General features: G+C 44.6%; 6 protein-coding genes and 2 pseudogenes across 23 annotated transcripts; 3 read left to right on the plus strand and 5 right to left on the minus strand.

The window, feature by feature from the left end:
- Positions 1-1,696: 1,696 nt before the first annotated feature.
- LOC118375785 (trypsin-2-like) lies at positions 1,697-3,371 on the plus strand (annotated as a pseudogene).
- A 1,502-nt stretch (positions 3,372-4,873) lies between these two features.
- Positions 4,874-8,450, plus strand: LOC118375771 (39S ribosomal protein L17, mitochondrial-like; annotated as a pseudogene).
- Positions 8,451-8,811: 361 nt separating this feature from the next.
- Positions 8,812-62,534, minus strand: LOC118371310 (transmembrane protein 145-like). 2 transcript variants are annotated; one of them, XM_052489982.1, is made up of 16 exons: positions 62,257-62,533; positions 33,724-33,798; positions 33,154-33,231; positions 32,260-32,346; positions 30,189-30,290; positions 23,183-23,267; positions 22,739-22,810; positions 17,933-18,001; positions 17,368-17,448; positions 16,171-16,249; positions 14,270-14,363; positions 13,567-13,739; positions 13,004-13,124; positions 11,722-11,910; positions 11,486-11,546; positions 8,812-10,137 (listed from the first exon to the last, which is right to left on the minus strand). In XM_052489982.1, the coding sequence occupies exons 1-16, from the start codon at positions 62,359-62,361 to the stop codon at positions 10,118-10,120; spliced, it is 1,491 nt and encodes a 496-aa protein (XP_052345942.1). In that variant the 5' UTR covers positions 62,362-62,533; the 3' UTR covers positions 8,812-10,117. The 2 variants fall into 2 exon arrangements, with proteins under 2 accessions (XP_052345942.1, XP_052345941.1); XM_052489981.1 differs by having other exon boundaries at positions 8,812-11,546; positions 62,257-62,534.
- An 18,583-nt stretch (positions 62,535-81,117) lies between these two features.
- Positions 81,118-124,655, minus strand: LOC118371308 (hormone-sensitive lipase-like). 6 transcript variants are annotated; one of them, XM_052489986.1, is made up of 14 exons: positions 124,506-124,655; positions 118,565-118,605; positions 103,326-103,567; positions 102,570-102,854; positions 102,370-102,460; positions 94,600-94,745; positions 93,949-94,134; positions 92,668-92,820; positions 90,289-90,433; positions 89,620-89,847; positions 89,340-89,495; positions 88,108-88,319; positions 87,242-87,505; positions 81,118-86,147 (listed from the first exon to the last, which is right to left on the minus strand). In XM_052489986.1, the coding sequence occupies exons 2-14, from the start codon at positions 118,578-118,580 to the stop codon at positions 85,746-85,748; spliced, it is 2,526 nt and encodes an 841-aa protein (XP_052345946.1). In that variant the 5' UTR covers positions 118,581-118,605; positions 124,506-124,655; the 3' UTR covers positions 81,118-85,745. The 6 variants fall into 6 exon arrangements, with proteins under 6 accessions (XP_052345946.1, XP_052345947.1, XP_052345945.1 ...); XM_052489987.1 differs by lacking the exon at positions 118,565-118,605 and having other exon boundaries at positions 81,118-84,380; positions 124,506-124,651; XM_052489985.1 differs by lacking the exon at positions 118,565-118,605 and having other exon boundaries at positions 124,506-124,651.
- A 624-nt stretch (positions 124,656-125,279) lies between these two features.
- On the minus strand, positions 125,280-129,971 carry LOC118371307 (B-cell antigen receptor complex-associated protein alpha chain-like). Of its 4 annotated transcripts, none has more exons than XM_035756711.2 (5): positions 129,799-129,971; positions 126,956-127,303; positions 126,221-126,414; positions 125,965-126,027; positions 125,280-125,831 (listed from the first exon to the last, which is right to left on the minus strand). In XM_035756711.2, exons 1-5 carry the CDS (start codon positions 129,836-129,838, stop codon positions 125,706-125,708), a joined length of 771 nt encoding a protein of 256 aa, XP_035612604.1. In that variant the 5' UTR covers positions 129,839-129,971; the 3' UTR covers positions 125,280-125,705. The 4 variants fall into 4 exon arrangements, with proteins under 4 accessions (XP_035612604.1, XP_035612603.1, XP_035612606.1 ...); XM_035756710.2 differs by having other exon boundaries at positions 126,956-127,306; positions 129,799-129,968; XM_035756713.2 differs by having other exon boundaries at positions 126,221-126,336; positions 129,799-129,967.
- Positions 129,972-130,055: 84 nt separating this feature from the next.
- On the minus strand, positions 130,056-184,935 carry LOC118371305 (rho guanine nucleotide exchange factor 1-like). 6 transcript variants are annotated; one of them, XM_052489990.1, is made up of 31 exons: positions 184,823-184,879; positions 184,628-184,703; positions 167,106-167,191; positions 165,907-166,020; positions 165,351-165,449; positions 162,676-162,718; positions 162,462-162,567; positions 162,091-162,231; positions 160,391-160,420; positions 156,950-157,058; positions 156,720-156,810; positions 156,314-156,346; positions 154,957-155,166; positions 154,707-154,848; positions 153,594-153,605; positions 150,844-150,996; positions 144,753-144,949; positions 144,452-144,598; positions 143,105-143,184; positions 142,685-142,925; positions 142,500-142,600; positions 142,321-142,395; positions 142,127-142,202; positions 141,415-141,582; positions 140,828-140,915; positions 139,440-139,559; positions 138,944-139,005; positions 134,991-135,137; positions 134,629-134,891; positions 134,081-134,184; positions 130,056-133,814 (listed from the first exon to the last, which is right to left on the minus strand). In XM_052489990.1, exons 3-30 carry the CDS (start codon positions 167,154-167,156, stop codon positions 134,113-134,115), a joined length of 3,171 nt encoding a protein of 1,056 aa, XP_052345950.1. In that variant the 5' UTR covers positions 167,157-167,191; positions 184,628-184,703; positions 184,823-184,879; the 3' UTR covers positions 130,056-133,814; positions 134,081-134,112. The 6 variants fall into 6 exon arrangements, with proteins under 6 accessions (XP_052345950.1, XP_052345949.1, XP_052345952.1 ...); XM_052489989.1 differs by having other exon boundaries at positions 184,628-184,935; XM_052489992.1 differs by lacking the exon at positions 156,314-156,346 and having other exon boundaries at positions 184,628-184,935.
- Positions 184,936-185,842: 907 nt separating this feature from the next.
- LOC118371280 (ETS domain-containing transcription factor ERF-like) lies at positions 185,843-242,245 on the minus strand. Of its 4 annotated transcripts, none has more exons than XM_052489995.1 (7): positions 240,895-242,244; positions 236,956-237,104; positions 202,953-203,071; positions 201,892-202,126; positions 196,219-196,402; positions 193,793-193,922; positions 185,843-188,417 (listed from the first exon to the last, which is right to left on the minus strand). In XM_052489995.1, exons 3-7 carry the CDS (start codon positions 203,056-203,058, stop codon positions 187,585-187,587), a joined length of 1,488 nt encoding a protein of 495 aa, XP_052345955.1. In that variant the 5' UTR covers positions 203,059-203,071; positions 236,956-237,104; positions 240,895-242,244; the 3' UTR covers positions 185,843-187,584. The 4 variants fall into 4 exon arrangements, with proteins under 4 accessions (XP_052345955.1, XP_052345957.1, XP_052345956.1 ...); XM_052489997.1 differs by having other exon boundaries at positions 202,995-203,071; positions 240,895-242,243; XM_052489996.1 differs by lacking the exon at positions 236,956-237,104 and having other exon boundaries at positions 240,895-242,245.
- Positions 216,260-221,848, plus strand: LOC127914238 (uncharacterized). The gene is made up of 2 exons (XM_052489099.1): positions 216,260-216,301; positions 220,739-221,848. The coding sequence occupies exons 1-2, from the start codon at positions 216,260-216,262 to the stop codon at positions 221,846-221,848; spliced, it is 1,152 nt and encodes a 383-aa protein (XP_052345059.1).
- Positions 242,246-285,103: the final 42,858 nt, after the last annotated feature.

The raw sequence follows: 285,103 nt of genomic DNA on the forward strand, positions 1-285,103 counted from the left end.
ACCCTTACCCATAACTCTAACCATAACCCTAACTTCATGTCCACATCCTGGCTCAACCATAACCCTAAATGTATGTCCACATCCCTAGATGCAGGCAAGGCAGTGTTGAATGTGTCGACGTCTGTCACCTTGATAACTCAAATTTCTCTCAACCTATGCACCTACAATGTAAACTTTCATTTATAGACTAGGTTGTAGCAATCTCATGATGGGTATAGAGACATTTGAGTATCATGTAGTAGTAGCCTTTTAACCTATCGCTGTTACATTAAGATAGATGAATGGAATATGAATGACAGTCATCCAATATGCTGTAATAGAAATAAGGCCATGCTCATAAAAAAAGGATACAACCCTTTAACATTTTTTTGCCTAAAATTACATACCGACATCTAACTGCCTGTAGCTCAGGCCCTGAAGCAAGGATATGCATATTCTTGGTACCATTTGAAAGGAAACACTTTGAAGTTTGTGGAAATGTGGAAGGAATGAAGGAGAATATAACAGAATAGATCTGTAAAAGATAATACAAAGAAGAAAAAAAAAACACTTGTATTTTTTTGTACCATCATCTTTGAAATGCAAGAGAAAGGCCATAATGTATTATTCCAGTCCAGGTGCAATTTAGATTTTGTCCACTAGTTGGCAGCAGTGTATGTGCAAAGTTTTAGTCTGATCCAATGAACCATTGCATTTCTGTTAAATAATATAAAATGTGTCAAGACTGCCCAAATGTGCCTAATATGTTTATTAATAACTTGCCATGTATAAAATGATGCACTCTCCTCAGGCTTTTTTTTATGGTGGTTTTGGAGCAGTGGCTTCTTCCTTGCTGAGCAGCCTTTCAGGTTATGTTAATATAGGACTCATTTTACTGTGGATATAGATACTTTTGTACTTGTTTCCTCCAGCATCTTCACAAGGTCCTTTGCGGTTGTTCAATTTGTAAGTCGCTCTGGATAAGAGCGTCTGCTAAATTACTTAAATGTAAATGTAAATGTTCTGGGATGAATTTGCACTTTTCGCACCAAAGCACATTCATCTCTAGGAGACAGAACGCGTCTCCTTCCTGAGCGGTATGACGGCTGCGTTATCCCATGGTGTTTATACTTGTGTACTATTGTTTGTACAGATGAACGTGGTACTTTCAGGCATTTGGAAACTGCTCCTAAGGATGAACCAGACTTGTGGAGGTCTACAATTTTTTTCTGAGGTCTTGGCTGATTTCTTTTGATTTTCCCCATGAAGTCAAGCAAAGAGGCACTGAGTTTGATGGTAGGCCTTGAAATACATCCACAGGTACACCTCCAATTGACTCAAATGAGGTAAACTAGCCTATCAGAAGCTTCTAAAGCCATGACATAATTTTCTGGAATTTTCCAAGCTGTTTAAAAAGGCACAGTCAACTTAGTGTATGTAAACTTCTGACACACTGGAATTGTGATACAGTGAATTATAAGTGAAATAATCTGTCTGTAAACAACTGTTGGACAAATTACCTGTGTCATGCACAAAGTAGATGTCCTAACCCACTTGCCAAAACTATAGTTTGTTAACAAGAATTTTGTGGAGTGGTTGATAAATGAGTTTTAATGACTCCAACCTAAGTGTATGTAAACTTCCGACTTCAACTGTACCTGAAGTATCCTATGTGCTTATAGAGGAGTAAGACTTACATTTAATGAATACATTCAATATGTGTATTGGTACATCAAGCTGCCTCACCTTACAGAAACAGGAGATAGGCTCCTGTTCCTATGAGACGTTCCGGCTCGCACACTCCCAGGCATGTACAAGGTTATTTACATGTCTGTCATGGTTTAACAACATCCTATCATCCAGATATCATGCAGTTCACTTCACCTGCACCCCAAGGCTCAGCACAAAACACCATCAAGTGATGAAAGACTTTCCTTTCCCTCGTTCTCCCTAAGCTGTGTGGAGGTGTGTCTGGGCGAGAACAACGTTGACAGGACTGAAGGTAAGGAGCAGTTCATCTCTTCTTCCCACGTCATCCCCCACCCCAACTACAGCTCCTACAACATGGACAATGACATCATGCTGATCAAGCCCGTTGCTCTGCCCAGCAGCTGTGCCCCCGCGGGCACCATGTGTACCGTCTCTGGATGGGGCAACATCATGAGCTCCAGTGAGTGCAGAACCTGGGTCAAAGGTTACACTCCAGTGAGTGCAGCAATAATGGCAACACGTTCATGTATTTTGGGGCTGTTGTAAAACATACTTGGTCAGGTATGATCACTAACGCCATGTTCTGTGCTGGACTCTTGCCAGGTACTACTGACCAGCTTATCAAAACTATTAAATCAAATCAAATGTTATTTGTCACATACACATGGTTAGCAGATGTTAATGAGAGTGTAGCGTAATGCTTGTGCTTCTAGTCCCGACAGTGCAGTAATAACAAACGAGTAATCTAACCTAACAATTCCACAACTACTACCTTATACACACAAGTGTAAAGGGATAAATAATATGTACATAAAGATATATGAATGAGTGATGGTACAGAACAGCATAGGCAAGATACAGTAGATGGTATAGAGTAAAGTATATACATGAGTAATGTAGGGTATATAAACATAAAGTGGCATAGTTTAAAGTGGCTAGTGATACATGTCTTACATAAAGATGGCAAGATGCAGTAGATGATATAGAGTACAGTATATACATATGAAATGAGTAATGTAGGGTATGTAAACATATTAAGTGGCATTGTTTAAAGTGGCTAGTGATACATTTTTACATCCATTTCCATCATTAAAGTGGCTGGAGTTGAGTCAGTATGTTGGCAGCAGCCACTCAATGTTAGTGGTGGCTGTTTAACAGTCTGATGGCCTTGAGATAGAAGCTGTTTTTCAGTCTCTCGGTCCCTGCTACTGACCTCGCCTTCTGGATGATAGCGGGGTGAACAGGCAGTGGCTCGGGTGGTTGTTGTCTGACCGAAAATACAGTATAGAGAAACAGTGAAGTAAATCTCTCATTGTCTCTCTCTCAGGGTGACTCCGGTGGCCCCGTGGTGTGCAACGGTCAGCTTCAGGGTATTGTGTCCTGGGGATAAGGCTGTGCCCAGCACTGATAACCACGGTGTCTATGCCATGGTAAGAATATAGGCTTCTGCTGCTAAGTTTGTGGGATAAAGCCTTAATTAGACCACTGGCTCATCCCTGTCACAACTACATGTTTCTAACTTCAATAATACCAACTTCACCCCAGCTCTAATACCAACTTTATCCCAGGTTTACAGTGACTTGGCCCTGTGTCCACTGATGTCTCCCTTCTCCTTCTCTAGGTGTGCATCTTTAATGACTGGCTGACCAGCACCATGGCCACCTACTAAGTCTGATCCTAGCTTTGGTCATTCAATAGTCCCACACCTCTACAACATCCTGTACAGTTCAATATCCACATAAGTTTTCATGACAAATAAAGCATTTAACACAAAAATCCTTTTTCTGTTGTGTTTGTACTTTCACTGTCCTTAGAAATCTTTGTAAAGGTATTCTATCTTCTCATGTCAAATAGTTTTACTAGTAAACACCGGAGAAACTAGGAACCACTAGCAAATTGTTAAAGTATGGATCAAGAATATACTGTTTTTCTTTCTAAAGGATACAGGGGGTGAATTCATTGTGTCATGGTACCCTACCTTAACCATTTGATATGTATCAATAAAGCAAGTCCTTTAGTAACAGACACATCTCAACATCAACTGTTCAGAGGAGACTGTGTGAATCAGGCCTTCATGGTCGAATTGTGGAAAAGAAACCACAATTCGACCATGAAGGCCTGATTCACAGTCACAGTCTCCTCTGAACAGTTGATGTTGAGATGTGTCTGTTACTAAAGGACAACAATAATAAGAAGAGACTTGGTTGGGACAAGAAACACGAGCAATGAACATTAGATCAGTGGAAATCTGTATTTTGGTCTGAGGAGTCAAAATGTGAGATTTTTGGTTCCAACCGCTTGTCTTTGTGAGACGCAGAGTAGGTGAACGGATAATCTCCACATTTATGGTTCCCACAGTGAAGCATGGAGGAGGAGGTGTGATGATGTGGGGGTGCTTTGCTGGTGACATTGTCTGTGATTTATTTATAATTCAAGACACACTTAACCAGCATGGCTACTACAGCATTCTGCAGCGATACGCCATCCCATCTGGTTTGCCCTTAGTGGGACTATCATTTGTTTATCAACAGGTCAATGACCCAAAACACACTTCCAGGCTGTGTAAGGGCTATTTGACAAAGAAGGAGAGTGATGGAGTGCTGCATCAGATGACCTGGCCTCCACAATCACCCAACCTAAACTCAATTGAGATGGTTTGGGATGTGTTGGAAAGCAGAGTGAAAGAAAAGCAGCCAAAAAGTGCTCAGCATATGTGGGAACTCCTTCAAGATGTTTGGAAAAGCATTCCACGTGAAGCTGGTTGAGAGAATTCCAAGAGTGTGCAGAGCTGCCATCAAGGCAAAGGTTGGCTACTTTGAAGAATCTAAAATCTATCTTGATTTGATTTGTTTAACACTTTTTTGTTTTTTCATAGTTGATGTCTTCACTATTAATCTACAATGTAGAAAATAGTACATGTAAATAAAATGAGTAGGTGTGTTCAACATTTTGACTGGTACTGTATATCTATGCTATTTGTCATCATATATCGTAAATAGGTCATTTAAATATGTACACTTATTTCCGATTACATTTCCTAATCAGAAATTAACCTTTTTTTTACATTTTGAAATATCTCTACGCAACATAGAAAGACCTGATATCTAATAGCAAAACAACAATGAATTAATTAATGACCAATATAATACATTTGAGGCGGAACGATTTAATCCTAAAGTGGAAAAGTTTTCACCCACACAGACTGAGATAACTGATGCACCTGCAGTGTCAAAGTTGTCACGTTATTAAGCGACCTCGGGGATGTATTAATGATCACATAAACCTAATTTAAACGAGAATAACGGAAGATAACCTTCGTTAGAAACATCGGTTTACATTTTTGAAGGCCGGCTTGATTCCTTTTTTCTTTCTAGCCTCTTTGTAGGCGTCGGAACTCGACAAGATGCGCGTCAATATTCAGATGTTGATATCCCATGGCCGGGTGGCCCGTAAAATGGGTCTCGGTAAACATGCTTCGGAACATTCTTACCGGCCTCGTTCGACACGAGAGGATAGAGACCACCCGAGGCAGAGCAGACGAAGTTCGATTCTATGCTGAAAAGGTGAGGACATGTTACATGGTAACGTTACCTTTTTACGCAGCTCAACAAAGTTGCTTCTCCAGTAATTCAAAGGCTGGCTGATGGCGATATTGAGTCGTTTCATTTTACCGTCCAAAAGGAATGTATGCAGCCGGCTATACGTCTATACCCCTTCAGCCAATCAGACCAGGGGTGAAAATAATAGACTGCTTCAACCTGATTGGCAACAGCCGGAACATGGCGAAAATTGTATTTCATAAAGAAAGTATTGTTAAGACACTGGGTTTATATGCGCAGAAATCGACCCTGCCGCACGAGCATGCTTTTGCGGCACAGTCGATAGCGCGCCGGACTTCGGGCAAGAAGGTCGACGGTTCGAGACCTGCTCCCTGTCTGTTTCATTACATTGGTGTCAGAAGTGATCAGACCTTGCATCCAGGACAGTGCGCGTTCCTGTAAGACGTAGAGTCGCGAGGACGCTATCTTTGAAAAGGAGGGAGTAGTGTAACGACCGCACGAGCATGCTTTTGCGGCACAGTCGATAGAGCGCCGAGCCGGAGGGTTCGAGACCTGCTCCCAGCTGTTTCATTACAGTATGTTTTTTCCACCTTCTCGCCATTAAATCGAGTTAAGGAGGTAATCGACTCCTTTGCAACTTGAATGGAGAATGTTATGTACAACCCGGTCCATAGGGGATATGAGTGTATAGCTGGCTACATAGATTCCCTTTGGACAGTAAGATGAAGCGACTCTATTCTGATCTGCCAGCCTTTGGGCTACTCCACTAGTTGACTAAACTCGACTCCCATTGTGAAGGAAGTTTCTGATGAACTATGGAGTTGAGCAGAGTCCTGGCTTTGTGAAATTCAGCTCTGACTACATTGATTTGCCCAAGATCAATAGTAAATGATGAAACGCTTACCGTGTACCTATGGTTGTCCTATGTAGATGTGTGCCTTTGTTTGCTGAAATCCATACTTTTTCATTTAACTCCATGGTTGTATTTATTTGATTTAGTCAGCTACTTCTCAATGGGCGGCAGCGTAGCCTAGTGGTTAGAGCGCTGGACTAGTAACCGGAAGGTTGTGAGTTCAAACCCCCGAGCTGACAAGGTCGTTCTGTCGTTCTGCCCCTGTTCTGCCCCTGAACAGGCAGTCATTGTTCCCAGGCCGTCATTGAAAATAAGAATATGTTCTTAACTGACTTGCCTGGTTAAATAAAGGTTAAAAAATAATAATAAAAAAATCATCCCTGTTTAGTAGGCTACTGTGTAGTTTTGACAGCTTGTGACGTTGTTGACCAATGTTATGTTGTTTTGCAGTTGATTGACTATGCCAAGAAGGGAGACTGACGAGAAAGCGATGAAAATGGCAAATTTCTGGCTCACAGTAAATGTTCTTTATGATCTTTGTTAGTATTTTAATCTACTCAGACCAAGTCAGACCGTCCCAATGTCCCCAGCTTTGTTGTACTATTATCTACCAGATTAGTATGAGTGTGTTCCTAGTTCTTTCAGTCAGTCATCATCCCGTCTCTCTCTCCTGTGGTTTAAGGAAAAGGACCTGATCCCAAAGCTCTTCAAGGTCCTGGCTCCCAGGTTTGAGACCCAGCCCAAAGCCTACACCCGGATGGCCCGCATTCCCAACAGGGAGAACCTGGACAAGGCTGCTATGGCCGTGCTGGAGTATAAAGGCAACCCGTTCCCACCTCTCCAGACCACCAAGCGAGACAATGAACTCACGCTAATCAACCAGCTCCTCAAAGGCTACAGAGAACAGTGGGCACAGCAGGCAGCAGCCAAGGTTGAGGCATAATGCAACCAGCCACACACTGACATCACATGTATTACAGTTTTTAGATGTCTGGCTACAGTATTTGACCCCACAAAATAAATGTGATTGTTTGACAATGTTACACGTTCTGTTTATGGCACTAATGTGAGTTTAACAGATATGCTTAAATCAAACAGGTTTGATATGCTGTTATTATCCCTTCTACCGGTTCAGAAGCATGTCCCCGAAACTGTTCATTATCATCATGGTTGATGTCCTGTTTTTAATCTCTTTACCGGTTCAGAAACATGTCCCCCAAACTGTTCATTATCATCATGGTTGATGTCCTGTTTTTAATCTCTCTACCGGTTCAGAAACATGTCCCCCAAACTGTTCATTATCATCATGGTTGATGTCCTGTTTTTAATCTCTCTACCGGTTCAGAAACATGTCCCCCAAACTGTTCATTATCATCATGGTTGATGTCCTGTTTTTAATCTCTCTACCGGTTCAGAAACATGTCCCCCAAACTGTTCATTATCATCATGGTTGATGTCCTGTTTTTAATCTCTCTACCGGTTCAGAAACATGTCCCCCAAACTGTTCATTATCATCATGGTTGATGTCCTGTTTTTAATCTCTACCGGTTCAGTAACATGTCCCCCAAACTGTTCATTATCGTCCTGTTTTTAATCTCTTTACCGGTTCAGAAACATGTCCCCCAAACTGTTCATTATCATCATGGTTGATGTCCTGTTTTTAATCTCTTTACCGGTTCAGAAACATGTCCCCCAAACTGTTCATTATCATCATGGTTGATGTCCTGTTTTTAATCTCTCTACCGGTTCAGAAACATGTCCCCCAAACTGTTCATTATCATCATGGTTGATGTCCTGTTTTTAATCTCTACCGGTTCAGTAACATGTCCCCCAAACTGTTCATTATCGTCCTGTTTTTAATCTCTACCGGTTCAGTAACATGTCCCCCAAACTGTTCATTATCGTCCTGTTTTTAATCTCTTTACCGGTTCAGAAACATGTCCCCCAAACTGTTCATTATCATCATGGTTGATGTCCTGTTTTTAATCTCTACCGGTTCAGTAACATGTCCCCCAAACTGTTCATTATCGTCCTGTTTTTAATCTCTTTACCGGTTCAGAAACATGTCCCCCAAACTGTTCATTATCATCATGGTTGATGTCCTGTTTTTAATCTCTTTACCGGTTCAGAAACATGTCCCCCAAACTGTTCATTATCATCATGGTTGATGTCCTGTTTTTAATCTCTTTACCGGTTCAGAAACATGTCCCCCAAACTGTTCATTATCGTCCTGTTTTTAATCTCTTTACCGGTTCAGAAACATGTCCCCCAAACTGTTCATTATCATCATGGTTGATGTCCTGTTTTTAAATCTCTCTACTGATTCAGAATAAACACAGTGGCAAATAGAGGCAGGATGTTTTATGAAAGCAACTACCTTCAGCCAGACATAATCACACACTCATCATGAGCTTCCCCATCCATTCTATTTGTTTAGATTCAAACTGTCTTTTTATTAAGAGCTGCTGTAGAGGTTGGTTTTTACATTCTGGTAACTACTTGCCAAAATGACCCCAAACCTATTGCAATTCCATTCAATTGGACCAGCTCTCCTTTGCCACTTGCCTGTAAGCGCTCCAAGTGTGAGGTTCCAGAAAATAATTGTACTGTACCAAGATGGAGTAGATGTTTTGGACGAATGCCCTTGCCCTTCTACATCACATTACACATTCACACTGTGGCCAAGGTATGAAAGAAACAGACCAGGCCTCTAGTAAAACCAACCATTTTAATTTGGCAAAAAGTTTATGTACAGCGTATTCAGAATATCCTAATTTGACACCATTAAAATGCATTCATTTCTAACAGTGCTTCAGTAATGTGCTCTTAACCAGACCCTTCTAAATACCCAGGAAGCTGTGCTGTTGTCTGTCATGCATATAAAACCCTCACTCATCTCCCGTTGCTCTTCTACTTGCGTCTGTGTATAATAGACAAATACCATAGATACGTTGATCATGCAGCTTGTTGTACAGAATGACTGGAACCTGTCTGTCAAAATCTATTCAGTCAAGTAATGGCATCCGTAACCATGGACAACAGTGGACTGTAATGGCAATAGAGACAAATATATATACGCCTACAGAGACAACCTTTAGAACACCAGAACAATCTAATTCAAGTGTCATTCTTTTTTACAGACTACATTATACCTTTGACTGTATGTTCTCATGTACATAACATGTGCAGTACCAGTCTGACCAACCCAAGCCTACTCCAGACATTGTCTTTCTGTAGTAAAGGGCTATTAATTAAACCATTGGAAACAGTCAATTAACCACCATTCTTTCTCCCACACCATTTTTTTTTACAGATTGGATTTAAAAATGATTAAAGAGACTTGCATGTTTCATACTCAGATATTAACAAGTTATAAAAAAAAATGTAATTGATTACTTCTATTTCTTAGAACAGGTGGTAAATTGGCCTTGACACAGTCTTGTGAATACCCCCCTCCCTCCCTTACATTGATATCATTAGGCTATTTCATTAATCAACTTAATATTATTCAGATCATGTACATTTTATATGTCTGATAATGACACTTGATGACATTGATTAATATGAACATATCTACAGGTAACATTTGTATATTTGATACCGGAATATCATTGGATGTAGTGTGTGGATACGTATGATCCAGATTAAAGCGCTATTCAAAGTCACTTTGAAATAAATGGCAGAACAGAAAACTAAGAGTAGGAGAACACTAAAGTGCTTCATGCAGGACAAACAGGACGTTGGTGCTACTACTTTCACAGTTACTCTAAAAGGTTTGCTTTAGTTGTTTATGGGCCCAGGACTTTTCATGGTCAGGAAGAACTACTGTTCCTACTTATGGAGAAACAACAATGAGCCCCTCACGCAGTATCAGATCAGATGTACAACTTCACTGAGGGAAACGGCCATACAGACAGACATGTACAGGTTTGACATGACATCGTTACATACTAGTCGGGGGGGGGTGATTGTGAAGTTAGTTCACATCCTCGCTGGACAACTTTCCCTCCTTAAATCATGTGTCAAGGATGGAGGCTGAAATTGAAAGTAAAACAAGCTATAAGTATGATTTCTATGTAAAAAATTATAATTTAACTTTAAAACCACCCCTTTCCCTGTGCTCTATTGCATTAATACATTCACCAAGGTCTACATACATCAAGGAATTACATTCAGAGCAAGCTAATATCTTGCACTCCAGTGAAAACTGAACAGTAGTATTCTGAGTTAAAACAGTTGTCTGTGGACAGTATGACATAAGGTTCCAGAAGGTTCCAATAGAGATCCAGAAGAAGTGACATTAACACCTCGGTAGCCTATATGGTATGAAATATACACAGCTATTGTATAGTAGTTTGGTACAACAGGCACACACACTGTATGAACACATGGAGTATAATCAGTTTAGAGACAGGGAGTACATGCTTGTTTTAGCAGTACCTCAGGGGTCCACAGTAAACTGAACATTGTACACTTAAACATCAGTATATCAATCCTATAGCCTGGAGAATATATAAGAATATAAATCATCCCAACATATTCTATATGGAGAAATTCTACATTTTGTGTTAACATCTGTCAAACATGAAAAAAAAATGTATGTTTCAGGATGTGAGTGAATATTTTACTCTTGTACAATGTAATGGCATGAGAACTGCAATGGTCACAGCACCACTTGGAATTCGACAATGGAAAAAAAACATCCCTTTTGTAATATAAACTGCAACTATTTTAGAGTAATGGGAACTCATTCTCTTCAGCTATTTACACGTTTCCCTCAGCCCCTCCATTGATGCCTTATAAAGTCTTGAATAAAAGTGTTCATAGGAGTTTTGTTCAGTCTCCACTGTGCGCTCCTATCATTCTATTGGTCAGGCTACATCCACTCTGTCATCTCTCCCTCCCGGTGCCTCTCTCCCTGCTCATGTTCAAATATTTATTGCTTCTTTTTTCTTTTACAAGCTCAGCACTTTAACTCACAGCCATATCCTCTTCTTTATTCAGACTTTTTCCCATTCAGAGGTGAAAATGGGACATTTAGGATTTCCATTCCACATGTCTGCTTATAATGACTTCCCCTTCTCTTCCTCCTCATATCCCTCCCTCCTTCCCTCGTGGCTATACATAGCTTGACCTGTTTTCTATGCTACCTGGATCTTCACCTCCCTCTCGATCTTTCTCTCTGTGTCCCTCTTTCTTTCTCTCCGTCTGTCTCATGCCTTGGTGCCCATGCCCCCTCCCCCCTGCATGCTGAAGTACTCGGTGAAGTGGGAGGGGAGTTGTGGAGGGGGAGGGCGGGGGAGGTGGGTGGGCATGGGGGGAGGGAGTGGGGGGAAGGTGGGTAACGACAGGTCGGCCGTGGTGGTGATGATCTTATGCTCACTGTTCCTCTGCACTTCCTGTCCCTTCCGGGCCACCGTCTCCTCCACCGTCTTCACTGGGCCCTAAGAGAGAGGGAGGTAAAGGTTAAAGGTCAAGCTGGGTTGTATTTGTCACAATGTCAGTTACCACATCCTTCTCTGACAACTTCCTCTGTGCTTTAACACCTCTGGAGTGTTACAGGGACTATATCGTACCTTAGTATCAGTTAGATCCTCCTCAGATCATACATCAACTCACCGACTGGATGGAGAAGAGTTCTGTGAAGTTGGGCTGGGAGTCGCCCAGGAAGGAGCTGTTCCCATAGGCATGGTGGGGGAAACTCTCACTCGCCACACCCGCCTTTGGACTAGACAGCAGGATCCCGATCTGAGAGGTCCGCACGTGGTACGGGAAGTTCTTATTGGCCGCAGAGGGCCGCGTGATAGCCTGTGGCGAGGCAAGTAGGGGGAGAGGGGATGGATGGGAGGAATGTATCATATTCAGAATATTGCCTTTTGCCTGTACAAATATTACCCTGTATTCTCCATACACTGATACACAAAGGCTCAGTCTGGTACAGAAGTCTGGGACTGAGAGGCTCAGTCTGGTACAGAAGTCTGGGACTGAGAGGCTCAGTCTGGTACAGAAGTCTGGGACTGAGAGGCTCAGTCTGGTACAGAAGTCTGGGACTGAGAGGCTCAGTCTGGTACAGAAGTCTGGGACTGAGAGGCTCAGTCTGGTACAGAAGTCTGGGACTGAGAGGCTCAGTCTGGTACAGAAGTCTGGGAACGAGAGGCTCAGTCTGGTATAGAAGTCTGGGACTGAGAGGCTCAGTCTGGTATAGAAGTCTGGGACTGAGAGGCTCAGTCTGGTACAGAAGTCTGGGACTGAGAGGCTCAGTCTGGTACAGAAGTCTGGGACTGAGAGGCTCAGTCTGGTACAGAAGTCTGGGACTGAGAGGCTCAGTCTGGTACAGAAGTCTGGGACTGAGAGGCTCAGTCTGGTACAGAAGTCTGGGAACGAGAGGCTCAGTCTGGTATAGAAGTCTGGGACAGAGAGGCTCAGTCTGGTATAGAAGTCTGGGACAGAGAGGCTCAGTCTGGTATAGAAGTCTGGGACAGAGAGGCTCAGTCTGGTACAGAAGTCTGGGACTGAGAGGCTCAGTCTGGTACAGAAGTCTGGGAACGAGAGGCTCAGTCTGGTATAGAAGTCTGGGACTGAGAGGCTCAGTCTGGTACAGAAGTCTGGGACTGAGAGGCTCAGTCTGGTACAGAAGTCTGGGACTGAGAGGCTCAGTCTGGTATAGAAGTCTGGGTTTGGGAGTATACTAACGCAGAGGCCGATGAGGACAGAGAGATATGACTCACAGATATTTAAAAGGGAGGTGAGTGTGTGTGTGCCTGCGTGTAGAGGGCAGGGGGTTACTAACGAGGCGGGCGATGAGGTCTTCGAGATAATTAACGTCTACAGTGAGGCAGTGTGTGTATGTGGGCACATGCATGCCTGTGTGTGAGTGTGTAGAGAGATGAAGGGTACTAACGAGGAATACGATGTGAGCATAGAGGTGGATTCCCAGTTGGATGCCGTTGACGATCTTCTCCCGTGCCCAGCGAGGGATGCCAAAGTTAGCTATCAGAGCCATGACGGGCACCGCGAAAAACCTGCCAGAGGGAGAGAGAGGAGAGAGAGATAATGAGGGAGAGAGAGGAGAGAGAGATAATGAGGGAGAGAGAGGAGAGAGTTAATGAGGGAGAGAGCGGAGAGAGAGTTTATGAGGGAGAGAGCGGAGAGAGAGTTTATGAGGGAGAGAGCGGAGAGAGAGTTAATGAGAGAGAGAGGAGAGAGTTAATGAGGGAGAGCGATTAAGAGAGAAAGAGGAGAGAGAGATAGGGAAGGGAGAGATTGAGATATGTAAACGAAGGAAGGAGAAAAAAGGAATATGGTGGAGTAGTGACAAAAGGAAACGAGAGGGAGAGGCGGAGGAGGACGGATTTAAGACGAGCAAGCGAGAAGTGGAAAGATAAGGGAGACGGGGAGTTTATTGGATGCAATGCTTTTTAGGGGAATGAAGTTGATGAACCTGACAGAGCTATGTCCTCTCACCAGAGTGTGTATGCCGTGAAGAAGGGGATGTAGAAGGGTTGTTTCTCAGGGTAGTGTTTGAGGGAGATCAGGACTGCGTAGCAGAACCACACATAGGCCAGCAGCTGGAGACCCATCAGACCGTAGCCCGCCGGGCTGTCATATGCATACAGCACCTCACCTGGGTCAAAGAACTGAGACACACACACACTTACATCATACAACCACTCTAATGGACCGCACCCTACTAATCTACCTACTAACTTTACCCTCAAATAGCAGAGACGTGTGTTACAATACATTCCCCAGCATGTGTTGTAACAGTCTGTGGTCTGCTGACATGTTGGGATGTGAAATCTACTCGTTTTTGTTGGTGACTGTGTCTACAAATGTGTGCGTATGTGTATGTTTGTTTGTGTGTGTGTGTCCGCGTCATTGACACTTCTCTACAACTGGGTCATTAACAGTGCCTCTGCTTGCGGGCTATGTATTCAGTTTCACAGGCCAGAGACTGGATATCATTGGTCAAACAGGGTAACCGTGCCCGAGACCTGAAGACTAGCTCCTAGAGCTAATACCTAGACTTCAACTCAGTAGGCTAACATAGTGTTGTGGGACACAGGAATCCCCGGTTGAAACGTAGACCGTCATACACTGGCCCTTCACTTATAGCATGGACAGTAGGAGTGTAGCAGCAGCAGTTCTGTAGTGTAGACTGCAGTACCTCTGCCTCGTATATGAAGAGGATGATATAGGTGACGGTGTAGACTGTCATGTAGATGGACAGCTTGACAGATCCACTGTGGCTGATCCTCGCCCTGACAGAGACGGATACACACAGGGGGGTTAGCTTTCACACAGACAGATGAATACACACACACACTCTCCTCCTGCAAACAGAGATGGATTTCCTCACCCATGTATGCACACACACACACACACACACACACACACACACACACACACACACACACACACACACGCACTCACACACACGGTTGGCCACATATTCCCTCTTTATGGTGCAGTGTAGTCAGGCAGCTTATCTAAATGGCTATTCATCACCACATTTCAGAGATGTAGCAATAATGACAAGGTCTGCTCTAATAAAGTCACAGCTACTATACTGTATGAGATAGTGAGAGAGAAAGGGAGAAAGACAGAGGGCAATGAGAGAGGAGCAGAGCGGGAAGAGAAAGAGAAACAGGGAAAGTAGAGTGAGAGGAAGTGAGAAAGACAGAGAGAGACTGACCTACTGGTACGAGTTAGAAGGAATAAGACAGAGAGAGACTGGGCTACTGGTTACGAGTTAGAAGGAGTAAGACAGAGAGAGACTGGCCTACTGGTTACGAGTTAGAAGGAATAAGACAGAGAGAGACTGGCCTACTGGTTACGAGTTAGAAGGAGTAAGACAGAGAGAGACTGGGCTACTGGTTACGAGTTAGAAGGAGTAAGACAGAGAGAGACTGGCCTACTGGTTACGAGTTAGAAGGAATAAGACAGAGAGAGACTGGCCTACTGGTTACGAGTTAGAAGGAGTAAGACAGAGAGAGACTGGGCTACTGGTTACAAGTTAGAAGGAGTAAGACAGAGAGAGACTGGCCTACTGGTTACGAGTTAGAAGGAATAAGACAGAGAGAGACTGGCCTACTGGTTACGAGTTAGAAGGAGTAAGACAGAGAGAGACTGGCCTACTGGTTACGAGTTAGAAGGAGTAAGACAGAGAGAGACTGGGCTACTGGTACGAGTTAGAAGGCGTAAGACAGAGAGAGACTGGGCTACTGGTACGAGTTAGAAGGAGTAAGACAGAGAGAGACTGGGCTAATGGTACGAGTTAGAAGGAGTAAGACAGAGAGAGACTGGGCTACTGGTACGAGTTAGAAGGAGTAAGACAGAGAGAGACTGACCTACTGGTACGAGTTAGAAGGAGTAAGACAGAGAGAGACTGGGCTACTGGTACGACTTAGAAGGAGTAAGACAGAGAAAGACTCGGCTACTGGTACGAGTTAGAAGGAGTAAGACAGAGAGAGACTGGGCTAATGGTACGAGTTAGAAGGAGTAAGACAGAGAGAGCCTGGGCTACTGGTACGAGTTAGAAGGAGTAAGACAGAGAGAGACTGGGCTACTGGTATGAGTTAGAAGGAGTAAGACAGAGAGAGACTGGGCTACTGGTCCGAGTTAGAAGGAGTAAGACAGAGAGAGACTGGGCTACTGGTACGAGTTAGAAGGAGTAAGACAGAGAGAGACTGGGCTACTGGGACGAGTTAGAAGGAGTAAGACAGAGAGAGACTGGGCTACTGGTACGAGTTAGAAGGAGTAAGACAGAGAGAGACTGGGCTACTGGTACGAGTTAGAAGGAGTAAGACAGAGAGAGACTGGGCTACTGGTACGAGTTAGAAGGAGTAAGACAGAGAGAGTGGCTGGAGGATTTAATCCTGAGACACATTGTAATGAAGCACTGAACCTGTAATCCAGACAAGCAGTTTGACTGACATGTCCCCTAGGGTAGAGGGTGTTATTAAGGCTGGGACAGCTACTGTCGCTCTGACCCTGAGAGCATAGGTGAGACGGCCTGAGACCAGACACAGTGTGAGAGACATACACAAAAACACACACACTCCCTACCTGGTGACAGTGAAGCCTTTTCCCAGCAGGATCAGCATCAGCAGGAACACCAGGAAACTGACAGAGAACAGTAATTTCCCTGGAGAGAGAGAGAGAGATGGCGAGAAGGAGGGAAGAAAATGAGAACCCCACAGAGTGAAAGAAAGATTACTGTAAGTAGGTTATAGTATCTGAATATGTAACATCATACCATAACCTGAAATCAGGTCACTCACTCACTCCAGCACACCCTCACAACACACACCCAAATAAGGACACACTCATCCTCTCGTGTGCACTCTCTTACACTGCATGGGTTGTGTGGGAAAGTTTCTGCTTTACATCCTTTATCAGGGTGTTTCTGCTTTACATCCTTTATCAGGGTGTTTCTGCATTACATCCTTTATCAGGGTGTTTCTGCTTTACATCCTTTATCAGGGTGTTTCTGCATTACATCCTTTATCAGGGTGTTTCTGCATTACATCCTTTATCAGGGTGTTTCTGCATTACATCCTTTATCAGGGTGTTTCTGCATTACATCCTTTATCAGGGTGTTTCTGCTTTACATCCTTTATCAGGGTGTTTCTGCATTACATCCTTTATCAGGGTGTTTCTGCATTACATCCTTTATCAGGGTGTTTCTGCTTTACATCCTTTATCAGGGTGTTTCTGCATTACATCCTTTATCAGGGTGTTTCTGCTTTACATCCTTTATCAGGGTGTTTCTGCATTACATCCTTTATCAGGGTGTTTCTGCATTACATCCTTTATCAGGGTGTTTCTGCATTACATCCTTTATCAGGGTGTTTCTGCTTTACATCCTTTATCAGGGTGTTTCTGCATTACATCCTTTATCAGGGTGTTTCTGCATTACATCCTTTATCAGGGTGTTTCTGAATTACATCCTTTATCAGGGTGTTTCTGAATTACATCCTTTATCAGGGTGTTTCTGCATTACATCCTTTATCAGGGTGTTTCTTCATTACATCCTTTATCAGGGTGTTTCCGCATTACATCCTTTATCAGGGTGTTTCTGCATTACATCCTTTATCAGGGTGTTTCTGGAATACATCCTTTGTCAGGGTGTTTCTGCATTACATCTTTTATCAGGATGTTTTTGCATTACATCCTTTATCAGGGTGTTTCTGGATTACATCCTTTATCAGGGTGTTTCTGGATTACATCCTTTATCAGGGTGTTTGTGATGATCAAACTCACCCATTATCTTGAGACTGCCGTTGCCCACTCCATCTCTGGCATACAGGCCCCAGTAGATACAGTGGAACAGAAGGCTGACAACTGAGGGGAGGAGGAGGGAGGAGAGGGAGAGACAGAGAGAGGGATATTTCACTGTTCTGCACTGCAGAGCTGCATATAGCAGCAGCAGTCATACCCTACACAGAGACAGGGAGCTATCTGTATGGTGCTGAAGCAGTGGTTAATATCTATGATAATCAGAAGGCGTCATTACCAGAGAGAGATGAGATGCCAACAACTGCAGTGTGTGAGTCAGGTTGCGATTCTGCTGCAATTGGCTGTGTGTGTGTGTGTGTGTGTGAGTGTGAGTGTAAGTGTAAGTGTAAGTGTAAGTGTGAGTGTGAGTGTGAGTGTGAGAGAGAGAGAGAGAGAGAGAGAGAGAGAGAGAGAGAGAGAGAGAGAGAGAGAGAGAGAGAGAGAGAGAGAGAGAGAGAGAGAGAGAGAGAGAGAGAGAGAGAGAGAGAGAGAGAGAGAGAGAGAGAGAGAGAGAGAGAGAGAGAGAGAGAGAGATGTGGTCCACACTCGCCTTCTACACCAGCCGCAGTCATAAACATCTTATATGTTGTATGGAGAAGCTGCCTTCCTTTCAGATTATCTAGGAGAGATAGAGAAAGATAGAGAGCGAGCGAGATACAAATAAAGAGATATATGAAGAGGAGAGAGATATGAAGAGGAGAAAGGAGAGACAGATGAAGAGGAAAGAGAGAGAGAGATGAAGAGGAGAGAGATATGAAGAGGAGCGAGAGAGAGAGAGAGAGAGAGAGAGATGAAGAGGAGAGAGATATGAAGAGGAGTGAGAGAGAGAGACAGATGAAGAGGAAAGAGAGAGACAGATGAAGAGGAGCGAGAGAGAGAGAGAGAGATGAAGAAGAGAGAGATATGAAGAGGAAAGAGAGAGACATGAAGAGGAGAGATATGAAGAGGAGCGAGAGAGGGAGAGAGATGAAGAGGAGAGAGATATGAAGAGGAAAGAGAGAGACAGATGAAGAGGAGAGAGATATGAAGAGGAAAGAGAGAGACAGATGAAGAGGAGAGAGATATGAAGAGGAAAGAGAGAGACAGATGAAGAGGAGAGAGATATGAAGAGGAAAGAGAGGGACAGATGAAGAGGAGAGAGATATGAAGAGGAAAGAGAGGGACAGATGAAGAGGAGAGAGATATGAAGAGGAAAGAGAGAGACAGATGAAGAGGAGAGAGATATGAAGAGGAAAGAGAGAGACAGATGAAGAGGAGAGAGATATGAAGAGGAAAGAGAGGGACAGATGAAGAGGAGAGAGATATGAAGAGGAAAGAGAGAGACAGATGAAGAGGAGAGAGATATGAAGAGGAAAGAGAGGGGCAGATGAAAAGAGAGAGAGATATGAAGAGGAAAGAGAGGGACAGATGAAAAGAGAGAGAGATATGAAGAGGAAAGAGAGGGACAGATGAAAAGAGAGAGAGGTGGGTTAGAGGGAAAAGATGCAGTGACAGAGACACAGAAACAGAGATGGTAATGTAAAGAGAAGGATAGAGAATGAGAGGGAGGGGAGTGGTGTATTAGGCATTAGTATGTGCAGCAGGAGTCTGTGTGTTTGTAGACACATGGGCTGTATTATCTGAGAAGATACTCTCCATATTTTAACTCTGTCACATCTGCCTTCCCTTCATCTGCCCCACTTTACTTTCCCCGGCTACATGTTCAGCCCTAATGACAAGTTCCTCCACCAGAGAGGGGCCACTCTTCCCTCATTCCAGAAAGACATGCCCCCATGACTCCATAATGACAAGCTCTATTCCTCTACTCTTCCCTCATTCCAGAAAGACATGCCCCCATGACTCCATAATGACAAGCTCTATTCCTCTACTCTTCCCTCATTCCAGAAAGACATGCCCCCATGACTCCATAATGATAAGCTCTATTCCTCTACTCTTCCCTCATTCCAGAAAGACATGCATGCCCCCATGACTCCATAATGACAAGCTCTATTCCTCTACTCTTCCCTCATTCCAGAAAGACATGCCCCCATGACTCCATAATGACAAGCTCTATTCCTCTACTCTTTGTCTTCATTCCAGAAAGACATGCCCCCATGACTCCATAATGACAAGCTCTATTCCTCTACTCTTTGTCTTCATTCCAGAAAGACATGCCCCCATGACTCCATAATGACGAGCTCTATTCCTCTACTCTTTGTCTTCATTCCAGAAAGACATGCCCCCATGACTCCATAATGACGAGCTCTATTCCTCTACTCTTTGTCTTCATTCCAGAAAGACATGCCCCCATGACTCCATAATGACAAGCTCTATTCCTCTACTCTTCCCTCATTCCAGAAAGACATGCCCCCATGACTCCATAATGACAAGCTCTAATCCTCTACTCTTCCCTCATTCCAGAAAGACATGCCCCCATGACTCCATAATGACAAGCTCTATTCCTCTACTCTTCCCTCATTCCAGAAAGACATGCCCCCATGACTCCATAATGACGAGCTCTATTCCTCTACTCTTCCCTCATTCCAGAAAGACATGCCCCCATGACTCCATAATGACAAGCTCTAATCCTCGACTCTTCCCTCATTCCAGAAAGACATGCCCCCATGACTCCATAATGACAAGCTCTATTCCTCTACTCTTTGTCTTTATTCCAGAAAGACATGCCCCCATGACTCCATAATGACAAGCTCTATTCCTCTACTCTTCCCTCATTCCAGAAAGACATGCCCCCATGACTCCATAATGACAAGCTCTATTCCTCTACTCTTTGTCTTCATTCCAGAAAGACATGCCCCCATGACTCCATAATGACGAGCTCTATTCCTCTACTCTTCCCTCATTCCAGAAAGACATGCCCCCATGACTCCATAATGACAAGCTCTAATCCTCTACTCTTTGTCTTCATTCCAGAAAGACATGCCCCCATGGCTCCATAATGACAAGCTCTATTCCTCTACTCTTCCCTCATTCCAGAAAGACATGCCCCCATGACTCCATAATGACAAGCTCTAATCCTCTACTCTTCCCTCATTCCAGAAAGACATGCCCCCATGACTCCATAATGACAAGCTCTAATCCTCTACTCTTTGTCTTCATTCCAGAAAGACATGCCCCCATGGCTCCATAATGACAAGCTCTATTCCTCTACTCTTCCCTCATTCCAGAAAGACATGCCCCCATGACTCCATAATGACAAGCTCTAATCCTCTACTCTTCCCTCATTCCAGAAAGACATGCCCCCATGACTCCATAATGACAAGCTCTAATCCTCTACTCTTTGTCTTCATTCCAGAAAGACATGCCCCCATGGCTCCATAATGACAAGCTCTATTCCTCTACTCTTCCCTCATTCCAGAAAGACATGCCCCCATGACTCCATAATGACAAGCTCTAATCCTCTACTCTTCCCTCATTCCAGAAAGACATGCCCCCATGACTCCATAATGACAAGCTCTATTCCTCTACTCTTCCCTCATTCCAGAAAGACATGCCCCCATGACTCCATAATGACGAGCTCTATTCCTCTACTCTTCCCTCATTCCAGAAAGACATGCCCCCATGACTCCATAATGACAAGCTCTATTCCTCTACTCTTTGTCTTCATTCCAGAAAGACATGCCCCCATGACTCCATAATGACGAGCTCTATTCCTCTACTCTTCCCTCATTCCAGAAAGACATGCCCCCATGACTCCATAATGACAAGCTCTATTCCTCTACTCTTCCCTCATTCCAGAAAGACATGCCCCCATGACTCCATAATGACAAGCTCTATTCCTCTACTCTTTGTCTTCATTCCAGAAAGACATGCCCCCATGACTCCATAATGACAAGCTCTATTCCTCTACTCTTCCCTCATTCCAGAAAGACATGCCCCCATGACTCCATAATGACAAGCTCTATTCCTCTACTCTTTGTCTTCATTCCAGAAAGACATGCCCCCATGGCTCCATAATGACAAGCTCTATTCCTCTACTCTTTGTCTTCATTCCAGAAAGACATGCCCCCATGACTCCATAATGACGAGCTCTATTCCTCTACTCTTCCCTCATTCCAGAAAGACATGCCCCCATGACTCCATAATGACAAGCTCTATTCCTCTACTCTTTGTCTTCATTCCAGAAAGACATGCCCCCATGGCTCCATAATGACAAGCTCTATTCCTCTACTCTTTGTCTTCATTCCAGAAAGACATGGCTCCATAATGACAAGCTCTATTCCTCTACTCTTTGTCTTCATTCCAGAAAGACATGCCCCCATGACTCCATAATGACAAGCTCTATTCCTCTACTCTTCCCTCATTCCAGAAAGACATGCCCCCATGACTCCATAATGACAAGCTCTATTCCTCTACTCTTCCCTCATTCCAGAAAGACATGCCCCCATGACTCCATAATGACAAGCTCTAATCCTCTACTCTTCCCTCATTCCAGAAAGACATGCCCCCATGGCTCCATAATGACAAGCTCTATTCCTCTACTCTTCCCTCATTCCAGAAAGACATACCCCCATGACTCCATAATGACAAGCTCTAATCCTCGACTCTTCCCTCATTCCAGAAAGACATGCCCCCATGACTCCATAATGACGAGCTCTATTCCTCTACTCTTCCCTCATTCCAGAAAGACATGCCCCCATGACTCCATAATGACAAGCTCTATTCCTCTACTCTTCCCTCATTCCAGAAAGACATGCCCCCATGACTCCATAATGACAAGCTCTATTCCTCTACTCTTTGTCTTTATTCCAGAAAGACATGCCCCCATGACTCCATAATGACAAGCTCTATTCCTCTACTCTTTGTCTTTATTCCAGAAAGACATGCCCCCATGACTCCATAATGACAAGCTCTAATCCTCTACTCTTTGTCTTCATTCCAGAAAGACATGCCCCCATGACTCCATAATGACAAGCTCTATTCCTCTACTCTTTGTCTTCATTCCAGAAAGACATGCCCCCATGACTCCATAATGACAAGCTCTATTCCTCTACTCTTTGTCTTCATTCCAGAAAGACATGCCCCCATGACTCCATAATGACAAGCTCTTTTCCTCTACTCTTTGTCTTCATTCCAGAAAGACATGCCCCCATGACTCCATAATGACAAGCTCTACTCCTCTACTCTTTGTCTTCATTCCAGAAAGGCAGGCGCTTTTCACACCCCTTCCCTCCTCCCAGAAAGGACTAGCACTTAAGGCTAGTGTAATTCTGACGTTTGGTGCATTGATGCATTAATGCCAATGAGACATTTGTGTGAAGATGGGAGTTAAGAGCAGAGATCTCAGGTTAGGATTGGCTGCTAAGTGCTTTTCTGGTGTGAGGAAGACGTGATCTGATCTTGTTCCTCAGGCACTTACAGGCAAAATAACATGAGAGGATGAAGACCAGGGAGAAGATAACCAGGAACGTGATGTCAGTTTCCAGGATCCCTGAGAATAGAGGCATGCGGTTAGGGAGAGATAGAGAGAGGTAGAGAAATGGGGAGCAAAAGTGAAAGAGAGAGAGAGAGGCAGATAGAGGGTATGAGATGGTGATGAGAGAGGGGGAGGGAGGGAGAGGAACAGAGAGAGCGACAGAAAGAGAGAGGTCATTAGAACATCAGAATAAGAGAGTAGCTTAATATTGTTTTTCTAAACTGCGTTTCCTTTTTACCCATTCCACTCATGTTAATCCATCATCATTAATTCATTCATCCATTCCTTCGTTGTAATAATTTGTTCATTTTAATATGCTTTATTGGCCGTGTTAAATAGTGTTGGACGAGCCATTAACGTTCATTCTGTAATCTGTGTCGTTCTCACCAAACTCGTCTGCAGAGAAATGCTGTGTCCAGAAAGACTGGCCATTGGTCAGCTTCATCTCATACTCCAGCTGCAAACCTTCCCCCTGAGAGACAGAGACGGAGAGGGAGAGAGAGAGACAGAGGAAGAGAGCGGGGAGTTAGATGGAGGGAGAGGGAGAGGGAGAGGGAGAGACAGAGACAGAGACAGAGGGAGAGGGAGAGGAGTTAGATGGAGGGAGAGGGAGTTAGATGGAGGGAGAGGGGTTAGATGGAGGGAGGGAGAGGAGTTAGATGGAGGGAGAGGGAGAGGGGTTAGATGGAGGGAGAGGGAGAGGGAGTTAGATGGAGGGAGAGGGAGAGGGAGAGGGAGAGGGAGGGAGAGGGAGAGGGAGGGGAGTTAGATGGAGGGAGAGGGAGAGGGAGAGGAAGAGGGAGAGGAAGAGAGCGGGGAGTTAGATGGAGGGAGAGGGAGAGGGAGAGGGAGAGGGAGAGGGAGAGGGAGAGAGTGGGGAGTTAGATGGAGGGAGAGGGAGAGGGAGAGAGTGGGGAGTTAGATGGAGGGAGAGGGAGAGGGAGAGAGTGGGGAGTTAGATGGAGGGAGAGGGAGAGGGAGAGAGTGGGGAGTTAGATGGAGGGAGAGGGAGAGGGAGAGAGTGGGGAGTTAGATGGAGGGAGAGGGAGAGGGGAGTTAGATGGAGGGAGAGGGAGAGGAAGAGAGTGGGGAGTTAGATGGAGGGAGAGGGGAGGGAGAGGGAGAGGGAGAGGGAGAGGGGTTAGATGGAGTGAGAGGGAGAGGTAGAGGTAGAGGTAGAGGGAGATGGAGAGAGACAGAGGAAGAGAGCGGGGAGTTAGATGGAGGCAGAGGGAGAGGGAGAGGGAGAGGGAGAGGGAGAGGGAGAGGGAGAGGGAGAGGGAGAGGGCGGGGAGTTAGATGGAGGGAGAGGGAGAGGGAGACAGAGGAAGAGAGCGGGGAGTTAGATGGAGCGACAGTGAGTGCACAAAGAGCTCATTTCACAGAGAGGAGTTCAAAGCCTCTAGAGTTTGTGTTGTTGTGCTGTAAGTGAGAGAAAAAAACCTTTGATTTCATCTGCCAGCCAAGACTCGATCTCAGTACCTCCATCAGAGGAGTGAGGAGCATGAACCGTGCACTGTCACAAAATCAATACCAGCCAGGCAGGACTGGGAGAGAGGGAGAGAGAACTTGAGAGACAGAACAGTGAGAGGAGACAGGCAGGACTGGGTTGGAGGGAGAGAGACCGAGCAGTGAGAAGAGACAGACAGGACTGGGAGAGAAGGAGAGAGACGGAGAGAAGTGAGAAGAGACAGACAGGACTGGGTTGGAGGGAGAGAGACAGAGCAGTGAGAAGAGACAGACAGGACTGGGTTGGAGGGAGAGAGACAGAGCAGTGAGAAGAGACAGACAGGACTGGGAGAGAAGGAGAGAGACATAGAACAGTGAGAAGAGACAGACAGGACTGGGAGAGAAGGAGAGAGACGGAGAGAAGTGAGAAGAGACAGACAGGACTGGGTTGGAGGGAGAGAGACAGAGCAGTGAGAAGAGACAGACAGGACTGGGTTGCAGTGAGAGGAGACAGACAGGACTGGGTTGGAGGGAAAGAGACAGAGAGCAGTGAGAAGAGACAGACAGCACTGGGTTGGAGGGAGAGAGACAGAGAGCAGTGAGAAGAGACAGGACTGGGTTGGAGGGAGAGACATAGAGCAGTGAGAAGAGACAGACAGGACTGGGAGAGAAGGAGAGAGACGGAGAGAAGTGAGAAGAGACAGACAGGACTGGGTTGGAGGGAGAGAGACAGAGCAGTGAGAAGAGACAGACAGGACTGGGTTGCAGTGAGAGGAGACAGACAGGACTGGGTTGGAGGGAAAGAGACAGAGAGCAGTGAGAAGAGACAGACAGCACTGGGTTGGAGGGAGAGAGACAGAGAGCAGTGAGAAGAGACAGGACTGGGTTGGAGGGAGAGAGACCGAGCAGTGAGAAGAGACAGACAGGACTGGGAGAGAAGGAGAGAGACATAGAGCAGTGAGAAGAGACAGACAGGACTGGGAGAGAAGGAGAGAGACGGAGAGAAGTGAGAAGAGACAGACAGGACTGGGTTGGAGGGAGAGAGACAGAGCAGTGAGAAGAGACAGACAGGACTGGGAGAGAAGGAGAGAGACATAGAGCAGTGAGAAGAGACAGACAGGACTGGGAGAGAAGGAGAGAGACGGAGAGAAGTGAGAAGAGACAGACAGGACTGGGTTGGAGGGAGAGAGACAGAGCAGTGAGAAGAGACAGACAGGACTGGGTTGCAGTGAGAGGAGACAGACAGGACTGGGTTGGAGGGAAAGAGACAGAGAGCAGTGAGAAGAGACAGACAGCACTGGGTTGGAGGGAGAGAGACAGAGAGCAGTGAGAAGAGACAGGACTGGGTTGGAGGGAGAGAGAGAGAGCAGTGAGAAGAGACAGGACTGGGTTGGAGGGAGAGAGAGAGAGCAGTGAGAAGAGACAGACAGCACTGGGTTGGAGGGAGAGAGACAGAGAGCAGTGAGAAGAGACAGACAGGACTGGGTTGGAGGGAGAGAGAGAGAGCAGTGAGAAGAGACAGGACTGGGTTGGAGGGAGAGAGAGAGAGCAGTGAGAAGAGACAGACAGCACTGGGTTGGAGGGAGAGAGACAGAGAGCAGTGAGAAGAGACAGACAGGACTGGGTTGGAGGGAGAGAGAGAGCAGTGAGAAGAGACAGGACTGGGTTGGAGGGAGAGAGAGAGAGCAGTGAGAAGAGACAGACAGGACTGGGTTGGAGGGAGAGAGACAGAGAGAAGAGACAGACAGGACTGGGAGAGAAGGAGAAAGACAGAGAGCAGTGAGAAGAGACAGACAGGACTGGGAGAGAAGGAGAGAGACAGCGAGCAGTGAGAAGAGACAGACAGGACTGGGAGAGAAGGAGAGAGACATAGAGCAGTGAGAAGAGACAGACAGGACTGGGAGAGAAGGAGAGAGATGGAGAGAAGTGAGAAGAGACAGACAGGACTGGGTTGGAGGGAGAGAGACAGAGCAGTGAGAAGAGACAGACAGGACTGGGTTGCAGTGAGAGGAGACAGACAGGACTGGGTTGCAGTGAGAGGAGACAGACAGGACTGGGTTGGAGGGAGAGAGAGAGAGCAGTGAGAAGAGACAGACAGGACTGGGTTGGAGGGAGAGAGACAGAGAGCAGTGAGAAGAGACAGACAGGACTGGGTTGGAGGGAGAGAGACAGAGAGCAGTGAGAAGAGACAGACAGGACTGGGTTGGAGGGAGAGAGACAGAGAGAAGAGACAGACAGGACTGGGAGAGAAGGAGAAAGACAGAGAGCAGTGAGAAGAGACAGACAGGACTGGGAGAGAAGGCGAGAGACAGCGAGCAGTGAGAAGAGACAGACAGGACTGGGAGAGAAGGAGAGAGATAGAGCAGTGAGAAGAGACAGGCAGGACTGGGAGAGAAGGAGAGAGACGGAGAGAAGTGAGAAGAGACAGACAGGACTGGGTTGGAGGGAGAGAGACAGAGAGCAGTGAGAAGAGACAGACAGGACTGGGTTGGAGGGAGAGAGAGAGAGCAGTGAGAAGAGACAGGACTGGGTTGGAGGAGAGAGAGAGAGCAGTGAGAAGAGACAGACAGCACTGGGTTGGAGGGAGAGAGACAGAGAGCAGTGAGAAGAGACAGACAGGACTGGGTTGGAGGGAGAGAGAGAGAGCAGTGAGAAGAGACAGGACTGGGTTGGAGGGAGAGAGAGAGAGCAGTGAGAAGAGACAGACAGCACTGGGTTGGAGGGAGAGAGACAGAGAGCAGTGAGAAGAGACAGACAGGACTGGGTTGGAGGGAGAGAGAGAGAGCAGTGAGAAGAGACAGACAGCACTGGGTTGGAGGGAGAGAGACAGAGAGCAGTGAGAAGAGACAGACAGGACTGGGTTGGAGGGAGAGAGAGAGAGCAGTGAGAAGAGACAGACAGGACTGGGAGAGAAGGAGAAAGACAGAGAGCAGTGAGAAGAGACAGACAGGACTGGGAGAGAAGGAGAGAGACAGCGAGCAGTGAGAAGAGACAGACAGGACTGGGAGAGAAGGAGAGAGACAGCGAGCAGTGAGAAGAGACAGACAGGACTGGGAGAGAAGGAGAGAGATGGAGAGAAGTGAGAAGAGACAGACAGGACTGGGTTGGAGGGAGAGAGACAGAGCAGTCAGAAGAGACAGACAGGACTGGGTTGCAGTGAGAGGAGACAGACAGGACTGGGTTGCAGTGAGAGGAGACAGACAGGACTGGGTTGGAGGGAGAGAGAGAGAGCAGTGAGAAGAGACAGACAGGACTGGGTTGGAGGGAGAGAGACAGAGAGCAGTGAGAAGAGACAGACAGGACTGGGTTGGAGGGAGAGAGACAGAGAGCAGTGAGAAGAGACAGACAGGACTGGGTTGGAGGGAGAGAGACAGAGAGAAGAGACAGACAGGACTGGGAGAGAAGGAGAAAGACAGAGAGCAGTGAGAAGAGACAGACAGGACTGGGAGAGAAGGCGAGAGACAGCGAGCAGTGAGAAGAGACAGACAGGACTGGGAGAGAAGGAGAGAGACATAGAGCAGTGAGAAGAGACAGACAGGACTGGGAGAGAAGGAGAGAGACGGAGAGAAGTGAGAAGAGACAGACAGGACTGGGTTGGAGGGAGAGAGACAGAGCAGTGAGAAGAGACAGACAGGACTGGGTTGCAAGTGAGAGGAGACAGACAGGACTGGGTTGGAGGGAGAGAGAGAGAGCAGTGAGAAGAGACAGACAGGACTGGGTTGGAGGGAGAGAGACAGAGAGCAGTGAGAAGAGACAGACAGGACTGGGTTGGAGGGAGAGAGACAGAGAGCAGTGAGAAGAGACAGACAGCACTGGGTTGGAGGGAGAGAGACAGAGAGCAGTGAGAAGAGACAGACAGGACTTGGTTGGAGGGAGAGCGACAGAGAGCAGTGAGAAGAGACAGACAGGACTGGGTTGCAGGGAGAGAGAGAGAGCAGTGAGAGGAGACAGACAGGACTGGGTTGGAGGGAGAGAGACAGAGAGCAGTGAGAAGAGACAGACATGTTCTGGGTTGGAGGGAGAGAGACAGAGAGCAGTGAGAGGAGACAGACAGGACTGGGAGAGGAGGAGAGAGACAGAGAGCAGTGAGAAGAGACAGACAGGAGAGACTGAGAGAGAAGGAGAGAGAGAGAGAGAGAGAGAGAGCAGTGAGAAGAGACAGACAGGACTGGGTTGGAGGGAGAGAGACAGAGCAGTGAGAAGAGACAGACAGGACTGGGTTGCAAGTGAGAGGAGACAGACAGGACTGGGTTGGAGGGAGAGAGAGAGCAGTGAGAAGAGACAGACAGGACTGGGTTGGAGGGAGAGAGACAGAGAGCAGTGAGAAGAGACAGGCAGGACTGGGTTGGAGGGAGAGAGACAGAGAGCAGTGAGAAGAGACAGACAGCACTGGGTTGGAGGGAGAGAGACAGAGAGCAGTGAGAAGAGACAGACAGGACTTGGTTGGAGGGAGAGCGACAGAGAGCAGTGAGAAGAGACAGACAGGTTCTGGGTTGCAGGGAGAGAGAGAGAGCAGTGAGAGGAGACAGACAGGACTGGGTTGGAGGGAGAGAGACAGAGAGCAGTGAGAGGAGACAGACAGGACTGGGAGAGGAGGAGAGAGACAGAGAGCAGTGAGAAGAGACAGACAGGACTGAGAGAGAAGGAGAGAGAGAGAGCAGTGAGAAGAGACAGACAGGACTGGGTTGGAGGGAGAGAGACAGAGAGCAGTGAGAAGAGACAGACAGAACTGGGAGAGAAGGAGAGAGACAGAGAGCAGTGAGAAGAGACAGACAGGACTGGGAGAGAAGGAGAGACATAGAGCAGTGAGAAGAGACAGACGGGACTGGGAGAGAAGGAGAGAGACAGAACAGTGGGAGGAGATAAAGTGACAGAGAATGAAGGCCAGAGTAAAGGAGAGATTGGGTGAACAAGAAACAGTAAAAATGAGAGAAAGAGGTGAAGAGAAAGACAGAGAGAGTGACAGACGCTCCAGAGATAGTAAGAAATGAGAGAGGGTGGAAGGCGTGTATTATATTGGCAGTGTGCAGGCGAGGTAAGGCTGGGCGAGACGGGGAGAGTCCCTGGGGCCATGTGGGCCGGAGACAGAGCTTTAACTTCAGTTCTACACCATTAGGCATCATGTCCGTCAACAGCCCTCCACTTGCTGCCGTGACAACACAACACACTCTCCAGGAAACATCCGCTTCAACCCTGTCTGTCCCTCTTCACAAATACTCACTCTCTACTAACACCACAACACTGCCAGTCAGTGTGTGGATACACTGGCCCTGCCACCACACACACACACATACAGATGCAGACACTTGCGACACACACTTGTGCATCCATATGCACACACAAAAGCATGCAAGCACACATACAGACAAGATCTACACTGAGTATACCAAACATTAGGAACACCTTCCTAATATTGAGTTGCACCCCCAGCCCCCCCTCTCAATTCGTTGAGGCATGGGCTCTACAAGGTGTCGAAAGCTTTCCACAGGGATGCTGGCCCATGTTGACTCCAATCATTCCCACAGTTGTGTCAAGTTGGCTGGATGTCTTTAGGGTGGTGGACCATTCATGATACACACAGGAAACTGTTGAGCGTGAAAAACCCTGCACAATACATTTTTTGCCTTCTGAATGGCACACAAATCCATGTCTCAATTGTCTCAAGGCTTAAAAATCCTTTAACCAGTCTCATCTGCTTCATCTACACTGATTGATGTCGATTTAACAAGTGACATCAATAAGGGATCATAGCTTTCACCTGGATTCACCTGGTCAGTCTGTCATGGAAAGAGCAGGTGTTCTTAATGTTTTGTACATGTCAATCTGTGAGTGTATTTGTTGTGGTTGTGTGTGTGGGGGGGGGGGGTTGTGTGTATACGTGTGCGGGCGGTGTGTGTCATCAGAGTAACAAGCCATCAGTGAGAAGTGAAAGGTCAGTGCTCACCCCACACTTGCTGAGAGCGATGTACCACCATCTCTCCCTCACCGAGCGGAAACTACGACCTCCCACACAGCTCAGCACCTCCTCATCTCCCTCTCCTTCCACCTTAGAGACAGAGACAGCAGAAACAGACAGGAGAGAAAGTTGATATATTAATAGAGAAGACGCTCACACACTCTAAAACGCATTGAATCAACACATCCTAACACATTTCCAAAGAGGGAGATACACCCAGACCCCTCTGTCTCACAAACACACACTCCTCACACCTCAAAATAGCTCTTTTAGTGAGAACTGAATAACTAAAAACAACCACAGTCCCACAGGCAAACATTCAAGACAAGACCACATATACAGAGCCTTCAGAAAGTGTTAATACCTCTTGACTTATTACATTTTGTTGTGTTACAGCCTGAATTAAAAATGGTTACCAGTCTCCCAGTCTTACCCGTCTCCCAGTCTTACCCGTCTCCCAGTTTTACCCGTCTCCCAGTTTTACCCGTCTCCCAGTCTTACCCGTCTCCCAGTCTTACCCGTCTCCCAGTCTTACCCGTCTCCCAGTCTTACCCGTCTCCCAGTCTTACCCGTCTCCCAGTTTTACCCGTCTCCCAGTCTTACCCGTCTCCCAGTCTTACCCGTCTCCCAGTCTTACCCGTCTCCCAGTTTTACCCGTCTCCCAGTCTTACCCGTCTCCCAGTCTTACCCGTCTCCCAGTCTTACCCGTCTCCCAGTCTTACCCGTCTCCCAGTCTTACCCGTCTCCCAGTTTTACCAGTCTCCCAGTCTTACCCGTCTCCCAGTCTTACCCGTCTCCCAGTTTTACCCGTCTCCCAGTTTTACCCGTCTCCCAGTTTTACCCGTCTCCCAGTTTTACCCGTCTCCCAGTTTTACCCGTCTCCCAGTTTTACCCGTCTCCCAGTTTTACCCGTCTCCCAGTTTTACTCGTCTCCCAGTTTTACCCGTCTCCCAGTTTTACCCGTCTCCCAGTTTTACCAGTCTCCCAGTATTACCAGTCTCCCAGTCCCTTCCACTGAAAAGCATCCCTATGGCATGAGTCTGACACCACCATGCTTCACAGTAGGTGTTAGACGGGTGATGAGTTGTGAGTTGTAAACTAGAGGTGTGCTATCATGTGCCTTTTTCTCAGGAGTGGCTTCCGTCTGGCCACTCTCCCATAAACCCAGATTGATGAAGTGCTGTAGAACCTTCAAACTCAACTCTGGACCTCAAAGCCAGTTCCAATGCATTTTTTTCTTATTTTCCTTTAATCAGGGACTGATTTAGACCTGGGACACCAAGCGGGTAAAATTAATTATCAGGTAGAACAGAAAACCAGCAGGCCCAGGACCTCGTAGGGGAAGAGTTGAATATCTCTGCTGTAGAGAGTTGTCCTTCTGGCAGGTTCTCCCATCTCAGCCAAGGAACTCTGTAGTTCTGTCAGAGTGGTCAATGGGTTTTCGGTCTCCTCCCTGACCTTCCTTCTTGCCCAGTTGCTCAGTTTGGTTGGACAGCCTGCTCTAGGCAGAGTCTGGGTAGATCCATATTCTTCCCCATTTCCCAATGATTGGATACCACTGTGCTTTTGGAACCTTTCAACACTAGAAATGGTTTTATACCCTTGCCCAGATATATGCCTCATCACTATTCTCTCTTGGAGCTCTACGGACAGTTCCCTGGACTTCATGGTATAGTTTTTGCTCTGTCAACTGTGGGATCTTATACAGAAAGGTGCATTTCTAAATCATGTCCAAACTATTTTATTGGCCACAGGTGGACTCCAATCAAGTTGTATCAACATCTCAAGTATGATCAGAGGAAACGGAATGCACCTGAACTCAGTTTGGAGTGTCATAGGAAAGGGGTGTGATATTTCATTTTAAAGAAATTTACAAAACATTTCTAAAAACATGTTTTCACTTTGCCATTATGTGGTATGTGTGCATTTTTATATTTAATCAATTTCATTTTGAATTCAGGCTGTAACACAACAAAATGTGGAATACGTCAAGGGGTATGAATACTTTCTGAAGGCACTATATGAGACAGAGAGCTGTAGAGGTTGTCCATGTTCTTACCACACAGCCAGACCAGGTGTAGCGCGTGGTCAGGTTGATAACCTGGTTATTCTCTGGTCTCAACACCGCCTCCTTCTGGTAGCAGTCCTGCGGTCAAGAAATACGGTCAAGAATAATAAAGAAACTGTGTCATACACACATCACATTATGCACACAGGTACTGGACGAACTAACCACTAATAGGTACTGGACGAACTAACCACTAATAGGTACTGGACGAACTAACCACTAATAGGTACTGGACAAACTAACCACTAATAGGTACTGGACGAACTAACCACTAATAGGTACTGGACGAACTAACCACTAATAGGTACTGGACGAACTAACCACTAATAGGTACTGGACGAACTAACCACTAATAGGTACTGGACGAACTAACCACTAATAGGTACTGGACGAACTAACCATAGAAATATAATGAATAGAAAGAGAATCGCCATTCAAGTCAATGATGGCATAATCAGTGGACTGGCAGCCAGCTCCTCTCCTTGTTCGGGCGGCGTTCGACGTCACCGGCTTTCTAGCCATCGCCGCTCCATTATTCGTATATCCATTTGTCTTGTCTTGTTACCATACACACTTGGTTTTCATTTCCCCAATTAAGCTACTTGTATTTAACCCTCTGTTTCCCATCATGTGTTGTGTGTAATTGTTTTCATGTTAGGTGGTGTTAGTTTACACGCTCTACTTTTACGTTCCGTTTTTTGAGCGCGTTTTATTCATATAGTGCTCTTGTTTTTTTGGAACTATAATATTAGTGCTCCTTTTCATTATAATCTACTCTCCTGCACTTGACTTCACCTCCAATACACCATCCTGACACACACATATATATACACACAGAAAGACACACACACACGCCAAGCATGACACAGAGTAGTGGTTTCTCACCTTGTCCGGCTTCTTGTACACAGCTGGCCACTGAGAGCTGTCATCGAAGTAGAGCAATATATTCTGACAGCATCGCGACTAAAGAGGAGAGAGAGAATGGAGGAGGGGAGGAATGGGAAATGAGGAGGGAGGAAAGGGGAGTGGGAAAGGGGGCCTAAGATTAATACAAGACTGCCTCAAAGTCTGCAGGCCACTAACAGCAACCAGAGGAACACAGAAAGGAGGACAAAAAAAGACGAGAAGATAGGGTAGAGGACAGGAGAGGGTAAATGTATGGATAATATAACAGGAGCAGACCAAGGACAGAAAGAGTGATGAAATTAATTTAGAGGAGAGAGACAAGCGAGAGATGGACAGAGGAAGGATGATGAAGGATGATTTGTAAAACAAAGTTTGTCAGACAGAAAATAAGAAAAGAATAGGGTACAGTGGGACAATATGAGAGAGAGAGAGAGGGGGGGGGGGACAGACAGACAGACAACTCACTAAGAGGGGGAGAGCCAACAATACTGATGGAACGGAATAAGAAAAGAGAATGATAGACAGGGGGCAGTTGACCTATAACCTGACCTTTTGGTAGCGGAACCGGAAGTCCAGACGTCCAAAATCAGTGAGAAAACAGAAGCGAGTGAGGAACAACCAGTCCTGTTTAGAGTGGGGAAACAGAGCCGGGCGAGGAGGAGGAGGGAGACAGGGGCATAGGGTAGAGAATGGGGAGAGAAGAGAGGGAGATGAAGGTGAGATGGGGAAGAAAGCAGGAGAACCTGGCTGTAATATTCAACCAGCATCATACCAAGACATTGTGCTGATGGTATACAGTTCTTCACTGTCCTTCCATAAAGGCTCTGCAGCAGGGTATCAGTCAATGGGCTGTGCTGCAGATGTAGGCTGACAGACACAGACACAAACACAGGCTGTATAGAATTGATCATCAATAAGGGATCGGTGTCCCTATACCGGGACGGTTGAGCTAATGTGAGCTAATGTTGTTAGCAAAACAGTTGTAAGTAACAGCAAACTTTCCAGGACATAGACGTGTCTTATATGAGCAGAAGGCTTAAATTCTTGTTAATCTAACTGTACTGTCCAATCTACAGTAGGTATTACAGTGAAAATATACAGTGCTATTGTTTGAGGACAGTGCACAACAACAACAAAAACATATCACGACAACTGGTTTGATACATTCACCTCTGAAGGTAAATAATGTACTTACATTCAGTTATCTTGCTCTGATTATTCATCCGGAGGGTCCCAGAGATAAAATGTAGCATAGTTTTGTTTGATAAAATCAATTTTTATATTCAAATGTACAGTAAGAACTGGGTTCTACAGTTTGAACCCCTGTGCTGCCTCTGGCTCCACACCCACCCCGCTCGGGCATCTAGATGTGTGAAAGTTAGTGTACAAGCTAATGATCCATCATGTATGACATTCCTGGGAGTGTGTAAACTTACATTTTGTATTACCGTATCATTTTTGTAAATTCTACATAATTAAGTACTTGAAAATGAATACATTTACCAATTCGGCACATTTGGGCAGACACATTTGGATCAATCTGAAACTTTACACACACGCTGCTGCCATCTAGAGCACAAAATCTAAATTGCGCCTACGTTGCAATATTATATTATGGCCTTTCTCTTGCATTTCAAAAATTATTATCTTTTACCAGATTGAATGTATTATATTATCCTACATTAATTTCAAATTTCCACAAACTTCAAAGTGTTTCTTTTCAAATGAATGCGCATATCCTTGCTTCAGGTCCTGAGCTACAGGCAGTTAGATTTGGGTATGTCATTTTAGGTGAAAATAGAGAAAGGGTACAATCCTTAAGGGGTTTTAAACAACACAGAAAAAAATGGAATTTACAGCTGTACTATATCTCATAGATAGAGAGCAAATCCATAGCCATATGTCAGAGAGCAAGCCATCTGTAGTTAACAGTTAACACATTCAGCCATACAGTCCCAGTCAAAAGTTTGGACACAACAACTCATTCAAGGGTTTTTCTTTATTTGTATTTTTTACAATTTTCTACATTGTAGAATAATAGTGAAGACATCAAAACTATGAAAAAACACATATGGAATCATGTAGTAACCAAAAAAGTGTTAAACAAATCTAAATATATTTTATATTCTTTAAAGTAGCCACCCATTGCATTGAGGACAGCTTTGCAGACTCTCAACCAGCTTCATGAAGAATGATTTTCCAACAGTTTTGAAGGAGTTCCCACATATGCTGAGCACTTATTACTCATCCCAAACCATCAATTGGGTTGAGGTCGGGTGATTATGGAGGACAGGTCATCTGATGCGCCACTCCATCACTCTCCTTCTTGGTCAATTAGCCCTTGCCATTGTCCTGTTGAAAAACAAATAATAGTCCCACTAAGGGCAAACCAGATGGGATGGCGTATCACTGCAGAATGCTATGGTAGCCATGATGGTTAAGTGTGTCTTGAATTATAAATAAATGACTGACAGTGTCACCATCACACCTCCTCCTCCATGCTTCACGGTGGGAACCACACATGCAGAGATGATCCGTTCACCTACTTTGCGTCTCACAAAGTCACGGTGGTTGGAACAAAAACATCTCAAATTTGGACTCATCAGACCCAAGGACAGATTTCCACCAGTCTAAAGTCCATTGCTCGTGTTTCTCTTAGCCCAAGTAAGTCTCTTATTATTATTAGTGTCCTTTAGTAGTGGTTTCTTTGCAGCAATTCGACCATGAAGGCCTGATTCATGTACTTTCCTCTGAACAGTCGATGTTCAGATGTGTCTGTTACTTGAACTCTGAAGCATTTATTTGGGTTGCAATCTGAGGTGCAGTTAACTCTAATGAACTTATCCTCTGCAGCAAAGGTAACTCTGGGATTTCCTTTCCTGTGGAGGTCCTCATGAGAGACAGTTTCATCATAGCGCTTGATGGTTTTTGCAAATGAAGAAACCTTAACATTTCTTGAAATTGACTGACCATGTCTTAAAAGTAATGATGGACTGTTTTGATAGCCCTCTGCTTATTTGAGCTGTTCTTGCCATAATATTGACTTGGTCTTTTACCAAATAGGGCTATCTTCTGTATACCACTCCTACCTTGTCACAACACAACTGATTGGCTCAAATGCATTAAGAATGAAAGAAATTCCGGCAATGAACATTTAACAAGGCACACCTGTTAATTGAAATGCATTCCATGTGACTACCTCATGAAGCTGGTTGAGAGAATGCCAAGAGTGTGAAAAAGCTGTCCTCAAGGCAAAGAGTGGCTACTTTGAAGTATCTGAAATATAAAATATATTTTGTGTTATTTCATAGTTTTAATGTATTCACTACAATTCGGCAATGTAGAAAATCGTAAAAAATAAAGAAAACCCCTGGAGTAGGTGTGTCCAAACTTTTGACTGGTACTGTATATCAAGAGGTCTAACTTCCAGACCTGCTGAAGCATACAGTACTACATACTGCACTTCAATGTATTTTATTGTCCTAGATTGTATTGTTCTAGGCTAAAGGTGTATCCATGACTACAGAGCAGTCACAAAGGAGGAGAGGTGGTGGGGCTGGAGACCTGGGGTATATCATATGACTGCCCAAGGACTGTGAAAGACCCCCTTGTTAGGCTCAGACACAAACACACCAAACCTCCATTCCCCCATTATTGTCATAGCAACTGCCACATGCTGCCTGAGTTTGCAGCTGCCATAGAAACCATGAAAGTCACCGCACTCACTCAGAAATACACACACTCCTTTCTACTTCCTCCTCTCTTTCACACACACACACACACACACACACACACACACACACACACACACACACACACACACACACACACACACACACACCCGTAAATGAATCTGTATTTCTGTGTTGCACAGACAAATTAATCTAATTTTAGACCATTCCTTAACGTCTTTCCATTTGTATTGACAATCTCTCTCGCTCTAGCCGTCTTTCTGTATCTATGACCTCTTCTTCGATCTGGCTGGGCTGTTTGGGGCCTGATGTTTTCAGTTGCTGATCACTTCCAGCCATGCAGTCCTGTCTTACCCTGGTCATACCCAGTAAGGAAATAGAGTCTAACAACAGCGTTTCTGAGTTCTGTCTTACCATGTTCTTACCCAATAAGGTAGAAATGGTCATCAAAATTGTTAAAAGGTCCAAAAAATGTATATTCCCCTTAAATGCAACAGTTGAACAATGGATGAAGATACTCCAAACGTTTAATCTTTATAATCCATCAGCTATTGAACTTTAGCACATCATGAATGGAGTTCTGGCATTTTGGTGGGAATTCAGCTATATAGACATTTTCTTACTGAATCAGATATTTTTTATATATATTTCGTGTTCAAATGAAGACAATTATATGTGACATATTTGCATCTATGAATAAATTAACACCAGGAGAGTAACAGGGCTGAAACCACCAAAAACGTGCTCTGTCTACCCTAACTGCAGTCACTTGTGCTGTCTACCCTACCTGCAGTCCCCTGTGCTGTCTACCCTACCTGCAGTCACCTGTGCTGTCGAGACAGCTTCATAAATTACTGTTGTCATGTTGCTTAACTAAAAAACAATGCTAATACAGGATACCCTCAGATTCAAAAATAAATGTACCCCCCTCCCCAATGATAAAAATATGTTCATGCCCCCTTTTTACTCTAAATAATGTTTACGCCCACAAATAACAATAACTGTAACGACCCTGTGTTTATAAACGTGGATAAAGACTTTGCCACTTCAGCATTCTTTGTGGCACAGTCGAAGCCAGGCAGGGCTACGGGCCAGAAGGTTGAGGGTTCGCTGACCACCACAGACGATCTCACTCTCCCTGGCTGTTTCATTACACTACGATCAGAGCTGGCTGTTCCCACATGGGGAACTGCACATGGAGATTTTGGAGCAGTGGCTTCTTCCTTGCTGCACGGCCTTTCAGGTTACGTCAATATAAGACTTGTTTTACTGTGGATATAGATACTTTTGTACCTGTTTCCTCCAGCATCTTCACAAGGTCCTTTGCTGTTATTCTGGGATTGATTTGCACTTTTCGAACCAAAGCATGTTCATCTAGGAGACAGAATGCGTCTCCTTCCTGATCGGTATGACGGCTACGTGGTCCCATGGTGTTTATACTTGCATACTATTGTTTGTACAGATGAACGTGGTACATTCAGGAGTTTGGAAATTGCTCCCAAGGATGAACCAGACTTGTGGAGGTCTTGGCTGATTACTTTTGATGTTCCCATGATGTCAAGTAAAGAGGCACTGAGTTTGAAGGTAGGCCTTGAAATACATCCACAGGTACACCTCCAATTAACTAAAATAAAGCCATGACATCATTTCCCAGAATTTTCCAAGCTGTTTAGAGGCACAGTCAACTTAGTGTATGTAAACTTCTGACACACTGGAATTGTGATACAGTGAATTATATGTGAAATAATCTGTCTGTAAACAATTGTTGGAAAAATGACTTGTGTCATGCACAAAGTAGATGTCCTAACCGACTTGGCAAAACAAATTTGTGGAGTGGTTGAAAAAAAGAGTTTTAACGACTCCAAAGTAAGTGTATGTAAACTTTTGACTTCAACTGATGATTGTCAATCTGGACAAACAGAAAATGCATTCCTCCTTACCTTGTAGGTTTACCTTTAGTATCGAAGGTTTGGCTTGACAATCAAACTTTTTCGTGTTTTGCAACAGATGTCTCTTGATTGGATTGATTGATTTTATTTGCCAGTAAAACATTTTATATATATATATATAGATATATATATATAGATATATACATACACACACACACACAGTACCCACGTCAATTCAACGTCTGTATTGAAGCATTAGGTTCTAGGTGAGTGAGGAATAGCCGCTCAGTTTGGAGAGGTGGCAGAGAAAGCGTCATGAATCACTGGGCCTGCCTGGAATATATGTTTGGAATATATGTTTGGAATATATGTTTCGGTTAGCTGGTAATTGCCGGCTTTTGCCAATATTTTTTTTTTAAATCCATGAAGGTTCAAACCAGTTCGTAAGAGTTTAATTAAATTCTGAGCCCTTTTTTTGTTATAATATCCTTCTCGTATTTTCCCTATAAAAATGTACTTACTTTTGATGTTAACCTAATAAAGTTGAGAAATTGGTGTGAACGTTTGATGTGGCTCTTAGCATATTATACTGCAGGCCTATGATATTAAGGGAGTGCGCACCGACAGTAGCCTATTTTAGGCTTACCTGTATTTATTTTCTAAATTGTATTAATTCTGTGATGTCATCAACGGGAGCCATGTTTTTTACTCCTCAATTTGCTCACAGCGTGATGAGGAGGGTTATGTATGTGCCGGTCTTTTGAATGCACATGTTCACAAATGCACAAGAAAAGACAAAAGTTATATCGTCACTGATTTAGTGTTGCATTACTGTTTATAGGAATATATTAATGTGACTGGGAATAATGTTTGAGTGCAACTTTACAAGGCTAGCCCAGCTACTGCTAGCTCTGTTGTGGGAGAGGGTCTCTTTCAGGTACCGACAGCATGAGTTTTCTTACGGACATTCTGTCTTTTGTCTTTTATCAGGCAAATATAGTTGTATGTGAGTCCAGACGGCAGCAGTAACTTTTGCTTGTATTTGTACCCATTCCATGCAGGTATGTTGAGAAATGTGACGATTTTGTATTTCATGTTTAATGTGCCTAGTAAGCTGTTGTTTATTTTTGTTACCTGTCCAGTCATTTAAAAAATGGCGTTGTTACTTCATTAGTATGCCTCAGGTATAATGGTATAATGGTACATGCTAAGAAATATTGAGCACTTATTAGCAGATTATTGGTGTACAACATTTATAAAACGAATGAGTCTTTTGAAAATATGAACATGTACATTTTGTACAATGTATTTTTTTGTTGATGCTTTTACTCCTGAGTTTGCTCAGCGCGTGATGAGGAGAGGCAAATATAGTTGTATGGGAGGCCAGACGGCAGCAGTAACTTTTGCTTGTATTTGTATCCATTCCATGCAGTCATTAAAAGAGAGACAACTGGCAGAATTGTATCCAGAGCCTTGTCTTCCACCTACACCTCACCAGAACCCAAAGCAGAAAAGTACCGGTACAGAGCCGGTTACATATTCTCACTCCGCTGTGCCTCACAAGTAATACAACAACTGATTTTATTACCGATGTGATCATATAGCCAGCCTTCCTCAAATGTTAAAATATCATTTTCAAAATGTCCCGAGAAGCCTACTGCTCAAATCTCATTATTACACTATTGTTTTAATAGGTTTTTTAAAGTAGCTTAAAAAAAGAACATTTGAACTGTAGTTCTCGGCTTGCATTTTGACTCTGTGATCTCGACTCAAAAGTTTGGTGACCACTGCTATAGCCTATTACAGATCTGGACAAACGATCCACCTACCACTATTGTCACTTCGGCTCCCGAGTGGTCTAAGGCACTGCATCTCAGTGCTAGAGGCGTCATTTCCTCGGTCATAACGTTAATGAGTCAAGTTAACGAGCGAGTCGCAGGAGCCAAATTAAAGCAATCACTGCAGCAAGATTTTAGTGACAAGTGGATTTTGCACTCCTCAAACAGGAAATATATGGCTGAATAAAGATCCTCAGGTGGGCGGGGCATGCGCTTCAGGAACAGTAAGGAAATAGAACCTAGTCTAACAGCAGTGTTTCTGAGCAGGCCAGTCCAAGCTAGCCCCAGTCCATGCAGCTCAGTGTAAGCCTAGCCCAGAGGGCACCTGTAGTCCTGCCCTAGGCCCAGTCGGTCTCAGTGGAGAGTAGTAGGGAAACAGGAGCAGTGGAACAGTGGATGGGGTGTCAACCTTAATCCTCCTTTGTCCTCTCATTACCCCACAGCCACTGGATTCTGATGCAGAGACATTGAGCCAGTGTGTGTATGTGAGTGAGTGAGTGTGTGTGTGTGTGTGAGTGAAAGAGGGTGTCAGAGGGTGTGTGTGGTTAGACAGCCCATTAATCAAGTGCTAGGCCTCGATGCAGTATCCGGTCACTACAGCGGTCACTACTACTCCCTCTCCCTGTCCCGTCCTCTCCGTCTCTACCCGCTCACGCTGTCCCTCCCTTCCTCTTTCCCTCTCTGTCTCTCCCCCTCTCTCCAGAACCCAGTTTGCTTGCTAAGCCTCATTAACAATTAATTACCAATCAGCTATAGTCCAGTCACCCCTGGACCTCTCAATGATTCATTGGTAAGGTTACACAACGGTGCAACACAAACACACTCACTTCCCTGAACATACTCACAGCCACATGAAATCAGAATCACACAAAAACATAAATAAACTCACAAAAACCAAACCTATAACCCTCCCCACCATCACTGAACCTGATCATACCTATAATCCTCCCCACCATCACTGAACATACCTATAATCCTCCCCACCATCACTGAACCTGATCATACCTATAATCCTCCCCACCATCACTGAACCTGATCATACCTATAATCCTCCCCACCATCACTGAACCTGATCATACCTATAATCCTCCCCATCATCACTGAACCTGATCATACCTATAATCCTCCCCACCATCACTGAACCTGATCATACCTATAATCCTCCCCATCATCACTGAACCTGAACATACCTATAATCCTCCCCAACATCACTGAACCTGAACATACCTATAATCCTGCCCACCATCACTGAACCTGATCATACCTATAACCCTCCCCACCATCACTGAACATACCTATAATCCTCCCCACCATCACTGAACCTGATCATACCTATAATCCTCCCCACCATCACTGAACCTGATCATACCTATAATCCTCCCCACCATCACTGAACCTGATCATACCTATAATCCTCCCCACCATCACTGAACCTGATCATACCTATAATCCTCCCCACCATCACTGAACCTGATCATACCTATAATCCTCCCCACCATCACTGAACCTGATCATACCTATAATCCTCCCCACCATCACTGAACCTGAACATACCTATAATCCTCCCCACCATCACTGAACCTGATCATACCTATAATCCTCCCCACCATCACTGAACCTGAACATACCTATAATCCTCCCCACCATCACTGAACCTGATCATACCTATAATCCTCCCCACCATCACTGAACATACCTATAATCCTCCCCACCATCACTGAACCTGAACATACCTATAATCCTCCCCACCATCACTGAACCTGAACATACCTATAATCCTGCCCACCATCACTGAACCTGATCATACCTATAACCCTCCCCACCATCACTGAACATACCTATAATCCTCCCCACCATCACTGAACCTGAACATACCTATAATCCTCCCCACCATAACTGAACCTGATCATACCTATAATCCTGCCCACCATCACTGAACCTGATCATACCTATAACCCTCCCCACCATCACTGAACACACCTATAATCCTCCCCACCATCACTGAACCTGAACATACCTATAATCCTCCCCACCATCACTGAACCTGAACATACCTATAATCCTCCACACCATCACTGAACCTGATCATACCTATAATCCTCCCCACCATCACTGAACCTGATCATACCTATAATCCTCCCCACCATAACTGAACCTGATCATACCTATAATCCTCCCCACCATCACTGAACCTGATCATACCTATAATCCTCCCCACCATCACTGAACATACCTATAATCCTCCCCACCATCACTGAACCTGAACATACCTATAATCCTCCCCACCATCACTGAACCTGATCATACCTATAATCCTCCCCACCATCACTGAACCTGATCATATCTATAATCCTCCCCACCATCACTGAACATACCTATAATCCTCCCCACCATCACTGAACCTGATCATACCTATAATCCTCCCCACCACTATAACTGAACCTGATCATACCTATAATCCTGCCCACCATCACTGAACCTGATCATACCTATAACCCTCCCCACCATCACTGAACACACCTATAATCCTCCCCACCATCACTGAACCTGAACATACCTATAATCCTCCCCACCATCACTGAACCTGAACATACCTATAATCCTCCACACCATCACTGAACCTGATCATACCTATAATCCTCCCCACCATCACTGAACCTGAACATACCTATAATCCTCCCCACCATAACTGAACCTGATCATACCTATAATCCTCCCCACCATCACTGAACCTGATCATACCTATAATCCTCCCCACCATAACTGAACCTGATCATACCTATAATCCTCCCCACCATCACTGAACCTGATCATACCTATAATCCTCCCCGCCATCACTGAACCTGATCATACCTACAATCCACCACACCATCACTGAACCTGATCATACATATAATCCTCCCCACCATCACTGAACCTGATCATACATATAACCCTCCCCACCATCACTGAACATACCTATAATCCTCCCCACCATCACTGAACCTGAACATACCTATAATCCTCCCCACCATCACTGAATCTGAACATACCTATAATCCTCCCCACCATCACTGAACCTGAACATACCTATAATCCTCCCCACCATCACTGAACCTGAACATACCTATAATCCTCCCCACCATCACTGAATCTGAACATACCTATAATCCTCCCCACCATCACTGAACACACTGAACCTGAACATACCTATAATCCTCCCCACCATCACTGAACCTGAACATACCTATAATCCTCCCCACCATCACTGAACACACTGAACCTGAACATACCTATAATCCTCCCCACCATCACTGAACCTGAACATACCTATAATCCTCCCCACCATCACTGAACACACTGAACCTGAACATACCTATAATCCTCCCCACCATCACTGAACCTGATCATACATATAATCCTCCCCACCATCACTGAACCTGATCATACATATAATCCTCCCACCATAACTGAACCTGATCATACCTACAATCCTCCCCACCAACACTGAACCTGATCATACCTATAATCCTCCCCACCATCACTGAACCTGATCATACCTATAATCCTCCCCACCATCACTAAACCTGAACATACCTATAATCCTCCCCACCATCACTGAACCTGATCATACCTACAATCCTCCCCACCAACACTGAACCTGATCATACCTATAATCCTCCCCACCATCACTGAACCTGATCATACCTACAATCCTCCCCACCATCACTGAACCTGATCATACCTATAATCCTCCCCACCATCACTGAACCTGATCATACCTATAATCCTCCCCACCATCACTGAACCTGATCATACCTACAATCCTCCCCACCATCACTGAACCTGATCATACATATAATCCTCCCCACCATCACTGAACCTGAATATACCTATAATCCTCCCCGCAATCACTGAACCTGATCATACCTATAATCCTCCCCGCCATCACTGAACCTGAACATACCTATAATCCTCCCCACCATCACTGAACCTGATCATACCTATAATCCTCCCCACCATCACTGAACCTGATCATACCTACAATCCTCCCCACCATCACCGAACCTGATCATACCTACAATCCTCCCACCATCACTGAACCTGATCATACCTACAATCCTCCCCACCACCACTGAACCTGATCATACATATAATCCTCCCCACCATCACTGAACCTGAACATACCTATAATCCTCCCCGCCATCACTGAACCTGAACATACCTATAATCCTCCCCACCATCACTGAACCTGATCATACCTACAATCCTTCCCACCATCACTGAACCTGATCATACATATAATCCTCCCCACCATCACTGAACACACTGAACCTGAACATACCTATAATCCTCCCGCCATCACTGAACCTGAACATACCTACAATCCTCCCACCATCACTGAACCTGATCATACATACAATCCTCCCCACCATCACTGAACCTGATCATACCTATAATCCTCCCCACCATCACTGAACCTGATCATACCTACAATCCTCCCCACCATCACTGAACCTGATCATACCTACAATCCTCCCCACCATCACTGAACCTGATCATACCTATAATCCTCCCCACCATCACTGAACCTGATCATACCTATAATCCTCCCCACCATCACTGAACCTGATCATACCTACAATCCTCCCCACCATCACTGAACCTGATCATACATATAATCCTCCCCACCATCACTGAACCTGAATATACCTATAATCCTCCCCGCCATCACTGAACCTGATCATACCTATAATCCTCCCCGCCATCACTGAACCTGAACATACCTATAATCCTCCCCACCATCACTGAACCTGATCATACCTATAATCCTCCCCACCATCACTGAACCTGATCATACCTACAATCCTCCCCACCATCACTGAACCTGATCATACCTACAATCCTCCCACCATCACTGAACCTGAACATACCTACAATCCTCCCCACCACCACTGAACCTGATCATACATATAATCCTCCCCACCATCACTGAACACACTGAACCTGAACATACCTATAATCCTCCCCGCCATCACTGAACCTGAACATACCTACAATCCTCCCACCATCACTGAACCTGATCATACATACAATCCTCCCCACCATCACTGAACCTGATCATACCTACAATCCTCCCCACCATCACTGAACCTGATCATACCTACAATCCTCCCCACCATCACTGAACCTGATCATACCTACAATCCTCCCCACCATCACTGAACCTGATCATACCTATAATCCTCCCCACCATCACTGAACCTGATCATACCTATAATCCTCCCCACCATCACTGAACCTGATCATACCTACAATCCTCCCCACCATCACTGAACCTGATCATACATATAATCCTCCCCACCATCACTGAACCTGAATATACCTATAATCCTCCCCGCCATCACTGAACCTGATCATACCTATAATCCTCCCCGCCATCACTGAACCTGAACATACCTATAATCCTCCCCACCATCACTGAACCTGATCATACCTATAATCCTCCCCACCATCACTGAACCTGATCATACCTACAATCCTCCCCACCATCACTGAACCTGATCATACCTACAATCCTCCCACCATCACTGAACCTGAACATACCTACAATCCTCCCCACCACCACTGAACCTGATCATACATATAATCCTCCCCACCATCACTGAACACACTGAACCTGAACATACCTATAATCCTCCCCACCATCACTGAACACACTGAACCTGAACATACCTATAATCCTCCCCACCATCACTGAACACACTGAACCTGAACATACCTATAATCCTCCCCGCCATCACCGCCCACACTGAACCTGAACATACCTATAATCCTCCCCACCATCACTGAACCTGATCATACCTACAATCCTTCCCACCATCACTGAACCTGATCATACATATAATCCTCCCCACCATCACTGAACACACTGAACCTGAACATACCTATAATCCTCCCGCCATCACTGAACCTGAACATACCTACAATCCTCCCACCATCACTGAACCTGATCATACATACAATCCTCCCCACCATCACTGAACCTGATCATACCTACAATCCTCCCACCATCACTGAACCTGATCATACATACAATCCTCCCCACCATCACTGAACCTGATCATACCTACAATCCTCCCCACCATCACTGAACCTGATCATACCTACAATCCTTCCCACCATCACTTAACCTGAACATACATATAATCCTCCCCATCATCACTGAACCTGATCATACCTATAATCCTCCCCACCATCACTGAACCTGAACATACCTACAATCCTCCCCACCATCACTGAACCTGATCATACATATAATCCTCCCCACCATCACTGAACACACTGAACCTGAACATACCTATAATCCTCCCCACCATCACTGAACCTGATCATACCTACAATCCTCCCCACCATCACTGAACCTGATCATACCTACAATCCTCCCACCATCACTGAACCTGATCATACCTACAATCCTCCCCACCATCACTGAACCTGATCATACCTATAATCCTCCCCACCATCACTGAACCTGATCATACCTACAATCCTCCCCACCATCACTGAACCTGATCATACCTACAATCCTTCCCACCATCACTGAACCTGATCATACATATAATCCTCCCCACCATCACTGAACACACTGAACCTGAACATACATATAATCCTCCCCACCATCACTGAACACACTGAACCTGAACATACATATAATCCTCCCCACCATCACTGAACCTGATCATACATATAATCCTCCACACCATCACTGAACCTGATCATACCTACAATCCTTCCCACCATCACTTAACCTGAACATACATATAATCCTCCCCATCATCACTGAACCTGATCATACCTATAATCCTCCACACCATCACTGAACCTGATCATACCTACAATCCTTCCCCCCATCACTGAACCTGAACATACATATACTCCTCCCCATCATCACTGAACCTGATCATACCTATAATCCTCCCCACCATCACTGAACCTGAACATACCTACAATCCTCCCCGCCATCACTGAACCTGAACATACCTATAATCCTCCCCACCATCACTGAACCTGAACATACCTACAATCCTCCCCACCATCACTGAACCTGATCATACATATAATCCTCCACACCATCACTGAACCTGATCATACATATAATCCTCCCCACCATCACTGAACCTGATCATACCTATAATCCTCCCCACCATCACTGAACCTGATCATACCTACAATCCTCCCCACCATCACTGAACACACTGAACCTGAACATACCTATAATCCTCCCGCCATCACTGAACCTGAACATACCTACAATCCTCCCACCATCACTGAACCTGATCATACATACAATCCTCCCCACCATCACTGAACCTGATCATACCTATAATCCTCCCCACCATCACTGAACCTGATCATACCTACAATCCTCCCCACCATCACTGAACCTGATCATACCTACAATCCTCCCCACCATCACTGAACCTGATCATACCTATAATCCTCCCCACCATCACTGAACCTGATCATACCTATAATCCTCCCCACCATCACTGAACCTGATCATACCTACAATCCTCCCCACCATCACTGAACCTGATCATACATATAATCCTCCCCACCATCACTGAACCTGAATATACCTATAATCCTCCCCGCCATCACTGAACCTGATCATACCTATAATCCTCCCCGCCATCACTGAACCTGAACATACCTATAATCCTCCCCACCATCACTGAACCTGATCATACCTATAATCCTCCCCACCATCACTGAACCTGATCATACCTACAATCCTCCCCACCATCACCGAACCTGATCATACCTACAATCCTCCCACCATCACTGAACCTGATCATACCTACAATCCTCCCCACCACCACTGAACCTGATCATACATATAATCCTCCCCACCATCACTGAACCTGATCATACATATAATCCTCCCCACCATCACTGAACACACTGAACCTGAACATACCTATAATCCTCCCCACCATCACTGAACACACTGAACCTGAACATACCTATAATCCTCCCCGCCATCACTGAACCTGAACATACCTATAATCCTCCCCACCATCACTGAACCTGATCATACCTACAATCCTTCCCACCATCACTGAACCTGATCATACATATAATCCTCCCCACCATCACTGAACACACTGAACCTGAACATACCTATAATCCTCCCCGCCATCACTGAACCTGAACATACCTACAATCCTCCCACCATCACTGAACCTGATCATACATACAATCCTCCCCACCATCACTGAACCTGATCATACCTACAATCCTCCCACCATCACTGAACCTGATCATACATACAATCCTCCCCACCATCACTGAACCTGATCATACCTACAATCCTCCCCACCATCACTGAACCTGATCATACCTACAATCCTCCCACCATCACTTAACCTGAACATACATATAATCCTCCCCATCATCACTGAACCTGATCATACCTATAATCCTCCCCACCATCACTGAACCTGAACATACCTACAATCCTCCCCACCATCACTGAACCTGATCATACATATAATCCTCCCCACCATCACTGAACACACTGAACCTGAACATACCTATAATCCTCCCCACCATCACTGAACCTGATCATACCTACAATCCTCCCCACCATCACTGAACCTGATCATACCTACAATCCTCCCACCATCACTGAACCTGATCATACCTACAATCCTCCCCACCATCACTGAACCTGATCATACCTATAATCCTCCCCACCATCACTGAACCTGATCATACCTACAATCCTCCCCACCATCACTGAACCTGATCATACCTACAATCCTTCCCACCATCACTGAACCTGATCATACATATAATCCTCCCCACCATCACTGAACACACTGAACCTGAACATACATATAATCCTCCCCACCATCACTGAACACACTGAACCTGAACATACATATAATCCTCCCCACCATCACTGAACCTGATCATACATATAATCCTCCACACCATCACTGAACCTGATCATACCTACAATCCTTCCCACCATCACTTAACCTGAACATACATATAATCCTCCCCATCATCACTGAACCTGATCATACCTATAATCCTCCACCATCACTGAACCTGATCATACCTACAATCCTTCCCCCATCACTGAACCTGAACATACATATACTCCTCCCCATCATCACTGAACCTGATCATACCTATAATCCTCCCCACCATCACTGAACCTGAACATACCTACAATCCTCCCCGCCATCACTGAACCTGAACATACCTATAATCCTCCCCACCATCACTGAACCTGAACATACCTACAATCCTCCCCACCATCACTGAACCTGATCATACATATAATCCTCCACACCATCACTGAACCTGATCATACATATAATCCTCCCCACCATCACTGAACCTGATCATACCTATAATCCTCCCCACCATCACTGAACCTGATCATACATATAATACTCCACACCATCACTGAACCTGATCATACCTACAATCCTTCCCACCATCACTTAACCTGAACATACATATAATCCTCCCAATCATCACTGAACCTGATCATACCTATAATCCTCCCCACCATCACTGAACCTGAACATACCTACAATCCTCCCCACCATCACTGAACCTACCTATAATCCTCCCCACCATCACCGAACCTGATCATACATATAATCCTCCCCACCATCACTGAACCTGATCATACATATAATCCTCCCCACCATCACTGAACCCGATCATACATATAATCCTCCCCACCATCACTGAACCTGATCATACATATAATCCTCCCCACCATCACTGAACCTGATCATACCTATAATCCTCCCCACCATCACTGAACCTGATCATACATATAATCCTCCCCACCATCACTGAACCTGATCATACATATAATCCTCCCCACCATCACTGAACCTGATCATACATATAATCCTCCCCACCATCACTGAACCTGATCATACCTATAATCCTCCCCACCATCACTGAACCTGATCATACATATAATCCTCCCCACCATCACTGAACCTGATCATACCTATAATCCTCCCACCATCACTGAACCTGATCATACATATAATCCTCCCCACCATCACTGAACCTGATCATACCTATAATCCTCCCCACCATCACTGAACCTGATCATACATATAATCCTCCCCACCATCACTGAACCTGATCATACATATAATCCTCCCCACCATCACTGAACCTGATCATACATATAATCCTCCCCACCATCACTGAACCTGAACATACATATAATCCTCCCCATCATCACTGAACCTGATCATACCTATAATCCTCCCCACCATCACTGAACCTGAACATACCTACAATCCTCCCCACCATCACTGAACCTGATCATACATATAATCCTCCCCACCATCACTGAACACACTGAACCTGAACATACCTATAATCCTCCCCACCATCACTGAACCTGATCATACCTACAATCCTCCCCACCATCACTGAACCTGATCATACCTACAATCCTCCCACCATCACTGAACCTGATCATACCTACAATCCTCCCCACCATCACTGAACCTGATCATACCTATAATCCTCCCCACCATCACTGAACCTGATCATACCTACAATCCTCCCCACCATCACTGAACCTGATCATACATATAATCCTCCCCACCATCACTGAACCTGATCATACATATAATCCTCCCCACCATCACTGAACACACTGAACCTGAACATACATATAATCCTCCCCACCATCACTGAACCTGATCATACATATAATCCTCCACACCATCACTGAACCTGATCATACCTACAATCCTTCCCACCATCACTTAACCTGAACATACATATAATCCTCCCCATCATCACTGAACCTGATCATACCTATAATCCTCCACACCATCACTGAACCTGATCATACCTACAATCCTTCCCCCCATCACTGAACCTGAACATACATATACTCCTCCCCATCATCACTGAACCTGATCATACCTATAATCCTCCCCACCATCACTGAACCTGAACATACCTACAATCCTCCCCGCCATCACTGAACCTGATCATACCTATAATCCTCCCCACCATCACTGAACCTGAACATACCTACAATCCTCCCCACCATCACTGAACCTACCTATAATCCTCCCCACCATCACCGAACCTGATCATACATATAATCCTCCCCACCATCACTGAACCTGATCATACATATAATCCTCCCCACCATCACTGAACCTGATCATACATATAATCCTCCCCACCATCACTGAACCTGATCATACATATAATCCTCCCCACCATCACTGAACCTGATCATACCTATAATCCTCCCCAACATCACTGAACCTGATCATACATATAATCCTCCCCACCATCACTGAACCTGATCATACATATAATCCTCCCCACCATCACTGAACCTGATCATACATATAATCCTCCCCACCATCACTGAACCTGATCATACCTATAATCCTCCCCACCATCACTGAACCTGATCATACATATAATCCTCCCCACCATCACTGAACCTGATCATACCTATAATCCTCCCACCATCACTGAACCTGATCATACATATAATCCTCCCCACCATCACTGAACCTGATCATACCTATAATCCTCCCCACCATCACTGAACCTGATCATACATATAATCCTCCCCACCATCACTGAACCTGATCATACATATAATCCTCCCCACCATCACTGAACCTGATCATACCTATAATCCTCCCCACCATCACTGAACCTGATCATACATATAATCCTCCCCACCATCACTGAACCTGATCATACCTATAATCCTCCCCACCATCACTGAACCTGATCATACATATAATCCTCCCCACCATCACTGAACCTGATCATACATATAATCCTCCCCACCATCACTGAACCTGATCATACATATAATCCTCCCCACCATCACTGAACCTGATCATACATATAATCCTCCCCACCATCACTGAACCTGATCATACATATAATCCTCCCCACCATCACTGAACCTGATCATACATATAATCCTCCCCACCATCACTGAACCTGATCATACATATAATCCTCCCCACCATCACTGAACCTGATCATACATATAATCCTCCCCACCATCACTGAACCTGATCATACATATAATCCTCCCCACCATCACTGAACCTGATCATACATATAATCCTCCCCACCATCACTGAACCTGATCATACCTACAATCCTCCCACCATCACTGAACCTGATCATACATACAATCCTTCCCACCATCACTGAACCTGAACATACCTACAATCCTCCCCACCATCACTGAACCTGATCATACCTACAATCCTTCCCACCATCACTTAACCTGAACATACATATAATCCTCCCCATCATCACTGAACCTGATCATACCTATAATCCTCCCCACCATCACTGAACCTGAACATACCTACAATCCTCCCCACCATCACTGAACCTGATCATACATATAATCCTCCCCACCATCACTGAACACACTGAACCTGAACATACCTATAATCCTCCCCGCCATCACTGAACCTGAACATACCTACAATCCTCCCACCATCACTGAACCTGATCATACCTACAATCCTCCCCACCATCACTGAACCTGATCATACCTACAATCCTCCCCACCATCACTGAACCTGATCATACCTATAATCCTCCCCACCATCACTGAACCTGATCATACCTACAATCCTCCCCACCATCACTGAACCTGATCATACCTACAATCCTTCCCACCATCACTGAACCTGATCATACATATAATCCTCCCCACCATCACTGAACACACTGAACCTGAACATACATATAATCCTCCCCACCATCACTGAACCTGATCATACATATAATCCTCCACACCATCACTGAACCTGATCATACCTACAATCCTTCCCACCACTTAACCTGAACATACATATAATCCTCCCCATCATCACTGAACCTGATCATACCTATAATCCTCCCACCATCACTGAACCTGATCATACCTACAATCCTTCCCCCATCACTGAACCTGAACATACATATACTCCTCCCCATCATCACTGAACCTGATCATACCTATAATCCTCCCCACCATCACTGAACCTGAACATACCTACAATCCTCCCCACCATCACTGAACCTGATCATACCTATAATCCTCCCCCCATCACTGAACCTGAACATACCTACAATCCTCCCCACCATCACTGAACCTACCTATAATCCTCCCACCATCACTGAACCTGATCATACATATAATCCTCCCACCATCACTGAACCTGATCATACATATAATCCTCCCCACCATCACTGAACCTGATCATACATATAATCCTCCCCACCATCACTGAACCTGATCATACATATAATCCTCCCCACCATCACTGAACCTGATCATACCTATAATCCTCCCCACCATCACTGAACCTGATCATACATATAATCCTCCCCACCATCACTGAACCTGATCATACATATAATCCTCCCCACCATCACTGAACCTGATCATACATATAATCCTCCCCACCATCACTGAACCTGATCATACCTATAATCCTCCCCACCATCACTGAACCTGATCATACATATAATCCTCCCCACCATCACTGAACCTGACCATACCTATAATCCTCCCACCATCACTGAACCTGATCATACATATAATCCTCCCCACCATCACTGAACCTGATCATACATATAATCCTCCCCACCATCACTGAACCTGATCATACATATAATCCTCCCCACCATCACTGAACCTGATACATATAATCCTCCCCACCATCACTGAACCTGATCATACCTATAATCCTCCCCACCATCACTGAACCTGATCATACATATAATCCTCCCCACCATCACTGAACCTGATCATACCTATAATCCTCCCCACCATCTGAACCTGAACCTATAATCCTCCCACCATCACTGAACCTGATCATACATATAATCCTCCCCACCATCACTGAACCTGATCATACATATAATCCTCCCCACCATCACTGAACCTGATCATACATATAATCCTCCCCACCATCACTGAACCTGATCATACATATAATCCTCCCCACCATCACTGAACCTGATCATACATATAATCCTCCCCACCATCACTGAACCTGATCATACATATAATCCTCCCCACCATCACTGAACCTGATCATACATATAATCCTCCCCACCATCACTGAACCTGATCATACATATAATCCTCCCCACCATCACTGAACCTGATCATACATATAATCCTCCCCACCATCACTGAACCTGATCATACCTACAATCCTCCCCACCATCACTGAACCTCCCACCATCATACCTGAACATATAATCCTCCCCACCATCACTGAACCTGATCATACCTACAATCCTTCCCACCATCATAACCTGAACATACATATAATCCTCCCCATCATCACTGAACCTGATCATACCTATAATCCTCCCCACCATCACTGAACCTGAACATACCTACAATCCTCCCCACCATCACTGAACCTGATCATACATATAATCCTCCCCACCATCACTGAACCTGAACCTGAACATACCTATAATCCTCCCCACCATCACTGAACCTGATCATACCATATAATCCTCCCCACCATCACTGAACCTGATCATACCTATAATCCTCCCACCATCACTGAACCTGATCATACCTATAATCCTCCCCACCATCACTGAACCTGATCATACCTATAATCCTCCCCACCATCACTGAACCTGATCATACCTACAATCCTCCCCACCATCACTGAACCTGATCATACCTACAATCCTTCCCACCATCACTGAACCTGATCATACATATAATCCTCCCCACCATCACTGAACACTGAACCTGAACATACATATAATCCTCCCCACCATCACTGAACCTGATCATACATATAATCCTCCCACCATCACTGAACCTGATCATACCTACAATCCTTCCCACCATCACTTAACCTGAACATACATATAATCCTCCCCATCATCACTGAACCTGATCATACCTATAATCCTCCACACCATCACTGAACCTGAATACCTCAATCCTTCCCACCATCACTGAACCTGAACATACATATAATCCTCCCCATCATCACTGAACCTGATCATACCTAGAATCCTCCCCACCATCACTGAACCTGAACATATAATCCTCCCCACCATCACTGAACCTGAACATACCTATAATCCTCCCCACCATCACTGAACCTGAACATACCTACAATCCTCCCCACCATCACTGAACCTGATCATACATATAATCCTCCCACCATCACTGAACCTGATCATACATATAATCCTCCCCACCATCACTGAACCTGATCATACCTATAATCCTCCCCACCATCACTGAACCTGATCATACATATAATCCTCCCCACCATCACTGAACCTGATCATACCTATAATCCTTCCCCACCATCACTGAACCTGAACATACATATAATCCTCCCCACCATCACTGAACCTGATCATACATATAATCCTCCCCACCATCACTGAACCTGAACATACCTATAATCCTCCCCACCATCACTGAACCTGAACATACCTATAATCCTCCCCACCCTGAACCTGATCATACATATAATCCTCCCCACCATCACTGAACCTGATCATACATATAATCCTCCCCACCATCACTGAACCTGATCATACATATAATCCTCCCCACCATCACTGAACCTGATCATACCTACAATCCTCCCCACCATCACTGAACCTGATCATACCTATAATCCTCCCCACCATCACTGAACCTGATCATACCTATAATCCTCCCCACCATCACTGAACCTGATCATACCTACAATCCTTCCCACCATCACTGAACCTGATCATACATATAATCCTCCCCACCATCACTGAACCTGAACATACATATAATCCTCCCCACCATCACTGAACCTGATCATACATATAATAATCCATACCTACAATCCCCCACCATCACTGAACCTGATCATACATATAATCCTCCCCATCATCACTGAACCTGATCATACCTATAATCCTCCCCACCATCACTGAACCTGATCATACCTACAATCCTCCCCACCATCACTGAACCTGAACATACCTATAATCCTCCCCACCATCACTGAACCTGATCATACATATAATCCTCCCCACCATCACTGAACCTGATCATACATATAATCCTCCCCACCATCACTGAACCTGATCATACATATAATCCTCCCCACCATCACTGAACCTGATCATACCTACAATCCTCCCCACCATCACTGAACCTGATCATACCTATAATCCTCCCACCATCACTGAACCTGATCATACATATAATCCTCCCCACCATCACTGAACCTGATCATACTACAATCCTTCCCACCATCACTGAACCTGATCATACATATAATCCTCCCCACCATCACTGAACACACTGAACCTGAACATACATATAATCCTCCCCACCATCACTGAACCTGATCATACATATAATCCTCCACACCATCACTGAACCTGATCATACCTACAATCCTTCCCACCATCACTTAACCTGAACATACATATAATCCTCCCCATCATCACTGAACCTGATCATACCTATAATCCTCCACACCATCACTGAACCTGATCATACCTACAATCCTTCCCACCATCACTTAACCTGAACATACATATAATCCTCCCCATCATCACTGAACCTGATCATACCTAGAATCCTCCCCACCATCACTGAACCTGAACATACCTACAATCCTCCCCGCCATCACTGAACCTGAACATACCTATAATCCTCCCCACCATCACTGAACCTGAACATACCTACAATCCTCCCCACCATCACTGAACCTGATCATACATATAATCCTCCACACCATCACTGAACCTGATCATACATATAATCCTCCCCACCATCACTGAACCTGATCATACCTATAATCCTCCCCACCATCACTGAACCTGATCATACATATAATCCTCCACACCATCACTGAACCTGATCATACCTACAATCCTTCCCACCATCACTTAACCTGAACATACATATAATCCTCCCCATCATCACTGAACCTGATCATACCTATAATCCTCCCCACCATCACTGAACCTGAACATACCTACAATCCTCCCCACCATCACTGAACCTGAACATACCTATAATCCTCCCCACCATCACTGAACCTGATCATACCTATAATCCTCCCCACCATCACTGAACCTGATCATACATATAATCCTCCCCACCATCACTGAACCTGATCATACATATAATCCTCCCCACCATCACTGAACCTGATCATACATATAATCCTCCCCACCATCACTGAACCTGATCATACCTATAATCCTCCCCACCATCACTGAACCTGATCATACATATAATCCTCCCCACCATCACTGAACCTGATCATACATATAATCCTCCCCACCATCACTGAACCTGATCATACATATAATCCTCCCCACCATCACTGAACCTGATCATACATATAATCCTCCCCACCATCACTGAACCTGATCATACATATAATCCTCCCCACCATCACTGAACCTGATCATACATATAACTGAACAGCACTGAACCTGATCATACATATAATCCTCCCCACCATCACTGAACCTGATCATACCTATAATCCTCCCATACCATCACTGAACCTGATCATACCTATAATCCTCCCCACCATCACTGAACCTGATCATACATATAATCCTCCCCACCATCACTGAACCTGATCATACCTATAATCCTCCCCACCATCACTGAACCTGATCATACCTACAATCCTCCCCACCATCACTGAACCTGATCATACCTACAATCCTCCCACCATCACTGAACCTGATCATACCTATAATCCTCCCCACCATCACTGAACCTGATCATACCTATAATCCTCCCCACCATCACTGAACCTGATCATACCTATAATCCTCCCCACCATCACTGAACCTGATCATACCTACAATCCTTCCCACCATCACTGAACCTGATCATATATATAATCCTCCCCACCATCACTGAACACTGAACCTGAACATACATATAATCCTCCCCACCATCACTGAACACACTGAACCTGAACATACATATAATCCTCCCCACCATCACTGAACCTGATCATACATATAATCCTCCACACCATCACTGAACCTGATCATACCTACAATCCTTCCCACCATCACGAACCTGAACATACATATATAATCCTCCCCATCATCACTGAACCTGATCATACCTATAATCCTCCCACCATCACTGAACCTGATCATACCTATAATCCTTCCCACCATCACTTAACCTGAACATACATATAATCCTCCCCATCATCACTGAACCTGATCATACCTAGAATCCTCCCCACATCACTGAACCTGAACATACCTGAACCTGCCATCACTGAACCTGAACATACCTATAATCCTCCCCACCATCACTGAACCTGAACATACCTACAATCCTCCCCACCATCACTGAACCTGATCATACATATAATCCTCCACACCATCACTGAACCTGATCATACATATAATCCTCCCCACCATCACTGAACCTGATCATACCTATAATCCTCCCCACCATCACTGAACCTGATCATACATATAATCCTCCCCACCATCACTGAACCTGATCATACCTATAATCCTCCCCACCATCACTGAACCTGATCATACCTATAATCCTCCCCACCATCACTGAACCTGATCATACCTATAATCCTCCCCACCATCACTGAACCTGATCATACATATAATCCTCCCCACCATCACTGAACCTGATCATACATATAATCCTCCCCACCATCACTGAACCTGATCATACCTATAATCCTCCCCACCATCACTGAACCTGATCATACCTATAATCCTCCCCACCATCACTGAACCTGATCATACATATAATCCTCCCCACCATCACTGAACCTGATCATACATATAATCCTCCCCACCATCACTGAACCTGATCATACATATAATCCTCCCCACCATCATTGAACCTGATCATACATATAATCCTCCCCACCATCACTGAACCTGATCATACATATAATCCTCCCCACCATCACTGAACCTGATCATACATATAATCCTCCCCACCATCACTGAACCTGATCATACATATAATCCTCCCCACCATCACTGAACCTGATCATACATATAATCCTCCCCACCATCACTGAACCTGATCATACATATAATCCTCCACACCATCACTGAACCTGATCATACCTATAATCCTCCCCACCATCACTGAACCTGATCATACCTATAATCCTCCCCACCATCACTGAACCTGATCATACCTATAATCCTCCCCACCATCACTGAACCTGATCATACCTATAATCCTCCCCACCATCACTGAACCTGATCATACCTATAATCCTCCCCACCATCACTGAACCTGATCATACCTATAATCCTCCCCACCATCACTGAACCTGATCATACCTATAATCCTCCCCACCATCACTGAACCTGATCATACCTATAATCCTCCCCACCATCACTGAACCTGATCATACCTATAATCCTCCCCACCATCACTGAACCTGATCATACCTACAATCCTCCCCAACATCACTGAACCTGATCATACCTATAATCCTCCCCACCATCACTGAACCTGATCATACATATAATCCTCCCCACCATCACTGAACCTGATCATACATATAATCCTCCCCACCATCACTGAACCTGATCATACCTATAATCCTCCCCACCATCACTGAACCTGATCATACCTACAATCCTCCCCAACATCACTGAACCTGATCATACCTATAATCCTCCCCACCATCACTGAACCTGATCATACATATAATCCTCCCCACCATCACTGAACCTGATCATACCTATAATCCTCCCCACCATCACTGAACCTGATCATACCTACAATCCTCCCCAACATCACTGAACCTGATCATACCTATAATCCTCCCCACCATCACTGAACCTGATCATACATATAATCCTCCCCACCATCACTGAACCTGATCATACCTATAATCCTCCCCACCATCACTGAACCTGATCATACCTATAATCCTCCCCACCATCACTGAACCTGATCATACCTATAATCCTCCCCACCATCACTGAACCTGATCATACCTATAATCCTCCCCACCATCACTGAACCTGATCATACCTATAATCCTCCCCACCATCACTGAACCTGATCATACCTATAATCCTCCCCACCATCACTGAACCTGATCATACCTATAATCCTCCCCACCATCACTGAACCTGATCATACCTATAATCCTCCCCACCATCACTGAACCTGATCATACATATAATCCTCCCCACCATCACTGAACCTGATCATACCTTGCCTGCTGATTTGACATGTTGTACTCTACTGTGACTTTGAGGTGGAGGAGTGAGGCTGTGTGTGTGTGACCTTGGGTGGGAGTCCGCAGACAAGACTGATGTGTTGAACAGTCCCACGGCAACACACACACACTATATATCAACATGTCCAGATGAGTGTTGTTTCAGTCCATTCAGAGCAGTGACATGGTGTTTGAGGGAAGACTAACACACACCATGTAAGAGAAGAGGGTATAGAGTACGTCTGACATGAGCTGGGGATCTAATATGGATTATGTTATTCATAAGCATTTCTGATATCATACACTAGTGTATTTAGCAAGTTAACTATATTATAGTTTGTCAATTTTCAATAGCTCTTGATTGGAAGCCACATGGTCTGATAAGTAGCCTAAGTGTTTCTACATATGAGAGTGATTGATTTTAGACCATTTTTTATATATACGTACATAAGGGCACTCCAGCCAGTGACGCCTCCCCATACAATAAGAAAATCATCAAGGATAACACAAAGTTTATTTCCATTGTGGTCCTTCTGAAGAGGGAAGGGGGAAGAGGGAATTAATTGTATTGTGTAGGACAGGTGTTAGGCTACTTTATGAGTCATGAATGTCATGGGTTAAATATCACACCTGATCATCAAACTGTTATGCAGAAGTAGGACACTAAAAGAGCTGAGATGAGAAGAGTTATGAGAACTCAGTGCACGGGATAGTCGCGGCTGGCGCACATCTGTCTGGTGCACACGGAAACAATAACAGCACAGCATCTAAACGCGGAAACAGATTAAATCAGATAATAGTATCGTTGATATTGATAATAGATTGATATCAGAAGACTGTGTTTTATATTGATAGGATAGTGTTAAGTGTTGGAGCACAGCTGATGTGAGATGAGGACAAATAATATAAACAATATGCGACGTGAGCGACAACTGACGTACACCTGTAACGGCGGGGTTACCGTTATTATATGCGAATGATGGATGTGAGTTATTTTGGTTGCAGTGTAGGATATCGCCAACACTTGGCGCTATCACAAAGAAAAATAAATGCTAGATGGATTTGCAAGTCACATTCTCGTAAACATGCACAGCTTGCTTCTACCGTTCGGTGAGAGCCACAGAGCCAGAACGACGAAGATAGAAATACGCTTGCTCTGACACACATTGAGATGCGCACAAATACAAGGCAGTATGGACAGCCTGTAACATCTTGGAGGAATTGCTTGGTTTGGAATAAATATGATCAGGCAATTTCGGAGCTCGTCACACTCACAATAGAATAGAAACACCGAAAGGCTTTAGGCTACATGAGAAGGCGCTGACGAGTGTAATGATGGTGTCATTGTCACAAGTGATACATTAGGTATCAAACACCTTACCTCCTTGGTATTGACGATACCTCTCACGTATTTCCCCAGAACCGAGCCAACGCCGAGAACGCTGGACACCACGGCCAGGCACAAAAGTCTCTCGCAAACCTCCATCTTATCCCAGTATTTCGCTACTCAGTGGTCGTCCCGGCCCCACTTGCCAATCAACTAGAATGCAGGAAACGACAGTATCCGAGAGGGAAGCAGAGAAGACACAGGGCGCGCGTTCTCGTCTTTTGCCGATGCATGTGGCCCCAATAATTCAGGTGTGAGCGCGCTTTGGATACGCGCCCCTACTCCTTCCCCACTCACTTGTAACAGAGGCAGAATGCGCGTTCTCGCTCTCAGATTGCGACACATTCAAGAGACATACATCAATCACATTGAAATTAATTTGTTACCCGTTTGATCAAACATTTTCGATTTTCACATTATAGGCCTATTATTCACTTTTAGCCTAGACCTATAGAATTGAACAAGACTGTAGTAGGCTACACCTTCTAAAATCACTACACAAATTAGCCTATGTAAATCATCACACAAAGGATAGGCTACAAGATTTTCATATTTTCAGATAAAAGTTGCATGTAAAGTTTAATCAATGTATTTATGTTTGTTTGACATTTTGTCTTATCTTTAATCATTACACACTACCGGTCAAAAGTTTCAGAACACCTACTCATTCAAGGGTTTTTCTTTATTTTTTACTATTTTCTACATTCTATAATAATAGTGAAGACATCAAAACTATGAAACACATATGGAGTCATGTAGTAACCATAAAAAGAGTCAAATAAATCACAATACATTTTATATTTGAGATTCTTCAAATAGCCACCTTTTGCATTGATGACAGCTCTGCATGCTCTTTGCATTCTCTCAACCAGCTTCATGAGGTAGTCACCTGGAATGCATTTCAATTAACAGTGCCTTGTTAAAAGTTAATTTGTGGAATTTCTTTCCTTCTTAATGGGTTTGAGCTAATCAGTTGTGTTGTGACAAGGTAGGGGTGGTATACAGAAGATGGTCTTTTACCAAATAAGGCTAAGTTCATATTAAGGCTAAGTTCATATTATGGCAAGAACAGCTAAAAAAAAGCAAAGAGAAACAACAGTCCATCATTACTTTAAGACATGAAGGTCAATCAATACGGAAAATTTCAAGAAATGTTAAAGTTTCTTCAAGTGCAGTCGCAATTACCATCAAGCGCTATGATGAAACTGGCTCTCATGAGAACCACCACAGGAAAGGAAGACCCAGAGTTACCTCTGCTGTAGAGGATAAGTTCATTAGAGTTAACAGCCTCGGAAATTGGGGCCCAAATAAATGCTTCACAGAGTTCAAGTAACAGACACATCTCAACATCAACTGTTCAGACTGTGTGAATCAGGCTTCATGGTCGAATTGCGGCAAAGAAACCACTACTAAAGGACACCAGTAAGAAGAAGACACTTGCTTTGGCAAAGAAACACAAGCAATGGACATTAATTAGACCAGTGGAAATGTGGCCTTTGGTCTGGATTCCAAATGAGAGTTTTTGGTTCCAACCGCCGTGTCTTTGTGAGACAAGGTGTGGGTGAACGGGTGATCTGCATATGTGTATTTCCCACCGTAAATTACGGAGGAGGGGGGGTTATGGTGTGGGGTTGCTTTGCTGGTGACACTGTCTGTGATTTATTTAGAAATCATGGCACACTTAACCAGCACGGCTACCACAGCATTCTGCAGCGATACGCCATCCCATCTGGTTTGCGCTTAGTGGGACTATCATTTGTTTTTCAACAGGACAATGACCCAACACACCTTTAGGCTGTGTAAGGGCTATTTTACCAAGAAGGAGAGTGATGGAGTGCTGCATCACATGACCTGGCCTCCACAATCCCCCGACCTCAACTAAATTAAAATGGTTTGGGATGATTTGGACCGCAGAGTGAAGGAAAATCAGCCAACAACTACTCAGCATATGTGGGAACTCATTCAATACTATTGGAAAAGCATTCCAGGTGAAGCTGGTTGAGAGAATGGCAAGAGCGTGCATTGATTTCATCAATGCAAATGGTATCTAGTTGAAGAATCTCAAATATTAAATATATTTTCATTTGTTAAACACTTTTTTGGTTACTACATGATTCCATGTGTGTTATTTCATAGTTCGGATGCATTCACTATTATTCTACAATGCAGAAAATAGTAAAAATAAAGAAAAACCCTTGAATGAGTAGATGATCTAAAACTTTTGACTGGTAGGGTATGTGTTATTCTTTTTACCATCGAGGACCACATTGGAAACAAGCATTTTAATTAATACTTTCAAGTGAATTCCTCTGGGTCCACATTGTACATTTTGTTGTATACGTCTGTTACCCAAAATACATTCAATTCAATAATAGCCCACAAATAAACTGTCTGCCTTAGTCCAGACAGACGCTGCCCGCTAACGAATGCCTACTTATTAATGAGTTAATTATACAAAGATCATTGTTCAGTTATATTAGGCAGCTCTCTCCTATTGCTAAAGATTTTTCAAACACTAGTCCAGTTTTAAAACATTTAAAATTCAACTTCATGCTGGGTTATGTTCCATACATCACAAAATAAAAAACCATTGGCACACTAAATTTGATGTAATGCAGTTAAAACCGGTGCTTCAATCCGAGTAAGATAAAAAAAAAATATAAAATCGGTCAAATTAAACTAAAGATATGTTACACTGCTACAGTGGTGTTTGTCGGACCATGTCATGGGACTAGTCTGAAGGTAATTTATACAAATTAATAGAAGTGTGGAGACAGTTATGAGCCAACAAAAATAAGAGGTTAAATGTGTATTGAAAAACTATTTCCTGAGCCTTCTTATCTCCTAGATATAGAACAGACACTAAAACAACCTTATTCCCAGCTGTTTATACTTTGAGGTTAACAGCTTGTGTGCTATCCATACGTTTAGCATACCTCCTACAAATAGGTCTATTGCCACATGTCCACCAGATGCATCAACCTCTTTGCCTTCCGTCAGAAGTCATTCATTGTCAATGGAGCAGTCCGCAACACTATGTTGAGGGTGCTGCACTAGGCTGCGGTGCGTTCTGTGTACTGTATCCGTTCAATATTTTCAACTCGTTGCTTTACTGTACAGTGATACAAACAGAAGTACAGACTCCAACTAGCTAGCTTTTAGTTATACTGAACAAAAATATAAAACGCAACATGTAAAGTGTTGGTCCGATTTTTCATGAGCTGAAATAAAAGATCCCTGAAATATTCCATACGGACAAAAAGCATATCTCTCAAAATTTGTGTACAAATTTGTTTACATCCCTATTAGTGAACATTTCTCCTTTGCCAAGATAATCTATCTACCTGACAGGTGTGGCATATCAAGAAGCTGATTAAACCGCATGATCATTACACAGGTGCACCTTGTGCTGGGGACAATAAAAAGCCACTAAAATATGCAGTTTTGTCACACAAGACAATGCTACAGTTGTCTCAAGTTGAGGGGGCGTGCAATTGGCATGCTGACTGCAGGAATGTCCACCAGAGCTGCTGCCAGAGAATTGAATGTTAATTTCTTTACCACAAGCCACCTCCGTAATTTTAGAGACTTTTGCAGTACTGGCCTCACAATCGCAGACCATATTATTTCTTACATTGTCAGCCCCGAAAACCTTAAGTGTTATTATATACAGCCGGGAAGACCTATTAGATATCAGTGAGACGTCAACTTACCAGCACAACGACCAGGAATCCGATTTTCCCAAAGCACTTCCCAGGGCATTTGATCTGTTTCCAGAGGCCGACTCAAAACAACACCACCGGAAGAGAGGGTGCCGGAGCGGTCTTCTGGTGAGGCTTCGGATGAGCGCACACTACCCACCGCTTCTGAGTATATTACTCGCTAATGTCCAGTTCCGAGTTAACAAAGTTGACGAAATCAGGGCAAGAGTTGCTTTCCAAAGAGATATCCGGGATTGTAACATACTCTGTTTCAACGAAAAATGTCTCTCTCGGGATATGTTGTCAGAGTCGGTACAGCCACCTGGATTCTTAAATAAACATCTCTCCGGGAAGAAGGGTGGGGGGTGTATGTTTCATGATTAACGATTCATGGTGTAATTGTAACATACATGAACATGAAGTCCTTTAGTTCACCTGACCTAGAATTGCTCACAATCAAATGCTGACCGTATTATCTCCCAAGAGAACAATCCTCGGTTATCGTCACAGCCGTGTAGATCACCCGCAAGTGGATACCAAGACGGCCATCAAAGAACTTCACTGGACTTTATGCAAACTGGAAACCATATATCCCGAGGATGCATTTATTGTAGCTGGGGATTTTAACAAAGCTAATTTGAGAACACTGCTACCGAAATTCTATCAGCATATCGATTGAAGTACACGAGCGAGTAACACGCTCGACCATTGCTACTCTAACTTCCGCGATGCATACAAGGCCCTCCCCTGGCCTTCTTTTGGCAAATCCGACCATGACTCAATCTTGTTGCTCCCCTCCTACAGGCAGAAACTAAAACAGAAAGTGCCCATGCTTAGGTCTATCCAATGCTGGTCTGACCAATCAGATTTCATGCTTCAAGATTGCTTCGATCACGTGAACTGGGATATGTTCCAGATAGCCTCAGACAATAACATTGACGTATACGCTGACTCGGTGAGCGAGCTTATAAAGAAGTGTATAGGAGATGTACCCACTGTGGCTATTAAAACCTTCCCTAACCAGAAACCATGGATTGATGGTAACATTCGCGTTATACTGAAAGCACGAACCACCGCATTTAATCATGGCAAGGTGACTGGAAACATGCCCAAATACAGTGTAGTTATTCCCTCCATAACGCAATCAAACAAGCAATGTCTCAGTATAGAGACAAAGTGGAGTCCCAATTCAACGGCTCAAACACAAGATGTGGCAGGGTCCACAGACAATCATGAATTGCAAAAAGGAAACCATTCCCGTTGCAGACATCAACGTCTTGCTTCCAGACAAATTAAACAACATCTTTGCGCACTTTGAGGACAATACAGTCCTTCTGACACGGCCCACTACCAAAGACTGTGGGCTCTCCTTCCCCGTGGCAGACATGAGTAAAACATTTAAACGTGGCAACCCTCTCAAAGCTGCCGGCCCAGACTGCATCCCTAGCCGCATCCTCAGAGCATGCACAGACCAGCGCGCTGGTGTGTTTATGGACATATGAAATCAAATTTTATTTGTCACATACACATAGTTAGCAGATGTTAATGCTAGTGTAGCAAAATGCTTGTGCTTTTACTTCTGACAATGCAGTAATATCCAACAAGTAATCTAACCTAACAATTTCACAACAATTACCTTATACACACAAGTGTAAATGAATGAATAAGAATATGTACATAAAAAAATATATGAATGAGTGATGGTATAGAAAGGCATAGGCAAGATGCAGTAGATGGTATAGAGTATATTCAATCAATCCTTATCCCAGTCTGTTGTCCTCACATTCTTCAAGATGACCAACATTGTTCCTGTTCCCAAGAAAGCTAAGGTAACTGAACTAAATGACTAACGCCCCGTAGCACTCACTTCTGTCATCATGAAGTGCTTTGAGAGACTAGTCAAGGACCATATCACCTCCACATTACCTGACACCCTAGACCCACTCCAATTTGCTTACCGCCCCAATAGGTACACGGATGACGCAATCACACTGCCCTATCCCACCTGGACAAGAGGGATACCTACGTAAGAATGCTGTTCATTGACTACATCTCAGCATTCAATACCATAGTACACTCCAAACTCATCATTAAGCTTGAGACCCTGGGTCTCGACCCCACCCTGTGCAACTGGGTCCTGGACTTCCTGACAGCCCCCCCCAAGTGGTGAAGGTAGGACACAACATCTCCACTCTGCTGATCCTTAACACTGCGGCCCCACAAGGGTGTGTTCTCAGCCCCCTCCAATACCCCCTGTTCACCCACGACTGCGTGGCCATGCACGCCTCCAACTCAATCAAAGTTTGCAGACAACAATACAGTGGTAGGCTTGATTACCAACATGTCGAGACAGCCTACAGGGAGGAGGTGAGGGCCCTCAGAGTGTGGTGTCAGGAAAATAACCTCTCACTCAATGTCAGCAAAACAAAAAAGATTATTGTGGACTTAAGGAAACAGCAGAAGGAGCACCCCCCTATCCACATCGGCGACACAGCAGTGGAGAAGGTGGAAAGCTTTAAGCTTGTTGGTGTACATATCACCAACAAACTGAAATGTGTGCTCCGGGCATGTCTTCACTGACATTTTCAACATGTCCCTAAATGAGTCTGTAATACCAACATGTCTCAAACAGACCACCATAGTCCCTGTGCCCAAGAACACTAAGGCAACCTGCCTAAGTGACTACAGACCCGTAGCACTCACATCCATGAAGTGCTTTGAAAGTCTGGTAATGGCTCACATCACCACCATTATCCCAGAACTCCTAGACCCACTCCAATTTGCATACCACCCAAACAGATCATGCAATCTCTATTGCACTCCACACTGCCCTTTCCCACCTGGACAAAAGGAACACCTACGTGATAATGCTATTCATTGACTACAGCTCAGCGTTCAACACCGTAGTACTCCCTGTTCACCCACGACTGCGTGGCCAGGCAAGACTCCATCATTAAGTTTGCAGATGACACAACAGTGGTAGGCCTGATCACCGACAAGACAGCTTATAGGGAGGAGATCGGAGACCTGGCCGGGTGGTGCCAGAATAACAACCTATCCCTCAACATAACCAAGACTAAGGAGATTATTGTAGACTACATGAAAAGGAGGACCAAGTACGGCCCCATTCTCATCGACGGGGCTGTAATGGAGCAGGTTGAGAGCTTCAAGTTCCTTGGTGTCCACATCACCAACAAACTAGAATGATCCAAACACACCAAGACAGTCATGATGAGGGCATGACAAAGCCCATTCCCCCTCAGGAAACTAAAAAGATTTGGCATGGGTCCTCAGATCTTGAAAAGGTTCTACAGCTGCAACATCGAGAGCATCCTGACTGGTTGCATCACTGCCTGGTACGGCAACTGCTCGGCCTCCGACTGCAACGCACTACAGAGGGTAGTGCGTACGGCCCAGAACTTCACCGGGGCTAAGCTACCTGCCATCCAGGACCTCTACACCAGGCGGTGTCAGAGGAAAGCGCTAAAAATTGTCAAAGACCCCAGCCACCCCAGGCATAGATTGGTCTCTCTACTACCACATGGCAAGCAGTACCGGAGTGCCAAGTCTAGGACCAAAAGGCGTCTCAACAGTTTTTACCCTCAAGCCATAAGACTCCTGAACAGGTAATCAAATGGCTACCCGGACAATTTGCATTGTGTGACCCCCAATCCCTCTTTTACGCTGCTGCTACTCTCTGTTTATCATATATGCATAGTCAGTTTTACTACCTCAATTAGCCCGACTAACCGGTGCCCCCGCACATTGACTACCTGGACTATCTGCATTGTGTCCCGCCACAGGTACATACCACCTCAATTAGCCCGACATACCGGTGCCCCGGCACATTGACTACCTGGACTATCTGCATTGTGTCCCGCCACAGGTACATACCACCACAATTAGCCCGACTAACAGGTGCCCCCGCACATTGACTACCTGGACTATCTGCATTGTGTCCCGCCACAGGTACATACCACCTCAATTAGCCCGACTAACAGGTGCCCCCGCACATTGACTACCTGGACTATCTGCATTGTGTCCCGCCACACGTACATACCACCTCAATTAGCCCGACTAACAGGTAGCCCCGCACATTGACTACCTGCATTGTGTCCCGCCACAGGTACATACCACCACAATTAGCCCGACTAACAGGTGCCCCCGCACATTGACTACCTGGACTATCTGCATTGTGTCCCGCCACAGGTACATACCACCTCAATTAGCCCGACTAACAGGCGCCCCCGCACATTGACTACCTGGACTATCTGCATTGTGTCCCGCCACAGGTACATACCACCTCAATTAGCCCGACGAACAGGTGCCCCCGCACATTGACTACCTGGACTATCTGCATTGTGTCCCGCCACAGGTACATACCACCTCAATTAGCCCGACTAACAGGTGCCCCCGCACATTGACTACCTGGACTATCTGCATTGTGTCCCGCCACAGGTACATACCACCTCAATTAGCCCGACTAACAGGTGCCCCCGCACACTGACTACCTGGACTATCTGCATTGTGTCCCGCCACACGTACATACCACCTCAATTAGCCCGACTAACAGGTAGAACCTGCACATTGACTACCTGCATTGTGTCCCGCCACAGGTACATACCACCTCAATTAGCCCGACTAACAGGTGCCCCCGCACATTGACTACCTGGACTATCTGCATTGTGTCCCGCCACAGGTACATACCACCTCAATTAGCCCGACTAACAGGTGCCCCCGCACATTGACTACCTGGACTATCTGCATTGTGTCCCGCCACAGGTACATACCACCTCAATTAGCCCGACTAACAGGTGCCCCCGCACATTGACTACCTGGACTATCTGCATTGTGTCCCGCCACAGGTACATACCACCTCAATTAGCCCGACTAACAGTTAGCCCCGCACATTGACTACCTGCATTGTGTCCCGCCACAGGTACATACCACCTCAATTAGCCCGACTAACAGGTGCCCCCGCACATTGACTACCTGGACTATCTGCATTGTGTCCCGCCACAGGTACATACCACCTCAATTAGCCCGACGAACAGGTGCCCCGCACGTTGACTACCTGGACTATCTGCATTGTGTCCCGCCACAGGTACATACCACCTCAATTAGCCCGACTAACAGGTGCCCCCGCACATTGACTACCTGGACTATCTGCATTGTGTCCCGCCACACGTACATACCACCTCAATTAGCCCGACTAACAGGTAGCCCCTGCACATTGACTACCTGCATTGTGTCCCGCCACAGGTACATACCACCTCAATTAGCCCGACTAACAGGTGCCCCCGCACATTGACTACCTGGACTATCTGCATTGTGTCCCGCCACAGGTACATACCACCTCAATTAGCCCGACTAACAGGTGCCCCCGCACATTGACTACCTGGACTATCTGCATTGTGTCCCGCCACAGGTACATACCACCTCAATTAGCCCGACTAACAGGTGCCCCCGCACATTGACTACCTGGACTATCTGCATTGTGTCCCGCCACAGGTACATACCACCTCAATTAGCCCGACTAACAGGTAGCCCCGCACATTGACTACCTGCATTGTGTCCCGCCACAGGTACATACCACCTCAATTAGCCCGACTAACAGGTGCCCCGCACATTGACTACCTGGACTATCTGCATTGTGTCCCGCCACAGGTACATACCACCTCAATTAGCCCGACTAACAGGTGCCCCCGCACATTGACTACCTGGACTATCTGCATTGTGTCCCGCCACAGGTACATACCACCTCAATTAGCCCGACGAACAGGTGCCCCCGCACGTTGACTACCTGGACTATCTGCATTGTGTCCCGCCACAGGTACATACCACCTCAATTAGCCCGACTAACAGGTGCCCCCGCACATTGACTACCTGGACTATCTGCATTGTGTCCCGCCACAGGTACATACCACCTCAATTAGCCCGACGAACAGGTGCCCCCGCACATTGACTACCTGGACTATCTGCATTGTGTCCCGCCACAGGTACATACCACCTCAATTAGCCCGACTAACAGGTAGCCCCGCACATTGACTACCTGCATTGTGTCCCGCCACAGGTACATACCACCTCAATTAGCCCGACTAACAGGTGCCCCCGCACATTGACTACCTGGACTATCTGCATTGTGTCCCGCCACAGGTACATACCACCTCAATTAGCCCGACTAACAGGTGCCCCCGCACATTGACTACCTGGACTATCTGCATTGTGTCCCGCCACAGGTACATACCACCTCAATTAGCCCGACGAACAGGTGCCCCCGCACGTTGACTACCTGGACTATCTGCATTGTGTCCCGCCACAGGTACATACCACCTCAATTAGCCCGACTAACAGGTGCCCCGCACATTGACTACCTGGACTATCTGCATTGTGTCCCGCCACAGGTACATACCACCTCAATTAGCCCGACTAACAGGTGCCCCCGCACATTGACTACCTGGACTATCTGCATTGTGTCCCGCCACAGGTACATACCACCTCAATTAGCCCGACTAACAGGTGCCCCCGCACATTGACTACCTGGACTATCTGCATTGTGACCCGCCACAGGTACATACCACCTCAATTAGCCCGACTAACAGGTGCCCCGCACATTGACTACCTGGACTATCTGCATTGTGTCCCGCCACAGGTACATACCACCTCAATTAGCCTGACTAACAGGTGCCCCGCACATTGACTACCTGGACTATCTGCATTGTGTCCCGCCACAGGTACATACCACCTCAATTAGTCCGACTAACAGGTGCCCCCGCACATTGACTACCTGGACTATCTGCATTGTGTCCCGCCACAGGTACATACCACCTCAATTAGCCCGACTAACAGGTGCCCCCGCACATTGACTACCTGGACTATCTGCATTGTGTCCCGCCACAGGTACATACCACCTCAATTAGCCCGACTAACAGGTGCCCCGCACATTGACTACCTGGACTATCTGCATTGTGTCCCGCCACAGGTACATACCACCTCAATTAGCCCGACTAACAGGTAGCCCCGCACATTGACTACCTGCATTGTGTCCCGCCACAGGTACATACCACCTCAATTAGCCCGACTAACAGGTGCCCCGCACATTGACTACCTGGACTATCTGCATTGTGTCCCGCCACAGGTACATACCACCTCAATTAGCCCGACTAACAGGTGCCCCGCACATTGACTACCTGGACTATCTGCATTGTGTCCCGCCACAGGTACATACCACCTCAATTAGCCCGACTAACAGGTGCCCCGCACATTGACTACCTGGACTATCTGCATTGTGTCCCGCCACAGGTACATACCACCTCAATTAGCCCGACTAACAGGTAGCCCCGCACATTGACTACCTGCATTGTGTCCCGCCACAGGTACATACCACCTCAATTAGCCCGACTAACAGGTGCCCCCGCACATTGACTACCTGGACTATCTGCATTGTGTCCCGCCACAGGTACATACCACCTCAATTAGCCCGACTAACAGGTGCCCCCGCACGTTGACTACCTGGACTATCTGCATTGTGTCCCGCCACAGGTACATACCACCTCAATTAGCCCGACTAACAGGTGCCCCCGCACATTGACTACCTGGACTATCTGCATTGTGTCCCGCCACACGTACATACCACCTCAATTAGCCCGACTAACAGGTAGCCCCTGCACATTGACTACCTGCATTGTGTCCCGCCACAGGTACATACCACCTCAATTAGCCCGACTAACAGGTGCCCCCGCACATTGACTACCTGGACTATCTGCATTGTGTCCCGCCACAGGTACATACCACCTCAATTAGCCCGACTAACAGGTGCCCCGCACATTGACTACCTGGACTATCTGCATTGTGTCCCGCCACAGGTACATACCACCTCAATTAGCCCGACTAACAGGTGCCCCCGCACATTGACTACCTGGACTATCTGCATTGTGTCCCGCCACAGGTACATACCACCTCAATTAGCCCGACTAACAGGTAGCCCCGCACATTGACTACCTGGACTATCTGCATTGTGTCCCGCCACAGGTACATACCACCTCAATTAGCCCGACTAACAGGTAGCCCCGCACATTGACTACCTGCATTGTGTCCCGCCACAGGTACATACCACCTCAATTAGCCCGACTAACAGGTGCCCCCGCACATTGACTACCTGGACTATCTGCATTGTGTCCCGCCACAGGTACATACCACCTCAATTAGCCCGACGAACAGGTGCCCCCGCACGTTGACTACCTGGACTATCTGCATTGTGTCCCGCCACAGGTACATACCACCTCAATTAGCCCGACTAACAGGTGCCCCCGCACATTGACTACCTGGACTATCTGCATTGTGTCCCGCCACAGGTACATACCACCTCAATTAGCCCGACTAACAGGTGCCCCCGCACATTGACTACCTGGACTATCTGCATTGTGTCCCGCCACAGGTACATACCACCTCAATTAGCCCGACTAACAGGTAGCCCCGCACATTGACTACCTACATTGTGTCCCGCCACAGGTACATACCACCTCAATTAGCCCGACGAACAGGTGCCCCCGCACATTGACTACCTGGACTATCTGCATTGTGTCCCGCCACAGGTACATACCACCTCAATTAGCCCGACTAACAGGTGCCCCGCACATTGACTACCTGGACTATCTGCATTGTGACCCGCCACAGGTACATACCACCTCAATTAGCCCGACTAACAGGTGCCCCCGCACATTGACTACCTGGACTATCTGCATTGTGTCCCGCCACAGGTACATACCACCTCAATTAGCCCGACTAACAGGTGCCCCCGCACATTGACTACCTGGACTATCTGCATTGTGTCCCGCCACAGGTACATACCACCTCAATTAGCCCGACTAACAGGTAGCCCCGCACATTGACTACCTGCATTGTGTCCCGCCACAGGTACATACCACCTCAATTAGCCCGACTAACAGGTGCCCCCGCACATTGACTACCTGGACTATCTGCATTGTGTCCCGCCACAGGTACATACCACCTCAATTAGCCCGACTAACAGGTGCCCCGCACATTGACTACCTGGACTATCTGCATTGTGTCCCGCCACAGGTACATACCACCTCAATTAGCCCGACTAACAGGTGCCCCCGCACATTGACTACCTGGACTATCTGCATTGTGTCCCGCCACAGGTACATACCACCTCAATTAGCCCGACTAACAGGTAGCCCCGCACATTGACTACCTGCATTGTGTCCCGCCACAGGTACATACCACCTCAATTAGCCCGACTAACAGGTGCCCCCGCACATTGACTACCTGGACTATCTGCATTGTGTCCCGCCACAGGTACATACCACCTCAATTAGCCCGACGAACAGGTGCCCCCGCACGTTGACTACCTGGACTATCTGCATTGTGTCCCGCCACAGGTACATACCACCTCAATTAGCCCGACTAACAGGTGCCCCCGCACATTGACTACCTGGACTATCTGCATTGTGTCCCGCCACACGTACATACCACCTCAATTAGCCCGACTAACAGGTAGCCCCTGCACATTGACTACCTGCATTGTGTCCCGCCACAGGTACATACCACCTCAATTAGCCCGACTAACAGGTGCCCCGCACATTGACTACCTGGACTATCTGCATTGTGTCCCGCCACAGGTACATACCACCTCAATTAGCCCGACTAACAGGTGCCCCCGCACATTGACTACCTGGACTATCTGCATTGTGTCCCGCCACAGGTACATACCACCTCAATTAGCCCGACTAACAGGTGCCCCCGCACATTGACTACCTGGACTATCTGCATTGTGTCCCGCCACAGGTACATACCACCTCAATTAGCCCGACTAACAGGTAGCCCCGCACATTGACTACCTGGACTATCTGCATTGTGTCCCGCCACAGGTACATACCACCTCAATTAGCCCGACTAACAGGTAGCCCCGCACATTGACTACCTGCATTGTGTCCCGCCACAGGTACATACCACCTCAATTAGCCCGACTAACAGGTGCCCCCGCACATTGACTACCTGGACTATCTGCATTGTGTCCCGCCACAGGTACATACCACCTCAATTAGCCCGACTAACAGGTGCCCCCGCACATTGACTACCTGGACTATCTGCATTGTGTCCCGCCACAGGTACATACCACCTCAATTAGCCCGACGAACAGGTGCCCCCGCACGTTGACTACCTGGACTATCTGCATTGTGTCCCGCCACAGGTACATACCACCTCAATTAGCCCGACTAACAGGTGCCCCGCACATTGACTACCTGGACTATCTGCATTGTGTCCCGCCACAGGTACATACCACCTCAATTAGCCCGACGAACAGGTGCCCCCGCACATTGACTACCTGGACTATCTGCATTGTGTCCCGCCACAGGTACATACCACCTCAATTAGCCCGACTAACAGGTGCCCCCGCACATTGACTACCTGGACTATCTGCATTGTGTCCCGCCACAGGTACATACCACCTCAATTAGCCCGACTAACAGGTGCCCCCGCACATTGACTACCTGGACTATCTGCATTGTGTCCCGCCACAGGTACATACCACCTCAATTAGCCCGACTAACAGGTGCCCCCGCACATTGACTACCTGGACTATCTGCATTGTGTCCCGCCACAGGTACATACCACCTCAATTAGTCCGACTAACAGGTGCCCCCGCACATTGACTACCTGGACTATCTGCATTGTGTCCCGCCACAGGTACATACCACCTCAATTAGCCCGACTAACAGGTGCCCCCGCACATTGACTACCTGGACTATCTGCATTGTGTCCCGCCACAGGTACATACCACCTCAATTAGCCCGACTAACAGGTAGCCCCGCACATTGACTACCTGCATTGTGTCCCGCCACAGGTACATACCACCTCAATTAGCCCGACTAACAGGTGCCCCCGCACATTGACTACCTGGACTATCTGCATTGTGTCCCGCCACAGGTACATACCACCTCAATTAGCCCGACGAACAGGTGCCCCCGCACGTTGACTACCTGGACTATCTGCATTGTGTCCCGCCACAGGTACATACCACCTCAATTAGCCCGACTAACAGGTAGCCCCTGCACATTGACTACCTGCATTGTGTCCCGCCACAGGTACATACCACCTCAATTAGCCCGACTAACAGGTGCCCCCGCACATTGACTACCTGGACTATCTGCATTGTGTCCCGCCACAGGTACATACCACCTCAATTAGCCCGACTAACAGGTGCCCCCGCACATTGACTACCTGGACTATCTGCATTGTGTCCCGCCACAGGTACATACCACCTCAATTAGCCCGACTAACAGGTAGCCCCGCACATTGACTACCTGCATTGTGTCCCGCCACAGGTACATACCACCTCAATTAGCCCGACTAACAGGTGCCCCCGCACATTGACTACCTGGACTATCTGCATTGTGTCCCGCCACAGGTACATACCACCTCAATTAGCCCGACTAACAGGTGCCCCCGCACATTGACTACCTGGACTATCTGCATTGTGTCCCGCCACAGGTACATACCACCTCAATTAGCCCGACGAACAGGTGCCCCCGCACGTTGACTACCTGGACTATCTGCATTGTGTCCCGCCACAGGTACATACCACCTCAATTAGCCCGACTAACAGGTGCCCCCGCACATTGACTACCTGGACTATCTGCATTGTGTCCCGCCACAGGTACATACCACCTCAATTAGCCCGACGAACAGGTGCCCCCGCACATTGACTACCTGGACTATCTGCATTGTGTCCCGCCACAGGTACATACCACCTCAATTAGCCCGACTAACAGGTGCCCCCGCACATTGACTACCTGGACTATCTGCATTGTGTCCCGCCACAGGTACATACCACCTCAATTAGCCCGACTAACAGGTGCCCCCGCACATTGACTACCTGGACTATCTGCATTGTGTCCCGCCACAGGTACATACCACCTCAATTAGCCCGACTAACAGGTGCCCCGCACATTGACTACCTGGACTATCTGCATTGTGTCCCGCCACAGGTACATACCACCTCAATTAGCCCGACGAACAGGTGCCCCGCACATTGACTACCTGGACTATCTGCATTGTGTCCCGCCACAGGTACATACCACCTCAATTAGCCCGACTAACAGGTGCCCCCGCACATTGACTACCTGGACTATCTGCATTGTGTCCCGCCACAGGTACATACCACCTCAATTAGCCCGACTAACAGGTGCCCCCGCACATTGACTACCTGGACTATCTGCATTGTGTCCCGCCACAGGTACATACCACCTCAATTAGCCCGACTAACAGGTGCCCCCGCACATTGACTACCTGGACTATCTGCATTGTGTCCCGCCACAGGTACATACCACCTCAATTAGTCCGACTAACAGGTGCCCCCGCACATTGACTACCTGGACTATCTGCATTGTGTCCCGCCACAGGTACATACCACCTCAATTAGCCCGACTAACTGGTGCCTGTATATCGCTTTGCTACTGTTATTTTTCAGTCTTTTTTACTTGTTTGTATTTCTTAACTAATCTATTGTTCACCTAATACCTTTTTTTTCGCTGTTGGTTAGAGCCTGTAAGTAAGCATTTCACTGTAAAGTCCACAACTGTTGTATTCGGCGCACGTGACAAATACACTTCGATTTGATTTAAAATGTCCACACACACAGACAGTGTGGTGAAGTCACAACAGGGCCTCTTCAATCTAAGGAGGAAAAAAATAAATGTCTTGCCCCCAAAAGCCCCACTAACTTTTACAGGTGCACAATTGAGAGCATCCTGTCGGGCTCTATCACCGCATTTTATGGCAACTGCACCGCTCACAACCACCGGGCTCTCCAGAGGGTGGTGCTGTCTGCACAACCGGGGGCAAACGACCTGCCCTCCAGGACACCTACAAGGACCACCTGAGCCACTGCCTGTTCACCCCACTTCCATCCAGAAGGCAAAGTCAGTACAGGTGCACCAAAGCAGGGACAGAGAGATAGAAGCTGTTTTTCAAGATCAGATTGTTAAACAGCCACCACTAGCAAAGAGAGGCGGCTGCCTACCTACAGACTTAATATCATTGGCCACTTTAACAAATGGAACACTAGTCACTTTAATAATACCACTTTAAGAATGTTTACATATCTCGCATTACGCATCACATATGAATATACTGTATCCTTCACTATCTATTCTTTACCATCTATTGCATCTTAGCCACTCTGTCACTGCTCATCCATATATTTTATACTTATATATTCTTATTCCACTCCTTTACTAATTGTTTTGTAATTTATTAGATATTAGGTTTTGTTGGGGAATTGTTAGATATTACCTGTTAGATACTGCTGCACTGTCAGATCTAGAAGCATAAGCATTTCACTACACTCACAATAACATCTGCTAACCATTTGTATGTGACCAATAACATTTGAATTGAGCACACACACCAGCCCAGGACCTCCACATCCGACTTCTAACCCTGCGGGATCGTCTGAGACCAGCCACCCATACAGCTGATGAAACTGAGGAGTATTTCTGTCTGTAATAAAGCACTTTTGTGGGGGAAAACTAATTCTGATTGGCTGGGCATGGCTCCCCAGTGGGTGGGGCCCTGCCCAGTCATGCAAAATCCATAGATTAGGGCCTAATTAATACATTTTAATTGACTGATTTCTTTATATGAACTGTAACTCAGTAGAATCTTAAATTGTTGCATGTTGCATTTATATTTTTGTTCAGTATAGTTGTAAAGTAAAGCACGTGTGCCATGTACGGAAGACGCAGGCTAAACCTCCGGCAAAACAAAACACATACCCATCTGGTGGGTATGGCATAAGTCGTCTGAGGAGTTCACAACATACAGTCAGGTCCATAAATATTTGGACATTTACAGAGTTATTTTAGCTTCTAGCATAGCATATTGGATTTCAAAGTAAATAAAAGTAAATAATGAGCTGAAAGTGCAGATTTTCAGCTTTAATTGGAGGGTATTTAAATCCAAATTGGGCAAACGGTGTAGGAATTACACAACTTTTTGTGTTCCCCCCTTAAGGGACCAAAAGTAATTGGACAATTGACTGCTCAGCTGTTCCATGGCCAGGTGTGTTATTCCCTTATTAGATAATTTACAAGTAAGCAGATAAAAAGGTCTAGGAGTTAATTTCAAGTGTGGCATTTGCATTTGAAATCTGTTGCAGTTAACCGTCAATAGGAAGTCCAAAGAGCAGTCACTGCCAGTGAAGCAAGCCATCATTAGGGTGAGAAATAAAAAACAAACACAGAGAGATGGCAAAAACAGGTGTGGCCAGATCAACTATTTAGTACATTCTTAAAAAGAAATATGCACTGGTGAGCTCAGGAACATTAAAAGGCCGGGAAGACCACGGAAAACAACTGGTTGTTGACAGAATAATTATTTCCCTGGTAAAGAAAAACCCCTTCACAACAGTTGGCCAGATCATGAACACCCTCCAGGAAGTAGGTGTATCTGTCTTAAAGTCAACAAGATGAAGAAGACTTCAGAGTATAGACTGTTTACCACAAGATGTAAACCATTGGTAAGCCTCAAACAGGAAGACCAAATTAGTTTGCCAAACATTGAAAAAACCTGTTCAGGTCTAGAACAACATATGGACAGATGAGAAAAATCAACTAGTACCATTATGATGGGAAGAGAAGAGTATGGAGAAGGGAAGGAACTGCTCATGATCCAACACATACCACCTCATCTGTGAATCATGGTGGAGGTGGTGTTATGGCGTGGGCGTTTATGGCTGCCAATGGAACTAGTTCCCTTGCATTTATTGATGTGACTGCTAACAAAAGCAGCAGGATGAATTCTGAAGTGTTTAGGGCTATAAAACATGCTGTAATTCCTACACCGTTCACCGAATTTGAAAGCCTGCAACTTCAGCTCATTTGGTTTCCATTCAAATAAATCCATTGTGGTTGCATACAGAGCCAAAATTATAAAAACTTGGTCAATGTACACATTTTTATAGACCTGACTGTGTCAAAGTCAGATTGATAAACAGAATAAGCTTGTTGAAACAGCCTTGTAATCCTGTTTAAGATTTGATTGACAGGTAATGGATTTACCCATAGGTCACAAAATGTCTGTTGCCACAATTCTGTATTTCAGCTTTGAAATAAATAGATGTAACACATTTAGGAGAATATATTTATTCCAAAAAAAGTGAGGGAAAACAAGGGTTACAAGAGACAAAATACTCAATCCATATGTGAAACATTCAACCAATCCTGTAAAGAGACATTACAGGAGTCAAAAACAAAATAAATGGAATAACAAGTCAAAGTAAAAAATATCTATACAGGAAATGCATTTTATTTTTGTAATATAGATTCATCTTTTTTTATTCACATGGTTGCACTTGTGGTGTTGTAAAATAAAAAATCAACTTTAAAACATTTTCTTCCAGTCTATGGCTTTGTGTAGGTTTTAATAAAATATAGTTATCTTCAATAGCTCTATATTAACAACAGCATCTTGTTCCATAAAGTGCAAACAGAGAACTACTATGTAGATCTCAATGATACAGCCACCAGGACATCAACCCAGGCCAAAATGTCTGTTACTAACGTCAATGACAATGACAGCAAGTTTCATATAAAACTAGATGCAATCTTTGGTTCTGCCTTAATCTAACATAGACAATACCACTTGTGTGATAAAGTGCAAGTCAGGGGTTCGCAAACGTTTTGGGTCTGGAGAGGGGACCCCTTTTCCCCCTCATAATCATAACTCGTGTGATAAAAATAGTCTACAAGGAGTTATGACTTCTGCAGTTTATGGCTGAACGAACCAAGTCTCAGGCCAGGGGAAAGAACATTAGAGGCCCGCCTGTTGGTGAACAAACCAAGTCTCGGGCCAGGGGAAAGAACATTAGAGGCCCGCCTGTTGGTGAACAAACCAAGTCTCGGGCCAGGGTAAAGAACATTAGAGGCCCGTTGGCATCGGAGTGAAAATGTTGCAGTTCTCATGGCTCCACTGAATTGCTGCTTTAAAGGTAATATCCTGCAATCGACATATTGCACATTGGAATAGCTGAGTTGAAAAAATGTATAATTGGTGAAATGTGTGTTTGGCTTTCGGACACCCGGCAGTACCTCTACAGAACCCATAGAGAACCCCTGGTCTAAGTGGGACAAAAAAATTAAAACATTTCCTATAAAGAACACATTCTGCGAAGCAGGCAGTCGGGGTCATTTTTATTCAAGGAAATGATTCTCAAGTGACCCCAGATTGTGTAGATTCCACAATGCTCTAGGCAAACTAAGTGGAATACCGTCTGCAAAATGACCAAATGTAAATGGGAAATAGCCTTGCACAACTAGCTTCAGGGTTGATCGAAAGCATTTCAACCAAGACCTATTTTTAGATAGAAAAAGAGACATGGCTCACCAAAGACAGGAGATAAAATCTACGAAAGGATGCTGGTGTGTTACTACATAGCTGTGTGTAGGGTAACATTTGACCGGGTACTTGACCTAAACAGCTTTTAGATATGTTGACTAATAGGCTTTTCACACTGCATGTTTTATGTTAGCCTAGAGCTAAAGATATCCCAGGCTAAGAGATGTTGAATCCAGTGTAAATAGCCTATATATGAGGGAAATGGTTGAAGTACAACGTACAATCAAAACACAAAGCCACATTAAATATCTCAACACTACTTCAGCCAATTTGCATTTCAAGACCCAAAAAAGGTGCATACTGACCAAAACAACCAGGAACCTGGAAATTCTGACTTCCGAGCATTCAAAACTGGGAACTCGAGTGAAAAAAAGCGATCTCCAACAACCTTCCTCCAACTCGGAATCGTGGGCCTCGTTCTAGAACTCAGACTTTGCGACGTGAAGATCACTGACGTCATGATTTGACACTTTCCAAGATCCAAGTTGTTTTGAACACAGCAACACGCACACAAATACATGATGCATCAATCCTCTAGAGGCATAGAAACAGTGGTTGGCCCACATATGGAGGGAGACCATGTTCCAATGCTCTCAAATGGCTCCTTGCCTTTCCTGACAACCAATAGGACTAGGAAGGTGAAAACAAGATGGCGGTAACCTCACGAGAGCAACTGATGGACTAGCACCATGTCATGGATTTCTCCTGTGCAGTGCCCTCCTCTCAGATCAGGTGAAGGATTGGTAGCCATTAAAAGAGCAGCTTATTGCAGTGGTTCCCAAAGTTGCACTGTGACCCATAGAAAATAATTTGTGGCCCACCAAGAAAACAAGAGCAATGTTTCTGACCAGGACCAGAAACAAACACTAAAGCAACAACCTATTTGGTCATAAACCACCAAGCGGTTCTAACCCACCATTACAGTTCCATAGATGGATCAGAGGGCTGTACTAACCTTGCTCATTGGGGGCGCTAGTAGTCTATTCATTCAGGGCATCCCATAGGGCCTGGAGTGGTGCTGGTCGGGTGTGGGTTTATGATATCTACTCTGGCAATGGAGACACCAGGCTACTAAATCTCAAAATTCATTATCAGTCGTCATGTTGCTAGAACACAATGAGAACTTTATTCATCAAGGACCTTGTAATGCATCATAGCAATGGATGGCTGACAGAATGCAGTGTTAAATGGGATCTCAGAAGTCCTGCTTGGCTAAACAATAGTATACTGTACAACACCCATGAGATTCAGGGGCTTGGGTTGCAACTCATGGCCCCATACACCCACGTGCTGCTTTACTGCTGCAATTAAAAACACACAATCATGGTTTCAAAGATGGTAGATGTTCCACCCACACAAGCACTGACAAACACGTGCAATGTTAGAGTCATTGATAGACGCATACAGAATCCACTTACCAGACACACACGTGGGCACTAAACACCGACACGCGAAACGAACATTTACACTTAACTTACAAAGAAAAAATGTGAAATTATCATAACCAGCAACCATTAAACACAATACTTCTAAAAACAAGATAACCGTAAAGGTATTCAAGGGAATCACTTAACAGCTCTTTTAATTTATCAGCCTGCCTCAAAACGCTGCAATAAGCACTGGCAGCAAATAGGACAGAGAATCACAGATTGTCAGTCAGCCACTGTAGAATGTCCTAAAGGTGCATAGAAAGACACATTCTAACTAGAGAAGTCACCTGTTCAGTGAGTATGAGCTCACTATCATGCTTGTTCTAGATTCTCCTGCTCACTCAGTACAGGCTGTTGGAGCAGAATGGATCCTCTGATTTGGACAGAGATGCAGAAATGGTTCAGCAAGCAGGACGTCCCCTGGCTCAAGGGCTGTGGCAGTGTAATGCACTGCATCCTGGGATAGAGGGCTGCATTTTTGGCAGTCAGTGCAGTGATGTACAGATAGTATGAAGAGATGGGCCATGCATCCGTCTGCTTCAGGCTTTCTTATTGAAGTTATTCACTGTGCAAATAGAGAAAGGATTTCCAGTCTTTAAAAAAACATCTGCTTCTAAAGGCAGTCAGTCTATAGACAGCTAAGTGATTTATTTTAGATGGCAACAAAGGCTGAGCACAAGAGACTTAAAATCATAAGACTTAATACTTGGCGTTAATAAAAATGATCAAATCAAAAATGACTGACTTGATGCTTTGCTCCCACAACAGTGACTTAAATCCAACACAATATCATCATGGCTCCACTGAATCCTGTTGATTGCACTGATCAATGAAAATGCAGCTATAATATTGCATTAGCTATTTATGATTGGCTAGTTATAATATATCAGTATAAAAGACAGACCAGCATATAGAGATTATATTGGCCTCATAATATCAACCCTCAGCCACATCTCACTATGAGGTGACTGGTTGGGTGGGTAACGGCTAACTGACCACTAGTCACTACAGTGATAGCGGTTAACATTTGGCTACTTTGAACAACTAGGAATGAGCAGCCATAGAGTATAGCACTACACAGCTAGGAAATTAACTTAGCATCCACCTCACAATATGCTCTTAAAAGCCTTGAACAACCAGGGATAACTATAATCCAGGATTTTAAAAATAATACAATACGAGTACACACACAATAAATAAAAACAAGGAATACTATGGCATAATACGATCAATTATGGATAACAATTTCTGTGGAATTTCAAGGTACTACGAAATCCTTCCAGTTTCTATGTTTGTTTTTTTTAACACTGCAGCGTCCTATTGATGGGCCAATCAGCAGAGTAAGTGACCGAACAGCGGCAGTATTCACAACCAACTCGTTTAACAGACCTCAGAGTTCTACAGTTATTAAGCTTGATTTAGAGTGGCTCCCTAAAAGACAAGTGGCCATTAAGTTGTGATGGCACTATGTAGGAGCTCATTGCACGTCTACCACTATCTGATTAGGGACTGGAATAGTCTTCTATAGGGAGATGGATCGACCATTCACCACAACGCTCTGTGCTGTTTTATAATGTCCAGGCTCCAAACTCACAGTTCTACACAGAGCACAATGCAGCAGCCCAAAAGGCAAAATGGTTTAGTGTGTGTGTGGTCAACATGTCACTGTGCATGGTGCTAAACAGCAATTGAGAGTTTGAAAGCTGAAGAAGTTGCATTTAGTACTTGCTGTCCTCTCTATCCATGGGTACGTCATTCTGTCTCTCCAAAACTGGGCACGCTACCAACTCCTTCTGCATATCCTCCTCCTGCTGTTTTTCCTTCACTCCATTCTCTTCTCCTCTCCCAGGCATCATATGGCCCAAATCCCCCCTCTTTTAAATCCTTTGACAAACAGCATTCTTCATCGAGCAAACCCCTGATTATGTCTTTATTCCACAACATTTTTGTTGTTCTCTGCTGCCACGCCAACTAGCCCCTCCCCATCTGAAACTAGAGCCCCTCCCCTGGCATCTAGCAGCTCCTCCTCCTGAATGGGTGTTGCAAAGAGTTTCTCTGGGTCACCAGTGGCGACAGAGGAAGTACGGCGATTGGTCCTTTCCAGCTTGCGGTGCATGCGCGGCTCCTGGGGCGAGTCCTTCTGGTCAAAGACGTCCCTGATTCGGTTGACGCAAATGTTAGCCGCTTCCCTAGTCTCCCTGGAGAGCTGTGATAGGCTGAGAAAGCCATGGGGAAGGTCGTCCACCACACACAGGGTGACTGGCTGATCTACGCTCCTCAGGCGCTTGGCAAACATCACAGAGTCATCCAGCATGGGGTCTAATGCACAGGCCTAGGGGGAGAAGGAGAGATAAACAGAGTCATCCAGCATGGGGTCTAATGCACAGGCCTAAGGGGAGAAGGAGAGATAAACAGTCATCCAGCATGGGGTCTAATGCACAGGCCTAAGGGGAGAAGGAGAGATAAACAGAGTCATCCAGCATGGGGTCTAATGCACAGGCCTAAGGGGAGAAGGAGAGATAAACAGAGTCATCCAGCATGGGGTCTAATGCACAGGCCTAGGGGAGAAGGAGAGATAAAGAGTCATCCAGCATGGGGTCTAATGCACAGGCCTAGGGGAGAAGGAGAGATAAAGAGTCATCCAGCATGGGGTCTAATGCACAGGCCTAGGGGGAGAAGGAGAGATAAACAGAGTCATCCAGCATGGGGTCTAATGCACAGGCCTAAGGGGAGAAGGAGAGATAAACAGAGTCATCCAGCATGGGGTCTAATGCACAGGCCTAAGGGGAGAAGGAGAGATAAACAGAGTCATCCAGCATGGGGCCTAATGCACAGGCCTAAGGGGAGAAGGAGCGATAAACAGAGTCATCCAGCATGGGGTCTAATGCACAGGCCTAAGGGGAGAAGGAGAGATAAACAGAGTCATCCAGCATGGGGTCTAATGCACAGGCCTAGGGGAGAAGGAGAGATAAACAGAGTCATCCAGCATGGGGTCTAATGCACAGGCCTAGGGGGAGAAGGAGAGATAAACAGAGTCATCCAGCATGGGGTCTAATGCACAGGCCTAAGGGGAGAAGGAGAGATAAACAGAGTCATCCAGCATGGGGTCTAATGCACAGGCCTAAGGGGAGAAGGAGAGATAAAGAGTCATCCAGCATGGGGTCTAATGCACAGGCCTAAGGGGAGAAGGAGAGATAAACAGAGTCATCCAGCATGGGGTCTAATGCACAGGCCTAAGGGGAGAAGGAGAGATAAACAGAGTCATCCAGCATGGGGTCTAATGCACAGGCCTAAGGGGAGAAGGAGAGGTAAACGGTGTCAAAGAGGATATTATAGGATCAAGTAAAAAATAATAATTGGTGGAAAAGACTCAAAACTGTTTGGGACAAGCCAGTCCTCAACTCCATTTCCCTCCCTCTCACCCACCACTAGGTGTATGGGGGGCAGTCCTCTCAGCATGCTGTCGGGGGCCAGTAGAGGAGACATGTAGGGGTTCCTGACGACAGGCGAGGTGGCCAGCTTCATCTCAGCCAGCCGCTCAGAGCGCAGCGGTTCGAAGCCCAGGGGGAACTCCCGAGGGTGCTCCAGCACCACGCCCTCCTCCCCCTCAGGGGGCGCTATGGCTACAGAAGACAGAGCATCCGACATGGACACCACCTCTTTGGAGAGGAAGAAGCTCACGTTGTCAGGCTGGAGGGGTACAGGAAAAATAGATTACCATGGCAATATACAAGTTAACACTAGTCTAAGACCAGGACTGTGGAAACCTGATGATACTGGATCATACTGCTGTGTTTTTCCGTTGGGACCAGACACTTGTTCTAAGAATCTACAAGCCTCAAGTATGTTTTTTCACATTTCAAAATCACAGGAACAAACATTGACATGTTTCACTGTGACGTCATGTGACAGTTCTTCATATTCCCCCTGTAGACAGAGGCATTCATTCAGACTGGCTTTATAGAAGCGCAGAGATTATCCCCATACTGACACACGACAGGTTACACTCAGACACACAGTTCTGTCTGCCTGCCTGCGCAAATCTGTGGAGAAGGGAACAAGACAAGCAGCTTGGTCACCATCTATTTGCATAAATTATTCAGAGAGGCTTAGTTAAGACAAACACCAACACTTCAGTGACAAGTGTGTCTGAAGTCATTGTAAAAGAAGTAAGGATGAATCTGCAACACTGATCTGAAGTCAGTTTAACCCCCCACCCCAATTGGTCAGGATTTGGGGAGGGTAATCCGATCCTACATCTGCTTTAAAGGGAAACTCAGGGAGTATCATACCGTGGTTTCGGGGAACACCATTGCATTGTGGGCAGGTGTGGTGGGGGCAGCAGCGAGGGTGGCGATGGCATTGTTGGCGTGGCCTGCAAGGCTCTTCAGAGACTCTCTCCTAAGGGAGAAGTCAGAGGGATGCTCAGGGAGCTCGGGGGGGTCCGAGTGGGGTGAGCTGATGGATGCCTCAGACACACTCTTCCTCACTGACGAAGACGTGTCTGGAGAGAGAAGAGAAAGTCATTGACAAACCAAAATAAGACAGAAGCAGAGTGAGAGAAAGACTGAGGCCATTATGGAACAGGGAAACATCAATGAAGACATGATTGGAGGACAGTGAGAAGAGGCGGGAGTGAGGGACATGCAGTTATCGGGAGATGGATTCATTTTTGGACTAATAAATGATTGATATACACCAGTGATTGAAGAATAACACTTAAAAATGCCTTGTGAGCTTAGTTCAACTGTCACACCCCATCAGAACCCCACAATCTTATTTCACCCCAGTGTTATAAATGTAAACAATATAAATGTAAACTAACACTGTAAAGCTTTAAAACATGGTTAAAACTACATTTATCACATGGGTTCCTTCCATCCATAGCAGTCTACAGTTTGAATTTGAGTGGTTACATTGCTCCAGGCCCATCCCTCAGCTTTTGACCAAAACAGAGGCGGGGTGCCCGCTTTGTTATCGTTTCAACTGCGGATTCTAGCTTTAAGCAATAATGGTGTCATTACGATCTCCCCGTCACAACACAGCTGTAAGAGGCTTGTCTGTTCTCAAAGCTGTACTCACTGAGCTCTTCTATTCATAATGAACTCCCCATCATGGTCTTTAATAATGTACACCTCCCAATGACAAAGTCATTAGTCTGGCCCACAGCTGCTGTTTGTCATGTAACATGGTGACGCCTGGAATAGTCTGCTTACTGCAGGGTTTCAACACAATTAGTGGGGAGAGCCTTCTGTGGCCTGAGACTAAGCAGTGAATTGATAAGTATGGATGAGGGTGTGACGTAACTGGGTGGTAGCCGTGGGTGATTGATTGGTTAAGATGTTAACTATGGATATCAATTTTAATACAAATCATACATACATGGCCCTTCCGGTAATAGGAAAATATTATTTCACCTCAGTCAGACACAAAGATCCGTGAACACAAGTACATAGAGACACACATACCCTCACCACAACACACCCCAGACCCCTCCAACACACACACACACTGGTGTACCTACCTGTTGATGCCGTGGCAGCGGCTCTGTTGGGGTCCAGTAGGGAGTGGATCCAGTTGGAAGCTCCCTGTTTGAAGTCTCTGAGCAGCAGGGCCGTGTCTCTCCTCACCATGCTCAGAGTGCTCACCTTCACCTGCTTCTCTGCCTGGGGCTCCTCACCTGGGAGAGAGAGGGAGAGGGGAAATGTAGTACCCATCACTCACCAGTATTGATCGGCATGCACAAACACCACGCACTACACTCAGGGGCAGTAAACCATCTCTGCTCCCTCTCACAGTCGTACCTGCGTAGGCGCTGAGACACCTGGAGAGCACACTGAGGGGCAGTAGGGGGTCGAAGAGGGTGAGCAGGCGGGAGGGCGAGGCGTAGGCAGTGAGCAGGATGGCAGGGTAGGCAGCTACGATGCCATCAGGCATTCGCACACCATGAGAAGCAGCGCGCATCGATGTTGTAATACACAGGTTACCACCGGCACTGTCACCCGCCAGACAGACATTCTCCCCCGTCCAACCTGAGAGAGAGGAGAATCAGAGGATTGAGGCAAGAGAGTGAGAGAAACAGAAAGGGAGAGGGAGAGAAAGGAGAAAAGCTGACTAAAAGTGAGAGAGTCTATATAACACTTCCAAGTCCCACTCTCTGTGCCCATGTTTATATGGGGCAATGTTTAATCTTGTCCCACAATGTTTTATATTTGAGACATAAGTTGAGACTATGACATTCAGTTGAGTGAGTTCCAAGCTAACCAGTCTTTAGCTTTCTGTCATAATAATCTATTAAGTACCAGGAAGTAGCCATGGTAAATAATGAGATCACTGCAAATAAAGCCCACCTGAAAAAAACAGGCATGTCTATTTACATGTACACAGCATCAAAATGTTGTCAGACATTTTCCACTCTGGGATATTAAAGATCCTTTATTCTAAGATAAAGTGGTAGTGGTGTGTAGTCCTACCCAGCAGGTGGTGGTTCTTGATGGCCCAGCAGTAGGCGTAAAAGCAGTCCTCCAGGGCCCTGGGGAAGGGGGCTTCAGGGGCCAGAGAGTAGTCCACAGACAGGATGGGCACACCCAGGTCCTGAGACCAGCTCTTCAGGTACGGCTGGAGAAGAAAGGGGGTGAATGGAGGTGAAAGGAGTGAGTTAACCCCCTACGAGGGCAGGCAGAGTGCTGTTTGCAGTTCTGAATGCTTCTTAGTGCCCCCTAGCTAGCTTTACAGGAGGTGGTGTTAAGGATAGGAGAAGAGGTCCTGGTATCAGATTCCCACCTTGCAGGTTCTCTAATGGTGAACTACCAACCAAACCTCAAACGTACACTGCAGAACTCCAGTGGTGGTTTGGTAATTCTGTTATGAAAATACAAGGTATGTGCACTGTGCTCACAAACGCAACATGACAACCTTGCTCTCACTACACAGGGGTGGTGTTAACCTGTTGTTGCTAGGCAATTTGATGTCATGGTAGCTAAGTGATTAGCATTCTTAGAAACATACTTTTCAGATCAAATATCCTTAGAATATTTGCTTTTATTATTATAACCTTGTACAGTCATCAAGTACTTAGCCTAGTCAGAGAGCGTACATCTGACAATATTAGTCTGCCCTCTACAGAACTTTCTCTCCTGTCCTTCGAACACCTCTCCTCTTCTCTCTAAGCATCAGGGACAGTGTCAGTAGTGACAGCTCTGCCTCTAAACAATACACAGAGAGCCTCACCTCAGTGGCCCATGACTGGATGTGACCACATCACACTGCCAGACACCACCTCAACACCATCCCTGGGAATCTGCCCTGCACTCAAAGCCACGCTGTCATAATGGATCCCAGTCTGGCACCGCTGATGTGTGTGGTGTGTGTGCGCCTGTGTGTCAATTTGAACGATCGCCATTGTCAGTACATGATGTGTTGACACCCATCAGCACCGCTGGCCAGATCTGACAATCACAAGGTTTGCCAGCGGCCCCCATAGAGAGATGAATGCCCACCGAACAACAGGCTGGGTCTAAACTGTCCTGATGAGAGGTGTGTATGGAAAGTATGCCCACCTATCCATAACCTTGCAGATCATCCCCTACTGCCGGGGTTACAGGGTGTAGTAGTTCCACTCCTCTGCAGAGACAGGCACTGTGGTTAATCTGCTTCTGGGCTAGCACCTCTGACATACACACTTGAGTGATTAAGTTGTGGCCCATCCATTATTGGGGGTCTGGATCAATGGGGTACTGAGAGGGACACCACAGACTTCTGCCCTCACACTACACAGCTCCCTCTGTGTGAGAGAGTGAGAGCTTCAGCCCTCAGACACTATCCATCTCCCTGAACACTCCAGGAGGAGGAGTGAAGGTGGCAGGAGGGGGAAAAGTGAAAAATGGAGACACCACAGACTCCTGCCCTCACAGGCTCTATCCATCCCCCCACTGGCCAGGGGGAAGAAGGAAGAACAAGAGTGGGTACAGTGCAGAATCGAGAGAGAAAAGAAAGCAAAGAGCCAAAGTGATTACAAAAATGACAGAAGAGGTCATTAGGACAAAGGAGAGTAGAGAACAAAGGGAATAATGATCAGAAAGGAGGAACGCGTAGAGGACAGGGTTAGAGGAGAGAGTCTAGAGATCACACACAGATAGGCCCTAATGGAAGATGTCTATGTAATATAAAGCCATAATAACTTCATGCACAATTCCAGGCTAATTCAACATGACAGGCCTGTTCCTCGTCAGATCACTTCCTATAGCCTCTGGTTGCTAGGCTATTGGAGATCAATGGACTGCCAGTCCACTCTGGTTTCATGGTGACGCTTCTCAGTGGTTAAAAGTAGCCTGCTGGTTATATAATACAGCCCCCTGTCTCATCTGTCAGAGGCTGAGCTCTGAGCTGACCACTTCAAGAGGACAGAGGGGGAAGGAGAGAGAGGAGAGAATGAGGAGGGAGGAAAGAGACAGGAGTGGAAGAGGGGGTAAGGGGGGCTGGCCTGCACCAATTACTAGAAAATAGAGTGATACAAATAAAGTCTGTGTGTGTCCATCAACCCTACAGGATGAATTAAATGGTCTTTAGCAGGAACGGCTCACTACAGGAAAGCCATGGAGTGAAAACACAATCATATCCTCAAGGCCACCAAGTACCCCTCTAACAACCCAACTCCCAAACTGTTCATTAGAATGGTTTGATTCCAGTTAACTATAACATATTTAAAAAAGACATTGATGTCTTGAACACAGGCTGTGGAGAGAACCAGGCCACACCATGGGCTCCCACCATAGAGACACTAGTTAGGTTAAAGGTGAAACGTGATGTCAATTCCTTACCAACGAACAAACGAGAACAGAATGTGTTGTTACCTCGTGAGACTTGGAGGTCTGGGCCACAAAGCCTCCTCCGTGGTAGTGAACCAGGAGCCCGCGAGAAGGGGGGCTCTGCTTGGTCTTCATTCCCAGAGACAGGGAGATCGGACCCCCCTCAGAACGAGACAGGGACAGCAACGCCTCACTGTCCTACAGAGACAGACAATCACGATCATAATCAAAAGGTAGAAAAAAATCTGTTTTCACTTCAATTGCTACAGATATTAATTTGTCCGTTTGCTTTCCAGCTCTGTTGAACAATCCCTTCAGTCAGGATTAGCTGTGCGGTTTTCTCTGCTCCTGACTGTCCTTCCAGCTCCACCAGAAACACACCATCCTCATTCATTAACATTAGCAGGGAACAGCAGAGAGGCTTTCACTTGTGTCCTCCACATAAAACAACAGCTCTTTGACTGAGCAGGATCAATGAGTGAGTTGAAAGTGTTGGCTGATATGTCTGGTTTAATACCAGACTACAGATGCTCAGCTCTGCTGTTCAATACCTCCCCAAATAAATGTGTGTGTGTGTGTGAGGATTTAAAGGGATTAAGAGCCACGGATGAGCAGAGAAGACACTGTTGTTTACAACAGCTGCTCTCAGACAAAGGAAACGCAAACTAACAGAATCCCTTGATGTTTGAGCATTTCACGCAGGAAGAGGCTTCTCAACAGCTTGAAGCCAATTAATATGAGAAATACACACTGTCAGACTGCTGCTATTAAAGGTAGTACAGTGACAGCAGCACATTTTGATCTACCAGTTAAAAGGTTCTGCATGTCAGATTTGAAAGGTTAACAACAGTGAACTTTGATGTAGAATCAGCTGAGACTGGAATATAACCAGTATAAGACCAGGGTTGTATTCAATAGGAACCGAAGAACCAAGCAGGACCTACCTGTATTTGTCCAATACAAACTTGTTTACTTTGCAAAACGTTTTTTCGATTATGCTTCTAGCCTTAATTTGCATTTTGATAACATATCTACAGTATTTCAATTTTTTATGTGTATAGTATTGCTTACTATTTTTTTTTATCTTTGTTTCCATTGAACGCGCCATAAAAATAAAGGCATTTAAATGTATTATATGAAAACTGCCTTCGTCCTCCTTTTTCATCAAATATAAAGGTGGTTTGAAATGTGGCTGGAAATATCCGATCCCATGTACTTTTTGGCTGTTCAGACGGCAGGAAAAGTACGATTTGAATCAGATATATATAAAAAAAAAAATAGGATGAGTCACTTCAAAATGGCAATATGAACAAGGCTTTTAGTTACCTGCCCCTCCCTCAGCTCGTAGGAGATCAGCCTCATCTGCACGGGGCCAGGGCCGGTGTGGGCCGACGGGGCCTCTATGGTGACAGTGAGGTGCGGATCGGCCACCAGCGGGAGGTCAAAGGGCACAGGGGGCACTGAGAGGGCACGGTTCACCTTCACCTGGGTGGACGTCATACTGGCTAGACTCTGGGGACGAGTGGAAGGCAAGGAGGAAGAAGATTACTTTGTCATCTGTCACAGATACACCGCAATGTTTCAGTCTTTTCCTTCAGGAGGAGGGACAAGAAAGAAAGAGTGAAGGCAGAGGGCAAATCAGATAAACATTCATAATTCACCACATCATTTCATTCTTTTGTTTTGAACTTCCGGTCATTTGTAGGTCAATAAACTTGACAAAAGACAAAGTTAAGAGCATCTTCTCATGGCAGGGAAGCATCCAGTAAAATCTAAACACAGTGACAGTATTACAAGCTCTAACTACATAACTATGAGAGGCATGAAAGAGAGTCAAGATAGCCAACAGGACAAACGCTGAGACAAACACATGCAAGGGAAGAGTAATCTACCACTGAGCTGTACATCCCAGCGCAAGGGAAGAGTATTCTACCAGCCACCCATTCCAAGGTCCATCCAGAGTAGTCAGTGACTCACAGATAGAATCTCAGTCTCTGTGATGTTCCAGAAGGCCTTCCAGAAGTGGACGTCCAGGTTCTGAGTGATGCGTTCAAACTCCACCCCCCTTAGCTCCGGGTCGATGGCGTATTTCCCTGAGGTAAAGAAGGAGCTGGCTGCTACACCTGGAGAAAGAGGGAAGGGGGAGAGAAGATAGTGGAGAGATGGTTGTAGGAGAGATGGTTGTAGGAGGGAGGCAAGAAGGAGAGGGTGATAAATACAGTTGCAGGTAAAAAAGTGGGTCATGGTAGTAGAAGTGGCAGAGAGGGAAAAATGTATAGGTATGGATAAAGATGAATGAAAAGAAAACAGGGAAGAAGAGGGAGTGAGTAGCTAACATCAAATCACCACCTCACTGAGACAGAAACACAGGGAGGGGGAGGCAGAGACTGGAGGCAGTACATGCTAGGAGTGTCTGGATGGGACGGAGCAATGGTCACTTGTTGTCCAGGAGAGCTGAACTGTATGGCTATTTGTTCTGCCACAGCACTAAAACAGATTCCCCTAATCTAATTAAATCACCAAGACTTGGTTAATAGGTGACCATGGGGATACTTTGACCATGTCAAAGGCTGGCTCTATGTCCCAGACAGACTATAGCAGTGGTCAGGGGGACAGATACTCACCGTACGGTGCAATACCTCCTTCCTCCACTGGGACGCAGCATCGAGCACAAGACAGTGTTCGATCATATCGTTTGTGTGTGCTGTCACATCCTTCATAAAACAACAGGTGTAGACTAACAATGAAATGCTTACTTGTGTGTGCTGTATGGAAAAGGTGTTTCTGTACTAATAAGTGTCCATATATCCATGACCTATGAAATGTTGGAATCCTTCTAGACTAATGTCATTTGGGAATTAAGAAAGAATTTCAAATGTGTGTGTGGGTTAATGGGCAATGTAAGTAAGTCTCCATTTAACCTCTCTTGGGTAGGGAGCAGTATATTCACCTCCGGATGAAAAGCGTGCCCAAAGTAAACTGCCTGTTCCTCAGGCCCAGAAGCTAGGATATGCATGCATTTTGTAGATTTGGATAGGAAACACTAAAGTTTCAAAAGCGGTTAAAACCATGTCTGACTATAACAGAACTGATATGGCAGGTGAAAACCTGAGAAAAATCCATTCAGGAAGTGGAATTATTTTCATGTGGCTGTTTTTCCAACTTAATGCCTATAGAGAACCCACTGGGTTAGGAATCAGATTGACATCTAGTGGAAGCCATAGGAACTGCAGTCTTTAGACATGGTTTCAGGCACTTATTTTGAAAAACGACAAGTAAACAGCCCTTTTGGTCAGAGGAACTTTACAGACCTGATTCGACGAGCTCCGTTTGTTATTTTTCCTTTCTATTTAAAACGGTATTGTCCGGTTGAAATATTATTGATTATAAAGACAAACAACCTGAGGATTAGTTATAATCATTGTTTGATATGTTTCGACAAACTTTACCGGTACTTCTAGTATGTATTCGTCTGCCTGCTGTGACCGCCTTGGAGCTATTGGATTACTGAACAAAACGCACCAACAAAACTGAGTTTTTGGGACATAGAGGGACTTTATTTATTTACTGTGTAACTGGGAGTATTGTAAGTGCAACCATATGAAGATCAAAGGTAAGTGTTGTATAGCACACTCTATTACTTATACCTAACATAAGGACAGGACATGAAACGGGAGTAGAAATTAGCGTGGACATTGTTTAATGGGTTTCACAGGAAGAACATTCCAACGTAGGTCAGCATTGGGGGGTTACAGGTGCCCTAACGGGACAAAACTAGAATATCAATACACAACATATTCCTCCCCCTTTTAGCTTTGATCACTCAAGGAAAAAGTAAATAGTCACCGTTTTGCCTATTGTTTTCTTTAATATATATTCTATTAATGTAAATAAATTAACTTCTCAGAATAACCTTTTCTAAACTAGGGATAGAGGGTAGACTGCCTCAGTCCCCAGACTTAACCCTGGGGTGTATTCTGCCCCAATGTCGGTGGTTAGTCTGAACTAAATAGTCAACCTGTCAGGTGGTTGTCTTTCTCTTGCAGGGTAATAACGACATACAAGTGAGTCTACAGTCACATTATCTCTGAGTCTGAGTGTTGATGGTGTATGCCCAGACTGGGGTGCAACAGTACCCCGAGTAGGCACTCTGGCTGGTTCAGGTGAGTCTGGAGCACTTTCCACATTCGTAGGTTGCTGCAGTGGATGTTCAGGTGATAGCCCATAGTCGTGGTAGGTCTCCAGTAGCTGCTCTTGGTTTGTCATTTGACAGGAGTCATCCCGAGGTTGGTTCCTTGCAACAGTTGATCCACTTGTCTTCTCCATATGCAACCACTGTGGCTGGTATCCACTTTGGACCTTTGCAGTAGTTCCGAGCAAGATCTCGCTCTCCAGCTATGAAGCTGTGTTTTGCTTTTCTCCGTCTCTCCACCTGTGCTTGCGGTTGTGTCTGTACAACCGGTCTCGACTTGAGGTCTCAGGAGGTCGAGTCGCGTGTGAAGCAGTCTTTTCATCATGGCTGACGCGGGGGCCACTTTGGTTGTAGCATGGGGAGTGTTTCTGTAAGTTAACAGGAGGTATTTAGACGCCTATTGAGGGAGCTGTTCCCTGGTGATGATTTAAAGCTTGCTTCATCGTTTGGACAAACCTTTCAGCGAGGCCGTTCGTTGCAGGGTGATACGGCGCTAACTTGATGTCCTGAATTCCATTTACTTCCATGAATGACCGGAACTCTTCAGACACCAGTTGGGGGCCATTATCACTAACGAGTTGCGTTGGCAATATTCGATGGTTCTTTCAGCTGAGGTACTCTTCATCACTGTGACCTCAGGCCATTTGCTGTGTGCGTCAACTACGACTAAAAACGTAAGATCCTCCAGTGGGCCTGCATAGTCTATGTGGACTCGCTGCCAAGGCTCCTCTGGGAAGTCCCATAGGTGTAGTGGCGCTAGCTGAGGCATGTTCCTTATCTTTTGACATGCAGAACATGACTTGACCTCATCTTCGATAGTTGCGTCCAGACCTGGCCACCAAAAGTAGCTGCGTGCAATCTCCTTCATTCGCACCACGCCACAGTGCCCTGAATGGAGTTCTTCAAGCACCTGCCTTCTCAGTGGCGGCGGTATGATGACTCGAATACCCCATAGCAAGCATCCAAACTGAACTGTGAGTTTGTTTCTCCTCACTTGGTAAGGTTGTAGGCTGTCCAACATGTCTCCTTTTCCACAAGTGACAATGTTCACGACCTCAGACATCACTGGATCAGTGTGGGTGACCTTTTTCACTTGGACAGAAGTAACTGGGACATTCGTCACTTCATTGAATTAGAAGATTTCAGCCTGGGAGTGCTCAGTGTGTGCGACAGGTAAGGGAAGCCTTGAGAGGCAGTCTGCATTGCTGTGCTGCTCAAACCTTCTGTACTTGATATCGTTCTGGTGAGCAGATAACAATAACGACCATCGCTGCATGCAAGCGACGGAATGCCGGTGGTGTGGGGACCAAAGATGGAGGTGAGGGGTCTATGGTCCGTCAGCAGTGTGAATCAACGGCCAAACAGAAACTGATGAAATGTCTTAACTCCAAACACAAGGACGAGTGCTTCACGCTCTATCTGTGCATAATTGCTCTCTGCTTTACTTAAGGTTTGTGATGCGAAAGCAATTGGCCTTCACTTGATGGCATGATGTGTGAGACAACCGCACCAACGCCATAAGGCAATGCATCACATGCCAACTGTAATGGCAAGTTGGGGTTGAAGTGGGTTAGGGCCTCTGACTGAGCTAAGGCTTTTTTCACTTTCTTGAAAGCCTCCTCACATGTGTCTGTCCACTTCCACTGTTTGGTTGTGTTCAAAAGTACATGCAGTGGCTTTAACATGTTAGCTAGGTTTGGCACAAAGATTGTGTAGTATGTCAGTAGTCCTAAGAATGATCTTAGCTGACTCACGTTCTGTGGGGATGGAGCTTCCACAACAGCCTTCACCTTCGATGGCATGGCCCAGGTACTCAGAGGACCGGAAAAACTTGCATTTGTCCTTCCAGAACCTCAGACCGTACCTCTCCAATCTCTGTAGTGTAGAGTTCAGGTTTCTCAGGTGCTCCTGCTCATCTTTGCCAGTGATGAGTAGATCGAGGTAACATTGGACCCCAGTGAGCCCGCTCAGTATCTAGTCCATAGCTCTCTGAAACAAGGCCGGAGCTGAGGTGATTCCAAATGGAAGCCTCCGGTACCTGTACAGTCCTTTGTGAGTCACTATGGTCAACAGTTCTTGTGACTCTTGGTCCACATGCATCTGTAGATAGGCCTGACATAAGTCTCTTACTGAATTTTTGTCCTCTAGCTAAACCAGAAGTGGTTGTCAATGAGGGGTAGTGGATATTTTTCAGAGTGATCCATCTTTTTTTATGACTGGAACAACGGGTGTAGCCCATTCACTAACATTCACTGGATCCAATACTCCACTCTCGACTCGTCTGTTTAGCTCAATTTCAACTTTTGGTTTTATGGCGTATGGGACAAGTCTAGCTTTGAAGCATTTTGGCTTGCTGTCTGGTTTCAGTCAGTTGAACTGTTATGTCCTTTATTCTGCCATGGTCTCCTTTGAACACATCTGCGTGTTTCCTCACTATCCCTTGTAGGTTGGTGTCCTCTTTTGCAACCATGTGAATTTCCTGCCAGTTTAATTTGATCTTTTCCAGCCATTTGAGTCCTAGCAATGCTGGATGGTTGCCTTTCACAATGTAAAGTGGTAGCTTTACCTTCTGTTTGTTGAGCTCCACTGTAACAATCACGCTTCCTCTCACTGTATGTTTTCAAAGTAATCTTTGTGGGCTGTAGTGTAAGGTGATGTAGTTTCTCCTTGTATACAGCCTCAGACAGCAAAGATATGGCTGCTCCAATGTCCACTTGCATCCGTACTGCGTTTCCATCCAGTAGCGGTGTCACCCAGTACCCATATCAATTGTCTGAAATTAACATAACATGCAAAGATTCCTCCCCTTCAGACACTTTGTTCATCCTCTGTGTGCTCCATTTTATGCACTTTCTTTTTGTACTTCCTGAAGTGGCTTTTCCTTTGTTCAGTACTTTTGTTTGATTGTGTCTTTTGGTTTTTACATGCACGTTCGATGTGACCCTTTTATCCACAACTTCTGCAGTCTGTTTGCACCAAGTGTTTGCACCAACACTCCTCTGCTTGGTGACCTGGTTTCCCACAGCAATAGCATGGCTTCCCACCTCCTGCCTTGTTTTTTAACCACGTAGACACCTTATGCACTTTGGTCGATGTACTTAGCTGTTGTGCGTCTTTATTTGCCATTTCCATTGACGTACTCAACATTACAGAGAGCAATAGAAGTTACTCTCAGTCAAAAGGAGTTTCTGAATTGCCTCGCTGCGCATGCCACACACTAACCCATCACGTATAGGGTCACTCATTGCTCGCCCAAATTCAGTTTTCAGATTACTGTTTCAAACAGCCACAAACTGAGATTGGTTCCCTCTCCTCTTGATTTCTCTTATGAAACCAGAATATCTGCAATTATCAGTGGTTTGGGAGAATGTCCTTTTAAAAAAAGGTAGCCACAATTTCATCATATGATTTATCACCAGGTTTTTCAGGCATTACTAGGCTACGCAGTAGATTGAATGTTTTTCCTCCCATAAGTGAAAAATGTTGGCACAACAACCTCTGCTTTAATTCCATTTGCCAGCACAAAGTACTCAATACGTTCTTGGTAAGAACTCCATTGTTCTACAGATTCATCAAATGTTCCTACATTTCCAATCAATGCAGACATTTTCGATTATTTTTCTTTCTCACACTTTTCAGACGGTCCCGTACTCCCAGACCCTTTTCTTTTTTTTAACTCACGCTGACTTCACTTTCTCCCGCAGCAAAATTCTTTCTATCCCTCGAGGCCGTGACATCAAAGGCTAGCCAGCATCACTCAACTGGTTAGCTCCACGTTTTGTTTGAGTCTTCCTACTGCGGAATAATTTTTTTTTTAACTCAGACTTTCTGCAGAAGATGAGCACAAACGTGAGAACTTTTCTTCCTCGTCTCCAGTTTCGTTGTATAGCACACTATATTACTTACACAACTAATGAAAGGACAGGACATGAGACGGGAGTCGAAATTAACGAGAGCATTGTTTAATGCGTTTCACAGGAAGACCATTCCAAGCATTTCAATGTAGGTAAGCCAAGGAGAGTTACAGGTGCCCTAAAGGGACAAAACTAGAATATCAATACACAACATTAAGGGGTTCATTTTAAAATCGCCATTTCTGACTTTTGACTCCTCTACCTGGCTGGAAAATGCTTGTATGCTTTTGTGTGCTGGGCGCTGTCCTCAGATAATCGCATTGTATGCTTTCGCCGTAAAGCCTTTTTGAAATTTGACACAAGGCTGAATTAACAAGAAGTTCATCTTTAAACCGATGTAACACACTTGTATGTTTTACACATTTTTATTATGAGTATTTCTGTTATTGAATTTGGCGCTCTGCAATTTCACCGGCTTCTGGCCAGGCCACGCTAGCATCCCACATACCTTAGCGGTTAACCTCTTGGTGTTAGGGGGCAGTATTTTAATTTTGGGGGAAAAAGTTCCCGTTTTAAACGGGATATTTTGTCAGGAAAAGATGCTAGAATATGCATATAATTGACAGCTTTGGATAGAAAGCACTAACGTTTCAAAACTGTAAAGATATTGTCTGTGAATATAACAGAACTGATTTTGCAGGCGAAAGCCTGAGAAAAATCCAATCCGGAAGTGCCGCAGGTTTTGAAAGCTCTGCGTTCCAATGACTTCCTATTCAGCTGTGAATGTACCATCAACCAGCTTACGCTTTCTACGTATTCCCCAAGGTGTCTACAGCATTGTGACGTAGTTTTACGCATTTCTGTTGAAGAATAGCCGTAGGCGGCCACATTGCGTAAGTGGTCACATGGTGGCTCCAAGAGAGAATCTTGCGTAAATTACAGAAGTAGCCATTACTCCAATCGGTCCTAGTGAAAAACTAATTGTCCCGACGGATATATTATCGAATAGATATTAGAAAAACACCTTGAGGATGGATTCTAAACAACGTTTGCCATGTTTGTCGATATTATGGAGCTAATTTGGAATATTTTTCGGCGTTGTGGTGACCTCAATTTCCGGGCGATTTCTCAGCCAAACGTGAAGAACAAACGGAGCTATAACGCATACAAAAATAATCTTTTGGGAAAAAAAATGAACTTTGGCTGTCTACCTGGGAGTCTCGTGAGTGAAAACATCTGAAGTTCATCAAAGGTAAACGATTTAATTTGATTGCTTTTCTGATTTCCGTGACAAGGTTGCCTGCTGCTAGCAAGGCATAATGCTATGCTAGGCTATGATAAACTTACACAAATGCTTGTCTAGCGTTGGCTGTAAAGCATATTTTGAAAATCTGAGATGACAGGGTGATTAACAAAAGGCTAAGCTGTGTTCCAATATATTTCACTTGTGATTTTCATGAATAGGAAGATTTTCCGTTGCGTTATGCTAATTAGTGTCAGATGATGACAACAGTCCCGTTCACGGGGGTGTCACTACAGGTTAATGATGTATTGTATCTAGCATTGATATTCACCCTCACAATCCCTTCACGTCGACTGAGTTGCCATGTCAGTAGAATGGTTTAGGATGTAAATGAGAATTTATTAATGATTGAGTGGCTTTTGTTTCCATCAATAGGGAGGTTTGCTGGAGCCACTGACCAATGCCTGACTGGTGGCGCCTGTAGTTCTCTCCGAAGGCCACTAGGCCGATGGCTATGGTCTGCAGACAGGGACGGATGGCTGGAGTGAACTTGAAGAGAGACATGAACACAAATCATGACAAAATATTTTTCCCTGAGGCTAACCAAAAGTGCTTCAGTCATTCCAAAAGTATTCCTCCCTCCAAATCTCCCCCCTACCTGGAATCCAAGACAGCGTCCGTAGAAGCAGCCCTTGTGCATGGAGGAGTACTCCCGGACAAAGCTCTGACTGAGGCCGCTCTCCTCGTGGAAGAAGAGGTTCCCGTGGCTGTTGTCGTGCAGCAGTCGCTGGGCCAGGTAGAGCAGGGCTCTCAGCTGACATAGGGCCGAGCAGTAGGCCTCCATCTCCCCTGCGTTGTGGGCCGTCCGAAAGAAGATGCTGCGTCGGTTGGTGGAGATGTAGCGCCCCTTGTGGATGATGTGGAGAATGCAGCAGCGCACCACCTAGGAGAGGGGTGGGAGGAAAAAGAGAAGGGAGTGAAAGAAATAGGGGGAGGAGGAAAAGTGCTTGTGTGAGAGATAGAAATAACATTAAAAAAAGAGAATGTCAGAGCAAAAAACATCAGGTACAGAAAAGGAGTGTAAGAGACCATAAAAAAAGGTGGAGACAGAAATTGAGACTACTAATAGAGGTAAGCAGCTGGCAGAGAGGTGGTCATGATTTCTCATCAATAAAAGAGGGATCCTGAAAAGGTTATATCGTGACACTCAATCAATTGTTAGCAAAAAAAAAAAAAAAAAGCAGAAACAAAAATAAACTTGAGGCATACGATGCTGGTGTTGAGTTTTCCCCAATTTTGAGGTCGTCAGGCACACACACATATATGCACTAACAACGCTGAAAAACACACTCCATCAATCTCTCTTAACTAGGGAGTTGTCACACATACAGACAAACAAACCCTGCCATTCTACCTTGACTAGAGAGCGGTATCCGTTGGCTGGTATGTGTGGGTCAAAGTCAAAGTGGTGGTAGACAGCAGCAAAGCCGGAGATGACAGGTTCCAGGCTGCGGGCGTGCTCCTGGATCAGGGTCATGGTGTCCACCAGTCGCTGTGCCGCGCCCCCCTGGGCCCCCTTACAACCCTCAGAGAAGAACGTAGCATTCTCCTCACACACACTGTACAAGGCAGTAAACACCGCCTTTGTGTCCATCACTGGAGGGGAGGGAAGAGGAAAACAATCAGCATGCAACACCATACAAAGACTGATCCTGTCTTATTCCCCCCAAAATAGGCTATAATACTCACTTCATTCAAATGGCTAACCCACTATAGCCAGCCTTATACAACAGGTGATTTGGAGTAAGAGTATCCCATGACATACTAGACAACATACACATAGCCACATTCAGAAAAACAGATAGTTTGCATCATTACCCTAGCAACGCAATACTGCTGTTACTGGGGTGGCACATTTTGGGTAATATTCAGAGGTGGAAAATTTCCGTGGGAATAAATGGGAATGAATATTAATACCTTTTAAATGTCGATGTTTCTTGCTTTGGAGATATTTACCATATCACATGGAGCCCGAAACAAACCTTTTACCTTATCATAAGTAGACTATTGCAAATGATTAAATCCTTCCAATAGAAATAAAAACACTTAGTCACGAATTGAACAAGTTGACTTCACATGGAATGATTTCACTGAACAAAAGGGAATATTGAATGATCCATCGCATCTCCCAAAAACATTTTCAACATACATCTGTAAAATGATAGTCCAGAAACTAAAGCGTTGGTTGTCTTCCATGACCTCCTTAATGTCCACCTCTAGAACATCAGACTGAGGCCTCATCTACACTGTCACTTTCCAACTTTCCTTGCCTTCATCCAGGCCAAGGTGGCGAGACACAGTAGTGATGACACCATAGACCTTGTTGATCTCTGCAACAGACAGGATGCGCTTGCCAGCAAACTTTGGGTCCAACATGTACGCTGCGGCGTGTATGGGCTTCAGGCAGAAGTCTTCACGCTTTTTGGTGTATTTCAGAACAGCAGTTTCCTCTGCTTGGTGCAACAGTGAAGTGAGCAGGGCAGTATGGATTTCTTCTCTTACGTCTACAAGCAGAGTCTGATGGTATTGTCTCCCTCAATCCATTTAATGGCTACTGCTATAGATTTCAGGAGTTTCAGGCCGCTTACCACTCTCTCCCAAAATACATAATCCGGGAGGATCCTGTTGATGGGGCTGTCCATATCAACAGATTGATACAGACATTTATTGGAGACTCCTTCCCCTCCAGAAGACTGCCAAACATGACAACACCACCCCAACGGGTGTTGCTGGGCAGCTTCAATGTGGTGCTCTTATTCTTCTCACTTTGCTTGGAGGGGTAGATTGCTGCTATAATTTGACCCTTCACATACTTAACCATTCCCTTGGCTCTCTTGTAGAGTGTATCCATTGTTTTCAGTACCATGATGTCCTCGAGGAGCAGATTCAATGCATGAGCCATGTGATGTGAGGGTAGGACACCAAGCAGTCTTCATGTTCGCAGCACTGTGTCACCCGTGAAAATACGTTCTGTGGTCCAAGGTCATTGATGACTGCCTTCAGCTCATCTGCAACGTAGAGACCGGTGTGCCTGTCCCTTGTAGAATACTGGTTGAGGGGAGATGATAAAGCTAATTATTCCTTGCCCACGAACATTCATAAATCCAAGCTTCATTCCTCTAAGACAGTCATGTAATCATCAGAGATGATTGCAATACAGTCTGCTTGCTCTATGATTTGCTTGACCTTCACTTGAGCTCTGGTTGGAGGGGTGTATGCTGGGCGAAGAACATTCAGAAATCTCTTCCAATACACATTGCCTGTGAGCATCAGAGGTGAACCAGTTGCATACACAGCTCGAGCAAAACATTCATCAGCATCTCCGACTACGTTCCTCCATTGAGTAAAAAAAACTTCTGATTCAAGGAGGACCATGAGCTGTTGCTATTGATAAGATGTCAGATTCATAATTTTTACTTCTAATAGAAGTATAGGGACTTCTGTCAGAGGTTGCTTGTTGTGAGCGCTCAGGGAACTTTATGCACCTGGCCAGATATTTCAGCATCTTTGTTGCATTCTTCACATATAATTTGGCACAGTATTTGCAAGTGTACACAGCTTTTCCTTCTACATTAGCTGCAGTGAAATGTCTCCACACATCAGATAGGAAAAAGCCAAGGGCACTGTAAAGATTAGAAAAATATTTTTAAAATATTTTGTATTTTAAAAAAATACCATTCCATGTACAGATAAATAGTTAAGGCGTTAGATTAAACTCCTCCTTTGTAAGATAAAGTTTAATATTAAACAAGGAAACAGGTGAATTAACACTCAGTTAGCAGGCTCGAGCAAGCTAAAAACCCACATGGTAGCAAAAACTGACTAGCAGAAATTGTTAACATTAGAAATGATTTAAACACTTTTCTGTAGGCTACTATTTACTAGTTATCAAAAAATCATGTATATCATAAAATATATTCACCCAAATCATTATTTTAGTAAAAACTTATTAGAAAGCATGTAGTCCTTGGCTCAGACAGTGTAGTAGTGTGGGCTCAATAGCATCTCCTTAGTGTGCAATATCTTGTGAATCAGCTGTATACGTGATGGAAGAGTGTTCTGCACATGTGATGGAAGAATACATTGTGCATGCAGAGGGTTGCAATTCAAATGGGAATAGTTTAACCAAAATATGCCACAAGACCTAGAATTGCCTTTGTGTATCCCACAAAAAAGGTTCATGGTTATAAGCTAACTTTCTTGATGAATTTAAGCAAAATTCCACAAATTCCCAGGTTGAACTTCCCATGGACAATTCACGGAATGTTTGACCCTTTGCAACCCTAGCGGTTCCAGATCCACAGTAATCTGCCACTGTAAAAAGCATTGAGACATTTGCAACATTGAAATTCTCCACTGGGTACTGTAATAACGAATGTGTCGAGAGTCAGGACGAGACAAAGCTTCTCTCTGCCGGTCTAAATCATGAATCAGCATAGCTTTTCTGGATATATACACAAAGATGTCAATAGAAAAACAGGTCAAATGAAACAAAAATGCAGCTCGTTTGCCGTCTTTCAACTTCAGTCTGAAGTGATTGTGTTAAGTGTGTAGCTAGCAAGGGGGAAGAGCCTCCATAGCAACCATTTTTGGGTAGTTGTGCTTTACATGGCAGTCAGAAAAAGACCATGTCACAACCATGATAAATGTCCTAACACATGGCCTCATGTATTATTGCTTAAGTATAAAAGCTGATTGAGTGAAATGTTGCGCAAGCTGAGAAAACTAAATCCAAGCTTCATTCCTCTAAGACAGTCATGTAACAGGAGCAGAGAGCAAGTGGTGGAACACACCGTGTTGCTGTCTTCCTCCATCCGTCTTTCCACTCTTATGGTCCCCAAGGGAGATCCATGACTGAAACAATTTATGAGGAGATCATCAAACAGAGTAACCATGCATTAACAGTGAACTGAACTGCCACCCAAGCAATTAAAACCTAACGCCCTGGTGGACTCCTTGTTGAGTAGCCAGGCTGCCTGCTGTATTGAGTTCTAGTGAGCCACCTGAGATCAGTTTCCACAGCAGAGGCACAGGGCAGGGCAGAGCAGCCCAGGTGACACATGTACTTACTGCGGCAGCGTAGCCTAGTGGTTAGAGCGTTGGACTAGTAACCGGAAGGTTGCGAGTTCAAACCCCCGAGCTGACAAGGTACAAATTTGTCGTTCTGCCCCTGAACAGGCAGGCAACCCACTGTTCCCAGGCCGTCATTGAAAATAAGAATGTGTTCTTAACTGACTTGCCTGGTTAAATAAAGGTAAAATAAATAAATAAAAATAGAATGACGAAGCTGGAGAGAGAGCAGAACAAGGGGAACAACTACGCCAAGTCCCAGAGCGAGTGACGTTTGAAACACTATTAGCATGCACCCCGCTAACTAGCTAGCCATTTCACATAGTTTACACCAGCCTAATCTCGGGAGTTGATAGGCTTGAAGTCATAAATAGCGCAATGCTTGAAGCATTGCGAAGAGCCGCTGGCAAACGCACAAAAGTGCTGTTTGAATGAATGCTTACGAGCCTGCTGGTGTTTACCGTCGCTCAGTCTGACTGCTCTAGCAAATCATAGACTTAATTGTAACATAATGACACAGAAATACGAGCCTTGGGTCATTAATATGGTCGAATCCGGAAACTATTATTCCGAAAACAAAACTTGTGATATACGGAACCGTTCCATATTTTATCTAACGGGTGGCATCTGTAAGTCTAAATATTCCTGTTACATTGCACAACCTTCAATGTTATGTCATAATTACGTAAAATTCTGGCAAATTAGTTCGCAATGAGCCAGGCGGCCAAAACTGTTGCATACACCCTGACTCTGCGTGCAATGAACGAACGCAAGAGAAGTGACACAATTTCACCTGGTTAATATTGCCTGCTAATCTGGATTTCTTGTAGCTACATATGCAGGTTTAAAAATATATGTGTATAGATTTTAAGAAAGGCATTGATGTTTATGGCTAGGTACACATTGGCGCAACGACAGTCCTTTTTCGTGAATGCGCACTGCATCGATTATATGCAATGCAGGACACGCTAAATAAACTAATATCATCAACCATGTGTAGTTATAACTAGTGATTATGATTGATTGATTGTTTTTTATAAGATAAGTTTAATGCTAGCTAACAACTTACCTTGGCTTCTTACTGTATTCGCGTAACAGGCAGGCTCCTCGTGAGGCAGGTGGTTAGAGTGTTGGACTAGTTAACCGTAAGGTTGCAAGATTGAATACCTGAGCTGACAAGGTAAAAGAAAAACTGTTGTTCTGCCCCTGAACAAGGCAGTTACCCCACCATTCCTAGGCAGTCATTGAAAATGAGAATGGGTTCTTAACTGACTTGCCTCGTTAAATAAAGTTGTAAAAATATTTATATATATATTTTTTAAAATCTGTGGCAAAAGGACGAGTGGCAGACAAATTCTTTCAGATAAACCTTCTCGGACAACACACACACTTATGATTATACTAAAAACGCAGGATGACCAAACATGTACTCGCGGACCACACACGTTTTCCTTCACCACTGGTGGTGTACAGCTCAGTGTGTCCGCCTCAGTCATTTAGCGGTGGTGGAACGCCACGGGCAAAATCATTTCTGCCACGCCCCCAAAAAATATGTAACATAAAAATTAAAGTATGCCGAGGCACACTGAAGGCAAGATGCTAGAACAGACCACATTTACTATTCCTCTGCTAACTAAACAAGTAATGAATAGAAAAATCACAACCCCATAGTATAACAAATGATCTATTTACCTAGTTCTGCTTGTTCTTGTGCGTTCTATGCAAGAAACACTATAAATACAAACGTGGACACCCCTTCAAAATAAAAGACACGCCATGCAATCTCCATAGACAAACATTGCCAGAAGAACAGCCTTATTGAACAGTTCAGTGACTTTCACAGTGACACCATCATAGGATGCAACTATCCAACAAGTCCGTTTGTAAAATGTCTGCCCTTGCTAGATCTGCCCCGGTCAACAGTAAGTGAAAAAAATCATGACAAATTCTTCTGTGAGAAGTACAGGCACAAGGTGCATCACAGAGTACACTAAACATTATGAACACCTTCCTAATGTTGAGTTGGCTTGATGTCCTTTGGGTGATGGACCATTCTTGATACACATGGGAAACTGTTGAGTGTGGGGAAACTGTTGAGTGTGAAAATACAGCAGCATTGCATTTCTTGGCACAAATTGGTACACCTGGCACCTACTACCATACCCTGTTCAAAGGCACTTAGTGGGGGGAAAAGTATTTAGTCAGTCACCAATTGTGCAAGTTCTCCCACTTAAAAAGATGACTGTCATTTTCATCATAGGTACACTTCAACTATGACAGACAAAATGAGGGGGGGGGAAAAAATCCAGAAAATAACATTGTAGGATTTTTTATGAATTTATTTGCAAATTATGGTGGAAAAATAAGCATTTGGTCACCTACAAACAAGCAAGATTTCTGGCTCTCACAGACCTGTAACTTCTTATTTTAGAGGCTCCTTTGTCCTCCACTCGTTACCTGTATTAAATGGCACCTGTTTCAACTTATCAGTATAAAAGACACCTGTCCACAACCTCAAACAGTCACACTCCAAACTCCACTATGGTCAAGACGAAAGAGCTGTCAAAGGACACCAGAAACAAAATTGTAGACCTGCACCAGGCTAGGAAGACTGAATCTGCAATAGGTAAGCAGCTTGGTTTGAAGAAATCTGTTGGAGCAATTATTAGGAAATGGAAGACATACAAGATCACTGATAATCTCCCTCGATCTGGGGCTCCACGCAAGATCTCACCCCGTGGGGTCAAAATTATCACAAGAACGGTGAGCAAAAATCCCAGAACCACACAGGGGGACCTAGTGAATGACCTGCAGAGAGCTGGGACCAAAGTAACAAAGCCTACAATCAGCAAGGGCATTGAAGATGAAACGTGGCTGGGTCTTTCAGCATGACAATGATCCCAAACACACCGCCCAAGCAATGAAGGAGTGGCTTCATAAGAAGCATGTCAAGGTCCTGGAGTGGCCTAGCCAGTCTCCAGATCTCAACCCCAAAGAAAATCTTTGGAGGTAGTTGGAAGTCCGTGTTGCCCAACAACAGCTCCAAAACACCACTGCTCTAGAGGTGATCTGCATGGAGGAATGGGCCAAAATACCAGCAACAGTGTGTGAAAACCTTGAAGACTTGCAGAAAACGTTTGACCTCTGTCATTGCCAACAAAGGGTATATAACAAAGTATTGAGATAAGTATTTGGTCAATAACAAAAGTTTATTTTCCACCATAATTTGCAAATATTTTGTCTGTCATAGTTGAAGTGTACCTATGATGAAAATTACAGGCCTCTCTCATATTTTTAAGTGGGAGAACTTGCAATTGGTGGCTGACTAAATACTTTTTTGCCCCACTGTAATCTTTTGTCTTGCCCATTCACCCTCTGAATGAAACACATACACAATCCTTGCATCAATTGTCTCAAGGCTTAAAAATCTTTAACCTGTCTCCTCCCCTTCATCTACACTGATTGAAGTGGATTTAACAAGTGACATTAGGTTGTGTATATTCACTGTGTTTATGCAAGTTTTAGCATGTATTGAGGAATTGTCTCAATAGTAGAGAGATCACATTTGGGATCAAGCTCATGATTTGCCCATTGTAAATGCAAAAAGGCTGAAGCATGGGGTTACCCATTTATTTATTTATTTAGCCACTACAGGTGATATTTCTTATTGCTAACAGCATACCTGATAATATGGACCAACCTATATGCAAGGTCCAATATGTAAAAATGATTTGAAATCATTTTACGAATACTATTGGGAGGTGTTCTGGAGGTGGAAATTATATTTCAGATGGTGTTATTTTATTTTAATTCATTTTGGAATAGAATGTAATTTTATAAAGTCAGCAAAACAGCTTCTCAGAGATGTACTACCTAAACTTGTGCAATTTGCTCACTGATCTTTCATTGTCAGTTTATTTATTATTATTTTATTATAATTTTTACCCCCCTTTTTCTGCCCAATTTCGTAGTATCCAATTATTAGTAGTTACCATCTTGTCTCATCGCTACAACTCCCGTATGGGCTCGGGAGAGACGAAGGTCGAAAGTCATGAGTCCTAGAAACACAACCCAACCAACCCGGAAGCCAGCCGCACCAATGTGTCGGAGGAAACACTGTGCACCTGTCGACCTTGGTCAGCGCGCACTGCGCCTGGCCCGCCACAGGAGTCGCTGGTGCAGCAATGAGACAAGGATATCCCTACCAATTTGCAACAGACACAGAGGGCGCAAGACCGAGAGCGCGCAAGACAGAGTTTAGCTGTGAACATTGGAAGAGCAATCTGATCTAATGTGACGACTGCAACATAATGCAGTATTGGGAGGTGCTTAATAATAAAGACCAGAATTAAAACCCAGGAACAAAGTAAAGTCCAGAGTGTGGCAGCAGCACAAGCCTAAGCCTTGCTGCCGGGCCAGTGTTGGAAAATAGTGTAAAATAACCTGACATTGCTTAATTAGTAGCAGCATAACAGCCCGCAGAACAAGATCACTGCTGATACTGAATAAACAGCAGTTGTTGCAATTTGAACCAGAATAAATCAGCATTATAGGCCCTCACAATTTTTTGGTAGATATCTTCTCACGAGTCTTACCATCTCTTCATCATGTGTGAATGATTATGGGTCATGCCTAATGTATTCGACACATCTTTTTTTGAAATGACAATGAAGACCATTGTTCATCAATAAAATGCAAAGTCATACACCTAAATTAATCCAGGATTAGTCGAATACTCTAATCTCTCTCCTTCAGCCTATTATCTGTCTCAGTTGAGGCAGCAAGACCGAATGTAAGTTTCAGCTTTGCGTCGTTAAATCTAAAGAATATCAGACACGCATAGCAAAGCCAACTACCGATAATTCACTTGACTAAGGGCCATCTGCATTAATGTATGATGCTAAAGTGAATGACGTACGTGTGCATAACTCAAGGCAGCAGATAGAAACAATCCATTGATAAACAAAATATTGAATCACAACGTCTTTTGCATAGAAGTGTGGGCTGTAGCATTTGACTTAATGGTTTAGAATATAGAATCAAGTGTTTGGCACTCGCTATAGGCATCATGCATGTTTACTTTTAAAAAGAGATTTAAATTCTGCCCACACCTCTACAGAAATTAGATCAAATTTACATTATTTTTTTTACTGCTGTGGCCTAACTCGAATGGTTTCAAATTATAGAGCAAACATGTAACCCACGAATGATGCAGCGCCTACCCCTTGGGCCAATTGAGATAATGTGACTAACAAATTTCAGTTAATTACTATAGCTCCCGCCTTGGGCCAATCAGTGTAATTTTGTAAGTGGCGGATCTCTATGGCAAGACTCAATTCATCAAAGTTGTCAAACTCGTCCCAGTGCTGTCTGAGATACTGCGTGTGACCAACGAACAGAGACAGATCCACAGTCCCCTCCCTGATTCCATTGTTGGGGATAAAGGGTGTTGTCACCATAAAAAGGTGAATAATTGCTTAATTAGTAGGAGCATAACATTTTTGTTGACAGCGTTATTATGCTAGTTCACGCGCTCAGTTTTACAACAGGTCTGATTTATAAAAGGAAAACCTGTGTAGGTATGGCAGTTTATACATTTTAGACCTACTTTCAGAAATGGCGCAAGCAGATATTTAGTGTGAAATATACAGTTATAAATGAGGCCCCTGGTGTAAAAGTTGACTTATGCCACTTTCACTGTGGTCAGAATGGTTGCAATGTAATGTGACTGTTTGGATCACAGTCAGGTTCTTTCCAAATATTTTAGATGGGTGTTCAGGACTGAACAGCTGTAGCTTGCTCAGACTGTTTCCATTTCTATAGACTTGTCTTTAAGGCCACGCCCTAACTTGGTATCGGCTCAGATTAAATAGGAGCATAGCATCATAACCTATCGCACAGCAATACTGTAAAACCTTTTACATAAGCTACCCGTCTATTTATTGTGTTGGCAGAATGTTTTAATTCTTGCTGTACTTGGCCAAGGACTGTGGCGGTTTCTGAAAGAGAAAACGATGGAAAATGTGACCCGTTTCAGGAAGCTAGGCGTATGTCACACGTCACTACTTCACAGGAGAAGCATTTCAAAATATATATATATATATAGTAGACAGCATTCTCACATAGGTATTCCTCTTGTCCAGGTGGGTTAGGGCAGTGTGCAGTGTGGTTGAGATTGCATCGTCTGTGGACCTATTTGGGCGGTAAGCAAATTGGAGTGGGTCTAGGGTGTCAGGTAGGGTGGAGGTGATATGGTCCTTGACTAGTCTCTCAAAGCACTTCATGATGATGGAAGTGAGTGCTAAGGGGCGGTAGTCGTTTAGCTCAGTTACCTTAGCTTTCTTGGGAACAGGAACAATGGTGGCCCTCTTGAAGCATGTGGGAACAGCAGACTGGTATAGGGATTGATTGAATATGTCCGTAAACACACCGGCCAGCTGGTCTGCGCATGCTCTGAGGGCGCGGCTGGGGATGCCGCCTGGGCCTGCAGCCTTGCGAGGGTTAACACGTTTAAATGTCTTACCTCGGCTGCAGTGAAGGAGAGACCGCATGTTTTCGTTGCAGGCCGTGTCAGTGGCACTGTATTGTCCTCAAAGCGGGCAAAAAAGTTCTTTAGTCTGCCTGGGAGCAAGACATCCTGGTCCGTGACTGGGCTGGGTTTCTTGTAGTCCGTGATTGACTGTAGACCCTGCCACATGCCTCTTGTGTCTGAGCCGTTGAATTGAGATTCTACTTTGTCTCTGTATTGACGCTTAGCTTGTTTGATAGCCTTGCGGAGGGAATAGCTGCACTGTTTGTATTCGGTCATGTTACCAGACACCTTGCCCTGATTAAAAGCAGTGGTTCGCGCTTTCAGTTTTACGCGAATGCTGCCATCAATCCACGGTTTCTGGTTAGGGAATGTTTTTATCGTTGCTATGGGAACGACATCTTGAACGCACGTTCTAATGAACTCGCACACCGAATCAGCGTATTCGTCAATATTTTTATCTGACGCAATACGAAACATGTCCCAGTCCAAGTGATGGAAGCAGTCTTGGAGTGTGGAGTCAGCTTGGTCGGACCAGCGTTGGACAGACCTCAGCGTGGGAGCCTCTTGTTTAAGTTTCTGTCTGTAGGCAGGGATCAACAAAATGGAGTCGTGGTCAGCTTTTCCGAAAGGGGGGCGGGGCAGGGCCTTATATGCATCGCGGAAGTTAGAGTAACAATGATCCAAGGTTTTACCACCCCTGGTTGCGCAATCGATATGCTGATAAAATTTAGGGAGTCTTGTTTTCAGATTAGCTTTGTTAAAATCCCCAGCTACAATGAATGCAGCCTCCGGATAAATGGTTTCCAGTTTGCAAAGAGTTAAATAAAGTTTGTTCAGAGCCATCGATGTGTCTGCATGGGGGGGGATATATACGGCTGTGATTATAATCGAAGAGAATTCTCTTGGTAGATAATGCGGTCTACATTTGATTGTGAGGAATTCTAAAATCAGGTGAACAGAAGGATTTGAGTTCCTGTATGTTTCTTTCATCACACCATGTCTCGTTAGTCATGAGGCATACGCCCCCGCCACTCTTCTTACCAGAAAGATGTTTGTTTCTGTCGGCGCGATGCGTGGAGAAACCCGTTGGCTGCACCGCCCCGGATTGCGTCTCTCCAGTGAGCCATGTTTCCGTGAAGCAGAGAACGTTACAGTCTCTGATGTCACTCTGGAATGCTACCCTTGCTCGGATTTCATCAACCTTGTTGTCAAGAGACTGAACATTGGCAAGAAGAATGCTAGGGAGTGGTGCACGATGTGCGCGTGTCCGGAGTCTGACCAGAAGACCGCTACGTTTAACCTCTTTTACGAAGTCGTTTTTTGGGGTCGCTGCATGGAATCAATTCCGTTGACCTGTTTGTAAGGCAGAACAAAGGATCCGCGTCGCGGAAAACATATTCTTGGTCGTACTGATGGTGAGTTGACGCTGATCTTATATTCAGTAGTTCTTCTCGACTGTATGTAATGAAACCTAAGATAACCTGGGGTACTAATGTAAGAAATAACACGTAAAAAAATAAAACACTGCATAGTTTCCTAAGAACGCGAAGCGAGGCGGCCATCTCTGTCAAGCAAATTGCATTGCTAGTTACAGCCAAATATGACCAATCATTTCGAGTGGTTCCAATTACTAATTTGACAACAGCCAGCACTCCCTGGTGACTTTCTTCAGCAAAGATGGCTGACAAAACATTACAGGGGAAGCAAATGTAAGTAGTTAAAGGTTATGTTCTAAAAAGGATACCTTTAATGTTTCACTATTTTTTATGAAATTCACTCTCCTCTGAGGAGCCTCCACTAACTGGCAGATATTTTGTGTACCCATGCTTAGATTAAAGATGGGAAGGTTAAGCTTTTAACTGATTTACGACACTTGTATTTTCATGAATGTTAAATATGACTATTTCTGTAAGATGAACTTCGCGCTCTGCAATTTCACCGGAAGTTGTCGAAATACGCTAGCGTCCCACTGATCCGCAAGAAGTTGACAATGGAGTCACAATAATGCAAAGGGTCTACTGCTCTGAATCAACCACAGGACCAGCTCAAGCATTGTAACTATGCTGCTTAGGAAGAACACAAGCAGTCTGAAGCAGATCATAAGTTTAAGCTAATGCCAGGAAAAAGACAAAAAAACATATAGCCAGCTAGTTAACGTGTAGGTTGAAGATTACAAGGTTAAGACAATGGGGTTCTAATATCCCATAACTCTTTGCTAATTACAAACTGCCCTCAGTCATTATATTTCTATAGGCGGTAGGCTACACTCTTCTGGGCAGATCGCGCTAGAACCCTGTATGGAAGATATCCTTATTACAGGGATTTACACTAGAGCTAGCACTCAACAGGCCTACAATCCCCGGCCTAAAGTGGACACCTTCGCTGCGCCAAATACAATAACGTTACACCGCAGAGAATGACAATATGTTTCAATTTGATGTGCGACATGAGGGATTCACACGCTAGGCAAGTGTTGCACAACAACAGATGGAGAAAACCTACACCAGTCGAGCAATTCATTTCAACAATAATCTTCATTTTAATTTGACTTTACAAACAAGAGGGCTTAATTGAAGTCTATTTCTTCAGAGCCTAGACCTATATAAAATAACTTAACTGGCTGAGGTAGGCTATGAGGCTTAACAGTGTAATAGAAGCAGGATTTTTTTTATTAGGCCTACTTACAATTGCAACTGGTCAAATGTATCATCATACATAAAACAATAATTTAAAGAAAAAGGTCTGCACGTTCAAACTAAAACAAAGTAACTAATAATTCAAAGCGCACATTTGTAAATCCCAAACTCTAAAAGTAATTGGAAAGGTAGATACAAATTATGTGACATTGTGGTTACAATAAAGAATTTAGACAATACTTTTTATAGCCCGGCTACTGTTGTGAAAATCCCTCAACTTGCAATGTAGTCGATGCTTAAGTACTCTAAAGTGTTACATTTCTAACTCAAATCAGCATTTCTCCACCAACATCTTTATGCTTTTGTTAATCTTCTTCCCTTTTTTTATGCAATTTTGTTGCATTAAAGAGAAGTCTATCTTTAATTCTGTAAATAACACTAGTATCTTTTATCAATGTTTTATGAGTATTTCTGCTAAAAATCACTGGATGTTTTGGAATCAAAACATTACTGCACTTAAGGCGCCAATGTAAACTGAGATTTTTTGATATAAATATGCACATTATCGAACATACATGTTTAACATGATGTCCTATGAGTGTCATCTGATGAAGATCAAAGGTTAGTGATTCATTTTATCTATATTTCTGCTTTTTGTGACTCCTATCTTTGCCTGGAAAAATGGCTGTGTTTTTCTGTGAGTTGGTGGTGACCTGACAATCATTTGTGGTGCTTTCGCTGTAAAGCCTTTTTGAAATCAGGCACTGTGGCTGGATTAACGAGAATTTTATCTTTAAAATATAGTGTCAAATACTTGTATGCGTGAGGAATTGTAATTATGAGATTTTTGTTGTTTTGGCGCCGTGCACTTTCACTGGCTGTTGGCGAGGTGGGACGCTACTGTCCCACATATCCCAGAGAGGTTAAAGATGCCCTCTGGAGGTCAAACTAGCAATAACTTGAAGTAACAGAAATCATGTCAATTAAATTAAATGACGTGCCACAGAATGCTGCAACTTTTAAAGGAGGAACCACTGTACTCGTTTAGATACGTGACCCATCCACTTAGCAAGATGTAGCTGGAGGTTGGTTATGACACTTCTTTCACATGACCCAACCATTTAGACAAGTATGTATGGGTAAGCATCATCTAACAATTATTAAATATTTTGTAAATATTTTTATCTGGACACTTTCTATTTTTGATATTACATCTATGCAAGTAACCATTTACTTTGCCATTGTTCCTCAACTGCAGTGTATGCCATACCATTTTGTAGCTCTGAGTTGACATTCATCCAAAGTAAAAAACACAATTTCAAATTTTGAAACATAAGACTGAACCCAGGTGGTCGGTCACAAACTGTTGAGGACTTAGCATAACATTTGAATTCAACAATGTTTTGCATTGACTTACCCCGCAACCTAACATGCCCGTGAATTCTTAAACATTGTCGAGGCTAGTAATTATTATTATTATAATTTTTTTTACAGTTGGCTACAAACAGTAGCAGCATAAATATTTCAAAGTAAAATATCAACTGTCTACATGTTCACCTTAAATTCAACTAGACTACAGACCGGCTGACTAGAAAAGCTAAGGGATTTATTCTGCAATGGTGGTGAAAATGAAAGAGATTCTAATGTCTATTTAAAAAAAATTAAAAAATGTAAATACTAGTTTTCGCTCTTCTCACTAAGGCCAAATCGCTGGATCTTGTTTTATGAATAAGTGTCTCATATCCCCCATGTGCACAAAATACTTAGGCTACTTGCAATACAATACTTCAACCACTAGAGAATACATACAGGGTCTATTTTGTACTCAAGCGACATTCATGAGGTTTCTGGCCCACTATTTATCCTGAGAACATGACATTAAGAGGGCAAGAGGACAACTCAGACCACTCAACCATCAATCTAATCAAATTAGTGAAAGCAGCAACACACTATATTCTCTCTCAAGTCTATAGAGATAGTGGCAGCCTACGCAAGCAACAGCGGTTCTAAAATCTCTGAAAGAACCTAGCATGGTTTCAGTCGCACTATAACCATTCTGACCAGTCAACTTTTACACCAGGCAGTTAAGTGTAAACAACCACACTGAACTAAAAGCGACATCTGGTCCCAAGACATTAAAGATGGATGAATACCGGCATTAATAAATCATGTACAACAACTACCACCAGCAGCACAACAGGCTTCTAATGAGCCCTACAGGGGGAATGGTGTGGATGGGTGAGAGAAAAAGATAAGGTAAATAATGTGTATGCGCAGGCAGATACATGTATAGGCATTAAGCATGCTGTAGGTCACAACTACTCTAAAGCCATGAGTATAAATAGTTTTTTTTACCAGTGTCCGGGTTCATGGTTCTGTCCTTGTCAGTCACCTCTCTTCAAAAACAGCAACAAGAGAAGGAGGGAAGAGAAGAGTGAAGTAAAAGAGACAGAGTTTTAGGATTTATCCTCCCGCGCTTCACCTTCTCTCCCTCACTTGGTGACTCTTCCCCTGTCTGTTTTTGTGTCAGGCAGCATGTCATTCTTTATCCACTTCCAACCAGTCTTTTTCTATTCACTCTGTTCTCCTCTCCCCCACTCTGTTTTAAAAGGGCAGGGATTCTTTCGCCACATGCCAGCAGTCCCACTGAGCTGTACTCTGGTGACATGACTCTTTTCCCAGTCAGGGTAAAACAGACATTGTTCGCATGCACACAGTATACACACAGAACCGAGCAGGGGGATTGGGTGCATGCATGTTCCCTGATGTCAGATTGAAATACCCTTTTCCAAGTGTTGATATACTGTAGCCTAACCTCTGCCTCTCCCCCCTGGAAGTTAGTAAACTTGGCTATTATTGGCTGTTCAGCAGGCAACTCCGTGACCTTCAGCCAAATTGGTAGATACCATGGTCAAAAGACAACTGCGTGTGAGCATGTGAGAGAAAATTCCTTTTGTCAGATTCTAGTAGAGCACTAACAATAAAATCAATAAATCATTCTTGGGGAAGTGCGAGAGCTGGCCGAGACAAAAAGTCATATTGAGATAAATAACTATTTTAGCGATAAATGTTTTAATAGACAGTTAATTTACATTAGCAGCAGGGCTCTAGACATTTTTTCCAGTGCCTAGTCAGTCAACTGAGATGGTAGCCTATGATTAAAAAAGTAAGCCATTTCATCAAACATCCAGGAAATGCATGATTGCTATTTTGATGTTCAACCTGTCAAAATAAGCTACAGAATGATCAGATATATTTTTGGCTCTTCAGGGAATTTATCGACATCTTTGTGCATATTGGAGTATAAACTATAATATTCACCACCTGAGGAAGTGGGAAAATAAAAAAACACTTAAGAGATTGCTAACTCTGAATATGATATTGTTGCTATATAGTCGTGTAGGCTAATTGCTTAATCTACCAGTAAAATGTAGGCTAATGTCCTATAAAAACTTTGCAGCACTAGGCCACATTGGTAAGAGGAAAGCAATGTCGCTGTCGATAATTTTCGGTTTATCATCCAAGCTCTAGGTTTTAGATCCTTCGTTTTCTAGTTATGATGAGGTAAGCCAGTTGTAAAGGAATTTTAAAGCAATATTATTCTAGATCAAAGGGTAGGTCTACATTTAATTCACTGAATTTACAGGAGGTACATTTAAAAGTATGGTAAAGTAGGCTATAGGATAAACTAATTAAAAGAGTAGACTTCGGGCAACGGTCCAACAATTCCTCTTTCTCAGCGATGTGTCATTCTGGTCATGCACGCCACGGCCGACATAGCTAGTTCGTAGCTAGCCAGAAACTCCCCCCGTATGTGTCAACATCATTTCACAGGATTTGTTTTTTGGACAGAAGATGTAGAGATCGGTAAGAAATAGCTTCTGTAGCCAAATATCTTAGATTTGTTTGGTCATGATTTAAATGACACGCCCCAAAAGCATTTTAAGGCTAAATTGACCACAAATACAAAGTTGCCAATGTCTACGCAATTGATACGAACAAGTGACATAAAATGAAAACCTAGAGGACTGCATTAAAATATAAACCGTAGACTAATTATATTGAAATACATTTCATGTTCAATCAATTGAGTTATATTTTGCTACAGGTTACTGTCTAACTTGTCTCAATATATTTCAAACCCTAGATGCTCTTAAATGCTAGTAAAACCAAATGCATGCTTTTCAACGGCTCGCAGCCTGCACCCGCACGCCTGACTAGCATCACCACCCTGGATGGTTCCGACCTAGAATATGTGGACATCTACAAGTACCTAGGTGTCTGGCTAGACTATAAAAACTCCCCTTCCAGACTCATATCAAACATCTCCAATCGAAAATCAAATCTACAGTCGGCTTTCTATTCCGCAACAAAGCCTCCTTCACTCACGCCGCCAAACTTACCCTAGTAAAACTGACTATCCTACCGATCCTCGACTTCGGCGATGTCATCTACAAAATAGCTTCCAATACTCTACTCAGCAAACTGGATGCAGTTTATCACAGTGCCATCCGTTTTGTTACTAAAGCACCTTATACCACCCACCACTGCGACCTGTATGCTCTAGTCAGCTGGTCCTCGCTACATATTCGTCGCCAGACCCACTGGCTCCAGGTCATCTACAAGTCCATGCTAGGTAAAGCTCCGCCTTATCTTAGTTCACTGGTCACGATGGCAACACCCACCCGTAGCACGCGGTCCAGCAGGTGTATCTCACTGATCATCCCTAAAACCAACACCTCATTTGGCCGCCTTTCCTTCCAGTTCTCTGCTGCCTGTGACTGGAACGAATTGCAAAAATCGCTGAAGTTGGAGACTTTTATCTCCCTCACCAACTTCAAACATCTGCTATCTGAGCAGCTAACCGATCACTGCAGCTTTATATAGTCCATTGGTAAATAGCCCACCCAATTTACCTACCTCATCCCCATACTGTTTATATTTATTTACTTTTCTGCTCTTTTGCACACCAGTATCACTACCTGCACATGACCATCTGATCATTTATCACTCCAGTGTTAATCTGCTAAATTGTAATTATTCGCCTACCTCCTCATGCTTTTTGCACACAATGTATATACTCTTTTTTCCTACGGTGTTATTGACTTGTTTATTGTTTACTCCATGTGTAACTCTGTTGTTGTCTGTTCACACTGCTATGCTTTATCTTGGTCAGGTCGCAGTTGTAAATGAGAACTTGTTCTCAACCAGCCTACCTGGTTAAATAAAGGTGAAATAAATAAAATAAAAACCGCCTGCCGTTGTGCCCTTCCCATTATTATTTTTTTACCTTTATTTAACTAGGCAAGTCAGTTAAGAACAAATTCTTATTTTCGATGACGGCCTAGGAACAGCGGGTTAACTGCCTGTTCAGGGGCAGAACGACAGATTTGTACCTTGTCTGCTCGGGGATTTGAACTTGCAACCTTCCAGTTACTAGTCCAACGCTCTAACCACTAGGCAACCCTGCCGCCCCTTGAGCAAGTCACTTAACCCACCCCCACAACAACTGCTCCATGGGTATCCAGTGTGGCAGCACTCCGCTGCAACCTCTTCAACCTGCATGTCTTTCAGAAAGGTTGGGAGCAGAGGTCAAATTTCAGTGTGACCTTGTGAACAATAGACCAATAAAGGTATCTTCATCTACTGCACACTCACATGCAAACAGACACTTACTACACCACAAACACCTCATACTGTCTGAACATGTGAGTTCAAGTCTTAACAGTAGTACTGAACCTTTGAACGTATGTGTGTGTGTGTGTGTGTGTGTGTGTGTGTGTGTGTGTGTGTGTGTGTGTGTGTGTGTGTGTGTGTGTGTGTGTGTGTGTGTGCGTGTGCGTGCGTGCGTGCGTCAAGTCTTGAGAAATGTCTCATTCTGCCAGGCCTGAACCTCATTGTTGAATGCACTGTACGTGCCAGGGCAGCAGCTGGATTGGTTGTAAGCAGTGCTTTCCAAACAGTGGGAACAAATTCTTGTTGGTGGGTGGGAGCTCAGCTCATTTCTCCTGGATTGCAGCTAGAGTCTGACTGGCTAGGCCTTAATATTGTTTTGGTTCATTTAGTGACCCACCAGGAAGTCTGAGGGGTTATAGAGGCTGTCAGAATGTTTAGGGAACCACATACATACAAAGTCACTTTTCAACTGAAAAATGTGAGGTGGCATCCTAATGATCCCATAGACTGCAGGACAAACATGAGGAATCGTCTGAATACAGAGTAAGGATAGGTTAACTGAACGTTTTAGCACCCTCCCTGATAAGCTGACCTTCAAAGAAAAAGGTACATTCTCAGCCCAGTTACAATTAGAAAAGTAAAGAGGCAGGCAAAGAGAGTGAAATTACTTTCTACATAGATAGGAGAGGCTTAAAAGTTAATCTTGAAAATAAAGTCTCATTCAAATTAATAACCATGTCTGCTCGTATTTCCAAACTTGGTACCTCAGTATCCATAGCAGAGATAATTGGCTACTTGACATCCATTTAGTGTCTATGCTCTTTGAATACGTTGCATGTTAATGATATTCAAATAGTCAGGTATTAATTTAAACACTGTGGACTCACATAATTGTACAAAATACAGGGGGTCTACAGAGTGTGGGTGCAGAATTCTAAGAAGACCATTAAAGCGCAAAATTCAACCACTAATATGAATACTAAAGCCTATAGTATGTGTAAGTTACCCTAATTGATCATGGCATGATGTCATCTAGGCCTAGAGATGTGATGGGTGGTGCACACCGCACTGCTCTTTAACTTTAGATGGCATAGAAGTTCACTTTCACCCAAAATGTCATGGTACCAATAATAGGCTAAGGCAGAGGAAGTATGCTCCATTGCTAATTGAAGTGAAGAAGCATTCAAACAGTGTGAAGGCTAGGCTACATCTTCCTCGGGCTGTGTAAGGGGGTGGGGGGGTATTTCCTGTCATGGTGGGTCGGAAGGTGCGACCCTTGCTCCAGACTATTTCAGTTGTGGCCAAACTTCACAACAGGACATTAGTAACAATGAGCCCCTCTCCACCCCTCACAACCAAGCATGCCTGGTGGCCTCACCGGTTTCCCCTCAGCCCTTTACTACACTGTCTGACTGAGATGACAGACAAGAAAAGAAAGTCTAGCACTACAGGTGGCTAGTCAACTGACAATTGAGTCAACATCTCATACAACAGGTCATTGCTAAGGTCAGACCTAATCTGCAGCTCATGTTGACAACTAGGCTACATTCACCATTACCTGCATATTTTGATGGATAGGCTAAACGTGTGGTTAATGTTGTGGGAATCCAATCCACAGGTATTTTTGCAATTCAAATGTCTATGGGAAGCAGGAAATCCTACCCCTGCAGAATGCATCTGGCTCTTCGCTCATGATCTGGAATCACTCAAAAAGGGGCTTACAGAGAGAGATAATAACAGGTCTCTTTGCACCACAATAACAGTCTCGTGCCAGTTTTCATCCAAGAGGCACATTTGCTGAAGATAATAACATGTTTGTTCACCTCATTATTAAATACCTACAGATAAATGGTTTGTTTGTGAGAGACTATTGTGAAAGGCTCTTGGACATATTTAATCCAGTTGTTTTTAAATAGAGTGCTAGTTTAAATACATACTAGTAAAGAAGCCTGCTACAGTGGGAGAACTGTCTGACTGAATGATGCTGGATGCTGCATTGTGCAGTTTCTCAACGTCCCTCACCTCTCCACACACAACCAACGTTAATCCCTGACCCCACATACCCCGCTGTGTTATCGGAGTTGACAACCTAATCAGGTGGACAGTTGCCATCGTCAGCCTACATGAGCTGGGCGTAAGCAACAGGGGCTAAAGAAAGATGCCGATATAACAGGTAACTAGAGGTTTCGATTAGATACAATGGTCATTCTAACTAACGTTACCGTCAAATACTCGGGCGAAATTGTTACAATTTCCAAGTCATTGCATTGGTACATTGTAGCGAGATAACGCGTTATAGTACCTACATTATGAAAAGAACGAGTTGTGAAAGTTTCCCCCTTGCTGACGTTAGCTATTAAGTTTCAATTCGAAACAACTATTTTAATGCAAACCTCATACCACATAATACAAGTTGCCAGAAAACGTAATTATAAAGTTACATGTTAGACTGTTGTCACTTCCCGCGGCTTAAATCTTTATGTAATTTAGCTAACGTTGGCATCCTAGTTAGCTAGCTAGAAGACAGACAAGAGTTGGGGTTTGCAACCCAAATTAACAATTTAACCGCCATTATCAAAAACAAATAAAGCGAAAGGTCTAACTGCTGTAAATAACGTACCTATTGGCCCCTCTTTATGTTTTGACGAACGTCTTCCATTCAAACCTTTTCCGAGGCTGCTGTTGTTGCCTCCCTTCTTTCCCGACGCCATCTTCGCCCCATTATTTTCGCAGCGCCTCCTCAAATATTCTAGTCATACATGTAAGAAGAGCCACACCCACAACCAAAACTGCAGCCAGTCAGCGCTGGTAATGCATTCCTAGAGCCTATTAACGTGCTCCAGTTCGACAAACACCGCCCTCTTTGCTGCGTTGCAATGTCCTATGCTTTCCCAGATAATCATCTGTGGTAAACATAGTACAGTACTGTCTGTCAGTAGGCTTCCCATCACAGCGAGGTAAACCTTAATGTATTGTAGGCTAGTGACGGCTTAACAGCTGCCTACAAGCTACAACATCGCCAGTGGAGGCTGCTGAGGGGAGGACGGCTCATAACGGTTGGAATGGCGCAAATGGAATGGCATCAAACCATGTGTTTAATATATATGAAACCATTCCAGATATTCCGCTCCAGCCATTCCCACAAGCTCATCCTCCCCAAATAAGGTGCCACCAACCTCCTGTGCTAGAGACCTATCAAGAACCTCTTGGTGTAATGGTAAGGTGCTTGACTGACAAGGATCAAATCACAGTTGTGCTACCCCTCAATTTTGCTACAGTGGTGTCAGAAATAGGATAACGATTCCGAGACTCCATCAAGCGAGTGACATATGACAAATACATACATTTCATTAAGCTAAAATGCTAACTATGTAAACATGAAAACATAAGGCAATCAGTTTTATAATTTTATTTACAAAGCACAATCCAGGCCTTGAATTATGGAGATTGGAGAGAGAAAAAAAACATTTGGCCAATGCATACACAAAGCATAGCAAATGCAAACATGCAGAGAAAAAAAATTCTTATGAATATAAAGTTGTTAGGTATCGGCATTGGTAATGAAAGGCAAAATTGAAAGCAAAATGCCCTTTGACATTGTAGGTTACTGTCTTTTTGTTCCACTAAGAAATTAGATTCAAATATAAGCAACGGCTGCAAGGAAAACGCAGGTCAACTCTATAACTTCAAACATAAGGAGGGGGAGGGGGGCAGTTGAGAAAATTCATATCAAAACCCTCACCACAATTCTGTTCTATACAATGACTCTTCTCTTCTCCCACCCTCTGTCTTCATCCCCCTCCTTCCTTCCCCCTCTCATTCAAGGCTTCTCCAGTTGGATTTCCTCCTCCTCCATAATCATGTTTCCCACGTCTTGGTAGGGGCCCTGCACCAGAGAGCGCTGGATCTGATCATATGTGGAGCAGCATTCCTCCAGATTTAGACCCTGGATATGGATTGAGGTAAGGGAGGTTATGATAGGTTGACTTCCTCTTCCCTTCTTCTAGAACTTGTTTGATTGACTGAAGAATGGTGAAAACAGTGACTATGACAGAGAGAGGATCTGATTCAAGTCCCACCTCATAGATATTCTCCTCTTCCTCTTTGACCCTTTTCTTCTTCAGTTGATTGAGTTTCTTTGTCTTAAAAAGTAGAGGAAGTTGATGACATATGACATAATTCTCTTGGCCAATGGTGTGAAAAAGCCCATTGCAGTCATACAGTAAGATTACCATACATACTAGTCCTTCTGGTTACAGCAGTTTTCAAATGACAAAATTCAATATTGGAATGAGAGCAAATTAGGAATATTAGATCTAGATCTGGCTCACTGACCTTACAGAGCATCATGGTACCATGCAGAAGCACTGCCACCATCAGTAACATTCCCTCAGCAGTCAGGATGCTGTTCTTGGTGCTTTCACTGATGTCCAGAATCTTCACTATCGGCCCTGAGCAAGGAGAGAGGGGTCGTATAAAGGTCATCAGAGTAGAACTCACCTGCTGCTCTTTCATGTAAGAGATGCAGGCTAGATGTGGATGAAAGAGAGGTAGTGGGGGGATGGACAGAGTACCATGCATCAGATTGCAGCAAGACAGAGGAAAATAGTTTGAGATAAATTAGACAAACAACCAGTGTATGTTTAGCAGTGCAATTATTTTTTTTTAAACAATGCTCCTTATGACACACAATTTCCCAGGAAAAACTAGAACCATAGCATTTCTTTAACATTTCAACATTGGTCATTTTAATTAAATCAGAGGGATTACTACACAATGTAGCCATTCACTGGTGGCTTAAGTCTAGGTGCTTTAGGTGGATTGCATTATACTGGACTGGGCAGTGGTTAACTGGATTTGTGGAACACAAAGCATTCTGCATTGCTTAGCTGGTTTGACCCCATCCCCCAGACACCCACATGTACATACACACACATAATATAAATACTGTACAACAAAGTACTGTGAGTGCAGACCAGGCTAAAGCTTTTGAGGGTTACACACACACAAGACCTGAAGGAAGGTGACATGGGTGCTTACTGTGAGGGCTTCACACACACCCACACTCACTGTAGACATGCAGGAAGGTGCCGTGGGTGTATACAGAGGGCCGCAGGGTGCTGTGGTTGAGGAAACACTGGTACAACCCTGTGTCGTTCAGACGGACCTCCCTCAGGATGAGTGTGTGACACATGACCCCTGCTGCCGTCAGGTTCCCCCCATCCACCGTCACACGGTTGTCTCTCCAGTCCACTCCCCGAAGGATGCCGTTGACCATGTGGGGGCTGGTGACCCAGGTGGTGTCCACGGTTCCCCCTGTGACTGAGTAGCAGCAGCGCAGGGAGGCGGTGTGAGAGAGCTGCACCTTCTGAGAGGGCCTGTCTGGCTCCTGAGTAACCTGGATACGGCTGAGGTCACCTGCTAGAAGGCAGAGCAGCAGGAGTAGGATGAGGTTGATCCATAACACACTGATCAAAGGTCAGTTATTGACAGCATATCTGTCCAACTATTGGCCCAAGACAATGATAAAAAGAAACAGTAGCCTACAAAGTAGAAGAACTCCACACAATCCAGAGTGCTGTAATACTGTCTCTTAACATCAGGTTATTTAGAGTTATAAGTGTAGGGTATGGTTTCTAGTGTGTGATGATTGTGGAAGAGGAGGACCGAGCACCACTCCATTCTCATCGATGGGGCTGCAGTAGAGCAAGTTGAGAGCTTCAAGTTCCTTGGTGTCCACATCACCAACATGGTCCAAGCACACCAAGATAGTCGTGATGAGGGCACGACAAAACCCTATTCCCCCTCAGGAGACTGAAAAGATTTGGCATGGGTCCTCAGATCCTCAAAAGGTTCTACAGCTGCACCATCGAGAGCATCTTGACTGGTTGCATCACTGCCTGGTATGGCAACTGCTCGGCCTCCGACCGCAAGGCACTACAGAGTAGAGGTCGACCGATTAATTGGAATGGCTAATTAATTAGGACCGATTTCAAGTTTTCATAACAATCGGAAATCTGTATTTTGGTGTGCCGATTTGCAGATTTTTTTTTTTTTACACCTTTACTTAATCTTTATTTAATTTGCCAAGTCAGTTAAGAGCACATTCTTATTTTCAATGACGGCGTAGAAACAGTGGGTTATCTGCCTCATTCAAGGGCAGAAGGACAGATTTTCATCTCGTCAGCTCGTTCTCTCTAGTTGCACTCCACAAGGAGACTGCCTGTTACACAAATGCAGTAAGCCATGGTAAGTTGCTAGCTAGCATTACATTTATCTTATAATAAACAATCAATCATAATCACTAGTTAACTACACATGGTTAAAGATATTACTAGATATTATCTAGCTTGTCCTGCATTGCATATAATCTGACTGAGCATACAAGTATCTAAGTATCTGACTGAGAGGTCGTAGGCAGAAGCAGGCATTCATTCAAACGCACTCTTGTGCGTTTTGCCAGCAGCTCTTCGTTGTGCATCAAGCATTGTGCTGTTTATGACTTCAAGCCTATCAACTCCAGAGATGTGGCTGGTGTAACCAAAGTGAAATGGCTGTCTCGTTAGCGCGCGCTACTCGCTCTGAGCCTTGGGGTGGTTGTTTCCCTTGCTCTGCTTCGATGTGGTGGCTGTTGTCCTTGTGTTGCTGGTTAGAGCCCAGGGAGGAGCGAGGAGAGGGACGGAAGCTATACTGTTACACTGGCAATACTAAAGTGACTATAAGAACATCCAATAGTCAACAGTTAATCATATACAAATGGTATAGAGGGAAATAGTCCTATAATTCCTATAATAACTACAACCTAAAACATCTTACCTGGGAATATTGAAGACTATATGGAACCACCAGCTTCCATATGTTCTCATGTTCTGAGCAAGAAACTGAAATGTTAGCTTTCTTACATAGCACATATTGCACTTTTACTTTCTTCTCCAACACTTTGTTTTTGCATTATTTAAACCAAATGGAACATTTTTCATTATTTACTTGAGGCCAAATTGATTTTGATGTATTATATTAAGTTAAAATAAGTGTTCATTCAGTATTGTTGTAATTGTCATTATTACAAATACATAAAAATAAAATGTAAAAATAAAAAAAAATGTTTTTGGTCCTCCAAATCGGTATCGGTATTGAAAAACCATAATCGGTCGACCTCTACTACAGAGTGTAGTGCGTACGGCCCAGTACATCACCGGGGCCAGGCTTCCTGCCATCCAGGACCTCTATACCAAGCAGTGTCAGAGGAAGGCCCTAAAAATTGTCAAAAGACTCTAGCCACCCTAGTCTCAGACTGTTCTCTCTGCTACCGCACGGCAAGCGGTATCAGAGTGCCAAATCTAGGTCCAAGAGGCTTCTAAACAGCTTCTATCCCTAAGTCATAAGACTACTGAACATCTAATCAATTGGCTACCCAGACTTGAATAACTCTACCTACATGTACATATTACCTCGAATATCCATTACCCCCTGTATATACCCTCACTATTATTTTACTGCTGCACTTTAATTATTTGTTACTTTTATTTGCTTGTAAGCAAGCATTTCACGGTTGTATTCGGCTCATGTGACAAACACAATTTAATTTGATTGCACAACCATCTGCTCTGGTAGGAGATACGGTTCATTAGAGCAGAACAGATACATTACTCACAGCCAAATAATCTAATGTTCCAAGGGATACAACGGGGGAAAATTGTTTTAATGTTACAATGCATGGTTTAAAGGGTTGAAATCTGTTCAAAGCATGTTGAACCTATTCATATTAATTCCCTCAAACGCCCTAGTTTTACACTTCGGTCTCATCTTCATCCTCCACCTGTAATGTAACTTCTCAAATAAAGGTGAATATGCACTGAAAGACTAACTACCCTGCATTGTTTATCAGCATATCCTAGCAGCCCCTTACTCACCAGCCCAGAAGCAGAGGAACAAGAATGTCACGGCCACCATCCTCTTCACTGTTTTATATTGGTTGCCAGTCGTTGCAGATTCTAAAAAGCCTTTATGTTATTTTGAGTGTTGTGCCTTTCAACACAGCTATACACTTCTACCCAGTTGTCTTGTGAATAAACCTTCCTTCCTCTTTTGTTGGTCTCTCTGTGTCAGGATATATGCTTGAGTGATTGCAGTGTTCTAGAACTCAAAACAGTAAAAGACCCCAAAAATGTTGGTTTTTCTTCCCCATTTATTAAAAAACAGAAAATTACAACAACAAAAAAACGTACCTCATTTCTTCTGAAGTATACAATTAAAAGCTCTTACACAATGAAATCAAAGCCAAAATACACAGTATAAATCTTGCATATTCATTTGTTTATAGATATACATGTGGCAGATGCATGTGCGACAGACCAGACCCTGTTCTATACAAAGCACTGGCTAGCTGGTGCAAACATGGCGCTGGTCAAACCTTGTGATCGCTGAGGTGAACACACACAATACACTTTGTAACATACATAACCCTGAGATAGCATAGTTACAGGGGACACTGCAGGACTTACACAGCCACCCTACAGTCAATCCGCCACAAACCACCTATCTGAAACCTTGGATTACCTAGAAGTAAGGCCAGGGGAGTTTCCGGACCATGTGACCTGACTAGGAAAACCTCCTGGCCAGACCTAGAATGCATGTTGCTTTAGAGATTGCAAGAAAGGCATTTCACTGTACTTGTGACATTAAAACTTGAAACTGGGAACTTGATGTTGGTCACCCAACTCTTTCTACGTTAATTGCATGGTTCTACCTTAACAGCCAAACATCTCCCCAAACAACAGTGTTTGTTTACTAGAGAGCCATTTGGGAAAAAACAAGCCTGATCATCAGAACATGGCACCCTTCTCTATAAATACATTTTATACATATAAAACTAGACCACTATGTATTTGTAAATAGGATACATGAGGGGAAGCAAAGGGAAGAAAGAGAGAGAGGATTGTAAGCACACGTTTGCCAAGTAGTCTTGAGACTACAGTGGCGGTGGAGGTATTAACCTAAGCTGGTATAACAGGATTTAACCTGCTCATTACTGTGCTTCAATGGTGAAAAAGCCCAAGTTCGAGATAATCTCTTTAACCTCATCTTGTTGCCATCTAGTATTGTATAATACAAGTGAGTTGTCTCACATATGGCAAACAAAAGCTATCCAAGTCTCTTCCTCTTTCTCCCATTGTTGCCAATTGCATAGTACATAATTACAAAAGTTTCTCTCAACAAAACATCACCAACAAAAACAAAACCTCCCGACCCGTTTAAGCAGATTAAAATCAAATACACCGCAACGTACAGTGAAATTGTGAGATAAGAAAAGGTGATGAGTAGTAACGACTACATTTCTACAACTTCTAGAAGGAAGACAGGATGAAGGAGAGATGGAGACTATTATTGTGGACTTGGTGATGAAGAGGGGAACAGGAGAAAATAAAGGGGTGGGGGGTGAAAGAAAAACAGGCAGTGAGGTTTCAACACAACTTGTAACTACGCCCTCTGCTTCTTAGAGTAACTATCAATAACATTTGCATAATTACATATTTGGGGGAGGGTGTAAGGGAACAGTTGCTATGGCCACAACGAGAATGCATAATTCAAAAGTGATCGTGAAAGATAACTGTCATTCCAACACTGGTGAGAGTGACGACTAGTCGCGCCTGCAATTCCTGCATCCGAACTCCCCAGACCTGCTTCTCTTTATTCCAGAAGTGGTCTATAGAAACAGTAGCTTAAATCAGTAATGATGGGTCTCATCTCAGTATCCTTCTGTATCTTACTGTACTGTACCGCCACCCCATGCTGTCCCTAAACGTGGTCCAGTCAATATCAAAGTACTAGGTGAGTCATGTCTATAACACAGTGCAGCCCTGCTCACACATGGTAGCAATGAAGAGAGGATTTGAACGGCAGTGTGATTGTCAAGTGTCCAGTTGAATCTTGTTCATTAGTCTGGGGCAGCAGCATGGATGGATGTATCACAATACAGTCTTCATACAGGCTTAGATATCATTATCTCCCTCAACACAGGCCCTCTATGTTTCTACCCACTGTGTTGTTTTCTCTACATGTGACGCTGGAGTTTGGATGCAGGAGAAGCAGAGAGCCACGGCTGCTTACTGTCGGCATCACTCTCCAATCAGCATGACGTGACTTTCTCCTATAGTAATAATAAGCAGTGGGACAATATAAACAGCTCATATGAGGATCTACAAGTACATGGGTGTCTCTTTGGTCCCGTTTGCCAGTCCACAGTTCAATGCCACTACTCTAAATCATCAAAATAATAACAATAATTACAATCAACTCCTGAAGAAAAATACACACAAAAATGGTATTGCTACCATAAAATGTATCATACAGCATATAATACTGTCTCCCTCTGACACCCTCCTTTCTTTACGGAGAAGCTACTAGCCCTATAGTCAGGAAGTCGACTCCAGTCACATCACACGCGTGATGACCGTGCTCCTGTGTGACCATTGTTACTGCACTGGGCTCCCACACAATGTGAGTATCAGAGTGTGTATGGGTCTGACTGACTGTGTCTATAACCAATTCTTCATTTTATTAGAGATTTTTTTTACTCCCTTTTTCTCCACAATTTTGTGGTATCCAATTGGTAATTACAGTCTTGTGTCATTGTTGCAACATCCATACGGATTTGGGAGAGGCCGAAGGTCGAGAGCCGTGCATCCTCCGAAACACAGGGTTCCAGGGTAAAACCCTTCTGCCTCCTCTCCTCCCTTACTCCTCTCTTCCTTACTGTATCCCTCCATCTCTAATGTCCATCCCATCTCTGGGTATCTGTCCATGCATCTATCGCCCGGCCCAGCACAGTAGCAGGGTCCAAAGGAGAGGCGGCTGAAGTCAAAAGCGGTACACACACCATCTATATCCCTAACAACATGATCAATTCCAATACTACTGGGTGAATGTTTGGGCCATAATTACAGTTCTAATAGGACTCTATTACAGTAACTCCAGAAGGCCATTTTGCTTCTACAATACTGTAACACACAAACACACACACACAGATCTTCTCAACAATTGGGGTCAAATGTAAAAATGTATGCATGACTAAGTCGCTTTGGATAAAAGCGTCTGCTAAATGGCATATATTATAATAATAATAATAGTAATACATATTAGCAAATTCAGTGTGGTTCGTCACTTGAATTGGATTATACTAACTTAAAAGTGCATCTCTGCTGTACTTTGACATGTACTGGATATAGGGGCCTACTAAATGCTCAGTAAAATGTCCCAAAAATCCCAGGTTTTTCAGAAATCTCCGGTTGAAGACTCCCAGAATTCCTCCTTATTCCCTCCTGAATCCAGGAATCTTCCAACCAGGATTTGGGGAAAACCTGTGAATTTTGGTTACCAGAATTTCACAACAATGAGCATGTTCCTGTCTGGTTCTACAGCTCTACATCGCCCTCTATAGGGCTGACACTAGTATCTCTCTCTACATGCATACACAGGGGTTTATTATATAGTCCAAACCCCTACAGTTGGCAATGATAGATATATTTATTGAACATCCACTGGGGGAAGTATCTGTTGTGTGTGTGTGTTGCAGAAGCTCACAATCAATAAGCCCAGGCAGCATCTCTCACAGCAAACTACTGCTCCAATCTTTGGCACCTATTTCCAAAACTCCCATCTCTCACACGCTCACGCACTTGCACATACGAGCATGTTCACAAACACGCACAAACACACCTCCCACATTGCATTTACTCAACTACTTTGCGTAAAGCCGTGCTCCTCTGCCTTGCAAGGGCCTCACAGTTGGCTGCGACCCCCTGGAAATCTTTAACAAGGGCTCAGGCATGGCAGTGGATCAGAGTGTTTAGTAAATAGGAAATTCCAGGACGCATTCATCAATCCTCCAAAAGCAACTCAAGCATTCCAATCCAGCACTTACAGTGATCTGAGGAAGACCAAGAGATGACAAGGTTAAAGAAAAGAGTTGGTGAGATTAGAGAAGACAACATATCCTTGACACAATTCTAGTATTAATACCCATGGCATTGCCAAGCCTGAGGTAGAAGTTGGTAACCACAGACCTAAAATCAGATTACTCTAACCCCAACCCTTATCTTAACTAGAGGGATAATAAAAGACCTGACCCTATATCAGTGGTAAAGGAAAACTCCCACAAGACATCAGTATAAAGGGTTGAATATGAAGGTTTACCTGGTGTCCTGAAGGTGGCGCTGTGTGTCTCACTAGAAGTTGCCCCCCTCCAGGGAGAACTTAGACAGGGCCTGCTGCAGTCGGTGGTGCTCCTCCTCAACACTCTGATGGAGCAAGATCAACAGTTAAATGCTGAATCACACACACACACACACACACACACACACACACACACACACACACACACACACACACACACACACACACACACACACACACACACACACACACACACTTCACCCCTCTGTTTCCACCATCCCTTCCTTTCATAATCTTCTTTCCCTTTTGTGGGTGCTTTTGTGACATCACACAGCTAGCTGCAGACAAAGGCCATTGTCCCAGAACTCCAATTTCACATAGCCATTTCAGTGACAATAGCAGCAGAGCAGCACAAGCCCTGGTGAAGTGATTTTCTCTATCTTTCTCTTCTATGCTGCTGTTTGTCCCCATCTGTCCTCCTTGGCTCCCTCCTTTTATGCTTCAGTCATCCTTTGCAACCCCATTACTCAACCTTCTTTCTACCTTCCTTCCTTCCCTCGTTCTCTCACCTGCAGTCTCTTCAGCTGTACCTCCAGACTCTGCAGTTTCCGGCGCACCTCCTCCATCCTCTCCTGGGACAGAACCAGAGGAGCGCTGATCCCTCCCTCCTCTTCTATCTTCATCCCTCCACCCTCTCCTCCTCCCCCCTCCCCCTCCTCCCCTTGCAGTCCTTGGTCCTGGCTCTCTGGCCCCTCCCTTCCATTCTGCTCATCAGGCTGCGAGTGGTCTGATAGGCTGATGCTGCCAACCAATAGTCTCTTGAGGAACATGACTGTGGGAGGAGATAGGAAGAGTTGATGTATGACATGACAGTAAGAGGAACATCAGTGAAAATGGTAACCGCTTGGACCAATCAAATAAACCCACTCACCTTCGTTTAACGCGCTATTGGCCACATTCACCTGATCACTGTTGCTGTGGCCAATCAAGTCGAAGCCTTTGTCCGAGAGGTAATCAATCAGAGAATGACGAGAGTCCACAGACTTCGTCTCATCAGTCAGGCTGTCCTTATCTCGTTCTATAGACACAGTAACAGTCTTGGTAGTAAGGCAGTAACAGTAGACACACAGGAACAGTCTTGTCAGTAACAGTAAAGACACAGGAACAGTCTTGGTAGTAACAGTAATAACACAGGAACAGTCTTGGTAGTAACAGTAATAACACAGGAACAGTCTTGGTAGTAACAGTAATAACACAGGAACAGTCTTGGTAGTAACAGTAATAACACAGGAACAGTCTTGGCAGTAACAGTAAAGACACAGGAACAGTCTTGGCAGTAACAGTAAAGAGACAGGAACAGTCTTGGCAGTAACAGTAAAGAGACAGGAACAGTCTTGGCAGTAACAGTAAGGACACAGTAACAGTCTTGGTAGTAACAATAAAGAGACAGGAACAGTAAGTCGCTCTGGATGAGAGCGTCTGCAAAATGACTTAAATGTAAATGTAAATGTAAACAGTCTTGGCAGTAACAGTAAAGAGACAGGAACAGTCTTGGCAGTAACAGTAAAGACACAGGAACAGTCTTGGCAGTAACAATAAAGAGACAGGAACAGTCTTGGCAGTAACAGTAAAGACACAGGAACAGTCTTGGTAGTAACAATAGAGACACAGGAACAGACTTGGCAGTAACAGTAAAGACACAGGAACAGTCTTGTCAGTAACAGTAAAGACACAGGAACAGTCTTGGTAGTAACAATAAAGAGACAGGAACAGTCTTGGCAGTAACAGTAAAGAGACAGGAACAGTCTTGGCAGTAACAGTAAAGAGACAGGAACAGTCTTGGCAGTAACAGTAAAGAGACAGGAACAGTCTTGGCAGTAACAGTAATAACACAGGAACAGTCTTGACAGTAACAGTAAAGACACAGGAGCAGTCTTGGTAGTAACACAGTAACAGTCTTGGTAGTAACACAGTAACAGTCTTGGTAGTAACACAGTAACAGTCTTGGTAGTAACACAGTAACAGTCTTGGTAGTAACACAGTAACAGTCTTGGTAGTAACACAGTAACAGTATTGGTAGTAACACAGTAACAGTATTGGTAGTAACACAGTAACAGTATTGGTAGTAACAGTATTGGTAGTAACACAGTAACAGTATTGTTAGTAACACAGTAACAGTCTTGGTAGTAACACAGTAACAGTATTGGTAGTAACACAGTAACAGTCTTGGTAGTAACAGTCTTGGTAGTAACACAGTAACAGTCTTGGCAGCAACACAGTAACAGTAAAACACAGTAACAGTCTTGGTAGTAACGCAGTAACAGTCTTGGTAGTAACGCAGTAACAGTCTTGGTAGTAACACAGTAACAGTCTTGGTAGTAACGCAGTAACAGTCTTGGCAGTAACACAGTAACAGGCCTGGTAGTAACGCAGGTACAGTAATAACACAGTAACAGTCTTGGCAGTAACACAGTAACAGTAACAGGCTTGGTAGTAATGCAGTAACAGTAAAAACACAGTAACAGGCTTGGTAGTAATGCAGCAACAGGCTTGGTAGTAACGCAGTAACAGTCTTGGTAGTAACGCAGTAACAGTCTTGGTAGTAACGCAGTAACAGTCTTGGTAGTAACGCAGTAACAGTCTTGGTAGTAACGCAGTAACAGTCTTGGTAGTAACGCAGTAACAGTCTTGGTAGTAACGCAGTAACAGTCTTGGTAGTAACGCAGTAACAGTCTTGGTAGTAACGCAGTAACAGTCTTGGTAGTAACGCAGTAACAGTAGTAACGCAGTAACAGTAATAACACAGTAACAGTCTTGGCAGTAACACAGTAACAGTAACAGGCTCGGTAGTAATGCAGAAACAGTAAAAACACAGGAACAGTCTTGGTAGTAACACAGTAACAGTAATAACTAAGTAACAGTCTTGGTAGTAACACAGTAACAGTAATAACACAGTAACAGGCTTGGTAGTAAAGCAGTAACAGTCTTGGTAGTAACGCAGTAACAGTCTTGGCAGTAACACAGTAACAGTAAAACAAAGTAACAGTCTTGGTAGTAACACAGTAACAGTCTTGGCAGTAACACAGTAACAGTAAAACAAAGTAACAGTCTTGGTAGTAATGCAGTAACAGTAAAAACACAGCAACAGTCTTGGTAGTAACACAGTAACAGTCTTGGCAGTAACACAGTAACAGTAAAAACACAGTAACAGTATTGGTAGTAATGTAGTAACACAGTAACAGTCTTGGTAGTAACACAGTAACAGTCTTGGCAGTAACACAGTAACAGTAAAACAAAGTAACAGTCTTGGTAGTAATGCAGTAACAGTAAAAACACAGTAACAGGCTTGGTAGTAACACAGTAACAGTAACAGGCTTGGTAGTAATGCAGTAACAGTAAAAACACAGGAACAGTCTTGGTAGTAACACAGTAACAGGCTTGGTAGTAATGCAGTAACAGTAAAAACACAGGAACAGTCTTGGTAGTAACACAGTAACAGTAATAACACAGTAACAGTCTTGGTAGTAATGCAGTAACAGTCTTGGTAGTAATGCAGTCACAGTAATAACACAGTAACACTCTTGGTAGTAACAACACAGTAACAGTCTTGGTAGTAACACAGTAACAGTAAAAACACAGTAACAGTCTTGGTAGTAATGCAGTAACAGTCTTGGTAGTAATGCAGTCACAGTAATAACACAGTAACACTCTTGGTAGTAACAACACAGTAACAGTCTTGGTAGTAACGCAGTAACAGTCTTGGTAGTAACACAGTAACAGTCTTGGTAGTAACACAGTAACAGTCTTGGTAGTAATGCAGTCACAGTAACAACACAGTAACAGGCTTGGTAGTAACGCAGTGACAGTAATAACACAGTAACAGTAAAAATACAGGAACAGTAAAAATACAGGAACAGTCTTGGTAGTAAGGCAGTAACAGTAAAAACACAGGAACAGTCTTGGTAGTAAGGCAGTAACAGTAAAAATACAGGAACAGTCTTGGTAGTAAGGCAGTAACAGTAAAAACACAGGAACAGTCTTGGTAGTAAGGCAGTAACAGTAAAAATACAGGAACAGTCTTGGTAGTAACACAGTAACAGTAAAAATACAGGAACAGTCTTGGTAGTAAGGCAGTAACAGTAAAAACACAGGAACAGTCTTGGTCGTAATGCAGTCACAGTAAAAACACAGGAACAGTCTTGGTAGTAAGGCAGTAACAGTAAAAACACAGAAGCAGTCTTGGTAGTAAGGCAGTAACAGTAAAAACACAGGAACAGTCTTGGTAGTAAGGCAGTAACAGTAAAAACACAGGAACAGTCTTGGTAGTAAGGCAGTAACAGTAAAAACACAGGAACAGTCTTGGTAGTAAGGCAGTAACAGTAAAAACACAGGAACAGTCTTGGTAGTAAGGCAGTAACAGTAAAAATACAGGAACAGTCTTGGTAGTAAGGCAGTAACAGTAAAAACACAGGAACAGTCTTGGTAGTAAGGCAGTAACAGTAAAAACACAGGAACAGTCTTGGTAGTAAGGCAGTAACAGTAAAAACACAGGAACAGTCTTGGTAGTAAGGCAGTAACAGTAAAAACACAGGAACAGTCTTGGTAGTAAGGCAGTAACAGTAAAAACACAGGAACAGTCTTGGTAGTAAGGCAGTAACAGTAAAAACACAGGAACAGTCTTGGTAGTAAGGCAGTAACAGTAAAAACACAGGAACAGTCTTGGTAGTAAGGCAGTAACAGTAAAAACACAAAAGCAGTCTTGGTAGTAATGCAGTAACAGGAAAAACGAAATAAACAGTAATACCATTAACACCATTAACAATGACATTATCAACATCTAGAAGCTCAATGGTTTGAAAGAGTTGCTTTGCTGTCTGTTCTCACCAATGCTATTTTTCAACAAGACTCCTCCATTTTCAGTGGGGCTGAGAGGGGGTTGAGGAAACCTGAAAGAAAGAGAAAGCGAGAAAGAAATGTGATCGGCGGCAGGTAGGCTAGCGGTTAAGAGCGCCGGGCCAGAAACCGAAAGGTCGCTGGTTTGAATCCTCACGCCGACTACGTGAAAAATATGTCGATGTACCCTTGAGCAAGGCGCTTAACCCTAATTGCTCCGTTAAATCACTCTGGATAAGAGCGTCTTCTTAATAATTGTGGTCCTTCTGTAGCTCAGTTGGTAGAGCATGGCGCTTGTAACGCCAGGGTAGTGGGTTCGATTCCCGGGACCACCCATACGTAGAATGTATGCACACATGACTGTAAGTCGCTTTGGATAAAAGCGTCTGCTAAATGCCATATATTATAATGACTAAAATGTGAAATGTGATCGGTGCTCAGAGGACTGGCTTATTCCAGTGCACACTCAAGAGCTGTGTTGACTCACGTGGTGGGGCTGTATGGGATTCCTCCTCCTCCAGTTAAGATGCTGTTTCCTCTCTTCAGGTCAGATGGAGGTCCTGTCTTCTTCAGCTCATCTACCGCCATCTTGATCACATCTGTCCAGCTTCACACAACAAAGCCACATCACCACTACAGTTGGTGCTTCGTCTTTATCTTCATATCTTCCACCTCTCCTCCTTCCTCCCCATAAACCTCTCTCCTCTCCCACACTCACTTCTCCCTCTCCCCTCCCCTTCTCTCTTCTTCCCAAACCCTTCCCCCACACTCACTTCTCCCTCTCCCCTCCCCTTCTCTCCTCCTCTTCCCAAACCCTTCTCTCCCACACTCACTTCTCCCTCTCCCCTCCCCTTCTCTCCTCCTCTTCCCAAACCCTTCCCCCCACTCACTTCTCCCTCTCCCCTCCCCTTCTCTCCTCCTCTTCCCAAACCCTTCTCTCCCACACTCACTTCTCCCTCTCCCCTCCCCTTCTCTCTTCTTCCCAAACCCTTCCCCCACACTCACTTCTCCCTCTCCCCTCCCCTTCTCTCCTCCTCTTCCCAAACCCTTCCCCCACACTCACTTCTCCCTCTCCCCTCCCCTTCTCTCCTCCTCTTCCCAAACTCTTCCCCCACACTCACTTCTCCCTCTCCCCTCCCCTTCTCTCCTCCTCTTCCCAAACCCTTCTCCCACACTCACTTCTCCCTCTCCCCTCTCCTTCTCTCCTCTTCCCAAACCCTTCCCCCACACTCACTTCTCCCTCTCCCCTCCCCTTCTCTCCTCCTCTTCCCAAACCCTTCTCCCACACTCACTTCTCCCTCTCCCCTCCCCTTCTCTCCTCCTCTTCCCAAACCCTTCTCCCACACTCACTTCTCCCTCTCCCCTCCCCTTCTCTCCTCCTCTTCCCAAACCCTTCCCCCACACTCACTTCTCCCTCTCCCCTCCCCTTCTCTCCTCCTCTTCCCAAACCCTTCCCCCACACTCACTTCTCCCTCTCCCCTCCCCTTCTCTCCTCCTCTTCCCAAACCCTTCCCCCACACTCACTTCTCCCTCTCCCCTCCCCTTCTCTCCTCCTCTTCCCAAACCCTTCTCCCACACTCACTTCTCCCTCTCCCCTCCCCTTCTCTCCTCCTCTTCCCAAACCCTTCCCCCACACTCACTTCTCCCTCTCCCCTCCCCTTCTCTCCTCCTCTCCTCTTCCCAAACCCTTCTCTCCTACACTCACTTCTCCCTCTCCCCTCCTCCTCTCCTCTTCCCAAACCCTTCTCTCCCACACTCACTTCTCCCTCTCCCCTCCCCTTCTCTCCTCTTCCCAAACCCTTCCCCCACACTCACTTCTCCCTCTCCCCTCCCCTTCTCTCCTCCTCTTCCCAAACCCTTCTCTCCCACACTCACTTCTTCCTCTCCCCGACAGATTGAGCCACCAGTTCGTAGATCTGAGCCCCGCTGTCCCAGGTGAAGATCACGTAGAAAGCCTTACGGTCTGACAGAGGGACAGAAGAGAGGGGGATTGAGATGACATATTCCTGCAAGGTGTGTGTGTGTGTGTGCGGCTCCATGTTGATGATGTTGTGTTTTCTTGAATACCAAATATGGCAGGTGTTGTTTTTGTGGGGAAAGGCCAGAGACAGATGCTCTTTTTGGAAGTGGGTTGCTCTTTTGACTCTTACATGGATCAGACCCTATGCTGTCAAGTTTCTGAAATACCAGCCTCTTGAGTCATGCCTGAACAGCCTTTGACCGTGTACATAGGCTAACAGTGCATGGCCATCAGATTGCAGGACTGCATAGGGAAAAAGGCAAAGCAGCTAGCAAGGTACTGCTCATTGCTCTTTGTCATGGACAGCCTAGCTGTGTGGAGAAGGTATCTTTGACACTACGTGTGTCCATGTATCTGTGAATCTTTGAAATGTTTGAATCCTTCTGGACTGTAATGTGATTTGTGCATTCAAATTAAGTATTTAAAGATGTGCGTGTCTCACCTGTGGCCACCTCTCGGAGGAAGGCAGAGTCTAGTTTGATGACAGGGCTGAGCATCTGCTTTCCCTCCTGAACAGCGATGTTACTCTTACTCTGACACTTCAGCACCATCTTATCATCCTGCTTCTGTAACAGCACCAACAGATCCCCCAGCAACACACACTGCACTTCTGAGAGGGGGCAGGAACAGGGTGGAGAGGAGGAGGAGAGTGGGGCAGGAACCGGGTGGAGAGGAGGAGAGTGGGGCAGGAACAGGGTGGAGAGGATAGGAGGAGGAGGAGAGTGGGGCAGGAACAGGGTGGAGAGGAGGAGGAGAGTGGGGCAGGAACAGGGTGGAGAGGAGGAGGAGGAGAGTAGGGCAGGAACAGGGTGGAGAGGAGGAGGAGAGCGGGGCAGGAACAGGGTGGAGAGGAGGAGGAGAGTGGGGCAGGAACAGGGTGGAGAGGAGGAGGAGAGTGGGGCAGGAACAGGGTGGAGAGGAGAGGAGGAGGAGGAGAGTGGGGCAGGAACAGGGTGGAGAGGAGGAGGAGAGCGGGGCAGGAACAGGGTGGAGAGGAGAGGAGGAGAGTGGGGAAGGAACAGGGTGGAGAGGAGGAGGAGAGTGGGGCAGGAAGTGAACAGCAGATGAACAACAGCTTGGGTTTGTGTAAAATGAAATCAGACGATTTGTTCATACATTAAAACAAACTAATGTTTGTAGAGTTGATAGAGCACCTAAGGTTTTCTCCTTGGTCACTCTCCAGGTCAGAGGCCCCTCATAGATCATCCTTCTCTGGGCCAGGTCAAGGTACTGAGAGAGAAGAGAACAATAGAGACTGATAAAGAATGAGAGAATGGGACAACTGTAGAAAGGATAGCATGAAGAGCACTGGACCACACTACAAGAAGCCCTCACTATTGTCAGTCACCTTGTACTCCAGGTACAGCTCATTACTGGGTTTGAGTCCTGAGGTGTCCAGCCTGCGCTGGTAGTCTTTCAGGGTCTGGAGGGAGAGAGAGTAATAATTTATACTTTACCTCAGACACTTGTTGTAGTAGCAGTTGTAATAGTAGTGTGTGTGTGTGTGTGTGTGTGTGTGTGTGTCACCAGCAGGTTCTCCATCTGTTTGACCTCCTCGTTGACGTGGTTGAGGATCTTCCTACAGCACTCTGCACTCTGCTGAATACTCTCCTTCTCCAAGGTGTCCTCTACAGGAATACACACAACACATGTCACAACACACACACTCGCTCTGTTTATCTGAATGTGAACAGGGAAGGACACACACAGACCTGTGCACTTGGCAATGTTTTCCAGCAGTAGGGGGTATTTGGTGAGCCTCTGCATCTCAGTGGGGATGATGTCCTTCAGCTGCAGCCTACGACACTGAGGCCTACTCTCTGCCTCCAGTATGAAGGAGTTGAAACGAGGGTCTTTCTTCTGTCTCATCTTCAGCTGTTCCAGGGCCCACGTCTGGTGACTACAGAACCTAGACGTCAGCTTCTGAAACCACTCACCCTCCGTCCCTCCAAACTAGACAGAGAGAGAAAGTGAGAGAGGGAGAGATTAAAAGCTTTCTTTAGGGATCCATTTCCCTAAATATCCACTTCATATAAGGGATGAGGGGGTTAGGCTGAGATGGGGTGAGGGGCACAGAGAGAGGGGGTGAGAGGCACAGACAGGGGAGTGATGGAAGGTGACCTGTTCCTTACCCTATTGAGTAACGTGGTTCCGATGGCCTTGACGATGAAATTGTGCTGACGCAGCTTCTTCAGGTGCTCGTAGAAAGCATCTGCACAGAAACACACAGGGAACACAGCGGTTGGACTGGGGTAGACAGTCTGTCCGTGGTTGGGTTATTATGGTCAGACTGAGGTCAATTTATGGTTGGGTTAAAGTTACACTAGGGTTCATTTACTAGTGACGAGGGAAAAATATAAAAACATTTAAATATCAGGATATCATTTTGGAAGATATGCCGGTATCATTTTGACAGTATCGCAATATTATTTGTGCAGTAGTTGCACCAAAGTTCCAGTATTTTCCCATCATAACTTGTTCTCCATCTTCTTTTTAAATAAGGAGACAATTTGTTTTCAGCACATTTATTTCCATGATCGATCAAAACTTGTTTTCTCATGGCTCTCTTGTCCTCCTGCAGCAGACATATGGTGAGCAATACAGTATGTTTGGAACATGGAATCGCAATACAATTACAGAATCGAACCGCAATACATAAAGAATTGTGAGAATTGCAATACAGATCTTACCAGAACCTAAGTATCATGGTAACATCGTATCGTGAGGTCTTGCCAACAATTTACATTTGTCAGACTGACTTCAGCCAGTATCAGAACTGTAGAAGTGCTGTTGTCGGGTAACAGTCATAGCCATGCAGTGGCAGTCATGTCGTGTAAGTGTGGTTGTACTGTAGCGGGGGTTACGGTCGTAATGTAGTTGGGGTTACGGTCGTCCAGTGGCAGTACATTGGTCATGTGGTTGTACTGTAGCGGGGGTTACAGTCGTACTGTAGTTGGGGTTACGGTCGTCCAGTGGCAGTACATTGGTCATGTGGTTGTACTGTAGCGGGGGTTACGGTCGTCCAGTGGCAGTACATTGGTCATGTGGTTGTACTGTAGCGGGGGTTACGGTCGTCCAGTGGCAGTACATTGGTCATGTGGTTGTACTGTAGCGGGGGTTACGGTCGTCCAGTGACAGTACATTGGTCATGTGGTTGTACTGTAGCGGGGGTTACGGTCGTCCAGTGGCAGTACATTGGTCATGTGGTTGTACTGTAGCGGGGGTTACGGTCGTCCAGTGGCAGTACATTGGTCATGTGGTTGTACTGTAGCGGGGGTTACGGTCGTCCAGTGGCAGTACATTGGTCATGTGGTTGTACTGTAGTTGGGGTTACGGTCGTCCAGTGGCAGTACATTGGTCATGTGGTTGTACTGTAGCGGGGGTTACGGTCGTCCAGTGGCAGTACATTGGTCATGTGGTTGTACTGTAGCGGGGGTTACGGTGATACTACGGTCAAGCAGTGGTGGAACCGTACTCACAGTGCATGTCTATGATCTCGTCCAGGCTGGGGAAGATGGTGGCCAGCTCTGTGGCGGTCATGAGTTCCTCTCTCTCCAGAGGCTTCCAGAACACTGTCTGCAGAACACTCAGCATGCGCACGTGGGCGTGCTCCGTCGCAAACAACTCTGAGAGAGAGAGATTACTCTAGTGGCAATTAATTCACAATATTTTGCGTCAGATGAGCAGCAGCTCATTCTTACACCGCAAGTAGTTTACTTCCTCCTCCGTTGACTGGATCCCTCCATCCCCCACCCCTCCCCTCCCCCCGTCCCTCCTCACCGTTGATGACCTCCTGCCGCTTGGTCTCCTTCTTGCTGAGGTCTTTGAGCGTGTCTGGGGGGGTGTGTTCTCTCCAGTTGGGCGGGTCCTGCTCCAGCTCCAGGAGGCGAGGGTCCTGTTCCTCCTGCTGGGGGGTGGGGCCAGAGAGCGAAAGACCTGGGAGCACACCCTCGGGCAGTAACACCCCTTCATCAACACTGATAGAAGAGAGGAGGACAGGGGAGGAGGAGTGGGGCAGGTATAAGGGTATGGGGATAAAGGGTATGGGCGATAATATCAAAATAATCTAACGCGAAGCTAGAAAAACCTGCTTGGGTTGAGAAGCATTTGGATTGGGACATTACACTATTGGCTGGTTCAAAGTCTACATAATCCACACACAGCACTAACATTACACGTAGTTACAGTTAGTACTGTAGCCCTGACTAAGAAAATAACTCCGGCTCTGACCCTCGTCCTCCAGTCAAGCTGTGTCACTCAGCATGGATCTCTTCCTGTTTTAATGAAGCTGCTGGGGTCACAGTGGAAGAAGCTTCCATTCACTCTCACTCAGCCTTTCTGTCTGACAGTCAGACATCAGACAGTCAGAAAAAGCAAAGTTAGTTGATCAGTAATGTCAGTGAATCTATCAGCCTGTCCATCAGCTACTACAGTCAGTCAGTCTGCCTGTCCATCAGTTACTATAGTCAGTCAGTCAGCCCATCCATCAGTTACTATAATCAGTCAGCCTGTCCATCAGTTACTATAGTCAGTCAGTCAGCCCATCCATCAGTTACTATAATCAGTCTGCCTGTCCATCAGTTACTATAGTCAGTCAGTCTGACTGTCCATCAGTTACTATAGTCAGTCAGTCTGACTGTCCATCAGTTACTATAGTCAGTCAGTCTGACTGTCCATCAGTTACTATAGTCAGTCAGTCTGACTGTCCATCAGTTACTATAGTCAGTCAGTCTGACTGTCCATCAGTTACTATAGTCAGTCAGTCTGCCTGTCCATCAGTTACTATAATCAGTCTGCCTGTCCATCAGTTACTATAGTCAGTCAGTCAGCCTGTCCATCAGTTACTATAGTCAGTCAGTCTGACTGTCCATCAGTTACTATAGTCAGTCAGTCTGACTGTCCATCAGTTACTATAGTCAGTCAGTCTGACTGTCCATCAGTTACTATAGTCAGTCAGTCTGCCTGTCCATCAGTTACTATAGTCAGTCAGTCTGACTGTCCATCAGTTACTATAGTCAGTCAGTCTGACTGTCCATCAGTTACTATAGTCAGTCAGTCAGCCCATCCATCAGTTACTATAATCAGTCTGCCTGTCCATCAGTTACTATAGTCAGTCAGTCAGCCTGTCCATCAGTTACTATAGTCAGTCAGTCAGCCCATCCATCAGTTACTATAATCAGTCTGCCTGTCCATCAGTTACTATAGTCAGTCAGTCTGACTGTCCATCAGTTACTATAGTCAGTCAGTCTGACTGTCCATCAGTTACTATAGTCAGTCAGTCTGACTGTCCATCAGTTACTATAGTCAGTCAGTCTGACTGTCCATCAGTTACTATAGTCAGTCAGTCTGACTGTCCATCAGTTACTATAGTCAGTCAGTCTGACTGTCCATCAGTTACTATAGTCAGTCAGTCTGACTGTCCATCAGTTACTATAGTCAGTCAGTCTGCCTGTCCATCAGTTACTATAATCAGTCTGCCTGTCCATCAGTTACTATAGTCAGTCAGTCAGCCCATCCATCAGTTACTATAATCAGTCAGTCTGCCTGTCCATCAGTTACTATAATCAGTCAGTCTGCCTGTCCATCAGTTACTACAGTCAGTCAGTCTGCCTGTCCATCAGTTACTACAGTCAGTCAGTCTGCCTGTCCATCAGTTACTATAGTCAGTCAGTCAGCCCATCCATCAGTTACTATAATCAGTCAGCCTGTCCATCAGTTACTATAGTCAGTCAGTCAGCCCGTCCATCAGTTACTATAGTCAGTCAGTCAGCCCATCCATCAGTTACTATAATCAGTCTGCCTGTCCATCAAATACTATAGTCAGTCAGTCAGCCCATCCATCAGTTACTATAATCAGTCAGCCTGTCCATCAGTTACTATAGTCAGTCAGTCTGACTGTCCATCAGTTACTATAGTCAGTCAGTCTGACTGTCCATCAGGTACTATAGTCAGTCAGTCTGACTGTCCATCAGTTACTATAGTCAGTCAGTCTGACTGTCCATCAGTTACTATAGTCAGTCAGTCTGCCTGTCCATCAGTTACTATAGTCAGTCAGTCTGACTGTCCATCAGTTACTATAGTCAGTCAGTCTGACTGTCCATCAGTTACTACAGTCAGTCAGTCTGCCTGTCCATCAGTTACTATAGTCAGTCAGTCAGCCCATCCATCAGTTACTATAATCAGTCAGCCAGTCCATCAGTTACTATAGTCAGTCAGTCTGTCCATCAGTTACTATAATCAGTCAGTCAGCCCATCCATCAGTTACTATAGTCAGTCAGTCTGTCCATCAGTTACTATAATCAGTCAGTCAGTCAGCCTGTCCATCAGTTACTATAGTCAGTCAGTCAGCCCGTCCATCAGTTACTATAGTCAGTCAGTCAGCCTGTCTATCATTTAGTATAGTAAGTCAGTCAGCCCATCCATCAGTTACTATAATCGGTCAGCCTGTCCATCAGTTACTATAATCAGTCAGTCAGCCTGTCCATCAGTTACTATAGTCAGTCAGTCTGTCCATCAGTTACTATAGTCAGTCTGTCCATCAGTTACTATAGTCAGCCTGTCCATCAGTTACTATAGTCAGTCAGTCAGCCTGTCCATCAGTTACTATAGTCAGTCAGTCAGTCTGTCCATCAGTTACTATAGTCAGTCAGTCAGCCTGTCCATCAGTTACTATAATCAGTCAGTCAGTCTGTCCATCAGTTACTATAGTCAGTCAGTCAGCCTGTCTATCATTTACTATAGTCAGTCAGTCTGTCCATCAGTTACTATAGTCAGTCTGTCCATCAGTTACTATAGTCAGCCTGTCCATCAGTTACTATAGTCAGTCAGTCAGCCCGTCCATCAGTTACTATAGTCAGTCAGTCAGTCTGTCCATCAGTTACTATAGTCAGTCAGTCAGCCTGTCCATCAGTTACTATAATCAGTCAGTCAGTCTGTCCATCAGTTACTATAGTCAGTCAGTCAGCCTGTCTATCATTTACTATAGTCAGTCAGTCAGCCTGTCCATCAGTTACTATAATCGGTCAGCCTGTCCATCAGTTACTATAGTCAGTCAGTCTGTCCATCAGTTACTATAGTCAGTCAGTCTGTCCATCAGTTACTATAGTCAGTCAGTCTATCAGCCTGTCCATCAGTTACTATAGTCAGTCAGTCTATCAGCCTGTCCATCAGTTACTATAGTCAGTCAGTCAGTCTGTCCATCAGTTACTATAGTCAGTCAGTCTATCAGCCTGTCCATCAGTTACTATAGTCAGTCAGTCAGTCTGTCCATCAGTTACTATAGTCAGTCAGTCTATCAGCTTGTCCATCAGTTACTATAGTCAGTCAGTCAGTCAGTCAGTCAGTCTGTCCATCAGTTACTATAGTCAGTCAGTCAGCCTGTCCATCAGTTACTATAATCAGTCAGTCAGTCTGTCCATCAGTTACTATAGTCAGTCAGTCAGCCTGTCTATCATTTACTATAGTCAGTCAGTCAGCCTGTCCATCAGTTACTATAGTCAGTCAGTCTGTCCATCAGTTACTATAGTCAGTCAGCCTGTCCATCAGTTACTATAGTCAGTCAGTCTGTCCATCAGTTACTATAGTCAGTCAGTCAGCCTGTCCATCAGTTACTATAATCAGTCAGTCAGTCTGTCCATCAGTTACTATAATCAGTCAGTCAGTCTGTCCATCAGTTACTATAGTCAGTCAGTCTGTCCATCAGTTACTATAGGCAGTCAGTCAGTCAGCCTGTCCATCAGTTACTATAATCAGTCAGTCAGTCAGCCTGTCCATCAGTTACTATAGTCAGTCATAGTCTGTCCATCAGTTACTATAGTCAGTCAGTCTATCAGCTTGTCCATCAGTTACTATATAGTCAGTCAGTCAGTCAGTCAGTCTGTCCATCAGTTACTATAGTCAGTCAGTCAGCCTGTCCATCAGTTACTATAATCAGTCAGTCAGTCTGTCCATCAGTTACTATAGTCAGTCAGTCAGCCTGTCTATCATTTACTATAGTCAGTCAGTCAGCCTGTCCATCAGTTACTATAGTCAGTCAGTCTGTCCATCAGTTACTATAGTCAGTCAGCCTGTCCATCAGTTACTATAGTCAGTCAGTCTGTCCATCAGTTACTATAGTCAGTCAGTCAGTCTGTCCATCAGTTACTATAGTCAGTCAGTCAGCCTGTCCATCAGTTACTATAATCAGTCAGTCAGTCTGTCCATCAGTTACTATAGTCAGTCAGTCTGTCCATCAGTTACTATAGGCAGTCAGTCAGTCAGCCTGTCCATCAGTTACTATAATCAGTCAGTCAGTCAGCCTGTCCATCAGTTACTATAATCAGTCAGTCAGTCAGCCTGTCCATCAGTTACTATAATCAGTCAGTCAGTCAGTCTGTCCATCAGTTACTATAATCAGTCAGTCTGCCTGTCCATCAGTTACTATAATCAGTCAGTCAGTCTGCCTGTCCATCAGTTACTATAATCAGTCAGTCAGTCTGCCTGTCCATCAGTTACTATAATCAGTCAGTCAGTCTGCCTGTCCATCAGTTACTATAATCAGTCAGTCTATCAGCCTGTCCATCAGTTACTATAATCAGTCAGTCAGTCAGCCTGTCCATCAGTTACTATAATCAGTCAGTCTGCCTGTCCATCAGTTACTATAGTCAGTCAGTCAGCCTGTCTATCAGTTACTATAGTCAGTCAGTCTGCCTGTCCATCAGTTACTATAATCAGTCAGTCAGTCAGCCTGTCCATCAGTTACTATAGTCAGTCAGTCAGCCCGTCCATCAGTTACTATAGTCAGTCAGTCAGCCCGTCCATCATTTACTATAGTCAGTCAGTCAGTCAGCCTGTCCATCAGTTACTATAGTCAGTCAGTCAGCCTGTCCATCAGTTACTATAATCGGTCAGCCTGTCCATCAGTTACTATAGTCAGTCAGTCAGTCAGCCTGTCCATCAGTTACTATAATCAGTCAGTCAGCCTGTCCATCAGTTACTATAATCAGTCAGTCAGTCTGTCCATCATTTACTATAGTCAGTCAGTCAGCCTGTCCATCAGTTACTATAATCGGTCAGCCTGTCCATCAGTTACTATAGTCGGTCAGTCTGTCCATCAGTTACTATAGTCAGTCAGTCTGTCCATCAGTTACTATAGTCAGTCAGTCTGTCCATCAGTTACTATAGTCAGTCAGTCTGTCCATCAGTTACTATAGTCAGTCAGTCTATCAGCCTGTCCATCAGTTACTATATAGTCAGTCAGTATGTCCATCAGTTACTATAGTCAGTCAGTCAGCCTGTCCATCAGTTACTATAGTCAGTCAGTCTGTCCATCAGTTACTATAATCAGTCAGTCAGCCTGTCCATCAGTTACTATAATCAGTCAGTCTGCCTGTCCATCAGTTACTATAATCAGTCAGTCTATCAGCCTGTCCATCAGTTTCTATAATCAGTCAGTCAGTCAGCCTGTCCATCAGTTACTATAATCAGTCAGTCTGCCTGTCCATCAGTTACTATAGTCAGTCAGTCTGCCTGTCCATCAGTTACTATAGTCAGTCAGTCTGCCTGTCCATCAGTTACTATGGTCAGTCAGTCTGCCTGTCCATCAGTTACTATAGTCAGTCAGTCTGCCTGTCCATCAGTTACTATAGTCAGTCAGTCTGCCTGTCCATCAGTTACTATAGTCAGTCAGTCTGCCTGTCCATCAGTTACTATAATCAGTCAGTCTGCCTGTCCATCAGTTACTATAGTCAGTCAGTCTGCCTGTCCATCAGTTACTATAGTCAGTCTGTCTATCATTTAGTATAGTCTGTCAGTCAGCCTGTGACTATGTCAGTCTGTGGCTGTGCTTCTCTCTCGACCCATGAGAGAAGGGGGGATAGGGGGTCTGCCTTACGAGGGATGGGGAGAGGTCGGGGAGGAGTGTGCTGCCGTGGCGGCGGCTTGCAGGTCCACGTCGCTACGGGAACGCGACTGTTTGGCCCGGGAGGAGCCACGGCGACGGGAGGAATGTCTGTCCACACGAGCACTCTCACTGCGTCCCACACGCCTGGGGAGGAAGGGAGGGGAGAGCACATCGAAGGGAGAGAGGAGAGCGAGAGGAGGGCCAGTGGGTGGGAAAAATACAAGGAGGATGGTAGTATAAGGAGGAAGGCAGGGGAGGAAGTAGAGAGACAGACGGGGTGAGGAGTACAGGAACCACAAGGAAATGGTCCAGAAGACCAAACCAAAGAGTACGGAGTGGAACAACAAAGACAGGGGAGATATTAGGATAAAGTGGATCCAAGCAGGAGAACCATTACAGAGGAAGTCAATGTGATGTCAAAGGAATGTAGAGGATCAAAAGAAAAGAACACAAGAGATGTGACAGAGAATGGATGGTTAGACTCAGGAGCATAGAGACACTCCACACAGTCCTGGGTTACTGCTTAATGACTAGCCCTATCAGAAACACATTGGAAGCAGAGACACTCCACACAGTCCTGGGTTACTGCTTAATGACTAGCCCTATTAGAAACACATTGGAAGCAGAGACACTCCACACAGTCCTGGGTTACTGCTTAATGACTAGCCCTATCAGAAACACATTGGAAGCAGAGACACTCCACACAGTCCTGGGTTACTGCTTAATGACTAGCCCTATCAGAAACACATTGGAAGCAGAGACACTCCACACAGTCCTGGGTTACTGCTTAATGACTAGCCCTATTAGAAACACATTGGAAGCAGAGACACTCCACACAGTCCTGGGTTACTGCTTAATGACTAGCCCTATCAGAAACACATTGGAAGCAGAGACACTCCACACAGTCCTGGGTTACTGCTTAATGACTAGCCCTATCAGAAACACATTGGAAGCAGAGACACTCCACACAGTCCTGGGTTACTGCTTAATGACTAGCCCTATCAGAAACACATTGGAAGCAGAGACACTCCACACAGTCCTGGGTTACTGCTTAATGACTAGCCCTATCAGAAACACATTGGAAGCAGAGACACTCCACACAGTCCTGGGTTACTGCTTAATGACTAGCCCTATCAGAAACACATTGGAAGCAGAGACACTCCACACAGTCCTGGGTTACTGCTTAATGACTAGCCCTATTAGAAACACATTGGAAGCAGAGACACTCCACACAGTCCTGGGTTACTGCTTAATGACTAGCCCTATTAGAAACACATTGGAAGCAGAGACACTCCACACAGTCCTGGGTTACTGCTTAATGACTAGCCCTATTAGAACACATTGGAAGCAGAGACACTCCACACAGTCCTGGGTTACTGCTTAATGACTAGCCCTATTAGAAACACATTGGAAGCAGAGACACTCCACACAGTCCTGGGTTACTGCTTAATGACTAGCCCTATTAGAAACACATTGGAAGCAGAGACACTCCACACAGTCCTGTGTTACTGCTTAATGACTAGCCCTATTAGAACACATTGGAAGCAGAGACACTCCACACAGTCCTGGGTTAATGCTTAATGACTAGCCCTATCAGAAACACATTGGAAGCAGAGACACTCCACACAGTCCTGGGTTACTGCTTAATGACTAGCCCTATTAGAAACATATTGGAAGCAGAGACACTCCACACAGTCCTGGGTTACTGCTTAATGACTAGCCCTATCAGAAACACATTGGAAGCAGAGACACTCCACACAGTCCTGGGTTACTGCTTAATGACTAGCCCTATTAGAAACACATTGGAAGCAGAGACACTCTACACAGTCCTGGGTTACTGCTTAATGACTAGCCCTATTAGAAACACATTGGAAGCAGAGACACTCCACACAGTCCTGGGTTACTGCTTAATGACTAGCCCTATTAGAAACACATTGGAAGCAGAGACACTCCACACAGTCCTGGGGTACTGCTTAATGACTAGCCCTATTAGAAACACATTGGAAGCAGAGACATTCCACACAGTCCTGGGTTACTGCTTAATGACTAGCCCTATCAGAAACACATTGGAAGCAGAGACACTCCACACAGTCCTGGGTTACTGCTTAATGACTAGCCCTATTAGAACACATTGGAAGCAGAGACACTCCACACAGTCCTGGGTTACTGCTTAATGACTAGCCCTATTAGAAACACATTGGAAGCAGAGACACTCCACACAGTCCTGGGTTACTGCTTAATGACTAGCCCTATTAGAAACACATTGGAAGCAGAGACACTCCACACAGTCCTGGGGTACTGCTTAATGACTAGCCCTATCAGAAACACATTGGAAGCCCATCTACCTCAACACTATAAGTTAAGAAAGCGGTCCTTAGTAACATCTCAGTGTGTCTGTGTACCAAGGCCTTTCAATTACGCAGTGTTAAATGGCAATCAATTGGGCTTATCAACCCTCCAATCTCACACACACACTGACAAGAAGACTATTATTCTCTAACATCACAGCCCACTCACGTCAGTCCAAGGTACAGGATAAACAATACTTAGCCATGCAGTGAGAGTGTGTGTGTGTGTGTGTGTGTGTGTGTGTGTGTGTGTGTGTGTGTGTGTGTGTGTGTGTGTGTGTGTGTGTGTGTGTGTGTGTGTGTGTGTGTGTAGTAATGCAGGATGGACTGTGTGTTATCAATATGAGGCCCAGTGCGTGTCCGTATCCCTGTCGCAGAGAAGTAGAAACCCACCTTGTCTTGCGTCTGTAAAAACACAGGACAGGAAAGTTACATATCCACCACAACCATTCAACAGTAACACACCCCCTTTCTACAAACCTCCAACTCTCCCCATCAACCGCTGCAGCACACGGACAGAGCCGAGCAGCACTGAACGCACTGTAAAACCACAGAAAGCAAAGCACGCCCACAAACACAAGACGTCAGCTGTCCTGAACATGGTACCACATGAAGCCCTGTGAAGACTGGACAACAGAACATAGCGGAACCCTATAGAACCACACACACTGATGCCTTCTGCAAGCAAAAGACATGAAAGTGAACCAGACCTCACTGCTTGACCTACAGTAGGACTGGGATAAAGCCGACAGCAGACAAATCTAAAGCTGGACCGCACGACTGAAGCACATTAAAAGTCAACTTAATGAACTTAAGCCTGTAGAGAAACAATGCTGTACAAACCAAATATAGCACAAATCAGACAGACGTACAACCCCAGACAACATAACGTTATACCAGCTTTCCCCAGCTCTGGTACTTGAGTCTAGCCTGCAGACACACAGACAAGATGACACACTACAGTACAATGTTAACTATTATACACTTAACTTGCTCTGAACAACTGAGCAGAGTCAGTATCGCACAAACAAGGAGACAGCAGTGGTGCTTTGGAAGAGGAGCAAACACAAACATGAAAAATGATGGACACACACAGAGAGAAAGTGGAGAACAGGTAAACAAAACAAGAGATTTGTGGTAGGGGAGAAGGGAGGAGGAGGGGTTGGGGGCTGGAGGGGAAGACCAGGTCCCTGTAGCCCCAGTAAGGGTCCATATCCAAATGCTGGGTGGGTCTTAGCGATGTTTGCTACATGGAGTTGCTCTGGCAGGGCAGGGTTAAGGTGTGGTAGGTAGGCTAGGCAGCACAGTACACAGCAGGAACGGACGGAGAGACTGAGGGAGTTTTACCACGCTTCCTCGGCCTTAGCATAGCCACTGACCCCTAACCTTTTTAAACAGTTTGTCTATGTTCAACATCTTCCCGAAAGGTGTTGGGTCTATGTTGGTCTTTGGTTTTATACATCTCATCTACTCCATTTTTTTTTTTTACCTCTCTTCCTCCCTCACCTGTCTTTGTCCAGGTTTTCCTCCAGGGGGGGTTCAATGGGTGAGGGGGGCTCCCATACAGCCAGCCCCCCTGCCATCCCCCCGGGGGACAGCTCACCCCCCTCCGCCACCAAATGGGGGTCCGAACGGCTGCTGAACAGACCTGGGAGAGGAGCAAAGGAAACACACATTTCAGATTCACCTCACTGACTACACCCTAAGTTAGGTTGGGTGGTGCTATGCTACCATGTATCCGTCCAATCAGCCTTACCTATCTCGCTGTGGGAGAAGTCTGGGCTGGAGGTCACACTGATGTGAACTCCTGAGCCCTCGCTGACCTCCAAACCCTGATGGGGGGAGGATCCTGTGGAAACAGACTTCCTGTTTAATGCTGGAGGAGCAGCATCAGGGGCGGAGGAGCCTCGCGAGAGAGCGAGGCCGCTGGAAACCTTACGCTCCTGATTCACCTTCTCTTTATCCACTGAGAGCGAGAGCGAGAGAGAGAGAGAGCGAGAGAGAGATGGTAAAAGGGATGACATTGAGGAGAAAAAAAAGAGTCAAAACAGTCAGAGGCATTTCTATGAGAGACTATGAGAGAGACAAACAGAGACAGACAGGATGAGTATAGGGTAATCAGTGGATCTGTGGTGAGAGAGGAGGGTTAATCATTCTCAGGGTGTGTGTGTGTGTGTGTGTGTGTGTGTGTGTGTGTGTGTGTGTGTGTGTGTGTGTGTGTGTGTGTGTGTGTGTGAGAGAGCTGGGCGAGATGGACAAAAATCCATGTTGTGATACATTGACCAATTGTTTGAATAATGATAAATCAGCAATAAATCATGTTTGGGGGAGGTGCTAGAGCTGGGCGAGATGGACAAAATGTGATAATGTGATGAATGTAACTATTTTGCTCGATAACAATAAATAGCCTACAACAATAAAACTAAATGTTTTAAAGGGACAGTTAGGCTACTTTACATTAGCGGGAGGGCTTTTGACTATTGATTTCCAGTGCCAAGTAAGTCAACTGAGATGGCAGTTGGAACTCAAAACACTTAGCTAGTGATATTGTTGCTATATAGACAAGTAGGCTATTTGATTCATCGATTAGTAAATGTAGGCTAACATCCTACAACAACTTTCCAGCACTAGACCGAGGCTACTTGATGTAGAACAAGAGCTCACAGTTTTACCAATTTCACGTCAGATTCTGATGGTTATCCGCGTTTCTCCAAACAGCAAATTTCAAAGTTGCACCAAACGTCACATTTCTGCAGGAATCAACTTAACACATAGGCTATTACCGTCGACCAAACAACGGTTTAGAGAACAATCTACAGGAACATTGTTTAGCAAAATCACAGATGTTTGTTTCTTCGTCCCAGCTGTAGCGTGTGTGGTGAGTCCAACTATCAAAACACCAGTGATTACAGATCATGCCATATAATATACACCTAGACGCAAAACAGACGCAAAACAGTAAGTCAACAAATCAAAAACTCTGCATTCCCCTCAGATCCCCTTCCAGGTTTGATTTGGTACATGCAAACATGCATTGGGGTTGATTAGTAAGGACTAAACCATTCTAGAGATAAAGGGGTGGGGAAGAGGAGATGAGAGCCAGACGGTGGTACCTTCAGCCTCCACTTTAGGAAGTTTGACCTCAGCTGAAAGAAGAACACAGGGCAAGACAACGGTTTCTTTTTATTTCTACAAAGACTTTGTCTTATACAGGCACTACGGTCATTCTGGTAGACCCACTTTTAGATGGTGATCGATAATCAAACACCTGACATAGCTTATACTATATGTCATCCATTCTGTTTCTCTGTACCTTCAGTATGCAGTGTGTATTTAGTAGTGCATACAGTATGTATTTAGTAGTGCATACAGTATGTATTTAGTAGTGCATACATTATGTATTTAGTAGTGTATACAGTATGTATTTTTTTTTAACGATGTAAGGAAGACAAACTAATTTCCCCTTGGGTATTGATAAAGTACAATCTCATCTCATATTATGACACTACTGATACGTACTGCTGCCAGCAATCCAGCCACCGGCGGCGCTGAGGATGTTGGGAAAACCCCCCTTCGGTTTAGATTTAGTGGACTCCTCACTCTTCTTATTCTGAGATGGAGGAAGAGAAACAAAGAGAGAGCGCATTATGACAAGTACAGTCTTATAATACTGGATAGGTTGGTATGTGGTATGGACTGGGGACCGTGGAGTCCAGCTAGCTGCCAACCAGACAGACAGACAGACTCACCTTCCCAAGGGGTCTCCTGAAGAACCCTCTGGACTTCTTACTGTCAGCTACCCTGGACTTCACTCCTAGGTGCTTCATGTAGAAGGCCACTGCTGCAAAAATCGACGAACTGGAGGACGAGAGAGAGGGAGGGAGAGCGAGATCTCTGTAAAGTCAGTGGTCATGAAAGTATGAAAGTACATACTGTATAAATGCATATATATTGGCATTGCAATAGAAACAGTAATGATACACTATTACAGAGGATGTTAAAGCATGAGCTGTAAATAAAAAGAATGGGCGTGAAAGAGACAGAGTAGGAGTGGGGTCGAGATGAGAAAAGGGCTGGGGTCGAGATGAGAAAAGGGCTGGGGTCGAGATGAGAAAAGGGCTGGGGTCGAGATGAGAAAAGGCCTGGGGTTGGAACATGAGAAAGGCTGGGGTTGGAACATGAGAAAGGCTGTGGTTGGAATATGAGAAAGGCTGTGGTTGGAATATGAGAAAGGCTGTGGTTGGAATATGAGAAAGGCTGTGGTTGGAATATGAGAAAGGCTGTGGTTGGAATATGAGAAAGGCTGTGGTTGGAATATGAGAAAGGCTGTGGTTGGAATATGAGAAAGGCTGTGGTTGGAATATGAGAAAGGCTGTGGTTGGAATATGAGAAAGGCTGTGGTTGGAATATGAGAAAGGCTGTGGTTTGAGAAGGCTGTGGTTGGAATAGAAAGGCTGTGGTTGGAATATGAGAAAGGCTGTGGTTGGAATATGAGAAAGGCTGTGGTTGGAATATGAGAAAGGCTGTGGTTGGAATATGAGAAAGGCTGGGGTTGGAATATGAGAAAGGCTGGGGTTGGAATATGAGAAAGGCTGTGGTTGGAATATGAGAAAGGCTGGGGTTGGAATATGAGAAAGGCTGGGGTTGGAATATGAGAAAGGCTGGGGTTGGAATATGAGAAAGGCTGGGGTGATGCTGGGTGGAGAGTTGGTAGTTTACCAGAGAGGAAAGGAGGAGTAGAAAGAGGAGCTTGAGGGAGAAAATGCGAGAGCTTTTCAAACTGAGGCCATAAGACCATAAACCAAGTCAGCCTACATCAGCTACAGAATGCCATTTATGGCAAAGTAATGCAACTATAGGACTGCAGTCTGCACAACGTACAGGACTGCAGTCTGCACAACGTACAGGACAGCAGTCTGCACAACGTACAGGACTGCAGTCTGCACAACGTACAGGACTGCAGTCTGCACAACGTACAGGACAGCAGTCTGCACAACGTACAGGACAGCAGTCTGCACAACGTACAGGACAGCAGTCTGCACAACGTACAGGACTGCAGTCTGCACAACGTACAGGACTGCAGTCTGCACAACGTACAGGACTGCAGTCTGCACAACGTACAGGACTGCAGTCTGCACAACGTACAGGACAGCAGTCTGCACAACGTACAGGACAGCAGTCTGCACAACGTACAGGACAGCAGTCTGCACAACGTACAGGACAGCAGTCTGCACAACGTACAGGACAGCAGTCTGCACAACGTACAGGACAGCAGTCTGCACAACGTACAGGACAGCAGTCTGCACAACGTACAGGACAGCAGTCTGCACAACGTACAGGACAGCAGTCTGCACAACGTACAGGACTGCAGTCTGCACAACGTACAGGACTGCAGTCTGCACAACGTACAGGACAGCAGTCTGCACAACGTACAGGACAGCAGTCTGCACAACGTACAGGACAGCAGTCTGCACAACGTACAGGACAGCAGTCTGCACAGGACAGCAGTCTGCACAGGACAGAAGTCTGCACAACGTACAGGACAGCAGTCTGCACAACGTACAGGACAGCAGTCTGCACAACGTACAGGACAGCAGTCTGCACAACGTACAGGACAGCAGTCTGCACAACGTACAGGACTGAAGTCTGCACAACGTACAGGACAGCAGTCTGCACAACGTACAGGACAGCAGTCTGCACAACGTACAGGACAGCAGTCTGCACAACGTACAGGACAGCAGTCTGCACAACGTACAGGACTGAAGTCTGCACAACGTACAGGACAGCAGTCTGCACAACGTACAGGACAGCAGTCTGCACAACGTACAGGACAGCAGTCTGCACAACGTACAGGACAGCAGTCTGCACAACGTACAGGACAGCAGTCTGCACAACGTACAGGACAGCAGTCTGCACAACGTACAGGACTGAAGTCTGCACAACGCGTACAGGACTGAAGTCTGCACAACGCAGTCTGAAGTCTGCACAACGCAGGACAGGACAGCAGTCTGCACAACGTACAGGACAGCAGTCTGCACAACGTACAGGACAGCAGTCTGCACAACGTACAGGACAGCAGTCTGCACAACGTACAGGACAGCAGTCTGCACAACGTACAGGACAGCAGTCTGCACAACGTACAGGACAGCAGTCTGCACAACGTACAGGACAGCAGTCTGCACAACGTACAGGACAGCAGTCTGCACAACGTACAGGACAGCAGTCTGCACAACGTACAGGACTGCAGTCTGCACAACGTACAGGACTGCAGTCTGCACAACGTACAGGACTGCAGTCTGCACAACGTACAGGACTGCAGTCTGCACAACGTACAGGACTGCAGTCTGCACAACGTACAGGACTGCAGTCTGCACAACGTACAGGACTGAAGTCTGCACAACGTACAGGACTGAAGTCTGCACAACCTACAGGACTGCAGTCTGCACAACCTACAGGACTGCAGTCTGCACAACCTACAGGACTGCAGTCTGCACAACGTACAGGACTGCAGACTGCACAGCGTACAGGACAGCAGTCTGCACAACGTACAGGACAGCAGTCTGCACAACGTACAGGACAGCAGTCTGCACAACGTACAGGACAGCAGTCTGCACAACGTACAGGACAGCAGTCTGCACAACGTACAGGACAGCAGTCTGCACAACGTACAACTATAGGACTGAAGTCTGCACAACGTACAACTATAGGACAGCAGTCTGCACAACGTACAGGACAGCAGTCTGCACAACGTACAGGACAGCAGTCTGCACAACGTACAGGACAGCAGTCTGCACAACGTACAGGACAGCAGTCTGCACAACGTACAGGACAGCAGTCTGCACAACGTACAACTATAGGACTGAAGTCTGCACAATGTACAACTATAGGACTGAAGTCTGCACAACGTACAACTATAGGACTGAAGTCTGCACAACGTACAACTATAGGACTAAAGTCTGCACAACGTACAACTATAGGACAGCAGTCTGCACAACGTACAACTATAGGACTGAAGTCTGCACAACGTACAACTATAGAGCAAAACAAACTAATTGAGGAGGAAGGTCAAATAAATATAAGGCATGTATGTATGGAATCTAAGCAAGGAGCTGGACAAAGCATGTCTAGCATGCATTCACACATTGACGGAAGTGGTTCAGACACACAGCACCGCGAAACACAGAACTCACCATTTCTCCTCGTCTGCGACGATGGAGGGACTGAAAGAGAGGAGATGAATAGATATGAAAGAGATAGAGAGAGAGATAAGTGCAGACATTGCCAAGTCTGTAGACTTACCGCCGCAGTCGATTAAGTGGCATTTTCCCTCGCTCTTTCTCGACTGATTCTTAACTCTGTTTTGGGACGGTGGAATCTGAAGCGGCTAAGCTTCTCCTGATCCAACTCAAATCTGACTGCAGTGATATTGTGTTCAGAGCAGAAGCTACTGAACATATCCTGATCTTTCCAACAAAACAAGGGAAAAAATAAAACAGTCTAAAACAATGAGAGATGCATTAAAAGCTGCACCCAAAACAATGCACAAGAAACTATTGACAATTGTTTTTAAACTAAAACACTGCAAAACTCTAATCTGTACAAATCTATCCAATCTGCTTTTATGCACAAGGCCAGGTATCAGCTGTCTAACTATCTGCAAAAGATAAGTGTGAAGTCAAGGCACAGCTGCTCTCTGGGAGTTGTCTGCAGGGTGGGCTGGAAAATCTAACAATGCTCCAGGACACCGGAAATGGCTATTTAACTGTGTTTTAGTCTGATGCAACAAGCAGGCAAGAATATGGAAATGAGATCCAACTGTTTCTCTTTTCTATTAACATAAAGGGAGGGGAGCGGTTTCCCCAGGATTCCTCAAGCCAATCAGGATGCCCCATCCCCCCATTCCACTGACTGACCAATAGGAGACAGAGGTGGTGAGGTCACCATGTTCTGGCGGCGAGAGGGGGAGAGACGGGGGAGCCACTGAACGAGGGCGGGTGTGGGATTGTGCAGGAGAGATGAGGATTGTGGAAGTGAATCTAAATGGGCAGAATAAATGAATAACTCTTTTGTAGTTAGGAGACAGAGAGAGTTGATTGTGAGTCAGTAACAGAGCCGGTGGGGAGCTGCTTTATGATGTGTTTGACACTGACTGCTGACAAGCGTTTCATACTTCCTCCACTGACAATACAGTAGTAACCAGAAAAAAGGGACTATGCATTGGGCATATCCCCTTTCCATTTGTTGGTCTCTCTCTTATAGTCACTCTTTCATCCTCTCTCTTCACACTGCAGATTAAAGAGCTTGTCTCCTGCTCTCCTCCTCACTTGTTCCAGTGTTAATTCATTGTGTCTGGCCACTGGGTCAGAGGTAGATGAACGGACTACACTGCCCCTACTCTCCCTCCCTCCCCATCCCTCTGGTTGGCAGCATGCCAGGGGAGAGCCTTCCTGCCAACGTGGCACTGCTGACTCTCTCCTTCTCCCTCTGCTTCCTCTCCTCCACCTCCCTTTCACCCCCTCTGTTCCAATCACTGTTGTCACTCTTTCTTTTCTCCCCAAATCCCTCTCTCTCCTCCATGTCTTTAATCATCCATCTATCCCCCTAGTGGTCCCTGTGTGTTGAACTGGTTGTGTCAATGTGTGTATTTCTGCACCATATTCTAGAAATGTCCGCTGAGGGACTGGAACTGTGATGTCTAGAGGCCTGTGATGTCATGATGATACTACACAGCATTTAATTGAATTCAAATGAAACTTGCCCCCAAACGAAGCCATGAGAGGTTTAACTTAGCTAATTAGACTGTACCTTTATCTATGAAGTCACATAAAAGCTATACGTTATGTAGTACTGCATTATGACAGTCAATAATCCACCCCAGCAGTCTACTCACTGGATCTCAGACATTTTGTCCAGCAGGGTCTCTGCCACAGCCTTCTCCTTCATCTCCATGGGGATACGATCGGTGGGGTAGTGAGACTCCACCTCCAGCAGCTCTGCCGCGTTAGGGGTCATACCCATCATCCTCTTCTGCCTGGGAGGGAGGCACAGCAGGAAGAATCCCTTTAAGTATTTACATCTCACACTGTATAACTGTCATCAGTCTGACATTATCACTGAGGGCTAGTTGGTACACACGTGTGTATGGGGAGCAACAAGAGAGTTTGTGTTTAGGGCAGAGACTATTTTAAGCCAATGTTATCACTGATGAGTCAATAGGTTTTGACCAGGTCACTGCTGGTTCAATGGATGTGGGTGTGTCACCTAAAATCTTCCAGCTGTCGCAGCACCTCTGGGGCTTGAGCCAACTGGACATCCTGGACAAACTTCCTCTGCTGCTCCTCACTGAGCAGGTCTGGTCTGGTACGGTCTGAGAGAGAGATCACGTACACACCATGCTTTATCCAGATAATGCTGAGTAGACCAGTGGTGGCTGCATTATCTCAAATCATAAGAGAACGATCGTAGGAGGGCTTACCCAACTCAAACGATACATTGTGAGGGATTTGCACTCTGAGAATCTGTGTGGGTTGAAGAGGAGGAGGGAGAGAACATTTTAATTTGACATAATAATAATATGCATCACACTGACTTCTACAACAACATTTGTATGTTCTCCTCTGTTCCTCTGGTGATGTAGAGGTTAATCCAGGACCTGCAGTGCCTAGCTCCACTCCTACTCCCCAGGTGCTCTCATTTGTTGACTTCTGTAACTGTAAAAGCCTTGGTTTCATGCATATTAACATTAGAAGCCTCCTCTCTAAATTTGCTTTATTCGCTGCTTTCGCACATTCTGCCAACCCCGATGTCTTAGCCGTGGCTGAATCCTGGCTTAGGAAAACCACCAAAACCCCTGAAATGTCCATCCCCAACTATAACATTTTCCGCCAAGATCGAACTGCTAAAGGGGGCAGTATTGCAATCTACTGCAGATATAGCCTGCAGAGTTCTGTCTTACTATCCAGGTCTGTACCAAAACAACTCGAGTTTCTACTTCTAAACATTCACCTTTCCAGAAACAAGTTTCTCACCGTTGCCGCTTGCTATAGACCACCCTCTGCCCCCAGCTGTGCCCTGGACACCATATGTGAATTGATTGCCCCCCATCTATCTTCTGAGCTCATGCTGCTCGGTGATCTAAACTGGGACATGCTTAACACCCAAGCCATCCGTCTTTGAAAGCCAAGTTAACAAACAGATTACCGACCATTTCGAATCTCACCGTACCTTCTCCACTATGCAATCTGGTTTCAGAGCTGGTCATGGGTGCACCTTAGCCACGCTCAAGGTCCCAAACGATATCATAACCACCATCGATAAGAGACATTACTGTGCAGTCATATTCATCGACCTGGCTAAGGCTTTTGACTCTGTCAATCACAACATTCTTATTGGCAGACTCAACAGCCTTGGTTTCTCAATGATTGCCTCGGTAGGTTCACCAACTACTTCTCCGATAGAGTTCAGTATGTCAAATCGGAGGGCCGGACCTCTGGCAGTCTCTATGGGGGTGCCACAAGGTTCAATTCTTGGGCCGACTCTCTTCTCTGTATACAGAGTGTTATAGTGTTAACTAACCTCCAAATGAGCTTCAATGCCATACAACTCTCCTTCCGTGGCCTCCAACTGCTCTTAAATACAAGTAAAACTAATTGCATGCTCTTCAACCGATCGCTGCCTCCACCTGCCCGCCCGTCCAGCATCACTACTCTGGACGATTCTGACCTAGAATATGTGGACAACTACAAATACCTAGGTGCCTGGTTAGACTGTAAACTCTCCTTCCAGACTCACATTAAACATCCCCAATCGAAAATGAAATCTAGAATTGGCTTCCTATTTCGCAACAAAGCATCCTTCACTCCTGCTGCCAAACATACCCTTGTAAAACTGACTATCCTACCGATCCTCAACTTCGGCGATGTCATTTACAAAATAGCCTCCAACTCTATTCAACATATTGTATGCAGTCTATCACAGTGCCATCCGTTTTGTCACGAAAGCCCCATATACTACCCACCACTGCGACCTGTATGATTTAATTGGCTGGCCCTCACTTCATACTCGTCGCCAAACCCACTGGCTCCAGGTCATCTACAAGTCTCTGCTAGGTAAAGCCCCAACTAATCTCAGCTCACTGGTCACCATAGCAGCACCCACCCGTAGCACGTGCTCCTGCAGGTATATCTCACCGGTCACCCCCAAAGCCAATTCTTCCTTTGGCCGCCTCGCCTTCCAGTTCTCTGCTGCCAATGACTGGAACGAACTGAAAAAAATCTCTGAAGCTGGAGACTCTTACCTCCCTCACTAGCTTTAAGCACCAGCTGTCAGAGCAGCTCACAGATCACTGCACCTGTACATAGCCCATCCAATCTTCCAAATCCCCATACTGTATTCATTTATCTTGCTCCTTTACACCCCAGTATCTCAACTTGCCCATTCATCTTCTGCACATCCTACCATTCCAGTGTTTAACTGCTATATTATAATTACTTTGCCACCATGGCCTATTCATTGACTTAACTCTCTTATCCTACCTCATTTGCACATGCTGTATATAGACTTTTCTATTGTATTATTGATTGTATGTTTGTTTACTCCATGTGTAACTCTGTCGTTGTATGTGTCGAACTGCTTTGCTTCATCTTGGTCAGGTCGCAGTTGCAAATGAGAACTTGTTCTCAACGAGCCTACCTAGTTAAATAAAGGTAAAATAAATAAAGTATAGAAATCTCAAACAATGCAGTACACCACAGTCACCACCAGATGTCACTTGAATACCAATAAAACAAAATGCAGGCAAGAGGAAAATTTGAAAACAAAAGTACAATATCTACTCCATGAGTCTCTCTCTACCTCTGAATGTTCCAATGAACTTTCACTAAACGTATCCTTTTAGAAAAGAGAGGGAGTGTAAAACAAAGGTCATTCCCACGACCTGAACAGGAAGTCGTTTGTCAGCGTGAGAAAGTGTGACACACTGAGTAGAGGGAGAGACACACACAGGGCGAGAGGAAGAGGGGTACAGAGGGTACAGCTGGACAAACGGCCAGTACCAAGAAAGCAGAGGAAGTACGGTACAGAACAGTGACATGCCATTCTGGCTCTGGGTTCTACACTCGCTTCCTAGCTCCCTGTGTTTCTTGCACTTACAGCGCTCTTGTCTAGGAAGCTGTTGTAGAACTCCACAAACTGCTTCTTGGTCTCTTTGGTACTGAGGTTCTTGAAGAGGTCAGCATGGAGGTAACACAACTGGGAGGGAGAAAGAACAAGAAAGATAAAAATGAGGAAGGGAGCTAAAAGATGTAAGTACCACACACACAAACCATTTTCTATAACACTTTTAGGTCATTTGCGCGGCCGTATGCAGACTTTCTACAGCACATTGTGAGAATGTGGAGGATAGACAGTCTGGTGTGTATTAAAATACATGTGCATCACTAGCTACAGGGACAGGTAGGGGGAGGTAGGGGGTTTGGGAGAGGGGTGAGGAGAGGGAGCCTGTCTGGGCTGTGAAGGGGTAACAGTACCTGGGTGGATCACGGTGTCTGCATGCAGAATAAAAGGGAGAGAGGCATGCTTAATATCACTAGAGATGCACAGAAACAGAGCTACACATGGAGCAGACAGACAGTCATCACACACTAACATGGACATAAACACCCACACCAGACAATACATCACCATACACACACACAGTAGTTCTCACCAAGGAGGAGCAGTCGAACTGCAGGATGACGTGCTGAAGGAAGACCAGCAGGTGGGTTGGCCGACTCTTCACTAGCTCTATACTGGTGAAGTGACTGCTGTGGTCATCCACCGTCTGGGATGGACAGAGAGAGAGGGGGGGGTTAGAAACAGTAGATATACTAAGGGAGAGGTGAGGAATAGAGGAGGGAAGAAGGAGAAGGTACAGAGTGAATGACAGATTAGATAGAGGACATTGGTGGACAGAGAATGATGGGTAGAGAATGGAGTATTAGATAGAGAATGAAGAGGAGAAGGGTAGAGAATGGAGTATTAGATAGACAGGGAATGAGGAGGAGAAAGGTAGAGAATGGAGTATGTGAGGGGGACAGATTAGAGAGACAGGGAATGAGGAGGAGAAGGGTAGAGAATGGAGTATGTGAGAGGGACAGATTAGAGAGACAGGGAATGAGGAGGAGAAAGGTAGAGAATGGAGTATGGAGTATTAGATAGACAGGGAATGAGGAGGAGAAGGGTAGAGAATGGAGTATTAGAGATACAGGGAATGAGGAGGAGAAGGGTAGAGAATGGAGTATGTGAGGGGGACAGATTAGAGAGACAGGGAATGAGGAGGAGAAGGGTAGAGAATGGAGTATGCGAGGGGGACAGATTAGAGAGACAGGGAATGAGGAGGAGAAGGGTAGAGAATGGAGTATGTGAGAGGGACAGATTAGATAGACAGGGAATGAGGAGGAGAAGGATAGAGAATGGAGTATGTGAGGGGGACAGATTAGAGAGACAGGGAATGAGGAGGAGAAGGGTAGAGAATTGAGTATGTGAGAGGGACAGATTAGATAGACAGGGAATGAGGAGGAGAAGGATAGAGAATGGAGTATGTGAGGGGGACAGATTAGAGAGACAGGGAATGAGGAGGAGAAGGGTAGAGAATGGAGTATGTGAGGGGGACAGATTAGAGAGATACAGAGAATGAGGAGGAGAAGGGTAGAGAATGGAGTATGGAGTATTAGATAGACAGGGAATGAGGAGGAGAAGGGTAGAAAATGGAGTATGTGAGGGGGACAGATTAGAGAGACAGAGAATGAGGAGGAGAAGGGTAGAGAATAGAGTATGTGAGAGGGTTAGAGAGAAAGATCAGAACAGATATGATCATTCATCAGTCTATTGTTCGCTACAGTTCATTGTCACCAGGAAGTTACTCACGGGGTCCAGATCATTCTCAAAGTCCTCATCCTCGGCCCCGATGATGCTCATGGCTGGGTTAGACCACTGAGCCCCAAACGCTCCCCCTACAGACAGAGACACAGTTAGACCACTGAGCCCCAAACGCTACCCCCTACAGACAGAGACACAGTTAGACCACTGAGCCCCAAACGCTCCCCCTACAGACAGAGACACAGTTAGACCGCTGAGCCCCAAACGCTCCCCCTACAGAGACACAGTTAGACCACTGAGCCCCAAACGCTCCCCCCTACCGACAGAAACACAGTTAGACCACTGAGCCCCATCACTCACAAGCAACAGAGACACAGTTAGACCACTGAGCCCCAAACGCTCCCCCCTACAGACAGAAACGCAGTTAGACCACTGAACCCCAAACGCTCCCCCCTACAGACATAAACACAGTTAGACCACTGAGCCCCAAACACTCACACCCTACAGAGACACAGTTAGACCACTGAGCCCCAAACTCTCCTCCCTCCAGAGACACAGTTAGACCACTGAGCCCCAAACGCTCCCCCCTACAGACAGAAACAGTTAGACCACTGAGCCCCAAACGCTCCTCCCTACAGACAGAAACACAGTTAGACCACTGAGCCCCAAACGCTCCTTCCTACAGACAGAAACACAGTTAGACCACTGAACCCCAAACGCTCCCCCTACAGAGACACAGTTAGACCACTGAACCCAAAACGCTCCTCCCTACAGACAGAGACACAGTTAGACCACTGAGCCCCAAACGCTCCCCCCTAGAGACAACATGATTGGGTAAATAAGCCGACCATACCAATCACTTATTGCCGACATTTTTCTGATATGATTCATCACAATAAGTAGCCTATACCAGAGAAATGTGAAGTTTGAAATTAAACAAGTTTGCTAATGTGGGTGATTGTTAATGGGACAATTGATGTCTACAACCATCAAACTAGTAGTACTAGTTTGATTTTTTAAAACTGTGGTGCACATTAATATTATAAAAACTTATAGTTATATTTATTGTTATCACATCAATTCAGACAATTTATTGCAATGTGGATTTTTGGCACCATGAGGAGACAGAAAAGAGAGAGAGGACATTACATCATCTGACACCATCACAACTTGCTGAGTGACACTACGAATGTCAACCCACACCGACCTCGGCCTCACCCACAAGAAGATGAGGGAGGAAATATATATAGGTTAGACAACCCTGGTCTTGTTTTAGTTGAACCTGGAAGACCTGGAAAACCAGGTGTGTTGATTTTAGACAATCACTGAACTGATCAATTAGGTCTGTTGGTCAGGTGTGGTGCCTAGTTGGGACAAAATCCTGTAGTACCTGCGGCCCTCCAGGAACAGGGTTGCCGACCCCTGACCTAGTCTACAGGACCCCATAATCACACTACTAAAGCCTTGTTCACAATGCAGGCCTTAATGCTCAAATCCATTTTAGAATACTGACTGTCCAAACAGCAAGTTACAAGTGACCAAATCAGATGCGTGTTCAGACAGCAGTCATTTGCTGACATGGCCAAGCTAGTTGTCATAGTAACCACTGGTGTGTGGCAGTGGTGTAGCAAAGATATTTATAACTAAACCAAGATAGACCACAGCCTGTCATTTCAAATGGAAACAAATGAGTCATAGTGGGCAGAACAAGCAAGGAGGTGGGCAGAGCCAAGCACAAGCTAGCAAGATCTTATTAGCTTGTTCTAGCATACATTTGCATATTTCCGTTACGGAACGCCTAGTCTGAAGTGTGCAATAACTCAATTCACCTTTTCACTTGTTCTAAACAATGCAATTTTTTGGCGACTTTAGCAAAGGGTAAAGTCTAGAAAACTTAGTCCACTGTTTGCAAGAGATTATAGTTTCAGGAACAGAAAACTCTATTGAAATCAAAGGTTTAATCAATGAGAAAATTTGCAGAATGTCAGCCAAAATCCATCTCGTTCCACCTTCTCCCACTGCTGGCCACTGGGCTTCCTCTCACTGCCATATTTGATAGTGAGTGGGAACGCCAAGTGGATGCTTCACATTTATACATCCGCTGAAATACCTGTCTCATTGTTCTATCTGTGGGTGTACTCTGATTGGTGGTGGTGCTCGTGGTTCCTATCACTCAGAAGTTATGTAGCAAGTCAAGGTGACAACAATGCCTGCCATGGACGTTTCCCAGTTGCTTTGAGTGTTCAGAATCATAGTGTAAGAACACTTAAGCCCTCAAAGGATAAGATGGTCCAGCTTTCAAAACAAGTCCTTTTTGGCTGGCCACAGCAGTCAACTAACTAGCTGGTTACTAACTAGCTGGTTAGCTGTTAACTTTCTAGCACATTCTTTAATTTATTTGTAAACAATTAACAAGCTAGTTAGTTGACATGTTCTTTGTCAAACTGTCAAGATACGCCAAATAACAATCTAAAAACCACTTGAGGGCAAATAAATCAGATTTGACTGTTCAGACAAGAATGAAGCTGGTTTGAAATGTGGCTTGAAATAGGCTGTTGAAATTTCAGGAAAAAGAACTGATTCGAATCAGATATGCCAAGGTCCAAAGCAAGGAGTTGGGGGGAGTCTACTACGATGAGAGTGTTCGGATAGAGTATATGGTAAGAGCTTCTCTAGGGGGGGGGGGGCACCTATCCTGTGTATGTGACAATTACATTTTATTTACACTGGTTAGGGAGGGGGTAAACTCTGGTTAGGGAGGGGGGGGTAGGGAAAACTCTGGTTAGGGAGGGGGGTAAACTCTGGTTTAGGGAGGGGGGTAAACTCTGGTTAAACTCTGGTTAGGGAGGGGGGTTAGGGAGGGGGTAAACTCTGGTTAGGGAGGGGGGTAAACTCTGGTTAGGGAGGGGGGGGTAAACTCTGGTTAGGGAGGGGGTAAACTCTGGTTAACTAAACTCTGGTTAGGGAGGGGGGTAAACTCTGGTTAGGGAGGGGGGGGGTAAACTCTGGTTAGGGAGGGGGTAAACTCTGGTTAGGGGGGTAAACTCTGGAGGGAGGGGGTAAACTCTGGTTAGGGAGGGGGGTAAACTCTGGTTAGGGAGGGGGGTTAAACTCTGGTTGGTTAAACTCTGGTTAGGGAGGGGTTAAACTCTGGTTAGGGCCTTTGCTTGCTTATCACGACAGGTCATTACTGACGCAATTGACTGCAAGAAAATATAGGGGCCAATTTGAATTCTCCAATCAATTTTTGGAGAATGGCTAAATATCTAGTGCCATTAAAATCCTGGAGTGTTTGACTAATTAAGTAGAATCAAGGTGCTTTCTGCAAATCACAAATTCCTCTTCCTCCAGGCTCCTCTGAAACATTTAGATTTGGGATCGTAGCTTGGAGGGAGTTAGAGAGAGGGATAAATATTTTAACCCAGGGGAAACAGTTGGCCATGCCTTGCCAAAACCCAGTTTACAGCTGAGCATTCAACAAAGTTTAACTAAGCCTGAGCCAATAATGCCCTGAGGGAGAACTCATGACAGTCAGTGACAGCTAGGCCTGTCCAGGAACAACCCCAACCCTTGAACTCTACCCTTAGACCCTAGGTTACACCTTCAGCTGTAGACTGTAGGAATGGAATACGCTACACCCGCAATAACATCTGATAAATGTGTGTTTGTGACCAATAAAATCTGATTTGAATTGATGTAGTCTAAGCAATCTGGCAGAAGCTCAGAATCAAACCCATTTCGAAAGTAGAGCCAGATTACCATTTTGCTTACACATACCCAACACAACATCAGATCTCCAAACACAGAAGGGGTAGGGGCTAGGGCTATCAAAAAACATTGATTTCAAAGCTTAACCAACCGTACAACTCAACGCACAAGGACTGCTTTTAACAGTTTACACATAAAATTGTGCAAAAACACATTTAAAGGAAAAACTGCAGATACAAAGTTTGGTAAAATAACACAACTAAGGGAGATTTTACTGTAATTCTGTTACCAAACTTTGTATCTGCACAGTTTTCACCAGGAGGCATAAAAAAATGTTTTATTGTGTCAATTGTTCAAAGTAGTCATTGTGCATAGAGCTGTATGGTTTATTAAAATTTGAAATCAATAGTTTTTGTTTGGCATACATTTTTACGTGAAAAAGGAGTCTCTCAGCATAATTCCATTACTGTGCAATTGCCCGTAAGTCACAGGAGTGGACCCCCGCCATGCATTCATCCTCCAGGCCATAGTAAGTCAGGCTCCTAGAAGCCACCGGGAAACACCCTGACAGTCACAGCAGCACCATTGTCCAGCCCTGAGTCAAATCACTACTGAGAAGATCTTATAAAGGCCTGTGTGTGAATAAGGATGTGAGCGGGTGGGTGTGGGCCTGTGAAAGTGGAAAACAAATTGTAGAAAGAGTGCAGTGTAGAAAGAGTGCAGTGTAGAAACAGTGCTGCGTATCTAGATGACGTGAGGCGCGATAGTAGCAAATGTGTGTTGGGTTTGAGAGTGAGGTTAGGTAGAGACTAAAATAGCACATTGTCTTGTAAGGAGAATTGGTGTTGCTGGTATGAGTTCAAAGAGGCTTTAGAGGTCAAGAAGGAGAGAGATGGAAAAATGGAGTTGGAGGAGGAGAGAACATGTGGACATTCAGTCATGTGTAGAGGTAAGTCAATCAAATGTATTTATAAAGCCCTTCTTACATCAGCTGATGTCAAAGTTCTGTACAGAAACCCAGCCTAAAACCCCAACCACCATGCAATGCAGGTGTAGAAGCACAGTGGCTAGGAAAAACTGCCTAGAAAGGCCAGAACCTAGGATGAAACCTAGAGAGGAAGCAGGCTATGAAGAGTGGCCAGTCAAGTAAGTAAACCAGGAAACTGAGTGGAATGCACAAATGTGCACAAACACACACAGAGTAGGGTGAAATAATCCCACACACCTTCCCCTCAGCACCACACATAACCATCACTGTTAGTAGCCTGAATCAACCAATGCCCTGGCTGCACATACAGTCATCTTGTTCACCACACGCTTCTGCCCAATGCTATGTGGAATTAGCCTGGGAACGAGGTGGCATGTAAAGTAACACCGCTGCAGTAGCCCAACTGTACAGTTACATCACCATGGCTACCACAGAGGCTGAATGCACTGCTGCCTGGTGGAACTATGAAATGCTGTCACATGAAGTAGTATCCCCCACTACAGTGCAAACATGGGGAGTCTGCTGTTACAGACAGTGTTGGGATATTATAGCTTAAATCTGAGAGGGTCTATGTGAGAGGGTCCCTTCTACTCTCCTCTCCTGACATACTGAACATTCCACAGCATGGCACCAGACTACACCAGTCTCTTGCCCTTCTCATCTCATCTCCTTCCCTTCTCGTCGAGACACATGAAAAGGGCTGGATGGGGCTGTTCTGACAGTGAGGAAAGGGTGAGAATCTATTACAGACTATTGGGACATGACTTGGTGAGGAAAGGAGACAAGGAGGGGAAGTTGATTCAGGCCATTTTTGGGATGTGGCCCAGAAGAGTAGGAGAGCCCTGGAGCTCCTGAGGAGGCAGCTGTGCTACTCCTCCCACACTCCCCTCCACCTCTCCCTCTCGTCACATTCCAACAATAACTCAGCATGTTATTATAACTCAATAGGTGTCAGCTGGCATCAGGTCTATTGATAGCTATCAGGCACATGTGCCTCTGTATGTGTGTATTATAAAGCACCTGTTACAACTCCTATCTCCATTTTTCACTTGAAACTCATTCATATTGTATGGTTATTCAACACGTTTTGTTTTACAGCATTTCTTAGTTCCACCAGGCAGGTCACTGTGAGAGTTGTATTAATAACCACTGAGTCACTGTTACACCAGCTCTAGCACCAAGACCACAATCCCCATTGTGTAACCGTTTGAGCAAACAAACACCCACCGTGTCACCATTTACACAACCAATAAGAACGCAGGACACTGAGGGAACAAACGATGACCTCACCCCACTGTGAGCTTCTTCACTGTCCATACCACAGTGGGAGGGGCTGATACCGGTCAATCAAGCTTCTTCAATGACAGTCCCATTGCAGGGACTGTCAGTCAGAGGAGTTTGTGTGAGCCAATCATAATAGGAAGGATCATAGAAATTCTAGTTGTATGGTGCCTGCCAATACCCAGTAAGAGTAGAGCATCACAGACGGCTGGAGTTATGATAATGCCAACAGAGCCGACTGGCACAACCCTTCAGAGGGATGAAGCCTTAGACAGACCCTTGTGCAGTGGTGGGAAAAGTACTCAATTGTCAAACATGAGTAAAAGTAAAGATAATAGAAAATAGAAAATGACAAGTCAAAGTCACCCAGTAAAATACTACTTGAGTAAAAGTCTAAAAGTATTTGGCTTGAAATATACTTAAGTATCAAAAATTCCTTCCATTCATTAAAAAAATAAATGTTTTATTGACGGATAGCCAGGGGCATGCTCCAACACTCAGACATAATTTACAAACAAAGCATTTGTGTCCAGTCCCCCTGTGCATCCCCCCCATCCACATCGACAGGAAAGTAGTGTAGAAGGTAGAAAGTTTAAAGTTCCTCAGCGTACACATTACTGACAAACTGAAGTTGTCCACCCACACAAACAGCGTGGTGAAGAAAGCAGCGCCTCTTCAACCTCAGGAGGCTGAACAAATGTGGCTTGTCACCTAAAACCCTCAAACTTTTACAGATGCACAATTAAGAGCATCCTGTCAGGCTGCATCACCACCTGGTACGGCAACTGCCCCGCCCTCAACTGCAAGGCTCTCCTGAGGGTAGTGAGGTCTGCATAACGCATCACCGGGGGCAAACTACCTTCCCTCCAGGACACGTACAGCACCTCCAGGAAGGCCAAAAAGATCATCAAGGACAACAAACACCCGAGCCACTGCCTGTTCACCCCGCTATCATCCAGAAGGCGAGGTCAGTACAGGTGCATCGAGAGACTGGAAAACAGCTTCTATATCAAGGCCATCAGACTGTTAAACAGCCATCACTAACATAGAGGCTGCTGCCTAAATACAGACAAATCTCTGGCCACTTAAATAAATTGAATACATTGATTTAATAAAAGGTATCACTAGTCACTTTAAATAACGGCTCTTTAATAATGTCTACATATCCTACATTACTCATCTCATATGTTAATACCGTATTCTATACCATCTACTGCATCTTGCCTATGCCGCTCTGCCATCGCTCATCCATATATTTATATGTACATATTTTTATTCCACCCCTTTAGATGTGTGTATTAGGTAGTTGTGAAATTGTTAGATTATTTGTTAGATATTACTGCACTGACGGAACTAGAAGCACAAGCATTTCACTACACTCGCATTATCATCAGCTAATCATTTGTATGTGACAAATAAGATTTGATTTGATTTAGTGAGTCCGCCAGATCAGAGCCAGCACCAGGGACCAAGGATGTTCTCTTGATAAGTGTGTGGATTGGACCCTTTTCAAAATGTAGCGAGTACATTTGGGTGTCAGGGAAAATGTATGGGAAAAGTACATTATTTTCTTCAGGAATGTGGTGAAGTAAAAGTAAAAGTTGCAAAAATATAAATAGTAAAGTAAATACCCCCAAAAAACTACTTAAGTAGTACTTCAAAGTATTTTTACTTAAGTACTTGACACCACTGCCCTTATGTGACTGGTGAGTCATAATACTGTAAAAATAAAAGCAACAAAGAGAACGAGGGTTCTACAGTATCTATCAATCATAGAAGCCAGTCTTTCATCCCATATAAAAACATAAAGTAGGTGCATTTCTAAGTACCAAACATTCATTCATTGTGTCAGTTCAGGTCACTCTTCACCCCAAACACCCAGTCCCGCACAATAGCCTGTGTCTGGTCCCCTGTGCCACTATGGCAGCATGGCCCTGAAATAGAGCAGAGCCCTAAAGGCAGCTAGCTGTGTTTGTGCTCTTTTTATCTGGCCTTCTCATCAGGCTGAATGAGTCAGAGCTTCTCTGGGGTCCTACGGCCCTGGCCTGGCTCCGAGAGGGTGTCCCCAGAGGCGCCTGAGTAGAAAAGGAGCGGGAGGCACACAGACAGGAAGTGGGTGTAATTTCCTCAGGAAACATAGCCATTTCCTGTTCGACCTGTCTGCAAGAGTCACGTCGAGGGATCAAAGACGAGAGATGAAGAAGAGGGGGGGCACAAAAAGAGAAAGAAAGCTAGAAAAGAGGATGGATCATGGCAGAGGAGAACAAGGTCAGGGGTCCGATTAAGAAGTGACACCCTTTTCTTTATTTGACCTGTGCTCATCACCTCTGTCACTCAGAAGAGGAAGTTGGCAAATATTACATGAACGAAACTAACTGAAGAAAGATGATTGAGAAACAGAGAGAGGAGTCAAGGTCACGTGGGTAAAACTGAGAGAATGTGTGAGAAGCACAGTGAGGCCCTAGTACTACTCACTGCCATCATGTGTGCGGGGGGCGGATCAAATCAAAGGTTATTTGTCACATGCTTCGCAAACAACAGGTGTAGACTAACAGTGAAATGCTTACTTACGGGCCCTTCCCAACAATTCAACGTCAACGGTGAAAAGGCGACTCCGGGACGCTGGTCTTCTAGGAAGAGTTCATCTGTCCAGTGTCTGTGTTCTTTTTCCCATTTTTATTGACCAGTCTGAGATATGTCTTTTTCTTTGCAACTCTGCCTAGAAGGCCACCATCCCGGAGTCGCCTCTTCACTGTTGACGTTGAGACTGGTGTTTTGTGGGTACTATTTAATGAAGCTGCCAGTTGAGGACTTGTGAGGCGTCGGTTTCTCAAACTAGACACTAATGTACTTGTCCTCTTGCTCAGTTGTGCACCAGGGCCTCCCACTCCTATTTCTATTCTGGTTAGGGCCAGTTTGCGCTGTTCTGTGAAGGGAGTAGTACACAGCGCTGTACGAGATCTTCAGTTTCTTGGAAATGTCTCGCATGGAATAGCCTTCAATTCTCAGAACAAGAATAGACTGACGAGTTTCAGAAGAACGTTCTTTGTTTCTGGCCATTTTGAGCCTGTAATCGAACCCAGTTGTTCTGATTAAAGAAGCAATACAACAGTTTTCAGATGTGCTAACATAATTGCTAAAGGGTTTTCTAATGATCAATTAGCCTTTTTAAATGATGAACTTGGATTTCCTAACACAACGTGCCATTGGAACACAGGCCTCTATACGAGGCCCATAATAAAAAATAATATAAAGCAGTTTCCAGCTACAATAGTCATTTACAACATTAACAATGTCTACACTGTATTTCTGATCAATTTGATGTTATTTTAATGGACAAAAAAAGTAATTTTCTTTCAAAAACAAGGACATTTCTAAGTGACCCCAAACTTTTGAACGGTAGTGTATATTACTCAATGTCAATAGATTAAATCATCTAAGATAACTAGGTACTAGAACAGTTTACTGCCTGGCCTTGTAAGTATTTGTATCAGTACATTTGTTTACATAGAAGAAAATAGTATTGAGATTGTCAATCACAAATCAACATAGCAGACTCTGGACCTAAATGGATGGACGTTCAAAAAGAGAGAGATAGAAGACAGAAGAAAGAACCTCGAGAGACAAAGGAGATGAGAATGAATGGGCAAAAAGGAGAGGGGGGAGAGAGAGACAGAAGTGTCAGGAGGAGGTGTGATAGAAACAGCTGCGCTGGTGTGAATATGCCCTCATACCACATCCTCTCTACCCATCCCTCTTTGTCCGTGTCTCTCGCTCTCTTCCTTCCCTCCCCGTACTCTGTTCTCCCCTCTCTCTCCACCTTCAACTCAATCATCTTGGCCACTCCAATACAGCCAGTCACTTTAACCTTTATTTAACTAGGCAAGTCAGTTAAGAACAAATTCTTATTTTCAATGATGATCTAAGAACAGTGGGTTAACTGCCTGTTCAAGGGCAGAACGACAGATTTGTACCTTGTCAGCTCGGGGGTTTGAACTTGTAACCTTCCGGTTACTAGTCCAATGCTCTAACCACTAGGCTACCCTGCCGCCCCACTACCTCATGACCAGAACAGTAGAGCCAATTATGTCATTTAACAGCCATTACGCACTGGCTAACATAAAACTAGCAACTCAAAAAAGTCCTAACCACTAGAACACCAGTAGTGTGTTAAATCCCCTGCATCTCATTCTGTCCCGATTGCCTATCAGTTAGAGGCAAAATATACTTCCATACCCAACAACTCCTTGGTATTACTTTCCATACCTCCTCTTTTTCTCTCGCCATGTAAGAAGTCACTTTTTCATGCTTTATGGAAACATTGGATAGACGAGGGCCAATCGACTGTCATGGAATGGGTTCGCAGTGAGCCTCCCGCCTATTTAACTGCTTCCAAATGTGTGTGTGTGTGTGTGTGTGTGTGTGTGTGTGTGTGTGTGTGTGTGTGTGTGTGTTGGTGTGTGTGTGTGTCTGGATAGTAGGGTAATTGTGCAGGCCAAACACAGAGGCCTTTGATTACCATTTGGGTCGTGGAGAAACATTCTCATTCATTCAGAAGGCATGTATGTGTGTGTGTGTGATTGTGTTGGCAGGCCACGTTTCACCACCCCTATGACCAGTGGTGGCTGAAGAGGACTTGAGGACTGCAGCACATAAAGCAGCTATGTCCGGCCAGAGTGTTGGAAGAGCTTTCCCAGAATCCCAATCTGGGCTGGCTCTGAACATGGAGGTAGCAATACCGCCGCCCAACAGACACACCCCTCCATGACGGTACGGCCCACATAACTCACCAACCATGCAACGCAGTCCTGCTGCATTCACATCCTCCATCTTAACATAGCTCTATTACTGAGGCACCATGAACCACATACTGCAGCTAGCATCATTATTGGACATTTCTGTTAAATTTCTCAGTGAAAATGGCCTAATAATTAATCTTAAGATTTAGTCATATTTAGTCATATAGCTCTGTCGCCCCCTTTTCTAACCAGACTTTTAGAAAATAATGTGTATACAACTAGGGCCCCCTCTCTCTTGTTTACATTAGAAACCTCATCAGCCCTGTTGCACTGTCAACATGGATGGTCAATTCAGGCTGCTTGCTCTCGTGATGGTGGTGTGTGTGTCTAAACCTCCACTTATCCCACCCACCCCTATCCCTCTCTCTCCATCCATCCATCCCCAAGAGTAAACACAGTCCATGAAGCCCAGTCTATTTTTTTCCAGCCTGACCCTGGGAATGAAAGAGCTCCTTCTCTCCCTCCTGTTCTCTACCAGTCTGACTCACATTCTGACTGAGGGGTGGAGCTGTTTCCATGTCACACCGGTCTGTCTGTCTGCCTGTCTGTCTGTCAGCCAACACAAGAGACACACGAAAACACAAGGCCTAACACAAAGACATAATACACACAGACAACTGTATACCCCAAACACAATCTAATTGTACATACTGTATGTGCACACACATCTTCTCCATACTACAAAGACTCAATCAGGGCTTGGGGATGTCACCACCTTGCACACATTTTCAGTTCCATTCCCCTGCCTCTACCTAGTATATCAGAGGACAGTGGGTTGGTCCTGGACAGTTCTGAACTACATGGCTGTGCTACAGGGCTGACACAGCACACTGGACAGACAGGAGAGAGAGATAAGCACTTCTACTGTACAAGCTGACAGTAAACCAGAGCTACCTGTGTTCACCTGAGAATACCCCTGAGCTAGGCTACCTGAGAATACCCCTGAGCTAGGCTACCTGAGAATAACCCTGAGCTAGGCTACCTGAGAATAACCCTGAGCTAGGCTACCTGAGAACCATCACCCACCCTGTCGTTACAATCTCCACTTATTACAAATACACGTCTCATTTAACTATCGTCTGGAATGCACACTAGGATAATTGCAAAAGGACATACAGTACGCACACACTGATGAACACACATGGTTCTTGGTTAGAAGGTGCTCAGACATGTTGAGATGTTTATTTTGTAAGCCACACAAGTAGGCCTACAGGGAATCGACTAGTAGTTTACCCTTTGTCCAGAGGGACAGCTGTTGCATTGTGGGTAGTTGGATATATTCTACCATCTGCTTGTTGTCTGGTCGAAACCCTCTGGCCTAGTTACTGAGCTCAATGTAACTACACTAGGCCTAATAAAGCACTGGGATTCCTCTATTAACTTCTTATGGCTGGGGGCAGTATTGAGTAGCTTGTGCCCAGAGTAAACTGCCTGCTACTCAGTCCCAGTTGCTAATATATGCATATTGGTATATGTGGATAGAAAACACTCTGAAGTTTCTAAAACTGTTTGAATGATGTCTGTGAGTATAACAGAACTCATATGGCAGGCAAAAACCTGAGAAAAAAATGGAACCCGAAAGTGGGAAATCTGAGGTTGGTAGTTTTTCAACTCATTCCCTATTGAAAACACAGTTGGATATTGGTCATGATGCACTTGCTAAGGCTTCCACTAGATGTCAACAGTCTTTAGAAACCTGTTTAAGGCTTCTACTGTAAAGGAGGGGCTCATAAGGGCTCTTTGAGTCAGTGGTCTGGCAGAGTGCCACAAGCTCGTGATGCTCGTTCATGTGAGAGTTAGCTCGCGTTCCATTGCTTTTCTACAGACAAAGGAATTCTCCGGTTGGAACATTATTGAAGATTTATGTTAAAAACATTCTAAAGATTGATTCTATACATCGTTTGACATGTTGCTACAGACTGTAACGGAACTTGTTGACATTTTGTCTGCTCGTTTCGTGAGGTTGGATTTGTTTACAAAACGCGCTAACAAAAGTAGCTATTTGGACATAAATGATGGACATTATCGAACAAAACAAACATTTATTGTGGAACTGGGATTCCTGGGAGTGCATTCTGATGAAGATCAAAGGTAAATGAATACTTATAATGTTATTTCTGACTTCTGTTGACTGCACAATATGACGGATATCTTTTTGGCTTGTTTGGTCTCTGAGCGCCGTACTCAAGATTATTGCATGGTTTGCTTTTTCGAAATCTGACACAGCGGTTGCATTAAGGAGAAGTGTATCTAAAGTTCCATGCATAACACTTGTATTTTCATCAACATTTATTATGAGAATTTCTGTAAATTGATGTGGCTCTCTGCAAAATCACTGGATGTTTTTGGAACTACTGAACATAACGCGCCAATGTATACTGAGATTTTATGATATAAATATGAACTTTATCGAACAAAACATACATACATTGTGTAACATGAAGTCCTATGAGTGTCATCTGATGAAGATCATCATAGGTTAGTGATTAATTTTATCTCTATTTGTGCTTTTTGTGACTCCTCTCTTTGGCTGGAAAAATGGCTGTGGTTTTTCTGTGACTTGGCTCTGACCTAACATAATCGTTTGTGGTGCTTTCGCCATAAAGCCAATTTGAAATTGAACACTGTGATGGGATATAACAAGTTTATCTTTAAAATGGTGTAAAATACTTCTATGTTTGAGGAATTTTAATTATGGGATTTCTGTTGTTTTGAATTTGGCGCCCTGCACTTTTAATGGCTGTTGTCATATCGATCCCGTTAGAGGGATCCAGTCTACTCTGACACCCACAGAACACAACTGTGTAGATTTAGCATTGTAGCTCTTATTGCAGGGCTGTGACTGTGTGAAATCACCTCCCCAGTCAGCCTATTGTGTGTATTGACATTCATATTGCACTGTACAGCTTTACCTAAGGATTGGGGATCAATGAAAAGGGGTATCAGTCTACTCAATACCCAAGCTCCAAAACATCCACTTGACATGCAGTCATATTCAGGTCCAGATTGGTCAAAAAGCTTCTTTGCCACGTCAAATAGTGTTATTTACCATGTATCTTTTTTGACCCAAACGGCATTCCATAGAAATCCTGGTTGAGAATGAAACAACTGAACAACGAAACAGCACAGCAAGTAAGTGAAAGAAATAGGTTTTGATTATGTTTTACTGGTAACGGGGACATACATAACTTTTGGTCAGTGTGGTGTGTGTAACCTTTATTTAACTAGGCAAGTCAGTTAAGAACATTAAGAACAAATTCTTATTTACAATGACGGCCTAACCTGGCCAAACCTGTGGACGATGCTGGGACAATTGTGAGCCACCCTATGGGACTCCCAATCATGGCCGGATGTGGTACAGCCTGGATTCGAACCAGGGACTGTAGTGACTCCTCTCTGTAGTGCCTTAGACCGCTGCGTCCGTGTGTGTGTTAACTATTTAACTGTACAAGAATGCTTAAAAGGCAGATACAATTTTAAATATCTGTTATCGGTATTGTTTTTTTGGCAAGGAAAATATTGGTGTCGGCCAAAAATGTAATATCGGTGCATCTCTATCAAAAACACTGCATTTCAAACAGCCAGCAATAATCTAATGAATTCAGGGCTAGTGAAATTATACCTAGGTTAAATATAAGCCTTCCACAACCATAAGACCCACTTATTATTTAATGATTTAATCAAAATAGTTTAACCTGCATTTTTTGCAATAATAACTGATCTGGCTTTCAAATCTGTCTATGAAAATGCCCTTTTTGTTACAAATTTAACCAGAAACATGCCATTACTGAATGTACCCACTTCTTGTAGCAGGCATATAGAAAATGAACACAGGTCTCATGAACAATCTCTCAAACACAAGCCCACGTGCTAGCGAGAAGCCAGCTAATCTATATATTTCAACGTTAGCCAACTTGGAGCTATTTGCTTGCTAACAAGGTCTAAAAGTTGAATTGTTATTAACACACCCTTCTGTCCATCTCCAACTGTTTGAACGGCATGCTAGCCTGTCCACTTTGTTCAGATGTTAATAAAATCTAGTGGATATCTTATCTCATAATGAGAACGAGTTGCCAATGAGAATGAAAACAAATTCCTTATATAATGTTGTTTTATGCTATGACAGTCTTTGGCTAAAACGCTGCTAGCAGTATGTGGTACTGCAACGCCACCGCGAGCGACAAACTGAGCATTAATTTTCCATAACCAACGTTCATTGATACTCCTGTTTCAGTAGTGTCTGCTCTGCATGCAATTTGCGGAGTTGAGACATAAAAATGATATAGTTAGAAAGGTTAACTCCTATATTACAGTAAAATAATGTCTAAATGTGTTTCAGTCTCCATATGACCCATTCTGTTGGACCAAACCTCAAATGCAAACAGCGAGTTAAAACCGCTTGTCAGAGAGGAAGCGAGCTCTCATTTTTGTTGTTATGAGTAGTAGGGGGAGTGGCTTGGTGATAGGGGGAGGAGCTGGGCCTGTAGGGGGCAGGGCTTGGTGTGTGTAAATATACACAGCCTCAGCAGAAGAAGCAAAGGATGAGACCAAAAAGACAAAAGAATAAGCGGACATAAACTAAAAATAAACAATACCTTGATTCTTGCGATACAGGCATTTGGAAAATCGCGCCAAAACATGAATTCAAATAATCAAATTCAATACATAGCCCAGTCCTGTGTGTGTGTGTGTGTGTGTGTGTGTGTGTGTGTGTGTGTGTGTGTGTGTGTGTGTGTGTGTGTGTGTGTGTGTGTGTGAGAGAGAGAGACAAGAAGAGACGGTACCCTTTGAGCTTCAGGCAAGACTGCACTTGCAGAGGTAGAGAAAGAAAGGGATGACAGCAACATGTTATTGTTCCTCTAAGAGACAGGAAGCCTCTGTAGTTCAGTGTCGCCGCTGACACATCACAACGCTCCAAGCCCAACCGCCGTTTCAGCATCACGTCTCATCTGATCAGTTCAGATACAGAACTATTCCAAAACAACTACAGGTCAACCTACAGGCCCATAACAACAGACCATGGCTGGACTTGAGACAGACAGAGTGCTGTTCAGATTCTGAACAAAGGTCCTACATAGCACCTAAAGCAACATTTTTACTGATTCAGCATTCACAATTTTGATGTGTTATAGGCCCAATTCAGTCTCTTAGTAACATATAGACAAAATTATTTTGGGAGTTCAACTGAGGCTGCGAAACTAGAGTGCTAAATAAGTGTTGAACAACTCATACTATGGATATAGGCCCAACCCTCTAGGTCTGATCATGTATATTTTTCTCTTGATCTTTGATCCCAGAATTTATAAGTCACCTAAGTCACTGTTACTACAGTAGCTGGCTAACATCTGGTACTTTACCCTGCACCTTAGAGGCTGCTGCCCTGTGTACAGAGTCATGGAGCACTGGTCACTTTAATCATGTTTACATACTGTTTTAGCCACTTCATACGTACATTCTGTATTCTAGTCATGGCTCATCCTATACAACTACTGCTGTACCCGCCTTTTCTACTCATATACTGTTTATACCAGTTTATATATATTCCGGACTTTGACATAGCTCATTCTGATATTTTTTATTTATTAATTTGAAATTATTGGATTATATTGTGGATTATTGCTAGGTACTATTACCACATTGTTGGTGCTAGAAACACAAGCATTTCGCTGCACCTGCGATAACATCTGCATATCTGTATACGCAATCAATACATTTGGATTTGTAGAGGATTAAACAGAACGATGGGGGAGGGGAGTTAGTCAAAGGGGAGGGGAGTAAGTCAAAGGGGAGGGGAGTTAGTCAAAGGAGGACAAGGGGGAGTTAGACAAGGGGGGGAGTTAGACAAAGGGGAGGGGAATTAGTCAAAGGGGAGGGGAGTTAGTCAAAGGGGAGGGGAGTTAGTCAAAGGGGAGGGGAGTTAGTCAAAGGGGAGGGGAGAGGCAAAAAGGCCAAAAGTGGGATGGACTCTAGTGACAGATGTGTGTTTGTGTAGCTGCTGTACTTTTCATATAGAAATATAAAATAGTGTGATCAACTGGAGTGCAGGAGACATATGCTACAGATAAACCTACTGGTACAATCTCACACATCTTGCTATCAGTAGGCTATCTACTTTTTATAATGATTAACAATCTAATCATTATAATGATGTCTAAATAACAATCAGACGTTAGGCTGGTTTAACAACTCAATCAAACATGCGCTATTAATGTTATTTGATAAACGTATACTTTTTTAGGTTTTAAATGTCACATTGGAATACCAGGAAAAAAATACATAGGCAAGCAAATGATCGCATGTAGGCCTGGACGCATTGCTGGAAATAACTGCTATAGTTACAGAGTTACATTAAATAATAGGCTACAATGTCGCGAGTCATTTTACAAATGCTGCTTCTTGCAACATTTTTATAACATTACGGATAGCGATACATTGTAGCCTGCTAAAAAAATATCACTTGATTGAACAAATTAGCTAGCGACCTGACACGTACCCTTGAAATACCAGTATGCTTCAGCAAGTCTTGCTTTGTAATACAATAGTTTTTAATTAACTCTAAAACGCCTGATTTTGGTACTCGAGAGAACAAGGTGTTCTGCTAGACTGTAGCCAAACACAACATTCCTTTAGCTAGACGCTAACTAAAGGCTGTCTGGAGAGCTGGCTAGCGAGAGACAAGCCTTTACTCGCGGAATAACGTAATTAATTCCCAAGTTTAAAAAAAATAAGTAACTAAGCATCGAACGTATGTACGTGTTAAATAGATTTGCAAAATGTTTTAACGTGGTACTCACCTCAAAATACAGCAACAACAAAAAAAGACTGACAAACGTCTAATATGGTTTGCTGTTCGAAAGTTGTCGTATGTCCCTGGAAAAAAACATTGTACGCGGAAGTACAAATTCAAGTGCACAATTTCCCCTTGACTGAATTTTTTATCTGAATAAACCACTGGCAAAGTAATGCATGACGATGTCAAAATATATTACTTTGATATAATAATACAGTTTTCAATATGATCCAGTTAAGCAAAATCTGGTTTTCATGTAACTTTCCCCATCCCGTTGTTTCCTGTTGGGCTTCCATACAATATTGTGTTACACGGTATTCGTTCCCCTCGTTCACCCATGGGAGTCAACCGTATCAACAGTTATTCAATGCATCTTCAATGTGTTTATGTAGCAACATTTTAGTTCACTGATCATCTTTCCACACATAAGGTAATCTGTGTTAAAATATTATTTATGGAATTGAACACAATGTCAATTACTGAACAGTTTGGTATGGAACACGGAGTGCATCCATAAATACATTTAGGTATATCCAGTAGAGGCAATGCTTTTGTTTCGTAAACTTCTGTTTCACTTAGAAATATGATCTCATATGTTTCACAATTCACAAATAGGCTATCACACAAAGTAATTCCGATTTAGGTAGTGTTGGCTGTTTGTGAAAGTTTGGGGCATGCACTTATCTTGGTTTGTCATCTTCATTCCCCTTCTTCAATCCGGCCTTTACTACTGTGGCTGTGCTTCCAGTTGCATCCGAAATTGCACCCTATTCACGTTATAGTGCACTGGTCAAATGTAGTGCACACTATGTAGGGAAAACTATGCAATTTTCAGACTTTTTCATCAACACGTTTAATAAAGGTAGGCGGCAGATTTTCATGACATAATATCCTTGGGAGAGGAGGCCATATGGTATATGCTGTCACATTACCCTGACTATTACAACTCATTGAACTCAGTCAATTACACATGCAAGAAAAATAAGACTATGGGAAACTATTGCCAATTGTTACTCATGCTCATGAAATCAAACCCTTCCATGATATAATGCAAACGTTTCTTGTAGACTAGATCAGGTCATTACATTGTAATATAGGTCCAGGTTCGCCACCCTGTGGAGAAAGGATGCTCTACACCAGGGGTCTCAAGCAGGCCTATAGGAGCCTCTTACTGTGTAAAGCACACACATTCACACAATGAGTTCAGTGCCAAGAACAGTCCAATCTCCAGAATAATGTTTATTGCTTTAGAAGTTATTCATATTTTTTTCTTATTTTTGCTCTTCCCATTTTTTCTCTTTACAATAAAACAATAAAAGAAATGTGACATTATTTCACGGCGTGATCATTTTGGATGTGTTTACACATACATTCACAAAGGAAAGAGTATTTACAGCGGTGTTGGTAAATGCCACACAGAGATCATGAAACAGAGATTTCTGGTAGAATCCAACAAATATAGAATTACATGACCTTTACAATAGGGCTTTCACACCTAATGTTACACCGCCACCTGTTACAAGCCATACCATATGAATCTGTACAATGTGGGGTAGTTAGTATGCACTCTGTGCTTCAAAGTGAGCAACATGGAATGGAGAAGTTGGTTTGTCTCCCTAGTTGGTATTGAGATACTTTGTACCTCTTGTTTTAGTTTCTACAAGGGGAGCTATTGCCTAAATGTAGCCATGGATAAAAAGCTTTGTCTCAAAAATAATCCACCTTTTTTTTTTGGTAGTTGAAAGAATGTGCTGAAACCAATTTTACTCACATTTGAGAAATGACAGAACAGTTACACTGGGTGAATGCTAACTATAAAAATAACACTACCAGAATATTTAAACCCAAAGGGCATCTTGGAAAATGACCAAAGGGCACAATTAGCTGGGGTTGAGAAAATATGAGACAATTCCCCATATATGAGTCCTCCTCATAGAAAAAACACCTTTCCAGCACAGATACTCTGACTGCTGTTAATTATTTAAAACTGTAATACACCTATACTTGTCAATTTCCCAACATTATTTAAATACGTAATTAAATCACACCAACACAGCTAACTTTTATAATGTTGATAATAATGAAATGTAATGTACACCGTAATAAAATATATACAATGAAATATTGATACAAATTCTAGATCTGTCCAGCTCTCTCTTCCTCGCTCTCTCTTTCTCTCCCTCTCACTGGAGAAAGTTAAGCAATTGAAATTGGCATTAAGCAATAACAAACAAACAAGTATGGAGTTAGAAATGTGCATTACAATACCAGAGCATTACATTAGCAGAGCAAAATGACTAATTGTTTGGATTTGGGGGATGATCATTTTTCCCAACAAACAACTAACTGTAGCAGCCTCTTATAAAGACCACCAGCTGGCAATGTTTGACTATGTTTTGAACAGAAAAATACATACCGGTACCCAAGAAAAGGAATCCCCAAAAAACTAAAGTAATATCTCTGTCAGATATCATTTCATGTGGCCATTATTGCAATTAATCTTATGTGTGTGTATTGTAGTGTTGTTTATTATTGTTCTAGTATTATATTTGAATGTTATTCATTATACATTGAGTTATATTTATGCAGTTTGATGGACCCATTGCAGTAACACGGTAACATATGAATAGCACAGAACAACGTGCAATGCTGTTAAAGCTCAAAACATCACTGAAACCTTGAGACAATAAAATGTGTGGTAGAACATGATGAATAAGTAGTACACATATATCTGAAACATGGAACACTCAGTAATGTCGAAATCAGCAAGCTCACTATCTCAGCTATGTTGGACAAGTCAACATGTAAAGAGAGAGAAGAAGGGTGGAGAGAGAGAGAGGAAGAAAAAAACAGAGAGACGGGGCAAGATGGCTCAAATAAAGGACAACATAACAGATGAAGGGAGCGAAAGAGAGAAGGAGAGAGAGGAGGGAACGAGAGAGAGTTATCTATTATAATCTATTAGCTCTGGATCAATTTTAGAGTCTCTGTCTCCCTGTGCCGTTCAACCAGAGCCATGGAGGGAGAGAGGGATAGAGGGAGGGACGGAGGGGGAGGGGTGAGGGGCACCAGGCTCTTGAGGGGATGGGGGGACACAGGGGGAGGGAGGGAGGAGAGAGGTGGCAGTGCTCCCCCTTTCTTCCCCTCCACCAGGATCTGTGATCGAACGCTCAGCCTGGTCTCCTTGGTGATGCTGAAGTCAGGCTCGTTGTCTGAGCTGCAGTCACTCAGATCTGTGATCTCCAGGTCCGAGTCTGACTCTGGGTCCTGCTTCACCCCGCCTCGCCGCTCCGATGGGCTCTGTCGCCCCCCAGCACCACCACCAAGACCCATCCCTCCTAGACCCAGCCCTAACCCTAACCCTAGGCCCAACCCAAGCCCCATGCCTGGGGTATTGGTCTCCCTTCTCTCCCTCTCACCCACAGAGCCCCCGTTGAGAATGTCCGTCCGGCCCAGCGACAGAGCACCAGGATAAGGAGGCAGGCAGAGTCTGGGCTGCCCACCTGCCGTGCCGTTAGTAACCCCGGTCTGGCCCGCTGCTCCTCTCTCTCCCCCTCCTGCCACCTCTCCCGGGGGGAGTAGGGAGGAGAAGGGGTGAGGCAGCTGGCCCAGGCTGGTCTGCAGCGGGTTGGGGTAGAAGTGGGAGGGGTAGAGGGAGCCTGGGGGCAGTTTGGGGCAGTTGTTGAGGGAGAAGGCCCCTGAGAGGTAGGGATTGAAGCCCCAGGGGTAATCGAAGGGAGGGTTGCGGGGGTAAGGACCCAACAGGGACGGGGGCTTGGAGTAACAGGGAGCGGCTGGAAGAGAACAGAGACACAGAGACAGAGGTTAGCTCTCTGAAGGGGTAAAGGTCTCCTGACATACCACATCCAAGCATGTTCACTAATTATGCTCTGCAATAATTAGCAATGCAAATCCACAGCTATGCGCTGGGGCAAAATGAGAGCGCTGTTGATTTGAATAGAACCCTGATCTTAGACTATATGCCTGCCAGACCTATTCACACATTCAACTGGTTCACAACAAATATTAACATGATGAGAGATATGCTCTCTGCCAAATTCAAATATCCTGTTAATATCAGAATAGTTATGCCACTGTAATAAAACAATACTGTCCATGAAAAAAGGAAAATGGACTGTGGTAAGATAAATCCAGTTATTTAGAAAATGTGTCTGTTTTGGCCGTGTGTAAAGTCCAGGTGTTTCGTGAAGTCAACTAAATAATAGAAAAGCACAACTCGCACACCCTGGCTCCATCATATTTGAATATACAGTTGAAGTCGTAAGTTTACATACACCTTAGCCAAATACATTTAAACTCTGTTTTTCACAATTCCTTACATTTAATCCTAGTAACCCTCTTCGGATTGCAAGCCTCCCCCTTTTTCCACCAAACATAACGATGGTCATTATGGCCAAATTCTTGTTTCATTAGACCAGAGGACATTTCTCCAAAAAGTACCATCTTTGTCCCCATGTGCAGTTGCAACCCCTAGTCTGTATGTTTTATGGCGGTTTTGGAGCAGTGGCTTCTTCCTTGCTAAGCAGCCTTTCAGGTTATGTCGATATAGGACTCGTTTTACTGTGGATATAGATACATTTGTACCTGTTTCCTCCAGCATCTTCACAAGGTCCTTTGCTGTTGTTCTGGGATTGATTTGCACTTTTCGCACCAAAGTACGTTCATCTCTAGGAGACAGAACGCGTCTCCTTCCTGAGTGGTATGACGGCTGCATGGTCCCATGGTGTTTATACTTGCGTACTATTGTTTGTACAGATGAACGTGGTACCTTCAGGCATTTGGAAATTGCTCCCAAGGATGAACCGGACTTGTGGATGTCTACAATTTTTTTTCTGAGGTCTTGGCTGATTTATTTTGATTTTCCCATGATGTCAAGCAAAGAGACAGTCAACTTAGTGTTTGTAAACTTCTGACCCACTGGAATTGTGATACAGTGAATTATAAGTGAAATAATCTGTCTCTAAACAATTGTTGGAAAAGCTACTTGTGTCATGCACAAAGTAGATGTCCTAACCAACTTGCCAAAACTATAGTTTGTTAACAAGACATTTGTGGAATGGATGACAAACACGTTTTAATGACTCCAACCTAAGTGTATGTAAACTTCAGACTTCAATTGTATCACTTAAAACCAATGTGGGACTTTTTTTCTTCTTCTATTAGACAAAAGCAGAAACCTGATTAACATAACAGCTGATATAATGTGTATGTATATTACATCAGCTTCCCTATATGCATCATTTAATAACAACTGAAACAAAGGAGGTACATCTGAGGTGATACTGGAATTCAATTTGTTTTTTAGCGCGAACAAAAGAACTCTCTATGACCCTGACTGTACTTCCTTCCAACAACAAACAGCAAACTCAAAGATTTACCCCATATCTCTCTCTCTTCCTCTCTCCCTCTCTCTCTCTCCATCTCTCTCTCCCCCTCCTTCTCTCTCTCTCCCTCTCTCTTGCCACCCCCCCTCCCTCGCTCTCTGTTATTTGCTATGCAGGGCTAATTTGACAGTGCTTGAGTCTCTGTGTGCTGGGCCAGAAGTAGCTGGCAGACACATGAATATTGAATCAGTCAGGCAGGCCTCACTTGCTTATGAAAACACAGTAATGGGCGCCCACAGGCCACAAACTGAAGCCTGCACCCTCAATTAGGGCCTTCCTGCCTAGGAAGGGATTAGGACAGGAGGGACACATGGGAGGGAGAGGAGGGTAAGGAGTGAAGGAGGGGGGAATAGGACCTGAGGACAAACGGAACAGGGGGGCCAGGTTGTGATGTGAAGGGGAGTGTATTCACAGTGAACACACACTAACTCACACACATATACACTGTACATTGAGGCAACACATTCTGATGCAGCAGCAGGGCTGAAGAGCACACATGGAGTATCCAGACAGACAAAGGCATCTGTACACACACACGCACAAACACACACACATACGCCCGCACGCTCACCCACACACAAATGCACACACAAAAAACACACACATACATGCACACAAGCACGCAAATAAAACACACACATACAAACTGAGGGATTATATAAAGGGAACACTGACATTAATTCCAAAAACCTTAATTGAGCATCTGCCTCATATCACTGTAATAATACGATAGTATATACTGTAGATCACTCCCATCTAACCCTTCCTGTCACTTGAAGGAGAGTATGAATTGGAGGCAGTAAAGGGACAGATCTGCTACTGCAGTGAACATGGATTCGATCTTGTTTTCTCTCTCTCCTTATGCTCTCCTCATTTCCTCTATCATTCTCAATCTCCACTTTCCACCTTCCTTCCTTCCCTCTCTCCTCTGTTCTTTACCTTCCCTCTCCTCCTCACCTCTTTTTCCCTCTCTCCTCTGTTCTTTACCTTCCCTCTCTCCTCTGTTCTTTACCTTCCCTCTCTCCTCTGTTCTTTACCTTCCCTCTCCTCCTCTGTTCTTTTTCCCTCTCTCCTCTGTTCTTTACCTTCCCTCTCTCACCTGTTCTTTACCTTCCCTCTCTCCTTTGTTCTTTACCTTCCCTCTCCTCCTCACCTCTTTTTCCCTCTCTCCTCTGTTCTTTACCTTCCCTCTCTCCTCTGTTCTTTACCTTCCCTCTCTCCTCTGTTCTTTACCTTCCCTCTCCTCCTCTCCTCCTCACCTCTTTTTCCCTCTCTCCTTTGTTCTTTATCTTCCCTCTCTCACCTGTTCTTTACCTTCCCTCTCTCTGTTCTTTACCTTCCCTCTCTCCTCTGTTCTTTACCTTCCCTCTCTCCTCTGTTCTTTACCTTCTCTCTCACTTGTTCTTTACCTTCCCTCTCCTCCTCACCTCTTTTTCCCTCTCTCCTTTGTTCTTTATCTTCCCTCTCTCACCTGTTCTTTACCTTCCCTCTCTCCTCTGTTCTTTACCTTCCCTCTCTCCTCTGTTCTTTACCTTCCCTCTCCTCCTCACCTCTTTTTCCCTCTCTCCTTTGTTCTTTACCTTCCCTCTCTCATCTGTTCTTTACCTTCCCTCTCACCTCTGTTCTTTACCTTCCCTCTCTCCTCTGTTCTTTACCTTCCCTCTCCTCCTCACCTCTTTTTCCCTCTCTCATCTGTTCTTTACCTTCCCTCTCACCTGTTCTTTACCTTCCCTCTCTGTTCTTTACCTTCCCTCTCTCCTCTGTTCTTTACCTTCCCTCTCTCCTCTGTTCTTTACCTTCCCTCTCTCCTCTGTTCTTTACCTTCCCTCTCTCTCCTCTGTTCTTTACCTTCCCTCTCTCCTCTGTTCTTTACCTTCCCTCTCTCCTCTGTTCTTTACCTTCCCTCTGTCCTCTGTTCTTTACCTTCCCTCTCTCCTCTGTTCTTTACCTTCCCTCTCTCCTCTGTTCTTTACCTTCCCTCTCTCTCCTCTGTTCTTTACCTTCCCTCTCTCCTCTGTTCTTTACCTTCCCTCTCTCCTCTGTTCTTTACCTTCCCTCTCTCCTCTGTTCTTTACCTTCCCTCTCTCCTCTGTTCTTTACCTTCCCTCTCTGTTCTTTACCTTCCCTCTCTCTCCTCTGTTCTTTACCTTCCCTCTCTCCTCTGTTCTTTACCTTCCCTCTCTCCTCTGTTCTTTACCTTCCCTCTCTCCTCTGTTCTTTACCTTCCCTCTCTCCTCTGTTCTTTACCTTCCCTCTCTCCTCTGTTCTTTACCTTCCCTCTCTCCTCTGTTCTTTACCTTCACTCTCTCCTCTGTTCTTTACCTTCCCTCTCTCTGTTCTTTACCTTCCCTCTCTCTCCTCTGTTCTTTACCTTCCCTCTCTCCTCTGTTCTTTACCTTCCCTCTCTCCTCTGTTCTTTACCTTCCCTCTCTCTCCTCTGTTCTTTACCTTCCCTCTCTCTCCTCTGTTCTTTACCTTCCCTCTCTCTCCTCTGTTCTTTACCTTCCCTCTCTCTCCTCTGTTCTTTACCTTCCCCCTCTCTCCTCTGTTCTTTACCTTCCCTCTCTCTCCTCTGTTCTTTACCGTCCCTCTCTCCTCTGTTCTTTACCTTCCCTCTCTCCTCTGTTCTTTACCTTCCCTCTCTCCTCTGTTCTTTACCTTCCCTCTCTCCTCTGTTCTTTACCTTCCCTCTCTCTCCTCTGTTCTTTACCTTCCCTCTCTCTGTTCTTTACCTTCCCTCTCTCCTCTGTTCTTTACCTTCCCTCTCTCCTCTGTTCTTTACCTTCCCTCTCTCCTCTGTTCTTTACCTTCCCTCTCTCCTCTGTTCTTTACCTTCCCTCTCTCCTCTGTTCTTTACCTTCCCTCTCTCCTCTGTTCTTTACCTTCCCTCTCTCCTCTGTTCTTTACCTTCCCTCTCTCCTCTGTTCTTTACCTTCCCTCTCTCTGTTCTTTACCTTCCCTCTCTCTGTTCTTTACCTTCCCTCTCTCCTCTGTTCTTTACCTTCCCTCTCTCCTCTGTTCTTTACCTTCCCTCTCTCCTCTGTTCTTTACCTTCCCTCTCTCCTCTGTTCTTTACCTTCCCTCTCTCCTCTGTTCTTTACCTTCCCTCTCTCTGTTCTTTACCTTCACTCTCTCCTCTGTTCTTTACCTTCCCTCTCTCCTCTGTTCTTTACCTTCCCTCTCTCCTCTGTTCTTTACCTTCCCTCTCTCTGTTCTTTACCTTCCCTCTCTCTGTTCTTTACCTTCCCTCTCTCTGTTCTTTACCTTCCCTCTCTCCTCTGTTCTTTACCTTCCCTCTCTCCTCTGTTCTTTACCTTCCCTCTCTCCTCTGTTCTTTACCTTCCCTCTCTCCTCTGTTCTTTACCTTCCCTCTCTCCTCTGTTCTTTACCTTCCCTCTCTCCTCTGTTCTTTACCTTCCCTCTCTCCTCTGTTCTTTACCTTCCCTCTCTCTCCTCTGTTCTTTACCTTCCCTCTCTCCTCTGTTCTTTACCTTCCCTCTCTCCTCTGTTCTTTACCTTCCCTCTCTCTCCTCTGTTCTTTACCTTCCCTCTCTCTCCTCTGTTCTTTACCTTCCCTCTCTCCTCTGTTCTTTACCTTCCCTCTCTCCTCTGTTCTTTACCTTCCCTCACCCCCCCCCCATTCTTTACCTTCCCTCTCTCCTCAGTTCTTTACCTTCCCGCTTTTCTCAATCATCTTCTACCTTATTTTTACCGCTGTCACCCCTCTCCCTCTCGCCTCTTATCTCTCCTCTCCTCTCTCTCACCTGAGCTGAGGAAGGGGAATGTGTCCAGTCTCAGTTTGTCTCCCTCTGGTCCCGGGGCTGTGGCCACTCGATCAAACAGGGAGGTTCCTCTCCCTGACTCTGGCAAACGAGGGAACAGTGACTGCAGGGCCTGGGAGAAAGTGTGAGAGACAGATACAGAAAGAAAACATTAGAATCTGCTCATGTCAGTTAAGCAACCCATGGCAATTAATTTCATCAGCAAATAAAAACTAGACTTGTCTATAGGATCCTCAACCTCCTCTTTAAATCAGCATGTATTTAGGGTAAGTCATTTGATGGAGATGGCACCCTGTAGTGTGGTGCAATCACACCAACAGTCACAGCAAGGACGGGATAAAAGGAAGTGCCAGGGGACTGAGAGGGAGAGGAGAAGAGAGAACAGAGGAGAAGATGAGGAGAGGAGGTAGGAGGACACAGAGGCTCAAAGACTCAAAGCCAGGAGAAGTACAGAGTCAAATGGAGGCCTACGATTAAGTGGGCACAAAGGATAAACGACGAGAGATAGAGGGATTGGGTGCCCTTCGAGGAGGGAAGAGTGTGAGGGGACAAAGGAGGGAAAGGATTGATGGAAGGGAGAGAGAGACTAAACAACATAATAGCTGTGGGGTAAGAGAGGGAGAGAGAGATAGAGAGAGAGAGAGAGAGAGAGAGGGGAGAATGTTTGTGTGTGTGTGTGTGTGTGTGTGTGTGTGTGTGTGTGTGTGTGTGTGTGTGTGTGTGTGTGTGTGTGTGTGTGTGTGTGTGTGTGTGTGTGTGTGTGTGTGTGTGTGTGTGTGTGTGTGTGTGTGTGTGTGTGTGTGTGTGTGTGTGGAGGTCCTTTAAAACAGGAAAGAGAAAAGAGGCCAAACAAACGAAATGGTTAAGTCACACAGAGTCGAGGGAGACAGAGAGAGAGAGAGGGTGCATTTCTCTTTTTTTAGAAGAGCCGGGATCAATAATTTCTGTCACCCCTCAGCTCCAAGTTTGAAAAGCGAGACTGTACTTCCAAGCTGCATGATCTGGATTGCTTAACCAAACCTGCATTAATGACCGAACATTGATCTGATCTGACGTATCTACTTGTCTTTTATTTCTTTCATTTTCAATCGATGACAGAGGCATAGGCCATCCGAGACGGGAATGTGAGAAGGGTGGATAACGTCTTCTTTTATTTTAAGGACAAGTTAAAACCATCTCTCCAGTTTCTCCTCCACTCTCTTTGTGACTCTCCTTTTCTGTTTCTATCTTTCAGGACAATCAGACTCTTCTAGTCATTTAAAGTTAACTCTATTCCCTTTTAAATACATGTATTTATTTTATTTTACCTTTATTTAACTAGGCAAGTCAGTTAAGAACAAATTCTTATTTTCAATGACGGCCTGGGAACAGTGGGTTAACAGCCTGTTCAGGGGCAGAATGACAGATTTGTACCTTGTCAGCTCGGGGGTTTGAACTTGCAACCTTCCGGTTACTAGTCCAACGCTCTAACCACTAGGCTACCCTATTTGCACTAGTACCGCAATGTCCGTTTTTTGTATTTGTAAAAAATCTGTCAAATATAATTGTCATAGCAATTTCTATATTCAAGCAAATGAGAAAGTATGAATCAGTTAGTGTTTCATTTGCATATATCATCACCTAAATGAATCCATCAGAAATATGCAACCTGAGCACAGACCACTACTTCAATACGTGTATCTATTGTTTCATTACAAACTGTAACAGGACAGTTTTATTCATACAACCCCTCTGGTGATCCAAGAACATTTATCTCTGTAAAAATTTCAAGCTGTCTCTGGGCAAATAATAAGTGAAGAACATTTTATCATGATCAGGACTGCTGCTATTAGAAACAGTGAATAAAAGATGTATGATAAGACACGCGGAATACAATTGATCCTCCCGTAACTGAAGAATGAATACACAGCAGGAGTCTGTACAGTACAATCTGCAGTTCCCTGAGACGAAATGGATTTTAGCTAGACCCGCTGAATCAAATCAACATTAATAAACAATCAAGTATGGAGTTGTGGCAACCATATTTCCATCTCTCCCTCTCATTTTCCTCCCTTTATTTCTCTCTTCTTTTCCACAATGTTTGTCGTTGATGGTTCTCAAGTCCTCAGAATCTGCTGGTCTTTTATCCAACTTGTCCTTTAATGTTGGTGAATTCAAACATGTACTGTTCAAATGACAGCTCACTTTAGACAATGTGATGGATTGTGATAATAGTGGGGAATAACTTGGAGTAGCTGTCTATTCTGGAAAACCTGTCATTCCCGTCCTTACAATCCTCTCTTTCTCTTTTCCCTTCATACCCTCCTCCATCCATTACCCTTCTCTCCATCCCTCCCTCTGTCCTAAACTCCATTCGTTCCTCTCTTCCCTCCCTCCCTCCCACCCTCCCTCCCTCCCTCACTCCGTACCTCGGGTGTGAGAGGGCTGCAGTCGGGCGCGGCGGAGCCCCCATTGAAGTGGTTCTGGAGCAGGAAGGGAGAGCTGGCCATGTCCAGCAGAGGATAGTTCACCAGCACCACCTTACTGAAGTTAAACTTGTAGGTGAAACGCTTCCCTTTGGTTTTGTGCAAAATACGCTTATTATAGTAGTACCTGGGTGGGGGAGGATGGAGAGAAAGGTGAACGAGAAGAGATTAGGAAAGAGGGAATGGAGAAAGGAGAGAAAACAATAGGGAGAGTTAGAAACAAATATCCATGGTTTCATCGATGGTTCACCGCAGGGCTCTCCAACCTGCTTCCTGGAGAGCTACCATTCTGTAGGTTTTCCCTCCAACCTGCTTCCTGGAGAGCTACCATTCTGTAGGTTTTCCCTCCAACCTGCTTCCTGGAGAGCTACCATTCTGTAGGTTTTCCCTCCAACCTGCTTCCTGGAGAGCTACCATTCTGTAGGTTTTCCCTACAACCTGCTTCCTGGAGAGCTACCATTCTGTAGGTTTTCCCTCCAACCTGCTTCCTGGAGAGCTACCATCCTGTAGGTTTTCCCTCCAACCTGCTTCCTGGAGAGCTACCATTCTGTAGGTTTTCCCTCCAACCTGCTTCCTGGAGAGCTACCATTCTGTAGGTTTTCCCTACAACCTGCTTCCTGGAGAGCTACCATTCTGTAGGTTTTCCCTCCAACCTGCTTCCTGGAGAGCTACCATTCTGTAGGTTTTCCCTCCAACCTGCTTCCTGGAGAGCTACCATTCTGTAGGTTTTCCCTCCAACCTGCTTCCTGGAGAGCTACCATTCTGTAGGTTTTCCCTCCAACCTGCTTCCTGGAGAGCTACCATTCTGTAGGTTTTCCCTCCAACCTGCTTCCTGGAGAGCTACCATTCTGTAGGTTTTCCCTCCAACCTGCTTCCTGGAGAGCTACCATTCTGTAAGTTTTCCCTCCAACCTGCTTCCTGGAGGGCTACCATCCTGTAGGTTTTCCCTCCAACCTGCATCTAGCACACCCAATTTTAATAATAAGCTGGTTGGTAAAATCAATCAGGTTAGTTACACCTGGGGTTGGAGCAAAAACCTACAGGAGTGTAGCTCTCCAGGAAGGGTTGGAGAGCCCTGGTCAACAGTAATGTGTTCCCTTAACAGCAGGAGGAACAACACTGGTCCTCCAGGGCTGAACTCCTGCTGGGTTTGTTTCTCCCTGGCATCTCACTGATCAATTCATGTTTTGATTTGATAAAGTCTCCACACACCTCGTTAGGCAGGACTAATTATGTCCCTGAGTAAAACCAAAAACAAGCACATAAACAACATCCCTCCAGAGCCTGATCTGACCTGCTGTGCACCGTTGACATACAGCAATTATTATGTAAATATTAAATATATTTGGGAAGGGTCCGTAAGTAAGTATTTCACTGTTTATCCACACCTGTTGTTTACGAAGCATGTGATGAATACATTTGATTTATTACACGTACAGTATATGTACAGAAATATGATTTATTACAGGTACAGTATATGTACAGAAATATTATTCATTACATGTACAGTATATGTACAGAAATATGATTTATTACAGGTACAGTATATGTACAGAAATATTATTCATTACATGTACAGTATATGTACAGAAATATGATGTATTACATGTACAGTATATGTACAGAAATATTATTCATTACATGTACAGTATATGTACAGAAATATGATTTATTACAGGTACAGTATATGTACAGAAATATGCATAATAGAAATACATCAACTCTTGCTGTCAGTGCTTCTGGCATCATTCACAACTGAAGTGCCTCTTTGAGGGCGGGACTACAATGTGAGTGGTGTCTCTTTGGAAACAACCTCAGGTGCCAATCACTCCAACTCTACAGTGCTTGTTTCCTGTGCCACCTACTGAGGTGTCACAGGCTACAGTACCTGTCAGAATCCCACACTGTCAGATACTACATACTGCCATATGGTTCAGATGAGAGGGTTGGTACAGAGGTGAGGCGGGGTGGGGGGTGTTCTCAAAACGGAATAAAGAAAAAACATATTATATTAAGCTGGTGACTGTCCTGATACATTCTTAGACTTTACTTTACTATTTTAAGCATGTAAGTCATTTAAAATAGGCCTGTGACAAAGTTAAAATCCTGTATAGCTACACTGTAGATGTAAGGTAACAACTTCACAGGCATACATACCTGTATACAGTGCATTCGGAAAGTATTCAGACACTTTCACTTTTTCCATATTTTGTTACGTTACAGCCTTATTCTAAAATTGATAACATTTGTTTTGTTCATCATCAATCTACACACAATACCCCATAATGACAAAGCAAAAACCTTTTTTTTTTTTTGGAAAATGTATAAAAATTCTCAAACTGAAATATCACATTTGCGTAAGTATTCAGACCCCTTACTCAGTACTTGCTTGAAGCACCTTTGGCAGCGATTACAGCCTTGAGTCATCTCGGGTATGACAATACAAACTTGGCACACCTCTATTTCTCTGCAGATCCACTCAAGCTCTGTTAGCTTGGATGGGGAGTGTCACTGCACAGCTATTTGCAGGTCTCTCCAGAGATATTCGATCGGGTTCAAGTCCGGGCTCTGGCTGGGTCACTCAAGGGCATTCAGAGAGTTATCACGAAGCCAGTCCTGCATTGTCTTGGCTGTATGCTTAGGGTCGTTGTCCTGTTGGAAGGTGAACCTTCACCCCCAGTCTGAGGTCCTGAGCACTCTGGAGCAGGTTTTCATCAAGGATCTCTCTGTACTTTGCTCCATTCATCTTTCCCTTGATCTTGACTATTTCTCTAGTTCCTGCCTCTGAAAACATCCCCACAGCATGATGCTGCCACCACCATGCTTCACCATAGGGATGGTGCCAGGTTTTCTCCAAACGTGATGCTTGGCATTCAGGCCAAAGAGTTCCATCTTGCTTTCATCAGACTAGAGAATCTTATTTCTCATGGACTGAGAGTCCTTGGGAGCCTTTTGACAAACTTCAAGCAGGCTGTCATGTGCCTTTTAATGAGGAGTAAAAGGCACATGATTGTGGAGTGCTGCAGAGATGGTTGTCCTTCTGGAAGATTCTCCCATCTCCACAGAGGAACTCTGGAACTCTGTCAGAATGACCATTGGGTTCTTGGTTACCTTCCCGACCAAGGCCCTTCTCCCTTGATTGCTCAGTTTGGCCGCGCGGACAACTCTAGGAAGAGTCTTGGTGGATCCAAACTTCAGCCACCAATTGTGCAAGTTCTCCCACTTAAAAAGATGAGAGGCCTGTAATTTTCATCATAGGTACACTTCAACTATGACAGACAAAATGAGGGGGAAAAATCCAGAAAATCACATTGTAGGATTTTTTATGAATTTATTTGCAAATTATGGTGGAAAATAAGTATTTGGTCACCTACAAACAAGCTCTCACAGACCTGTAACTTCTTCTTTAAGAGGCTCCTCTGTCCTCCACTCGTTACCTGTCTTAATGGCACCTGTTTGAACTTGTTATCAGTATAAAAGACACCTGTCCACAACCTCAAACAGTCACACTCCAAACTCCACTATGGCCAAGACCAAAGAGCTGTCAAAGGACACCAGAAACAAATTGTAGACCTGCACCAGGCTGGGAAGACTGAATCTGCAATAGGTAAGCAGCTTGGTTTGAAGAAATCAACTGTGAGAGACATTATTAGGAAATGGAAGACATTCAAGACCACTGATAATCTCCCTCGATCTGGGGCTCCACGCAAGATCTCACCCCGTGGGGTCAAAATGATCACAAGAACGGTAAGCAAAATCCCAGAACCACAAGGGGGGACCTAGTGAATGACCTGCAGAGAGCTGGGACCAAAGTAACAAAGCCTACCATCAGTAACACACTACGCCGCCAGGGACTCAAATCCTGCAGTGCCAGACGAGTCCCCCTGCTTAAGCCAGTACATGTCCAGGCCTGTCTGAAGTTTGCTAGAGAGCATTTGGATGATCCAGAAGAAGATTGGGAGAATGTCATATGGTCAGATGAAACCAAAGTAGAACTTTTTGGTAAAAACTCAACTCGTCGTGTTTGGAGGACAAAGAATGCTGAGTTGCATCCAAAGTACACCATACCTACTGTGAAGCATGGGAGTGGAAACATCATGCTTTGGGGCTGTTTTTCTGCAAAGGGACCAGGACGACTGATCCGTGTAAAGGAAAGAATGAATGGGGCCATGTATCGTGAGATTTTGAGTGAAAACCTCCTTCCATCAGCAAGGGCATTGAAGATGAAACGTGGCTGGGTCTTTCAGCATGACAATGATCCCAAACACACCGCCCGGGCAATGAAGGAGTGGCTTCGTAAGAAGCATTTCAAGGGCCTGGAGTGGCCTAGCCAGTCTCCAGATCTCAACCCCATAGAAAATCTTTGGAGGGAGTTGAAAGTCCATGTTGCCCAGCAACAGCCCCAAAACATCACTGCTCTAGAGGAGATCTGCATGGAGGAATGGGACAAAAATACCAGCAACAGTGTGTGAAAACCTTGTGAAGACTTACAGAAAACGTTTGACCTCTTAAAAATCCTACAATGTGATTTTCTGGATTTTTTTCCCTCATTTTGTCTGTCATAGTTGAAGTGTACCTATGATGATAATTACAGGTCTCTCTCATCTTTTTAAGTGGGAGATCTTGCACAATTGGTGGCTGACTAAATACTTTTTTGCCCCACTGTATGTAAAAAAAGGTATTTCTGTTTTTTATAGCAACAATTTCAAAAAAACTGTTTTCACTTTGTCATTATGATGGGGTATTGTGTATAGATTGATGAGATACATTTTTAAAATCCATTTTAGTATAATGTGGAAAAAGTGAAGGGGTCTGAATACTTTCCAAATACAATGTATATCAGTATGTATCCACCACAAACGGTTGGGGCCCTCGCAATAATTTGTACACTTTTGCTTTGCGTAGCAATTGTGCCGTGGCCCTTAATTGAGCAATTAAGCTAGGCTAATCAAGAAGGCTAATTATGGCCCCAGCCAATTCATAACAATTAGACCCCTACGACAGCCCCCATTAACGAGAGGGCAGGGGAAACCAGGGAGGGCGGTAAACAGTGTGTGTGTGTGTGTGTGTGTGTGTGTGTGTGTGTGTGTGTGTGTGTGTGTGTGTGTGTGTGTGTGTGTGTGTGTGTGTGTGTGTGTGTGTATTTTCATTTGCATAAGCAAACAACGAGTAGCGGTGGGGTGCGGGGTAAATTCAATAGAATGATGTATAGCAGAATAGGTAGCAGGGCTGTAGCTTAAATCACATAGCAATGCGTAGAGTTTTGAGCCAAGTATTTCTGAGAAGGCAGAAGGATTTATTCTCAGTAGGTCTAAATCCAAGCTATTTTATATGGGGATTAATTGCTAAATTCTTATTGAATTTTTTATACGAAGGTTTAAGAGTGAACTTTTCCATTTGGACAATGGAAAATAAGGTGACATCGAGGATATTGACATTTTCTAAGGAAAAAACATAATATTTTTCTTTCCATTTTTACTGACATGGAGGGAGGTGAATGGGACACATAGGACTTAAATCCACAAAAAATAATTATTGCTACTTTTTCTGGCTTCTTTTACTGAAAAATATCAGAAAAAGTTCACACACACACTCACACACACACACAGTTCCTACCTTAGCGCCCTGCTCAGCTTATCGTAGTTCATGTGGGGTTTGCATTTCCGGAGGCCCCACAGTTTGGCCACCTCGTCAGGATCCTTGATGACAAACTCTCCATATTCCCCCTGCCAGGAAATCACACTCTGGTACTCCTCCTTCTGCAGCAGCTCCAGAATGAAGTGCCAAAGCTGAATCTGTCGCGAGCCGGGGCTCGACTCAGGCTTGTAGGCCCAGTCTGGGAAGGCAATGCCTGAGGAGGAGGAGCAGGAGAGTGGGAGGATGAGATTGAGGCCCATTGGTTTGTGAATGGTGAGTGCTGGCCAAAGGGGCTAGCTGTCCGGATGACTGATGGAGTGATGCAGTTAAGGGATGATGTGGTTAATATCATAGAGCTTACAGCAATGTTGCTCTGTGGTACTACTAATGGCCTCTAGCTTGGACCCACTAGCTGGTCAGATAGATTTCTACTCTCTTTCAGAGTTGATGGATGCTACTTACATTTTGATAATACTTGAATTCTAACTGCCTGCTGCCGTACACTTTTAATATAATTAAATAGCTCATCAATTGAACAAGAATTCTGGCTAATTAGCCCTTGCAGAATAAGTAAAGAAACATGAATCCTAACAAATTAGAAACGTTATTTGTTCACTGATGTGTGTGGTAAGTTTTTGGTTATTAATAAATAACAAATTATCTTTATAATGCAGACTTGTTGGGGTATACATATTGGCCATTAGAAAACACTAGCTATCAGGGCCTGGTGTACTAAGCAGTAACACAGGGAAAATAATGCAAGGGAATACAGGTAAACCTACTACAAATAGGTACATAAAGGTTAACAGGTAGGAATAATGCATTTAGTTGAAGTGTAAATAAAGACAGTTTGGTAAATTAGCATCAAGGTTTTTTGTTGTCTATTTTATTCCTGCTAATAATAACAGCTAACACAAAACATTGCACAGGTACAAGCACTTTGTACATCTCCCCTTAGTGTATAACTGGTATCTGCCAAAAGTGAATCAAATGTTCCTCCACAACCCTAATAAAAATCCCATACACCCCAAACCACGTACCCCGGCTTCCGCAAAAAAGTGCCCCCATCCTGCTTGCCTCACCTGGAGTCCAGAGGGCAGGGACAGGGGGGGTGAGCAACAGATCACTGACACAGTTACAGTCCATGCCTCCGCTACACCTGAGAGATGGGGAGACAGAGGAAGAGAAGGGGAGAGAGGGAAAAATTCTAATTGAATTCAAATGACTTTTATTTCCTGTGAGAAAAGAAAGGTGGGAGAGAGGGATGAGTTAACCAAGTCCGAGGTGAGAGATGACCTGCAGGGCAAAGGGCAGGGGATGTTTTTACACCGTGGATTTGAGTCCCTTATATCAACATTACATACAGTATATATCAAGAGCTTTTGTAGATCATGTGTTGATGGCGCGATCGAGCAGGGTCAGAGAGCAGTAACTGATGCAATGTGGTGCACATCCCTACAGTATGTTTAAAGAATATGAGAAATTAATCTCTTTAAACTTGAAGAAGGTGCAGGATAATGAGGTGACAGATAGAAGCTGTTTTGATCAAAAAGTGGGAGTAGGGAGTAGTGATTCATTCCAAAATGGTTAGTGGTTTAGTGGTTATAACGGGTACATTGACAAAGATGTAACATGAAAGACTGATATATTCCATTTACAATCATTTAAAATAATTCATATTTTGTAATACAATGAGGAGAAAATTACAAAAATAGACACTAAAATGAGAACCAAGGCCAGGAGTGTAAAAACAAATAAATCTAAAGTATATTCATATTTTCACATTACTGATACCTAAGATTAGATCTGTATCAAATATGCCAAATAAATGCCCAAAAATTGGAATTGGGTTGGCTAGTGAAATTCAGGTAAATGTACAGAATAAATACATACAGACATGTTTATTAGCCAGCAAACTGTTGATCAGCACAGTCTTTCTTTCTGAACATTCACATCATTTTATTTCTGAGAAAATAACCTCTGAATATAGAAATTAAACTGTGAATTAGGGCGGCAGGTGGTTGGAGCGGTGGGCTCTAAATACCCGAGCTGACAAGATGGAAAATCTGTCGACGTGCCTTGAGCAAGGCACTTAACTCTCATTTGCACCAGGGGTGCCATACTACTATGGCTGACCCTGTAATATGAGTGAATATGACCAAAGACAAAGTTGTAATTCGACTGTGCACATTAGACAACTGTGGAGGTGAATGGTGAAATACTAAGGATGAACATCTGTCAATGTTAGGATGAAGTGAAGTGAGACGAGTTCAAGGGATTGGATACAGTTTGGATATTACAGTTTCATCTTGGTTGTTTTACAAACCTCAAATGGAAAATAAACCATGCCACTGCAAAAGTATCTTTAATGCTGGTCTCTCCATCTATCTCTTTCTCTCCATCTCTTTCTCTCTCTCTTTCCACTCTCTGCCTCTATTTAATTATGCTCTGTGAAATGTGGATTTTCCCTCCAGCATTGAAATGGTACGTGAATTATTGAGGTGTGTTTGTATAAATTATTATTACTAACTCCAGGCATTTCTCTCTCACTCACACTCACCCTCTCGCACTCTCACCCTCACCCTCTCGCTCTTTTCAGTCATTGGACTGTGGCTCCTCCCGCTCTCTTCATCTTTGTGTTTTCAGACCTCTGTTTCTTTCTCAGAATCCATCGTCTGAATGCATATATCCCTTCTTCTTTTCCCTCTCTTCCTCATTTTCTTGTTCTCCCTGCTCCTCCTTTACTGTCCCTCCTTTACTGTCCCTCTGAGTGCAAACTCTGTCTGTCACAAGTCATTCTCTTCACCTGTAACTAACAAGCGTATACTCCCTTTTCAATTATTTACTAAGATAACTATGCATTCTGGGAAGCTGTACATTCAAAACAATTTTCCAGAGATTGTTGTGGAATTATTTCTATACCTTTAGAGGCTATATGTACAGTATTTAAGCAGTATTTTAAGCAGGATTTAAGCATATTTGAGACCTGCACATTTCAACTTGTCTATTTATTTGATCTTTACAGCCGTAGAGCTCCTATGTCTATGATTCCATATGTCATTTTATGTTTGCAACAATCTATGCCTCTACCTATTCCCTTGAGCTTTGGGCCATCAATAGCACATCATCCTATAATTTACCATAGACTCCTAAACCCCAGTCTGTACTCTCAGAGGACACACAATATGGGTGCTTTAGTACCGGACAAGGTACTACCTCTCTTTCCTCCTACGCACCTCCTCAAAATCTATACGTGCCCATCTCCTATCTATCTGCCAGCCTATCTCCACAGTTGACTCCTCCCTTCCCTTTCCCACCTGTCCACTGTCTTCTCTCTCCCTCCCTCTCCTGCTCTGTGTGTTATGCTTCGGCGCAGTAATTTTCTGTTTGATTTCGGAGGTAATGCATTTTTTACAAATCAAAGAGGAAGCCAGGCCCCCTCCCCACCCCGACTCCCAATCTCCCTCTCTCGCCCCCCTCAGCCCCCCAGGCCAGAGAGGAGATAAAGGAGCCCCCATCATTTCCTTGTTAGTTTTGATTTGGGCAGCACAGGGCTTTCAAGTTCCCCTATCACCCCCAGAAACATTATAACTAGCAGCACAGGGAATACTGCTCCTCATGCACACACACTGGCAGATACAGAGGCACACTGATAGACTAATGGAGTGTCTATACCCACACAGACACACCGAGTCACAGGTATATATGCTCTACTCACACATACCAACACCAGTGTACAGGTAGAGACTGATAGTGATAGTAATAGCACACACAATGAGGCGTTGTTGAAACCATGGATACTAACTGAATCAATACACACACACACACACATTTATCGCAGGGTTGAAAAATAAAATGTTCATTGTTTACCAAAGATGCAGACTACACACACACAGTGCATAAACAAAGGCTAAAAGATACTCACAAAGAGGTTTGCATGTAGCATTGGGGACGAGCCTATAATGGACCAAAGAAAAGACCAGTCTCACACAGTAACTGATGGCCACCCAATACAACAGTATAGATGAAGGATTACTCTAATCACCAATAACAAAAAAGGCAGAGCGTGAGACATATTGTCCCCAGTTTTACACAGGCAACTATTTTTCCACTGTTACACTAATACACCTATAACATGTGTCCTGGAACCCCATAGTACACCTGAACCTGTTCACTATTGAGCTTTTCTGTGAATGGAAATGTAGAATCAGATTCTATATGGTAATGAACTGCAGTTCACTAAATCAGGTCTGACAGATGAGTGGGGACTTGGAACAGGGGTAAAGTGGGGACTTGGGGTAGAGTGGGGACTTGGAACAGGGGTAAAGTGGGGACTTGCAGTAGAGTGGGGACTTGGAACAGGGGTAAAGTGGGGACTTGGGGTAAAGTGGGGACTTGGAAAAGGGATAAAGTGGGGACTTGCAGTAGAGTGGGGACTTGGAACAGGGGTAAAGTGGGGACTTGGGGTAAAGTGGGGACTTGGAAAAGGGGTAAAGTGGGGACTTGGGGTAGAATGGGGACTTGGAACAGAGGTAAAGTGGGGACTTGGAAAGGGGTAAAGTGGGGACTTAAAGTGGGGACTTGTAAAGGGGTGGGGAAAGTGGGGACTTGTAAAGTGGGGGGTAAAGTGGGGAGGGTAAAGTGGGGACTTTGTAAAGGGGTAAAGTGGGGACTTGTAAAAAAGGGGTAAAGTGGGGACTTGTAAAGGGGTAAAGTGGGGACTTGTAAAGGGGTAAAGTGGGGACTTGTAAAGTGGGGACTTGGGGTAAAGTGGGGACTTGGAAAAGGGGTAAAGTGGGGACTTGGGGTAGAATGGGGACTTGGAACAGAGGTAAAGTGGGGACTTGGAAAGGGGTAAAGTGGGGACTTGTAAAGGGGGTAAAGTGGGGACTTGTAAAGGGGTAAAGTGGGGACTTGGAACTTGGGGTAAAGTGGGGACTTGGAAAGGGGTAAAGTGGGGACTTGTAAAGGGGTAAAGTGGGGACTTGTAAAGGGGTAAAGTGGGGATTTGTAAAGGGGTAAATTGGGGACTTGGAAAAGGGGTAAAGTGGGGACTTGGAACAGAGGTAAAGTGGGGACTTGTAAAGGGGTAAAGTGGGGACTTGGGGTAAAGTGGGGACTTGGAAAAGGGGTAAAGTGGGGACTTGGAACAGAGGTAAAGTGGGGACTTGGAAAGGGGTAAAGTGGGGACTTGGAAAGGGGTAAAGTGGGGACTTGGGGTAAAGTGGGGACTTGGAAAAGGGGTAAAGTGGGGACTTGCAGTAGAGTGGGGACTTGCAGTAGAGTGGGGACTTGCAGTAGAGTGGGGACTTGAAACAGAGGTAAAGTGGGGACTTGGAAAGGGGTAAAGTGGGGACTTGTAAAGGGGTAAAGTGTGGACTTGTAAAGGGGTAAAGTGGGGACTTGTAAAGGGGTAAAGTGGGGACTTGGAAAAGGGGTAAAGTGGGGACTTGGAACAGAGGTAAAGTGGGGACTTGGAAAGGGGTAAAGTGGGGACTTGTAAAGGGGTAAAGTGGGGACTTGTAAAGGGGTAAAGTGGGGACTTGTAAAGGGGTAAAGTGGGGACTTGTAAAGGGGTAAAGTGGGGACTTGGGGTAAAGTGGGGACTTGGAAAAGGGGTAAAGTGGGGACTTGGAACAGAGGTAAAGTGGGGACTTGTAAAGGGGTAAAGTGGGGACTTGGGGTAAAGTGGGGACTTGGAAAAGGGGTAAAGTGGGGACTTGGAACAGAGGTAAAGTGGGGACTTGTAAAGGGGTAAAGTGGGGACTTGGGGTAAAGTGGGGACTTGGAAAAGGGGTAAAGTGGGGACTTGGAACAGAGGTAAAGTGGGGACTTGGAAAGGGGTAAAGTGGGGACTTGGAAAGGGGTAAAGTGGGGACTTGGGGTAAAGTGGGGACTTGGAAAAGGGGTAAAGTGGGGACTTGCAGTAGAGTGGGGACTTGCAGTAGAGTGGGGACTTGCAGTAGAGTGGGGACTTGGAACAGAGGTAAAGTGGGGACTTGGAAAGGGGTAAAGTGGGGACTTGTAAAGGGGTAAAGTGTGGACTTGTAAAGGGGTAAAGTGGGGACTTGTAAAGGGGTAAAGTGGGGACTTGGAAAAGGGGTAAAGTGGGGACTTGGAACAGAGGTAAAGTGGGGACTTGGAAAGGGGTAAAGTGGGGACTTGTAAAGGGGTAAAGTGGGGACTTGTAAAGGGGTAAAGTGGGGACTTGTAAAGGGGTAAAGTGGGGACTTGTAAAGGGGTAAAGTGGGGACTTGTAAAGGGGTAAAGTGGGGACTTGGGGTAAAGTGGGGACTTGGAAAAGGGGTAAAGTGGGGACTTGGAACAGAGGTAAAGTGGGGACTTGTAAAGGGGTAAAGTGGGGACTTGGGGTAAAGTGGGGACTTGGAAAAGGGGTAAAGTGGGGACTTGGAACAGAGGTAAAGTGGGGAATTGGAAAAGGGGTAAAGTGGGGACTTGCAGTAGAGTGGGGACTTGCAGTAGAGTGGGGACTTGCAGTAGAGTGGGGACTTGGAACAGAGGTAAAGTGGGGACTTGGGGTAGAATGGGGACTTGGAACAGAAGAAAGACAAGTAATGGAGAGACTGTGGACAGAGAGGGAGCAGAGCGAAGAGTAACAGCCAGATATGGAAGTTGGACAGACTGACATTCTGGCAACATTTTGTCTCCAGTGGCGTCCAAAGATGGAAAAAGTGTGTAGGGTCTCAAAAAAAAAGAGAAGAGATATGAGTCTGGCCTCTCTCGCTCTCTGTTTCCAACAGATGAAACAAACTCTGTACATCTGTCTCATCTTTCTTTTTTGGTTGCCCCTGAAAATGCCCAACTGAACACCCTCTCCCTATCCTTCTACCCCCTCTCCCTCTTTCTCTGTTCCTCTCTCTGGTTAGCTCTGACACTCTGGTCAGCCTCGGGGTGGAAGAACAGAGGGACTGTAGTATGGGTTTGTAAGAGGAGAAGGGGGAGGGAGGGAGGGAGGGAGGGAGGGAGGGAGGGAGGGAGGGAGGGAGGGAGGGAGGGAGGGAGGGAGGGAGGGAGGGAGGGAGGGAGGGAGGGAGGGAGGGAGGGAGGCTGTCCAAATGTTAAACTGGAAGGTGGAGAGGTCTATGGAACAGACAACAATACAACTAGGATCTATGGTGGGAGAAATGGGAAAGAAAAATAAATAAACAAAAGTCAAAAGAGGAACAGGTCAAGAAGAGAAAATTATGGAGAACTTGAAATGAACCTGTAAAATTGACAATAATCCCAAAACTGCTAAACCACTTCAGAAACAACATGTCATTTCATCAACAACAACAAAAAAGACCATACAATGTAGGCCTATTAGCATTGGGTGCTTGAAAACGATGGACCTTTTGGAGATACAGTAGGGCAAAAAAGTATTTAGTCAGCCACCAATTGTGCAAGTTCTCCCACTTAAAAAGATGAGAGAGGCCTGTAATTTTCATCATCGGTACACTTCAACTATGACAGACAAAATGAGAAACAAAAAATCCAGAAAATCACATTGTAGGATTTTTAATGAATTTATTTGCAAATTATGGTGGAAAATAAGTATTTGGTCACCTACAAACAAGCAAGATTTCTGGCTCTCACAGACCTGTAACTTCTTCTTTAAGAGGCTCCTCTGTCCTCCACTCGTTACCTGTATTAATGGCACCTGTTTGAACTTGTTATCAGTATAAAAGACACCTGTCCACAACCTGAAACAGTCACACTCCAAACTCCACTATGGCCAAGACCAAAGAGCTGTCAAAGGACATCAGAAACAAAATTGTAGACCTGCACCAGGCTGGGAAGACTGAATCTGCAATAGGTGAGCAGCTTGGTTTGAAGAAATCAACTGTGGGAGACATTATTAGGAAATGGAAGACATACAAGATCACTGATAATCTCGATCTGGGGCTCCACGCAAGATCTCACCCGTGGGGTCATTTGGATGATCCAGAAGAAGATTGGGAGAATGTCATATGATCAGATGAAACCAAAATAGAACTTTTTGGTAAAAACTCAACTAGTCGTGTTTGGAGGACAAAGAATGCTGAGTTGCATCCAAAGAACACCATACCTACTGTGAAGCATGGGGGTTTCCACGTCATGCTTTGGGGCTGTTTTTCTGCAAAGGGACCAGGACGACTGATCCGTGTAAAGGAAAGAATGAATGGGGCCATGTATTGTGAGATTTTGAGTGAAAACCTCCTTCCATCAGCAAGGGCATTGAAGATGAAACGTGGCTGGGTCTTTCAGCATGACAATGATCCCAAACACACTGCCGGGGCAACGAAGGAGTGGCTTCGTAAGAAGCATTTCAAGGTCCTGGAGTGGCCTAGCCAGTCCCCAGATCTCAACCCCATAGAAAATCTTTGGAGGGAGTTGAAAGTCTGTGTTGCCAGGAACAGCCCCAAAACATCACTGCTCTAAAGGAGATCTGCATGGAGGAATGGGCCAAAATACCAGCAACAGTGTGTGAAAACCTTGTGAAGACTTACAGAAAACGTTTGACCTCTGTCATTGCCAACAAAGGTATATAAAGTATTGAGATAAACTTTTGTTATTGACCAAATACTTATTTTCCACCATAATTTGCAAATAAATTAATTAAAAATCCTACAATGTGATTTTCTGGATTTTTTTTTCTCATTTCGTCTGTTATAGTTGAAGTGTACCTATGATTAAAATTACAGGCCTCTCTCATCTTTTTAAGTGGGAGAACTTGCACAATTGGTGGCTGACTAAATACTATTTTGCCCCACTGTATGTGTGTATGTGAATCGACATCACCAAACAGCCATCCCACTGGGAAAAGACGTCAATTCAAAGTCTAGGCCCTATTTCACATTGGTTCAACTTAATTTCACTGAAATTACGTGGAATCAACCAGGGGAAATAAATGGGGTAAAGTTTTGTATGTGGACCCGAATGATGACGATTTTATTGAGAAAACGAACTAGTGTGTTTAGTTATGAAGCTAAATTATTAATAAATATACAGTAAATTGGCATGTGGATGAGGAAGCGAATGTTTGGAAAACTTGCTCAAGTTAAGGAGCTGGTGAAGGGAGAGTGTTGCATGTGATATGGTATCACCACCTTACAGAATACCGGCCTTAAGATATAAGGAGAAAAATACGAAGAAAAAAAGAGGAAGAAAAAGTATCAATCGATAGGGTTAAATTATTCATCGTCATTAATTATCGATCGCTCTCCGCTGCCGGCTCGTCCGCCGAGCGCCAGAGTTGAAAGGAGGGAAAGCGCGCTTTATTAAAACCGGCTCGAGCCTCATTGTTTCATGTCCCGCGGCAAAGAAAAAGCTCGAGCTTGGCTCTACCCGTGCCAGTGAAAAATCCACACAGACGCACACACACATTGCCCCCCTTTGCGTTTTCCCTCTCTCCTTGCTTGCTCTCTCTCTCTCTCCCGACGCGCGGGAGAGCTTTGGGGAGCCTAGTACGGTGTTCACGGGGCGGCTGTGTCTCGCGTGGATCGATGAGGGATCAATGGCTTGCGCTGACTAATAGCCAGAGAGCGCCTTTGATCTCGCGGCAGAGAGATCAAAACCTGCGCGAGAGGGAAGAGAGAGGGAAAGAGAAAGAGGAAAGAAACTGCTCTGGCGAGCGGACCTTAAACTTCACACAAGCGGAGACACGCATATTCACGTCTAATACTCACAAAAAGACACACCCACATACATGATTACATCTACAAACATATATACGAAATATATTTAATGATCAGGAAATTTCACAGAGTTTGATTAACTGCAAATGACTACTTCCAGATGCAAGGTGTGTGGGTGTGGTTTTGTTTTACTATCCTTGTGGAGACCAGACAAAAGCAGACATTTCGCGGGGATACAATTAGAGTTAGGGTTACAATAAGGGTTAGGTTTAGGGTTAGGTTTACTTTTAGGGTTGATGTTGACTCTTTCAGACAGGGTAAGACAGTGAGAAGGGGAGATCCATCTGTTGTTTCTATAGAGCAAATCAGTGACCTATGGGCTCAACTTCACCCTATCCTAAAGCTAAACAGGGAAGGTGTGTGTGTGGGGGGGGTAACAAAACCTATCAAACTTGTTCATGAAAGACAACTGTTTTATGGAAAAATCAGACATTTGAACATAATATTTTCTTTGTTGACCAGAATGTAGCCTATTTAAATCTTGCATGGTGGTTTGTCAGATCAGGGGATTAAAATGGCATTCTACTTCCTATAGTGTGCACTAGTTTCAGCAGTGCCTGGTTGAAGGTAGTGCACTTCAAAGGGAAAATGGTTGCATTTTGGACGCAGAGGTTATGGGATTCAGAGGTCAAAGGTTAGCAGAAAAATGACACCTTTAACTCCATCCTGAGGAGACCAATACTGTACCGCCCTGCTTTCAACACCTATCTTTAGATGCATGGTGATAAAAGCTGCCGTTGTCGATGATTTCACCCCATGAGGAGATGCACTTGTTACAGACCCTTCTCTCCTCCTTATCCTTCCCTTCCCTGCTCTCTACCCCCCTATCTATTTATCCCTCCTCCTCCCTGGTCAGTGAGTTACTCTCTCTATCGCTCTCACTTCCCGAATTAACCACTCAAGAAGTCACCACCGACTAAATCAATAGCTCATACATAAACCCTGCTATAATCACTCCCCCACTTGTCTGTCTGTCTGCCCCTCCCTCCATGTCTCTCATCCCCCTCTCTGTACCCCTTCACTCTCTCCTCTCACACTCTTCTCTTTCTCATCCCCTTCTGTGTCTCGCCAAGTCACTCTCTTTATTTCTTCCTCTTCTTCCTCTTCCTCTCCCCATTGTTCCATCAATACTGTATTGTATTACCCACTTCTATATTCAGTCTCCTCTTTTGTTATGATGAATCTAAAGATCCCTACTCTCCCTCCCTCCATATTCTGATACATACCTGAGCACCACACACACACCACCACCGCCACCACCATCATCCTCACAAAAATGACTGGCCTAAAATGGACTTTGAGAAAAAGCAACATGAGAAATAAAACACAACAGCAAACGCTTCTCTAACTGTCAATTAAACCGATTCCTGTCACACTTCTGAAAGCTCAACTACAGATGACAATCTATCTCAGGTGCGGTGCTTGTTAGCCCAGTATTGTACGGGCGTGTAATACACACTAATGATCAACCGAACTGAGGCAGGCGGTGTTTCACCGTGTTAGTGTGTCAAGGAGCCATCAATATTATATTATGTCTCATGTTTAACTATGAAACACAAACAGTTGTTTTGGGCTTAAAGATATTGTATTGCCAAAGGAGCCATGTGCAGACATCCACATGCACAAGAAAAAAAAAAAAGAATTTTAAAATTACACACACCCCTCTTTTCCCTCCTCTCTCTTTCTCTCTCTTTCTCTCTCCAAGTCTTTGATTCGCGTGTGGTTTGATCTGTGAGAGAGCGAGTTTTGTAAACACATTTTTCACGATCATATAGCCATGGGCAAGGGGAGAGCGAGGCGAGGAGGAAGGAGGGCGGGAGTGGGAGCACAAACACGCCGGGAAGGGGGAGAGGGACGTTTAATGAGCGCGCGAGATGGAGAGATGGACTGACAGACATGCATGCACTGACTGACTCAAATACCAAACCAACGAACAGAGACACACACACACACACCAGCAGATTGCCTTTGCCAAGTATAGCATCAGAAGGGCTGACGAAATGTGAGGCAACACCGAGAAAAACAACTTGTTTTATTTTTCCTTATCGCTAAAAGATGACAATGTATTCCCAAATTTGACATTTCCTGACACTGAATTCAACAAAGTCCGAATAAAGCAGGAGAGAGAGATTTCGTTGTACGGGTCAACAACAACAAAAAACAGCTAAAACTGATTATGGGTAGAGAAATAAAGCTGAACACAGACGGCACCGGTGTGAGCTGAACTAATAAAAGGGCGCACTCTCATTCCTTTTTCACTTCATTTTAAAATGTTCTCCCAGACCGGCATCTGGGGTTCCTAATTCGTTTAGGTTCGATTGCTCCGGCAGTAATCGTGCTAACCCGTCGCCTCTACCGACTCCTCTCCACGGGACGCGCCGACCGGAAGAGACTTTGGATCCGTATCAGAATAGAGCAGACAGGTGCAGAGGCACAGACACAAAAATTCAGCAATGCATTACATATCTATTTAAAAAATAACATTCAGCAAATTATATGAATATTAAATACAGGCATAATAACCAATCATAACGATAATGATAATAATACTTATTATGATAATAGTAAGCTATTAATATAATAATACAAATAATAAGGACATTATAAGTAAATAAAAAGGCTAATACCGGTAACCCAAAAATAGTTTTTTTTATGGCTATAATTACCTACATTAAGCAGAAAGACTAAAACTGAGAAGGCCAATGGTCATCCTGCATACTGCCTTGGTGACCGAGCCGATACCATTTGTTTCTAAACAGTTGTTGGTAACATTTGTTTCTATTTTAGTGTTGAACTATGCTCATTCATTTCAAGCGTTTTGAAATACCCCTCATCGTTTATTTATTCTAAAAGCACTCCCCGCTCAAATCCCTCGCGCCAGTGGTTAAAATGATATTATTTTCATTTCTCCGTTACTTGCTTTTTACTGTTTTTGAAAAAGAAGAATAGCTGGAAGGAGTGAAGTTGCTTGTCAGTATGGTAAATTGAGGAGGTGTGTGTGTTTTTTCCTCATATTTACTTTCTTTCTTCTCGCTCTTTCTCTCTCTGTCTCTATCGGGGGAATTGTTCTCAATGTCCACAAACACATCGCAAATACCCGCCGGCCCCAACAGCATCGATTTCTAATTAGACGCCAGGATAATCGTTGGAGAAAGAGATGAAAAAAGGAAAGAGGAATAGCAAGACGGGCTAAATAAATATATAAACGAATTAGACGCGGGATTAATTGAATGAATATGAGCATTAAGAAATAAATAATGTTGGATTTATATATAGCTCGCCAGTTAGATAACAAAATGCTTGATTGACTAAGGAAATATCATGAAGGGCTAACAACCAAGGGACCAATTGTAATAGTGACAGGATGACAACAAAGTATCTTTAATAACGGGGTTCACTTATATGTTTTCATGGCTCTCTACATAGAAAAAAACTAGCTATGGTAAAACATGTGAACCCTGAAAATGACTGGTCTGGATAAAGAACACCGTGGTGACAATGACATGTAGTTAAACCACCCCAACCCATACAGTGGAAGAAGCATGACATCAAACATACACTATATGATAATGGTAGCTATTTATTTCCAAATCACCCAAGATATTTGATATCGATTCAAGGGCACTTGGCAAATAAGTCCACGAGTCATGCCAACTGCTGTTACTGTTCCCTACTTGACATAAGAGCTCATCTTTGGATAGTGGAGGACATTTTCAAGCCCATGTTGTGCTCATGTTGGAAAAGGAAAGGATATGTACTACAGCCCAACCTCGGTGCAACACTGGAGCACTTGGCTCTCAACAGTTGCACTTTCACCCATTCAATACACTTCCTTGGATACCAAAATGAACAGTGACAACTGTCCATAACTAGTACAAGGTCATACAGAACATAAATGATTCAGATTACACATAAACAATGCCGATGCCATGTAAAGTACAGAAAATACCCATAACAAGAGTTATTGGGTAAACTTAGTTGTTTAGTTCATAATGGTTCATATGAAAAGGCAACATGGGAAACTAAACCTGGACCTAAAGGCACAACTATTGAACATCAAGAACTTCTGTCTTCCATAAACCTGTCTCATCTTCCCACTAAATCTTCCCCTCCCTCCCTCCCTAGTTCATTCACTCTCTCCTGCTCTTGACAGTGTGACAAGGGGTTAGTCGAAGGGCTCAGGTAGCTCGTTTACTTTAATTAGCGTTTCATCATCTGCAGAGCAGCTCCCTACTCTTCAACACGTACTCTTTCATGCTGCTCCCTCTCTCATCCTGTTTTCTATCCATTCATCTCCCTCCCTCCCTCCCCCTCCCTCCCTCCCTCCCCCTCCCTCCCTCCCTCCCTCCCTCCCTCCCTCCCTCCCTCTCCCTCTCCCTCTCATTTTACATCTTCTGTCACAGCTCTTTCCCCCCCCTCTCCCTTTCTTATCTTCCATCTCCTGCTCACTCAGGCATACAGTAATATTTCAAGCACACATCCAGTACCCACTCTTTTCCTTCATCTGTCTCCTCTCTTTCTCCTCTATTTAGCTCTCTTTTCCTCCGAGTGCCCCCTCTCCATCATCAACCTCCATGATCACCTTGTTCTCTATCTGTCCTCAGTTCCCGCCTTTCCTCTTTCTCTATCTCCCTCCTTCCCTCTCTCCTCCGTACACTCCCTGTGTCATAATGATGGTGATTAAGTACAGAATTACAAAGAGGGCCAAAGCAGTGAGTGCCCTGCCCCAAACATCAACACAGACCATTCATCTCTCTGCCACTACCTCCCAACTCTGTCTAACACACTCCCTCCTTCTGCCAAAGTCCTCTCTCTTTCTCTCCCTCTGTCTGTCTCCATACACCACCCCTATTCTTCACCTGCTGTATCACTCCTCTCCTCCTTTATTTCAAGTTGCCTCTTCGTTTCCTGTATACTTTTCTACGTTTTTTTCTAAATCCTAGGCTATTACTCCTTCATTTAATTCGCAGCCCATCCATATCCCTCTCGTGTCCATTATTTCATAGTTAAACATTGTGTGACGAATGTTGAGATTTGTTGCAATGCAAACAAGATCTAAATTCTAACAGACCTTTTAAAATTCGTAAAGATTTCGATCTAAAAAAGTATGAGAGAGGGAAAGTGTTGTTGTTTTTTTTCAGAAAGAGAGTCGGACAGTAATGGACCTTTGTTAGTTGTTCATTTCTTTCTTCAACTTTCTTCAACCGGATTGGCCGCCGCCGGTTTGGGCTATCGGTTTGTTCTTAGTTCTTAGTCTTGTCTCATTACCGCAGCTTTTGCAAAAGCGAAACGGCGGGTTGAACTCCCCCCAGAACCGTGCAGACAGGTGTTTTTCCTCTTCATTAACCCCCCATCCCTTCCATCGCCTCCTGTCTCGACGCCCTGACTCGATCGTTCATGTTTACCGAAAGTAGCACTCTACAGATGAATACGAAGGGAAATTTGAATAGCCTACATGTCTGAATGTTGAAACAACAAGCTCATAACATCAGTGAGCTATATCAATTATTTAACGGATACAAAAATAGTGGTAACATTTAGTTTTTTTTGTGTGTGTTTGATTTATAGGCATGATGTTTGATAAGTATCAACGAAGTCAACGCATCTTGTGCATTTTCACCATTTATGAATAAATGTTCTCCATTTTGACATTATTATTATTATTATTGTTATTATTATCATTATTACTGTTATTAATAGTAGTAGTAGTAATAATAATAATTCCTATTACTATTATTATTATAAGCCAACCCCTAATTTATTTTCGTTCCTTGTCTGCCTAGTGATGGTTAAGCTCTTCAAATATTCTATGGACAATATTACAAGCATAAATGTGTTTGCTTGTTGGTTACATTTTACTGGCCTGGATTACAATGACATGTACAATTCGTAATTCTATCGAAACAGTAGCCTAGAAAAACGACCATAGGAAGATCAAATTGGATACATTATAATTGGTAGGCTAAAGAAACGCAAGTCAATCTTGGGAAATTGTTTCTTAAAACTTTCTTAATTTAAAAGCAATTGAAAAATTCACCAGCTGAATATCCACATAAGACCGTACGTGATGCCATTGAACGAGACCCGTGTGCCTCAAAAAACAACCTCAAAGTAAAGTAGCCTACCCGAAGGGAAGGGGTGTGGTCTGAGACAAGTATAGGGGTTCTAGACACAGCGTGAAGCACGATGATAGTTTAAACTGTTTAAAACACTTACAGTGGTTACTGGATTTTCAGCCTTGTGGGGTTGAGAACGTGATCAAACCCACCATACCCGTGGGGAACCGAGAGGTGGGAGCTCCCATACAAATTGATAAAAGTAAGAGAGCGAAAGCAGAGCTACGCTGTCCTCACAATTCGCAATACACTTACTAAAGAAGATTCCATTTGAGACCCCCCGGGGGAACTAGGACTGCAGTGCTATGAGATGGGAGTTGTAGTTTTAGGGTCATCTTGATTAAACCTGGACACTTTGACAAACTCGTTGATGAACATGGAAAGCGTGTAATGTAAAAATGACAACATGTGTATTCATAACGGCAATAAATGATGAAACAGCGTGAACAGTAAAAAAAACATGGAAACACAATCAATGTTGTGGAGAGCTGAAATTCCTAATATAATCACGATGTATAATACCCAGATCATCACTATCAAAATGAATCTAGTACCATTAATCATATTGATAATCCTATCATGGAAGACAAATCAACCACCCGAACCACTGCCTGTTCACCCCGCTATCATCCAGAAGGCGAGGTCAGTACAGGTGCATCAAAGCTGGGACCGAGAGACTGAAAAACAGCTTCTATCTCAAGGCCATCAGCCTGTTAAACAGCCACCACTAACATTGAGTGGCTGCTGCCAACACACTGTCATTGACCCAACTCCAGCCACTTTATTGATGGGAAATGATGTAAATATATCACTAGCCACTTTAAACAATGCTACCTTATATAATGTTACTTACCCTACATTATTCATCTCATATGCATACGTATATACTGTACTCTACATCATCAACTGCATCCTTATGTAATACATGTATCACTAGCCACTTTAACTATGCCACTTTGTTTACTTTGTCTACATACTCATCTCATATGTATATACTGTACTCGATACCATCTACTGTATGCTGCTCTGTACCATCACCAATTCATATATCCTTATGTACATATTCTTTATCCCCTTACACTGTGTATAAGACAGTAGTTTTGGAATTGTTAGTTAGATTACTTGTTGGTTATCACTGCATTGTCGGAACTAGAAGCACAAGCATTTCGCTACACTCGCATTAACATCTGCTAACCATGTGTATGTGACAAATACAATTTGATTTGAAATTGGATTTGATTTGATTTGAAATCATTCATTTCTACATTGCATATTCATTCATCGATATCCACAAAGAAATGAAACCTCTCTCAGAAGTCATTTTGATAGCTATAGGTATGATAGCCTTTCCTTCTCTCAGTGCACTACTGACTATTCATTGACCAACTGGCTTTGTGTCTGGCTGTGGGTGTGGTGTAACTGTGTGTGTTGGTGTAACTAAGTGTGTTTGTGTAACAGAGTATGTTTGTGTATCTGTGTGAGTGTGTTGGTGTAACTGAGTGTGTTTGTGTAACTGTGTGTATTGGTGTAACTGTGTGTATTGGTGTAACTGTGTGTGTTGGTGTAACTGTGTGTGTTTGTGTAACTGTGTGTATTGGTGTAACTGTGTGTATTGGTGTAACTGTGTGTATTGGTGTAACTGTGTGTGTTGGTGTAACTGTGTGTGTTGGTGTAACTAAGTGTGTTTGTGTAACTGTGTGTATTGGTGTAACTGTGTGTGTTGGTGTAACTAAGTGTGTTTGTGTAACAGAGTATGTTTGTGTATCTGTGTGAGTGTGGTGGTGTAACTAAGTGTGTTTGTGTAACTGTGTGTGTATTAGTGTAACTGAGTGTGGTTGTGTAACTGAGTGTGTTTGTGTAACTGAGTGTGTTTGTGTAACTGAATGTGTTTGTGTAACTGAATGTGTTTGTGTAACTGAGTGTGTTTGTGTAACTGTGTGTGTTTGTGTAACTGTGTGTGTTTGTGTAACTGTGTGTGTTTGTGTAACTGTGTGTGTTAACCCTGTCCCTCTGAACTCCTATGTGACTGTGGCTCCTCTCTGTACTGATTCCTCTCAGAACTCTTTTTTTCCAGTGAAATCAAAAGACCTTTACTACTCACACACACACACACACACACACACACACACACACACACACACACACAGCATGCCCGCCAGCCTGGCCCCCGTCGGCCCTCGCCTCTGTGCGTGTCAAATGGAATCTCCACCTCAGTGCGTAGTACACCTGCTGTGCCGGCGTATAATACGCTGCATACAGTGAGCCTCGATGACGGATTACTGAATTAGACCAATAATGACAACTGACACTACTGTTACCGCTCCCTGAGCCACCGGAGAGAGAGGGGGGCAGAGAGAGAGCAGGAGAGAGAGAGGGGGGGGGCAGAGAGAGAGCAGGAGAGAGAGGGGGGACAGAGAGAGAGCAGGAGAGAGAGGGGGGCAGAGAGAGAGCAGGAGAGAGAGGGGGGGGACAGAGAGAGAGCAGGAGAGAGAGGTAAATAAAGAGCAGAGAGGGAGAAATACACAGACTGAGAGGGAGAGAGGGGGGGGGACAGAGAGAGAGAAATAATAAATACACACAGGGAAAGGGAATGAAAGACAGAATGAAACAGGAACAGAGGAAGTCACGGATGGATTTGGGATTCTATTTCTGTGTTGTTCAGTAAAATAAATAAGTTATGGCTCGTTCCAGGGGAACTCTTCTCCCGCTGTCTCGCACTCACCCGTCCTCCCCCCAAACCTGCTTGCCATTTGTAAAGGAGGGGGTGAGGCAAGAGTTGTCCCATGCTGCAGGGCTGGAGTCAATTACATTTGAATTCAGTCAGTTCAAATGAGATACATTGAAATCCAAATTATGAATTGAAAAGTGAGAGGGAGACAAAATGAAAACATGATGATCCATTAAATGAATTTCAATACTTATTTTGAATTGACTGAATCCAGAAGAAATGGATCTAAACGGGGCCTGTCCTGTCTAATGTGTTTAGAAATAGTTCATGAGTGCACCTAATAGGCTTCCGCTCCAACCCCATAGAGTGCAGGATGCCAACCCCACATAGCTCCCCACGCCCAGCCCTATGCCCAGCCCCACGCCCAGCCCCATGCCCAGCCCCACATCCAGCCCTATGCCCAGCCCTATTCCCAGCCCCACGCCCAGCCCCACGCCCAGCCCCACGCCCAGCCCTATGCCCAGCCCTATGCCCAGCCCCACGCCCAGCCCCACGCCCAGCCCCACGCCCAGCCCCACGCCCAGCCCCACGCCCAGCCCCACAGCCCCACGCCCAGCCCCACGCCCAGCCCCACGACCAGCCCCACGCCCAGCCCCACGCCCAGCCCACGCCCAGCCCTACGCCCAGCCCCACGCCCAGCCCCCCACGCCCAGCCCCACGCCCAGCCCCACATCCAGCCCCACGCCCAGCCCTACGCCCAGCCCCACGCCCAGCCCCACGCCCAGCCCCACGCCCAGCCCCACGCCCAGCCCCACGCCCAGCCCTATGCCCAGCCCCACGCCCAGCCCCACGCCCAGCCGCCCAGCCCTATGCCCAGCCCTATGCCCAGCCCCACGCCCAGCCCCACGCCCAGCCCCACGCCCAGCCCCACGCCCAGCCCCACGCCCAGCCCCACGCCCAGCCCCACGCCCAGCCCCACGCCCAGCCCCACGCCCAGCCCTACGCCCAGCCCCACGCCCAGCCCCACGCCCAGCCCCCCCAGCCCTGCCCAGCCCCACGCCCAGCCCCACGCCCAGCCCTATGCCCAGCCCCACGCCCAGCCCCACGCCCAGCCCCACGCCCAGCCCTATGCCCAGCCCCACGCCCAGCCCCACGCCCAGCCCTACGCCCAGCCCCACGCCCAGCCCCCCAGCCCCACGCCCAGCCCTATGCCCAGCCCACGCCCACCCAGCCCCCCTATGCCCAGCCCAGCCCCAGCCCCATGCCCAGCCCTATGCCCAGCTCCACACCCAGCCCCTGCCCAGCCCCACGCCCAGCCCTATGCCCAGCTCCACACCCAGCTCCACACCCAGCCCCATACCCAGGCCCATGCCCAGCCCCACACCCAGCCCTATGTCCAGCCCCATGCCCAGCCCCACACCCAGCCACACACCCAACACCAGGTCTCAGCTGAACAAGCTAAAGCTGCTCCATGAGGATGAGATGATGAACTCCTACAATTCAAATTAATACATGAGCTCTCTCACTCTCCCTCTCTCTCACACACACACACACACACACACACACACACACACACACACACACACACACACACACACACACACACACACACACGCACACACACGCACATCACCAACGCTTCAAATTCAGTGACTACTTGTGTGAGAATGGCTAATATGGAAAGTAATAGAGAACCGCTGATGAGCACTGTATCTAGATCTTCCTATAGAGAAAAGAAAATCACCTTTATTTAACCAGGTAGGCCAGGTAAGTTGAGAACAAGTTCTCATTTACAACTGCGACCTGGCCAAGATAAAGCAAAGCAGTTTGACACATATTACAACACTGAGTTACACATGGAGTAAAACAAACATACAGTCAATAATACAGTAGACAAATAAGTCTATATACAATGTGAGCAAATGAGGTGAGATAAGGGAGGTAAAGGCAATGAATAGGCCATGGTGGCGAATTAAAACACTGGAATGGTAGATTTGACAGTAGATGAGTGTGCAAAGTATAAATACTGGGGTGCAAAGGAGCAAAATAAATAAATAAATACAGTAGGGGAAGAGGTAGTTGTTTGGGCTATTTAAAAGATGGGCTATGTACAGGTGCAGTGATCTGTGAGCTGCTCTGACAGCTGTTGCTTAAAGCTAGTGAGGGAGATAAGTGTTTCCAGTTTCAGAGATTTTTGTAGTTCGTTCCAGTCATTGGCAGCAGAGAACTGGAAGGAAAGGCGGCCAAAGGAGGAATTGGCTTTGGGGGTGACAAGTGAGATATACAGTGAGGGAAAAAAGTATTTGATCAAATACTTATTTCCCTCATTAAAATGCAAATCAATTTATAACATTTTTGACATGCGTTTTTCTGTATTTTTTTGTTGTTATTCTGTCTCTCACTGTTCAAATAAACCTACCATTAAAATTATAGACTGATCATTTCTTTGTCAGTGGGCAAACATACAAAATCAGCAGGGGATCAAATACTTTATTCCCTCACTGTACCGGCTGGAACGCGTGCTACGGGTGGGTGCAGCTATGGTGACCAGCGAGCAGAGATAAGGCTTGGCGACGAGTATGAAGCGAGGGCCAGCCAACGAGAGCGTACAGGTCGCAGTGGTGGGTAGTATATGGGGCTTTGGTGACAAAATGAATGGCACTGTGATAGATTGCATTCATTTTGTTGAGTATGGTGTTGGAGGCTATTTTGTAAATGACATCGCCAAAGTCGAGGATCGGTAAGATGGTCAGTTTTACGAGGGTATGTTTGGTAGCATGAGTGAAGGATGCTTTTTTTGCGAACTAGGAAGCCAATTCTAGATTTAATTTTGGATTGGAGGCGATTTATGTGAGTCTGGAAGGAGAGTTTACAGTCTAACCAGACACCTAGGTATTTGAAGTTGTCCACATATTCTAAGTCAGAACCGTCCAGAGTAGTGATGCTGGATGGGCGGGCAGGTGCAGGCAGCGATTGGTTGAAGAGCATGCATCTGACAACTCTGTCAGAAATGTAGTTGGTGAACCAGGCGAGGCAATCATTTGAGAAACCAAGGCTGTTGAGTCTGCCGATGAGTATGTGGTGATTGATAGAGTCTAAAGCCTTGGCCAGGTCAATGAGTACGGTTGCACAGTATTGTTTCTTATCGATGGTGGTTAAGATATCGTTTAGAACCTTTAGCGTGGCTGAGGTGCACCCATGACCAGCTCGGAAACCAGATTCCATAGCGGAGAAGGTACGGTGGGATATGAAATGGTCAGTGATCTGTTTGTTAACTTGGCTTCCGAAGACCTTAGAAAGGCAGGGTAGGATAGATATAGGTCTGTAGCAGTTTGGGTCAAGAGTGTCCCCCCCTTTGAAGAGGGGGATGACCGCAGCTGCTTTCCAATCTTTGTGAATCTCAGACGACACGAAAGAGAGGTTGAACAGGCTAGTAATAGGGGTTGCAACAATTTCGGCAGATAATTTCTGAAAGAAAGGGTTCAGATTGTCTAGACCGGCTGATTTGTGGGGGTCCAGATTTTGCAGCTCTTTCAGAACATCAGCTGACTGGATTTGGGAGAAGGAGAAATGGGGAAGGCTTGGGCGAGTTGCTGTGGGGGGTGCAGTGCTGTTGACCAGGGTAGGGATGACCAGGTGGAAAGCATGGCCAGCCGTAGACAAATGCTTATTGAAATTCTCAATTATAGTGGATTTATCGGTGGTGCAGAGTTTCCTATCCTCAGTGCAGTGGGCAGCTGGGAGGAGGTGCTCTTATTCTCCATGGACTTTACAATGTCCCAGAACTTTTTTGACTTTGTGTTGCAGGAAGCAAATTTCTGCTTGAAAAAGCTAGCCTTGGCTTTTCTAACTGCCTGTGTATATTGGTTTCTAACTTCCCTAAAAAGTTTCATTTCACAGGGGCTGTTCGATGCTAATGCAGAACGCCACAAGATGTTTTTGTGTTGGTTAAGGGCAGTCAGGTCTGGAGAGAACCAAGGGCTATATCTGTTCCTGCTTCTAAATTTCTTGAATGGAGCATGATTATTTAAGATGGTGAGGAAGGCATTTTTTTAAATAACCAGGCATCCTCTACTGATGGGATGAGGTCGATATCCTTTCAGGATACCCGGGCCAGGTCGACTAGAAAGGCCTGCTCGCTGAAGTATTTCAGGGACAGGAAATGTATACTACATATATGGGACAGAAACACCTTGGAACACTACGCTGTTCATTTGGTTATCCCTCTCCCCTGCAGACTCTCATAATAATACTGTGTCATCATTGTGGGACACAGACCTGGAGAATTTACAGAGGCAACTGAATGTGTGCTCAAGTTAATGTCCCTCTGGTTATTTTTCATGTATAAATCCTCACGGGATTAAAACCTTCACATAGCCTGTGAATCTGTGTGGGAACTACACAGAGAGATATAAAGAGATGTGCTGGTCTGAGAGAAGGGGAGATTACTCAACTGAGAGAGAGAGAGAGAGAGAGAGAGAGAGAGAGAGAGAGAGAGAGAGAGAGAGAGAGAGAGAGAGAGAGAGAGAGAGAGAGAGAGAGAGAGAGAGAGAGAGAGAGAGAGAGAGAGAGAGAGAGAGAGAGAGAGAGAGAGAGCTGAAGAGAAACAGAGAGTGAGAGAGCTGGAAGGAGACAGCAATGGAGCAAAAGGGGAGCACAGAGGAAGGAAGACAGAAAGATATATTGGCGAAGCCTACATATACACATAAGTCACCCTGTGTGGCCTGCCTGCTCCCCGTATTTTAAAGGAGCGCTCTGTGCTGGCGGAACAAGATGACAGGCCAGTTCCTCCATTGAAAAAAATGTCTGTCTCTTGCCCCCCTCCCTCCCTATAACTCCTGTTTTCGGTCTATCCCCCTCGATATCATCCTGTCACCTCTCTCGCTTTTTTCCCTCATCCCCTATTTTCCCCCTATGCTCCATTTGATAGGTTTTCTGTGTCCACCACTCCTGTCATGTATCTTTCTGTCGCTCTTCTAATCCCTCTTGTTTTCTCTCCTTTTTCCCTATGCCTCCATTTCTCTTCCTCTCCTCCTGTCCAATTTTCCACTCTCTCCCATTTCCCCCTGCTTTTCTCCATTTCCCCTTCTCTTCCACATTCATTTCCTCCATCCTTGTCATATTATTCATCTCTCTATCCATCCTTTTCTACTACCCCCCCCCATCTCTCTTCTTACACTTCTCACCCTTATTTCCTTTGACTTTCCATCTCTCTTTTCAATCCATCTGCTACTCCATCTCTCTATCAATCTACCTCCACATCATTAACACAGACTTATCCTAACCTTTTCACTTCTGCCCTTTATCCTTCTCTTACTCACTTCATCCATCTCCCTAAATACATCATTTCCCATTTTCCATTCCGTCGCTGCTCTCACAATCTTCAGAATGTTTTTTATCTCGTTGTAGGCATTTTCATTTCATTTTTTTGTCCATTCACTGTTTACACACTTTTCTTCGCCACTGTTTCCTTCTTTCCCTCCCTTCCCTCTCTCTCTCTTTCTTTGCATTCCACAAACCCCTACCTCTCTCATCCGCAGCCCAAACAGAGAGCCCCAAGTGTCGGAATCAATTAGGAGTGAGCGCAGTCACGGCCGCTCTTTCACGAAGGTAAATATTAAACTGCAAGGAGCGCCGGGGAGGAAGAGAGGGAGAAAGAGGGGAGAGGGAGCCCTCCGTCCCTAATCCACCGCATCGATCAGCCGGGGATGAGGGTAATATATTATTTTGACAAGATACGATCCTCCGACGCGCACCGCTATCCCCGACGATCGATTTATTTTCTCTCCTTTTTTCTTCTATTCCCCCCTCAGCAAGAGGGACAGTGTGTTGTTGAGAGTCCCTGCATGTACATGTGCGCCCAAGTGTGGATGGGTGACAATGTGAACAACATTAGGAAATGTGGGGAGGTTAGTGGCGGAATTAGTGTTTCTCCTTATAAACCTTTATTGAGACGTGGTTGTGCATCTATTTACAATAACAACAAATATATATTATGAAATAGTTTGAACGGGAATGAGTGAAAAACGCTAGTTTCCATATGGGCAAGTTAACGGGAACATAAACTGAGATTCTACAAAAAAAACATGCCAACTTCCTCCAAACAATCCTGTCATTTTAGTTCAATTCTATTAAACAAAAACACTATTGTAACATTTATTTACACCACGCGGGTATTTACAGTACATCCTAACCTACGCCGGGGTTACAGTTAGTCAATTGGGCAAAGCTGACCTATAATAAAGTGAAGTGTCCTCCCCCTATATTCCCCTCTGCTCCCGCGCCTCCCCTCTATATCGCTTTGGAAACTGTGTCTAAATGCTAAATTCCCGGATCAATTTTTTTCATTCAATCGCTCCCCATCCCCTCGCTCCCTCTGCCCCTGCTTCTGTCCCCTGAAATGGTGTGAAGTACTGTGTCCTCGTGTTGTGATGTAGTGTGTCCTGTCGACTGTGTGTGTGTGTTTGAGGGTGTGTGCTTGCGTGTGTGCACGTGCGTGTATGTGCGTTTGCCAGGCCAAGACTAAGATTCAGAAACTCACAATGTAAAGACAGAAAATAATGTCTTGACAACAAATCAACTGCTTTTTGGCTCAACATTATATTCATGTCATGGAGACCATATGTAATAAATCAACCTACAACAGGAGGTCCAAAAGAGTAAAGACAGAACCCTATACAACAGAATGGTGCCATATAGTGAAGGTTGTACAAGAAGAGTGCATCAGAGTACACATGTATCTGTTTTCTTAAATAGAACCAGCTGCTGCCCATAGGGCCACAGTGCTTCCATTTCCCATGCATGGTCTCTGTTGCCTATATGTCCCTCAGTCAGATCTCCTCATGTATAGTCACTGTCTGCCAACACACACAACACAACAACCAGGATGGACCACCTCCACCCCACAACTCTATCCCTCTCCCTCACTCTCACTTTTCCTCTTTCTATTTCTCTTTCGTTCTGTCCTCTATCCCTCTTTTTATTGTGCCATTTTCTGCCACTTTGGTCCAAGAAAAGGAGGCCGTAATGCAATCTCTCCCCCTCTCCGCCCCCTGCTGTGAGGGAGAGTAGTTTGGCCTGTGTGCTGGCCCAGGGAGAAGGGGGCCAGGGAGAAGGGGGAGAGACAGGGTCAAGGTGAGCTCTAATACACTATTGATCCGCCCCAATTGAAAACCTGATGGAAATTTTACCCCCCTCTCTGTTTTTCTTCCCTCTCTCTCGCTCTCTTCCTCCACTCTCTCCCTCTCTTCCTCTCCCTCTGTCTCTATTTCTCTCCCACCCTTCTCTTTCTCTCCCTCTGTCTCTATTTCTCTCCCACCCTTCTCTTTCTCTCCCTCTGTCTTTATTTCTCTCCCGCCCTTCTCTTTCTCTTATGTCCTTTTTCCCTCCTGTGTTGTGTGTATCCTCTTCTGTGTCCTTGTCTTCCTCTTTTCGGTGTCTCCATCCCTGTTTCTCTTGGCTTAATGTCTCTTTCAGCCACTGACGGCGCTCTCTTGTTATCTCTCTATCGCTTGCTCTCTTTCACCATCTACGTCTCTCTAACTCCACCCCCACCCCCCTCCCCTCTCTCCATCCCTCTCTCTCCTCTCTTTGGTTCCATGCTTTTCAAACCATGTCTCTGATAATTTCCTCTCCTTTTGTCTCCTTTCTGTATCTCCCTGGATCCCTCACTCTGACCTTTCCTCTGTTTCCCTGTATATCCTTTCCTATTTCTCTCTCCCTCTTCCTCCCTCGTTCTCTCTCATCCTCACTCCCTCTTTCACTCTGTGTCAGATGCTCCGTTTCAGTCTAGACTAGTGCATATTGATTCCTACAGCTGCTACATGCAGTGTCCAGGTTAGGGAGACCTCTGCTACAGTGTATTAAACGCCACAAATGGTTTGGAGACAGGGCTGGGGACACGCCTCCCCTGCAAGAGCCAGTCAATACAACCTCCCTCTGTCAACACAGGCCAAATGTAACGCTCTCTCTATCTGGAGTATCCAGTGGCGTGTATTCATGGATGCCAAGGGAAGCCAGGCTTCCCCCAAAAATAAAAAAAATACAAAATAATAATTTATCTTTCGTCTCGCTGTGTTGCATACATTTCCTTCAATTCGCAAGAGGCTGGATGTATCTCACCAGAGAAAGCATCTGAGCGAAGGAAACAGCGCTCCTCTGTCTCAGTATGTGTAGCATATCTATCTGATGCTGTCTGGTCATAAAGAGTATGACATTGTAACAAGAAAGGGAAGCCAGTAAGCCTTGATAAAAAAATATATAAAATATTAGCCAACCAGCATTTAGCTAAACTAAGTGAGCTCAACTGTGATTGGTCCTGGTGCACCAGAACAAAAAGTGGCAAGGGAATTATTATTATTTTATTTAACCTTTATTTAGCTAGGCAAGTCAGTTAAGAACAAATTCTTATTTACAATGACAGCCTACCCCGGCCAAACCTGGACGACGTTTGGCCAATTGCGCGCCGCCCTATGGGACTCCCAATCTATGGGACTCCCAATCACGGCCGGATGTGATACAGCCAGGGTCTGTAGTGACACCTCTTGCACTGAGATGCAGTGCCTTAGACCGCATTGACAGAAAAATAGTTGAATTGTTGCATCTCATTGTGTTGTTGTCCTCTGGTGGCTAGCTAGCTAGCTAAAACCGACCCTTTCCTAAATTAGCCATGGATGGAGATATGGATTTAGACTCGTGGTTTTACTTAAATTCTCCATACTGGCTAATGATTATAACGGTGATTCTGATCCAACCATAAATTCATACATTGCACCCCTGGCAACATGTAACTAGATGTTGTATGCTAATGTTAAGTAGCTGGCCTGCCACATCGTAGCCCATGAAAGGAAGTTAGGCTAGTAAGCAAGTATTTTAGCTAGGTAGCCTAGAACAACAACAACTAATAGTGTGTACTGTATGACAGTCATAGACCGTTTAGGCAACATGAAAGAGAGGAGGATGGCATTGGTGTTTCTCTACAAGTAGGGTCAGTCAACATGATTTTTTCTACTTGCACACACACAGAGAGAGAGAGAAATCAGTACCATGGACAGCCACATGATATTTAGCTTATGTTGATTGTACTAAATTGTTTTCGGTATCTTTTAGTTGTAACTTTATTAGATGAAGCATAGGTGATTTGATGATGTTGAAGTTGAAATGGTGCTGGAATAGTGGAGGATCCTGTTTTCTTTGGGACCTGCAGTAACTCTCCGGTGTTCCAAATCAATAGTTGTTTAGTAGTCCAAAAATGTGGGAAACGTTACCTTGCTTGACCCTGCTGCAGGTCATGTAACTTTGTTACATGCAATTTGTTTCGTGGACCTCACCAGACAGATGTTGCTCTCTTGTTTTGTGATGAGACAATTGTGTGGTTGAATTTATTCTGCCACTGCTTCTTCTTATTGTCTCGGCCTTGGGCCTATATTGTATATCACGGTGTCAAAGCACATGAACTCACAGGTTATAGAGCAAACAACACAATTATCACAACACATAGGTTGTAATATGCTTTTTTTCTGGATTGGCTTCTCCAGTGATTTTACCCACGCACCGCTACTGGGGGAATCATACATGGACTGGGTGGCCCATAGGATAGAATGTATACCCATAGAATGGGAATGAGAACCCTGTATATCTCAATGCGCTGGCCATTCTGTGGAGCCCTAATGGTGTGTTACGGGTTGTTTTAAGGATGGTAAATAATGGTACAACTTCATTTAAATCTCAAACATCATGCAACCGAATCCAATTCAAGCCAACAACTTTCTCATTAAGACTGTGAGTAAACACCAGTTACAGTAGATAGACACAATGAGAACAAGGAACCGAGCAATACAGATCACCTCAAACCCAACCCTTTCCCCTACTTAGCAACCCTGTTCTCTCTCTCTCTCTCCCTCACTCTCTCTGCAGAGCTGGCTCCTATCTGAGGTGTGCTGAGTGAGAGATAAAGCGTGAGTGTGCATCTATGTGTCTCTGTGTGTGTGTGATTTATGTTCTGTTGTGTATATGTCAGGTGGGAGAGCTATCAGGACCACAATCTCCCAATAGACGCACCAATGCTACAGGGACGACGGGGCCCTCTGTCCACCCCAGCACCCGATACACATCTGGAACAACACAACCCAGAGAGCAGAGCACGACGGCTGGGGGCTGAGGGTGGAGAGGGGGAAGGAGAGGGGGAAGGAGAGGGGGAAAAGGGCCTACTTTTCATCTATATGCACCAGAGTTACCCTCCTCTCTCCTCTCCTCTTTCTCACCAGTAGAAAGAGATTGCCCCTCCACCTCCTACAGTCTACATCCCTGTATTAGATGGATGTCAGGTATGCGTATATGGCTGTAAGGGAGTCAGGTGCAGGAGAACAGATATTGGGTAGCCAACGGAGCCTTTTATTTAGGTGAACCAAAAGCACACGGCAAAGTGAACACGAAATAACAATACGGGTTAACATAACCCAGCGCAACAGACTAACGTGTGCATAACATGAAACAGAATAAACAATAGCACACCAAGACATGGGGGAAACAGAGGGTTAAATACACAACACATAATGAGGGAAATGAGAACCAGGTGTGTGGGAAAACAAGACAAGACAAATGGAAAATGAAAAATGGATCGGCGATGGCTAGAAGACCGGCGACGTCGACCGCCGAGCACCGCCCAAACAAGGAGAGGCATCGACTTCGGCAGAAGTCGTGACAATGGAAGACCGGGATTCAACGTATGCAGAGTTTACCATGAATGTGGTCTCTGCTTACGCAGGGACATTACCTTTACAACGTGCATTGAGGAGAAAGCGTGATCGGGTTGAATCCCGGCCTATGTCTACCGCCTGTTTACAAGGTCATAGTTTTGATTATAGCTGACTATTGAGAATAGAGCTGTATTATGTGGAGTGTGGTGGTTCCCACCTACCACCTCTCATTCTCCTCCCTCCCTTTCTCTCTCTCTGATTCTCCCTCCTCTCTAGGAAGGAATCAGTCTCACCTTAATTGCTGTTAAATCGGATTAATGACTGACCCAGGATATGTTGACTTAACAATCTCTCCTAGTAAATCTCCCCTCTTCCCGTACATCACTTGTAAATACTCGTCTTCATCCTCGCTCTCTCTGAGTCACTCTCTCTGTCTGTCTGTGTCACCCATCTTACCTAACCCACCTCATCTCTCCGTCTGAGTCACCCATTTTACCCAACCCACCTCATCTCTCTCTCTGTCGGAGTCCCCCATCTTACCCACCTCATCTCTCTCTGTCTGAGTCACCCATCTTACCCCACCCACCTCATCTCTCTCTGTCTGAGTCACCCATCTTACCCCACCCACCTCATCTCTCTCTGTCTGAGTCACCCATCTTACCCCACCCACCTCATCTCTCTCTGTCTGAGTCACCCATCTTACCCCACCCACCTCATCTCTCTCTGTCTGAGTCACCCATCTTACCCCACCCACCTCATTCTCCACTCCTCTTTCTTTTCTTTCTTCCCCAGACACCCTTACCATTTCTTTTACACTCTTTACAGTTCTTGCCCACTGCTTCTTCTTGACAGTCGTTAATTTTTTGCCAGTTATGAGCTCTCTTTCCCTCTCTCCTTCTTTTTCCTTCTCTCTCACTGTCTTGCCTGCATGGCATGTTGGAGTGTGTGTGTGTGTGTGTGTGTGTGTGTGTGTGTGTGTGTGTGTGTGTGTGTGTGTGTGTGTGTGTGTGTGTGTGTGTGTGTGTGTGTGTGTGTGTGTGTGTGTGTGTGTGTGTGTGTGTGTGTGTGTGTGTGTGTGTGTGTAGCACCCATCGATGTGGGCCTGTCATTGCCTCCTAAGTGCTTTGGCAATACTAGGGATCTGCTGTCATGCCAGTGCGACTAATCTCAATCGAATTACATTGAGCTCGTATTGAGACGGCGGGAAGGGACATGACCGTGTGTCTGGATGCTCGGCCAAGCAGCTCCCTCAGTCACACACAGTAGCACAGTCTAGAAGTCAGTCTGTCTGGTGGATGGTCTGCCCTTTGTCTGTCTCTGTGTCCGTCCGTCTGTCTTTCTATCCACTGTCTCTTGTTCTTTCCTCTCCAACCATCTGTCTTTCTATGCCATCTCTCAGTCTCTTACTGTATTCTCTCCACCATCAGTCCATCTGTCTTTCTATGCCATCTCTCAGTCTCTCTTACTGTATTCTCTCCACCATCAGTCCATCTGTCTTTCTATGCCATCTCTCAGTCTCTCTTACTGTATTCTCTCCACCATCAGTCCATCTGTCTTTCTATGCCATCTCTCAGTCTCTCTTACTGTATTCTCTCCACCATCAGTCCATCTGTCTTTCTATGCCATCTCTCAGTCTCTCTTACTGTATTCTCTCCACCATCAGTCCATCTGTCTTTCTATGCCATCTCTCAGTCTCTCTTACTGTATTCTCTCCACCATCAGTCCATCTGTGTCAATGTCTGGATAGAAAGAGAAGTATGCATTTCACGCACAAGGATTAGCCATTAGAAAAGTCCACTAAAGCATTAATGTTTTTTGACATTTTTGTCAAAGCGATAATTATGACTCAGCGAAAGAAACCCCCTAAATAAAATGAACTTGGGTTGAGCAATTTCATTAAGTCCTTTCAAAGAGCAGAAGGTTTATCAACTGAGGCAATGCTATAGTTCAGACATTCTTCTCAAGGGCGTGAGGACAGAGAAAGTGGGTCCATTTCTAAACCACCGCCACTTTAAAAAGAAAAAAAAAGAAGAAAAGTCTCCGACTAGCTTTGTGTTCTAAAGCTCATTTTCCTCTTTGTTGCTCGGTCTTATTGTTGGACTAACATCCTACTGCCCCATGAATGCCTCAGAAATCTGCCAATCATACAAGGTTTGTTTTTCTCAACTTTACACATTAACTCTCTACTAAGTTTACACAAGCTGCCAAAAATAAGGTCAAAACCATAACTGCTAAGTATACTTTTCCTGTCAAAATTAATCCAAGAAACATTTAGAAAGAGCATGAATCGGTTATCTTTCTCTGTGTGAATATAATGTAGAAGTAGATATGGCCCTGTTGCTATTTCCATGATGCTATGTCCATGATGCTATTTCCATGATGCTATGTCCATGATGCTATGTCCATGATGCTATGTCCATGATGCTATGTCCATGATGCTATGTCCATGATGCTATGTCCATGTGGCTATGTCCATGTGGCTATGTCCATGATGCTATGTCCATGTGGCTATGTCCATGATGCTATGTCCATGATGCTATGTCCATGTTGCTATGTCCATGATGCTATGTCCATGATGCTATGTCCATGATGCTATGTCCATGATGCTATGTCCATGATGCTATGTCCATGATGCTATGTCCATGATGCTATGTCCATGATGCAATGTCCATGATGCTATGTCCATGATGCTATGTCCATGTGGCTATGTCCATGATGCTATGTCCATGTGGCTATGTCAATGATGCTATGTCCATGATGCTATGTCCATGTGGCTATGTCCATGATGCTATGTCCATGTGGCTATGTCCATGTGGCTATGTCCATGATGCTATGTCCATGATGCTATGTCCATGATGCTATGTCCATGATGCTATGTCCATGTTGCTATGTCCATGTTGCTATGTCCATGATGCTATGTCCATGTGGCTATGTCCATGTTGCTATGTCCATGTGGCTATGTCCATGTGGCTATGTCCATGTTGCTATGTCCATGATGCTATGTCCATGTGGCTATGTCCATGATGGCTATTGTCCATGTTGCTATGTCCATGTTGCTATGTCCATGATGCTATGTCCATGATGCTATGTCCATGTCCATGTGGCTATGTCCATGATGCTATGTCCATGATGCTATGTCCATGTGATGCTATGTCCATGTGGCTATGTCCATGATGCTATGTCCATGATGCTATGTCCATGATGCTATGTCCATGATGCATGTGGCTATGTCCATGATGCTATGTCCATGATGCTATGTCCATGATGCTATGTCCATGATGCTATGTCCATGTTGCTATGTCCATGATGCTATGTCCATGATGCTATGTCCATGTGGCTATGTCCATGATGCTATGTCCATGTGGCTATGTCCATGATGCCATGTTGTCCATGATGCTATGTCCATGATGCTGAAACTACTTGACAGACTGTAAAACATGTCCATGATGCAGATCGAACCCACTACCCTGGCGTTACAAGCGCCATGCTCTACCAACTGAGCTACAGAAGGACCACTGAGCTATGGCAGACTGTTAAACAGGCTGAATGTCCTGACAGATGACAGATGACTGTAAAACAGATGATAAAACAGACTATGTCCATGTTGACTATGTCCATGACAGACTGTAAAACAGACTATGTCCATGATGCTATGCCCATGTGGCTATGTCCATGATGCTATGTCCATGTGGCTGACAGATGTCCATGTGGCTATGTCCATGTTGCAAAGTCCATGTTGCTATGTCCATGTTGCTGTGTCCATGTTGCTATGTCCATGTGGCTATGTCCATGTGGCTATGTCCATGATGCTATGTCCATGTGGCTATGTCCATGTTGCTATGTCCATGTTGCTATGTCAATGTTGCTATGTCCATGTGGCTATGTCCATGATGCTATGTCCATGTGGCTATGTCCATGTGGCTATGTCCATGTTGCTATGTCCATGTGGCTATGTCCATGATGCTATGTCCATGTGGCTATGTCCATGTGGCTATGTCCATGTTGCTATGTCCATGATGCTATGTCCCTCCACTTACAACTTCAATGCCCATTTGGCTGTAACCAGTTTACTTTCCTATTTTCTCTCTCTCTCTCTCCTTCTCTCCCTATATCTCTCTCCCTATATCTCCCCCCTCTCTCTCTCCCTATATCTCCCCTCTCTCTCCCTATATCTCTCCCTATATCTCCCCCTCTCTCTCTCCCTATATCTATCTCTCCCTATATCTCCCCCTCTCGCTCTCTCTCCCTATATCTATCTCTCCCTATATCTCCCCCTCTCTCTCTCTCTCCCTATATCTCCCCCTCCCTCTCTCCCTATATCTATCTCTCCCTATATCTCCCCCTCTCTCTCTCCCTATATCTCTTCCTATATCTCCCCCCTCTCTCTCCCTATATCTCTCCCTATATCTCCCCCTCTATCTATCTCCCCCCTCTCTCTCCCTCCCTATATCTCCCCCCTCTCTCTCTCCCTATATCTCCCCCCTCTCTCTCCCTATATCTCTGCCTTCCTATATCTCCCCCCTCTCTCTCTCCCTATGTCTCTCCCCCCTCTCTCTTTCTCTCCCTCTCTCTCTCCCTCTCTCTCTCTCCCTATATCTCTCCCTCTTTCTCCCCCCCTCTCTCTTTCTCTCCCTCTCCCCCCTCTCTCTTTCTCTCCCTCTCTCTCCCCCTCTCTCTTTCTCTCCCTCTCTCTCTCTCCCTCTCTATCTCCCCCTATATCTTTCCTATGTCTCTCTCCCTCTCTCTCTCTCTCTCCCTATGTCTCTCTCTCCCTCTCTCTTTCTCTCTCCTCTCTCTTTCTCCCCCTCTCTCTCTCTCTCTCTCTCTCTCTCTCTCTCTCTCTCTCTCTCTCTCTCTCTCTCTCTCTCTCCCTCTCTCTCTCTTTACATCCCTCCTTCCCTACCTCTCCCTCTCTTTCTGCCTCCCGCTTTCTCTCTCCCTCTCCTCCCCTCATTCTTTGTCTCTGCCTCCCTCACTCGCTCTCTCCTCTTCTCGCTCTCTCCTCTTCCTCTCTTTCTCCAGTCAGGATTAAACATTTATCTCTGCGGTTCTCCTCTCCTTTGGCCCTAAACGCCATGTGGATGATAAGAGTCGCTGGGATTTGTCAAATTGTGCGCCATCGATTAACTGACCTTTCACGCCTGCGAGTCTCTCAGCCACTCCACTAACTGCAGACAGGCCAGATAGAGAGATAGATGGATACATCTCGCTGTTATTATTGTGTACAAGTTTGTAGTTACCAGGTGTGCCGGGGAGAGAGGACAGGGGTAGGGGGGCGAGGAGAAAGAGATGAGGGAAAGGGAGGGGGTTGAGGAGACAGGGGGGGTAGGAAGAGATAGACACAGGGAGAGGGACTGAATAGTCCTTCAATTGTCCTATAGGTGCAGTATGTATGGGGATAACTGTATGCATTGAAGAGAGGTTATAGGTATTTTGAGCTCTGCTACCCTAATTGCATTATACAATCAGGTCAAGAGAACTACGTTTTTCTCTTATAACATACGAAACAAAATGGCTTCGATATCTTGCTTTTATTCACTATTGAGCTTATCACTTTAGACAGACAGTGCTGATCAAAGCTCAAAGGGCATTGTGAAACCCATTCAGTATGAGGTGCAGTCACATTGGTTCAATTATAATGAGAAAATAATTTTACTTTCCCTTTTTGCAATGCATAGCTATAATGTTTTATTGTCACGATAACAAGTATTGTCAATAGGTCTATTTTGGTCATATGATTTAATAGTAAAGCAACAAGTTGAAACATCAAAAACATGATTCCTTTCGGATAAACATTGGTAAATACATTCAGTTAGTGAGAGACAGTAGTCTTAACTGAAAAGCTAGAAGGGATATTGTCATCAATGGAGCGGGCTGCCACCAACCTGGACTCCCGCGTCGCCCCGCCTCAGAGATGCACCTGAGGCCGAAGCCTGAATTCCAAACACCGCACTGAACTGGACCTCTCTGGGCTGCGCTGGTTCTGGACGGAGAGACGAGGGAAGTCCCGCGTCGCACTATAAGGGATGGTACACTAAAAAAAATAATAGTTTCGTTCAATTTATTTGTGATTTAACCCATTTAAATAATACATGTATTTTAGTTAATAAACGAGATAAGGCTAATTCCATATGTAGCCTATTGTTGGCCCTATAACCACGTCCAACACAACCCCACGTCATGTTGGCTATGAATTTGCCTGGTCATGGCCTAGTGCTTCCCCAAAAGAGAATACACTCTTGGGGAAGAAATAATGAAACACACGACAAAGTGGAAGAGATTCGTGCATTCTTCCAGTTGAACAGAACCGTCCCTGGGACTTGAGTTGTGTCCGGGAGGGCCACTTCAGCCTCTACATCACAGAAGAGCACAATGACAGGTGGAACCACTCCACCCATCCGATCAATCACCTTATTTACTCTTGACTGTCATGGCGAGAGGAGAGGAGACGGGTGGACTGGTGAGATGAGACAGGGGTAGCCTACTGGCTCAGGCAACTAGTATTCCCTAGAATTGAATGCCGCGCATCATCACTGAAGTGAGCCTCCTAGCGTCTCATACACTATCGATAGGGCGCTTGCCTTCCTCGACACTGTATTGACCGCACTAACTAGCTGCACTTTGATCACACCAAATTAGCTTCCAGATGCAAGACATTAAGGATAATAACGTTTTCAGAAATTAAACCACACGGCGCTCATTTCCAAGTCGGCCTAGGCGTTTTACCCCGAATATTTGATGGCGCTATTAGCATTAGAACGTAGATTGTGGCTGAGAAGCAACATTCAACTACGAGGCTTTCAAAACACTGGTATCGAGCCTGAACTAAATGAGAAGGTGAATAGCGGTGCCATGCATGGGCAAATTTTGACCTTCAAAACTTGCTATAATTCTACAAATGCATTTCCTGAATTTAAATATATTATCCTTCCCCTTTGTGTATCCAAAGGTTCATATATGTGAAATGGCTCCTATATGTAAGATGTTATGTATGGAAACATTATCAAGAGATTATCCAGAAATATCAGAGGAAAATTCAGCCTTTAGAAGTGGAGAAATGTCAGATTATGCATTTTCCCTCAGTGGATTGATAAACATGACGATATTGACCTCAACAGGTCACGTTATAGCCAGGCGAGACGGCAGCTCGATATGACAGACTTTCTGGACAACTGCATGTGCAGGCATTTTGTAGGCGATATACTTTAAATTGATAATTGAAGAATATAATATATTTAAAATGTAATAGTTCATTTTGGAGTTCATTGTCGACATATTATATTGTTGTATGCCTTTACATTTTAGTTTTGTACCAGACAATTATGGGATTATAATGTATTATTTTGTAAAATACCGTTTTAACGTTGTAACAATTACATCTGTCATTATTGCAATATATTAAAATGTAATAATACTAATACTAATGATAATACAAATAATACTAGCCTACTTCTACTACCACCACTAATAATTATAATAGCATATACGTGTTTGCCAAAACGGCACACAAATAGGCCTACAAAATTTGAGCAATTGTTATTTATTATTAATTTATTTAATCGATTCGAATTAAGTTAGAAACAACCTAAACTAAAATCACCGATAACTTACAACAAATGTTGCCTAATTGGACAGGTGTAGAACTTCAAGCCCAAACTCAAGACGAGGGGGAGGGAGGGAGGGCAGGGTGAGTGATGTGGAGAGAGATTTCCCCAAATGCAATTTAATGTCGGAAGTATTTCTACCAAATACTGATAAGTGAAAGATAGAGGCAGCCGGGAAGATGCGGCACAAACCGCGGAAATAATTAAATTAATGGTCAGTTTGGAGATATTGGAGAAAATTAGGTTTGAGACTTCCACCTAAGCACTGCAAAAACTAAACCAAGACAAAACTACAAAAGACAAAACAAAAATGTACAGAAATAATGTAACTTTGTAAGTGAACAATATACATTGAATATTTAAAAAAGTGGAATACAGTAAGTGAAAGTGCAGGGGAATTTTTTGTTATTTTTTGGTTTCACAATTTCGGGGCATTTAGTCGTTCAAAAATATATCCTTAACACAGCTTTCTGACTTCCTTTTTTCATTGGATAAAAATCTGCACTGTTATAACTCTTTCTGTACACTATTTTTCGTAATTGATGCTGAATTAAATTAAATAGATTATTTTATTATTATTATTATTATTCAGCTCTTATCATTATTATTATGATTATTCTATATCATAGTAATAGCAATGCAGACGATTAGAAGAGCAACCCTATAGTCTATTCAAATTAAGACAACTTTAATTTAAGCCTTGAACTCAGCAACTCAGATGCTCAGCAACTCAACAGTAGATGCTTGTAAGCAGTGGCAAAGTTGTGCAAAGTTAGATGATATACTGAATAATTGAACAGAGAAAAAAATAAACATTCGGTCGGGTTAGGTGGACCTATTGATCTATCTCTTAATCTGGAATAGTTACATGCATCTATTGATTTATAAACACTGTTTATCTAGAAATGTACTGGCACAAATAATTGATAAGGTAACCCACGGCGCCCATAAATATGCATCAACGTTTCACTAGGGTAAACAACTTTTTTTTTTTTTTTTTTTTGGGGGGGGCAAGTCAAGTCAAGCAGAGGCTAGATTATTCCAGAAGATTTGAGGGTTTTCTCTGCGTCTATATTGCAGCCAGGTCACCCGTGATCAGCATCTCCAACTCCCATCTAGGCTAACATGAAAGCGCGCACACACATACACTCACAAACAACTGAATTAGAAAAGCAAATAAAGTCACAATACCACTTATTGAAAATGTTTGTGTTTGTGAACTTCCTGTGATACTCGTAAAATAAAATAATATTATAGTCGATTATATTCTAATAAACATGTTTATTTACATTTTTTTTAAATCATGTGAACATTCAAATTTGCCTATTTTATTTTCAACTGTATGGTGTCCCTATCACAATAAATAACAGCATTGTAAACATGTGGGGGTATTAACTAAAGCCTGAAACACAAACTTTAGGTCACAAACGTCTACTCGCGCAATGATTAATGGTTCTTCCAAAATCACAGTTTCCCTTGCATGTTACATGTATTTGCATCCTGGCTCACCAGAGCGTGAAAAAGATGACACAAAGACAAATGCATCCGCGGCCAAACATTACATACACTTTGTAAAGGTAAATTAGGCTGGGTCACTCATACAGACAGATAGAGAGATACACACACAGCCCAGGCGGCGCATAGCCGACATTAGACGCCCTTGCTAGCCGTGTGAGTGCCTGTTTAATTGACTGATTGATACTGTGGTGTGGAGGTGAGGGTTAGACGTAAAGCGTTAACAAATAGAGACACTTAACGGCTAATCCGGGCCAGCACAGACAGCTCTGCGCGGGAGACAACTTCCCCTTCCGCATGACGGGAGAGCAGCAGTGGTCTGACATGCATGCTGGGCTGGGCAAGACGGGAGACTCAAATGTGATCCCCCAAAAACTAGCCTATTTACGATTTGTTCACTATTTCAGGTAGGCTACTGTATGCAGACTGGAAGTCAACTAGGAATTATCAAAACTAAAATAAACAGTGATATAGCATAGTTAATCGAATCGAATCTGAAGTAGCATTTAAAAGCTCAGCCTAATAACAATAATAATACTACTAATAAAATCCCAATAATATTGGTTTCAGTCACTTGACAACACAACAAAAAGTAAACTCATAAAAGATAAGACATATCCAAAATCTAACAAACAATCATATACTGTTTCTAAAACTAAAGCATTTGACGGCCAAAGATATGGCGTTATAAAGACGATGACATACCTCAAGTGTCTTTGTCCAGTAGTTCAGTATTCTTTCAACAGCCAAAGCGTGAGCAGTCTACCTAGGTCTGAGATCACTCTCCAGGCGTTTGTTCCAGTAGCGCACCGAGCCGGGGACCTTGGAAGCAGCACTACACTAACAACCTCGACCGAGGGAACTGACAGAGGGAGGGAGGGAGCGGAGGAGGTGTGCATCTCTCTGTGTGTAAGTAGTTAATTAGTAAATCCCCATTCGCTGTGCCTCGGGTCGGTTTGTTTTCCCCGGTCGACAAGCCGAGAGGAAAGAGAATTTGAAGTAGGATTCGACCCGTTTCCGCTCCTGTGTTTCGTATATGAGGTTTGTGTGTGTGTCTTTGTGTGTGTGCACGAGTTTGACTGTGTGTATGTGTGTGTTTTTCCTTTCACGCTCTTCTTTTCAGTAGCGCCGCCACAAGAGGAGCCCCTCTATCTTACCTCCTCACTGGTTAGCCACATACTTTCTCACCCTTCCTCTGTTTTACCAAAATCTTTGTCCATTTTTTCTACTCAACCGTGCAATTATGCGTCAATTAACAAAGTATTGGGCTATTTTGAATCGCTAACATATTTCCGGATAGGCTTAACCCAATGTCGTAAATTCAACGTCTATTCCACGGTGGTTCAACGCAATTTCTTTGAAATTACGTGGAAACAACGTTGATTCAACCGGTGTGTGCCCAGTGGGAAGACGTAGAATAAACCCCCCAAATGTACTATTGTGCACTCAAAGTGACACCACCAATCATCGTTCTCGGTCGTTATTCTATTCCTTCACATATTCGCTCCCCTCACTATTCTTTCAGACTGAATCCTCACTGTTCTTTCAGACTGAATCCTCACTATTCTTTCAGACTGAATCCTCACTACTCCTGTACAGATGTAATGCCAGATGATGCCTAGGTTAAAAAAGCATAAGCCACAGCCACTGCCATATTTCTAGAGGGAATTCAACATAATAGGTAAAAGAAAAGGTTAAGATACAGTATCATTCACTTTCACAGTCAATTACCATTTATTTCCTCTTACCACACATCCAACATTCAATTAAGGGCGTAGTTAAATGTCTCTATGGGACATAATTCCCCAAATATCACTTTATACACCACAATTACTAACATGAGTAAAAAGACATGTAGGGCTGCAAAAGCAAGGCTGTAGAGCTATGTTATACCACACACACACACACTTTAATGCACGTCCTCAGTCCCATGCCAGCAATCGACCCTGCCCTAACCAACTTTAATTACTTAATTGATCCCCAATCAGCTACTTAATAATCAATTAGGTAAACCTATGGAACTCACTCGAGTGCAGAGAGGTGCAGTATCTGACAAGGGAGTCACCGAGACAGAGGAGAAGATGGAGAGAGGGATGTGGTGATGGGGTGTATGCATGGGTAGCAAGATATAGAGTGTGTGTATCACAGGAGGTTGGTGACACCTTCATTGGGGAGGACGGGCTCGTGGTAATGGCTGGTGCAGAATAAGTATCAAATACATCAAACACATGGTTTCCATGTGTTTGATGCCATTCATTATTATGAGCCGTCCTCAACCCCAGCAGCCTCCACTGGCGTAGAGACAGGGATGAGGTAGAGAGATGGGAGTACGGTAGGTGAGAGAGAGAACACCATACAGATAGTGAGGATAGAGAGAGATATGGGTAACTGTCAAAATAAAGGAAACACTTGAGCTTCCACACAGGTGTGGTTCCTGAGTTAATTATGCAATTAACGTCCCATCATGGTTGGGGTCATGTATAAAAATGCTGGCCAGGCCATTATTTTGGCTACCATGGCTATGCCCCAACGATGTCGCATCCCTCCAATAGAGTTCCAGACACCTGTAGAATCTATGCCAAGGTGCATTGAAGCTGTTTTGGCTTGTAGTGGATCAACACCCTATTAAGAATCTTTATGTTGGTGTTTCCTTATTTTGGCAGTTACCTGTAAGTCCACAGTGGATATTCAGATAAATAACTTTTGGGACAAACAAGAACAAGACACCAAGACAAACACGTGCATGCACGCACGCACGCACGCACGCACGCACGCACGCACGCGCACACACACACACACACACACACACACACACACACACACACACACACACACACACACACACCTCTTTACTGCCCTCTAGTGTGTCCTGTGCTGATCTGACTGTCTGGGCTTGTTAATTAACCTCTGAAGATACTTGTGCATATTCTGCATGGCGTCCCCATCCGTTCTCCTCCCTACGACCCCTTCTCATTTTTCACCTCCATGTTCCCTTGAATTTCCTGTCAAGTTTCCCCTATAACACCAAACCTATCATGATACTGTGCTGAAGCATGCAATTATAAGTCCTTGACATTAACCCATGTCTGTTTACGTGTGTGTATCATAGTGTTTACACACCTGTCTGGGAGGGGGGCTAAGTGTGTGTGTATCATAGTGTTTACACACGTGTCTGGGAGGGGGGCTAAGTGTGTGTATCATAATGTTTACACATGTGTCTGGGAGGGGGGCTAAGTGTGTGTGTATCATAGTGTTTACACATGTGTCTGGGAGGGGGCTAAGTGTGTGTGTATCATAGTGTTTACACATGTGTCTGGGAGGGGGCTAAGTGTGTGTGTGTATCGAGAGAAGGGGATATCAGACACACAGTCACATACTCAGCAGATGAAAGCTCCGCCAATACTCTCATAGTCCCTAAGGATCATAGGAATACTGATGTGGACACGTGTGTGTGTGTGTGTGTGTGTGTGTGTGTGTGTGTGTGTGTGTGTGTGTGTGTGTGTGTGTGTGTGTGTGTGTGTGTGTGTGTGCGCGTGTGTCTCACAGCCGAAACAGTCGAAGCAGTGGACAATACAGTAACTCCTAACCACTGACCCAAGACCAATCATTTACATTACATTTACATTTAAGTCATTGAAGCAGTGGTCTTATCCACAGATCCTAGATCTGGTGCATACACCTTATGACAACCAGTGGAACAGCTGGTAGGCATCTGCCAGATCTTGTAGTGGTGGAGGGGGAGGATGGATAACTGACCTACAGCATTCCCATTGATTGAGGTAATTAATATAAGTAGAGCAGGGGAATTTTAGCTCACTTTTCACTGTATAGATTTGCTGTCTCCTTATATTTTGTATGTTTTATGTCTTTTCAATGCAAATCCAATGTATTTTGTCCCCTGTCAGATCATGACAGCTAATTTGGTATAAGAGAGATTTTGATAGTGGAGGTTTTAATTGTGGTACAACAAAGACGTGGATTGATTGATTGTTATATAACCTCACAGCAGTGTGGGTGTCAGACTGCTATGGAGTGAGTGGTTTAGAATATAGAATATTTAGTTGTTTAAGTCTATACTACTGTACATTTACTGTACAGGTCTATTTCTACATCTCTAGACTTTACTACATCAACAGTGGTATTGTTTTTACCTTGTTTCCAAAGGAGACGAGTGCATGAGAGAGAGAGCAAATAGATAGGCCTAATAGGTACAGACAGAGATTGGGAAAGAGAAAGAGAGAGGATGTAGGGAGAGAAGAGGGGAGGGGGGGCAGACAGACACGGAAATCCTCAGACATTTTGTGTGTGTGTGTGTGTGTGTGTGTGTGTGTGTGTGTGTGTGAGGGGGGAAGAGACAGGTAGGGAAAAGAAAGAAAGAGGGGGATAGATAAAGGGAGGTGACACAAGCAGGACAGACAGGAAGACAGAAAGAAGAAGGTGGGAAATGGAGAGAAAAGGGGGGGAAGAGAGCAAGAAAGAGCTGCACTGCCTAGTCTTAATCTGAGCTGTTCTAATCAATAGCCCATTTCCCATTGTTGCCAGAGCCCTTCGATCGCTACACCAGGGAATTAACACACCCACTTTAATCTAGAGGGGGGAGACAGGTCTGGGGGAGTGGGGCAGGGGGGTTAAGGGGGTGAGAAGGGAGCAGCTGTGGAGGCATTCTCAAATGAAATCAAATCTAATTGTTATCAGTGTAGGGTCTGATGTTATTACTACCACTGTTACAATTATCCCCAGCATATAGCTCTTCTTTTCCCAATTAGTCTGTGTATTAGGGTGCAAACTGGATGAAAATAATCTGAATTAGGGTTTATATGTTTCATTTTCCTGGTTTTAGATGAGGGGGGTTGGAAAGCCTGCTCTTCCTAAGACTGAAAAATACTAAACTGTGTTATGTTTAGTATCCAAGATAATTTTACAAAATCAAATCAAAGTTTATTGGTCGCATACACAGATTTGAATATGGTATCGCAGGTGCAGCGAAATGCCGTGTTTCTAGATCCAACAGTGCAATAATGTCTAGCAATAAATAAACTATACACACATAATCCAGAAAATTAACAGAATAACTTTTAAAATGATACTATATACTATACCCACATTATGGCTTTTCTGTAGGGTCCAGGATCAAAGAAGTCCCCCTACATCAGTCTGCTACTTGCCTTTACTATCCCTGTGCCACACCACATGTTTCATTAGGGGCGGCAGGTAGCATAGTGGTTAGAACATTGGGCCAGTAACCGAAAGGTTGCTAAATCAAATCTCTGAACTGACAAGGTAAACATCTGTTGTTCTGCCCCTGAACAAGGCAGTTAACCCACTGTTCCTAGGCCGTCATTGTAAATAAGAATTTGCTCTTAACTGACTTGCCTGGTTAAATAAAAAAAATTGCTAGGGCGTTAGCAATGTTCAATTGAAGAACCTATATCAAATTGAACTCAAGATAAAATAGTTGAGCAAACCTCAAATGACAGGCTTTTCACAATATAGTAATGTTGGTTAGAGCCACATACTGCATACTTCACACAGGACTGATACTATATGGGCCACATACACATACATTTTAGTGTCTACAGCCCTGGGTGTGGCCTATGGGTCTTTGCACATCCAGCCTAAGGAAACATCCTCGGGGGTAAAAGGAAACACTTCATGATAACTCTCCTCTTCCCTCCCAGTCTCCCCCAAGGCTAGCGCCCAACTTTTCCTCGAATCCATTCCACTTCCTCCAGTCACCTTTTGAAGTCATTTCATAACAGAGTAATTTACTCGTTAGCGTTGGTCTTTAATTGTGGGTAATTAAGTGTGGTGGTGTGGTGGAGGGAGCGCTGCTCGGCCGACTAGGGGGAAATTAGCCTCAGTTCAGCTGTGAAATATGGGGTTAAGTGAGAGAAGGAGAGGGGGTAAGCGACTCCCAAACATGGGGCAGGCCAACTTGGGGGTAGGTAGGGTAGGTGAGACGGGAGGGTGGATAGAAAGAGAGGAGTGAATCAGAGACAATGTGGAAGAGATGGAAAAGTTTGAGGAAGAATTGAGTGAGGAGAAAGAAATAAGGATTTACTGAAGAGCAAGGGAAGGATAACAGTAAGGACGGAGGAAGAAGGAAGGATAACAGTAAGGACGGAGGAAGAGGGAAGGATAACAGTAAGGACGGAGGAAGAGGGAAGGATAACAGTAAGGACAGAGGAAGAGGGAAGGATAACAGTAAGGATGGAGGAAAAGGGAAGGATAACAGTAAGGATGGAGGAAAAGGGAAGGATAACAGTAAGGACAGAGGAAGAGGGAAGGATAACAGTAAGGACAGAGGAAGAGGGAAGGATAACAGTAAGGATGGAGGAAAAGGGAAGGATAACAGTAAGGACGGAGGAAGAGGGAAGGATAACAGTAAGGACAGAGGAAAGGGGAAGGATAACATTAAGGACAGAGGAAAGGGGAAGGATAACAGTAAGGATGGAGGAAAAGGGAAGGATAACAGTAAGGACAGAGGAAAATAATGAAGGCAATTCACAGGCACTGATAAGAGGGAATATAAAGCAAGACTATATAAAGCAGGAACAATGTTTTTCTATCTATTTTACTATCAGTTGGTTGAATGAATAAACAGATAACACATCTATTATCATAATCTCTTAATGGAGTGCAGTCATCTAATAATAATAATAATAATAATAATAATAATAATAATAATAATAATAGACAAACATCCATGCAACAGTCCTCTGCCATGTCTCAGCCAAACTCTGAAGTGGATCTAGCTGACATGGAGTGGATGACTGACTTTACGAACTGGGAGTGATCCTTGATTAAATGTAGTACCCAGCTGAATAAAGCCCCCGTGCCCTTCACATCCGTTAATGCATTTATGTAAGCCCGCCTAACGGCTATAAAAGTCGGACGAGCCATAAAGCAGATGAGGAATGATTGGAGCCATTGACTGTACTGTCATCGTCTCAGTGCTGGGGGACTGACTCTGGACCTGCCTTTATGACTGTTTTATCTCTCATGGAACCATTCAACCTGACAATAATCAACTGGTTAAAGTCATCATAAATATCACCTCAGTCGAATAACGTACAAGACAAATAACTGAACGGCTGTGTTTGTGAGAGGTGTGGATGTTGATGTAGCCGACCTAATCAATGGATGAGGCTCAAAGCCACTGATCAACCAGCCAGGTTATTCAAGATTGACATCGAAATTGGACGTCTTTCCCGTGTCCTGAGAATGTTGGGAAATGCCTTCAAAACCGACCACTAGGGGCAACAGCGAGCACTATAGACTTGTGTTTTGATGGGGGCATTGTGGACAGGGTGCTGGCATGTGAGTAATCCCATGACTCTGGATCAGAAGGTTGTGTGTTCAAACCCAGTCGTGGACACTGTCTTTTATTTTTGGTTTTAACCCTAAACTTGACCTTTAACTTCGACATTTGACCTTTGGGAAAATGGAACAACACAAAGCAGCAGGAGCATCAAAATGTGACTTTTGGAGAACATGGATGAACATTTAATTCTGCAGTGAGACAGAGAGCTTGTTGCTTTTCCAGCCAGACATACTGAATAACAAAAATATACCTGTGATTGATACCACTGATATCATTGGAAAAAAATCCTATGCTTGCTTGGCCTTTACCTCTGGCCCTGCCGGTGTCTCATGCATAATGCTTTACTCTGACTGATCACACTGTGGCCCATCTAGATACAGCACTGACACTGCTACAGACATACACCTCACAGGGGCTTGACACTCTACATGTATCTTCCCCCCTCAAATATACACCATTTAAACCTACTTACATTATAAGTGCTGCAAGCATTAACAAAGGCCAGCCACACACTGTATGAGTTTGAGGCTTTCCTTGAACACACACACACACACACACACACACACACACACACACACACACACACACACACACACACACACACACACACACACACACACACACACACTCTGTACCTACAACTTCTCAAGCGAATCTCCCATTTGTTTACCCATGTACTAAAGCTCCCTTGCCTCCTCACTTCCTCTCCTTCCACTCTCTCTTGCCAATTAGATACACGGCTAACATCTCACCTTTCTGCTCTTTAAAGTGAATATATACACTGAGTGTACTAAACATTGAGGACAACTTCCTTATATTGAGTTGCACCCCCCTTTTATCCTCAGAACAGCCTCAATTCGTCTGGGCATGGACTCTACAAGGAGTCGAAAGCATTCCACAGGGATGCTGGCCCATATTGACTCCAATGCTTCCCAAAGTGGGCTGGATGACATTTGGGTGATGGACCATTCTTGATACACATGGGAAACTGTTGAGCGTGAAAAAAACAGCAGCATTACAGTTCTTGACACAAACCAGTGCGCCTGGCACCTACTACCATACCCTGTTCAAAGGCACTTACATATTTTGTCTTGCCCATTCACCCTCTGAATGCAACACACACATTCCATGTCTCAATTGTCTCAAAGCTTAAAATTCCTTTGACCTGTCTCCTCCCCTTCATCTGCAGAGATTGAAGTGGATTTAACAAATTATATCAATAAGGGATCATAGCTTTCACCTGGATTCCACTGGTCAGTCTGTCATTGAAAGAGCAGGTGTCCTTAATGTTGTGCACATTCAGTGTAGGCCTACATTACAAATGCAACGCAACACGTTCTCATCAAAGAAACATCTCAATTTCTCGTCAGATAAGCATCGCAATACTGCTTAATAGCAAAGGAACCCGCGTAGATCTATTTGGAGACGCATAGAGCGCAGTACATTACTCCCGTGCGCATTCTGTAGATCAATCAATTTCTGAAGGAGCCACGTGTTTTCCCCCTCAATCTCTTGAGCTCTCTGTTTCCAGAGCAATCCGACGTCTTCTTTTAGTATTCCTCTCACTTAGTCTAACGTGTCTATCCAGAGGCAATGGGAAGAGAGCATGCTTACCTTCTCCGATGCGCTCTCATTGACTTGGCAGTAGGTCCCACTTGAGTTTCCGGGGCCCGGTCGACGTAACTGACATAGACAGAGCTTTCTGACGACTGGGAATCAACTCATGAACACGTTTCACTGCCCATCCTCCACGTGTGCATAATAGTAGGCTAAAGCAACTCAAAGAAAGATAAATAGGCTAACAAATAGGGTAGGCTACAGCCTATTGAAAAGTTATTGATAAACAGAAAATAATCTGAATATTGAGTATTAGGTTAAAGTAAAACGGACCTAGTATGAGTAGTCTAAAGTGTAGAAAACCAGGCTGGTAAATAAAACAAACAAAACTCTTGAAATGTCCTGCGTAAAAATAAATAGGCTAGTTTTCTAAAAGAAAAGAGGACAAATGCAACAAATGTCACTTCCAACTGCGTCCGCGGTGCGTAAGAGATGGGACAGGAAGAAGAAGCTGCAAACCAGATGGAGACATCACGAGAAACAATGCTATATGAGAGGGCGAGGCAGGTTGACAGTGCTTTCTAGGGGGAGAGCAAGCGAGCATGACAGAGAGGTCCAGGACGCGGGGAAAGAGCAGAGCAGAGAGGGGGTGGAGAGAAAGAGATTGAGAAGCTCATATGGGTCTAGCCCTCTACACCCAAGCTGGCTGCACTCGAGTTTCTATCTACTCTGTAAAATGTGAACTGCGCGTGTTCCTGTGTGTCCACAAGACATCAAATTGACCAGCCGACTGAAAGCAAAGTGGGAGACCGCCAATGAAAATGAAAATATATGTAGACGGTGGCCAGATAGAGGATCGATCAGGTTATAATTTTGCCCAAAGTCGGGGAAAATAAAGTTCATGGAGGAATGAAATTTGAAAACAGATGGCGAATCTCGTCGCCTTAAATAAGATTCGATCTCTTGGAATGGAGTGTAGATAATATTTGGTTGGACGTTTGATGAAAATGACAGATCTTTCATTTTGGACAGGTGGGGGTAAAGAGGGGTGATGGAGGAACAGGGGGAGGGGGTCCAGGGGCGGGTGACAGTGGGAGTGAGACTACGTGCAGGTGATAGAGGGGGGATCCGATGTGTCTAGGGACAGAAACTAAACTTGGGAGAAGAAAACGGTGTATTTCTTCCCTTAGAGCTTATCCCGTCCTCATCCCTCTATTTCTACCCCCATAGCGCGGTAACTGCCCCTCGCTTCTAACCCCGCACACCCCCGGCGTTCCACAAAGAGGGGGGGGGGGGACAAGAATACCAAATAAATGAGAATTTTTCGTACAGGCCCCGCTTCCGTGCGTTTCATGCTAGCAATAACAATTAAATATCGACCGCTTTCCCGGCCGGAGAGAACCTGAGATACCCAGAGACTGCCAAGTACCGAGACCCCCGCGCGCACCCCCTCCCCTCTATTTCTCCATCTTGCTCATATGCACTCACTCTCCTCCTTTTCTAGTCATCCCTCTCTCCTTCTTCTAATCCAACTCCGTCAACTCAATCTCTCCTAATTTTGTGTATCTCATTTGTGTTGATGCTTTCCACCATTTGTCATCAGCTGCAGCACTCTTATCATCGTTTTTTTTGTGGTAGCCTTCAAATGTGTTTTTACTGATCCCCGTGGGAATCGAACCCAAAACCTTGTCATTACAAGTGCCAAGCTTAATCAATTTAGCCACACTGCATCATATTTACAATATAGTCCCCTTTTAGAAAGGGATCTGTGGGTCTATTGGCCCATTTCATCCAACTTAAACATTGTCTTCATTTATGGTTTCACACTGTAGCTACTACAGTATGCCAATTATGTTATTTATACAGGAAGGAAAACAGGTATATCTGGGACATGGGCCAGAGGGCCAATGCAGGGGCCAGTAAAAGAGCGGCAAAAAAAAACAGGTAGGCTCCATTCCCTTCCAACAGCGTTCTTTAGTTGATTGACGTGTCCCCGAGATTCATGGAACTCGTGACAAGAATGTGAGAGCGGTGGCATTATGTTGGACTGAATTCTTGAGCGCGAGCAATACCAACTTTCCAAACGAATTGCACAGCTATCAAAAGTTTCTCCATCATTGTCGTTGTGTCTTTTCGCTGCTCTTTATATTTTTTTCCGCCTCAGAACTTCTTTCTCTTCGCACCCAAGTCATTCGATTTCTATTTATTTCACCCACCCCACCACCCCAACCTCCCCTCTCAGCACTCCACCTTCGCTCTCTCCTCATACGATCTAGCCGTTTTCACACCTCTCCGCATCTTCGTCCCCAATTAAAATCCATCCTCCCCATTGTCGCCCTATTTCTCTCTTTTGCCATCCCACTGGCTTCCCCTCCGTTCTTCCCTCCACCTCGTTATCTCACCGTTAGGATTTAATTTGTTAATGCATTAATTATCTACGTCCCAATACCTTCCCCCTAGCCCTCACCCCTCAGGCCTCCAGGCTAGCTGTGTAGCTGTGTCCGTGCACACAAAAAAAATCCCCGTTCTTTTCCCTTTATTTTTCCCTTTTACCCCATGCCTCTTTTTCACTCTATTTCTCGGTCTTCCACTCTTTGCCCCCTACCTATTTCCCCCCCAGTCATCTCTTCCCGTCTATCGTTCTTCTGCTTTCTGCCCCCCTCCCCTCCTCCTTCCATTCTCCCCTTTTCTCTCAGAGCCGAGCAGTCGCCTGCGCCGGCTAGTCTCTCTCCCCGGCGTTGGAATTATGAAAAATGCGCCCATCGACAGAGCGCCTCAGCTTCGATTAGCCGAGATGGGACATGACAGGCCGCGATCAATACTTATACCGTCCTATAACGTGTCAACTAATGAATCAATCTCGGCTAAATTTTCCATTTTTCAAAAGCCGACGCGAGAGACTGGAATATCCTCTTTTGTAAAGATATTATTATCGATTTCGTCGGCAATTTGACATCGGGGGTAGTTAATTCCACTCTAGAATAAAATTGAAAACACTTGAGATTGAAGTGAGAGAGGGAGGGAGCGAGGGAGGCAAGGGCAGGCAGGAGGGGAGGGGGAGATGGTTGTTGACTTGATAAAAGAGGATGGGAAGATGGAAGGAAGGGGAAACGTGTAGGAAGAAGAGATACCACTATAGTCCTATAGAGAATATCTATCTTCAAACATAACAATTCAAAAATAAAATACATCGTTTGAGAGGGACAGTAATAAATAAATAGTGTTAGTAAAGTAATGGTGGTCAGTGAATGTTTGAGCAGTAAAGGCAGTATACTGCCCTATCAAGCAAAAAGGCAGTATACTGCACATTTGGTCAAAAATGAGTTAATGACATTTTTTGCTACATTAAGTACATGTTTAATCATGTGGACAAGTATCCTGCCTCTATTGTATTGTGATTGGAAGAACATGGGGGTCATATTAGCAGTAGCTGTATAAAGTTACTGTGAAACCAAGGTAAATAAAAGCAATTTTTCTCAATTCCACACTATGAGCAGTTACTGCCTTTTTGCTTTGTAGGGCAGTATAGGTCTATAGGGATGACGTATTTAGCCCACTGTCATGTTAGTATATGTTATACAGTATGTGATTGTGTCAGGCAGTGGGGTTGGTACATGTAGGAGTCACAGACTAGTTTAATTAGAAAGTTACCCTGATATCCAAGGCAGATTGTCCTATAAGGTGTATGTATGTATGTATGTATGTATGTATGTATGTATGTATGTATGTATGTATGTATGTATGTATGTATGTATGTATGTATGTATGTATGTATGTATGTATGTATGTATGTATGTATGTATGTATGTATGTATGTATTGGTAGAATCAATGAGAGTGCCATAGTGTACACAGTGTGTGTGGGCATGCATGTTTTTGTCTGTGTACACATGTGTACGTTTGTGTGTGTGTGTGTGTGTGTTTGTGTGTGAGGTTGTGTGTCTGAGTGTGTATCTGTGTCTGTGTGTATGTGAGGTCATGTGTCCGAGTGAGTGTCAGTGTGTATGTGAGGCTGCGTGTCCGAGTGTGTATATGTGTCAGTGTGTATGTGAGGTTGTGTGTGAGAGTGTATATGTATCAGTGTGTACAGTATGCGAGGTTGTGTGTGAGAGTGTATATGTATCAGTGTGTACAGTATGTGAGGTTGTGTGTAGTAGAGAGAGGGAGTCAGCATGCGTGTCAGAGTGAAATATAGATGGAGGAGGCCAGCGTGTGTGAGGGTCAGCGAGGTGCAGTGTAACTGTCCACAATCACAGCCTTATTTACCTGTCAAAAACACTATCATCCCACACAGCCCCAGCCAAGCAATTTCTGCTGTCTCTCCCTCCCTCCTCTTTCTCTCTTTCTCTGCCTCCAATTACAATCTAGAGGGCTATTTCTCTCCAGGACAAAAACATTGCCATAAACCCTCCCTCTCTCTCCTGCTCTCCTTTTCTCTATCCCTTTCTCTCTCCTGCTCTCCTTTTCTCTATCCCTTTCTCTCTTCTGCTCTCCTTTTCTCTATCCCTCGCTCTCTCCTGCTCTCCTTTTCTCTATCCCTCTCTCTCTCCTGCTCTCTCTCCCGCACTCTTTTCTCAGCTGAGAGTTGCAGAGTGGAAATGAACAAGCTGTAAACACACACCACTTATCAGAGTGTGTGCTAGCGTTGGCTATAGGAATAGGTGGAAGGTTAAGGTAAAGGGAGCCACACACACACACACACACACACACACACACACACACACACACACACACACACACACACACACACACACACACACACAGACCAGAGGTACACAGACTGACTTTAATATGATTGACAGTTGTGAAGAGCTTGGCCTTCTATAGGGAAACCAACATCTTGATGAGGACCCAGTCTACTCTGTAGGTTAACATCTTGACCAGAACCTAGTCTACTCCGTAGGTTAACATCTTGACCAGGACCCAGTCTACTCCGTAGGTTAACACCTTGACCAGGACCTAGTCTACTCTGTAGGTTAACATCTTGACCAGGACCCAGTCTACTCTGTAGGTTAACATCTTGACCAGAACCTAGTCTACTCCGTAGGTTAACATCTTGACCAGGACCCAGTCTACTCTGTAGGTTAACATCTTGACCAGGACCCAGTCTACTCTGTAGGTTAACATCTTGACCAGAACCTAGTCTACTCCGTAGGTTAACATCTTGACCAGGACCCAGTCTACTCCGTAGGTTAACACCTTGACCAGGACCCAGTCTACTCTGTAGGTTAACACCTTGACCAGGACCCAGTCTACTCTGTAGGTTAACATCTTGACCAGGACCCAGTCTACTCTGTAGGTTAACATCTTGACCAGAACCTAGTCTACTCCGTAGGTTAACATCTTGACCAGGACCCAGTCTACTCTGTAGGTTAACATCTTGACCAGGACCCAGTCTACTCTGTAGGTTAACATCTTGACCAGAACCTAGTCTACTCCGTAGGTTAACATCTTGACCAGGACCCAGTCTACTCTGTAGGTTAACACCTTGACCAGGACCCAGTCTACTCTGTAGGTTAACACCTTGACCAGGACCCAGTCTACTCTGTAGGTTAACATCTTGACCAGGACCCAGTCTACTCTGTAGGTTAACATCTTGACCAGGACCCAGTCTACTCTGTAGGTTAACATCTTGACCAGGACCCAGTCTACTCTGTAGGTTAACATCTTGACCAGGACCCAGTCTACTCTGTAGGTTAACACCTTGACCAGGACCTAGTCTACTCTGTAGGTTAACATCTTGACCAGGACCCAGTCTACTCTGTAGGTTAACATATTGACCAGGACCCAGTCTACTCTGTAGGTTAACACCTTGACCAGGACCTAGTCTACTCTGTAGGTTAACATCTTGACCAGGACCCAGTCTACTCTGTAGGTTAACACCTTGACCAGGACCCAGTCTACTCCGTAGGTTAACATCTTGACCAGGACCCAGTCTACTCTGTAGGTTAACACCTTGACCAGGACCTAGTCTACTCTGTAGGTTAACATCTTGACCAGGACCCAGTCTACTCTGTAGGTTAACACCTTGACCAGGACCCAGTCTACTCTGTAGGTTAACATCTTGACCAGGACCCAGTCTACTCTGTAGGTTAACATTGTGACCAGGACCCAGTCTACTCTGTAGGTTAACATCTTGACCAGGACCCAGTCTACTCTGTAGGTTAACATCTTGACCAGGACCCAGTCTACTCTGTAGGTTAACATCTTGACCAGGACCCAGTCTACTCAGTAGCTTACCAGGGTTCAGATCATAGAATGCAGTCAATTTGTAATTAAATGTAAATTCCATGTATTCATTAAAAAATGATTTTAAAAATTCACTTTCTGATTTGAAAACTGAATTGACCCCCACCCTGATACATCGACCCCTCGGGATTGTCGTTTCAAGGAATCACTGAAGAAGTTTCTTTTAGTTTTTTGCAGATTTGTGATTTATTTACTAAACTAAATCTAATAGTTTGAAATAAAGTAAGGCGGAAGCAGTCTATCAGGCTCCTTAATAGGTTCTTCCTGTGTGGGCCTTCCCGTAGCAGGATTGCATATTCAGATTCAGCACCTTGGACAGCAGTGAGGCCGAATTATATTCACGTCGGTAGCCATGAAGTGCTTTGGAAGGCTGATCATGGCTCACATCAACACCATTATCCCGGAAACCCTAGACCCATTCCAATTCACACACTGCCCCAACAGATCCACAGATGATGCAATCTCAATCGCACTTCACACTGCCCTTTCCCACCTGGACAAAAGGAGCACCTATGTGAGAATGCTGTTCATTGACGACAGCTCAGCGTTCAACACCATAGTGCCTACAAAGCCAATGACTAAGCTAAGGACCCTGGGACTAAACATCTCCCTCTGCAGCTGGATCCTGGACTTCCCAACGGGTCACCCCCAGGTGGTAAGGGTAGGCAACAACACATCTGCCACGCTGATCCTCAACATGGGGGCCCTTCAGAAGTGTGTGCGTAGTCCCCTCCTGTACTCCCCGTTCACCCATGACTGCGTGGCCAAGCACGACTCCAACACCATCATTACGTTTGCTGACGACACAACAGTGGTAGGGCTGATCAACAACAACGATGAGACAGTCTATAGGGAGGTGGTCAGAGACCTGGCAGTGTGGTGTCAGGACAACAACCTGTCCCTCAACATGAGCAAGACAAAGGAGATGATCGTGGACTACAGGAGAAGGATGGCCGAACACGCCCCTATTCACATGACAGGACTGTAGTGGAGCGGGTCGAGAGTTCCAAGTTCCTTGGTGTCCACATCAACAACAAACTATCATGGTCCAAACACACCAAGACAGTCGTGATGAGGGCACAACAACACCTTTTCCCCCTCAGAAGCCTGAAAAGATTTAGCATGGGTCCCCCGATCCTCAAAAAGTTCTACAGCTGCACCATCGAGAGCATCCTAACCGGTTGCATCACCGCCTGGTATGGCAACTTCTCGGCATCCGACCGTAAGGTGCTATAGAGGGTAGTGCGTACGGCCCAGTACATCACTGGGGCCAAGCTTCGTGCCATCCAGGACCTATATAATAGGACCTGTCAGATGAAAGCCCCAAAAATTGTCAAAGACTCCCGTCATCCAAGTCATAGACTGTTCTCTCTGTTACCGCACGGCAATCGGTACCAGAGAGCCACGTCTAGGTCCAAAAGGCTCCTTAACAGCTTCTACCCCCAAGCCATAAGACTGCTGAACAATTAATCAAATGGCCACCCGGGCTATTTACATTGACCCCACCCACCCCTTTGTTTTTACACTGCTGCTACTCGCTGTTTATTATCTATGCATAGTCACTTTACCCCTACCTACATGTACAAATTACCTCCAATAACCTGTACCCCGCACATTGACTGTATATAACCTCGTTATTGTTATTTTATTGTGTTGCTTTTTAATTTATTTTGTAAATATTTTCTAAAAACTCTATCTTGAACTGCATTGTTGGTTAAGGGCTTGTAAGTAAGCATTTCACGTTAAGGTCTACACCGGTTGTATTCGGTGCATGTGACAAATAACATTTGATTTGATGTTCAGGATTCCCCTAGTGGCCATTGACATTGCTGCAGCTTCACCAGACAGCTTCTCTCCACTGTTATTTGGTTCTGAACGGCAGATTGCAGGGATTCTGATCACGCTGTCTGTGGTGTTGAATATGCATCTCTGCTATCAGCGCTATTTGCTTGTTTGTTTACATTATTATTCACGTGAACCGACAGGGATAACCTAAAAAAAGGTCTGGATAGACAGTCATATTTCCGACATGGATGTGAGGGTGCAACCTTACAATTTGAACCCTGCTAGCTAGAGACTTCTATGACAGCTTGATGCCTCTTGATGCCAGCTCCAGCCTCTCTGACTGACTGACAGACAGTGAGAGATGGGGCCGCCCGCTGCAATGCCAGACTGAAAAGTGGGAGAGTTTTGGCTGATACATGGATGGCCTTTTATTTCCCCTTCTGAGATTGACACTGGTGAATGACACACACACACACACACACACACACACACACACACACACACACACACACACACACACACACACACACACACACACACACACACACACACACACACACACACACACACACACACACACGAGAGCGAGAGAGACTGATAGCAGTCCCCTGCCTGTCGTAGTGACTGGCTCTGTGAAGGAGTGTTTGACAAACCCATTAGGGAGACGGCAGTGTAATACCTTGGTATGTGTGTCTGTAGTGACTGGCGCAGGAAGACTTATAGTCGTTGAGATGACTGACGCACCATGTCTGACTGACATGTTACTGAGACAGTCTGTGCTGAAAAGAGACACTGAGACACTGACACCAAGAGAGAAGCACTCAGACACATAGAGATACAGAGACAAAAGGACACGCCATGTGTGTCTGGGCTGGTTCCTGATAAAAGACAGAGATATGGGGACAGTAAGGGGAGCAGTGGCCATTTTAGCATGCACATCTTGGTGGAGCAACAAAAAAAAGTGGGATGCATGTCAGCAAAGCCACTGCACAACACAACACTAAACAATACATGAATTGCACCTTACCACTGCTACACCTGGCTATCAGCGGAGCCTTGTCTGGCAGCAAAACAGTTCATTCAGCCTCATTTACTGCCTTTAAAAGAACATAGCTGATATGGCTGACTTGGTTAAACAAATGTGATTTCTACAGACAATTGAGATGTACAAACTATGGCATAAAGGAACAAGTGGATAAGAGGCCATCCGTAATTTAGTGTAAGACATTAATGAACGGGCTAGAATGGACGTAGTCAATATAATTATTTGTTCAGCACTTTTGTAATGTACAGTGACAATTCAGAACATGGACCATTCTACAGGGCTCTCGCTGTACACCAAGTCAGAACCGTAGGATAAATGAAGGGGGAATATAAGCAGACAATGAAAGCACTTACAATATTCAACAATTACATTTCTCAAAAACAGGTTATAGATTACATGTGCACCACCAAGTCAGAACAGTAGGCAAAAATAGACAATTATTAGGGTGAGGTCCATGGGCTACTAACAGCTTACGACACAACATACACTTAGTATTACTTTCTTAGCTACAGTATACATATCTCCCTGGCTTATTGCATCATTTATGCAGCGGCATACAATACATTTGTGGACTCACCTTGTTGTGCTGTGCTCACTTGAACAGGAAGGTGGCACAGTGGTCCTTTGTGGATTTACGGTGCTTTCAAGACAACTGGGAACTCAGAAAAAAAGTATGAATCGTGGTGACGTCAGTGATCTTCAGATCGTAGCTCTAGAAAGAGGCCGGAGTTCCCGATTTACAATTCCAAGTTGGATGAAAGTTCAAAACATATTTTCCCAGTCGTAGCTCATTTCTCCCGAGTTCCCAGTTGTCTTGAACTCACTAAAGTCAGATTTTGTAGTTCTGAGTTAAGTTATTTTGAGCGTAGCACAAATCATGCTTCATTGACAGCATGGCCAATGTTGAATGTTTATAATTTTAAACTAGGAAAAGAAACCCTTAATCTCAGACTTGGAACCACACAGCCACTCCACTGAATAGCAGGCTAATGATTGCTTTACAACGCTTGCAGTTAGCCACTGATTCCTTCCAAACCACTCATTGTTGAAATTCTGATTTCCAACTTGTTGTGTAATGTTTATGTCCAATGGCCGATGAGCACTGATAATTATATATATATATATACACACAATGGGGAGAACAAGTATTTGATACACTGATGATTTTGCAGGTTTTCCTACTTACAAAGCATGTAGAGGTCTGTAATTTTTATCATAGGTACACTTCAACTGTGACAGACGGAATCTAAAACAAAATCCAGAAAATCACATTGTTTGATTTTTAAGTAATTAATTAGCATTTTATTGCATGACATAAGTATTTGATACATCAGAAAAGCAGAACTTAATATTTGGTACAGAAACCTTTGTTTGCAATTACAGAGATCATACGTGTCCTGTAGTTCTTGACCAGGTTTGCACACACTACAGCAGGGATTTTGGCCCACTCCTCCATACAGACCTTCTCCAGATCCTTCAGGTTTCGGGGCTGTCGCTGGGCAATACGGACTTTCAGCTCCCTCCAAAATGTTCTATTGGGTTCAGGTCTGGAGACTGGCTAGGCCACTCCAGGACCTTGAGATGCTTCTTATGGAGCCACTCCTTAGTTGCCCTGGCTGTGTGTTTCGGGTCGTTGTCATGCTGGAAGACCCAGCCACGACCCATCTTCAATGCTCCTACTGAGGGGAGGAGGTTGTTGGCCAAGATCTCGCAATACATGGCCCAATCCATCCTCCCCTCAATAAGGTGCAGTCGTCCTGTCCCCTTTGCAGAAAAGCATCCCCTAAGAATGATGTTTCCACCTCCATGCTTCACGGTTGGGATGATGTTCTTGGGGTTGTACTCATCCTTCTTCTTCCTCCAAACAGGGTGATTGGAGTTTAGACCAAAAAGCTCTATTTTTGTCTCATCAGACCACATGACCTTCTCCCATTCCTCCTCTGGATCATCCAGATGGTCATTGGCAAACTTCAGACGGGCCTGGACATGCGCGGGCTTGAGCAGGGGGACCTTGCGTGCGCTGCAGGAATTTAATCCATTACAGCTTAGTGTGTTACTAATGGTTTTCTTTGAGACTGTGGTCCCAGCTCTCTTCAGGTCATTGACCAGGTCCTGCGGTGTAGTTCTCGGCTGATCCCTCACCTTCCTCATGATCATTGATGCCCCACGAGGTGAGATCTTGCATGGAGTCCCAGACTGAGGGTGATTGATCGTCATCTTGAACTCCTTCCATTTTCTAATAATTGCACCAACAGTTGTTGCCTTCACACCAAGTTGCTTGCCTATTTTCCTGTAGTCCATCCCAGCCTTGTGCAGGTCTACAATTTTATCCCTGATGTCCTTACACAGCTCCCTGGTCTTGGCCATTGTGGAGAGGTTGGAGTCTGTTTGATTGAGTATGTGGACAAGTGTCTTTTATACAGGTAACGAGTTCAAACAGGTGCAGTTAATACAGGTAATGAGTGGAGAACAGGAGGGCTTCTTAAAGAAAAACGAACAGGTCTGAGAGCCGGAATTCTTACTGGTTTGGAAGGTGATCAAATACTTGTCATGCAATAAAATGCAAATTGATTACTTAAAAATCATACAATGTGATTTTCTGGATTTTTGTTTTAGATTCCGTCTCTCACAGTTGAAGTGTACCTATGATAAAAATGACAGACCTCTACATGCTTTGTAAGTAGGAAAACCTGCAAAATCGGCAGTGTATCAAATACTTGTTCTCCCCACTGTGTGTGTATATATATATATATACACACACACACACACACACACACACACACACACACACACACACACTTACTTATGCCCCTTTTTCGTGGTATCCAATTGGTAGTTACAGTCTTATCTCATCGCTGCAACACCCGTAAGGACTCGGGAGAGGCGAGGGTCGAGAGCCGTGCGTCCCCAAAACACAACCCAGCCAAGCTGCACTGCTTCTTGACACAATACCCGCTTAACCCGGAAGTCAGTTGCACCATTGTGTCAGAGGAAACACCGTACACCTGGCGACCGTGTCAGCGGGCATTGTGCCGGCCCGCCACAGGAATCGCTAGAGCGCGATGGGATAAGAACATCCCTGCTGGGCAAACCCTCCCATAACCCAGACGACGCTGAACCAATTGTGCGCCACCCCATGGGTCTCCCGGTCATGGCCAGCTGCGACAGAGCCTGGACCTCTAGTGGCACACCTAGCACTGCAATGCAGTGCCTTAGACCACTGCGCCATCCGGGAGACGCACCAATACATTTTATCTATAATTTCTCTTCATTATTTCTCTTCATATGACAAGGATTAAAAAGGATTTTCCAGTAGATTGTCGACTTGATTCATGATGATGACTGCTAGCTAAGATTTGAAAGTAGTCCAATCAAAGCTACTGTAAATATGTGATTTGATGTGATTTTATCTGTGGCCAATGACCTTGAGCCTTCTTGGATGGGCACTTCTAATGTAACTCTATGGCAGCACTCAAGGGGTTCGAATTCTCTAGCTCTACCCTTAGCTGTGACGTAGTGTCCCCATGAGTGACAGAACACTGAGTTTATGCAGCTTTATTAGCTCAATGATATATATATATATATTTTTTCTCACATTCTTTGCACACTGATATGTGACACGTGTTAATGCCAAAATAACATGCAAAACAGGCAAGCCTTTTTTTTGGCTCTGCTCCACCTGCCCTGAATGACGGGTCGGCACTGATATAGATATAGAAATATATAGAAAATACCAGAGGACAGCCACTGGTGTGTCCACATTTACAGAAGGGTGTGACTAAATCTAGGTGTCAAACTTGTTACACAGTGTTGTTGGGGTCAAATGTCTATGATAGACAGGTCCAATAAAAAGAAAGGGGAAAGTGAGGTAGAACAGAGAAATAGTAGAGAGACATAAAGGGAGACAGTGGTAGAACGAGAAAGAGCAGGGAGAGTGAGATACAGAGGAGAGAGACAGAGACAAAGTGTGAGACCAAGAGAAAAGGGTGATGGTGAATTGAGGGTGTGTGTGTGGATTAGTGTGTGCGGCGGGGCCGGGGCCGGCAGCAGGCAGCTGAGCAGAACCAGCCAGCCCTCACAAACCAATCAGGCCTTCATTAGGCCGGGCGGGAGGGATCGATGGGCAGCCTGCATCAATTAAACAGGACCCACACCACACACACACACCTAGGTTACACAACGCTTAACACACCCACACTACACAACTCGAGACACACGCCTTCCCTACACAATGCTATACACAACTACGCAACACTACACACACCTTCAGGCTATACACACACACACACACACACACACACCTTCACTACACAATTCTACACAATAGTATAGACACATCACACATCTACACACTATACTAAGCATATGCATAATGTATGCTCACAGGCCACAAGCACCTACACTATACACTAATATTCAACACTAGACACTATAGAACATCTGAATACATACACCACTATAATACACCATACATCCAGAGCAATACAGAACATTAATATAGGACACCACACACATAGAATATAGATCAGCTGCATTAATATGAAATGTTATGAGAATGGCAATTTAAATCACTGAACATCTTACAGACTGTGGCTTTAAGGTTTTAAAACCCACAATCATCTGTACATGTTTTTTTTAAGTATTCTTTATCCTTGTATGATTGACGACAAGAAATAAAAACACTACAAGCACTATAAGGATTTCAGTAAATCCAGGCAATTTACAGACAGCGATACACAAACAAAACGGACCATCTTTTAGCGGGAATGTCTGAGTCCTGATAACAAACAATGAGAACTTTCCAGAGCATTACCTCACAACGAGGCCTCCACTCAACCCGTGATCTGTCCAAACACACTTTGAGACTCACACAAACACTCACAGCATCGATAACACCCAATTACACACACGCTCGCACATGGTGGGTCCTGAACACACAATTACACGCGCTCCGGACAAACTTTTATGAACACTCAATTACACACGCGCATAAATCACCAACCAAGCGCGCACTCAGCGTGAACACACACAGGCAGGCGCATGCACGTGGGATCACAGGCAGGCGCATTCCACTCACTGTCCCTGGCACAAACCATTGGCTGAAATAAATTCTACAAACAAAAACTCACCATAAAATAAACGTGTCTGTTTTCGACGATTACCGGGCCACGCTTCCTGAGCCCTATGCGTCACCTGAGCAACGCGGCATTGACACGTCAGTCTCTCACGGCTAACGCAATGTGACAGTGTTTAGATTATAATATCTGGCCCGTATTACTGAGCATTAACGCCATTACCGCGCCCCGCCCTCGCCAGAGACGTTCAGGTGGGCCATTCTGGGGCTGAGAGAGAGAAAGATGAGGAAATTGAGAAAATCCATTGGAGGAAAGAGGGAGGATGAAAACAAGGAGAGATGTGTGCATAGGAAAACAGAAATGGTCAAATCAGTTTATTTCTCTATTGGAATAGTATTTTGGTGATTCTGGAAGAGAATGTAAACATTTGACAATTAACTGGGAAAGATTGAGTCTTTTTGGTTGATTTGATAGTTTTCAGAGGGGTTACTGTTTGAAGGGTCCTGGACTGTAGGCCCTAGTACTGTAGGCCCTAGTACTGTAGGCCCTAGTACTGTAGGCCCTAGTACTGTAGGCCCTAGTACTGTAGGCCCTAGTACTGTAGGCCCTAGTACTGTAGGCCCTAGTACTGTAGGCCCTAGTACTGTAGGCCCTAGTACTGTAGGCCCTAGTACTGTAGGCCCTAGTACTGTAGGCCCTAGTACTGTAGGCCATTTAATGAGCAGATTAACTTGCCACCTAAACCTGGATGCCATCAAAAATATCCATAATTCTCAATGGAAAGGGTTGAAAAGATGCTCTCATTAAATGGTTGTGTGCGCGTGTGTGTGTGTGTGTGTGTGTGTGTGTGTGTGTGTGTGTGTGTGTGTGTGTGTGTGTGTGTGTGTGTGTGTGTGTGTGTGTGTAACAAGAGAGAAAGAGAGAGGGGGGATGAGTATGTTTTCTTTACTTTAGTGTGGCGGGGGTGGTTTGAGGTAATAACAATAACTAATTGGGGAGGGGGGACCAAACCCAACCCAATGGATATAAAGCCATTTTAATAATGAACAGCTGAACAAGAACCATCACTTTATATGATTTAGTGTTTACACTGAGCCACGTTCTGCTTCATATTGCTTTTCTCAGCCTTCATTTGTTTCTCACAAAGAAAACACTTATTATCTCAGCCTTGTTGTTTTAATTAGGGAAATGAATACATACGAATAAATGAATATGGCCTGCACCCTCCAAACAGTAGCACCCACCCAGGCCTAGCTACGCCCATGCCTCCCTGCCTGGGATGTATTTGCGCACTGTAATTAACACTTAATAAGTAAGTGATTCATTATGATTAGTGTGTGGATTCGCTGTAATGGCCTTTCTCTGTGCTAGCAATCAACCTCACCCTGTTTACCCGTTCGTGGATCTCTCTATCTGTCTCTGTCTTCACACGCGCTCATCTCCTCCCCAATCTGCATATCCGCCACTGTTCTTCGTGCCCCTCCATCCCTCTGTTGGTGACGGAGGGCCATTGGCTGTGTCTCGCTCCATCCATCTGAGCGTCATTAGCCAAGCAGAGACTGATGCAGGCTGGGGAGGAACCAGAGCCGTCATCACACTGAGGGATCACTCACTTTTGAAGGGGGAAGGGGTGTTTAAGGGTGTGTGTGTGTCTGTGGGAGTGGGGGGTGTTCCCTTAATTTACTTAACAAAAGGCACATCTCAATAGGTGGTCCAGGAATGACATGACAAGGCATAAGTGTGTGTACATTACTGTATCTGTACTTGGGCTATTGTTTTTCAACCGAAAGGAAAGAAAATATCTGGAGAGCGTCTTTTAAGAGTTGGTGGGGGGTGTGTGTGGGGGGTTGTATAGAGGGGTTTGTTGGTGATTATGTCAATAATTAAAGGCCTATACCAAAGGGTTATGGTAGTGCTGACAATAAGAAGAACAAGAGATACAACTATCCACCAATAAATTATTTCAGGGAGGTGCATGGACCTTCTACAACTCCGGGTTCTAAACCCAAACAATCCGGTTGAGGATCCATGAGGATTTTCAGCAAGCTATTCTTGACAGCAGTTTACCTGGGTCATTATATACAGTCAAAGAACAGGTTTTTTTTTCTCCCCTTCCTTGCTCCTTCCCTCCATATAGAATGTTCCTCACCCTCAAAATAATTTATTGGTCATTTTAGCCCCTTTGGGAGCATGCGGCGATCAATTCTCTCTTCTCTTCATGATGGTCTTAGCGCTTGGCCACAGGAGTTTGACCTTCTCTAAGAGATCTATCCATTTATCTGTCCATCCTGCTACCTACCTATTAATGTTTTCATATTGCTTCTGGGTTTCTGGCGCCTGTTGACGATAAAGACTCGTGTTCATCAAGCCATTATCTCTGTCTGTTTGTGCAATTATATGCCCTGGTCCTAAAGCGGGGCCAAAATCAGCCGGGGAAGAAAATGACGGGTCATTGTTGAGAATATGCACTTGAGACAGAGGGAAACACATTGTGTGGGTTGTGATGGTGGGATACAGGGAAGAGCAGGGTCAGGTTGAGAGTAAATTACATATCACATTACCTAGTGAGGGTCACACAATTCCTCCCAATCTTTCACCATCCTCACCACAGTAACAGCTATTTCTGTTTGTCTGTCTATGCACCTGTCTGTTAACAGTATTGTAAACATTAAAGCTAATGTCCAGGACTCTATCAGCGGCAACAGTTTCAAGTCCTTGGACAGCAACCCCAGCAGGCACCGTCAGACTATAGTCACATTTCAGCACTGGACAGCAACCACTCATTAGTAAAATGTCTTGTTTTCTTGTATGAGAGGACCATTTATTTGCAGGCATATCACAATTGTTGCTCTCAGTATTTATATTTAATCTCTACAAAATAATATTAATAACAAGTATGAAGATCTTGCCTTTCTGGTTTTGCTTTCATACCTAGAATCACCTATATAGACATGTCATATGGTCAGACATGATCAAGTGTAAACAACTGTACAAAGAGATGTACTTACAGTGGTAGGCAGACAGACTCAGTCATCTCCATGTTGGTCCCACAGGGAGATTGCTGACAGGGGTTTGACTTCTTTCTGAGAGAGGTCACAACCTGAGGAAGTATAACCTGGTTCGGCTATAGTAAATCCTACGTAACACGCTGAGAAGCATGGTAGGACAAGCCTACTGGGGGATGGAGGGGTAATCTGAACTAATGTTAGAACATAGAGATCATATTAAATGTTCTCATTCTTAATTCTATGTGTTAAAAGACATCATTATGGAAAGGAAGGTATTTTTAATGACATGATGAGAAGGGATTTCAAATCCAGGCCCTGCGGTCCAGAGTGCTGCTGGTTTTCTTTACTCCCTGGTAGTTCATTGATTGATTAATGTCATCGATTACCCTCCTTTTTCCTTTTTCTCATCACTGTGATGGTTAGTTTGTTCTTATTTACACTTACATAGATAAGCGTACAGAACTTTCACCTCAATACCTCTCGTTAGTTCCATTCTACAACACACACTCCCACTCCCTCTCCCTCTCCCTCTCTCTCTCTCTCTCTTCCACCCACGGCCTTTCCATTCTGAGCCCTCTCTCTCACGCCCCTTCTCTCTTTCCTCTCATTCACACCCCCTTTCTGTCCCTTCCAATCTCCCTCTTCCTCTCTCTCCCTCTTCTCTGGCTCACAGGGCAGTATTATATATTCCAGTCCCATGCTTTGCATGATTTGGGCAATAGATGAAGCCATATCCCTCTCTCCTCGTCCGTCTCTCCCCTCCCTCTCTCCTCGTCCGTCTCTCCCCTCCCTCTCTCCTCGTCCGTCTCTCCCCTCCCTCTCTCCTCGTCCGTCTCTCCCCTCCCTCTCTCCTCGTCCGTCTCTCCCCTCCCTCTCTCCTCGTCCGTCTCTCCCCTCCCTCTCTCCTCGTCCGTCTCTCCCCTCCCTCTCTCCTCGTCCGTCTCTCCCCTCCCTCTCTCCTCGTCCGTCTCTCCCCTCCCTCTCTCCTCGTCCGTCTCTCCTCCTCTCTCGTCCCCTCCCCCTCTCTCCTCGTCCGTCTCTCCCCTCCCTCTCTCTCCTCGTCCGTCTCTCCGTCCTCCCTCCCTCTCTCCTCGTCCGTCTCTCCCCTCCCTCTCTCCTCGTCCGTCTCTCCCCTCCCTCTCTCCTCGTCCGTCTCTCCCCTCCCTCTCTCCTCGTCCGTCTCTCCCCTCCCTCTCTCTCTCGCCTTGTTGTTTAATGTTTCAATTTGAAGGAAGCAAACATTCAATCAGACAGATTAACTGTTTAATGCATGTCATCAGTCAAACTGTCTAGGAGAGGGGGCCCCTCGGCCTAGCGCTTTCTCCTTTCTCCCCCTCCACCCGCGCTACGTCCTTCTCACTCCCCTGCTCTCCACGTGCCCACTGTCTACTCTCATTCAGGCTGGCCCATCCAGCACCAAGCACAGACACAGCAGTGTACACACACACACACACACACACGGTTCACACGGTTCACACTGATATACATATAAATATATAGCTTAGGCAAAGCGTCAAATGTGCTCAGACACACCAGTACACAGACGGAATAGAGACGTATTTGCGTGTGTGTGTGTGTGTGTATGTGTGTGTGTGTGTGTGTTTCAGCAGTACATGAAACATTCAGTGGGATTCCGATGCCACATATCTTGATGTGCTAAAGGACACGTGGTGATTCACTTAGGATGGTAAAACTGCTTTACACAATTAAGTCACACTCTCTTAACAGACGACAGTCACACACACATACACATCCCGTAGGCCAGTGGACAGGGAAATCAAAGTGACACGGATGTAGAGCAAGAGAGTGAAAGATTAGAGGAAATGAAAATAGTAAAGAGGAAAGAGGGAGAGAAGGAAAGGGTTGCAGAGCGTGGTGGAGGTGGAGTAGACTGGAAAATAGGGCCAATAGAGACGTGCACTTTAGGAATGAAATGAAATACACTCTAGATGCAGCCTGAGTTATGAAGTGTATTGTAATCAAGACATGTTCAACTGTTAATTTCTGTTAAATGTTTTTGATGAATGAATATGAATGTCAGTGTCAATGTACATCTGCTTACAGATATCATTGCAATAGTTATATAATTTCCATTAAAACTTCTCTCGCTCTCATTTTCACCCTTTTTTTAACATGCTCGATCTTGATCACTTTCACTGCTCCCCATCTCTATGTTTCTCCCTCCCCCTCTATCCCTCCTCCTTCCTCCTCTTCCTCTCCTGGTGCCCCAGTGCATCTAACCCCCCCCCCACACACACACACACTCTCTGACCACAGCACTGAGGGATGGTGTCTAAACCAGGTAAGTATTGACAGGGAGCTCCAGTGACATGAGGAGAGAAGAGACAGTCAATGCCCAGACACACAGGTCAGGGGTCAATGACAAAAGGTAGGTGTCCTTGCCTGGATAGAAGAGGGGGTGGGATGGAGAAGGGAGGGAGAGTAAATGGAGGGAGGGAGAGAGGGAGAGAGGGAGAGAGAAGCAATGGACAACAAAATACACAGAACAAGTACTGACGTGCAAATGTGAGCCTCAGAGGATTAAGACAATCCGTTTCTGACACCTACACAAATCAATGGATTAGAGGTCCTAATTATATACAGAACTTTCACACAATCAAATAATCCCACAATTAGTTGGATTGATCTCAAATTGAGAGAAAGTATTGAGAGAGATGGACTGAGACAAAGAGAATGAATGAAATGTTAGCGAGGAGTTGACAAGAGTGGGTATGCCACTGGACTAGGATTAGGATGAACACACACACACTCACACACACAGTATGTATTGACACAGAGGGAGAGTGTCAGTGTGTATTGAACGGCGGTGGTAAGCGAGCCCTCCCCTCCCACCCTCTCTCTCTCTCTCTCTCTCTCTCTCTCTCTCTCTCTCTCTCTCTCTCGGATATCAGTCCCTTCTCCTCTAATCATTTCCTTCCTTCTGGCCCTCTCTTCTTTCTAATGCAATTATCCATCATTCATCTCTCTCTCCTTCTCTTTATCTATTTTTTTCTGGTTACATTACATTTGTACTCTTTGCTTGGATGGCAATGGCCTTTTGCTGCATCTTTAGTTTCCATCTGAAATAACTGACTCCTCTTCTTCCTTTATCTAAAGCTTCTCTTGTTGTTTCTTCTTTTGTTGGTTCTCACCTTCTGCTCTTTTGTTCTGATCAATTTACACCCTCAAAGAGTGAAACAAAATATCACTCATCCATGTATGTCACTCTCCAAATCCTAAAGGAACTTTCCTATGGTAAATATAAATGTCTATTACGTCTAACCTTTATGAACAGAATTCAATTATTATTATTATCAAGCAAATACACAGACAGTAACAATGAAACAATGTAATGTATCGATATACATTATCATGTTTTAATGAAACACTGTGATGTCATTACTCCATTTCCTGATTGCCATGGTGTCAGGTGGGACTCAGTGAGGCCAGGTGGTCTCATCTCTGCAGTAGAATAGAAAATACAACACCTGATGGTGAACAGTGGAGCACCCACCTGCTCTATAACCTCTCTGGAACTGGCCCAAATCATTAGATGCTGTTGGAGTCAACAACAACTACAACAGATCTATGATCAGCTCTCCCTCCCTTAGCTTCAATCTTAGCCTTTATGAGCAGAACAAGATGGCATGCCTGGGACCAGCTATTTAGCTGACCATAAGATGTAGTTAGACATACAATAACAACCACCAGCCAGAAACAAACAACCCTCTAATGTGTGGCCCTCAACTTGTGGGCTAAAACATAGCCTACAGATTTTGGGACCTATACAGTAAACAAAACCAACGCCACAGGCTAGTACAGTCTTAAGATACACTTCAGAAGGAATCAGCTGTGTGTGTCCCTCCAATGCCCACATTTGGGGAGCACTCCACTCCTCTAATCTATGCACTGTATATAATCACATGTACTGTATAAGCCATTGACTGCCTTGGGCACTTCCCCTCGAAGAGGTGCTTTGTCTCTCTGCCAGTTCACCTTGATAACACACACACACATACACGCACACACACACACACACACACACCGCCTTGTTCTGCGCCAGACGTTCTCTAAATGAACAGAATGCGAACATTGTTAATTTGTTGACAACCTTCAACCCACCCGTACTTTCCCTGGTCTCTCCTCCTTCCATCTTGCTCAATCTTCCTCTATCCATCTCTCTCTCTCTTTCTGTTTCTCTCACTCTCTCTGTCTCTCTCACTCTCTGTCGCGCTCTCTCTCTGTTTCTCTCGCTCTCTCTGTCTCTCTCAAATGTGCAAGTTTTTGATCTCTTCTGAAATGAAAGTATACACATAGCTCAGATTCTGTTTTTGAGAAGTACACTTACAGTATATACATTTAATGCAATGTAACTGGCTAAAATGAAGTAATGTAAGAGGTTAGTGATATATGAATGAGTGTTTGGTCATTCAAGTGACAAACAAGTGTTTGGTCACTTTCATATGAACCCTGTATGAACTCAGTATGTTGAGGATATCCTTTGAATTATGATTTTCGCCTAATTCAAGAAGACCATTCATCTGATGGGAAGATGTGGGTGTTTATAGACTGGGCTAGTGTGTGGCAGTAGGAAGGAGGTTTGTTGATTTCTGGTTCTGCCAAGGAAAAAAGGAAAAGGAAGATAGCATGTATTTTCTTACCTCCTGTTAGGTCTTTAGAAAAGTTGAGTGGAGAGAGAAAATAAATCAAACGGAGCATTTTCACAGTAACAGGCGTATTGGCAGACAACCACCTTTCCCCGCAAATTTGCGAACTGTGCTTCCTGCCTTGCGCTCAGAGTTCTTTCGGAAACAGATGGTTGCCGGAATGTCCTCGAGCAAAGTTCTACACAACTTGCTAGCCAAGAGGCGCGTGACGAGGGTGTGCGCATCTCTGACAACTTCTGCTATTTTCTATCGTCGTCCTCTTTGCATGAAAAAACATGCAAACAGTCTTTAAAATATATCTTGAAGTGTAACACCAAAAATAGACAAATGAGATGGATGAAAAGTAGGCCTATTCGGTGCAATAGGCTGTTTATCTCTACATTGGAATATATGTGGCCCACATATGTCATATGCAAATGTTAGAATGACAAGAACTGCCTACAAAGTTCAAAAAGTGATGCAGTCTGGAATGTTTAAGGAATCTGCAACGTGAACTCGATCTGGCGCTGACCAAAAGCGAGGTGCTGACCTGACGCTGTCCATGGTGCTGAAATAGCTAACGCCTGACCATAGCAAAGCGCATGGTCATTATGCGTTCAATGAAACTCATATATAGCAACATTGGCAATAGGCCCAATATGAATAGGATATTGTAGGCTGCACATTTTGAATCCCATAGGCCTAGGCTATGACTATATGAGAACCGTATCCAACAGTTTCACTTTGGCCTATGAGGGAGTCGTGGGACGACAGAGGCCTAAACGAGACGCAGAGTGTTTCAACCACCTCTTTTAATGGACTTACAGACTCATTTCCAATTAGCCCGTTGTAATCCGCAGCTCATCCCTGTTTTACGCCTTGTCCTACACCCGATACTTTGATCTGGACTCAGCGGGCCGGACGCTCCGGCCCTTTGTTAATGACTTCGTCGGGACTAATCTCAGTGACCCGGCGTAACCTTGACCACCCACTCCCCGGCCTTGGGTTTGGTTCATCACCGCCCCGGACACACAACGTTTCCCGGGAGAAAGACCTTGATCGTTTCATCAAACGGTGCGCGCCGTCGACTTCCCTCTCATCCTAACATGGAGGGAGGGGGCACCGCAATCGAGCAAATTATCTATAAACAGCAGAGGCTAATAGTCAAATGGGTAAGGAGATACTTTATTGAAACTTCAAGAAGCATGGGCCGAAAACTAAAATAAACAAAATAAGTGGTGGACAGGATTTTGCATATGGCTATTGATGATTGATGGATGGGATGTATGGAAAGTTGTTTCTCTCCCTCTGAAGACAGACGTGATAAGGGAAGGGGGGTAGGCTATAATGTCGCAGCAGCTAACAATGATCTTAATGGGAGTCTACGTTTGTCATCATTGTATCATTAATAACGGAACGCCAATTTAACAACACTTCAACCAAAGATAATGGGGAGAGCTAATACGGAGGCGTATACATCAATCGTTTTGCATATATTTAGTCAAACGGGTACAGAAAATGATACGCACAAACGAAAAAACTCAATCGGATGAAGATAAAAACGGTTTCACTGGCTCTTATTGCAAAGCAATATACAACACAAGACACTCACAAGCACTCAAACTCAAACAGAGAGAAGGATAGGGAGAGAGAGAAGGGGGGAGAGAGAGTGAGAGACCCACACAGCCGCATCTCTCACCCCCACCCCTCCCTCCTTCCTTCTCTATCTCTCGCTCTCTCTCTCCTCTCTCCTTCACTGGAAAAAAACGGCAAGCAGCCGAGACTAGCAGGGCCGCACATAGCTGATCAATATTCGATTTAGTTGCTAATTTAGGGCCTTTCTATACCTGTCATCCCGTGATGTATGAGTCCTAACCCGAGGTCGCCGCGGAAAAGAAGAAGGGAAAAAAATAAGAAGAAAAAAATCAAACACCAGTCAACTTTTCACTTAACAATAGAGCGACTTGAATATTATTTATGGGCGAAAGGCTCACTTTATGGGTGAATTGCTCCTATAGCTGGCGGAATGATGAAGCGCCTTGTAAGTACATGCCACACAGGCATTGACACAGGCGTAAACAGACACACAGGGGACAAAACATGTAAACATGTGAAAACCTGATGTTTTCTATAACGCCTGCAAAGAGAGGAAGCATTGGCATCAGCACACATCAATTGAGTATCGATACACGTATAACTAACTACATAGGAGCTCACAGCTTGTGTTTTTTTTATGTAAAGGGGATTTAGTTAGTACAACATCAGTGATGACATTTGACATTTGGCCATTGTACATTATTGTACTTTATAACATACTATATATAGGTGCGGCAGGTAGCCTAGTGGTTAGAGCGTTGGGCCAGTAACCGAAAGTTTGCTCGATCGAATCCCCGAGCTGACAGGGTAAAAATCTGTCGTTCTGCCCCTGAACAAGGCAGTTAACCCACTGTTCCTAGGCCTTCATTGTAAATAAGAATTTGTTCTTAACTGACTTGCCTAGTTAAATAAATGTAATAAAATAAATAAACATATGGGTTGAAAACAAGCCTTTTACTGTTAGATAGTTACATCTAGAGACTTTCCTAAGAACACACACACATCACAATCCCTGCTTTATTTTATCACTTAATGTCTTACCGATCGATCACTGTTCTAAGGATGTTATCAATAATTTGAAAGCTTGATTAACTTCAGCGTTTCCACAACAATTCTCCACGTTTATAGTCTCTCGAATTTTTAATTAACGCTTGCTTAATTAGTTCGAGATCGTTTAGGAGTAAGATGCTTTATTTTAGGGGGAGGGGTGGAAATTAACATAGAAATCTCGGCTGATAAATTGATATATTATCAGGAAAGAAATGTTATAGGAATTTCTTGGCGGAACGAATCATAAACAGACATCCATCAAAATAAGGCAGCTAGAGATAAAATATGATTCTTTAGCAATATTATTGAATTATTTGATGCCTTTAACAACTGTTTAAATGTTTTAGACTAGAATAATGAGAATACAGTCATAATGTACTTTAGTACTGCCTCTTCACAAAGGCCAATTAAATTGCCTATTGCTAAATATTGTATCAAAAGGGCTCAATAAACAACGACAGGCCAACAGACCACTATTTATCTCCCACAAACAAATCATTTCAGTAGGTCTGTCATTGGGCGAATATAAAGCATCTTTGATATGAAAGTACTGACTTTGTCTGTGGTGCAGTAGAGTCCCATTCCTCCCTCTCATTGGATCTGTAAAGATAATCAAACATGATGCATCGACAATTTTAGATACAATTGCCACTTCTATTGTTTTAGGGGTCAGTGGAATGAGTCAAAGGTCACAGTGGTCAAGGTCTGGGTGATGTGCTGAAGGTAACATATATTCCAGACAAAGAGGAAAGCTCTAACTGTGTATTAGTTTGGCATCAGACTTAAGACCTAATGGTGAATAAATTAATGCATGTTCTAATGCAATGCTAGTTCATAGAAGGCATTTCATTAGTGTAATCAGTTGAAGGATCAATGAGCTGGCATTAGCAACACTACTATTGGCCAACGATCTCCTAAGAGATCTGTGGTGACTTTGTCACCTGCAGAATATCTAATGTTAATATTTCAGAACCATGGACAGCGATGATAGCTGTGTTCAGAGTTTCCAACCTTCAGCACTACAGGGCAAAGGACTGGGACTGTCAGCCATAGTTTTTATTTTTCTCTTTAGAATTGTAAATAGTCGACACCACCTAAGGGCTCTCTGAGACTTCTGGACAGACCAATGGAGAAATAACACACTATGATCAAACATGAGGTGAATAAATATACTCATTTATGTTAGTTGTTGTAGGTCCCTTATTAGAAGCCTAGGAACTATTGATTGTGAGTCATTGGCTTTAGACTGTGATTTCAAATTATTCACACACATTCAATCATACAACACAAATGTGACTCTCTTTTACAGTATACAAACAAACCATGATAGAGGATGGAGAATGGTTCAACTTGGCCTGTATATAGCTCCCTCAGCTCAGTCCTATAGGATCCAGTTGTTTGGTGGAAGTGTGAGTGTGATTTCCCCAGACCCTGCTCTCCAGGGACACCCCGCTCCCCTGCCATCTCTCTGAGCCCGGCTGGTTAAATGGACAGGTCATTCATTCCCTGCTGCCTTTCAATCTCCCCTTCCTAGATGGGCCCTCACTGCCTTAAAGGCCACATTTCCCTGCCCATTATCTACAAGTCACAGGGAATATCTCATCGCACTGCAGAATGATAACCCAATCAACACCATCGTAATCATCATAACCCAATCAACACCGTTGTAATCATCACCAGTAAATGGGGACAACTCACTCATAAGGAAGTAAGGAATAACAGAAAGATAGAAATAAGATGAGGCTGATAAGAGTTTTACAAATTGTAAGCAGAGAACATGTTCAATGAGAGCGTTTTCCGTTACCTGTAAGTAACAAGGAATATGCCACGACATTGTAGAAAGGAAAATTAAGGTGAAAAAGATGTGGCCACTTATGGTGCTAATAACTGCTTAACTTGTACATGTGATTGCTACTGCTTATTATCTACCTTGTTGACTAGTCCCTTTACCCCTACCCATATGTACATACAGTATCTACCTCAATTACCTCGTACACCTGCACATCAACTCGATATTGGTAGCCTGTGTATATAGATAGTTATCGCTACTCATTGTGTATTTATTCCTCATGTTATTATGTTTCTATAATTTTTCTAAAATGTTGGAATGGCTGGTAAGTCAACATTTCACTGATAGTCTACACCTGTTGTTTACGAAGCCTGTGAGAAATACAATTTGATTGGATTCTAATCTCTACACCAACACCAGTGAGCTACAGATGTAGGATCTTAATTTGAGCCAGTTTGCTACTGCAGGAAAATAATCCTGCACCAACAGGAAATGTGAATTATTATGTGGATTAGAATTAATGGACATTTGACATATTTTTCATGTGGGAAAATCAAGTCAGAAATTTCTAAGTGAAAATTACCAACATCAAAAGCCTTGTTGAACCTCAAATACATTACACGTTTTAAATGTCCTGCAACAGGATGATCAAATTAAGATCCCACATCTATAGGGGCATAATTTAAATGAGTCAAATGAAAGGGGTGCCAACTCCCAAGAGCCTATATGACAGGCATAGAGCTGTGTGCTGGGAATGAGAGATGATCAGAGTGTCCATTAAGTCTCTTGTCTGTGTTGATGACGGTGGTCCTGACTGGGCCGGTTAACAGTGTTATTAATAATCCTATGATCTATGAGCTTGTCTGATGTCAGTCAGCCATTAGAGACTTGCCTCTAAGTTCTCCACACTTGGTTTCCTTGACGCCGGTGTCGGCAGCGGAGCAGAGGCCTGTTCACATAACTGTGCGTTAATAGGCAAAGAGTGGTGGGGGATAGGGAGGTGAGGAGGGGGGAGGGGGGGGGAGAAGTGTTTAAAAGGCAGGGTCATCATTTACAGGGATGATTAGGTGCCTTGACTGACCCATGCCCTGCATCTCACTCACCAGAGACAAATGATGGACAGATAGACAGACCAAAGATAAAGAGATAGAGAGAGAGCGGGAGGAATTGGAGACTTAGAAAGAGAACAAGCTTGTGAAATAGGGAGACTGCAGACAGATAGGGAGGCCAAAAGAGAACAGAAGAAAATATGACCAGAGGAAACAGAAACAAAATTAGTGAGAGTAAAAGAGAACAAGGTATGGTGCTCTGACAGGATGTCTAGTGGGCAGAGCAGTAGCCTAGAAGGTAGGGGTGCTATGATAGAATGTCTAGGAGGCAGAGCGGTAGCCTACAGACAGAGTCAAGTGGAGGGGACATTTAAGGGGCCTAATCAGAGCTGAATGAGCCATGTTAGGAGGGAGGAACTAACGAACACTGACTAGCAGGTCTCCCCTGACCTCTCTCTAACTCCCTCTCTCCCACCTCTACTTTCCCCCCCTTCATATCCTCACTTCATTCCTCCCCGTCCATCCTGCACTCTTTCCCTTCACTCTACAAACAAAGTTGCCAGTGTTGACTGGACTCTGGAGGCTTCAACAGGAAGGTGGAGGAGAGAGAGAGAGAGAGAGAGAGAGAGAGAGAGAGGAGAGAGAGAGAGAGAGAGAGAGAGAGAGAGAGAGAGAGAGAGAGAGAGAGAGAGAGAGAGAGAGAGAGAGAGAGAGAGAGAGAGAGAGAGAGAGAGAGAGAGAGAGAGAGAGAGAGAGAGAGAGAGAGAGAGAGAGAGAGAGAGAGAGAGAGAGAGAGAGAGAGAGAGAGAGAGAGAGAGAGAGAGAGAGAGAGAGAGAGAGCGTTTCTAATTTAAATAAACCCTTCGGCAGACTGAAACTGGCAGCAAGCTTCCCCTCTACTCGCCGGTGAAAGAAAGAGAAGAAGGGAAAAGGGAAAAGAGGGAGGGCAAAAGGAAAGGAGAGGTAGATAGATAGATGGATATAGAGATGTCTCCATGTTGGTTTGGTTATCCGCATGGGAGAGCGAGGGGCGGGGGACAGGGGTCGAAGGGAATAGGCTAAAGTGGAAAAAGATAGGGAGGTATATAGAGGGGAAAGAGTCGGGACAGGTAGAAATAATGGGTACCAAAGAGAAAGGAATACAGAGGAGATACAGGAAGTAAAGAGGTAGGGGAAAGAGAATAGGAGAGAGCTGGGAAAAGTTAGGCGTTAAGGAGAGAAGTCACTGTGTGTGTGTGTGTGCGTGCGTGTGTGTGCGTGTGAGAGAGAGAGAGATATTGGGAAATAAGGTACAACGGCATGAGGCTGTCCATTGGGAGACCTCCAGTCCTGCTCCCTGTCCTGCTCCCTGTTACAATCACACACACATATGAGTTTGAGGCTTTCCTTGAACACACACTCACTCACTCACTCACTCACTCACTCACTCACTCACTCACTCACTCACTCACTCACTCACTCACTCACTCACTCACTCACTCACTCACTCACTCACTCACTCACTCACACACACACACACACACACACACACACACACACACACACACACACACACACATTCAAATAGGGTCTCTCAGCGGTGGGCCGATCAGTCTCATTTCATCAAAAGTGGGCTGAAGTTTTTTGGTTTGTTCCTAGGACATTGTACTAGTCAGTCACATTGTCTCCCCCTGTTATGCTGCTTCAGCACAGCAGTGGCCCTCCCTCTCTCTCTCTCTCTCACTGGGCCACAGATCAACCACCCGGAGGGACGGTCCAATACAGCCACTAGGCTGAACTATCATTAAAGTCTCACATTTGAATGCCTGAGAGTAAGGATTGTTAGCCAGAGATATCCTAAGATTTATTTGGTCATGAAAAGTTTGTGGTTCTGAAAATACAGTCTGTTCAGTCTGTAGGTTCAATCGGTTCCATCTGTTCAGTCTGTAGAGTCGGTTAAATTGGTTCAGTCTTTTCAGTCATAAACAGTAATAAAAGAAAAATAGATGGAACGAAGGCAAATGCCTTTCAGCGTCACAGACATACAGTATATATTAAAACTATTAATGTAGTCTGTAGAAACCCAGAACTAAAGCATCCTGTTACCCTGTATTACATGAAGTATAGACTATCACCTAGCTCCATAAGAGGCACCAATCGAAGAAACAGGTCCTATGACATGCATGTAGACAAAATGACAAGATACGATTACACAGTCCCGGAATAAAGGAGCATGTGCACATAGCGAGACACACGACTCTGTTTGTGTATATGCAAGGTATGTGGCGAGAGAGAGAGAGAGAGAGAGAGAGAGAGAGAGAGAGAGAGAGAGAGAGAGAGAGAGAGAGAGAGAACGACAGGGGAGAGAGATCACCCCCTCCTTTCTTCAAACACACACACACCGAGAACTGGCTCTGGCTTCGGCGGCGCTGGAGTGGAGCGGAGACGAGGGGAGAACCATAAATCTTCATATAGCGGCTGTTTTGATTAATGCAGCCGAGTCGAGCTAGGGGGCTGGACCTATCCCATTACGGCCTAATGGAAGATGGAGCGGCGCTGTCTCCACCACTAGGCCCCTGTCATTTGTTCCACTTTGCAGTCCATTTGGCCGAGAGACTACAAGCCACTCCATCAAAAATATTTTCAGAGTTAATTTCCGCCCGCTTAATTCGCCTTGATTCGGATTGCGTATCGAATGGCAGGATCGATTTTCGCCTGGCGTCTAAATTAAATAAAAGAGGGGGGTATACTTTAAGTCTGCGTTTTCTTTATTTTCTCTTTTCCATTCCATTCTTCCACCCTTTTTCCAACCATCCTTTACTGTTGGTTCCCCTCAGTCTTTTTTTCGATGCTTCTCATTTCCCTCTCTCTCTTAGATTTTGATATGTTTGGGGAGGAGGAGGAGAAGGAGGGAGAGTGGGCACAGATCCTTGGGTGTAGTTACAGATGAAGGCAGACCTATTGAAAGACAAGTAGTGTAGGTTGATAGATTTATGGATTTGTCATAAATTATAAACGGACACAAATAAAGACACTCGTTTTGGGTAGCCTTTGGGTTAAGTAGCATGATCCCACACGGAGAGTAGCATCATGAAATGGGTTGATCATGGGTTAAGTGTAGGCAGGTAGTTTATTATTAATAATACATAATCGCATAATGCAAAAAAGAAAAAGACAGATACAATTTTAGGCAAATGATAGGCGAATAGTAGCCTAACCAAGACGAAAACAATGTGGGAAATGTGTAAAGAGAATGGATGGAACAGGATGGGGTGAAGAAGAATTGGATAGACAGGGAAAGTGGGGTAAATTAGGGGCATCGGTGTATTGAAGAGTCGAAAATAATAGGTGAAAAAGTACAAAAAATAAATGAAAAAAGGTAAAGAGCGCAGTGACAAATTGGTCGAGTGTGTCGCGAATTCCCTTTTAGATTTAAAGCCGAGTGTAGCCTATCGTCATATCTTTCCAGAGTCATTTATTTTCTCATTTCTCTCTCTCTCTCTCCCTCAGTCCCTCTCTCTCGCTCTCTCCCTCCCTCCCTCTTGCTCTCTCTCTGTGAATTTATCTGTTCGTCCCCACGCAGGCTACAGTCACGTGCGATTGAGTAGGGAAAAGTCAATGCAAGTCTCCAGCGACAACTGTTTCCCCTACGTCCGCCTCTTGCGTCTCCAGCACTATCTCTTCCCAGCTTCGTATTTTATTTGTTTATTCGTAAAAGTTTCTCTTCCTTCCCGTCCTCTTTCTCTCTCCTATCTCTCAACCTTTCCGTCACATTGCTTCATTTATTCTCCTCAGCAGTCAACATTTAGATATTGATTTGATTCTTCCGCCTTCTCAACTGTTCACACTGAAATGAATGATTAGCCTAAATCCCTCTCGAGTCCAGAGGGGAAGTTCTTTAGAAATATGAACACAGGCATAGACATACACATAGACATAGACATAGACATACATGGGTGGGGGTGGGGGGTGTCACAGTTGATAAGGCCTCTGCTTAGCCCACCCTGAGGGGGTAAGACATGTCTCAGATAGGAGGACTGATGACCGATGTCTCTACTAGTGATATGGCCAGTGCACTCAACCCATCCCCATATCTGTGTCTCTATTTCAGACCCCACATCTGTTATTGTATGATCTTTAAGAAAAACTGCCTGAGCACAGAATAATGAAATCAAAACACAACACACACAGTCAACAACCCCCTGGTAAGAAACACACCATGTCAATATTAATCACACTGACAGAAAGTCGAAATATGGCATCTGCCAAATGCCATCTTCCCTCTCTCCTGTCTTTCTTTGTGGAGGAAGGAGAAATGGAGGGAAAGACAGAGAGGGGGAGGTTTGGGGTGAGAGAGGAACGGGAAGGTGCTTTAAATGGACGAGTTGGAGGGTCAGGGGAGAAGAGGGGAATTTGAAAGTGAAGGTATATAGGTATATAGGCCTAATGATGTATAAATGGTCTAGTTGCCTTAGTAATGTTCAGTGTGCTAGTTTGAGTTAATTCAGTAGGAAAGGCCTCAACATAATGATAATGGCATCCAAACTATGGTTAATAGTGTAAAAAGCATGGAGGGAAAATGACCACAACACAGTAAATAAATGCATTTATTGGTTGACGTGGAAATCTCTCTACAAGATACTTCCCTTTAAGAAGTGATTGAAGGTCAAGGTCTAAGGTTCAACAAGTCTCTAAAATTGAGATCCGAAGCCTGTCCGTCTTGAGGGTTAGAATAACACCAGGATCTACACATTGTCAGGTATCACACTTGTAAGAGCTCAAACAATATACACCAGTCTATTCTCTCAGTCTTCCTGTTTGCCATGCTTCCCCAAATACATCCACTATCTTCTATTTATCCCTCAATCATCTCAGCCTCTCCATTCTGCTATCCTCCTCTCCCACTCATTCCATCCTCCTTTCTTTTCTCTCGTCCTCTCCCCATCTGCCTCCTTCAATTGCCCCTCTCCCTCTTTCTCCCCTTCTCTTTGGCTGTACTGTGGTCACTTCTCTGTTGCCGCTTCTTCGCTCGCTCCTTTCCTCTCCTCCTTGCTCCTTTCCTCTCCCCTCCATTCTGCCCCTCTCCCCCTTTCCCTCCCTCTCCCTCCCTCCTTTCCCTCTGTCTTTCCCCTGTGATGAATGAGTCTGTCTGCTGGGTACAGTTCATATTTACTGAGCAGAGGAGCGCACACTGTCAGTGTCTCTCGCCCTCCACATCTCTATCCCTCCCTAAACAGACAGAGGGAGCAAAAGGTTACATTGGGATGGAGTAGGAGGGAGGCCACGGTCAGAGAGCCACGACAGCAGCCGCTGCGACAGATGCTAGCTGGATGGTACAGCTGGACAAGCCCATAATCAAGCAAAGAGAAAGTGGTTAGCAGTTCCTGTTAGCGCTGGAAGTCCTCACTACAAACACTACATGTCCTGACTAGGAAAACCTCTGGAACCATATAGGCTATATAACTAAGGCCCTGAGTTTTTCTAGGTCAGATCTTCAAAACACAGGCCCTATCTATAGGCCTGCATGCCAGAGGGTGTGAAACAAATAGTTGGCAGCAACTGTCTAGGACAGAGGTTGTTAAACTTTTTCAGCCTGCCCAGCAAACCAAAAATGTTTCTGTGAAAGTTCCCAGAACATTTGTTAGGTCGTGGCAAATGTTCTTATAACATAAAAACTGTCCAGTCGTGCTGATGATTATAGAATGTATAAAACATTCGCCTGATGTTGCAAGAATATTCTTAGAACACATTTAATCTGTTCTTTAAAAGGTTCCCATAATGTTTCATTAGGTCTATAGAAACAGTCTGGTGCAAACATTATGGGGATATCAAAAAATATATGTTCTCAAAATACAAAAACTGTCCAGTTGTGTGTTTGATTCAACCAGTTGTGTGGTTGATTCTACCAGTTGTGTGGTTGATTCTACCAGTTGTGTGGTTGATTATTTTAGGGTGCAAAAAACATTCACCTGATGTTACCAGAATGTTCCCATGTTAAGGGATTTTTTTAATCAATAATGACTAATTATGTATACATTTCAATCAGGACTGACTAATCAGAAAACTATTATGTTACTGTATAGATGTATGAATTTTCTTTTTAACCTTAGTACTGAATATAATGTGTGTAAATATAATCAAGAATTAGAACAATGACTGTCTGTTCCTTGGTAGAAATTAATGAATTTATAGCCAGACTGGCTAGAATGCTTATCTACACAGGCAGACCTTGGCTTGGGTCGTAAATTATCTTACTAGGGAGAGACGATATGGGAAGGCTTGAGAACTATACAGCCATTGTACTGCTGGTTGATGAGACATAGTAGGACGAAAACTAATGACGTCATTTTCAGTTTATAATCTGTGGTAAACTGTATCATGTTCAGTACTCTCAAGAATAAACGCAGCTGGTGGATTTTTGAGACTGGTCTCTGTCCATTTTATGCAAATAAGAGTCTTACAAATTCTTAGGAATTGACCGTGTTTAATTCTAATTGGGTATTAAAACAGAGGAATATAATTCCTGTAACATCCCAGAACACATTTCATCTGTTCTTTAAAAGTTCCCAGAATTATATTTTGGGTAAAAAAACAACATTTTGTTATCATTCTAACATTAGATAAAATTGTAACTAGAACTTCATGGGAATCTTAGTTAATGTTTTGGGAATTTTCCCAGTTTGTTGAGTGGGATCGAAATGAGAAATCATTTGGGGGCCTTTTTTTTGTGCAATTTTATAAATAAAAAAAAGCCAATTGTAGTCATTTTGCTACGGGATGGAGTGAAATCTTTGCAGTTTTAAAGGTAGACGTTTTAAAGGTATATATGATGTAGATGCAGAAAGTAAACATCATTGTGGATCAGCATAGTGGGTCAGTGAGCCCTGCATGCCTGGTTGGTATTCAGCCTTGATTACTTCAAGTTTAGATAAACTGGCTAGATTAATTTACCAAACTAAAAATGGTTTGCTGACATGACTATTTGAGTGACTGTCAATGACTGACATAAGACGGAAACTGCTGAGGCACAACCACATTTTGAAATTGCGCCTGGTGTATTCTACTATTCTAACTCTCAACCGTAAGTTGAGAACCCAGAGAGAGTTCCTAATAAATGTAAAAATGTTAAAATATGTAGAATATACACACACATATGTTTATATATATTTTACTCTGACATCTCGCGATCCACCATTAACGTATCCGTGGCCCACTTTGGGTCGCGACCCCACTTACATACCCACGTTGTTCACCAGCCTCCTCATAGCACTCTTTACCAAACAATTGAGTTGTTTTTTTCCTTCCTCTTTTGTGTAAACCAATAGTTTTAGGCGTCTTTGGACTTGTGAGAGAGTGAAGCGAAAGAACTGTTACCAGCTGGAGCCTATACCAAAGCCCCCCCAAAATACCCAGTTTCATCTACGCCTACACACCAGCGCGTCTCTCCAGAGTCTAACGGGATGTTTTGACCCGTATTCTGACCCTTTCATGAATGAGAGGAGTGGATGCGGACCTGGTGGAGCCCAAAGGGACGGGCCGAGAGCGGCTCCAAAAGCCCCCATAGAGCCACCCTCTCTTCCCACACACTGACCTCCAGGGCCAATGAGAGCCAAAACCACCGTACCGCGACGACACCGGTGACACCGAAGCACCAACGCGTACAATGTGTTCCTCTGCCAAATTGACAAAAATATAGACAGTAAATACGAGGAAAATTGGATACCTCAAATTACATCACAGAAAGAAAATCCCCCCAACTGGACTTTTATAGGATCCAATATGAGGTAATTCAATTTTCAGACTGCAACCTAAAAGACTACCAACTGTCTGTCAGGGGGACAGATTGAAAACGCTTTTGCCGTTTGTCTTTGGGATGTCGAAGGCTAAATAAATGTTTGGTTTCATGTTTCGATTTGTTGATGATTTGCAGTAGTATCCGCAATAGTACCATCTATATTGTACTGATGAAATTTAATGTCATTGCAGAGTCAGACATTCATAGAGTATACTGGAGCACCATAAATACAATGTATCTGAGGCTGGGGAAAGATAATGGATGGAAAATAAGAGCCATAGAGAAAAAAATACATTATTGAAGGGAGGGAAGAGATGCATCATGCCATAATTATGTGAATATTATAGAAAATAGGACAGAATGTAGGAGAGAAAGGTTTGTTATTGGACACAATGACTGGTTCCAAAATAGGAAATAAAAAAGCATTGGCTGTGTTGTCTCTTTCTACAGGTTCTAAAAGTAGTTTTAGACGGGAGAAAACTGTGCTAAATAAAAGGGGTGTATTCCACTTGTGGCATGTAACACTGATCAACATTATAGATACAAGAATACATGTAACACTGATCAACATTATAGATACAAGAATACATGTAACACTGATCAACACTATAGATACAAGAATACATGTAACACTGATCAACATTATAGATACAAGAATACATGTAACACTGATCAACATTATAGATACAAGAATACATGTAACACTGATCAACATTATAGATACAAGAATACATGTAACACTGATCAACATTATAGATACAAGAATACATGTAACACTGATCAACATTATAGATACAAGAATACATGTAACACTGATCAACATTATAGATACAAGAATACATGTAACACTGATCAACATTATAGATACAAGAATACATGTAACACTGATCAACATTATAGATACAAGAATACATGTAACACTGATCAACATTATAGATACAAGAATACATGTAACACTGATCAACATT

This window comes from Oncorhynchus keta, chromosome 31 (assembly GCF_023373465.1).
Source record: "Oncorhynchus keta strain PuntledgeMale-10-30-2019 chromosome 31, Oket_V2, whole genome shotgun sequence".
NCBI lineage: Eukaryota > Metazoa > Chordata > Actinopteri > Salmoniformes > Salmonidae > Oncorhynchus > Oncorhynchus keta.

Excerpts from the sequence above, each read along its gene's own strand:
- LOC118371280 (XM_052489996.1), bottom strand. The coding sequence starts at position 203,058 with ATGGACTGTAACTGTGTCAGTGATCTGTTGCTCACCCCCCCTGTCCCT. Across the intron at positions 202,127-202,952 it reads ACTTTTTTGCGGAAGCCGGG|GCATTGCCTTCCCAGACTGG; the intron begins GTACGTGGTTTG and ends CCTCCTCCTCAG. Across the intron at positions 196,403-201,891 it reads AAGCTGAGCAGGGCGCTAAG|GTACTACTATAATAAGCGTA; the intron begins GTAGGAACTGTG and ends TCCCCCACCCAG.
- LOC127914238 (XM_052489099.1), top strand. The coding sequence starts at position 216,260 with ATGATGGTGATTAAGTACAGAATTACAAAGAGGGCCAAAGCA. Across the intron at positions 216,302-220,738 it reads TTACAAAGAGGGCCAAAGCA|AGTGCAGGATGCCAACCCCA; the intron begins GTGAGTGCCCTG and ends CCAACCCCATAG.
- LOC118371308 (XM_052489985.1), bottom strand. The coding sequence starts at position 124,596 with ATGGCGTCGGGAAAGAAGGGAGGCAACAACAGCAGCCTCGGAAAAGGT. Across the intron at positions 89,848-90,288 it reads CAAGAACCACCACCTGCTGG|GTTGGACGGGGGAGAATGTC; the intron begins GTAGGACTACAC and ends CCTCTCTCTCAG. Across the intron at positions 86,148-87,241 it reads TGCCCCCCATACACCTAGTG|GCCTGTGCATTAGACCCCAT; the intron begins GTGGGTGAGAGG and ends TTCTCCCCCTAG.
- LOC118371305 (XM_052489989.1), bottom strand. The coding sequence starts at position 167,156 with ATGAGCATCATCGGGGCCGAGGATGAGGACTTTGAGAATGATCTGGAC. Across the intron at positions 160,421-162,090 it reads GACAAAATGTCTGAGATCCA|TCCCTCCATCGTCGCAGACG; the intron begins GTGAGTAGACTG and ends CCTCTCTTTCAG. Across the intron at positions 154,849-154,956 it reads CTTCTCCCACAGCGAGATAG|GTCTGTTCAGCAGCCGTTCG; the intron begins GTAAGGCTGATT and ends CTCCTCTCCCAG.
- LOC118371310 (XM_052489981.1), bottom strand. The coding sequence starts at position 62,361 with ATGGAGGTTTGCGAGAGACTTTTGTGCCTGGCCGTGGTGTCCAGCGTT. Across the intron at positions 30,291-32,259 it reads ACACCTGGTCTGGCTGTGTG|GTGGAAGGAGAGGGAGATGA; the intron begins GTAAGAACATGG and ends TCTGTCTCTAAG. Across the intron at positions 16,250-17,367 it reads CGGCAGTCTCAAGATAATGG|GGAAATTACTGTTCTCTGTC; the intron begins GTGAGTTTGATC and ends CTCTCTCTCCAG.
- LOC118371307 (XM_035756710.2), bottom strand. The coding sequence starts at position 129,838 with ATGGTGGCCGTGACATTCTTGTTCCTCTGCTTCTGGGCTG. Across the intron at positions 126,415-126,955 it reads CACCTTCCTGCATGTCTACA|CCTGCATCTCTTACATGAAA; the intron begins GTGAGTGTGGGT and ends ATCCACATCTAG. Across the intron at positions 126,028-126,220 it reads GTACCATGATGCTCTGTAAG|ACAAAGAAACTCAATCAACT; the intron begins GTCAGTGAGCCA and ends CTACTTTTTAAG.